General features: G+C 43.7%; 1 protein-coding gene across 3 annotated transcripts; it reads left to right on the top strand.

The window, feature by feature from the left end:
• The first annotated feature begins 79,391 nt into the window (after positions 1-79,391).
• Positions 79,392-277,775, top strand: MARCHF1 (membrane associated ring-CH-type finger 1). Of its 3 annotated transcripts, XM_075258025.1 has the most exons (8): positions 79,392-79,750; positions 79,957-80,165; positions 141,155-141,205; positions 184,708-184,787; positions 185,001-185,756; positions 187,790-187,970; positions 210,471-210,618; positions 276,966-277,775. In XM_075258025.1, exons 2-8 carry the CDS (start codon positions 80,067-80,069, stop codon positions 277,265-277,267), a joined length of 1,617 nt encoding a protein of 538 aa, XP_075114126.1. In that variant the 5' UTR covers positions 79,392-79,750; positions 79,957-80,066; the 3' UTR covers positions 277,268-277,775. The 3 variants fall into 3 exon arrangements, with proteins under 3 accessions (XP_075114126.1, XP_075114141.1, XP_075114134.1); XM_075258040.1 differs by lacking the exon at positions 185,001-185,756; XM_075258033.1 differs by having other exon boundaries at positions 79,392-80,165; positions 185,024-185,756.
• Positions 277,776-288,358: the final 10,583 nt, after the last annotated feature.

Here is a 288,358-nt window from a genome sequence, read left to right as displayed (position 1 = left end):
TATTTTTCGCCCTTCAGAATCTCGGATGCCGGTCCTGGACATGACCATAGACATGAAAAAGTAAATCTTAAGACAAGCAATAATCTCTCATAGCTCCCCAGCTCAGGGTCGAGTGGATCGGTAGGGAAGCAGACTGAATCAGTAATGCATGCATAACGGAAAGCCAGGTCAGGGCATTGTCTCGGCGGCTCAGCGGATAGCAACGCAGCCTAGCGCCGCCGCCACCCTGGGTTCGAATCCCGGCAAGGCGTTTGCGACGAAAGTATGTTTTGGCAAAATCCATCCGTTTACCCAACAGACTTGGAACTTTATTTTTCGCCCTTCAGAATCTCGGATGCCGGTCCTGGACATGACCATAGACATGAAAAAGTAAATCTTAAGACAAGCAATAATCTCTCATAGCTCCACAGCTCAGGGTCGAGGGGATCGGTAGGGAAGCAGACTGAATCAGTAATGCATGCATAACGGAAAGCCAGGTCAGGGCATTGTCTCGGCGGCTCAGCGGATAGCAACGCAGCCTAGCGCCGCCGCCACCCTGGGTTCGAATCCCGGCAAGGCGTTTGCGACGAAAGTGTGTTTTGGCAAAATCCATCCGTTTACCCAACAGACTTGGAACTTTATTTTTCGCCCTTCAGAATCTCGGATGCCGGTCCTGGACATGACCATAGACATGAAAAAGTAAATCTTAAGACAAGCAATAATCTCTCATAGCTCCACAGCTCAGGGTCGAGTGGATCGGTAGGGAAGCAGACTGAATCAGTAGGGCAGCACACGGGCAGGCTGCATCAGCACGGTGGTTCGGTGGCTCAGCGGATAGCAATGCAGCCTTGCGGTAACGTCATTCTGGGTTCGAATCCCGCCATGGGTTGATGATTTAATGGTCCGTTCTGACGTTGAAGATGATCTCCTGCATGGCCGTATACCTCTTGTTCAACCGTCAGACTTTTAACTTTCCTTTACACCCATTACAAACATTTGTCCTAACTATACAGGTCAGAGCAGCACCGAGAAGTAGTCAGCTAGCACGGTGGCTCAGTGGATAACAGCGCAGCCTTACAACGCTGGGGTCGTGAGTTCGAATCCCGCCGTGGGGAGCGGTTCGGTAAGTTGATGTCGGTACAGGGAAGCGCTCTGACTGTAAGAGGGGTCGATGGAGTGGTTCGATGGGCATTGTCTGAAGAGTTGGGTGCCTTAGAGGCGCTCATTGGGAGCAGCCAGTAAGATGGGGGGGTGGGTCTATAGGGGTTCAGACGTGGCGAGAGGACTGTAAGAAGGTACCCTGTGACATAGAAGCGAACCTTGGGGCGTAGCCTGTGTGGAAGGGGTAAATTGTGGGGAGAAGCCAGGAAGGTAGGCTAAGCCGTAGGGGTGTGGACGCGACGGAGGTGGCCCATAGCAACGAGGACTGGGACATGTGGGTAAGACAGAGGACGGCTATGGGTGGGGAGTGAGAAGGCACCCTGTGAGATAGAGGAGAAGCTTGGGTGAATGGTCGGAAGTAGCCTGTAAAATAGGCTGAGCCGTCAGGGTGTAGATGCCGTAATGGAGATGGCCAAGAGGAAGGCACTGTGTGAGATAGAGGAGGACCTTGGAAGATAGGGAGCAGGAGCAAGCGTGGGAGCAGACTGTAAAAGAGGCTGGTCTGGGACAGAAGTACTGAGTGTACAATGGGGAAGCCTTGTTCACGCCCCCGTCACAGGATCATCGTCAATCACGCCGCCCTACAGACTCAGCCCCCTCGACTATTTTCCTCTATCGCTGACTCAGCCACGTCGCCAACCTCACCACCCGCCCACACTATTGCCTTCTAGCGCTCCCTTCCGGACTACGCCGCATCTCTTAGCTCAACCACGTTGCTCACCCACACCATGGTCCCCTATCGTTCTCCCCACCTCCACCACCCTACCTCAGGAACATCGCCAACCTAATCTCCCCCTAATTTTTCCTCTCCCCTATCGCTTCCCCCAGACCAGGCACATCATCTTTCACTTACTTTTTCTCATGGAACGTTCTTAGTGTCTCTCCACCCAATTTGTCGCTCTTTCACGCAGTAGTCTCCTTGGCGGGATTCGAACTCAGGACGCCGGCGTTGTAAGACGGAGCTGCTATCCTCTGAGCCACCGCGCTAGCTGAGGAATCTTCTGGACAAGACAATATACATCAAAAAAGTCCTATACAAGCAATAGTCTATCCGAACTATCCAGCTCAGGGATCAGTAGGGCAGCTCATTGAATCAGTAGCTCAGCACATTGACTAAGGAAAGGAGAAAGGCACAGCGGTTTAGTGGCTCGGTGGACAGCAGCGCAGCTCAGCTGCGACGGGGTCTTTGGTTCGAAACCCAGCCCACAAACCACCTGCCAACCATCAGACTTTGAACTTTATTTTTAGCCCTTCACAATCTCAGATGCCGGTCCTGGACATGACCATAGACATGAAAAAGTAAATCTTAAGACAAGCAATAATCTATCATAACTCGACAGCTCAGGGTCGAGTGGATCGGTAGGGAAGCAGACCGAATCGGTAGGGAAGCAAACTGAATCAGTAGGGCAGCACACGGGCAGGTAGCACCAGCACGGTGGCTCGGCGGCTCAGCGGATAGCAACGCAGCCTAGCGACGCCGCCATCCTGGGTTCGAATCCCGGCAAGGCGTTTGCGCCGAAAGTGTATTTTGGCAAAATCCATCCGTTTACCCATCAGACTTGGAACTTTATTTTTAGCCCTTCAGAATCTCGGATGCCGGTCCTGGACATGACCATAGACATGAAAAAGTAAATCTTAAGACAAGCAATAATCTCTCATAGCTCCACAGCTCAGGGTCGAGTGGATCGGTAAGGAAGCAGACTGAATCAGTAATGCATGCATAACGGAAACCCAGGTCAGGGCATTGTCTCGGCGGCTCAGCGGATAGCAGCGCAGCCTAGCGCCGCCGCCAACCTGGGTTCGAATCCCGGCAATGCGTTTGCGACGAAAGTGTGTTTTGGCAAAATCCATCCGTTTACCCAACAGACTTGGAACTTTATTTTTCGCCCTTCAGAATCTCGGATGCCGGTCCTGGACATGACCATAGACATGAAAAAGTAAATCTTAAGACAAGCAATAATCTCTCATAGCTCCCCAGCTCAGGGTCGAGTGGATCGGTAGGGAAGCAGACTGAATCAGTAATGCATGCATAACGGAAAGCCAGGTCAGGGCATTGTCTCGGCGGCTCAGCGGATAGCAACGCAGCCTAGCGCCGCCGCCACCCTGGGTTCGAATCCCGGCAAGGCGTTTGCGACGAAAGTATGTTTTGGCAAAATCCATCCGTTTACCCAACAGACTTGGAACTTTATTTTTCGCCCTTCAGAATCTCGGATGCCGGTCCTGGACATGACCATAGACATGAAAAAGTAAATCTTAAGACAAGCAATAATCTCTCATAGCTCCACAGCTCAGGGTCGAGGGGATCGGTAGGGAAGCAGACTGAATCAGTAATGCATGCATAACGGAAAGCCAGGTCAGGGCATTGTCTCGGCGGCTCAGCGGATAGCAACGCAGCCTAGCGCCGCCGCCACCCTGGGTTCGAATCCCGGCAAGGCGTTTGCGACGAAAGTGTGTTTTGGCAAAATCCATCCGTTTACCCAACAGACTTGGAACTTTATTTTTCGCCCTTCAGAATCTCGGATGCCGGTCCTGGACATGACCATAGACATGAAAAAGTAAATCTTAAGACAAGCAATAATCTCTCATAGCTCCACAGCTCAGGGTCGAGTGGATCGGTAGGGAAGCAGACTGAATCAGTAGGGCAGCACACGGGCAGGCTGCATCAGCACGGTGGTTCGGTGGCTCAGCGGATAGCAATGCAGCCTTGCGGTAACGTCATTCTGGGTTCGAATCCCGCCATGGGTTGATGATTTAATGGTCCGTTCTGACGTTGAAGATGATCTCCTGCATGGCCGTATACCTCTTGTTCAACCGTCAGACTTTTAACTTTCCTTTACACCCATTACAAACATTTGTCCTAACTATACAGGTCAGAGCAGCACCGAGAAGTAGTCAGCTAGCACGGTGGCTCAGTGGATAACAGCGCAGCCTTACAACGCTGGGGTCGTGAGTTCGAATCCCGCCGTGGGGAGCGGTTCGGTAAGTTGATGTCGGTACAGGGAAGCGCTCTGACTGTAAGAGGGGTCGATGGAGTGGTTCGATGGGCATTGTCTGAAGAGTTGGGTGCCTTAGAGGCGCTCATTGGGAGCAGCCAGTAAGATGGGGGGGTGGGTCTATAGGGGTTCAGACGTGGCGAGAGGACTGTAAGAAGGTACCCTGTGACATAGAAGCGAACCTTGGGGCGTAGCCTGTGTGGAAGGGGTAAATTGTGGGGAGAAGCCAGGAAGGTAGGCTAAGCCGTAGGGGTGTGGACGCGACGGAGGTGGCCCATAGCAACGAGGACTGGGACATGTGGGTAAGACAGAGGACGGCTATGGGTGGGGAGTGAGAAGGCACCCTGTGAGATAGAGGAGAAGCTTGGGTGAATGGTCGGAAGTAGCCTGTAAAATAGGCTGAGCCGTCAGGGTGTAGATGCCGTAATGGAGATGGCCAAGAGGAAGGCACTGTGTGAGATAGAGGAGGACCTTGGAAGATAGGGAGCAGGAGCAAGCGTGGGAGCAGACTGTAAAAGAGGCTGGTCTGGGACAGAAGTACTGAGTGTACAATGGGGAAGCCTTGTTCACGCCCCCGTCACAGGATCATCGTCAATCACGCCGCCCTACAGACTCAGCCCCCTCGACTATTTTCCTCTATCGCTGACTCAGCCACGTCGCCAACCTCACCACCCGCCCACACTATTGCCTTCTAGCGCTCCCTTCCGGACTACGCCGCATCTCTTAGCTCAACCACGTTGCTCACCCACACCATGGTCCCCTATCGTTCTCCCCACCTCCACCACCCTACCTCAGGAACATCGCCAACCTAATCTCCCCCTAATTTTTCCTCTCCCCTATCGCTTCCCCCAGACCAGGCACATCATCTTTCACTTACTTTTTCTCATGGAACGTTCTTAGTGTCTCTCCACCCAATTTGTCGCTCTTTCACGCAGTAGTCTCCTTGGCGGGATTCGAACTCAGGACGCCGGCGTTGTAAGACGGAGCTGCTATCCTCTGAGCCACCGCGCTAGCTGAGGAATCTTCTGGACAAGACAATATACATCAAAAAAGTCCTATACAAGCAATAGTCTATCCGAACTATCCAGCTCAGGGATCAGTAGGGCAGCTCATTGAATCAGTAGCTCAGCACATTGACTAAGGAAAGGAGAAAGGCACAGCGGTTTAGTGGCTCGGTGGACAGCAGCGCAGCTCAGCTGCGACGGGGTCTTTGGTTCGAAACCCAGCCCACAAACCACCTGCCAACCATCAGACTTTGAACTTTATTTTTAGCCCTTCACAATCTCAGATGCCGGTCCTGGACATGACCATAGACATGAAAAAGTAAATCTTAAGACAAGCAATAATCTATCATAACTCGACAGCTCAGGGTCGAGTGGATCGGTAGGGAAGCAGACCGAATCGGTAGGGAAGCAAACTGAATCAGTAGGGCAGCACACGGGCAGGTAGCACCAGCACGGTGGCTCGGCGGCTCAGCGGATAGCAACGCAGCCTAGCGACGCCGCCCTCCTGGGTTCGAATCCCGGCAAGGCGTTTGCGCCGAAAGTGTATTTTGGCAAAATCCATCCGTTTACCCATCAGACTTGGAACTTTATTTTTAGCCCTTCAGAATCTCGGATGCCGGTCCTGGACATGACCATAGACATGAAAAAGTAAATCTTAAGACAAGCAATAATCTCTCATAGCTCCACAGCTCAGGGTCGAGTGGATCGGTAAGGAAGCAGACTGAATCAGTAATGCATGCATAACGGAAACCCAGGTCAGGGCATTGTCTCGGCGGCTCAGCGGATAGCAGCGCAGCCTAGCGCCGCCGCCAACCTGGGTTCGAATCCCGGCAATGCGTTTGCGACGAAAGTGTGTTTTGGCAAAATCCATCCGTTTACCCAACAGACTTGGAACTTTATTTTTCGCCCTTCAGAATCTCGGATGCCGGTCCTGGACATGACCATAGACATGAAAAAGTAAATCTTAAGACAAGCAATAATCTCTCATAGCTCCCCAGCTCAGGGTCGAGTGGATCGGTAGGGAAGCAGACTGAATCAGTAATGCATGCATAACGGAAAGCCAGGTCAGGGCATTGTCTCGGCGGCTCAGCGGATAGCAACGCAGCCTAGCGCCGCCGCCACCCTGGGTTCGAATCCCGGCAAGGCGTTTGCGACGAAAGTATGTTTTGGCAAAATCCATCCGTTTACCCAACAGACTTGGAACTTTATTTTTCGCCCTTCAGAATCTCGGATGCCGGTCCTGGACATGACCATAGACATGAAAAAGTAAATCTTAAGACAAGCAATAATCTCTCATAGCTCCACAGCTCAGGGTCGAGGGGATCGGTAGGGAAGCAGACTGAATCAGTAATGCATGCATAACGGAAAGCCAGGTCAGGGCATTGTCTCGGCGGCTCAGCGGATAGCAACGCAGCCTAGCGCCGCCGCCACCCTGGGTTCGAATCCCGGCAAGGCGTTTGCGACGAAAGTGTGTTTTGGCAAAATCCATCCGTTTACCCAACAGACTTGGAACTTTATTTTTCGCCCTTCAGAATCTCGGATGCCGGTCCTGGACATGACCATAGACATGAAAAAGTAAATCTTAAGACAAGCAATAATCTCTCATAGCTCCACAGCTCAGGGTCGAGTGGATCGGTAGGGAAGCAGACTGAATCAGTAGGGCAGCACACGGGCAGGCTGCATCAGCACGGTGGTTCGGTGGCTCAGCGGATAGCAATGCAGCCTTGCGGTAACGTCATTCTGGGTTCGAATCCCGCCATGGGTTGATGATTTAATGGTCCGTTCTGACGTTGAAGATGATCTCCTGCATGGCCGTATACCTCTTGTTCAACCGTCAGACTTTTAACTTTCCTTTACACCCATTACAAACATTTGTCCTAACTATACAGGTCAGAGCAGCACCGAGAAGTAGTCAGCTAGCACGGTGGCTCAGTGGATAACAGCGCAGCCTTACAACGCTGGGGTCGTGAGTTCGAATCCCGCCGTGGGGAGCGGTTCGGTAAGTTGATGTCGGTACAGGGAAGCGCTCTGACTGTAAGAGGGGTCGATGGAGTGGTTCGATGGGCATTGTCTGAAGAGTTGGGTGCCTTAGAGGCGCTCATTGGGAGCAGCCAGTAAGATGGGGGGGTGGGTCTATAGGGGTTCAGACGTGGCGAGAGGACTGTAAGAAGGTACCCTGTGACATAGAAGCGAACCTTGGGGCGTAGCCTGTGTGGAAGGGGTAAATTGTGGGGAGAAGCCAGGAAGGTAGGCTAAGCCGTAGGGGTGTGGACGCGACGGAGGTGGCCCATAGCAACGAGGACTGGGACATGTGGGTAAGACAGAGGACGGCTATGGGTGGGGAGTGAGAAGGCACCCTGTGAGATAGAGGAGAAGCTTGGGTGAATGGTCGGAAGTAGCCTGTAAAATAGGCTGAGCCGTCAGGGTGTAGATGCCGTAATGGAGATGGCCAAGAGGAAGGCACTGTGTGAGATAGAGGAGGACCTTGGAAGATAGGGAGCAGGAGCAAGCGTGGGAGCAGACTGTAAAAGAGGCTGGTCTGGGACAGAAGTACTGAGTGTACAATGGGGAAGCCTTGTTCACGCCCCCGTCACAGGATCATCGTCAATCACGCCGCCCTACAGACTCAGCCCCCTCGACTATTTTCCTCTATCGCTGACTCAGCCACGTCGCCAACCTCACCACCCGCCCACACTATTGCCTTCTAGCGCTCCCTTCCGGACTACGCCGCATCTCTTAGCTCAACCACGCTGCTCACCCACACCATGGTCCCCTATCGTTCTCCCCACCTCCACCACCCTACCTCAGGAACATCGCCAACCTAATCTCCCCCTAATTTTTCCTCTCCCCTATCGCTTCCCCCAGACCAGGCACATCATCTTTCACTTACTTTTTCTCATGGAACGTTCTTAGTGTCTCTCCACCCAATTTGTCGCTCTTTCACGCAGTAGTCTCCTTGGCGGGATTCGAACTCAGGACGCCGGCGTTGTAAGACGGAGCTGCTATCCTCTGAGCCACCGCGCTAGCTGAGGAATCTTCTGGACAAGACAATATACATCAAAAAAGTCCTATACAAGCAATAGTCTATCCGAACTATCCAGCTCAGGGATCAGTAGGGCAGCTCATTGAATCAGTAGCTCAGCACATTGACTAAGGAAAGGAGAAAGGCACAGCGGTTTAGTGGCTCGGTGGACAGCAGCGCAGCTCAGCTGCGACGGGGTCTTTGGTTCGAAACCCAGCCCACAAACCACCTGCCAACCATCAGACTTTGAACTTTATTTTTAGCCCTTCACAATCTCAGATGCCGGTCCTGGACATGACCATAGACATGAAAAAGTAAATCTTAAGACAAGCAATAATCTATCATAACTCGACAGCTCAGGGTCGAGTGGATCGGTAGGGAAGCAGACCGAATCGGTAGGGAAGCAAACTGAATCAGTAGGGCAGCACACGGGCAGGTAGCACCAGCACGGTGGCTCGGCGGCTCAGCGGATAGCAACGCAGCCTAGCGACGCCGCCCTCCTGGGTTCGAATCCCGGCAAGGCGTTTGCGCCGAAAGTGTATTTTGGCAAAATCCATCCGTTTACCCATCAGACTTGGAACTTTATTTTTAGCCCTTCAGAATCTCGGATGCCGGTCCTGGACATGACCATAGACATGAAAAAGTAAATCTTAAGACAAGCAATAATCTCTCATAGCTCCACAGCTCAGGGTCGAGTGGATCGGTAAGGAAGCAGACTGAATCAGTAATGCATGCATAACGGAAACCCAGGTCAGGGCATTGTCTCGGCGGCTCAGCGGATAGCAGCGCAGCCTAGCGCCGCCGCCAACCTGGGTTCGAATCCCGGCAATGCGTTTGCGACGAAAGTGTGTTTTGGCAAAATCCATCCGTTTACCCAACAGACTTGGAACTTTATTTTTCGCCCTTCAGAATCTCGGATGCCGGTCCTGGACATGACCATAGACATGAAAAAGTAAATCTTAAGACAAGCAATAATCTCTCATAGCTCCCCAGCTCAGGGTCGAGTGGATCGGTAGGGAAGCAGACTGAATCAGTAATGCATGCATAACGGAAAGCCAGGTCAGGGCATTGTCTCGGCGGCTCAGCGGATAGCAACGCAGCCTAGCGCCGCCGCCACCCTGGGTTCGAATCCCGGCAAGGCGTTTGCGACGAAAGTATGTTTTGGCAAAATCCATCCGTTTACCCAACAGACTTGGAACTTTATTTTTCGCCCTTCAGAATCTCGGATGCCGGTCCTGGACATGACCATAGACATGAAAAAGTAAATCTTAAGACAAGCAATAATCTCTCATAGCTCCACAGCTCAGGGTCGAGGGGATCGGTAGGGAAGCAGACTGAATCAGTAATGCATGCATAACGGAAAGCCAGGTCAGGGCATTGTCTCGGCGGCTCAGCGGATAGCAACGCAGCCTAGCGCCGCCGCCACCCTGGGTTCGAATCCCGGCAAGGCGTTTGCGACGAAAGTGTGTTTTGGCAAAATCCATCCGTTTACCCAACAGACTTGGAACTTTATTTTTCGCCCTTCAGAATCTCGGATGCCGGTCCTGGACATGACCATAGACATGAAAAAGTAAATCTTAAGACAAGCAATAATCTCTCATAGCTCCACAGCTCAGGGTCGAGTGGATCGGTAGGGAAGCAGACTGAATCAGTAGGGCAGCACACGGGCAGGCTGCATCAGCACGGTGGTTCGGTGGCTCAGCGGATAGCAATGCAGCCTTGCGGTAACGTCATTCTGGGTTCGAATCCCGCCATGGGTTGATGATTTAATGGTCCGTTCTGACGTTGAAGATGATCTCCTGCATGGCCGTATACCTCTTGTTCAACCGTCAGACTTTTAACTTTCCTTTACACCCATTACAAACATTTGTCCTAACTATACAGGTCAGAGCAGCACCGAGAAGTAGTCAGCTAGCACGGTGGCTCAGTGGATAACAGCGCAGCCTTACAACGCTGGGGTCGTGAGTTCGAATCCCGCCGTGGGGAGCGGTTCGGTAAGTTGATGTCGGTACAGGGAAGCGCTCTGACTGTAAGAGGGGTCGATGGAGTGGTTCGATGGGCATTGTCTGAAGAGTTGGGTGCCTTAGAGGCGCTCATTGGGAGCAGCCAGTAAGATGGGGGGGTGGGTCTATAGGGGTTCAGACGTGGCGAGAGGACTGTAAGAAGGTACCCTGTGACATAGAAGCGAACCTTGGGGCGTAGCCTGTGTGGAAGGGGTAAATTGTGGGGAGAAGCCAGGAAGGTAGGCTAAGCCGTAGGGGTGTGGACGCGACGGAGGTGGCCCATAGCAACGAGGACTGGGACATGTGGGTAAGACAGAGGACGGCTATGGGTGGGGAGTGAGAAGGCACCCTGTGAGATAGAGGAGAAGCTTGGGTGAATGGTCGGAAGTAGCCTGTAAAATAGGCTGAGCCGTCAGGGTGTAGATGCCGTAATGGAGATGGCCAAGAGGAAGGCACTGTGTGAGATAGAGGAGGACCTTGGAAGATAGGGAGCAGGAGCAAGCGTGGGAGCAGACTGTAAAAGAGGCTGGTCTGGGACAGAAGTACTGAGTGTACAATGGGGAAGCCTTGTTCACGCCCCCGTCACAGGATCATCGTCAATCACGCCGCCCTACAGACTCAGCCCCCTCGACTATTTTCCTCTATCGCTGACTCAGCCACGTCGCCAACCTCACCACCCGCCCACACTATTGCCTTCTAGCGCTCCCTTCCGGACTACGCCGCATCTCTTAGCTCAACCACGCTGCTCACCCACACCATGGTCCCCTATCGTTCTCCCCACCTCCACCACCCTACCTCAGGAACATCGCCAACCTAATCTCCCCCTAATTTTTCCTCTCCCCTATCGCTTCCCCCAGACCAGGCACATCATCTTTCACTTACTTTTTCTCATGGAACGTTCTTAGTGTCTCTCCACCCAATTTGTCGCTCTTTCACGCAGTAGTCTCCTTGGCGGGATTCGAACTCAGGACGCCGGCGTTGTAAGACGGAGCTGCTATCCTCTGAGCCACCGCGCTAGCTGAGGAATCTTCTGGACAAGACAATATACATCAAAAAAGTCCTATACAAGCAATAGTCTATCCGAACTATCCAGCTCAGGGATCAGTAGGGCAGCTCATTGAATCAGTAGCTCAGCACATTGACTAAGGAAAGGAGAAAGGCACAGCGGTTTAGTGGCTCGGTGGACAGCAGCGCAGCTCAGCTGCGACGGGGTCTTTGGTTCGAAACCCAGCCCACAAACCACCTGCCAACCATCAGACTTTGAACTTTATTTTTAGCCCTTCACAATCTCAGATGCCGGTCCTGGACATGACCATAGACATGAAAAAGTAAATCTTAAGACAAGCAATAATCTATCATAACTCGACAGCTCAGGGTCGAGTGGATCGGTAGGGAAGCAGACCGAATCGGTAGGGAAGCAAACTGAATCAGTAGGGCAGCACACGGGCAGGTAGCACCAGCACGGTGGCTCGGCGGCTCAGCGGATAGCAACGCAGCCTAGCGACGCCGCCCTCCTGGGTTCGAATCCCGGCAAGGCGTTTGCGCCGAAAGTGTATTTTGGCAAAATCCATCCGTTTACCCATCAGACTTGGAACTTTATTTTTAGCCCTTCAGAATCTCGGATGCCGGTCCTGGACATGACCATAGACATGAAAAAGTAAATCTTAAGACAAGCAATAATCTCTCATAGCTCCACAGCTCAGGGTCGAGTGGATCGGTAAGGAAGCAGACTGAATCAGTAATGCATGCATAACGGAAACCCAGGTCAGGGCATTGTCTCGGCGGCTCAGCGGATAGCAGCGCAGCCTAGCGCCGCCGCCAACCTGGGTTCGAATCCCGGCAATGCGTTTGCGACGAAAGTGTGTTTTGGCAAAATCCATCCGTTTACCCAACAGACTTGGAACTTTATTTTTCGCCCTTCAGAATCTCGGATGCCGGTCCTGGACATGACCATAGACATGAAAAAGTAAATCTTAAGACAAGCAATAATCTCTCATAGCTCCCCAGCTCAGGGTCGAGTGGATCGGTAGGGAAGCAGACTGAATCAGTAATGCATGCATAACGGAAAGCCAGGTCAGGGCATTGTCTCGGCGGCTCAGCGGATAGCAACGCAGCCTAGCGCCGCCGCCACCCTGGGTTCGAATCCCGGCAAGGCGTTTGCGACGAAAGTATGTTTTGGCAAAATCCATCCGTTTACCCAACAGACTTGGAACTTTATTTTTCGCCCTTCAGAATCTCGGATGCCGGTCCTGGACATGACCATAGACATGAAAAAGTAAATCTTAAGACAAGCAATAATCTCTCATAGCTCCACAGCTCAGGGTCGAGGGGATCGGTAGGGAAGCAGACTGAATCAGTAATGCATGCATAACGGAAAGCCAGGTCAGGGCATTGTCTCGGCGGCTCAGCGGATAGCAACGCAGCCTAGCGCCGCCGCCACCCTGGGTTCGAATCCCGGCAAGGCGTTTGCGACGAAAGTGTGTTTTGGCAAAATCCATCCGTTTACCCAACAGACTTGGAACTTTATTTTTCGCCCTTCAGAATCTCGGATGCCGGTCCTGGACATGACCATAGACATGAAAAAGTAAATCTTAAGACAAGCAATAATCTCTCATAGCTCCACAGCTCAGGGTCGAGTGGATCGGTAGGGAAGCAGACTGAATCAGTAGGGCAGCACACGGGCAGGCTGCATCAGCACGGTGGTTCGGTGGCTCAGCGGATAGCAATGCAGCCTTGCGGTAACGTCATTCTGGGTTCGAATCCCGCCATGGGTTGATGATTTAATGGTCCGTTCTGACGTTGAAGATGATCTCCTGCATGGCCGTATACCTCTTGTTCAACCGTCAGACTTTTAACTTTCCTTTACACCCATTACAAACATTTGTCCTAACTATACAGGTCAGAGCAGCACCGAGAAGTAGTCAGCTAGCACGGTGGCTCAGTGGATAACAGCGCAGCCTTACAACGCTGGGGTCGTGAGTTCGAATCCCGCCGTGGGGAGCGGTTCGGTAAGTTGATGTCGGTACAGGGAAGCGCTCTGACTGTAAGAGGGGTCGATGGAGTGGTTCGATGGGCATTGTCTGAAGAGTTGGGTGCCTTAGAGGCGCTCATTGGGAGCAGCCAGTAAGATGGGGGGGTGGGTCTATAGGGGTTCAGACGTGGCGAGAGGACTGTAAGAAGGTACCCTGTGACATAGAAGCGAACCTTGGGGCGTAGCCTGTGTGGAAGGGGTAAATTGTGGGGAGAAGCCAGGAAGGTAGGCTAAGCCGTAGGGGTGTGGACGCGACGGAGGTGGCCCATAGCAACGAGGACTGGGACATGTGGGTAAGACAGAGGACGGCTATGGGTGGGGAGTGAGAAGGCACCCTGTGAGATAGAGGAGAAGCTTGGGTGAATGGTCGGAAGTAGCCTGTAAAATAGGCTGAGCCGTCAGGGTGTAGATGCCGTAATGGAGATGGCCAAGAGGAAGGCACTGTGTGAGATAGAGGAGGACCTTGGAAGATAGGGAGCAGGAGCAAGCGTGGGAGCAGACTGTAAAAGAGGCTGGTCTGGGACAGAAGTACTGAGTGTACAATGGGGAAGCCTTGTTCACGCCCCCGTCACAGGATCATCGTCAATCACGCCGCCCTACAGACTCAGCCCCCTCGACTATTTTCCTCTATCGCTGACTCAGCCACGTCGCCAACCTCACCACCCGCCCACACTATTGCCTTCTAGCGCTCCCTTCCGGACTACGCCGCATCTCTTAGCTCAACCACGCTGCTCACCCACACCATGGTCCCCTATCGTTCTCCCCACCTCCACCACCCTACCTCAGGAACATCGCCAACCTAATCTCCCCCTAATTTTTCCTCTCCCCTATCGCTTCCCCCAGACCAGGCACATCATCTTTCACTTACTTTTTCTCATGGAACGTTCTTAGTGTCTCTCCACCCAATTTGTCGCTCTTTCACGCAGTAGTCTCCTTGGCGGGATTCGAACTCAGGACGCCGGCGTTGTAAGACGGAGCTGCTATCCTCTGAGCCACCGCGCTAGCTGAGGAATCTTCTGGACAAGACAATATACATCAAAAAAGTCCTATACAAGCAATAGTCTATCCGAACTATCCAGCTCAGGGATCAGTAGGGCAGCTCATTGAATCAGTAGCTCAGCACATTGACTAAGGAAAGGAGAAAGGCACAGCGGTTTAGTGGCTCGGTGGACAGCAGCGCAGCTCAGCTGCGACGGGGTCTTTGGTTCGAAACCCAGCCCACAAACCACCTGCCAACCATCAGACTTTGAACTTTATTTTTAGCCCTTCACAATCTCAGATGCCGGTCCTGGACATGACCATAGACATGAAAAAGTAAATCTTAAGACAAGCAATAATCTATCATAACTCGACAGCTCAGGGTCGAGTGGATCGGTAGGGAAGCAGACCGAATCGGTAGGGAAGCAAACTGAATCAGTAGGGCAGCACACGGGCAGGTAGCACCAGCACGGTGGCTCGGCGGCTCAGCGGATAGCAACGCAGCCTAGCGACGCCGCCCTCCTGGGTTCGAATCCCGGCAAGGCGTTTGCGCCGAAAGTGTATTTTGGCAAAATCCATCCGTTTACCCATCAGACTTGGAACTTTATTTTTAGCCCTTCAGAATCTCGGATGCCGGTCCTGGACATGACCATAGACATGAAAAAGTAAATCTTAAGACAAGCAATAATCTCTCATAGCTCCACAGCTCAGGGTCGAGTGGATCGGTAAGGAAGCAGACTGAATCAGTAATGCATGCATAACGGAAACCCAGGTCAGGGCATTGTCTCGGCGGCTCAGCGGATAGCAGCGCAGCCTAGCGCCGCCGCCAACCTGGGTTCGAATCCCGGCAATGCGTTTGCGACGAAAGTGTGTTTTGGCAAAATCCATCCGTTTACCCAACAGACTTGGAACTTTATTTTTCGCCCTTCAGAATCTCGGATGCCGGTCCTGGACATGACCATAGACATGAAAAAGTAAATCTTAAGACAAGCAATAATCTCTCATAGCTCCCCAGCTCAGGGTCGAGTGGATCGGTAGGGAAGCAGACTGAATCAGTAATGCATGCATAACGGAAAGCCAGGTCAGGGCATTGTCTCGGCGGCTCAGCGGATAGCAACGCAGCCTAGCGCCGCCGCCACCCTGGGTTCGAATCCCGGCAAGGCGTTTGCGACGAAAGTATGTTTTGGCAAAATCCATCCGTTTACCCAACAGACTTGGAACTTTATTTTTCGCCCTTCAGAATCTCGGATGCCGGTCCTGGACATGACCATAGACATGAAAAAGTAAATCTTAAGACAAGCAATAATCTCTCATAGCTCCACAGCTCAGGGTCGAGGGGATCGGTAGGGAAGCAGACTGAATCAGTAATGCATGCATAACGGAAAGCCAGGTCAGGGCATTGTCTCGGCGGCTCAGCGGATAGCAACGCAGCCTAGCGCCGCCGCCACCCTGGGTTCGAATCCCGGCAAGGCGTTTGCGACGAAAGTGTGTTTTGGCAAAATCCATCCGTTTACCCAACAGACTTGGAACTTTATTTTTCGCCCTTCAGAATCTCGGATGCCGGTCCTGGACATGACCATAGACATGAAAAAGTAAATCTTAAGACAAGCAATAATCTCTCATAGCTCCACAGCTCAGGGTCGAGTGGATCGGTAGGGAAGCAGACTGAATCAGTAGGGCAGCACACGGGCAGGCTGCATCAGCACGGTGGTTCGGTGGCTCAGCGGATAGCAATGCAGCCTTGCGGTAACGTCATTCTGGGTTCGAATCCCGCCATGGGTTGATGATTTAATGGTCCGTTCTGACGTTGAAGATGATCTCCTGCATGGCCGTATACCTCTTGTTCAACCGTCAGACTTTTAACTTTCCTTTACACCCATTACAAACATTTGTCCTAACTATACAGGTCAGAGCAGCACCGAGAAGTAGTCAGCTAGCACGGTGGCTCAGTGGATAACAGCGCAGCCTTACAACGCTGGGGTCGTGAGTTCGAATCCCGCCGTGGGGAGCGGTTCGGTAAGTTGATGTCGGTACAGGGAAGCGCTCTGACTGTAAGAGGGGTCGATGGAGTGGTTCGATGGGCATTGTCTGAAGAGTTGGGTGCCTTAGAGGCGCTCATTGGGAGCAGCCAGTAAGATGGGGGGGTGGGTCTATAGGGGTTCAGACGTGGCGAGAGGACTGTAAGAAGGTACCCTGTGACATAGAAGCGAACCTTGGGGCGTAGCCTGTGTGGAAGGGGTAAATTGTGGGGAGAAGCCAGGAAGGTAGGCTAAGCCGTAGGGGTGTGGACGCGACGGAGGTGGCCCATAGCAACGAGGACTGGGACATGTGGGTAAGACAGAGGACGGCTATGGGTGGGGAGTGAGAAGGCACCCTGTGAGATAGAGGAGAAGCTTGGGTGAATGGTCGGAAGTAGCCTGTAAAATAGGCTGAGCCGTCAGGGTGTAGATGCCGTAATGGAGATGGCCAAGAGGAAGGCACTGTGTGAGATAGAGGAGGACCTTGGAAGATAGGGAGCAGGAGCAAGCGTGGGAGCAGACTGTAAAAGAGGCTGGTCTGGGACAGAAGTACTGAGTGTACAATGGGGAAGCCTTGTTCACGCCCCCGTCACAGGATCATCGTCAATCACGCCGCCCTACAGACTCAGCCCCCTCGACTATTTTCCTCTATCGCTGACTCAGCCACGTCGCCAACCTCACCACCCGCCCACACTATTGCCTTCTAGCGCTCCCTTCCGGACTACGCCGCATCTCTTAGCTCAACCACGCTGCTCACCCACACCATGGTCCCCTATCGTTCTCCCCACCTCCACCACCCTACCTCAGGAACATCGCCAACCTAATCTCCCCCTAATTTTTCCTCTCCCCTATCGCTTCCCCCAGACCAGGCACATCATCTTTCACTTACTTTTTCTCATGGAACGTTCTTAGTGTCTCTCCACCCAATTTGTCGCTCTTTCACGCAGTAGTCTCCTTGGCGGGATTCGAACTCAGGACGCCGGCGTTGTAAGACGGAGCTGCTATCCTCTGAGCCACCGCGCTAGCTGAGGAATCTTCTGGACAAGACAATATACATCAAAAAAGTCCTATACAAGCAATAGTCTATCCGAACTATCCAGCTCAGGGATCAGTAGGGCAGCTCATTGAATCAGTAGCTCAGCACATTGACTAAGGAAAGGAGAAAGGCACAGCGGTTTAGTGGCTCGGTGGACAGCAGCGCAGCTCAGCTGCGACGGGGTCTTTGGTTCGAAACCCAGCCCACAAACCACCTGCCAACCATCAGACTTTGAACTTTATTTTTAGCCCTTCACAATCTCAGATGCCGGTCCTGGACATGACCATAGACATGAAAAAGTAAATCTTAAGACAAGCAATAATCTATCATAACTCGACAGCTCAGGGTCGAGTGGATCGGTAGGGAAGCAGACCGAATCGGTAGGGAAGCAAACTGAATCAGTAGGGCAGCACACGGGCAGGTAGCACCAGCACGGTGGCTCGGCGGCTCAGCGGATAGCAACGCAGCCTAGCGACGCCGCCCTCCTGGGTTCGAATCCCGGCAAGGCGTTTGCGCCGAAAGTGTATTTTGGCAAAATCCATCCGTTTACCCATCAGACTTGGAACTTTATTTTTAGCCCTTCAGAATCTCGGATGCCGGTCCTGGACATGACCATAGACATGAAAAAGTAAATCTTAAGACAAGCAATAATCTCTCATAGCTCCACAGCTCAGGGTCGAGTGGATCGGTAAGGAAGCAGACTGAATCAGTAATGCATGCATAACGGAAACCCAGGTCAGGGCATTGTCTCGGCGGCTCAGCGGATAGCAGCGCAGCCTAGCGCCGCCGCCAACCTGGGTTCGAATCCCGGCAATGCGTTTGCGACGAAAGTGTGTTTTGGCAAAATCCATCCGTTTACCCAACAGACTTGGAACTTTATTTTTCGCCCTTCAGAATCTCGGATGCCGGTCCTGGACATGACCATAGACATGAAAAAGTAAATCTTAAGACAAGCAATAATCTCTCATAGCTCCCCAGCTCAGGGTCGAGTGGATCGGTAGGGAAGCAGACTGAATCAGTAATGCATGCATAACGGAAAGCCAGGTCAGGGCATTGTCTCGGCGGCTCAGCGGATAGCAACGCAGCCTAGCGCCGCCGCCACCCTGGGTTCGAATCCCGGCAAGGCGTTTGCGACGAAAGTATGTTTTGGCAAAATCCATCCGTTTACCCAACAGACTTGGAACTTTATTTTTCGCCCTTCAGAATCTCGGATGCCGGTCCTGGACATGACCATAGACATGAAAAAGTAAATCTTAAGACAAGCAATAATCTCTCATAGCTCCACAGCTCAGGGTCGAGGGGATCGGTAGGGAAGCAGACTGAATCAGTAATGCATGCATAACGGAAAGCCAGGTCAGGGCATTGTCTCGGCGGCTCAGCGGATAGCAACGCAGCCTAGCGCCGCCGCCACCCTGGGTTCGAATCCCGGCAAGGCGTTTGCGACGAAAGTGTGTTTTGGCAAAATCCATCCGTTTACCCAACAGACTTGGAACTTTATTTTTCGCCCTTCAGAATCTCGGATGCCGGTCCTGGACATGACCATAGACATGAAAAAGTAAATCTTAAGACAAGCAATAATCTCTCATAGCTCCACAGCTCAGGGTCGAGTGGATCGGTAGGGAAGCAGACTGAATCAGTAGGGCAGCACACGGGCAGGCTGCATCAGCACGGTGGTTCGGTGGCTCAGCGGATAGCAATGCAGCCTTGCGGTAACGTCATTCTGGGTTCGAATCCCGCCATGGGTTGATGATTTAATGGTCCGTTCTGACGTTGAAGATGATCTCCTGCATGGCCGTATACCTCTTGTTCAACCGTCAGACTTTTAACTTTCCTTTACACCCATTACAAACATTTGTCCTAACTATACAGGTCAGAGCAGCACCGAGAAGTAGTCAGCTAGCACGGTGGCTCAGTGGATAACAGCGCAGCCTTACAACGCTGGGGTCGTGAGTTCGAATCCCGCCGTGGGGAGCGGTTCGGTAAGTTGATGTCGGTACAGGGAAGCGCTCTGACTGTAAGAGGGGTCGATGGAGTGGTTCGATGGGCATTGTCTGAAGAGTTGGGTGCCTTAGAGGCGCTCATTGGGAGCAGCCAGTAAGATGGGGGGGTGGGTCTATAGGGGTTCAGACGTGGCGAGAGGACTGTAAGAAGGTACCCTGTGACATAGAAGCGAACCTTGGGGCGTAGCCTGTGTGGAAGGGGTAAATTGTGGGGAGAAGCCAGGAAGGTAGGCTAAGCCGTAGGGGTGTGGACGCGACGGAGGTGGCCCATAGCAACGAGGACTGGGACATGTGGGTAAGACAGAGGACGGCTATGGGTGGGGAGTGAGAAGGCACCCTGTGAGATAGAGGAGAAGCTTGGGTGAATGGTCGGAAGTAGCCTGTAAAATAGGCTGAGCCGTCAGGGTGTAGATGCCGTAATGGAGATGGCCAAGAGGAAGGCACTGTGTGAGATAGAGGAGGACCTTGGAAGATAGGGAGCAGGAGCAAGTGTGGGAGCAGACTGTAAAAGAGGCTGGTCTGGGACAGAAGTACTGAGTGTACAATGGGGAAGCCTTGTTCACGCCCCCGTCACAGGATCATCGTCAATCACGCCGCCCTACAGACTCAGCCCCCTCGACTATTTTCCTCTATCGCTGACTCAGCCACGTCGCCAACCTCACCACCCGCCCACACTATTGCCTTCTAGCGCTCCCTTCCGGACTACGCCGCATCTCTTAGCTCAACCACGCTGCTCACCCACACCATGGTCCCCTATCGTTCTCCCCACCTCCACCACCCTACCTCAGGAACATCGCCAACCTAATCTCCCCCTAATTTTTCCTCTCCCCTATCGCTTCCCCCAGACCAGGCACATCATCTTTCACTTACTTTTTCTCATGGAACGTTCTTAGTGTCTCTCCACCCAATTTGTCGCTCTTTCACGCAGTAGTCTCCTTGGCGGGATTCGAACTCAGGACGCCGGCGTTGTAAGACGGAGCTGCTATCCTCTGAGCCACCGCGCTAGCTGAGGAATCTTCTGGACAAGACAATATACATCAAAAAAGTCCTATACAAGCAATAGTCTATCCGAACTATCCAGCTCAGGGATCAGTAGGGCAGCTCATTGAATCAGTAGCTCAGCACATTGACTAAGGAAAGGAGAAAGGCACAGCGGTTTAGTGGCTCGGTGGACAGCAGCGCAGCTCAGCTGCGACGGGGTCTTTGGTTCGAAACCCAGCCCACAAACCACCTGCCAACCATCAGACTTTGAACTTTATTTTTAGCCCTTCACAATCTCAGATGCCGGTCCTGGACATGACCATAGACATGAAAAAGTAAATCTTAAGACAAGCAATAATCTATCATAACTCGACAGCTCAGGGTCGAGTGGATCGGTAGGGAAGCAGACCGAATCGGTAGGGAAGCAAACTGAATCAGTAGGGCAGCACACGGGCAGGTAGCACCAGCACGGTGGCTCGGCGGCTCAGCGGATAGCAACGCAGCCTAGCGACGCCGCCCTCCTGGGTTCGAATCCCGGCAAGGCGTTTGCGCCGAAAGTGTATTTTGGCAAAATCCATCCGTTTACCCATCAGACTTGGAACTTTATTTTTAGCCCTTCAGAATCTCGGATGCCGGTCCTGGACATGACCATAGACATGAAAAAGTAAATCTTAAGACAAGCAATAATCTCTCATAGCTCCACAGCTCAGGGTCGAGTGGATCGGTAAGGAAGCAGACTGAATCAGTAATGCATGCATAACGGAAACCCAGGTCAGGGCATTGTCTCGGCGGCTCAGCGGATAGCAGCGCAGCCTAGCGCCGCCGCCAACCTGGGTTCGAATCCCGGCAATGCGTTTGCGACGAAAGTGTGTTTTGGCAAAATCCATCCGTTTACCCAACAGACTTGGAACTTTATTTTTCGCCCTTCAGAATCTCGGATGCCGGTCCTGGACATGACCATAGACATGAAAAAGTAAATCTTAAGACAAGCAATAATCTCTCATAGCTCCCCAGCTCAGGGTCGAGTGGATCGGTAGGGAAGCAGACTGAATCAGTAATGCATGCATAACGGAAAGCCAGGTCAGGGCATTGTCTCGGCGGCTCAGCGGATAGCAACGCAGCCTAGCGCCGCCGCCACCCTGGGTTCGAATCCCGGCAAGGCGTTTGCGACGAAAGTATGTTTTGGCAAAATCCATCCGTTTACCCAACAGACTTGGAACTTTATTTTTCGCCCTTCAGAATCTCGGATGCCGGTCCTGGACATGACCATAGACATGAAAAAGTAAATCTTAAGACAAGCAATAATCTCTCATAGCTCCACAGCTCAGGGTCGAGGGGATCGGTAGGGAAGCAGACTGAATCAGTAATGCATGCATAACGGAAAGCCAGGTCAGGGCATTGTCTCGGCGGCTCAGCGGATAGCAACGCAGCCTAGCGCCGCCGCCACCCTGGGTTCGAATCCCGGCAAGGCGTTTGCGACGAAAGTGTGTTTTGGCAAAATCCATCCGTTTACCCAACAGACTTGGAACTTTATTTTTCGCCCTTCAGAATCTCGGATGCCGGTCCTGGACATGACCATAGACATGAAAAAGTAAATCTTAAGACAAGCAATAATCTCTCATAGCTCCACAGCTCAGGGTCGAGTGGATCGGTAGGGAAGCAGACTGAATCAGTAGGGCAGCACACGGGCAGGCTGCATCAGCACGGTGGTTCGGTGGCTCAGCGGATAGCAATGCAGCCTTGCGGTAACGTCATTCTGGGTTCGAATCCCGCCATGGGTTGATGATTTAATGGTCCGTTCTGACGTTGAAGATGATCTCCTGCATGGCCGTATACCTCTTGTTCAACCGTCAGACTTTTAACTTTCCTTTACACCCATTACAAACATTTGTCCTAACTATACAGGTCAGAGCAGCACCGAGAAGTAGTCAGCTAGCACGGTGGCTCAGTGGATAACAGCGCAGCCTTACAACGCTGGGGTCGTGAGTTCGAATCCCGCCGTGGGGAGCGGTTCGGTAAGTTGATGTCGGTACAGGGAAGCGCTCTGACTGTAAGAGGGGTCGATGGAGTGGTTCGATGGGCATTGTCTGAAGAGTTGGGTGCCTTAGAGGCGCTCATTGGGAGCAGCCAGTAAGATGGGGGGGTGGGTCTATAGGGGTTCAGACGTGGCGAGAGGACTGTAAGAAGGTACCCTGTGACATAGAAGCGAACCTTGGGGCGTAGCCTGTGTGGAAGGGGTAAATTGTGGGGAGAAGCCAGGAAGGTAGGCTAAGCCGTAGGGGTGTGGACGCGACGGAGGTGGCCCATAGCAACGAGGACTGGGACATGTGGGTAAGACAGAGGACGGCTATGGGTGGGGAGTGAGAAGGCACCCTGTGAGATAGAGGAGAAGCTTGGGTGAATGGTCGGAAGTAGCCTGTAAAATAGGCTGAGCCGTCAGGGTGTAGATGCCGTAATGGAGATGGCCAAGAGGAAGGCACTGTGTGAGATAGAGGAGGACCTTGGAAGATAGGGAGCAGGAGCAAGCGTGGGAGCAGACTGTAAAAGAGGCTGGTCTGGGACAGAAGTACTGAGTGTACAATGGGGAAGCCTTGTTCACGCCCCCGTCACAGGATCATCGTCAATCACGCCGCCCTACAGACTCAGCCCCCTCGACTATTTTCCTCTATCGCTGACTCAGCCACGTCGCCAACCTCACCACCCGCCCACACTATTGCCTTCTAGCGCTCCCTTCCGGACTACGCCGCATCTCTTAGCTCAACCACGCTGCTCACCCACACCATGGTCCCCTATCGTTCTCCCCACCTCCACCACCCTACCTCAGGAACATCGCCAACCTAATCTCCCCCTAATTTTTCCTCTCCCCTATCGCTTCCCCCAGACCAGGCACATCATCTTTCACTTACTTTTTCTCATGGAACGTTCTTAGTGTCTCTCCACCCAATTTGTCGCTCTTTCACGCAGTAGTCTCCTTGGCGGGATTCGAACTCAGGACGCCGGCGTTGTAAGACGGAGCTGCTATCCTCTGAGCCACCGCGCTAGCTGAGGAATCTTCTGGACAAGACAATATACATCAAAAAAGTCCTATACAAGCAATAGTCTATCCGAACTATCCAGCTCAGGGATCAGTAGGGCAGCTCATTGAATCAGTAGCTCAGCACATTGACTAAGGAAAGGAGAAAGGCACAGCGGTTTAGTGGCTCGGTGGACAGCAGCGCAGCTCAGCTGCGACGGGGTCTTTGGTTCGAAACCCAGCCCACAAACCACCTGCCAACCATCAGACTTTGAACTTTATTTTTAGCCCTTCACAATCTCAGATGCCGGTCCTGGACATGACCATAGACATGAAAAAGTAAATCTTAAGACAAGCAATAATCTATCATAACTCGACAGCTCAGGGTCGAGTGGATCGGTAGGGAAGCAGACCGAATCGGTAGGGAAGCAAACTGAATCAGTAGGGCAGCACACGGGCAGGTAGCACCAGCACGGTGGCTCGGCGGCTCAGCGGATAGCAACGCAGCCTAGCGACGCCGCCCTCCTGGGTTCGAATCCCGGCAAGGCGTTTGCGCCGAAAGTGTATTTTGGCAAAATCCATCCGTTTACCCATCAGACTTGGAACTTTATTTTTAGCCCTTCAGAATCTCGGATGCCGGTCCTGGACATGACCATAGACATGAAAAAGTAAATCTTAAGACAAGCAATAATCTCTCATAGCTCCACAGCTCAGGGTCGAGTGGATCGGTAAGGAAGCAGACTGAATCAGTAATGCATGCATAACGGAAACCCAGGTCAGGGCATTGTCTCGGCGGCTCAGCGGATAGCAGCGCAGCCTAGCGCCGCCGCCAACCTGGGTTCGAATCCCGGCAATGCGTTTGCGACGAAAGTGTGTTTTGGCAAAATCCATCCGTTTACCCAACAGACTTGGAACTTTATTTTTCGCCCTTCAGAATCTCGGATGCCGGTCCTGGACATGACCATAGACATGAAAAAGTAAATCTTAAGACAAGCAATAATCTCTCATAGCTCCCCAGCTCAGGGTCGAGTGGATCGGTAGGGAAGCAGACTGAATCAGTAATGCATGCATAACGGAAAGCCAGGTCAGGGCATTGTCTCGGCGGCTCAGCGGATAGCAACGCAGCCTAGCGCCGCCGCCACCCTGGGTTCGAATCCCGGCAAGGCGTTTGCGACGAAAGTATGTTTTGGCAAAATCCATCCGTTTACCCAACAGACTTGGAACTTTATTTTTCGCCCTTCAGAATCTCGGATGCCGGTCCTGGACATGACCATAGACATGAAAAAGTAAATCTTAAGACAAGCAATAATCTCTCATAGCTCCACAGCTCAGGGTCGAGGGGATCGGTAGGGAAGCAGACTGAATCAGTAATGCATGCATAACGGAAAGCCAGGTCAGGGCATTGTCTCGGCGGCTCAGCGGATAGCAACGCAGCCTAGCGCCGCCGCCACCCTGGGTTCGAATCCCGGCAAGGCGTTTGCGACGAAAGTGTGTTTTGGCAAAATCCATCCGTTTACCCAACAGACTTGGAACTTTATTTTTCGCCCTTCAGAATCTCGGATGCCGGTCCTGGACATGACCATAGACATGAAAAAGTAAATCTTAAGACAAGCAATAATCTCTCATAGCTCCACAGCTCAGGGTCGAGTGGATCGGTAGGGAAGCAGACTGAATCAGTAGGGCAGCACACGGGCAGGCTGCATCAGCACGGTGGTTCGGTGGCTCAGCGGATAGCAATGCAGCCTTGCGGTAACGTCATTCTGGGTTCGAATCCCGCCATGGGTTGATGATTTAATGGTCCGTTCTGACGTTGAAGATGATCTCCTGCATGGCCGTATACCTCTTGTTCAACCGTCAGACTTTTAACTTTCCTTTACACCCATTACAAACATTTGTCCTAACTATACAGGTCAGAGCAGCACCGAGAAGTAGTCAGCTAGCACGGTGGCTCAGTGGATAACAGCGCAGCCTTACAACGCTGGGGTCGTGAGTTCGAATCCCGCCGTGGGGAGCGGTTCGGTAAGTTGATGTCGGTACAGGGAAGCGCTCTGACTGTAAGAGGGGTCGATGGAGTGGTTCGATGGGCATTGTCTGAAGAGTTGGGTGCCTTAGAGGCGCTCATTGGGAGCAGCCAGTAAGATGGGGGGGTGGGTCTATAGGGGTTCAGACGTGGCGAGAGGACTGTAAGAAGGTACCCTGTGACATAGAAGCGAACCTTGGGGCGTAGCCTGTGTGGAAGGGGTAAATTGTGGGGAGAAGCCAGGAAGGTAGGCTAAGCCGTAGGGGTGTGGACGCGACGGAGGTGGCCCATAGCAACGAGGACTGGGACATGTGGGTAAGACAGAGGACGGCTATGGGTGGGGAGTGAGAAGGCACCCTGTGAGATAGAGGAGAAGCTTGGGTGAATGGTCGGAAGTAGCCTGTAAAATAGGCTGAGCCGTCAGGGTGTAGATGCCGTAATGGAGATGGCCAAGAGGAAGGCACTGTGTGAGATAGAGGAGGACCTTGGAAGATAGGGAGCAGGAGCAAGCGTGGGAGCAGACTGTAAAAGAGGCTGGTCTGGGACAGAAGTACTGAGTGTACAATGGGGAAGCCTTGTTCACGCCCCCGTCACAGGATCATCGTCAATCACGCCGCCCTACAGACTCAGCCCCCTCGACTATTTTCCTCTATCGCTGACTCAGCCACGTCGCCAACCTCACCACCCGCCCACACTATTGCCTTCTAGCGCTCCCTTCCGGACTACGCCGCATCTCTTAGCTCAACCACGTTGCTCACCCACACCATGGTCCCCTATCGTTCTCCCCACCTCCACCACCCTACCTCAGGAACATCGCCAACCTAATCTCCCCCTAATTTTTCCTCTCCCCTATCGCTTCCCCCAGACCAGGCACATCATCTTTCACTTACTTTTTCTCATGGAACGTTCTTAGTGTCTCTCCACCCAATTTGTCGCTCTTTCACGCAGTAGTCTCCTTGGCGGGATTCGAACTCAGGACGCCGGCGTTGTAAGACGGAGCTGCTATCCTCTGAGCCACCGCGCTAGCTGAGGAATCTTCTGGACAAGACAATATACATCAAAAAAGTCCTATACAAGCAATAGTCTATCCGAACTATCCAGCTCAGGGATCAGTAGGGCAGCTCATTGAATCAGTAGCTCAGCACATTGACTAAGGAAAGGAGAAAGGCACAGCGGTTTAGTGGCTCGGTGGACAGCAGCGCAGCTCAGCTGCGACGGGGTCTTTGGTTCGAAACCCAGCCCACAAACCACCTGCCAACCATCAGACTTTGAACTTTATTTTTAGCCCTTCACAATCTCAGATGCCGGTCCTGGACATGACCATAGACATGAAAAAGTAAATCTTAAGACAAGCAATAATCTATCATAACTCGACAGCTCAGGGTCGAGTGGATCGGTAGGGAAGCAGACCGAATCGGTAGGGAAGCAAACTGAATCAGTAGGGCAGCACACGGGCAGGTAGCACCAGCACGGTGGCTCGGCGGCTCAGCGGATAGCAACGCAGCCTAGCGACGCCGCCCTCCTGGGTTCGAATCCCGGCAAGGCGTTTGCGCCGAAAGTGTATTTTGGCAAAATCCATCCGTTTACCCATCAGACTTGGAACTTTATTTTTAGCCCTTCAGAATCTCGGATGCCGGTCCTGGACATGACCATAGACATGAAAAAGTAAATCTTAAGACAAGCAATAATCTCTCATAGCTCCACAGCTCAGGGTCGAGTGGATCGGTAAGGAAGCAGACTGAATCAGTAATGCATGCATAACGGAAACCCAGGTCAGGGCATTGTCTCGGCGGCTCAGCGGATAGCAGCGCAGCCTAGCGCCGCCGCCAACCTGGGTTCGAATCCCGGCAATGCGTTTGCGACGAAAGTGTGTTTTGGCAAAATCCATCCGTTTACCCAACAGACTTGGAACTTTATTTTTCGCCCTTCAGAATCTCGGATGCCGGTCCTGGACATGACCATAGACATGAAAAAGTAAATCTTAAGACAAGCAATAATCTCTCATAGCTCCCCAGCTCAGGGTCGAGTGGATCGGTAGGGAAGCAGACTGAATCAGTAATGCATGCATAACGGAAAGCCAGGTCAGGGCATTGTCTCGGCGGCTCAGCGGATAGCAACGCAGCCTAGCGCCGCCGCCACCCTGGGTTCGAATCCCGGCAAGGCGTTTGCGACGAAAGTATGTTTTGGCAAAATCCATCCGTTTACCCAACAGACTTGGAACTTTATTTTTCGCCCTTCAGAATCTCGGATGCCGGTCCTGGACATGACCATAGACATGAAAAAGTAAATCTTAAGACAAGCAATAATCTCTCATAGCTCCACAGCTCAGGGTCGAGGGGATCGGTAGGGAAGCAGACTGAATCAGTAATGCATGCATAACGGAAAGCCAGGTCAGGGCATTGTCTCGGCGGCTCAGCGGATAGCAACGCAGCCTAGCGCCGCCGCCACCCTGGGTTCGAATCCCGGCAAGGCGTTTGCGACGAAAGTGTGTTTTGGCAAAATCCATCCGTTTACCCAACAGACTTGGAACTTTATTTTTCGCCCTTCAGAATCTCGGATGCCGGTCCTGGACATGACCATAGACATGAAAAAGTAAATCTTAAGACAAGCAATAATCTCTCATAGCTCCACAGCTCAGGGTCGAGTGGATCGGTAGGGAAGCAGACTGAATCAGTAGGGCAGCACACGGGCAGGCTGCATCAGCACGGTGGTTCGGTGGCTCAGCGGATAGCAATGCAGCCTTGCGGTAACGTCATTCTGGGTTCGAATCCCGCCATGGGTTGATGATTTAATGGTCCGTTCTGACGTTGAAGATGATCTCCTGCATGGCCGTATACCTCTTGTTCAACCGTCAGACTTTTAACTTTCCTTTACACCCATTACAAACATTTGTCCTAACTATACAGGTCAGAGCAGCACCGAGAAGTAGTCAGCTAGCACGGTGGCTCAGTGGATAACAGCGCAGCCTTACAACGCTGGGGTCGTGAGTTCGAATCCCGCCGTGGGGAGCGGTTCGGTAAGTTGATGTCGGTACAGGGAAGCGCTCTGACTGTAAGAGGGGTCGATGGAGTGGTTCGATGGGCATTGTCTGAAGAGTTGGGTGCCTTAGAGGCGCTCATTGGGAGCAGCCAGTAAGATGGGGGGGTGGGTCTATAGGGGTTCAGACGTGGCGAGAGGACTGTAAGAAGGTACCCTGTGACATAGAAGCGAACCTTGGGGCGTAGCCTGTGTGGAAGGGGTAAATTGTGGGGAGAAGCCAGGAAGGTAGGCTAAGCCGTAGGGGTGTGGACGCGACGGAGGTGGCCCATAGCAACGAGGACTGGGACATGTGGGTAAGACAGAGGACGGCTATGGGTGGGGAGTGAGAAGGCACCCTGTGAGATAGAGGAGAAGCTTGGGTGAATGGTCGGAAGTAGCCTGTAAAATAGGCTGAGCCGTCAGGGTGTAGATGCCGTAATGGAGATGGCCAAGAGGAAGGCACTGTGTGAGATAGAGGAGGACCTTGGAAGATAGGGAGCAGGAGCAAGCGTGGGAGCAGACTGTAAAAGAGGCTGGTCTGGGACAGAAGTACTGAGTGTACAATGGGGAAGCCTTGTTCACGCCCCCGTCACAGGATCATCGTCAATCACGCCGCCCTACAGACTCAGCCCCCTCGACTATTTTCCTCTATCGCTGACTCAGCCACGTCGCCAACCTCACCACCCGCCCACACTATTGCCTTCTAGCGCTCCCTTCCGGACTACGCCGCATCTCTTAGCTCAACCACGCTGCTCACCCACACCATGGTCCCCTATCGTTCTCCCCACCTCCACCACCCTACCTCAGGAACATCGCCAACCTAATCTCCCCCTAATTTTTCCTCTCCCCTATCGCTTCCCCCAGACCAGGCACATCATCTTTCACTTACTTTTTCTCATGGAACGTTCTTAGTGTCTCTCCACCCAATTTGTCGCTCTTTCACGCAGTAGTCTCCTTGGCGGGATTCGAACTCAGGACGCCGGCGTTGTAAGACGGAGCTGCTATCCTCTGAGCCACCGCGCTAGCTGAGGAATCTTCTGGACAAGACAATATACATCAAAAAAGTCCTATACAAGCAATAGTCTATCCGAACTATCCAGCTCAGGGATCAGTAGGGCAGCTCATTGAATCAGTAGCTCAGCACATTGACTAAGGAAAGGAGAAAGGCACAGCGGTTTAGTGGCTCGGTGGACAGCAGCGCAGCTCAGCTGCGACGGGGTCTTTGGTTCGAAACCCAGCCCACAAACCACCTGCCAACCATCAGACTTTGAACTTTATTTTTAGCCCTTCACAATCTCAGATGCCGGTCCTGGACATGACCATAGACATGAAAAAGTAAATCTTAAGACAAGCAATAATCTATCATAACTCGACAGCTCAGGGTCGAGTGGATCGGTAGGGAAGCAGACCGAATCGGTAGGGAAGCAAACTGAATCAGTAGGGCAGCACACGGGCAGGTAGCACCAGCACGGTGGCTCGGCGGCTCAGCGGATAGCAACGCAGCCTAGCGACGCCGCCCTCCTGGGTTCGAATCCCGGCAAGGCGTTTGCGCCGAAAGTGTATTTTGGCAAAATCCATCCGTTTACCCATCAGACTTGGAACTTTATTTTTAGCCCTTCAGAATCTCGGATGCCGGTCCTGGACATGACCATAGACATGAAAAAGTAAATCTTAAGACAAGCAATAATCTCTCATAGCTCCACAGCTCAGGGTCGAGTGGATCGGTAAGGAAGCAGACTGAATCAGTAATGCATGCATAACGGAAACCCAGGTCAGGGCATTGTCTCGGCGGCTCAGCGGATAGCAGCGCAGCCTAGCGCCGCCGCCAACCTGGGTTCGAATCCCGGCAATGCGTTTGCGACGAAAGTGTGTTTTGGCAAAATCCATCCGTTTACCCAACAGACTTGGAACTTTATTTTTCGCCCTTCAGAATCTCGGATGCCGGTCCTGGACATGACCATAGACATGAAAAAGTAAATCTTAAGACAAGCAATAATCTCTCATAGCTCCCCAGCTCAGGGTCGAGTGGATCGGTAGGGAAGCAGACTGAATCAGTAATGCATGCATAACGGAAAGCCAGGTCAGGGCATTGTCTCGGCGGCTCAGCGGATAGCAACGCAGCCTAGCGCCGCCGCCACCCTGGGTTCGAATCCCGGCAAGGCGTTTGCGACGAAAGTATGTTTTGGCAAAATCCATCCGTTTACCCAACAGACTTGGAACTTTATTTTTCGCCCTTCAGAATCTCGGATGCCGGTCCTGGACATGACCATAGACATGAAAAAGTAAATCTTAAGACAAGCAATAATCTCTCATAGCTCCACAGCTCAGGGTCGAGGGGATCGGTAGGGAAGCAGACTGAATCAGTAATGCATGCATAACGGAAAGCCAGGTCAGGGCATTGTCTCGGCGGCTCAGCGGATAGCAACGCAGCCTAGCGCCGCCGCCACCCTGGGTTCGAATCCCGGCAAGGCGTTTGCGACGAAAGTGTGTTTTGGCAAAATCCATCCGTTTACCCAACAGACTTGGAACTTTATTTTTCGCCCTTCAGAATCTCGGATGCCGGTCCTGGACATGACCATAGACATGAAAAAGTAAATCTTAAGACAAGCAATAATCTCTCATAGCTCCACAGCTCAGGGTCGAGTGGATCGGTAGGGAAGCAGACTGAATCAGTAGGGCAGCACACGGGCAGGCTGCATCAGCACGGTGGTTCGGTGGCTCAGCGGATAGCAATGCAGCCTTGCGGTAACGTCATTCTGGGTTCGAATCCCGCCATGGGTTGATGATTTAATGGTCCGTTCTGACGTTGAAGATGATCTCCTGCATGGCCGTATACCTCTTGTTCAACCGTCAGACTTTTAACTTTCCTTTACACCCATTACAAACATTTGTCCTAACTATACAGGTCAGAGCAGCACCGAGAAGTAGTCAGCTAGCACGGTGGCTCAGTGGATAACAGCGCAGCCTTACAACGCTGGGGTCGTGAGTTCGAATCCCGCCGTGGGGAGCGGTTCGGTAAGTTGATGTCGGTACAGGGAAGCGCTCTGACTGTAAGAGGGGTCGATGGAGTGGTTCGATGGGCATTGTCTGAAGAGTTGGGTGCCTTAGAGGCGCTCATTGGGAGCAGCCAGTAAGATGGGGGGGTGGGTCTATAGGGGTTCAGACGTGGCGAGAGGACTGTAAGAAGGTACCCTGTGACATAGAAGCGAACCTTGGGGCGTAGCCTGTGTGGAAGGGGTAAATTGTGGGGAGAAGCCAGGAAGGTAGGCTAAGCCGTAGGGGTGTGGACGCGACGGAGGTGGCCCATAGCAACGAGGACTGGGACATGTGGGTAAGACAGAGGACGGCTATGGGTGGGGAGTGAGAAGGCACCCTGTGAGATAGAGGAGAAGCTTGGGTGAATGGTCGGAAGTAGCCTGTAAAATAGGCTGAGCCGTCAGGGTGTAGATGCCGTAATGGAGATGGCCAAGAGGAAGGCACTGTGTGAGATAGAGGAGGACCTTGGAAGATAGGGAGCAGGAGCAAGCGTGGGAGCAGACTGTAAAAGAGGCTGGTCTGGGACAGAAGTACTGAGTGTACAATGGGGAAGCCTTGTTCACGCCCCCGTCACAGGATCATCGTCAATCACGCCGCCCTACAGACTCAGCCCCCTCGACTATTTTCCTCTATCGCTGACTCAGCCACGTCGCCAACCTCACCACCCGCCCACACTATTGCCTTCTAGCGCTCCCTTCCGGACTACGCCGCATCTCTTAGCTCAACCACGTTGCTCACCCACACCATGGTCCCCTATCGTTCTCCCCACCTCCACCACCCTACCTCAGGAACATCGCCAACCTAATCTCCCCCTAATTTTTCCTCTCCCCTATCGCTTCCCCCAGACCAGGCACATCATCTTTCACTTACTTTTTCTCATGGAACGTTCTTAGTGTCTCTCCACCCAATTTGTCGCTCTTTCACGCAGTAGTCTCCTTGGCGGGATTCGAACTCAGGACGCCGGCGTTGTAAGACGGAGCTGCTATCCTCTGAGCCACCGCGCTAGCTGAGGAATCTTCTGGACAAGACAATATACATCAAAAAAGTCCTATACAAGCAATAGTCTATCCGAACTATCCAGCTCAGGGATCAGTAGGGCAGCTCATTGAATCAGTAGCTCAGCACATTGACTAAGGAAAGGAGAAAGGCACAGCGGTTTAGTGGCTCGGTGGACAGCAGCGCAGCTCAGCTGCGACGGGGTCTTTGGTTCGAAACCCAGCCCACAAACCACCTGCCAACCATCAGACTTTGAACTTTATTTTTAGCCCTTCACAATCTCAGATGCCGGTCCTGGACATGACCATAGACATGAAAAAGTAAATCTTAAGACAAGCAATAATCTATCATAACTCGACAGCTCAGGGTCGAGTGGATCGGTAGGGAAGCAGACCGAATCGGTAGGGAAGCAAACTGAATCAGTAGGGCAGCACACGGGCAGGTAGCACCAGCACGGTGGCTCGGCGGCTCAGCGGATAGCAACGCAGCCTAGCGACGCCGCCCTCCTGGGTTCGAATCCCGGCAAGGCGTTTGCGCCGAAAGTGTATTTTGGCAAAATCCATCCGTTTACCCATCAGACTTGGAACTTTATTTTTAGCCCTTCAGAATCTCGGATGCCGGTCCTGGACATGACCATAGACATGAAAAAGTAAATCTTAAGACAAGCAATAATCTCTCATAGCTCCACAGCTCAGGGTCGAGTGGATCGGTAAGGAAGCAGACTGAATCAGTAATGCATGCATAACGGAAACCCAGGTCAGGGCATTGTCTCGGCGGCTCAGCGGATAGCAGCGCAGCCTAGCGCCGCCGCCAACCTGGGTTCGAATCCCGGCAATGCGTTTGCGACGAAAGTGTGTTTTGGCAAAATCCATCCGTTTACCCAACAGACTTGGAACTTTATTTTTCGCCCTTCAGAATCTCGGATGCCGGTCCTGGACATGACCTGATTCAGTCTGCTTCCCTACCGATCCACTCGACCCTGAGCTGGGGAGCTATGAGAGATTATTGCTTGTCTTAAGATTTACTTTTTCATGTCTATGAAAAAGTAAATCTTAAGACAAGCAATAATCTCTCATAGCTCCCCAGCTCAGGGTCGAGTGGATCGGTAGGGAAGCAGACTGAATCAGTAATGCATGCATAACGGAAAGCCAGGTCAGGGCATTGTCTCGGCGGCTCAGCGGATAGCAACGCAGCCTAGCGCCGCCGCCACCCTGGGTTCGAATCCCGGCAAGGCGTTTGCGACGAAAGTATGTTTTGGCAAAATCCATCCGTTTACCCAACAGACTTGGAACTTTATTTTTCGCCCTTCAGAATCTCGGATGCCGGTCCTGGACATGACCATAGACATGAAAAAGTAAATCTTAAGACAAGCAATAATCTCTCATAGCTCCACAGCTCAGGGTCGAGGGGATCGGTAGGGAAGCAGACTGAATCAGTAATGCATGCATAACGGAAAGCCAGGTCAGGGCATTGTCTCGGCGGCTCAGCGGATAGCAACGCAGCCTAGCGCCGCCGCCACCCTGGGTTCGAATCCCGGCAAGGCGTTTGCGACGAAAGTGTGTTTTGGCAAAATCCATCCGTTTACCCAACAGACTTGGAACTTTATTTTTCGCCCTTCAGAATCTCGGATGCCGGTCCTGGACATGACCATAGACATGAAAAAGTAAATCTTAAGACAAGCAATAATCTCTCATAGCTCCACAGCTCAGGGTCGAGTGGATCGGTAGGGAAGCAGACTGAATCAGTAGGGCAGCACACGGGCAGGCTGCATCAGCACGGTGGTTCGGTGGCTCAGCGGATAGCAATGCAGCCTTGCGGTAACGTCATTCTGGGTTCGAATCCCGCCATGGGTTGATGATTTAATGGTCCGTTCTGACGTTGAAGATGATCTCCTGCATGGCCGTATACCTCTTGTTCAACCGTCAGACTTTTAACTTTCCTTTACACCCATTACAAACATTTGTCCTAACTATACAGGTCAGAGCAGCACCGAGAAGTAGTCAGCTAGCACGGTGGCTCAGTGGATAACAGCGCAGCCTTACAACGCTGGGGTCGTGAGTTCGAATCCCGCCGTGGGGAGCGGTTCGGTAAGTTGATGTCGGTACAGGGAAGCGCTCTGACTGTAAGAGGGGTCGATGGAGTGGTTCGATGGGCATTGTCTGAAGAGTTGGGTGCCTTAGAGGCGCTCATTGGGAGCAGCCAGTAAGATGGGGGGGTGGGTCTATAGGGGTTCAGACGTGGCGAGAGGACTGTAAGAAGGTACCCTGTGACATAGAAGCGAACCTTGGGGCGTAGCCTGTGTGGAAGGGGTAAATTGTGGGGAGAAGCCAGGAAGGTAGGCTAAGCCGTAGGGGTGTGGACGCGACGGAGGTGGCCCATAGCAACGAGGACTGGGACATGTGGGTAAGACAGAGGACGGCTATGGGTGGGGAGTGAGAAGGCACCCTGTGAGATAGAGGAGAAGCTTGGGTGAATGGTCGGAAGTAGCCTGTAAAATAGGCTGAGCCGTCAGGGTGTAGATGCCGTAATGGAGATGGCCAAGAGGAAGGCACTGTGTGAGATAGAGGAGGACCTTGGAAGATAGGGAGCAGGAGCAAGCGTGGGAGCAGACTGTAAAAGAGGCTGGTCTGGGACAGAAGTACTGAGTGTACAATGGGGAAGCCTTGTTCACGCCCCCGTCACAGGATCATCGTCAATCACGCCGCCCTACAGACTCAGCCCCCTCGACTATTTTCCTCTATCGCTGACTCAGCCACGTCGCCAACCTCACCACCCGCCCACACTATTGCCTTCTAGCGCTCCCTTCCGGACTACGCCGCATCTCTTAGCTCAACCACGTTGCTCACCCACACCATGGTCCCCTATCGTTCTCCCCACCTCCACCACCCTACCTCAGGAACATCGCCAACCTAATCTCCCCCTAATTTTTCCTCTCCCCTATCGCTTCCCCCAGACCAGGCACATCATCTTTCACTTACTTTTTCTCATGGAACGTTCTTAGTGTCTCTCCACCCAATTTGTCGCTCTTTCACGCAGTAGTCTCCTTGGCGGGATTCGAACTCAGGACGCCGGCGTTGTAAGACGGAGCTGCTATCCTCTGAGCCACCGCGCTAGCTGAGGAATCTTCTGGACAAGACAATATACATCAAAAAAGTCCTATACAAGCAATAGTCTATCCGAACTATCCAGCTCAGGGATCAGTAGGGCAGCTCATTGAATCAGTAGCTCAGCACATTGACTAAGGAAAGGAGAAAGGCACAGCGGTTTAGTGGCTCGGTGGACAGCAGCGCAGCTCAGCTGCGACGGGGTCTTTGGTTCGAAACCCAGCCCACAAACCACCTGCCAACCATCAGACTTTGAACTTTATTTTTAGCCCTTCACAATCTCAGATGCCGGTCCTGGACATGACCATAGACATGAAAAAGTAAATCTTAAGACAAGCAATAATCTATCATAACTCGACAGCTCAGGGTCGAGTGGATCGGTAGGGAAGCAGACCGAATCGGTAGGGAAGCAAACTGAATCAGTAGGGCAGCACACGGGCAGGTAGCACCAGCACGGTGGCTCGGCGGCTCAGCGGATAGCAACGCAGCCTAGCGACGCCGCCATCCTGGGTTCGAATCCCGGCAAGGCGTTTGCGCCGAAAGTGTATTTTGGCAAAATCCATCCGTTTACCCATCAGACTTGGAACTTTATTTTTAGCCCTTCAGAATCTCGGATGCCGGTCCTGGACATGACCATAGACATGAAAAAGTAAATCTTAAGACAAGCAATAATCTCTCATAGCTCCACAGCTCAGGGTCGAGTGGATCGGTAAGGAAGCAGACTGAATCAGTAATGCATGCATAACGGAAACCCAGGTCAGGGCATTGTCTCGGCGGCTCAGCGGATAGCAGCGCAGCCTAGCGCCGCCGCCAACCTGGGTTCGAATCCCGGCAATGCGTTTGCGACGAAAGTGTGTTTTGGCAAAATCCATCCGTTTACCCAACAGACTTGGAACTTTATTTTTCGCCCTTCAGAATCTCGGATGCCGGTCCTGGACATGACCATAGACATGAAAAAGTAAATCTTAAGACAAGCAATAATCTCTCATAGCTCCCCAGCTCAGGGTCGAGTGGATCGGTAGGGAAGCAGACTGAATCAGTAATGCATGCATAACGGAAAGCCAGGTCAGGGCATTGTCTCGGCGGCTCAGCGGATAGCAACGCAGCCTAGCGCCGCCGCCACCCTGGGTTCGAATCCCGGCAAGGCGTTTGCGACGAAAGTATGTTTTGGCAAAATCCATCCGTTTACCCAACAGACTTGGAACTTTATTTTTCGCCCTTCAGAATCTCGGATGCCGGTCCTGGACATGACCATAGACATGAAAAAGTAAATCTTAAGACAAGCAATAATCTCTCATAGCTCCACAGCTCAGGGTCGAGGGGATCGGTAGGGAAGCAGACTGAATCAGTAATGCATGCATAACGGAAAGCCAGGTCAGGGCATTGTCTCGGCGGCTCAGCGGATAGCAACGCAGCCTAGCGCCGCCGCCACCCTGGGTTCGAATCCCGGCAAGGCGTTTGCGACGAAAGTGTGTTTTGGCAAAATCCATCCGTTTACCCAACAGACTTGGAACTTTATTTTTCGCCCTTCAGAATCTCGGATGCCGGTCCTGGACATGACCATAGACATGAAAAAGTAAATCTTAAGACAAGCAATAATCTCTCATAGCTCCACAGCTCAGGGTCGAGTGGATCGGTAGGGAAGCAGACTGAATCAGTAGGGCAGCACACGGGCAGGCTGCATCAGCACGGTGGTTCGGTGGCTCAGCGGATAGCAATGCAGCCTTGCGGTAACGTCATTCTGGGTTCGAATCCCGCCATGGGTTGATGATTTAATGGTCCGTTCTGACGTTGAAGATGATCTCCTGCATGGCCGTATACCTCTTGTTCAACCGTCAGACTTTTAACTTTCCTTTACACCCATTACAAACATTTGTCCTAACTATACAGGTCAGAGCAGCACCGAGAAGTAGTCAGCTAGCACGGTGGCTCAGTGGATAACAGCGCAGCCTTACAACGCTGGGGTCGTGAGTTCGAATCCCGCCGTGGGGAGCGGTTCGGTAAGTTGATGTCGGTACAGGGAAGCGCTCTGACTGTAAGAGGGGTCGATGGAGTGGTTCGATGGGCATTGTCTGAAGAGTTGGGTGCCTTAGAGGCGCTCATTGGGAGCAGCCAGTAAGATGGGGGGGTGGGTCTATAGGGGTTCAGACGTGGCGAGAGGACTGTAAGAAGGTACCCTGTGACATAGAAGCGAACCTTGGGGCGTAGCCTGTGTGGAAGGGGTAAATTGTGGGGAGAAGCCAGGAAGGTAGGCTAAGCCGTAGGGGTGTGGACGCGACGGAGGTGGCCCATAGCAACGAGGACTGGGACATGTGGGTAAGACAGAGGACGGCTATGGGTGGGGAGTGAGAAGGCACCCTGTGAGATAGAGGAGAAGCTTGGGTGAATGGTCGGAAGTAGCCTGTAAAATAGGCTGAGCCGTCAGGGTGTAGATGCCGTAATGGAGATGGCCAAGAGGAAGGCACTGTGTGAGATAGAGGAGGACCTTGGAAGATAGGGAGCAGGAGCAAGCGTGGGAGCAGACTGTAAAAGAGGCTGGTCTGGGACAGAAGTACTGAGTGTACAATGGGGAAGCCTTGTTCACGCCCCCGTCACAGGATCATCGTCAATCACGCCGCCCTACAGACTCAGCCCCCTCGACTATTTTCCTCTATCGCTGACTCAGCCACGTCGCCAACCTCACCACCCGCCCACACTATTGCCTTCTAGCGCTCCCTTCCGGACTACGCCGCATCTCTTAGCTCAACCACGTTGCTCACCCACACCATGGTCCCCTATCGTTCTCCCCACCTCCACCACCCTACCTCAGGAACATCGCCAACCTAATCTCCCCCTAATTTTTCCTCTCCCCTATCGCTTCCCCCAGACCAGGCACATCATCTTTCACTTACTTTTTCTCATGGAACGTTCTTAGTGTCTCTCCACCCAATTTGTCGCTCTTTCACGCAGTAGTCTCCTTGGCGGGATTCGAACTCAGGACGCCGGCGTTGTAAGACGGAGCTGCTATCCTCTGAGCCACCGCGCTAGCTGAGGAATCTTCTGGACAAGACAATATACATCAAAAAAGTCCTATACAAGCAATAGTCTATCCGAACTATCCAGCTCAGGGATCAGTAGGGCAGCTCATTGAATCAGTAGCTCAGCACATTGACTAAGGAAAGGAGAAAGGCACAGCGGTTTAGTGGCTCGGTGGACAGCAGCGCAGCTCAGCTGCGACGGGGTCTTTGGTTCGAAACCCAGCCCACAAACCACCTGCCAACCATCAGACTTTGAACTTTATTTTTAGCCCTTCACAATCTCAGATGCCGGTCCTGGACATGACCATAGACATGAAAAAGTAAATCTTAAGACAAGCAATAATCTATCATAACTCGACAGCTCAGGGTCGAGTGGATCGGTAGGGAAGCAGACCGAATCGGTAGGGAAGCAAACTGAATCAGTAGGGCAGCACACGGGCAGGTAGCACCAGCACGGTGGCTCGGCGGCTCAGCGGATAGCAACGCAGCCTAGCGACGCCGCCATCCTGGGTTCGAATCCCGGCAAGGCGTTTGCGCCGAAAGTGTATTTTGGCAAAATCCATCCGTTTACCCATCAGACTTGGAACTTTATTTTTAGCCCTTCAGAATCTCGGATGCCGGTCCTGGACATGACCATAGACATGAAAAAGTAAATCTTAAGACAAGCAATAATCTCTCATAGCTCCACAGCTCAGGGTCGAGTGGATCGGTAAGGAAGCAGACTGAATCAGTAATGCATGCATAACGGAAACCCAGGTCAGGGCATTGTCTCGGCGGCTCAGCGGATAGCAGCGCAGCCTAGCGCCGCCGCCAACCTGGGTTCGAATCCCGGCAATGCGTTTGCGACGAAAGTGTGTTTTGGCAAAATCCATCCGTTTACCCAACAGACTTGGAACTTTATTTTTCGCCCTTCAGAATCTCGGATGCCGGTCCTGGACATGACCATAGACATGAAAAAGTAAATCTTAAGACAAGCAATAATCTCTCATAGCTCCCCAGCTCAGGGTCGAGTGGATCGGTAGGGAAGCAGACTGAATCAGTAATGCATGCATAACGGAAAGCCAGGTCAGGGCATTGTCTCGGCGGCTCAGCGGATAGCAACGCAGCCTAGCGCCGCCGCCACCCTGGGTTCGAATCCCGGCAAGGCGTTTGCGACGAAAGTATGTTTTGGCAAAATCCATCCGTTTACCCAACAGACTTGGAACTTTATTTTTCGCCCTTCAGAATCTCGGATGCCGGTCCTGGACATGACCATAGACATGAAAAAGTAAATCTTAAGACAAGCAATAATCTCTCATAGCTCCACAGCTCAGGGTCGAGGGGATCGGTAGGGAAGCAGACTGAATCAGTAATGCATGCATAACGGAAAGCCAGGTCAGGGCATTGTCTCGGCGGCTCAGCGGATAGCAACGCAGCCTAGCGCCGCCGCCACCCTGGGCTCGAATCCCGGCAAGGCGTTTGCGACGAAAGTGTGTTTTGGCAAAATCCATCCGTTTACCCAACAGACTTGGAACTTTATTTTTCGCCCTTCAGAATCTCGGATGCCGGTCCTGGACATGACCATAGACATGAAAAAGTAAATCTTAAGACAAGCAATAATCTCTCATAGCTCCACAGCTCAGGGTCGAGTGGATCGGTAGGGAAGCAGACTGAATCAGTAGGGCAGCACACGGGCAGGCTGCATCAGCACGGTGGTTCGGTGGCTCAGCGGATAGCAATGCAGCCTTGCGGTAACGTCATTCTGGGTTCGAATCCCGCCATGGGTTGATGATTTAATGGTCCGTTCTGACGTTGAAGATGATCTCCTGCATGGCCGTATACCTCTTGTTCAACCGTCAGACTTTTAACTTTCCTTTACACCCATTACAAACATTTGTCCTAACTATACAGGTCAGAGCAGCACCGAGAAGTAGTCAGCTAGCACGGTGGCTCAGTGGATAACAGCGCAGCCTTACAACGCTGGGGTCGTGAGTTCGAATCCCGCCGTGGGGAGCGGTTCGGTAAGTTGATGTCGGTACAGGGAAGCGCTCTGACTGTAAGAGGGGTCGATGGAGTGGTTCGATGGGCATTGTCTGAAGAGTTGGGTGCCTTAGAGGCGCTCATTGGGAGCAGCCAGTAAGATGGGGGGGTGGGTCTATAGGGGTTCAGACGTGGCGAGAGGACTGTAAGAAGGTACCCTGTGACATAGAAGCGAACCTTGGGGCGTAGCCTGTGTGGAAGGGGTAAATTGTGGGGAGAAGCCAGGAAGGTAGGCTAAGCCGTAGGGGTGTGGACGCGACGGAGGTGGCCCATAGCAACGAGGACTGGGACATGTGGGTAAGACAGAGGACGGCTATGGGTGGGGAGTGAGAAGGCACCCTGTGAGATAGAGGAGAAGCTTGGGTGAATGGTCGGAAGTAGCCTGTAAAATAGGCTGAGCCGTCAGGGTGTAGATGCCGTAATGGAGATGGCCAAGAGGAAGGCACTGTGTGAGATAGAGGAGGACCTTGGAAGATAGGGAGCAGGAGCAAGCGTGGGAGCAGACTGTAAAAGAGGCTGGTCTGGGACAGAAGTACTGAGTGTACAATGGGGAAGCCTTGTTCACGCCCCCGTCACAGGATCATCGTCAATCACGCCGCCCTACAGACTCAGCCCCCTCGACTATTTTCCTCTATCGCTGACTCAGCCACGTCGCCAACCTCACCACCCGCCCACACTATTGCCTTCTAGCGCTCCCTTCCGGACTACGCCGCATCTCTTAGCTCAACCACGCTGCTCACCCACACCATGGTCCCCTATCGTTCTCCCCACCTCCACCACCCTACCTCAGGAACATCGCCAACCTAATCTCCCCCTAATTTTTCCTCTCCCCTATCGCTTCCCCCAGACCAGGCACATCATCTTTCACTTACTTTTTCTCATGGAACGTTCTTAGTGTCTCTCCACCCAATTTGTCGCTCTTTCACGCAGTAGTCTCCTTGGCGGGATTCGAACTCAGGACGCCGGCGTTGTAAGACGGAGCTGCTATCCTCTGAGCCACCGCGCTAGCTGAGGAATCTTCTGGACAAGACAATATACATCAAAAAAGTCCTATACAAGCAATAGTCTATCCGAACTATCCAGCTCAGGGATCAGTAGGGCAGCTCATTGAATCAGTAGCTCAGCACATTGACTAAGGAAAGGAGAAAGGCACAGCGGTTTAGTGGCTCGGTGGACAGCAGCGCAGCTCAGCTGCGACGGGGTCTTTGGTTCGAAACCCAGCCCACAAACCACCTGCCAACCATCAGACTTTGAACTTTATTTTTAGCCCTTCACAATCTCAGATGCCGGTCCTGGACATGACCATAGACATGAAAAAGTAAATCTTAAGACAAGCAATAATCTATCATAACTCGACAGCTCAGGGTCGAGTGGATCGGTAGGGAAGCAGACCGAATCGGTAGGGAAGCAAACTGAATCAGTAGGGCAGCACACGGGCAGGTAGCACCAGCACGGTGGCTCGGCGGCTCAGCGGATAGCAACGCAGCCTAGCGACGCCGCCATCCTGGGTTCGAATCCCGGCAAGGCGTTTGCGCCGAAAGTGTATTTTGGCAAAATCCATCCGTTTACCCATCAGACTTGGAACTTTATTTTTAGCCCTTCAGAATCTCGGATGCCGGTCCTGGACATGACCATAGACATGAAAAAGTAAATCTTAAGACAAGCAATAATCTCTCATAGCTCCACAGCTCAGGGTCGAGTGGATCGGTAAGGAAGCAGACTGAATCAGTAATGCATGCATAACGGAAACCCAGGTCAGGGCATTGTCTCGGCGGCTCAGCGGATAGCAGCGCAGCCTAGCGCCGCCGCCAACCTGGGTTCGAATCCCGGCAATGCGTTTGCGACGAAAGTGTGTTTTGGCAAAATCCATCCGTTTACCCAACAGACTTGGAACTTTATTTTTCGCCCTTCAGAATCTCGGATGCCGGTCCTGGACATGACCATAGACATGAAAAAGTAAATCTTAAGACAAGCAATAATCTCTCATAGCTCCCCAGCTCAGGGTCGAGTGGATCGGTAGGGAAGCAGACTGAATCAGTAATGCATGCATAACGGAAAGCCAGGTCAGGGCATTGTCTCGGCGGCTCAGCGGATAGCAACGCAGCCTAGCGCCGCCGCCACCCTGGGTTCGAATCCCGGCAAGGCGTTTGCGACGAAAGTATGTTTTGGCAAAATCCATCCGTTTACCCAACAGACTTGGAACTTTATTTTTCGCCCTTCAGAATCTCGGATGCCGGTCCTGGACATGACCATAGACATGAAAAAGTAAATCTTAAGACAAGCAATAATCTCTCATAGCTCCACAGCTCAGGGTCGAGGGGATCGGTAGGGAAGCAGACTGAATCAGTAATGCATGCATAACGGAAAGCCAGGTCAGGGCATTGTCTCGGCGGCTCAGCGGATAGCAACGCAGCCTAGCGCCGCCGCCACCCTGGGTTCGAATCCCGGCAAGGCGTTTGCGACGAAAGTGTGTTTTGGCAAAATCCATCCGTTTACCCAACAGACTTGGAACTTTATTTTTCGCCCTTCAGAATCTCGGATGCCGGTCCTGGACATGACCATAGACATGAAAAAGTAAATCTTAAGACAAGCAATAATCTCTCATAGCTCCACAGCTCAGGGTCGAGTGGATCGGTAGGGAAGCAGACTGAATCAGTAGGGCAGCACACGGGCAGGCTGCATCAGCACGGTGGTTCGGTGGCTCAGCGGATAGCAATGCAGCCTTGCGGTAACGTCATTCTGGGTTCGAATCCCGCCATGGGTTGATGATTTAATGGTCCGTTCTGACGTTGAAGATGATCTCCTGCATGGCCGTATACCTCTTGTTCAACCGTCAGACTTTTAACTTTCCTTTACACCCATTACAAACATTTGTCCTAACTATACAGGTCAGAGCAGCACCGAGAAGTAGTCAGCTAGCACGGTGGCTCAGTGGATAACAGCGCAGCCTTACAACGCTGGGGTCGTGAGTTCGAATCCCGCCGTGGGGAGCGGTTCGGTAAGTTGATGTCGGTACAGGGAAGCGCTCTGACTGTAAGAGGGGTCGATGGAGTGGTTCGATGGGCATTGTCTGAAGAGTTGGGTGCCTTAGAGGCGCTCATTGGGAGCAGCCAGTAAGATGGGGGGGTGGGTCTATAGGGGTTCAGACGTGGCGAGAGGACTGTAAGAAGGTACCCTGTGACATAGAAGCGAACCTTGGGGCGTAGCCTGTGTGGAAGGGGTAAATTGTGGGGAGAAGCCAGGAAGGTAGGCTAAGCCGTAGGGGTGTGGACGCGACGGAGGTGGCCCATAGCAACGAGGACTGGGACATGTGGGTAAGACAGAGGACGGCTATGGGTGGGGAGTGAGAAGGCACCCTGTGAGATAGAGGAGAAGCTTGGGTGAATGGTCGGAAGTAGCCTGTAAAATAGGCTGAGCCGTCAGGGTGTAGATGCCGTAATGGAGATGGCCAAGAGGAAGGCACTGTGTGAGATAGAGGAGGACCTTGGAAGATAGGGAGCAGGAGCAAGCGTGGGAGCAGACTGTAAAAGAGGCTGGTCTGGGACAGAAGTACTGAGTGTACAATGGGGAAGCCTTGTTCACGCCCCCGTCACAGGATCATCGTCAATCACGCCGCCCTACAGACTCAGCCCCCTCGACTATTTTCCTCTATCGCTGACTCAGCCACGTCGCCAACCTCACCACCCGCCCACACTATTGCCTTCTAGCGCTCCCTTCCGGACTACGCCGCATCTCTTAGCTCAACCACGTTGCTCACCCACACCATGGTCCCCTATCGTTCTCCCCACCTCCACCACCCTACCTCAGGAACATCGCCAACCTAATCTCCCCCTAATTTTTCCTCTCCCCTATCGCTTCCCCCAGACCAGGCACATCATCTTTCACTTACTTTTTCTCATGGAACGTTCTTAGTGTCTCTCCACCCAATTTGTCGCTCTTTCACGCAGTAGTCTCCTTGGCGGGATTCGAACTCAGGACGCCGGCGTTGTAAGACGGAGCTGCTATCCTCTGAGCCACCGCGCTAGCTGAGGAATCTTCTGGACAAGACAATATACATCAAAAAAGTCCTATACAAGCAATAGTCTATCCGAACTATCCAGCTCAGGGATCAGTAGGGCAGCTCATTGAATCAGTAGCTCAGCACATTGACTAAGGAAAGGAGAAAGGCACAGCGGTTTAGTGGCTCGGTGGACAGCAGCGCAGCTCAGCTGCGACGGGGTCTTTGGTTCGAAACCCAGCCCACAAACCACCTGCCAACCATCAGACTTTGAACTTTATTTTTAGCCCTTCACAATCTCAGATGCCGGTCCTGGACATGACCATAGACATGAAAAAGTAAATCTTAAGACAAGCAATAATCTATCATAACTCGACAGCTCAGGGTCGAGTGGATCGGTAGGGAAGCAGACCGAATCGGTAGGGAAGCAAACTGAATCAGTAGGGCAGCACACGGGCAGGTAGCACCAGCACGGTGGCTCGGCGGCTCAGCGGATAGCAACGCAGCCTAGCGACGCCGCCATCCTGGGTTCGAATCCCGGCAAGGCGTTTGCGCCGAAAGTGTATTTTGGCAAAATCCATCCGTTTACCCATCAGACTTGGAACTTTATTTTTAGCCCTTCAGAATCTCGGATGCCGGTCCTGGACATGACCATAGACATGAAAAAGTAAATCTTAAGACAAGCAATAATCTCTCATAGCTCCACAGCTCAGGGTCGAGTGGATCGGTAAGGAAGCAGACTGAATCAGTAATGCATGCATAACGGAAACCCAGGTCAGGGCATTGTCTCGGCGGCTCAGCGGATAGCAGCGCAGCCTAGCGCCGCCGCCAACCTGGGTTCGAATCCCGGCAATGCGTTTGCGACGAAAGTGTGTTTTGGCAAAATCCATCCGTTTACCCAACAGACTTGGAACTTTATTTTTCGCCCTTCAGAATCTCGGATGCCGGTCCTGGACATGACCATAGACATGAAAAAGTAAATCTTAAGACAAGCAATAATCTCTCATAGCTCCCCAGCTCAGGGTCGAGTGGATCGGTAGGGAAGCAGACTGAATCAGTAATGCATGCATAACGGAAAGCCAGGTCAGGGCATTGTCTCGGCGGCTCAGCGGATAGCAACGCAGCCTAGCGCCGCCGCCACCCTGGGTTCGAATCCCGGCAAGGCGTTTGCGACGAAAGTATGTTTTGGCAAAATCCATCCGTTTACCCAACAGACTTGGAACTTTATTTTTCGCCCTTCAGAATCTCGGATGCCGGTCCTGGACATGACCATAGACATGAAAAAGTAAATCTTAAGACAAGCAATAATCTCTCATAGCTCCACAGCTCAGGGTCGAGGGGATCGGTAGGGAAGCAGACTGAATCAGTAATGCATGCATAACGGAAAGCCAGGTCAGGGCATTGTCTCGGCGGCTCAGCGGATAGCAACGCAGCCTAGCGCCGCCGCCACCCTGGGTTCGAATCCCGGCAAGGCGTTTGCGACGAAAGTGTGTTTTGGCAAAATCCATCCGTTTACCCAACAGACTTGGAACTTTATTTTTCGCCCTTCAGAATCTCGGATGCCGGTCCTGGACATGACCATAGACATGAAAAAGTAAATCTTAAGACAAGCAATAATCTCTCATAGCTCCACAGCTCAGGGTCGAGTGGATCGGTAGGGAAGCAGACTGAATCAGTAGGGCAGCACACGGGCAGGCTGCATCAGCACGGTGGTTCGGTGGCTCAGCGGATAGCAATGCAGCCTTGCGGTAACGTCATTCTGGGTTCGAATCCCGCCATGGGTTGATGATTTAATGGTCCGTTCTGACGTTGAAGATGATCTCCTGCATGGCCGTATACCTCTTGTTCAACCGTCAGACTTTTAACTTTCCTTTACACCCATTACAAACATTTGTCCTAACTATACAGGTCAGAGCAGCACCGAGAAGTAGTCAGCTAGCACGGTGGCTCAGTGGATAACAGCGCAGCCTTACAACGCTGGGGTCGTGAGTTCGAATCCCGCCGTGGGGAGCGGTTCGGTAAGTTGATGTCGGTACAGGGAAGCGCTCTGACTGTAAGAGGGGTCGATGGAGTGGTTCGATGGGCATTGTCTGAAGAGTTGGGTGCCTTAGAGGCGCTCATTGGGAGCAGCCAGTAAGATGGGGGGGTGGGTCTATAGGGGTTCAGACGTGGCGAGAGGACTGTAAGAAGGTACCCTGTGACATAGAAGCGAACCTTGGGGCGTAGCCTGTGTGGAAGGGGTAAATTGTGGGGAGAAGCCAGGAAGGTAGGCTAAGCCGTAGGGGTGTGGACGCGACGGAGGTGGCCCATAGCAACGAGGACTGGGACATGTGGGTAAGACAGAGGACGGCTATGGGTGGGGAGTGAGAAGGCACCCTGTGAGATAGAGGAGAAGCTTGGGTGAATGGTCGGAAGTAGCCTGTAAAATAGGCTGAGCCGTCAGGGTGTAGATGCCGTAATGGAGATGGCCAAGAGGAAGGCACTGTGTGAGATAGAGGAGGACCTTGGAAGATAGGGAGCAGGAGCAAGCGTGGGAGCAGACTGTAAAAGAGGCTGGTCTGGGACAGAAGTACTGAGTGTACAATGGGGAAGCCTTGTTCACGCCCCCGTCACAGGATCATCGTCAATCACGCCGCCCTACAGACTCAGCCCCCTCGACTATTTTCCTCTATCGCTGACTCAGCCACGTCGCCAACCTCACCACCCGCCCACACTATTGCCTTCTAGCGCTCCCTTCCGGACTACGCCGCATCTCTTAGCTCAACCACGCTGCTCACCCACACCATGGTCCCCTATCGTTCTCCCCACCTCCACCACCCTACCTCAGGAACATCGCCAACCTAATCTCCCCCTAATTTTTCCTCTCCCCTATCGCTTCCCCCAGACCAGGCACATCATCTTTCACTTACTTTTTCTCATGGAACGTTCTTAGTGTCTCTCCACCCAATTTGTCGCTCTTTCACGCAGTAGTCTCCTTGGCGGGATTCGAACTCAGGACGCCGGCGTTGTAAGACGGAGCTGCTATCCTCTGAGCCACCGCGCTAGCTGAGGAATCTTCTGGACAAGACAATATACATCAAAAAAGTCCTATACAAGCAATAGTCTATCCGAACTATCCAGCTCAGGGATCAGTAGGGCAGCTCATTGAATCAGTAGCTCAGCACATTGACTAAGGAAAGGAGAAAGGCACAGCGGTTTAGTGGCTCGGTGGACAGCAGCGCAGCTCAGCTGCGACGGGGTCTTTGGTTCGAAACCCAGCCCACAAACCACCTGCCAACCATCAGACTTTGAACTTTATTTTTAGCCCTTCACAATCTCAGATGCCGGTCCTGGACATGACCATAGACATGAAAAAGTAAATCTTAAGACAAGCAATAATCTATCATAACTCGACAGCTCAGGGTCGAGTGGATCGGTAGGGAAGCAGACCGAATCGGTAGGGAAGCAAACTGAATCAGTAGGGCAGCACACGGGCAGGTAGCACCAGCACGGTGGCTCGGCGGCTCAGCGGATAGCAACGCAGCCTAGCGACGCCGCCCTCCTGGGTTCGAATCCCGGCAAGGCGTTTGCGCCGAAAGTGTATTTTGGCAAAATCCATCCGTTTACCCATCAGACTTGGAACTTTATTTTTAGCCCTTCAGAATCTCGGATGCCGGTCCTGGACATGACCATAGACATGAAAAAGTAAATCTTAAGACAAGCAATAATCTCTCATAGCTCCACAGCTCAGGGTCGAGTGGATCGGTAAGGAAGCAGACTGAATCAGTAATGCATGCATAACGGAAACCCAGGTCAGGGCATTGTCTCGGCGGCTCAGCGGATAGCAGCGCAGCCTAGCGCCGCCGCCAACCTGGGTTCGAATCCCGGCAATGCGTTTGCGACGAAAGTGTGTTTTGGCAAAATCCATCCGTTTACCCAACAGACTTGGAACTTTATTTTTCGCCCTTCAGAATCTCGGATGCCGGTCCTGGACATGACCATAGACATGAAAAAGTAAATCTTAAGACAAGCAATAATCTCTCATAGCTCCCCAGCTCAGGGTCGAGTGGATCGGTAGGGAAGCAGACTGAATCAGTAATGCATGCATAACGGAAAGCCAGGTCAGGGCATTGTCTCGGCGGCTCAGCGGATAGCAACGCAGCCTAGCGCCGCCGCCACCCTGGGTTCGAATCCCGGCAAGGCGTTTGCGACGAAAGTATGTTTTGGCAAAATCCATCCGTTTACCCAACAGACTTGGAACTTTATTTTTCGCCCTTCAGAATCTCGGATGCCGGTCCTGGACATGACCATAGACATGAAAAAGTAAATCTTAAGACAAGCAATAATCTCTCATAGCTCCACAGCTCAGGGTCGAGGGGATCGGTAGGGAAGCAGACTGAATCAGTAATGCATGCATAACGGAAAGCCAGGTCAGGGCATTGTCTCGGCGGCTCAGCGGATAGCAACGCAGCCTAGCGCCGCCGCCACCCTGGGTTCGAATCCCGGCAAGGCGTTTGCGACGAAAGTGTGTTTTGGCAAAATCCATCCGTTTACCCAACAGACTTGGAACTTTATTTTTCGCCCTTCAGAATCTCGGATGCCGGTCCTGGACATGACCATAGACATGAAAAAGTAAATCTTAAGACAAGCAATAATCTCTCATAGCTCCACAGCTCAGGGTCGAGTGGATCGGTAGGGAAGCAGACTGAATCAGTAGGGCAGCACACGGGCAGGCTGCATCAGCACGGTGGTTCGGTGGCTCAGCGGATAGCAATGCAGCCTTGCGGTAACGTCATTCTGGGTTCGAATCCCGCCATGGGTTGATGATTTAATGGTCCGTTCTGACGTTGAAGATGATCTCCTGCATGGCCGTATACCTCTTGTTCAACCGTCAGACTTTTAACTTTCCTTTACACCCATTACAAACATTTGTCCTAACTATACAGGTCAGAGCAGCACCGAGAAGTAGTCAGCTAGCACGGTGGCTCAGTGGATAACAGCGCAGCCTTACAACGCTGGGGTCGTGAGTTCGAATCCCGCCGTGGGGAGCGGTTCGGTAAGTTGATGTCGGTACAGGGAAGCGCTCTGACTGTAAGAGGGGTCGATGGAGTGGTTCGATGGGCATTGTCTGAAGAGTTGGGTGCCTTAGAGGCGCTCATTGGGAGCAGCCAGTAAGATGGGGGGGTGGGTCTATAGGGGTTCAGACGTGGCGAGAGGACTGTAAGAAGGTACCCTGTGACATAGAAGCGAACCTTGGGGCGTAGCCTGTGTGGAAGGGGTAAATTGTGGGGAGAAGCCAGGAAGGTAGGCTAAGCCGTAGGGGTGTGGACGCGACGGAGGTGGCCCATAGCAACGAGGACTGGGACATGTGGGTAAGACAGAGGACGGCTATGGGTGGGGAGTGAGAAGGCACCCTGTGAGATAGAGGAGAAGCTTGGGTGAATGGTCGGAAGTAGCCTGTAAAATAGGCTGAGCCGTCAGGGTGTAGATGCCGTAATGGAGATGGCCAAGAGGAAGGCACTGTGTGAGATAGAGGAGGACCTTGGAAGATAGGGAGCAGGAGCAAGCGTGGGAGCAGACTGTAAAAGAGGCTGGTCTGGGACAGAAGTACTGAGTGTACAATGGGGAAGCCTTGTTCACGCCCCCGTCACAGGATCATCGTCAATCACGCCGCCCTACAGACTCAGCCCCCTCGACTATTTTCCTCTATCGCTGACTCAGCCACGTCGCCAACCTCACCACCCGCCCACACTATTGCCTTCTAGCGCTCCCTTCCGGACTACGCCGCATCTCTTAGCTCAACCACGCTGCTCACCCACACCATGGTCCCCTATCGTTCTCCCCACCTCCACCACCCTACCTCAGGAACATCGCCAACCTAATCTCCCCCTAATTTTTCCTCTCCCCTATCGCTTCCCCCAGACCAGGCACATCATCTTTCACTTACTTTTTCTCATGGAACGTTCTTAGTGTCTCTCCACCCAATTTGTCGCTCTTTCACGCAGTAGTCTCCTTGGCGGGATTCGAACTCAGGACGCCGGCGTTGTAAGACGGAGCTGCTATCCTCTGAGCCACCGCGCTAGCTGAGGAATCTTCTGGACAAGACAATATACATCAAAAAAGTCCTATACAAGCAATAGTCTATCCGAACTATCCAGCTCAGGGATCAGTAGGGCAGCTCATTGAATCAGTAGCTCAGCACATTGACTAAGGAAAGGAGAAAGGCACAGCGGTTTAGTGGCTCGGTGGACAGCAGCGCAGCTCAGCTGCGACGGGGTCTTTGGTTCGAAACCCAGCCCACAAACCACCTGCCAACCATCAGACTTTGAACTTTATTTTTAGCCCTTCACAATCTCAGATGCCGGTCCTGGACATGACCATAGACATGAAAAAGTAAATCTTAAGACAAGCAATAATCTATCATAACTCGACAGCTCAGGGTCGAGTGGATCGGTAGGGAAGCAGACCGAATCGGTAGGGAAGCAAACTGAATCAGTAGGGCAGCACACGGGCAGGTAGCACCAGCACGGTGGCTCGGCGGCTCAGCGGATAGCAACGCAGCCTAGCGACGCCGCCCTCCTGGGTTCGAATCCCGGCAAGGCGTTTGCGCCGAAAGTGTATTTTGGCAAAATCCATCCGTTTACCCATCAGACTTGGAACTTTATTTTTAGCCCTTCAGAATCTCGGATGCCGGTCCTGGACATGACCATAGACATGAAAAAGTAAATCTTAAGACAAGCAATAATCTCTCATAGCTCCACAGCTCAGGGTCGAGTGGATCGGTAAGGAAGCAGACTGAATCAGTAATGCATGCATAACGGAAACCCAGGTCAGGGCATTGTCTCGGCGGCTCAGCGGATAGCAGCGCAGCCTAGCGCCGCCGCCAACCTGGGTTCGAATCCCGGCAATGCGTTTGCGACGAAAGTGTGTTTTGGCAAAATCCATCCGTTTACCCAACAGACTTGGAACTTTATTTTTCGCCCTTCAGAATCTCGGATGCCGGTCCTGGACATGACCATAGACATGAAAAAGTAAATCTTAAGACAAGCAATAATCTCTCATAGCTCCCCAGCTCAGGGTCGAGTGGATCGGTAGGGAAGCAGACTGAATCAGTAATGCATGCATAACGGAAAGCCAGGTCAGGGCATTGTCTCGGCGGCTCAGCGGATAGCAACGCAGCCTAGCGCCGCCGCCACCCTGGGTTCGAATCCCGGCAAGGCGTTTGCGACGAAAGTATGTTTTGGCAAAATCCATCCGTTTACCCAACAGACTTGGAACTTTATTTTTCGCCCTTCAGAATCTCGGATGCCGGTCCTGGACATGACCATAGACATGAAAAAGTAAATCTTAAGACAAGCAATAATCTCTCATAGCTCCCCAGCTCAGGGTCGAGTGGATCGGTAGGGAAGCAGACTGAATCAGTAATGCATGCATAACGGAAAGCCAGGTCAGGGCATTGTCTCGGCGGCTCAGCGGATAGCAACGCAGCCTAGCGCCGCCGCCACCCTGGGTTCGAATCCCGGCAAGGCGTTTGCGACGAAAGTATGTTTTGGCAAAATCCATCCGTTTACCCAACAGACTTGGAACTTTATTTTTCGCCCTTCAGAATCTCGGATGCCGGTCCTGGACATGACCATAGACATGAAAAAGTAAATCTTAAGACAAGCAATAATCTCTCATAGCTCCACAGCTCAGGGTCGAGGGGATCGGTAGGGAAGCAGACTGAATCAGTAATGCATGCATAACGGAAAGCCAGGTCAGGGCATTGTCTCGGCGGCTCAGCGGATAGCAACGCAGCCTAGCGCCGCCGCCACCCTGGGTTCGAATCCCGGCAAGGCGTTTGCGACGAAAGTGTGTTTTGGCAAAATCCATCCGTTTACCCAACAGACTTGGAACTTTATTTTTCGCCCTTCAGAATCTCGGATGCCGGTCCTGGACATGACCATAGACATGAAAAAGTAAATCTTAAGACAAGCAATAATCTCTCATAGCTCCACAGCTCAGGGTCGAGTGGATCGGTAGGGAAGCAGACTGAATCAGTAGGGCAGCACACGGGCAGGCTGCATCAGCACGGTGGTTCGGTGGCTCAGCGGATAGCAATGCAGCCTTGCGGTAACGTCATTCTGGGTTCGAATCCCGCCATGGGTTGATGATTTAATGGTCCGTTCTGACGTTGAAGATGATCTCCTGCATGGCCGTATACCTCTTGTTCAACCGTCAGACTTTTAACTTTCCTTTACACCCATTACAAACATTTGTCCTAACTATACAGGTCAGAGCAGCACCGAGAAGTAGTCAGCTAGCACGGTGGCTCAGTGGATAACAGCGCAGCCTTACAACGCTGGGGTCGTGAGTTCGAATCCCGCCGTGGGGAGCGGTTCGGTAAGTTGATGTCGGTACAGGGAAGCGCTCTGACTGTAAGAGGGGTCGATGGAGTGGTTCGATGGGCATTGTCTGAAGAGTTGGGTGCCTTAGAGGCGCTCATTGGGAGCAGCCAGTAAGATGGGGGGGTGGGTCTATAGGGGTTCAGACGTGGCGAGAGGACTGTAAGAAGGTACCCTGTGACATAGAAGCGAACCTTGGGGCGTAGCCTGTGTGGAAGGGGTAAATTGTGGGGAGAAGCCAGGAAGGTAGGCTAAGCCGTAGGGGTGTGGACGCGACGGAGGTGGCCCATAGCAACGAGGACTGGGACATGTGGGTAAGACAGAGGACGGCTATGGGTGGGGAGTGAGAAGGCACCCTGTGAGATAGAGGAGAAGCTTGGGTGAATGGTCGGAAGTAGCCTGTAAAATAGGCTGAGCCGTCAGGGTGTAGATGCCGTAATGGAGATGGCCAAGAGGAAGGCACTGTGTGAGATAGAGGAGGACCTTGGAAGATAGGGAGCAGGAGCAAGCGTGGGAGCAGACTGTAAAAGAGGCTGGTCTGGGACAGAAGTACTGAGTGTACAATGGGGAAGCCTTGTTCACGCCCCCGTCACAGGATCATCGTCAATCACGCCGCCCTACAGACTCAGCCCCCTCGACTATTTTCCTCTATCGCTGACTCAGCCACGTCGCCAACCTCACCACCCGCCCACACTATTGCCTTCTAGCGCTCCCTTCCGGACTACGCCGCATCTCTTAGCTCAACCACGTTGCTCACCCACACCATGGTCCCCTATCGTTCTCCCCACCTCCACCACCCTACCTCAGGAACATCGCCAACCTAATCTCCCCCTAATTTTTCCTCTCCCCTATCGCTTCCCCCAGACCAGGCACATCATCTTTCACTTACTTTTTCTCATGGAACGTTCTTAGTGTCTCTCCACCCAATTTGTCGCTCTTTCACGCAGTAGTCTCCTTGGCGGGATTCGAACTCAGGACGCCGGCGTTGTAAGACGGAGCTGCTATCCTCTGAGCCACCGCGCTAGCTGAGGAATCTTCTGGACAAGACAATATACATCAAAAAAGTCCTATACAAGCAATAGTCTATCCGAACTATCCAGCTCAGGGATCAGTAGGGCAGCTCATTGAATCAGTAGCTCAGCACATTGACTAAGGAAAGGAGAAAGGCACAGCGGTTTAGTGGCTCGGTGGACAGCAGCGCAGCTCAGCTGCGACGGGGTCTTTGGTTCGAAACCCAGCCCACAAACCACCTGCCAACCATCAGACTTTGAACTTTATTTTTAGCCCTTCACAATCTCAGATGCCGGTCCTGGACATGACCATAGACATGAAAAAGTAAATCTTAAGACAAGCAATAATCTATCATAACTCGACAGCTCAGGGTCGAGTGGATCGGTAGGGAAGCAGACCGAATCGGTAGGGAAGCAAACTGAATCAGTAGGGCAGCACACGGGCAGGTAGCACCAGCACGGTGGCTCGGCGGCTCAGCGGATAGCAACGCAGCCTAGCGACGCCGCCATCCTGGGTTCGAATCCCGGCAAGGCGTTTGCGCCGAAAGTGTATTTTGGCAAAATCCATCCGTTTACCCATCAGACTTGGAACTTTATTTTTAGCCCTTCAGAATCTCGGATGCCGGTCCTGGACATGACCATAGACATGAAAAAGTAAATCTTAAGACAAGCAATAATCTCTCATAGCTCCACAGCTCAGGGTCGAGTGGATCGGTAAGGAAGCAGACTGAATCAGTAATGCATGCATAACGGAAACCCAGGTCAGGGCATTGTCTCGGCGGCTCAGCGGATAGCAGCGCAGCCTAGCGCCGCCGCCAACCTGGGTTCGAATCCCGGCAATGCGTTTGCGACGAAAGTGTGTTTTGGCAAAATCCATCCGTTTACCCAACAGACTTGGAACTTTATTTTTCGCCCTTCAGAATCTCGGATGCCGGTCCTGGACATGACCATAGACATGAAAAAGTAAATCTTAAGACAAGCAATAATCTCTCATAGCTCCCCAGCTCAGGGTCGAGTGGATCGGTAGGGAAGCAGACTGAATCAGTAATGCATGCATAACGGAAAGCCAGGTCAGGGCATTGTCTCGGCGGCTCAGCGGATAGCAACGCAGCCTAGCGCCGCCGCCACCCTGGGTTCGAATCCCGGCAAGGCGTTTGCGACGAAAGTATGTTTTGGCAAAATCCATCCGTTTACCCAACAGACTTGGAACTTTATTTTTCGCCCTTCAGAATCTCGGATGCCGGTCCTGGACATGACCATAGACATGAAAAAGTAAATCTTAAGACAAGCAATAATCTCTCATAGCTCCACAGCTCAGGGTCGAGGGGATCGGTAGGGAAGCAGACTGAATCAGTAATGCATGCATAACGGAAAGCCAGGTCAGGGCATTGTCTCGGCGGCTCAGCGGATAGCAACGCAGCCTAGCGCCGCCGCCACCCTGGGTTCGAATCCCGGCAAGGCGTTTGCGACGAAAGTGTGTTTTGGCAAAATCCATCCGTTTACCCAACAGACTTGGAACTTTATTTTTCGCCCTTCAGAATCTCGGATGCCGGTCCTGGACATGACCATAGACATGAAAAAGTAAATCTTAAGACAAGCAATAATCTCTCATAGCTCCACAGCTCAGGGTCGAGTGGATCGGTAGGGAAGCAGACTGAATCAGTAGGGCAGCACACGGGCAGGCTGCATCAGCACGGTGGTTCGGTGGCTCAGCGGATAGCAATGCAGCCTTGCGGTAACGTCATTCTGGGTTCGAATCCCGCCATGGGTTGATGATTTAATGGTCCGTTCTGACGTTGAAGATGATCTCCTGCATGGCCGTATACCTCTTGTTCAACCGTCAGACTTTTAACTTTCCTTTACACCCATTACAAACATTTGTCCTAACTATACAGGTCAGAGCAGCACCGAGAAGTAGTCAGCTAGCACGGTGGCTCAGTGGATAACAGCGCAGCCTTACAACGCTGGGGTCGTGAGTTCGAATCCCGCCGTGGGGAGCGGTTCGGTAAGTTGATGTCGGTACAGGGAAGCGCTCTGACTGTAAGAGGGGTCGATGGAGTGGTTCGATGGGCATTGTCTGAAGAGTTGGGTGCCTTAGAGGCGCTCATTGGGAGCAGCCAGTAAGATGGGGGGGTGGGTCTATAGGGGTTCAGACGTGGCGAGAGGACTGTAAGAAGGTACCCTGTGACATAGAAGCGAACCTTGGGGCGTAGCCTGTGTGGAAGGGGTAAATTGTGGGGAGAAGCCAGGAAGGTAGGCTAAGCCGTAGGGGTGTGGACGCGACGGAGGTGGCCCATAGCAACGAGGACTGGGACATGTGGGTAAGACAGAGGACGGCTATGGGTGGGGAGTGAGAAGGCACCCTGTGAGATAGAGGAGAAGCTTGGGTGAATGGTCGGAAGTAGCCTGTAAAATAGGCTGAGCCGTCAGGGTGTAGATGCCGTAATGGAGATGGCCAAGAGGAAGGCACTGTGTGAGATAGAGGAGGACCTTGGAAGATAGGGAGCAGGAGCAAGTGTGGGAGCAGACTGTAAAAGAGGCTGGTCTGGGACAGAAGTACTGAGTGTACAATGGGGAAGCCTTGTTCACGCCCCCGTCACAGGATCATCGTCAATCACGCCGCCCTACAGACTCAGCCCCCTCGACTATTTTCCTCTATCGCTGACTCAGCCACGTCGCCAACCTCACCACCCGCCCACACTATTGCCTTCTAGCGCTCCCTTCCGGACTACGCCGCATCTCTTAGCTCAACCACGCTGCTCACCCACACCATGGTCCCCTATCGTTCTCCCCACCTCCACCACCCTACCTCAGGAACATCGCCAACCTAATCTCCCCCTAATTTTTCCTCTCCCCTATCGCTTCCCCCAGACCAGGCACATCATCTTTCACTTACTTTTTCTCATGGAACGTTCTTAGTGTCTCTCCACCCAATTTGTCGCTCTTTCACGCAGTAGTCTCCTTGGCGGGATTCGAACTCAGGACGCCGGCGTTGTAAGACGGAGCTGCTATCCTCTGAGCCACCGCGCTAGCTGAGGAATCTTCTGGACAAGACAATATACATCAAAAAAGTCCTATACAAGCAATAGTCTATCCGAACTATCCAGCTCAGGGATCAGTAGGGCAGCTCATTGAATCAGTAGCTCAGCACATTGACTAAGGAAAGGAGAAAGGCACAGCGGTTTAGTGGCTCGGTGGACAGCAGCGCAGCTCAGCTGCGACGGGGTCTTTGGTTCGAAACCCAGCCCACAAACCACCTGCCAACCATCAGACTTTGAACTTTATTTTTAGCCCTTCACAATCTCAGATGCCGGTCCTGGACATGACCATAGACATGAAAAAGTAAATCTTAAGACAAGCAATAATCTATCATAACTCGACAGCTCAGGGTCGAGTGGATCGGTAGGGAAGCAGACCGAATCGGTAGGGAAGCAAACTGAATCAGTAGGGCAGCACACGGGCAGGTAGCACCAGCACGGTGGCTCGGCGGCTCAGCGGATAGCAACGCAGCCTAGCGACGCCGCCCTCCTGGGTTCGAATCCCGGCAAGGCGTTTGCGCCGAAAGTGTATTTTGGCAAAATCCATCCGTTTACCCATCAGACTTGGAACTTTATTTTTAGCCCTTCAGAATCTCGGATGCCGGTCCTGGACATGACCATAGACATGAAAAAGTAAATCTTAAGACAAGCAATAATCTCTCATAGCTCCACAGCTCAGGGTCGAGTGGATCGGTAAGGAAGCAGACTGAATCAGTAATGCATGCATAACGGAAACCCAGGTCAGGGCATTGTCTCGGCGGCTCAGCGGATAGCAGCGCAGCCTAGCGCCGCCGCCAACCTGGGTTCGAATCCCGGCAATGCGTTTGCGACGAAAGTGTGTTTTGGCAAAATCCATCCGTTTACCCAACAGACTTGGAACTTTATTTTTCGCCCTTCAGAATCTCGGATGCCGGTCCTGGACATGACCATAGACATGAAAAAGTAAATCTTAAGACAAGCAATAATCTCTCATAGCTCCCCAGCTCAGGGTCGAGTGGATCGGTAGGGAAGCAGACTGAATCAGTAATGCATGCATAACGGAAAGCCAGGTCAGGGCATTGTCTCGGCGGCTCAGCGGATAGCAACGCAGCCTAGCGCCGCCGCCACCCTGGGTTCGAATCCCGGCAAGGCGTTTGCGACGAAAGTATGTTTTGGCAAAATCCATCCGTTTACCCAACAGACTTGGAACTTTATTTTTCGCCCTTCAGAATCTCGGATGCCGGTCCTGGACATGACCATAGACATGAAAAAGTAAATCTTAAGACAAGCAATAATCTCTCATAGCTCCACAGCTCAGGGTCGAGGGGATCGGTAGGGAAGCAGACTGAATCAGTAATGCATGCATAACGGAAAGCCAGGTCAGGGCATTGTCTCGGCGGCTCAGCGGATAGCAACGCAGCCTAGCGCCGCCGCCACCCTGGGTTCGAATCCCGGCAAGGCGTTTGCGACGAAAGTGTGTTTTGGCAAAATCCATCCGTTTACCCAACAGACTTGGAACTTTATTTTTCGCCCTTCAGAATCTCGGATGCCGGTCCTGGACATGACCATAGACATGAAAAAGTAAATCTTAAGACAAGCAATAATCTCTCATAGCTCCACAGCTCAGGGTCGAGTGGATCGGTAGGGAAGCAGACTGAATCAGTAGGGCAGCACACGGGCAGGCTGCATCAGCACGGTGGTTCGGTGGCTCAGCGGATAGCAATGCAGCCTTGCGGTAACGTCATTCTGGGTTCGAATCCCGCCATGGGTTGATGATTTAATGGTCCGTTCTGACGTTGAAGATGATCTCCTGCATGGCCGTATACCTCTTGTTCAACCGTCAGACTTTTAACTTTCCTTTACACCCATTACAAACATTTGTCCTAACTATACAGGTCAGAGCAGCACCGAGAAGTAGTCAGCTAGCACGGTGGCTCAGTGGATAACAGCGCAGCCTTACAACGCTGGGGTCGTGAGTTCGAATCCCGCCGTGGGGAGCGGTTCGGTAAGTTGATGTCGGTACAGGGAAGCGCTCTGACTGTAAGAGGGGTCGATGGAGTGGTTCGATGGGCATTGTCTGAAGAGTTGGGTGCCTTAGAGGCGCTCATTGGGAGCAGCCAGTAAGATGGGGGGGTGGGTCTATAGGGGTTCAGACGTGGCGAGAGGACTGTAAGAAGGTACCCTGTGACATAGAAGCGAACCTTGGGGCGTAGCCTGTGTGGAAGGGGTAAATTGTGGGGAGAAGCCAGGAAGGTAGGCTAAGCCGTAGGGGTGTGGACGCGACGGAGGTGGCCCATAGCAACGAGGACTGGGACATGTGGGTAAGACAGAGGACGGCTATGGGTGGGGAGTGAGAAGGCACCCTGTGAGATAGAGGAGAAGCTTGGGTGAATGGTCGGAAGTAGCCTGTAAAATAGGCTGAGCCGTCAGGGTGTAGATGCCGTAATGGAGATGGCCAAGAGGAAGGCACTGTGTGAGATAGAGGAGGACCTTGGAAGATAGGGAGCAGGAGCAAGTGTGGGAGCAGACTGTAAAAGAGGCTGGTCTGGGACAGAAGTACTGAGTGTACAATGGGGAAGCCTTGTTCACGCCCCCGTCACAGGATCATCGTCAATCACGCCGCCCTACAGACTCAGCCCCCTCGACTATTTTCCTCTATCGCTGACTCAGCCACGTCGCCAACCTCACCACCCGCCCACACTATTGCCTTCTAGCGCTCCCTTCCGGACTACGCCGCATCTCTTAGCTCAACCACGCTGCTCACCCACACCATGGTCCCCTATCGTTCTCCCCACCTCCACCACCCTACCTCAGGAACATCGCCAACCTAATCTCCCCCTAATTTTTCCTCTCCCCTATCGCTTCCCCCAGACCAGGCACATCATCTTTCACTTACTTTTTCTCATGGAACGTTCTTAGTGTCTCTCCACCCAATTTGTCGCTCTTTCACGCAGTAGTCTCCTTGGCGGGATTCGAACTCAGGACGCCGGCGTTGTAAGACGGAGCTGCTATCCTCTGAGCCACCGCGCTAGCTGAGGAATCTTCTGGACAAGACAATATACATCAAAAAAGTCCTATACAAGCAATAGTCTATCCGAACTATCCAGCTCAGGGATCAGTAGGGCAGCTCATTGAATCAGTAGCTCAGCACATTGACTAAGGAAAGGAGAAAGGCACAGCGGTTTAGTGGCTCGGTGGACAGCAGCGCAGCTCAGCTGCGACGGGGTCTTTGGTTCGAAACCCAGCCCACAAACCACCTGCCAACCATCAGACTTTGAACTTTATTTTTAGCCCTTCACAATCTCAGATGCCGGTCCTGGACATGACCATAGACATGAAAAAGTAAATCTTAAGACAAGCAATAATCTATCATAACTCGACAGCTCAGGGTCGAGTGGATCGGTAGGGAAGCAGACCGAATCGGTAGGGAAGCAAACTGAATCAGTAGGGCAGCACACGGGCAGGTAGCACCAGCACGGTGGCTCGGCGGCTCAGCGGATAGCAACGCAGCCTAGCGACGCCGCCCTCCTGGGTTCGAATCCCGGCAAGGCGTTTGCGCCGAAAGTGTATTTTGGCAAAATCCATCCGTTTACCCATCAGACTTGGAACTTTATTTTTAGCCCTTCAGAATCTCGGATGCCGGTCCTGGACATGACCATAGACATGAAAAAGTAAATCTTAAGACAAGCAATAATCTCTCATAGCTCCACAGCTCAGGGTCGAGTGGATCGGTAAGGAAGCAGACTGAATCAGTAATGCATGCATAACGGAAACCCAGGTCAGGGCATTGTCTCGGCGGCTCAGCGGATAGCAGCGCAGCCTAGCGCCGCCGCCAACCTGGGTTCGAATCCCGGCAATGCGTTTGCGACGAAAGTGTGTTTTGGCAAAATCCATCCGTTTACCCAACAGACTTGGAACTTTATTTTTCGCCCTTCAGAATCTCGGATGCCGGTCCTGGACATGACCATAGACATGAAAAAGTAAATCTTAAGACAAGCAATAATCTCTCATAGCTCCCCAGCTCAGGGTCGAGTGGATCGGTAGGGAAGCAGACTGAATCAGTAATGCATGCATAACGGAAAGCCAGGTCAGGGCATTGTCTCGGCGGCTCAGCGGATAGCAACGCAGCCTAGCGCCGCCGCCACCCTGGGTTCGAATCCCGGCAAGGCGTTTGCGACGAAAGTATGTTTTGGCAAAATCCATCCGTTTACCCAACAGACTTGGAACTTTATTTTTCGCCCTTCAGAATCTCGGATGCCGGTCCTGGACATGACCATAGACATGAAAAAGTAAATCTTAAGACAAGCAATAATCTCTCATAGCTCCACAGCTCAGGGTCGAGGGGATCGGTAGGGAAGCAGACTGAATCAGTAATGCATGCATAACGGAAAGCCAGGTCAGGGCATTGTCTCGGCGGCTCAGCGGATAGCAACGCAGCCTAGCGCCGCCGCCACCCTGGGTTCGAATCCCGGCAAGGCGTTTGCGACGAAAGTGTGTTTTGGCAAAATCCATCCGTTTACCCAACAGACTTGGAACTTTATTTTTCGCCCTTCAGAATCTCGGATGCCGGTCCTGGACATGACCATAGACATGAAAAAGTAAATCTTAAGACAAGCAATAATCTCTCATAGCTCCACAGCTCAGGGTCGAGTGGATCGGTAGGGAAGCAGACTGAATCAGTAGGGCAGCACACGGGCAGGCTGCATCAGCACGGTGGTTCGGTGGCTCAGCGGATAGCAATGCAGCCTTGCGGTAACGTCATTCTGGGTTCGAATCCCGCCATGGGTTGATGATTTAATGGTCCGTTCTGACGTTGAAGATGATCTCCTGCATGGCCGTATACCTCTTGTTCAACCGTCAGACTTTTAACTTTCCTTTACACCCATTACAAACATTTGTCCTAACTATACAGGTCAGAGCAGCACCGAGAAGTAGTCAGCTAGCACGGTGGCTCAGTGGATAACAGCGCAGCCTTACAACGCTGGGGTCGTGAGTTCGAATCCCGCCGTGGGGAGCGGTTCGGTAAGTTGATGTCGGTACAGGGAAGCGCTCTGACTGTAAGAGGGGTCGATGGAGTGGTTCGATGGGCATTGTCTGAAGAGTTGGGTGCCTTAGAGGCGCTCATTGGGAGCAGCCAGTAAGATGGGGGGGTGGGTCTATAGGGGTTCAGACGTGGCGAGAGGACTGTAAGAAGGTACCCTGTGACATAGAAGCGAACCTTGGGGCGTAGCCTGTGTGGAAGGGGTAAATTGTGGGGAGAAGCCAGGAAGGTAGGCTAAGCCGTAGGGGTGTGGACGCGACGGAGGTGGCCCATAGCAACGAGGACTGGGACATGTGGGTAAGACAGAGGACGGCTATGGGTGGGGAGTGAGAAGGCACCCTGTGAGATAGAGGAGAAGCTTGGGTGAATGGTCGGAAGTAGCCTGTAAAATAGGCTGAGCCGTCAGGGTGTAGATGCCGTAATGGAGATGGCCAAGAGGAAGGCACTGTGTGAGATAGAGGAGGACCTTGGAAGATAGGGAGCAGGAGCAAGTGTGGGAGCAGACTGTAAAAGAGGCTGGTCTGGGACAGAAGTACTGAGTGTACAATGGGGAAGCCTTGTTCACGCCCCCGTCACAGGATCATCGTCAATCACGCCGCCCTACAGACTCAGCCCCCTCGACTATTTTCCTCTATCGCTGACTCAGCCACGTCGCCAACCTCACCACCCGCCCACACTATTGCCTTCTAGCGCTCCCTTCCGGACTACGCCGCATCTCTTAGCTCAACCACGCTGCTCACCCACACCATGGTCCCCTATCGTTCTCCCCACCTCCACCACCCTACCTCAGGAACATCGCCAACCTAATCTCCCCCTAATTTTTCCTCTCCCCTATCGCTTCCCCCAGACCAGGCACATCATCTTTCACTTACTTTTTCTCATGGAACGTTCTTAGTGTCTCTCCACCCAATTTGTCGCTCTTTCACGCAGTAGTCTCCTTGGCGGGATTCGAACTCAGGACGCCGGCGTTGTAAGACGGAGCTGCTATCCTCTGAGCCACCGCGCTAGCTGAGGAATCTTCTGGACAAGACAATATACATCAAAAAAGTCCTATACAAGCAATAGTCTATCCGAACTATCCAGCTCAGGGATCAGTAGGGCAGCTCATTGAATCAGTAGCTCAGCACATTGACTAAGGAAAGGAGAAAGGCACAGCGGTTTAGTGGCTCGGTGGACAGCAGCGCAGCTCAGCTGCGACGGGGTCTTTGGTTCGAAACCCAGCCCACAAACCACCTGCCAACCATCAGACTTTGAACTTTATTTTTAGCCCTTCACAATCTCAGATGCCGGTCCTGGACATGACCATAGACATGAAAAAGTAAATCTTAAGACAAGCAATAATCTATCATAACTCGACAGCTCAGGGTCGAGTGGATCGGTAGGGAAGCAGACCGAATCGGTAGGGAAGCAAACTGAATCAGTAGGGCAGCACACGGGCAGGTAGCACCAGCACGGTGGCTCGGCGGCTCAGCGGATAGCAACGCAGCCTAGCGACGCCGCCCTCCTGGGTTCGAATCCCGGCAAGGCGTTTGCGCCGAAAGTGTATTTTGGCAAAATCCATCCGTTTACCCATCAGACTTGGAACTTTATTTTTAGCCCTTCAGAATCTCGGATGCCGGTCCTGGACATGACCATAGACATGAAAAAGTAAATCTTAAGACAAGCAATAATCTCTCATAGCTCCACAGCTCAGGGTCGAGTGGATCGGTAAGGAAGCAGACTGAATCAGTAATGCATGCATAACGGAAACCCAGGTCAGGGCATTGTCTCGGCGGCTCAGCGGATAGCAGCGCAGCCTAGCGCCGCCGCCAACCTGGGTTCGAATCCCGGCAATGCGTTTGCGACGAAAGTGTGTTTTGGCAAAATCCATCCGTTTACCCAACAGACTTGGAACTTTATTTTTCGCCCTTCAGAATCTCGGATGCCGGTCCTGGACATGACCATAGACATGAAAAAGTAAATCTTAAGACAAGCAATAATCTCTCATAGCTCCCCAGCTCAGGGTCGAGTGGATCGGTAGGGAAGCAGACTGAATCAGTAATGCATGCATAACGGAAAGCCAGGTCAGGGCATTGTCTCGGCGGCTCAGCGGATAGCAACGCAGCCTAGCGCCGCCGCCACCCTGGGTTCGAATCCCGGCAAGGCGTTTGCGACGAAAGTATGTTTTGGCAAAATCCATCCGTTTACCCAACAGACTTGGAACTTTATTTTTCGCCCTTCAGAATCTCGGATGCCGGTCCTGGACATGACCATAGACATGAAAAAGTAAATCTTAAGACAAGCAATAATCTCTCATAGCTCCACAGCTCAGGGTCGAGGGGATCGGTAGGGAAGCAGACTGAATCAGTAATGCATGCATAACGGAAAGCCAGGTCAGGGCATTGTCTCGGCGGCTCAGCGGATAGCAACGCAGCCTAGCGCCGCCGCCACCCTGGGTTCGAATCCCGGCAAGGCGTTTGCGACGAAAGTGTGTTTTGGCAAAATCCATCCGTTTACCCAACAGACTTGGAACTTTATTTTTCGCCCTTCAGAATCTCGGATGCCGGTCCTGGACATGACCATAGACATGAAAAAGTAAATCTTAAGACAAGCAATAATCTCTCATAGCTCCACAGCTCAGGGTCGAGTGGATCGGTAGGGAAGCAGACTGAATCAGTAGGGCAGCACACGGGCAGGCTGCATCAGCACGGTGGTTCGGTGGCTCAGCGGATAGCAATGCAGCCTTGCGGTAACGTCATTCTGGGTTCGAATCCCGCCATGGGTTGATGATTTAATGGTCCGTTCTGACGTTGAAGATGATCTCCTGCATGGCCGTATACCTCTTGTTCAACCGTCAGACTTTTAACTTTCCTTTACACCCATTACAAACATTTGTCCTAACTATACAGGTCAGAGCAGCACCGAGAAGTAGTCAGCTAGCACGGTGGCTCAGTGGATAACAGCGCAGCCTTACAACGCTGGGGTCGTGAGTTCGAATCCCGCCGTGGGGAGCGGTTCGGTAAGTTGATGTCGGTACAGGGAAGCGCTCTGACTGTAAGAGGGGTCGATGGAGTGGTTCGATGGGCATTGTCTGAAGAGTTGGGTGCCTTAGAGGCGCTCATTGGGAGCAGCCAGTAAGATGGGGGGGTGGGTCTATAGGGGTTCAGACGTGGCGAGAGGACTGTAAGAAGGTACCCTGTGACATAGAAGCGAACCTTGGGGCGTAGCCTGTGTGGAAGGGGTAAATTGTGGGGAGAAGCCAGGAAGGTAGGCTAAGCCGTAGGGGTGTGGACGCGACGGAGGTGGCCCATAGCAACGAGGACTGGGACATGTGGGTAAGACAGAGGACGGCTATGGGTGGGGAGTGAGAAGGCACCCTGTGAGATAGAGGAGAAGCTTGGGTGAATGGTCGGAAGTAGCCTGTAAAATAGGCTGAGCCGTCAGGGTGTAGATGCCGTAATGGAGATGGCCAAGAGGAAGGCACTGTGTGAGATAGAGGAGGACCTTGGAAGATAGGGAGCAGGAGCAAGCGTGGGAGCAGACTGTAAAAGAGGCTGGTCTGGGACAGAAGTACTGAGTGTACAATGGGGAAGCCTTGTTCACGCCCCCGTCACAGGATCATCGTCAATCACGCCGCCCTACAGACTCAGCCCCCTCGACTATTTTCCTCTATCGCTGACTCAGCCACGTCGCCAACCTCACCACCCGCCCACACTATTGCCTTCTAGCGCTCCCTTCCGGACTACGCCGCATCTCTTAGCTCAACCACGCTGCTCACCCACACCATGGTCCCCTATCGTTCTCCCCACCTCCACCACCCTACCTCAGGAACATCGCCAACCTAATCTCCCCCTAATTTTTCCTCTCCCCTATCGCTTCCCCCAGACCAGGCACATCATCTTTCACTTACTTTTTCTCATGGAACGTTCTTAGTGTCTCTCCACCCAATTTGTCGCTCTTTCACGCAGTAGTCTCCTTGGCGGGATTCGAACTCAGGACGCCGGCGTTGTAAGACGGAGCTGCTATCCTCTGAGCCACCGCGCTAGCTGAGGAATCTTCTGGACAAGACAATATACATCAAAAAAGTCCTATACAAGCAATAGTCTATCCGAACTATCCAGCTCAGGGATCAGTAGGGCAGCTCATTGAATCAGTAGCTCAGCACATTGACTAAGGAAAGGAGAAAGGCACAGCGGTTTAGTGGCTCGGTGGACAGCAGCGCAGCTCAGCTGCGACGGGGTCTTTGGTTCGAAACCCAGCCCACAAACCACCTGCCAACCATCAGACTTTGAACTTTATTTTTAGCCCTTCACAATCTCAGATGCCGGTCCTGGACATGACCATAGACATGAAAAAGTAAATCTTAAGACAAGCAATAATCTATCATAACTCGACAGCTCAGGGTCGAGTGGATCGGTAGGGAAGCAGACCGAATCGGTAGGGAAGCAAACTGAATCAGTAGGGCAGCACACGGGCAGGTAGCACCAGCACGGTGGCTCGGCGGCTCAGCGGATAGCAACGCAGCCTAGCGACGCCGCCCTCCTGGGTTCGAATCCCGGCAAGGCGTTTGCGCCGAAAGTGTATTTTGGCAAAATCCATCCGTTTACCCATCAGACTTGGAACTTTATTTTTAGCCCTTCAGAATCTCGGATGCCGGTCCTGGACATGACCATAGACATGAAAAAGTAAATCTTAAGACAAGCAATAATCTCTCATAGCTCCACAGCTCAGGGTCGAGTGGATCGGTAAGGAAGCAGACTGAATCAGTAATGCATGCATAACGGAAACCCAGGTCAGGGCATTGTCTCGGCGGCTCAGCGGATAGCAGCGCAGCCTAGCGCCGCCGCCAACCTGGGTTCGAATCCCGGCAATGCGTTTGCGACGAAAGTGTGTTTTGGCAAAATCCATCCGTTTACCCAACAGACTTGGAACTTTATTTTTCGCCCTTCAGAATCTCGGATGCCGGTCCTGGACATGACCATAGACATGAAAAAGTAAATCTTAAGACAAGCAATAATCTCTCATAGCTCCCCAGCTCAGGGTCGAGTGGATCGGTAGGGAAGCAGACTGAATCAGTAATGCATGCATAACGGAAAGCCAGGTCAGGGCATTGTCTCGGCGGCTCAGCGGATAGCAACGCAGCCTAGCGCCGCCGCCACCCTGGGTTCGAATCCCGGCAAGGCGTTTGCGACGAAAGTATGTTTTGGCAAAATCCATCCGTTTACCCAACAGACTTGGAACTTTATTTTTCGCCCTTCAGAATCTCGGATGCCGGTCCTGGACATGACCATAGACATGAAAAAGTAAATCTTAAGACAAGCAATAATCTCTCATAGCTCCACAGCTCAGGGTCGAGGGGATCGGTAGGGAAGCAGACTGAATCAGTAATGCATGCATAACGGAAAGCCAGGTCAGGGCATTGTCTCGGCGGCTCAGCGGATAGCAACGCAGCCTAGCGCCGCCGCCACCCTGGGTTCGAATCCCGGCAAGGCGTTTGCGACGAAAGTGTGTTTTGGCAAAATCCATCCGTTTACCCAACAGACTTGGAACTTTATTTTTCGCCCTTCAGAATCTCGGATGCCGGTCCTGGACATGACCATAGACATGAAAAAGTAAATCTTAAGACAAGCAATAATCTCTCATAGCTCCACAGCTCAGGGTCGAGTGGATCGGTAGGGAAGCAGACTGAATCAGTAGGGCAGCACACGGGCAGGCTGCATCAGCACGGTGGTTCGGTGGCTCAGCGGATAGCAATGCAGCCTTGCGGTAACGTCATTCTGGGTTCGAATCCCGCCATGGGTTGATGATTTAATGGTCCGTTCTGACGTTGAAGATGATCTCCTGCATGGCCGTATACCTCTTGTTCAACCGTCAGACTTTTAACTTTCCTTTACACCCATTACAAACATTTGTCCTAACTATACAGGTCAGAGCAGCACCGAGAAGTAGTCAGCTAGCACGGTGGCTCAGTGGATAACAGCGCAGCCTTACAACGCTGGGGTCGTGAGTTCGAATCCCGCCGTGGGGAGCGGTTCGGTAAGTTGATGTCGGTACAGGGAAGCGCTCTGACTGTAAGAGGGGTCGATGGAGTGGTTCGATGGGCATTGTCTGAAGAGTTGGGTGCCTTAGAGGCGCTCATTGGGAGCAGCCAGTAAGATGGGGGGGTGGGTCTATAGGGGTTCAGACGTGGCGAGAGGACTGTAAGAAGGTACCCTGTGACATAGAAGCGAACCTTGGGGCGTAGCCTGTGTGGAAGGGGTAAATTGTGGGGAGAAGCCAGGAAGGTAGGCTAAGCCGTAGGGGTGTGGACGCGACGGAGGTGGCCCATAGCAACGAGGACTGGGACATGTGGGTAAGACAGAGGACGGCTATGGGTGGGGAGTGAGAAGGCACCCTGTGAGATAGAGGAGAAGCTTGGGTGAATGGTCGGAAGTAGCCTGTAAAATAGGCTGAGCCGTCAGGGTGTAGATGCCGTAATGGAGATGGCCAAGAGGAAGGCACTGTGTGAGATAGAGGAGGACCTTGGAAGATAGGGAGCAGGAGCAAGCGTGGGAGCAGACTGTAAAAGAGGCTGGTCTGGGACAGAAGTACTGAGTGTACAATGGGGAAGCCTTGTTCACGCCCCCGTCACAGGATCATCGTCAATCACGCCGCCCTACAGACTCAGCCCCCTCGACTATTTTCCTCTATCGCTGACTCAGCCACGTCGCCAACCTCACCACCCGCCCACACTATTGCCTTCTAGCGCTCCCTTCCGGACTACGCCGCATCTCTTAGCTCAACCACGCTGCTCACCCACACCATGGTCCCCTATCGTTCTCCCCACCTCCACCACCCTACCTCAGGAACATCGCCAACCTAATCTCCCCCTAATTTTTCCTCTCCCCTATCGCTTCCCCCAGACCAGGCACATCATCTTTCACTTACTTTTTCTCATGGAACGTTCTTAGTGTCTCTCCACCCAATTTGTCGCTCTTTCACGCAGTAGTCTCCTTGGCGGGATTCGAACTCAGGACGCCGGCGTTGTAAGACGGAGCTGCTATCCTCTGAGCCACCGCGCTAGCTGAGGAATCTTCTGGACAAGACAATATACATCAAAAAAGTCCTATACAAGCAATAGTCTATCCGAACTATCCAGCTCAGGGATCAGTAGGGCAGCTCATTGAATCAGTAGCTCAGCACATTGACTAAGGAAAGGAGAAAGGCACAGCGGTTTAGTGGCTCGGTGGACAGCAGCGCAGCTCAGCTGCGACGGGGTCTTTGGTTCGAAACCCAGCCCACAAACCACCTGCCAACCATCAGACTTTGAACTTTATTTTTAGCCCTTCACAATCTCAGATGCCGGTCCTGGACATGACCATAGACATGAAAAAGTAAATCTTAAGACAAGCAATAATCTATCATAACTCGACAGCTCAGGGTCGAGTGGATCGGTAGGGAAGCAGACCGAATCGGTAGGGAAGCAAACTGAATCAGTAGGGCAGCACACGGGCAGGTAGCACCAGCACGGTGGCTCGGCGGCTCAGCGGATAGCAACGCAGCCTAGCGACGCCGCCCTCCTGGGTTCGAATCCCGGCAAGGCGTTTGCGCCGAAAGTGTATTTTGGCAAAATCCATCCGTTTACCCATCAGACTTGGAACTTTATTTTTAGCCCTTCAGAATCTCGGATGCCGGTCCTGGACATGACCATAGACATGAAAAAGTAAATCTTAAGACAAGCAATAATCTCTCATAGCTCCACAGCTCAGGGTCGAGTGGATCGGTAAGGAAGCAGACTGAATCAGTAATGCATGCATAACGGAAACCCAGGTCAGGGCATTGTCTCGGCGGCTCAGCGGATAGCAGCGCAGCCTAGCGCCGCCGCCAACCTGGGTTCGAATCCCGGCAATGCGTTTGCGACGAAAGTGTGTTTTGGCAAAATCCATCCGTTTACCCAACAGACTTGGAACTTTATTTTTCGCCCTTCAGAATCTCGGATGCCGGTCCTGGACATGACCATAGACATGAAAAAGTAAATCTTAAGACAAGCAATAATCTCTCATAGCTCCCCAGCTCAGGGTCGAGTGGATCGGTAGGGAAGCAGACTGAATCAGTAATGCATGCATAACGGAAAGCCAGGTCAGGGCATTGTCTCGGCGGCTCAGCGGATAGCAACGCAGCCTAGCGCCGCCGCCACCCTGGGTTCGAATCCCGGCAAGGCGTTTGCGACGAAAGTGTGTTTTGGCAAAATCCATCCGTTTACCCAACAGACTTGGAACTTTATTTTTCGCCCTTCAGAATCTCGGATGCCGGTCCTGGACATGACCATAGACATGAAAAAGTAAATCTTAAGACAAGCAATAATCTCTCATAGCTCCACAGCTCAGGGTCGAGTGGATCGGTAGGGAAGCAGACTGAATCAGTAGGGCAGCACACGGGCAGGCTGCATCAGCACGGTGGTTCGGTGGCTCAGCGGATAGCAATGCAGCCTTGCGGTAACGTCATTCTGGGTTCGAATCCCGCCATGGGTTGATGATTTAATGGTCCGTTCTGACGTTGAAGATGATCTCCTGCATGGCCGTATACCTCTTGTTCAACCGTCAGACTTTTAACTTTCCTTTACACCCATTACAAACATTTGTCCTAACTATACAGGTCAGAGCAGCACCGAGAAGTAGTCAGCTAGCACGGTGGCTCAGTGGATAACAGCGCAGCCTTACAACGCTGGGGTCGTGAGTTCGAATCCCGCCGTGGGGAGCGGTTCGGTAAGTTGATGTCGGTACAGGGAAGCGCTCTGACTGTAAGAGGGGTCGATGGAGTGGTTCGATGGGCATTGTCTGAAGAGTTGGGTGCCTTAGAGGCGCTCATTGGGAGCAGCCAGTAAGATGGGGGGGTGGGTCTATAGGGGTTCAGACGTGGCGAGAGGACTGTAAGAAGGTACCCTGTGACATAGAAGCGAACCTTGGGGCGTAGCCTGTGTGGAAGGGGTAAATTGTGGGGAGAAGCCAGGAAGGTAGGCTAAGCCGTAGGGGTGTGGACGCGACGGAGGTGGCCCATAGCAACGAGGACTGGGACATGTGGGTAAGACAGAGGACGGCTATGGGTGGGGAGTGAGAAGGCACCCTGTGAGATAGAGGAGAAGCTTGGGTGAATGGTCGGAAGTAGCCTGTAAAATAGGCTGAGCCGTCAGGGTGTAGATGCCGTAATGGAGATGGCCAAGAGGAAGGCACTGTGTGAGATAGAGGAGGACCTTGGAAGATAGGGAGCAGGAGCAAGCGTGGGAGCAGACTGTAAAAGAGGCTGGTCTGGGACAGAAGTACTGAGTGTACAATGGGGAAGCCTTGTTCACGCCCCCGTCACAGGATCATCGTCAATCACGCCGCCCTACAGACTCAGCCCCCTCGACTATTTTCCTCTATCGCTGACTCAGCCACGTCGCCAACCTCACCACCCGCCCACACTATTGCCTTCTAGCGCTCCCTTCCGGACTACGCCGCATCTCTTAGCTCAACCACGTTGCTCACCCACACCATGGTCCCCTATCGTTCTCCCCACCTCCACCACCCTACCTCAGGAACATCGCCAACCTAATCTCCCCCTAATTTTTCCTCTCCCCTATCGCTTCCCCCAGACCAGGCACATCATCTTTCACTTACTTTTTCTCATGGAACGTTCTTAGTGTCTCTCCACCCAATTTGTCGCTCTTTCACGCAGTAGTCTCCTTGGCGGGATTCGAACTCAGGACGCCGGCGTTGTAAGACGGAGCTGCTATCCTCTGAGCCACCGCGCTAGCTGAGGAATCTTCTGGACAAGACAATATACATCAAAAAAGTCCTATACAAGCAATAGTCTATCCGAACTATCCAGCTCAGGGATCAGTAGGGCAGCTCATTGAATCAGTAGCTCAGCACATTGACTAAGGAAAGGAGAAAGGCACAGCGGTTTAGTGGCTCGGTGGACAGCAGCGCAGCTCAGCTGCGACGGGGTCTTTGGTTCGAAACCCAGCCCACAAACCACCTGCCAACCATCAGACTTTGAACTTTATTTTTAGCCCTTCACAATCTCAGATGCCGGTCCTGGACATGACCATAGACATGAAAAAGTAAATCTTAAGACAAGCAATAATCTATCATAACTCGACAGCTCAGGGTCGAGTGGATCGGTAGGGAAGCAGACCGAATCGGTAGGGAAGCAAACTGAATCAGTAGGGCAGCACACGGGCAGGTAGCACCAGCACGGTGGCTCGGCGGCTCAGCGGATAGCAACGCAGCCTAGCGACGCCGCCCTCCTGGGTTCGAATCCCGGCAAGGCGTTTGCGCCGAAAGTGTATTTTGGCAAAATCCATCCGTTTACCCATCAGACTTGGAACTTTATTTTTAGCCCTTCAGAATCTCGGATGCCGGTCCTGGACATGACCATAGACATGAAAAAGTAAATCTTAAGACAAGCAATAATCTCTCATAGCTCCACAGCTCAGGGTCGAGTGGATCGGTAAGGAAGCAGACTGAATCAGTAATGCATGCATAACGGAAACCCAGGTCAGGGCATTGTCTCGGCGGCTCAGCGGATAGCAGCGCAGCCTAGCGCCGCCGCCAACCTGGGTTCGAATCCCGGCAATGCGTTTGCGACGAAAGTGTGTTTTGGCAAAATCCATCCGTTTACCCAACAGACTTGGAACTTTATTTTTCGCCCTTCAGAATCTCGGATGCCGGTCCTGGACATGACCATAGACATGAAAAAGTAAATCTTAAGACAAGCAATAATCTCTCATAGCTCCCCAGCTCAGGGTCGAGTGGATCGGTAGGGAAGCAGACTGAATCAGTAATGCATGCATAACGGAAAGCCAGGTCAGGGCATTGTCTCGGCGGCTCAGCGGATAGCAACGCAGCCTAGCGCCGCCGCCACCCTGGGTTCGAATCCCGGCAAGGCGTTTGCGACGAAAGTATGTTTTGGCAAAATCCATCCGTTTACCCAACAGACTTGGAACTTTATTTTTCGCCCTTCAGAATCTCGGATGCCGGTCCTGGACATGACCATAGACATGAAAAAGTAAATCTTAAGACAAGCAATAATCTCTCATAGCTCCACAGCTCAGGGTCGAGGGGATCGGTAGGGAAGCAGACTGAATCAGTAATGCATGCATAACGGAAAGCCAGGTCAGGGCATTGTCTCGGCGGCTCAGCGGATAGCAACGCAGCCTAGCGCCGCCGCCACCCTGGGTTCGAATCCCGGCAAGGCGTTTGCGACGAAAGTGTGTTTTGGCAAAATCCATCCGTTTACCCAACAGACTTGGAACTTTATTTTTCGCCCTTCAGAATCTCGGATGCCGGTCCTGGACATGACCATAGACATGAAAAAGTAAATCTTAAGACAAGCAATAATCTCTCATAGCTCCACAGCTCAGGGTCGAGTGGATCGGTAGGGAAGCAGACTGAATCAGTAGGGCAGCACACGGGCAGGCTGCATCAGCACGGTGGTTCGGTGGCTCAGCGGATAGCAATGCAGCCTTGCGGTAACGTCATTCTGGGTTCGAATCCCGCCATGGGTTGATGATTTAATGGTCCGTTCTGACGTTGAAGATGATCTCCTGCATGGCCGTATACCTCTTGTTCAACCGTCAGACTTTTAACTTTCCTTTACACCCATTACAAACATTTGTCCTAACTATACAGGTCAGAGCAGCACCGAGAAGTAGTCAGCTAGCACGGTGGCTCAGTGGATAACAGCGCAGCCTTACAACGCTGGGGTCGTGAGTTCGAATCCCGCCGTGGGGAGCGGTTCGGTAAGTTGATGTCGGTACAGGGAAGCGCTCTGACTGTAAGAGGGGTCGATGGAGTGGTTCGATGGGCATTGTCTGAAGAGTTGGGTGCCTTAGAGGCGCTCATTGGGAGCAGCCAGTAAGATGGGGGGGTGGGTCTATAGGGGTTCAGACGTGGCGAGAGGACTGTAAGAAGGTACCCTGTGACATAGAAGCGAACCTTGGGGCGTAGCCTGTGTGGAAGGGGTAAATTGTGGGGAGAAGCCAGGAAGGTAGGCTAAGCCGTAGGGGTGTGGACGCGACGGAGGTGGCCCATAGCAACGAGGACTGGGACATGTGGGTAAGACAGAGGACGGCTATGGGTGGGGAGTGAGAAGGCACCCTGTGAGATAGAGGAGAAGCTTGGGTGAATGGTCGGAAGTAGCCTGTAAAATAGGCTGAGCCGTCAGGGTGTAGATGCCGTAATGGAGATGGCCAAGAGGAAGGCACTGTGTGAGATAGAGGAGGACCTTGGAAGATAGGGAGCAGGAGCAAGCGTGGGAGCAGACTGTAAAAGAGGCTGGTCTGGGACAGAAGTACTGAGTGTACAATGGGGAAGCCTTGTTCACGCCCCCGTCACAGGATCATCGTCAATCACGCCGCCCTACAGACTCAGCCTCCTCGACTATTTTCCTCTATCGCTGACTCAGCCACGTCGCCAACCTCACCACCCGCCCACACTATTGCCTTTTATCGCTCCCTCCCGGACCACGCCTCCCCCCTAAGATCAGCCACGTTGCCAACCTCACCACCCGCCCACACTATTGCCTTCTAGCGCTCCCTTCCGGACTACGCCGCATCTCTTAGCTCAACCACGTTGCTCATCCAGCCCCACCCACACCATGGTCCCCTATCGTTCTCCCCACCACCACCACCACTGAAGCCCTACCTCAGGAACATCGCCAACCTAATCTCCCCCTAATTTTTCCTCTTTGCAATTGCAGTCGCCCACACTATTGCCTTCTATCGCTCCTTCCCAGACTACGCCTCACCCCTAAGCTCAGCCACGTCCCTAACCTAGCTCCACACTATTTTCCTCTACTGTTCCCTCATAGACTATGCCTCACCCCTAAACATATAACAAGAAATGATCATATTGATGAGGATTTTTATAGGGTAACCCTCTATTTCCAAAACTGAGGTTTGTTCCTTTGCATGCCGGCTGGTGGGCATTTTCTTGAGGCTGTAATTGCGCTCACATGCAGTACGCTCCTTTACGCTGAACAAAAAATGGACGTTGCTCAGCATGCGCAGTCGGCTTTAGTAGTGTTTCACTGGCAGAGCCGACTGCGCAGGCATCAGAGCTGACCCAGATGGAAGACGACAAGAGAAGGGGAGGATGCAGATGAATATGGAGGTGTCAGTGGAGAGAGTTCTCTGGCAGCAGTGGTGCCGCCCCCATTGGTGTTTATGCACTGGGGCTGGCCCCTATTGCTGCGAGATAGCTCATTTGCATACTGGTAAAAAACAGAATTTTTAATGGCGGTGCGGAGATCATGTCTAAAGGTTAGAGACGAATAGCCTTTTCCGATGTCTAAAGCATCAAACATACATATTTTGGGGGTAGAATCTCTTTAAAATGCTTGCTGAATTAGTTACTTCTATGTTTGCACTGTTTCTAAATTTCACAAGAAATGTGTTAAATTTCAAAACTTCCATCCAATCCCTTGCTAACTTCATGCATTTTTTTTGTTGTCTCTGCATGGTAACCTAGAAACCCTGTCAAAAGCCTTGCATGTATTGATTATTTCCAATTGTCTTCAAAGCATGGAAGTGTTAACTGCATCAAATTCCACGGGTGAGCAGACGGTCATCCATTTCATGTTAATTACATGTTTATATCAATATATTTTTATCTTCCACCCCTGCTAATGACAATGAGCTGAATAAGTCACTGTATACCCAAACATGTTCACTTGTACCAGACTATGTAGTGAGTTACAAGTGCTTTAGGAATTACATCAGTTATTTCATCTTCAAGTAGGTGTGCTTCAATATGAAAGCGTAATCCATGTTTCATGAAACTGCACCTCTGCTTGCTGTTATTATCAATCATTTGTTTGGTAGGATGTTATCCACTATGTTGTGAGTATATTAACTTTGAAGACCCTGTCTCTGTTTCCTGCTGTGGCCTCCCCTTTTTCTCACCAGATTGTTCTCTGTGCTTGATTCACACCTGAGGCACATTTACCAAATGTCTTGTCAGTCTGTATAAACCTAAGTGCATAGGTCATTCTGACCCTGGTCATTGTGACCTTCAAGTGTGACTCTAAGTGTGTAGACCAGAATTAGGCCAGAATTGGACCAGAAGGAGACTGAAGGTAACAAAACCCTCTCAAACAAAACCTATCTATTGTCTAACAAAAATGCTTCTCACTATAATCACTTTTGTTCTTCCCATACTTATAAAAACCACTTTGCAAACTCAAACCTGCCTTGTCACTAAGAAAATCTTTATTTCGCCATCTATTCTACCCCACCATCTGACCTTCTCTACATAGCTATTCACAAACCTGCAAGCTTTCCACCTCAGAAACACACAACCCCCCACACCCTCTCCTACTTACACCTTCTGTCCTTCTCCCTGCTTCTACTTACTTCTGATGACATATCTCCCAATACTGAACCACTGTAGCAAATCCCTACTGTCGGCTCTTTCCACACAACCGGCGTCAGTGCACCGAACCCCCTAAATCTTTATCCTATCTTTCCTACTCCTGTCACTCCCCCTGTCCTCTCCAGTGCACTATGGAACGCTCATTCCATATGCAATAAACTTGACTACATCCATGACCTCTTCATCTCTCATGAATTTTCATTTCTCTGTATCACAGAAACATGGCAGACACCCTCAGATAGCACCTCCACTACTGCCCTCTTCTATGGAGGTCTGCAATTCTCACACACTCCCCACCCCAACAATAAACCTGGTGGAGGTGTAGGCATACTCTTATCTGACACTTTCTCCTTCACCCCAATCCAACCGCTACCTGCTCTCACCCTGCCTTCCCTTGTAGTGCACTCTGTTCGCACCTACTTACTCTCCAACCGGCCAGTATAAAGTTCCAGAATGGCCATTATTTCAGTATACATTGAGCCTTCGTGTGCCTCTAGCCAATGTTCTGCATAGGGATATTAATTAGTGCTGTCACCTTAAAGGGATTCTACCATTAAAAACCTTTTCTCCGAGGCCGCAATTGCGAGTATGCGCAGTCGGCTCTACTAGTGTAAGAACCGACAGAGGTAACGCTGCTGAAGAAAGAAGGAGAGGGTCCAGCAGAAGACAGAGGCGGCGCAGGATCCTGTTCTCGGACAGCGGTGGGGACGCCCTCATCGCATTTTCAACACTGGGGCCCACTCCCATCACTGCCAGATAACTAATTTACATACCGGTAAAAAACCGTATTACTAAGGAATGGCATGGCAGAGATCCGAGCTAAAGGTAGGAGACGAATAGCCTTTCTAAAGGCTATTCCGACGTGTTATCCACAGAAATTTTTTTTTTTAATGGTAGAATCCCTTTAAATAATAGTGTGCAATGGCTTCATATTGCCATTACATTATACTACATTAGAAAACATTAGGTTTGTTGTGTTACTGCCACCTAATGACCAAAATGACACATTGATGTGCAGACAGTTGGGTAGGAGGAGGAGTTGAGATAGAGGCTGACTGGCTGGTGGGGAAGCGTAATGCTTTCTGCCGCAGAGTTGAAGGCGCAGTAGAAGCTGTTGGTTGAGCGCAACTTTGCTCCACATCTGCATTTCCACCCCCACACCCCTAAAAGCTGTTTGACAGGTATATAGCAAGAAGTAACTGCTGTGGATGCCTGCTATTTTGTGTGCGGACACCCCTAATAAAAGCTGGTTGGGACGTATATAGCAAGAACTCTATACTCCTCTGCCTTTAGTATATAGCTCTGAAAAGAGCTGTTGTTTTTCTTCGGTTTTTCCCTGCCTACTACAAGCTATTGCCTATCTAGCCCTCAGCAGATGTCTTTCTCTCCCTATCTCTCACCGCGAAATGACACGAATGACACCGCGAAAATGACACAAATATGTCGGCGGACGTTCTTATGAATGGGAGGTCACGTGTTTTCGGCAGCCAATGGGATTTTTTTTCAATGCCTCCGTTGTCGTAGTTCCTGTCCCACCTTCCCTGCATAGTTATTGGTGCACAAAATGCGCCAAGGAAGGTGGGAGGGGATACAAATTTTTACTGCGTTTGCCTTGTGGTATTCGATTGGAATCAAATACCTCAAACGGCCTGATATTCGATCGAATATCTATTCGATCGAACGGTGTTCACTCATCTCTAATCAACATATGTATTAAAGTCTTTGTATTTACATTATAACTAACACAGGGGGCAGAAATACCCCAATCTGTGATGCTGTTTGGGCTATGGGAAAACAGATTATCTTCATAATCTTCCATTCTGTGTGTGCATTAACATCTTTCAAGGAATGCAAAATGTAAAATATGGAAATGGTTATTTTCTTGGGAAAACCCATGGAAATAGTTTGTCTTCGCTTAACACAAAATGTGAGAGAATCGTTACCTACGTATCATTTATAATACTGTAGTATACTATATCTCATAACATTTCATTCTCTTTGTGCGCATTAACATCTCTCTAGGAATGTAAAATGTGAAATATGTAAATGGTTATGTTCTTAGGAAAAGCCATAGAAATATTTTTTTATTTCTTTGCTTAATTCAAAGTTTTAGAGAATTGTTCTCTATATGTCATTTATAATACTGTAGTATACTATGTCTACGGTAGTTCATTTATAATACTGTAGTATACTATGTCTAGTTCATTTATAATACTGTAGTATACTATGTCTAGTTCATTTAGAATACTGTAGTATACTATGTCTAGTTCATTTAGAATACTGTAGTATACTATGTCTAGTTCATTTAGAATACTGTAGTATACGATGTCTAGTTCATTTAGAATACTGTAGTATACTATGTCTAGTTCATTTAGAATACTGTAGTATACTATGTCTAGTTCATTTAGAATACTGTAGTATACTAGGTCTAGTTCATTTAGAATACTGTAGTATACTATGTCTAGTTCATTTAGAATACTGTAGTATACTATGTCTAGTTCATTTAGAATACTGTAGTATACTATGTCTAGTTCATTTAGAATACTGTAGTATATTATGTCTAGTTCATTTATAACATTGTAGTATACTATATATCGTATCATTTCATTCTGTGTGTGCATTAACATATTTCTAGGGGTCTAAATGTGAAGAGGGTGAGGTGGGGAGGGAATTTTTGGCAATTTTCTTTTTTAATTACTTTTATTACATAAAACGGAACAAACTTAAAAGACTGAAGAATCCTATAAAATAAAGCAAATTAATGACATGACAATGGATGTGGACACTTTATGCTGATTCTATTTCAGAGACTGTCCCCATCTGCCCCTGTGAGGTTCACCCCAGTGTCCAGCTCCCTAACGTTTCCCTCCCATTAATCCTACTCCTGTTCCTGTCTTTACAAATGAGCATTTTAATCGTCGCTGCCAGCAGATAATGTCATAAACGTGACAGTAAGCTAAAAGTTAATGTCTTGCATTGGTAACAAGGCAGCTGCTGTAAATGCCAGCGCTTGTAGAAATGTGCACAGCTTGGCGGAGTAGCATGTGAGCCCTGTGTGCGGACGTCTGTGTGTGTTGGTTTTGCCTGTGCTGCTGCTGCTGCAGCTGATTATGTCTCATATACACACAATACAGCGAGTGGATAGAGCCTTACAATCATTGCTCCTGCCAGTGTGGGATTCCTCTTTACACCTGATTCACTCACTGCTGCTCCTCACTTGAAGGCAGATCCTTTGACCTAAGCAGATTAGACGCATGAACGACACAGCAAGCTATCTGCGCTTTTCAAGGAAGAGATTTGGCTCCAAAATAGGGCACTAAGCTTTTCAGCCTTATGCCTATTTACCTAGTCAGCACGATGCAGTGTCTCAGGGTGCTTAGTAGCCTCCTGGGGAATCAACTGGGAAACAAAAGCAGAAGTGGCAGCCGCTGCAAATGTGGAAGTCTGTGCCATTAGAGAAAGCGCTTGCTAATAATGGCCTGTGAGACCCAGGTTTCCTTGGTTTCCATGACAGCTATTAGGTACCATAGAAATTGAATTGCACACTGCTCCTGGGGGAGTGAAAGGGTGTTCGAATGACAGAGCATATTACCTAGAACTTGTCGTGTTCATCTTTTTTAAAACTAACTGGATTATGGCTTTTTTTGTATCCTTTGCTTGCAGAAGATCTGGATTGCTTCTAAACATTCATTTCCAATAATACTCTTGTTTTTGTGTTTGTGCATAGAACTGATCTTGGAAAAACAAGGATATGAGCTGTTATACAGGTGGGCTTCAAAGGGGGAGTGAAAATACAAGGCATCCAATCAGGTATTGGCTACCTGCAACACCGACAACATGCCCCTGCAACAGATTTCTGTAGTCCCTGCAAGGGAAACTGCTAGCAATGGGAGAAGTTCAATGGGAAAAAACAGAGAGAAGAACAAAGAAGTTGAGGTAAGTACAGTGTTCTCCTTGCCCAGTATTCACACTGTTCCCATTGAAACAGTAAACATACTAAAGCTGGAAGGGATGCTTTTCATGATAAATCTGTTCAAGCTTACAGTGCATGCTTTTTAGATATCCAAGTTCCTATTCTGCTCAAATTGACTGTTTTGTGATTGCAAAAATTATATAAAACAGCTTTAGCTATAATAAGTGCATTATGGCTCAGATGAGAAAGTGACAGAAAATGGATGAATACAAAACTATTATTTTACTAACAGTAATAATGGCAGCATTAGAACAATGAGACGTACAGTAGTGATAACATATATGGCATAAATTAATAGGTAGTCATTAAGGCTTTCATTACCAATGCACTTACTGATTCTTGAGCTGTAGGATGCTATATTAAGCACAAGTAGACCTTTTGTAAGGAGTCAGTCAGCGCATTGTTACCAGCCTCATAATTAATTATAATCCTTGTTCCTAATGACTAGACTGTGTTGAATGGAACTCGGAGGATTAATATGATGGAATGTTTTTGAATTCCAGAAATGTCATGTCACCTATTCTTACAATACTTAGGTTGTAACTATCAAAATGTACTGTGAAGTTAGGTTTTGTAAGCATTTTAGGCTAGGATCACATTAGTGATGGGTTTCCATTCTTCTGAGTACCAGAAGAATGGAAAAACGTACCACAAAGATATATATAAAGATATATAGCAGATACAAATGGAGCCTGAAAGACCCCATTGACTATAATGGGGTCCAAAGGGTGTCGGCCGGATGTCATTATTTTTAACTGAAGTCGCTGGATGAAAAAGTAAAGCTTGTAGAATGTTTTTGTCTGGCTGTTTCTGATGGATCTGTCCAGACAGATACCCAGCATAGATGTGAACCCAGTGTAAGTGTTATAATGGCTAACAAAATATCCACTGGCATACAACTAATTATATTAAAATATATACACAATTTATCAATATGCATCCTATATTTAGTTCAAGGTCCCAGAGTCTGTAGCTTGATATTATCCATAATATATAAATATCTCATAGTTTGAAGTTGTCTTTCTAGAAGATTGTAAAGTCTCTGTTCTCTCATACAGGCCAAAGGGTTCACAACCAATAGAGTACTTCCCAAATCCCTGTTCCCAGGTCCCATTACAGCATGTGAATGATCTGGGTTTTGGAAATTTACTTAACCTGCTTCTAATAATATTGTGCCAGAAATGCTTGACTGGGCGGTACAATATTAGGGAACACCTACCTGTCACATTGGTTTTTACCAATCAGCATCTCAGTTAAGCTTATCCGTTTGGCATTACGACAGAAGACGGAAGCATTTTGCTTTGGGTGGTGTTTGACACCTACTGGTTTATCTTCTTATGACTGATCTCTAATGCTTAAAGTACAGTATTATGTCATATGAATGAATGAATGGACTGAACTTTACTAGAAGTAATCTATTAAAATGTTAAATAAAGACAATATCACAATATAACAACTTGACGCCACATTATACATTCAATATGGGTAAATCATCTCAATGAACTATTTTAACTACTAAAGCCACAGGTGGGATGTTTACAGTTTATACTGTAGTCGGAGTCATATGACATCCCAGGTTAAAGTTTTGTTACAAATTCACAATAATTGAATAAGGTATAGATGTTGTAAAATGGTAAAATAGTTTTAGGGCTATAATATCTGAAAAAGCAACTCAAGTCATTGTGAGGCTAGCCTAATATTCATTGATGCTACTATGCAATGGTGGTGTTATCCAAAAGCTTAATGTAATTTTCTAAGGTAAAATACAATATGTTGATAAAACGTAAAGGAAATTGATGTTTTATTTTATAGTGTTCCTAGCGTAGGCTATCAGCAAATAATGACAAAGATGTGGACACTGCAGTAGAACATCTAAATTTAGGGAATTTAGTGCTGCATGTTTCTTTCAGAAAGCCGCACATGTCCTCGAAAAGGGGTAAAATAGTTTGTAAAGTGATGTTATATTGTTATGAATAATTTATTACTGTTAGAAATAGTCTAAAAATGAATGCAAATAACTTGTACTTTACTATTTCCTGACAATATTATTGAGATTGTAGTACCACCTCTCACGACAAACTGTTTTATAACAGAATGCACCAGTATTGGCTAGGAAGGAAGGGAACCAGTTTTTTTTTTTTTCCCATTCAACAGCCATTGGTTTTCACATTTCATGTGACTTTGTGTCATATGAATTTGCCATGGCTAGCAGTTTACCTCTCTGATTTAATTCCTCCCACCTTTATCAGCCAACATAACAATTGCAGATTTTAACAGGGAAAAGACTAATTGGGTAAAGCTGCTTGCAGATGACCTGATTCTTCTACCAGGCTGTGTTATTGATCTGAGGCTAATAAAGGTTCCAGATAACTCTAAGTGATCAATTCTGGCTTTTTTCACAGTCAATTAAAGTACTAGTTTCATAATGACAATCCTTTTTTACATGTCCTACTAGGGCACAGTGGCGTAACGATTGTGGTCCCAGGGGGTGTGACCACTACTGGGCCCAGAGGGGTAAGGGCAGTCTGCTGGAAATGGCTGGAGCCTCAGACCGCAATGATAGTGGTCTGGGACAGCTTTTTTTCCCAACCACTATACACATTGTTAATGGAAAGGGGCCTGGAATAATGAAGCATATAATTCAGTGTGAGGGCCGCTATGGAGCACGTAATACTGTTTGGGGGCCACTGTGGAGCATGTAATACTGTGTGAGGGAAAAGACTTCAGTTACACCACTGATAGGGCATATGGACGTCATAGAGGGGGATCCTGCACTCTAGACCCTTCTCTTTGAACGAAAGAGTAAAGCCATTAAAAACTACTTAAAAATGGCTACCACTTTGGTGGATTTCAGTAATAAATCCAATAAAAAAAAATCAGACTGTTGTAAGCTTCTAATTTCAATTTAATTGAGCCAATATTTTCTATGTTAACTCTGTGATTGCGTAAAGGAAATAAGAAGATTTGGAGTTCTGTATCAAGAAAACAGAGCCAAGATCAATATAAAGAAATACATTGAATAAAAATTTAAGTAGTTGTCCATTTTTTAGATTCAATTTCAGACATGACATAAAGTAAAACGTAATGACATCAGAAACTACTACATCACTTTAGGGTTTACTTAAAGGGGCTCGATCAGCAAAATCATGCTGATAGAGCCCCACATATGCGTGAATAGCCTTTAAAAAGGCTATTCAGGCACCGCTAAAGTTATATTACACTACCCCCCCCCCCCCCCCGTTTTAAAATAAAACCCTAAAAAAGAATGTGATCTACTTACGCATCGTGCATGCTGGGCGGGCATTCAGGGTGCGCCGTCTTCTTCATCCACGCCTCTTCTTCCTCCGATGTCCTCGGGTCCTGTCCTCCTCCGGCGCTCATGAACTGGCATTGATATAAAAAAAAACAGCCTGGGCGCATGCGCAGTGGCCATAGTAGAAGCCACATGCTACTGCGCATGCACCCAGGCCATTTTTTTTATATCCAGGTCAGTTCACGAGCACCGGAGGACGGGACCCGAAGAAGACATCAGAGGAAGAAGAGGCGTGGATGAAGAAGACACACCCTGAATGTCCTCCAAGCGTGCCCGATGCGTAAGTAGATCATATTCTTGTTTAGGGGTTTATTTTAAAACGGGGGGGGGGGGGGGGGTAGTGTAATATAACATTTATGGTGCCTGAATAGCCTTTTTAAAGGCTATTCACGCATATGTGGGGCTCTATCAGCATGATTTTGCTGATAGAGCCCCTTTAATCCCACACAGAGAATCCTCCTTTCCATGGGTATCCCTAGAGTCCCAAAAAGACCAGTGAAATTAGTCAAGGACACAATCAATTTTGGGAATTTATGGACCCCATAGCTTGTTTACCAAGCTAGTACCAGTGTACTAGTTTCTTAAGCCATTACACATTGCATTTTATTCATGAAATATATCCAGAAAGTTGAAAACCCATTTTACTATTGCCTAATCTCAACATAAAAAGGTCATAAAAGGACATAAAATTTAAGCTATTAATGTTGGAAGGGAAATATGACACAATGTTAAATTTTTCCTTTTAACCTTTATTAAAATTTTGTAACATGAAAAGAAGTAAAGGGGTTCTGTTAAGAGTGGTGTATATTTCACTAACACCTAGCTCTAAAATTAGAGAAACACCTGGGTAAATTTAGTGTGTGGTACACCCATCTTAATAAATGGCACAACTGGCGCAAGGAACTAGAGATTTATGAAGAGGCTGTGGATTGGGGTTTGTGGTGCATGTATGGCATAAGAAAAGACTGTGTACCAAACATGCACCTCAATATCATCCCGCTATACCACAAAACAATAAGAAATCAGGGGTCAAACGGTGGCTCAGTGGTTAGCACTGCAGCCTTGCAGCGCTGGGTCCTGGTGTTCAAATCCCACCAAGGGCAAAAAACCATCTGCAAGGAGTTTGTATGTTCTCCTCATGTTTGCATGGATTTCCATCTCATATTCCAAAAAGACATACTGATGGGGAAAAATGTACATTGTGAGCTCTATGTGGGGCTCACAATCTACATTAATAAGAAAACAAGGAATATAGGGAATGATGAATTTCCATCATGGTGTCTAGAATATTTTTTAAAGGCATCCCTTGACCCAACAGATTTATTATAAATTGGACCAGAAATCTGCTGTACGTTATACCTGATGTTTAGACCATCCAACTCCAATTCTTCTCCCTGGGACCATCTGAAATGTACCAGAATTATTAAGAGGTTTGAACATCTTACTATATCTGGAACATCTTTCATCAGTGGGACAATTGATTAAGAGTAAGAAAGGAAATACCAGTCTTAATAAACGTTCCTCTTTATGTTGTAAGAGCGGAAAAAGAAATCCATTGAAGTCAATGGGAGGCTTTTTTCCACGTGGATTCTGACACGGTTTCAGTGTCAAAATCAGCGCCAAAGAACTCCATTTGAATGGACCCTTAAGGAACTGCTGGTTATTCACTATTTGAAGTAAGGAATGGCAACTATACTTTAATGATAGCACAACAAGAAGAGGAAACTTTAACATAGTCATCATTGAGAGGTTCTGGTTGTACCCTAGCCTATAGAGTATACGTGTATGACTAGACTGTCAGACATCCCAACCATTCTGAGAAATCGAATAATAAAAACAGTTAATAAAAACTTTATGTACATACATTACATATGCTACAAAAAACACTTACAAATGTAATTTGTTACAATGTTTAATAATTCAACATTTTTTATTAGATTAATGTTCTTCAAAGTATTCATTTGAATGTGGATTTTACTAAACATTGTAGCAGAGTAAAAGCTATTATTTAGACTGTGCCCTATTATGAATTAGCCTTTATATTTTTGTGTACTTGACACATACTGTTCTGATCCTTGTGTGCTTCTAGAACCATTAGCTCTATAAAACAGTAGTTTTGTAAGTGTTCCCTTCTAAATCCGGGTTAACAGATACACTAAGCTCTGTTACAAAAAGGATTGACCTGATTAGACATAAATAGCATGTCTTTTAATTATTCTTATTGTGTTATGCAACATATTTTCTCCTCTTTGTAAATGTTCTTTCATAAATAGGATATTAATTGAATGTGATTTGTATTGCTAAAAATGTCATTAAATGAGACCTACCAAAATGTCCACATTTAATGCCTTTCGTTGCGTGTTTAATTTATGAAAATAAATTCTCTGTCAGGTTACATAGTAAAAAGGCTGAATTGCTGTAGAAACCCTCTTCTGGCACTGATTCACCCCTTGCCCAGGGTGTAAAAGGATGGATACTTGTTTTCTTTTTACCCCCATGCTGTTCCTTATGTGAAAGAAGAACAGCATGGCTCTTTTTAGAATTTTCCCCTTTGTTTCCTAACTTTACCTTACCTTTACTTTTCAACACCAAACGGGAATTAGGATGCCAACTGCCTAATCTGGGGGGTGGTTGAGTTAGTTCAGAAGGGCTAGTAGTAGGTGGGCTAGCTAGGGAAACAGAGAGGGGGTATGAGCAAGGAAGGGAGGAGGAGGGAGACATCCACTTTTCTTGGCCGTCTTGCACTGGAAGGGTGGCCGTTATCACAGATTCTCCTACATTTGAGTGCATGTAGGGGGTTTGTGAAAATGTACAAAAATAGGACATGACCTATATTTTGTTGGTCCATTTCAACGGACCATCAAATTTACGGTCCATTCACACACATTGAATTTAATTCTGCCCTGTGATGTCCGTTAAAAAACAGACATCACATGGCCACACGTGACTATAGCTTTACTCTATATGATTTCTAAACAAACTTCACCCCAATGTCTAAAAAGAAAATTAGTGGTTTACCTCATTGAAAAAGTTCTAGATAATTTGTAGACTGAGCTCTAGGGTCTTGTCTGTTTTTCTAATATCAGTCATGTGCAAGTAATTTTATAACATTTTTGCTTTTAATACCTTTAAAGATTACCCATGACTACCGTCACTTTTTATTATTGCAATAATTCTTTCATTCCCAATTAAATTGCCAGTAAATTATTTGTCAACCTCCATTAAAATACGTATGTCTATTATATTTAATGTAGGCTACAATCTATCCAAATAGTCTATTCTTTCTTCCATCAAAATATAGGTCATGTCCTATTTTGATCTGCTTTCACAGACCCCTCCATATACTCATATGTTTGGGGGATCCATGAAAAGAGCCTTCCCTCGGGGGTAAGATGGCCATGAAAAATTGCCTTTTTGCACTGCATTGAATAGCCCTCATTCATGTGCATTGAGTTTAATGCTGCCAAGTGACGACCATTAAAAAAAAAAAAAAAAAAAAAAAAAAAAAAAAAAAATTACTGTTGTGTGAATAGTTTAACTATCATGTTGCATTAATGAAACTGATGACTTCTTATGTGTTTATTGACCTGTGGCTTCCTCAAGTGACTGGGAATAAATATTACTTCTACTTTTTCACCTTCTAAAGTTACACCTCTGGCATCATCTCATCACTTCATAGGGTAGGGTCTTCAATGAACAAAAGAAGGGGAACTCCAATGTGGGGTTATTTATCTACTGTGAGAAGGTGACAGGCAGAGTGCTGGGGACCCACTATATCTGTCGCTGGCCCAGGTGTGGGTCATTGACTCATTACTGGTCCATAAAAGGTTGAAGAGCCTGCACTTCAGGGCAGATTCAGGGAGTGAGAGGGGGCATCTCGGTCTGTCCTGTTGCTCTGAATTTGATGAGACTGTGTCATGCTTATTAGTTTGTTTGTGTGGCTGGTAATAAGCCACACGTATAGTTAGTTTATTATTACTATTTAACATGGGAAGAATATGCAAATCTGTCTCCCAAGATGTAAATAGGGAGACAGTGCCTCTGTTATGCTGCCCTCTATAGCAAGCACCCTGAACAACATGCCCGACTTCCCAGAAGTCTTTATTGCATGATGCGCGGTTATAACTAAATCAATTTCTCAGCTACGTATTTGGTTATAACCTCGCATCATGCAGTAAAGACTTCTGGGAAGTCGGACATGTTGTTCATGGTGCTTGCTATAGAGGGCAGCATAACAGAGGCACTGTCTCCCTATTTACATCTTGGGAGACAGATTCGCATATTCTTCGCATGTTCCCTTGCAGTGGAGTAACTATGGCTGTATAAGTCTCCACACACCTGAGAAGGTGGTCTCTCCCTAACGATAGACGTTAGCCCCACAATCTATTACTATTTAGTTAGTTGCTCAGATGAACAGGATTTTGTTTCTTATTGTTTTTCCTGACGTTAAAGCTGCATTTTGTTTTGCTCATTTTGTTCCTGAAGTCAAGGTTTATATATTTTCCTGTTTTTTCTAAATAAACCAGTTTCCTGCATATTGTATCCCTGTCCTTGACTGTTTGGGCCCACATCACTGCTGTTACTGTGCTACCTTCGTCACACTACCAAAACCCATTGGCTTATGTATTACATGATTTCAATGCTCACTTGTGGTACTGTGTTTCTCCTGTAACAGCCAGTACAGAAGGAATGTAGAAAAGTAGCTAAAGGCAAATTCTCCCAGCAAAAGTTTGAAAAAATGTATATATACTTATATAAATATACTGAATATATATTATATTTATATTTCAAGTAAAAAACTAAGGATATAAAAGTAATATATTTTGGTTTTGAAGTGTTGCTACAATTATTTTAGGAGATTTGTAAGTGCCTCAGTTTGTAGCATTTACAGTATTAAGTCTATTTACAGTATTAAATATATTTAAATTTTAATAACTGTAAGATGTAGGGTATATTTGTGCCCAGTATCACTTCAGATAAGGTCAGCTCTAATAAATTCAGCGAATGCTTGTGTAATGCTTGCAAATAATAGGCTGTAAACTCGTTATTCTGTAATTACTAAGACCCATGCTCCCAGGACCAATGCACACTGCTAATTAAATGCAACCAGGGAAATATACTCATGTCTGAAAAAAACACAAGGCACCATATATTGGTAAAAAAATTGAATGCACATTCTACAATTAAATACACAAACTAAACTATATAAATATATTCATTACCTGTTCTCAGTGCACTGCACACGATAGTTTGTGAAAGACTATATATGCAACAATGGATCAACTATTGGCCAGATACAGCTTTCCAGGTTTTCTTAGGTGTTTTTGCATGTGCAAGAGACACACGTAACTACATCATATTAGAATTGGAGATGAGCGAATTGAAACTGATGAAGTGGAGTTCGATTGGAATTTCAGGAAATATTCCATTCGCATCAAATTTTTCATAAAATGGCTCCTGCATGTTAGGACATGGGGTAAAGAATTCTGGGAATGCAGAATCACCCACAATGCCATGTGTGCAGCCAATTAGCAGCCAGCCAAGCCTCTGATGTCACATCCCTTTAACCCCTTCGCAACCGCCCATGGCATTTGGGAATGGGTGTTACCTGTAACTGACAGCTAACACCCTGCTCCATAACCACCAGTTTGAACACCGCTACAATCGTGGGTTTTAACTCCTTGTATGCTGCGTTCAAACATGACCACAGCATCCAAGGGGTTCTGCCATGCTACATGTCCCAACTGGCACGACCTGGGGCAAGATCAGGGGGTGACGATATGCATCTTCTGCAGCCTGGTCTGGCCAGTGACCCCAGCCTACTAGTAGCCTTTAGTAGCTGCTTGATCCTGCCCAGAAGTGAGGAAGTCAGTCCATGCGATTGAATAGGTTGAGTTCCTCTATCGGCTGCAATACACGTGTACTGCAGTCTATACAGCAGAACCAGTGATCATTGCATTTCTGGTTCAGGTCCCCTAGTGGGACATCACTAAAAACCACAGCAGACTCCCTATGCATATTACTGCAAGGCACAGTGTTCCACACCATTATACAGGCTCTCTGCAGCCAGGAAAAAGCTGTTTTTTAAATGAGATTTGCCGCAAATTAACACAAATCAAATCGTTTTGCAAAATTCGGCGAAGTTGCTGAAACGAATTTTTGAAATATTCGCTCATCTCTAATTAGAATAATTGAGATTGAGAATCATGTAGTTTGCTGTATAAAAACATGGCTGACTTAAGGCTTCTGATGATACATGAATAAGTTGTTCCAGGAAGTGGTCACATTTGTTTTTGAAACATATACACTTCCATACACTTTGCATGTGCTCAGTTGTAGCCTTGAGTGCAGTTTCTGTTAATATCCATATGTCATCAAACTGAAAACTATATAAAGATCATTTCTATCTACTCAAAGTCTTTGTCTTTTCTGTCCTGACACTGAAATCTGACATGTAATTAAATACCAAATACTATAATCTTATAATGAAATCATTGCATGTAGTGTATAGCCTGATGCAGTAACAGAGCATAAAAGGTAAACCCTTTGTGATGAATCATAGTTTGCAAGGTGGTGAAAGAAAGTTCCCATTTACCCCTAATGTAATAGACAGTTGGGTGGGTGCAGGCTACAACACAGCATGATCCTTCCCTAAGGGTATGTTCACAAAGAGTTTTTTGGCAGTGAATTTTGAGGTGGAATCCGCCTCAGAAACCGCTGCCAAAAAGGCTCTCATTGACTTCAATGGGAGCCGCTTGCTGCTTTTTTCCACTAGCTAGTAGCAGTGAAAAGAAGCAACATGACCTATCTTGCCGCGGATTCCACGGCTGAATCAGCCACTGTGTCCGCGGCTCGAGACACGCTCCAGTGTGATATATACATATCTGGTACCAATGCAATTGTAACGATCCATTGAATAATGACAAATTAATGTTTAAACCTTATGATGTATCATTTTACAAAAAAAAGTTTCTTTATCGTACAAAAAACTAGCCCTGTACAAGATATGAAAAAAAAAGTATGGCTATTAGAAAACAGTGGCAGAAATTTTATTGCTATAAAATGTTTTGATTGCATTAGGATAAAAAAAACATAAAAAAAATGATATACATTTATTTGGTATTGATTGAGGCTTACTGACTTACGCTAGGTTCACACCTGCGTTCAGCTGTGAAGACCTGCCAGAAGACGGAAACCACAGACCGGGTCCGGCCGCGAGCGGCGGTGAGCGTTTTATGCTCTCCACCGCGAAACCGGTTTTTTAAATCCGGATAGAGAGTACTGCATGTCCGACTCTGTGTCCGGATTATAAAACCCGGTTTCGCAGCGGAGAGCATAAAATGCTCACGGCTGGACATCTTTCTCACCCATTCAAATGAATGGGTAAAAAAGACTCCTGCAGGTTTCCGTCTCCTGCTCTGTTTTATGCAGGAAACGGAAACCTGAAGTACGGAGTGCCGGGCGCAGATGTGAACGAGCCATTACAGAGTAAAATTAAGGCAGGGGCTCCATGGGCTGGAAATACCGCGATTTGACTGTGGCGGAAACACCGTGGGAAAAGTCACAGCGCTTTACAGTATGGACAAAGTGGATGGAATTCTAGTGAATCCCATTCCCACTTTGCGGTAAAAACCGCCATGCAGACATGCTGCAATTTCCAAAACTGGCACAGTTTTGAAAATAACAGCATATCAATTATACCTACGGAAACGCCGGCAGTTTCCTCATAGGTATAGTTATAACAGAAAATCTTCAGAGGAAAATGTTAACTTTCTGTTTAAAGTGCTGCAGGAAGAACCATGATGCGTTGCCGCTGCATTTTTTCCCACAGCGCTTTATTGCTGCGGGACATCCCATGGGGCCTTAGCCTAAAGGGATTTTCCAGGTTTATAAGGTTGATGACCTATCCTTTGGATAGTCAGTTGAAAACCACAGCACTTATGTACCTGTTTTAGGTAATTGGTAGATATTTCTCCAAAACTGAAGCTCTACTGAGCATATAAACTGGATTTCTTTTCTTCTGGAATTTGCAACAAGACTTCCGTGTACTATGAGCCTACTGAGTGGTATATGATGGGCTGGAGAAGCTTATCATGTAGCACCACAAATTGAGATTTGGAGTACGGCAGCTTTGAGCCTGTGCTATCCTTTGGATAGATCATCAATAGATGCTAAGCATGGGTTCTACATCATGGATGAGCAGTTTGAAGCAACAGGTGGCCCATTATTAACTCACTCATGTCTCCAGTCCACTGTCTTTCTTGTTATGAACAAGTCACTCTTGCCTCCATCTAACCAACATACCACCGATCAACTGTTACATAAGCCAATCATGTGCCTGTCATGTACCACCTTTGGTGCCAGACCTCTTCTTATGACTGTCTCTCTGTCTTTCCTATCAGCATATCAGCAACACCTTCTTCAGAATTAAGAATTCTAGTGCCTGTGGGTGGATGGATTAAAACATATGCAGGAAATACCAGTCCTCATAAATTCCCTCCATTCTATGTACAAAAAAAAAAAAAATCACAATTTCAGCAATTCCTGTCTACATTTTATCTTCTCCTTTGATCCTATTGTCTCTCATTTTGCAATTACACCTTTTGAGAAGCGTACATGTATAAAGAAATCTTCTCTTTGCATCTCAGCATTGTATAGGAAATCCCGTCTTTGGGAAGAAGGCTGGGGAAGGGGCAAAAAAATAGGTAAATAAACAGTCATTAGTCCCCAGTGTCTCCCACTGCAGTCCGGTCCTCTTACTCCTGGCTCTTGTTTTGGCAGAGGTTCTCACAGCTTAAGAAAGAGACACGAGCCTATACAGGTGACTTATGTAAGTGAGGTTCTAGTACCTTTACTTAGGCCACTTAGACCAATAATTACCATCAGTAGTCATGTGCCGCAAGGACGTGACTCCCCATCTCCCCTGCCCCCTACTTTTGGGCCATTAGAATTTTCATCGCTCTATGGCTCAGTATTTGGGTAGTTTAGGGGCTTGAGAGCTTTCTGGGTTGACCTAGTTGAGGGTTTGATTTCTTGAGGGTTAAAGTACCACCCTGATGTGAGATCACATAACACACTGATACAACATTACATTACTTTTTAATAACATGTAAATTGTTGGCTTGAACTGAATTTTTACTGAACTTTCATAAAAGTTATATTTTATTTTTTATTTATTCGTGCTATACTTCTCTTTTGTTAGATTATGAACGCTCGATATACCCTATTTTTACCCTACCCTAACAAACACATACAAAAAATCCTACTGACTGATAAGTTGGTCTCCTGTTCATTTTCACTATTCATTTTTTAGTTTTATGCTCCTTTAAACATTGCAAGAATTGAAAATGAATATTGGCATTTATAACAGAGTTGAGAGGGTATTGTTTCCTGGAGCACGAATATCTTCAAACCAGGGGAGGATTAAAAGAAAGAGGAATTAAAAAGAAGATTGAATAGAAATGATGTTTATTGTTTTATCATAGTTATTAAATTTCCTCTAGAATTGTAAAATTCCCCTTTCAAAGCTCTTTGCTGCGGAAAGAAGTAAAGTTGTTAACTTTAGATGTACAGCATAATGAATTCAGGAAATGCAACTTTTTAAATGTACAATGTAGCTCAAGTACATATACACGATTTGTTAATGAATAAATGAAACAAAAAATATAGAATTCATCTCAATTATATAGTGACAATATAAAGTACATATTCAATACAAGGTGTATATATTGAAATATATTCCATAAATACATAAGTAGAACAGACATATTGGGCCAGATTTATTTTTGACTTTACACCAGATAACTGGCATAAAAGTCTCACACTAGTTTCAACACATATCGTGTTATATTTAATATAATTTATGCCAGTAAATCAGTGAAATCTTCGACAGCTACAAGATGGAGTAGATTTTAACAAATGTGCCCCAGTGGATGAGCAGCTGCATTTATGAAATGTAGCAGAGCTGTGAGCTCAACTCTGCTACATCTGAGATGTAGTAGAGCTGTGCGCACAGCTCTGCTATACCTGAGATGTAGTAGAGCTGTGCGCTCAACTCTGCTATACCTGAGATGTAGTAGAGCTGTGCGCTCAACTCTGATACATCTGAGATGTACGGTAGTAGAGCTGTGCACTCAACTTGGCTACACCTGAGATCGGACCACAATGGAGTCTGCTGTGGACCAATCTTAGACTCCACCTCCTAACAGACGACCCTCCGGCAGAACCAACGTTGATTGGCCAGTGCTGTACACTGTATGGCATTCGGGCAATCAACGCTGGTCAATGCATTCCTATGAGAAAAAGGCAGCTGCCGCATAACGCAAGCTGCCAGGGATCCTGACTAGCATATAATGGGCTGCCACGAGATGTGCTTGCAGGTGAAGTTTGAAACTGATGAGACCTTGCCAGCCAGAGCTGAATGCGAGAGTAAGTTCAATGCAAACACATCATGGCAGCGCACCATATGCTAGTCGAGATCGCTGGCAGCTTGCTGACTTTTTCCCATAGGAATGCATTGACCGTACTCTTGCATGTATCTCGGGCTGGCAAGGAAGGTATATATAGCCCCAAAGAGCTGTTTGAGTAAGATTCCTACCTAAATAAAGCTAATTCCTAGCTAACCCTGCAGGTACATCTATCCCTGTCTAGTTCACAGTCTCGTATGATCCGGATCTGAAATCCATTATTTGTATAAAGTGGAGGTCACCTGATTTAGCCAGCCAATTACTTTTTCCAATTTTTTTTTTTTTTTTTATGCCTACGTTTTCCTACTTCGTATGCCACATCCTCTGCACAGTTATTGGTGTAAAAAAAGCACCAGGGAAGGTGGGAGGGGAAACAAATTTTTACTGCTTTTGCCGTGTAGTATTCGATTGGAATCGAATATCTCAAACAGCCTGATATTCAATTGAATCCCAATTCAATCAAACGCTGTTCGAACATCTCTAAATATGAGAATGTTGTTTTGTGGCCGCAAAATCACGGCCGCAAAATAACGCGGTATATACGATCCTAACTCCCATTGAAATGAATGGGAGCTTTTTGCAAGCGCAATCTGCTGACACGTGTATACGTGTACACGTGCCAGATTGCGCTTCACTTTCCTCCATGTGAACACACCCTTAGGGTGCATTCACACTACGTATACTGAAGCTTATTCTGAACGTAAAACACGTTCAGAATAAGCGGCATATAAAGGTGTTCGTAGTGAAATATGCAGCCCATTCATTTCTATGGGGAGCGCTCGTATGCCGGCTCCCATAGAAATGAATAGAACTGCTATATACGCCGCTTATTCTGAACGTGTTTTACGTTCAGAATAAGCTTCAGTATACGTAGTGTGAATGCACCCTTAGTGTTTTCTGTAAAGGTATAATAGGAGTAGAAAGTCCACATAGGAAAACTCTGCAAAATGCAAAGAAAAACGTTATGGAAAAAAATGTGATGCATTTCCACTGCAGTTTTTTTCTGCAGCGTTTTCTTTTGCTGCACTTTGTTTATGTGAGACCTTATCCTTAAAGGAGTATTCCCATGAATATAACCATATTTAGATTTGTAGACAATTTAAACACTAAACATTTTAACATATAGAAATAATTACATATTTTGCACAGTTTTAAAGATTTTCTCTAATTGTCGTGACAAACTATTGTTTTGATTGGCTGCCAGTAGATACAACCATGAATGCAGGAACTTTTTAAAGGGATTCTATCATTAGAATACCCTCTTAAACTAAACACACGTAGGAATATCCTTAAGAAAGGCTATTCTTCTCTTACCTTTATTATTCTGATCCGCGCCACTGTTCCTGAGAAATATCATCTTTCTTCCTTCTGTAAATGAGTTTACTCGCAGCACTGGGGGCGTTCCTCTGCGCTCAAAAAGCACTGGGGGCATCCCAGCGACGGCCTCTGTCTTCTTCTCTGCCTCTTCTCTCTCTCTTCCATCGGGGCTTTGTCCAAAAGCGCCAACTATGCATGTCCGTTGGCCATTTTCCTGTTGCCGAACAGGAGAGGCCACAGGAAAATGGCCGACGGACATGTGCAGTCGGCACTTTTGGACGAAGACTTGAAAGGAGCGTGAGAAAAGAGGTGGAGAAGAAGAAAGAGACCATTGCTGGAGCGTTTTCAAGCAGCACTGGGGATGCCCCCAGTCCTGTTTGAGTGCAGGGGAACACCCCAGTGCTGCGAGAAAACTCATTTACATAAGGAAGACAGAAGATATTTCTCAGTAACGGTGGCGTGGATTAGAATAATAAAAGTAAGAGAAGAATCTCCTTTCTTAAGGCTATTCCTACATGTATTTAGTTTAGTTTAAAAAGGTTTATAATGATAGAATCCTTTCAAGGTCTGCCATTTGTCAGAAACCCATGATTTTCTTATTGTAGCCATGTTATCAGACAGGGATAGTACATGTGCAAGATAATCAGGCTACAAAAAGAAAATTATGGATGGGTTTCAGACTATAGAAAGTCCATGGTTGTATCCACCGGCAACCTATCGAGACAAAAGACTATCGCCACTTAGATGAGTACAGAAAATCGTTAAAACGCTGCCAAACCTAGTAATTAACTAGATTTGCAATAGTGGTTTACTTTTAATTGTCTACAAATTTAAATAATTTTGTGGGAATACCCCTTTAATAAAGTTGCCCCTTTGCCTTTGTTGTTAAATAGGTCGAAGATAGTATTTATAACCTATGTGCAGGTCACTAGTTTTTTTTTTAAATTCCGTCTTTAAACTTTTAGATTTACATCAACAAGGATCAGTCTTAATAGTTGAAATATAAAAAATTGAGTCTTCAGTAGTTGATACCTTTTTTTAATGGCTAATTAAAATGATGACAGATTGCAAGCTTTCGAGGCTGCTTAGGCCTCTTCGTCAGGCATAGTTCAGACATATTATCTTAATAGTTGAAAATTTTAATTTGGTCATATGGCCTAAACCTTGGAGTATAGGTTATTAAATATTTAGAGACCCAACAGAAAACAAGAGATCTCATATTTCACATGTGCGCAAAGCAGTGGTGTAACTAGGAATGGCGGGGCCCCGTGGCAAACTTTTGACATGGGGGGGGCCCCCCTCCCCGACCGACGCTGAAGACCTCTACCGACCCCCTCCTACGCCTTCCTGCGCGCTCTATTATGCCCCATAGTGGCCCCTTCACACAGTATTATCCCCCATAGTGGCCCCTGTCCCACTGTGGACACCCATAAACAAATATTATACTCTGGGATCTTTTCAGACCCCAGAGTATAATAATTGGAGACCCAGGGGGAGAAAAACATAAAAAAAACTGTTACTCGCCTATCTCCCGCCTCCTACGGTGTCGGCCTCCGAAGTAGTAGATCTTCAATGACGTCAGACGTCTCATGATCCTGGCCTGCTAGGCCGAAGTCTGCACCGATTGTGGAGAGGTAAGTAACCGTGTTTTTTTATGTTTCTTACCTCTCCCGGTCCGCCAATCATTATACTCGGGGGTCCGAAAAGACCCCCGAGTATAATGATAGCAGTGGTAGCGGCTGTCGCCAGGCCCCTAATGTCCCGGGCCCTTTGGCAGCTGCCTCTGCTGCTATGGCGGTAGTTATGCCACTGGCGCAAAGCCTTTACAAGAATTGACATCATAAACACTCATATTTTACTTTACCTAATGAATGGTTCTCAAAGTAAAAAGTCTTAAAATAATTCTATAGGACTCATCAGTGTATGATTTTGTATGTGGTTTCTTCACAATTGGAGGCCACTTTATCCCAAGATGGAATGGAGACTCAGTTTTCTATTCAGAAAAAAAACACATCTGAACTGCATAGGCAGAATAAGCTCCTTTTTTTTTTTTTTTCTTCCAATATGCTAAAGAAATACTTCTTACAAGCTATGCTTCAGGAGTTAAACTTATACCATTTTGACCTTGCATTGAGGGTTCTTATGATGAAAAACTTTTAGGATAATAGATCTGGAGCCTTGTTCGCTAAGCGTCTCAAAACTCAAGAGTTCCTTTTATGGCATGGCTGACTTTTAGTACATTGTACAATTTAAAATCAGATCCTGAGACTCCATAACCAAATACCATGAGTATAAATATACTGTTACACGAACTCTCAGATCAGATCCATAGTAGATATCTTTTAACCAATGCCATTACGAGAAATTACAGAGAACATGGGTCGATAAGTCAAATAAGACACTACGACCAGATATCCTTTTAAATAACTACTACAGAAATATGGATCATATTTAAGCGATGTTAAATTTAGTGACAATTTCGTCATAAATAAAGTATTCCCCCCAAATTTTGATTAATTTCATTCTTATCTTAAAATGTAGGTGACCGTTCTAGTGACTAGAATCCAGATGCTATACAAAGGTTTATCAATGTCTTAAGAGCAATGTGTGTCACTCTCAGAAACATTGTCCGCTTTTAACATTAGATCATTAGATCCATAGAAGGATTTCAACAGGTTACATTGGGGCCACTTGGAGGCAGTCCTGTATCAATTTGGATTCACTTGTAGTACTTTGAAAGCTTTACTCTCTTTTTATTCAGTTACCTCTGACAAGTATTAGGTCAGGTTGTATTTCACAATCCTTCTCAGAAGCTATCAGGGTTGTACTTTTCAGTAATGTTTAAACTTGCTGTGGATCTCCTTGCCCAATGTATAAGAGACTTTCCTAATACTGAAAGTAAAAAGGAATCAGAACTTTACACCTTATAGGGTTATTTGTGGATACTTTGATACTAGTGGTAAGTTCTCCAAAAACATCTATAGTAGTTATTAAAGGGAACCTATCATTTAAACGGAATTTTTTTTTCTGCTTATCACGTAGGAGTAGCCTTCTCCTACCTTTAGATGTGTTCTCCGCGCCGCTGTTCCGTAGAAATCCCAGTTTTGGCCAGTATGCAAATGAGTTCTCTCGCAGCACTCGGGGCGGCCCCTAGTGCTCAAACAGCACTGGGGGTGTTCCCAATGCTATGAGAGAACTCATCAGTGATGCTTCCATCTTCTTCAGGAATGGGTCTTCTTCGCGTCATCTTCCAGCGGTGGCTTCAAACTTCTAGGCCTCAGGCCTAGGGCAAAGCAGACTACGCATGCCCACTGGCCACAAGAAAATGGCCGCTTACAATACAGTGTAAGCAGCCATTTTCTTGTGGCCGGCCAGCATGCTCAGTCGACTTTGCCCTAGGCCTAGAAGTTTGAAGCCAACCCCCGGAAGAAGACCCATTCCTGAAGAAGGTGGAGCTGGAGAGTTCTCTTGCAGCATTGGGGATGCCCCCAGTGCTGTTTGAGCGCTGGAGACCGTGCCCCAGTGCTGTGAGAGAACTCATTTGCATACCGGCGAAAACCGGGATTTCTACGGAACGGCGGCGTGGAGAAGACATCAAAAGGTAGGAAACGAATGGCCTTTCTTAAGGCTATTCCTATGTGATAAGCAGAAAAAATCAGTTTAAATGATAGGATCCATTTAATAAGCTCACATATGAATCTGTGAATGAAAATAAAGTTATGGGGTTTAGAATATGGGGAGTGAAAAGCAAAAATCGAAAAACGCCCGTGGCAGGAAGTGGTCAATGACCCAGTCTCGGTTATAAAGCAATTATGACAGAGCTTTATCCACATGAACTCCTCCTTATTCATAAATAGGAAAAAGACCTGGGGAAATAACTAATGGCTCATTGGTAATCCATGTTTATTTTACGTAATAAAACTTCTTGGAGAGTGAAACACGATGGAGTTTCCAACAAAAGTCTCAGCATATGGTATTGCACTTTACTGTATGTCTAAGATATCTTCCAATACTAATAGCCGATGCTGGAGACGTGAAAGACAGGTTAATAATAATATGCATAGATGGTGAACTGTATTAATATCCATCCATACTAATCAAGTATATACTGTTTGCTCATTAAGTTGTTCAATGGAATCCAGCACTTGCATTATCTTTAAATAAAACAATACAAACAGTTTTAGCACGAGAAATGCTATAATTACCTATATAGGAAATGATAAGGTACTATAAACCAATCACAGTATGGAATTTGAATAATAATGGGAACTATTTTTTAAGGTTCTGAAATAATAAACTTTTAATTATATATTTTAAGGCTAAGGCCCCACATAGCAAACCGCAGGAAAAATTTAGGAATAATTGACGTTTCAATTTACAAAAACGTTACAATTTTTGAAATCACAGCATTTCTGCTGCAGATATGTTTCTGCAATTTGTATAGATGGAATTAGCCAGAATCTTATCCATTTTGCAGGTACTGTAAAATGCACAGTTTTTTCTGCTGAGTTTCCGCCGCTACCAAATTGCGCAATTACCTTACGTCTTGTTAGCTAAAGATTATAATAAATGTAATGTTCATTTCACGTGTATATTTTATTAGACATGTTGGGATATTGCTCGTGGACAGAAGTAAGTTAGAAAATAGCGACAATATAAGGAAAATAATAAATGTGAACATTATTTTCAAAAATAAGGGTTTACATTTCTTAAACGTTACATGCAAATTGTAATTTATACATTTGCGTACAATATAATTCATGTAACAAACCTACTTCAGAGTTTCAGAAAAGAATAAAGAAAATATACGTATAGAAGAGTTCAGTTAAAGGAATCCTAACACGCAGGAATAGCCTTAAGAAAGGCTATTCTTCTCCTACCTTTAGATATCTTCTCCGGGCTGCTGTTCGGTAGATATTCCGTTTTCTGTCTTTATGCAAATGAGTTCTCTCGCAGCACTAGGGGAGGTCCCCAGCGCTCAAACAGCACTGAGGGCATCTCCAATGCTGTGAGAGAACTCTCCATTACCGCCTCCATCTTCTTCAGGAACCGGCCTCTACGTGTCGTCTTCCATCCTGGCTTTCAATCTTCTACGCATGCACAATCGGCTCTGCCCCGGCCATTTTTTTGTGGCTGCTTACTACAAGAGCTCGTGTAAGCGGCCACCAAAAATGGCCATGCGCAGGTGCAGTCAGCTCTGCCAGGGGCAGAGCCAATTGCGCATGCATAGAAGAATGAAAGCCAGGCCAGAAGCTGACACGTAGAGGCCGGTTCCTGAAGAAGATGGAGGCGACGCTGGAGAGTTCATTTCCATAAAGACGAAAAACTGAATATCTACTGAACGGCAGCACAGAGAAGATATCTAAAGGTAGGAAAAGTATAGCCTTTCTTAAGGCTATTCCTGCGTGTTAGAAAAAAAGGGATTCTAATAATAGGATCCCTTTAAAGTAGACTAGATAAAAAGATCAGTTATGCAAAAAAGAGGGAAACTTACAACATTTTGATGATTGATTTAGGAAAAACAAACTTAATTTGCAATAGAAAATACAATTAGTTATGATAACTGACTTTAACTAACTCTGAGACAAATTATCTGCAGCTGTGCAATGTATGACATTAAACACACACCCACACACGTTCCTGGAAGCTGCTACTACACTCGAAGAATCTGGTGGGAAGATCATCAGTTGATTGCTGGCGAAGATGTAGAAAGAATTCAATAAAGCAATAAAAAAACATTAAGACAAAGAAAAAAACAAATTAAATTAATTCAATTTACTACAACCAAGCATTTCTTATGTTGGTCTTAGTCAATAGTACAGTTAAATTAAACAACAAAATAATGAAGCAGTCCTTTTAGTAGACTTGTGCCTTGTTTGTCTGTTGGTTTGGCAGATAAAATCTACACCTCATTTGTGTTATAATTTTACAGGCCCTCCCTTCATCTCCTCATTTTACTTGGTCCTATTTTGTCTTGTATTAGAATTAAAGGGGTTGTCCAGGGTAAAATTACATTTCTACACTGAGCTAAACACCCTCCCCTTGCCTATCTTCTAACTTAGTTACTTTACAAAAAAATCTATATTACCTAGACCATAGGCACATTTTCAGATTTTCCAGTGACATTCTGTTTCCCCGTTTCCAAAAACAGAACATCACCTACACTAACCCACACTCCATCATACTTACCTGTCTTCCTGTCTGGATCTACTGGGCATGGGAGGTCACTTCATTTTGACATTCTGGCCCAATTGCACAGATGTTACAGCGTATGCCGGCACCTTAGCTCTATTGTTCAGGTTTCAGCAGTTGTCAAGAAGCAGAGGATCCGGCCCCATAGAAGGAACTGATCATCCAGAAGATCCAGATAGGAGACAGGTAAGTATGATGGGGTAGGGAGGTGGGCTGACTTTGTTACGTGGGAAGGGCTAGTAGTGAGCTAGCTAGAGAGACAGGGAGGGGGTGTGAGGGAGGGGAAGGAAGTGAGAGGGGGAGGTAGTGTAAGTCAGCTCTGAGTGAAGTGCAATACATCATGGTAGTTGTAGGAAAAGAAAGCTGAAAGCTACAATGTAAACAAATGCAGATAATGCTAGGAGCTCCCAGAGACATCCAAATAGCACTTAAAACCACAGCTAAGGTATTTGGTTGCACTTATTAACCTATTAATAGCACTAACTGACCTCTTCTGAGAAATATTTTTTTTGTTTGGGAAACCCCTTTAAAGCCGATAAATATATGAATAAGTATTCTCCATGTGTCTCAGAAGCTCAGCCATGTTCCTCCTTCTCCTGCTCACTTAAGTTTGACAGATTGTAAGACAATTGGCTGCAGCATGTGCCTTCCTACTGTGCTTTGTCTGCCGTAGGACAAAAATTCCATGGATATACCTGCCTTCCAGCTGTACAAGATGCTAGTTAGCAGGAGATTAATAACCTTGTTTTCTGCAGGATTTCTGCAAAATTGTTTGTCAGGGTCATTGAGAAAACCTAACAAATCAACATGCAGAGCAACTTTAGTTTCAAGACATAGTGTTCTTTAATACCCTCCATTGTCATCTGATGTGTCGATAAGGGGTGGGGCTTATGAAAGAGAAATGATTAAAGGGAAACTCTCAAGTCCAAAATAGCTCTCAAAACAATAAATGGATCTTGTAGGGGCCTTAGATAGCAGCAGAAACATAAGTTTGTGGCCATAACTTGATGAAGCAATACAAAGCTCTTTTTAAGGATATTAAGCAAGGGTATTGTGGTGGTCCCAATATGTCAGATTTGCCTAGAGATAGTTGCAAGTGCTTCTGCTGTCTTCTGAAGTTGCCACACAGAATGCCCACTTCCAATGCATTTATTAGGCCTGGTTTACAATTTCGTTCGGGGAGTCCGCTTTGGGACCACCCGAATGGAAATCTATACGCACAGACCCCATAGACTATAATGGGGTCCCTGTGGTTTCTGTTTGGTTTCTGTATGAAACCTGCAGAGATGAAAGTGCTGCTTGCAGTTATTTTCTCTCTGTATGTTTGTGCGGAAACCACATTGATCCTATTATTGTCTATGGGGTGCGTGGGTTTCCTTAGGTAACTGCTTTTTATGTGTATAGGTTTTCATTCGGGGCAGGAAATAGCACCTGCAATGTATTTTGTGGCTCTGTTTTTCAGCCCCCACATACATCCATAAAAACTATAGATGTGTATATGGGGCCATAGATGGATAGAATGGGTAAGTACGTTATACATAATTACGGACCCACAATTATATACAGCAGCAAACTACAGTCATATGCAAGGAGCCTTATAACATAATCAAAGCAGAGGAAAATATTAGAGCATGTTTCATGCTCTCATGCATATGCAGGTTTATAGAAAGCTGACAGTGTGCTGAATTCACTGTCAGAAGGTTGTTCCTCATAGCTCAACCTCATCACTGGGTTGTGAGGGACACCTGCCCCGACTGTTCTCGTCCATAGCCTTGTACTGTCAGAAGGGGCTTTCCTTACCGCCCTGCCATAATGCAGAGCTGTGAGCTCCCTCCCCCCCCTTAAACTACAAGTTTATGAACAAGAACAGACAGGGAGCAGCGTACCTCACAGCCCAGCGATGACACTGGGCAGTAAGGGATGCCCCCGACAGTACAGCGCTATGGATGAGTACAGTCAGGATGGGGGGTGTTCCTTACTGCCCAGGGATGACGCTGAGCTATGAGGTACACCCTTTTGACAGTGGGGAGATATTGATGCCGAAATTAATGGCACTGATATCTCCAGCTCCGGCTCACATACTGGGAAAGTCGACATTGCACTGAATTCAGCATTATAGCAGTATATAAAATCATATATGAATGAGGACATGAAAGGTCTTCTTTAAGGAATCTATTGATGGGGGGTTGTACTATTAAACCTTTTTGATATGGCCACCCAAAATTGCATGAAAATAGTTTGTTGTTTTTTTTTAGAGAAGTGGTCTTCTCAAAGAAGATGGCTAGAATGGAAAAATGAACATCTGTCACAGAAAATGAGGTCTGGATCAGGGGTTGATCTTCTAAGAGAGGTGGACTTTTGGGAAGGTTTCATTGTATTTGATAAATATAATATTACGGTTGTTATTTCTGTGGGATTGATTTTTGTTTTTCCAGCGTGGGATTAATTTAGTAAATTTTGTGACACAAGACAAAAATCTCTAAATCACCATGCATGAAGCAGTATAGTGTTGGTGTAGACAGTGTTCAGTTTAGCTTGCATCTTGAATCCTTCTGATAGATTTGCAGCGTAGCATTGCATCACCCTATATCAACACTCTTGCTGTAGATATTCAAGCTGCCAGGGCTCAGATGAGTGACTACTGTGTATATAACAGGCAAGCACTGTCATATCATCACTCCTAGCACACAAAAATGGAAGCATAAATCCCATTCCTGTTATAAAAATGCTGAAATACTGATACCTATATTCAGACAGATAGTACAATTGTAGAGAATATCTTATTGTGGTAAAAGTGTTTTCCTGAAACATACTACTGATGACCTATTCTGAGGATAGGTCATCAGCAGGAAAGTGGTAGAGGTCTACTCCCAGCCTTCAGCTATACACTGTGCATAGACAGGGAAGTTTACAGCAAGCTCAATCCCATTGATTTGAAAAGGACTGAGGTTGCAGTAGCTTCTCTGGCTGCGAGATAATTTACAAGACCATGTTAGGGCTCATTCACGTGGGGCAAGAGGGGGCGGATTTTGACGCCAATTCCACCTCAAAATCCGCCCCCTCACAATAGAGGTCTATGTAGACCGCTAACGTTCTTTTTTCCATGAGTGGTTTGTTCCTGCTCACAGAAAAAAGAAGCGAGCTGCGCTTTCTTCAGGCGGATTCCACGGCTGATTCAGCCACAGTTTCCGCCTTGCGACACCACCCTTCGGACTAGGCCCATTCATTTTGGCCTAATCTGTCGCTGCAGCCACGACGGAATGTGTTCACGCGGAGCCCCGTGTGAACTAGCCCTTAGTTATAGTATACTGAGGCTGCAAACAACTGGTTGTTGGGGTGCCAGGATTTGAACCCTTGATTCTTTCATCTTAAGGATAGTTCATCTATAGTATATCCTGCACAAACTGTTCACACATGCTATACAGATTGCCATACATGGCTCATAACATAATGTGTAATGAGACAATTAATGGTGTATTACATATATTTGAAGGCACATTATTTTGTTGGCACCTAATGCTAGAAATTGATTAAATATAATAAATGAGCCCTAATTCCTTATTCTGTGATGAGCTTTGGCAGTAATTAACTTTGCGTATCAATTTCCACCCAGCAGTTATTTTGCTCAGTATGTTCAATAACCTGCCTTTGGTTCTTAATGTGGCTCCTTAACATAAAAAGGCATGTTAATTAATTTTTCATTTTAGCATTAGTGATGAATTTTAGTATGTTTTTTTTATGTTGAATGAAAGAAAAAGATTTTTGTAAATCGGAAGATTTAGATTTAAATCCTAAGATTTGGATACTGACAGACCCCCCCCCCCCCCCCATCTGTGTCTGTTCCTTGAACACTGACAGACCCCCCCCCCCTCCCCACCCCTTCTCAGTCCGTTCCTATTAACTCTAATGTAGGCAACATGATGGTAGTTGAGGCCCCACATTACATAGATTCAGCTTTTGTTGTTGCAGTTTTTATGAGGGGGAGATTGTTAAATATAAGGGGGCTATTATAAGTGGAGATTATATATAAGGGGGGCTATTATTTATAAGGAAAAAACTATTTATAATAGGCCGATATTAAGGGGGTACAAAAAAAAAATAAAAAAATATATATATATATATATATATATATATATATATATATATATATATATATATATATATGAGAGAGGGAGAGCTATTGTAATGTGCTCACATTTTCTAAGAGGGAAAGGGGGCTATCATTTATAAAGGGGGCTATTGCTGATAAGGGGGAACTATTACTGATATGGGGCACTGTTTATAAGAAGGGATTATTATTTATAAGGAGGCGCTATAATAACTGATGAGGGGGTGCGAAAATCTATTAGGCGGTACAAAGGTGGTTATTTGAATTATGTGGGGGGTGGTTGTTACTGTTTTGGTGGCAGAAAGGGGAGGACCCAAAAGGGACTGTCTTTTTATCTAGAGCACGGTTTATTTTGTGTACTTAAATTGGTGATATTCTTTGACTGACTTAATTATCTATTATTAGAATTTATCTTAACCACTTCCCATCGGCATTTTTAGATTTTCGTTTTTCATTTTTGACTTCCCCCTTCCAAGCTCCATAACGTTTTTATCTTTCTGTTCTCAGAGCCATATGAGGTCTTAATGTTTGAGGGACAAATGTTTCTTCATGATGCTACCATGTTTTACTCTGTACAATGTACTGGGAAGCTGGAAAAAATTCTGAATGGGGTTGGATTTGAAGAAAAAGTGCATTTGTGCTACTTTCTTATGGGCTTAGTTTTTACAGCGTTCACTGTGCAGCCAAAATGATATGTCACCTGTATTTTATGTTTCGGTACGATTCCGGGGATACTTACTTTATATGGTTTAGTTTAAATTTTACCCCTTAACAAAAATCCAAAACTGTGCCAAAAGTTTTTTTTCTAAAAGCTGCCATATTCTGACACCCATAACTTTTTTTTTATGCTTCCTTGTACAGGGATGCATAGGGCATCTTTTTTTTGTGGTGTCACGTGTGCTTTTCAGTTCTACCATTTTGGGGAATCGTTCTTGTTTTAATCACTTTTTATCCAAATTTTATCAGAGGCAAAACCGTTTACCATACGGGAATATTTTTTATAAATTTGTAGATCGGGCATTTTTGGACACACAGAGATACCTAATGTGCATGTGTTTCACAGTATTTCAGTACTTTTATATGTGTTCTAGGGAAAGAAGGGTGATTTAAATTTCTATTTTTAATTATTTTTTTTATATTTTTTTTACTTGTATGCATTTATTATACCTCCCCTAGGGGTCCCAGGGGGTCTGATCACTAATGCAATGCTTTACAATGCTAATGCATTGCACTGCATTGCAAAACACCGGGACTTCTATTGCAGGCTACATAGAGTAGTCCGCAATAGAATCCAGTGCATGACAGGCTGGGGAGCCTTCACTGTCATGACAATGGGATCCCAGCTCCGGAGCTTACTCCAGGTGCCAGCGATCGCCAGTAAAATGGCGGCACCCATGCTCCGCTGGAAAAATGGCACCTTGGTCAGCTTTGACTGAGGTTCCGAAGGGGTTAATGTACACAGTTGGTGCGGGCACTGACCGTGGGCATTAGCGCTGGGTGAATACTGTATAAAACAGTAGACACCCGGTGGCTATGGCAGCCACCCGGCTCCCAAGGGGCCGCCATGTTTAAACACTCAGCTTCTGCCGTAATAGTACAGTGGATGTTGGGAAGGGGTTAAAAGTTAAGTTTTAGTTTTTGTTTTTTTTGTTTTTTGTTTTTTTTTTGGTCCTCTGCTTGTGACAATGGTATTGTAATTGCATGCTTTGGGGCAGAAAGAGGGTGTTATTAATGAAATGCCACTGGAAATATGTTGGCATTGTTCGTATATCAGCATTTGCGTTCTCTCTTTTAAGTTTGACAGGGCCCCAGTTTGTCTAAAACCGGCCCTGACTGTAAAGTATCTAAAAGGAGAGTGATATAAGGTAAGCCTTCTAAAGAAAATTGAAGTATAAAAAAAATACAAAATGAAATAATAAAACATTGACAAGAAAAATGAGCAAATGTTGGAATGTAGAAATGCAGAAAATAAAAATCATGAACCATGCCACCTGCGTTCGGCACTCCATTCTGTGGTTTCCGTCTTCTGCATGCAAGAAGACGGAAACCACAGACCGGGTACGGCCATGAGCGGCGGTGAGCGTTTGATGCTCTCCGCCGCAAAACCGTTTTTTTAATCCGGACACAGAGTACTGCATGTCCGACTCTGTGTCTGGATTAAAAAAAAAAAAAAACGGTTTTGCGGCGGAGAGCATAAAACGCTCACCGCCGCTCACGGCCGGACAGCTTTCTCACCCATTCAAATGAATGGGTGAGAGAGAATCCTGCAGGTTTCCGTATCCTGCCTCTGTTTTATGCAGGAAACAGAAACCTGCATAACGGAGTGCTGGGCGCAGATGTGAAAGAGCCCTTACTGTAATTCCATCTTGTACTAATCAAAAATATTGTCCTGCAACATAAGATCGTAACCAAGATTTATTAGTATAGTAGATTTATGGAAAGCTGCATATCCTATGAATTTAACAGCTTTGTGACACAGAAATGTACAATTTGCTCAACAAAATGTCACTAGGCTTGAGAAATGCATATAGTAAAATGCAATAACTCATTTCACATCACACATGCTGCCTGCTGAAATGTAGTACATTGTTTTGTTGAATCCACCGGAAGTATGAGGCTTATAAAAGTAGTTTAGAGCAAGGATCACCCTCTGTGACAGTTACCCCTCGACCCCTCATTCACATCTGCATTCGGGGGAGTCCGCATGGGGAGAATATTTTGATCTAGAAGAATGGGCCTGTTTAAGGGATAGCCTGTATATCTTTGGCATTTCTTATTACTATTTTTTGTCTCTCTCAGGCAATGTTCACATGGGGTTTTTTGGTCTGGACTTTGACGCGGAATCTGCCTCAGAAGCCGTTCAGGGAGCTGTTCGCTTCTTTTTTCCGCTAGCAGTTTTTTCCCACTTATGGATAAAAGACGCAAGCTGCCCTATCTTGCCGCGGCATCCCTCCCGACTATGCTCATTCATTTGGGCCTAATCTGGAGCGGAATGCCACGATTGGATGCAGTGCCATGGCATCCAGTCACGGCTAGCCATTTTTGGACCGGATTCTGGGGCGGCCTCCGCGTCAAAATCCGGTCTTAAAAACCCATGTGAACTTAGCCTTAGTGATTTTAACTTTCAATCATCTGATTGCTTTTATAATGCTTTGCACTACCTATGTAATGCATTATACTGCCTGTCATTTTCTGTCAGGCCATAGGGACCTTCATTAAAGGTATCGAAACAAGATCACCTCTTTACAACACCCCTTAGATGCCATGCTATTGACCACTTCTGTACTCCTATCTATTTTTGGCTGCTTGTGTGGTTACAGATATTATTCACAGGTAATAAACAACTTTTCTAACTGCACATAGCCTGCTCCTTTCCTGTATCAGGGATATAATAGGCTGAATCATGCCTGCATGTATTCACTCTATATTTGTTGTTCAATGTTCCTGACTCTCCTATATTATGCTCTCAAATATTTCTTTGCTATTGTACAGTTACTCCTGACAGAATTTAATGTAATTATACCAATATTAGTAGTAATGGATAGGGAAGTAGGGCAGCCTGCTCCTTATTGTACACAACACCCGTCTCAGAGACCAATGTAAAATTTACTGCAGCCATAATGTCATTATTAGCAGCAGAAAAACTGATAGGACTTTGTGTACGAAGGCTTATACAGTCAAACACCCTGCACATATTTCAACTATAAATGAGATTTCAGATGCCCTTTAAGCAGTGAGAAGGAATAATTGTCATTTAGCACTCAGTTCATGTACTTTTACAGACTACACATTATAAATGGCAGGGAAAGCTTTAATTTCTTTATTAATAAATGGAATTCAGTCATTCCTGATATAATGTATTTCTTATCATTTTTTTCATTATGGATGAAAAGAACAAAACTCTAATTTTGAGGAATATTTAGAAAGATTTCCAATTAGCTGCATAGTATGCCAGGTATAGAAAACCGTGAGAACAATGATGAGTCAAGAGGCAATAAATGTCTAGTATGGAAAACAGATTGAATACAGTACATTGTTGGTGAAATTCCTTAGAAATTATGTATACTTCTATGCATACAGACCTTTGTAGATTTTTTTTAAATTTTAAACCCAAACTATCAATTATAAGATAAATGCTGCTATTGCGTTAAGTCAAACTAAAAGTATCTTAAAGCAAATTATTTACAAGATCACATGATAGCAGAAAGAATAGATACCATGCAAGATATAGATAGTGGATAGATAAAGGCACAGCATCAAAAAGTTCTTAAAGGGGTTTACCATGAACATAAACATATTTAGATTTGTAGATATTCAAAACGTAAATATTTTTGCAATATAAATGATTTAAAAAATTGTTGAATTTTAAAGAGTTTCTCTAGCTATCTTAGGGGGCGTTCACACTTGCACCCATCTCCACAGGAAAATTTTTGGATGGACACAAAGTCCTGCAAAAAAACGGTTTCCTGGAGAGGCTGCCTACGTACACCGTCGGTTACCTTTAAAAACCCATTCAAATGAATAGGTTTTAAAACTGACCACCGGGAAGCTGTCCCCTATCCAGTTTTCCTGGGGAATATGCGGTTGTTTTTTTTTTTTTTCACTTCATACAGTGAATGCAGATAATGGGAGGAGCTGATTCTCCTCAGAGACCCGCACAGATATATCTGCAAACAGTTGCTGTATGCAAAAGACTGAGGAATCTGCAAATCTCACAGCTTACCGTGTAAGAAAAAAATTCTATTTACTTGTAGGTACTTTTGGCTGCTTGTGTGATTGCAGATGTGATCATAAAGAACATGCAGACAGAAAAGTAGTTCACGATCTACTTTCCTGTCTGCATGACTCATGCGGAGACTGTGCGGAAAGCATATGGACCCCATTATAGTCTCTGCCAATGCTTGCCAATGCGTTTGCCAGTCTGTTCGGGGGGTTCCTATGTGGACTCCCCCAAACGGATTAACGAGGCAGATGTGAACGAGACCCTTATACAGTCATAGAACAGACTGCCCAGCAAGACCTTACATATTTCAACTTTGCATGAAAAGGTACCCATTAAATATGTGATGAGTGCTACACAGGCCTGCACCATTACTCTATAACACAGAAATGCAAACAGGAACTGTATAGCTCAATAAGAATATCATGTCAGGAAAAAAGAAAATGTTTAGGATTGAATAACATACACTTTCATCATCCCATTTTCTCCCCTTGGAATACAATGCTTGGTTCTGCTTTAGAGCCCTCTATTCTACATAGACTGAATATATTAACAGAAACAGTAAAACATGAGAAATGTCATGTGATTTTGTAGGATAAAATCTCCCAAAGTATTCAAACAAATGGCTTATGCAGAGGAAATCTAATATTCATAGGGCCAATTAGTAAGCTGTAGAATCAGCAGATATAGGGAGTCCAAAAATATGTATAAGCTGAAGTGATGACTAAAGATTCAGCTAGCATTGACTGGCTAAGATATGGCTATTTTACTAGATAGTAAAATGAGAAAAAAGGGAATTAGACCTTTTTAGTCACCAATTAGAAAAATCCTAATTATCAGTTCTTAGCACATAGAAGCCTATTCATCAGATAGGTTGACTAAGGCATGAATGAGAGAGAGGTATAATAGTTACAATATGTTACACAAAGACCACATTCTTAATGGAATACTTCACTAAGATAAGTCAAAGCAAAATAGTTTTATATTTGATTTTATGTTTTTTGTAACATCTTTTAAAGATAATGTAATTTCAAAAATTAACATTTTATTTAAACGGTATTTTGGTACAACTTATGCTAGGTTCGGACTAGCTCTTCCGGTTCTCTTGGGGACCCAAAAAACGGAAAGCTAACCCTCTTAAAAAGCGGTTACCCACAGAAACCCGCAGACCCCATAGACTATAATGCTGGGTTTCCATCCGGGTTCTGCCTGAAAAATGGGCAGAGAAAAGTCCTGAACGGAATACAGGCATTGGTGTGATCCTAGCCATACAACTTTTTAAAACCGGCACCGAGGGATGACATTGAGGTGCACATTTGGTTCAAAGACCTTTCTTGTTCCAAATTTGTTCCTCAAAACCCAATAAACAACTTACACACCACATTGTGTGAATGTTGGCATGGCTGGGACCAGGCTGGGCCGAGGCAACAAATTTATTATAACTAATTACAGTTCTCCAGTGTGAGGTACAATGGAAATCTACACCAACTCCTACCTACCATAGATTTCTATTCTGGCACAGAGATGTCAGACAGATTTAGGAAGAGGTACCAATCTGCCAACTGGTGTACAATATGAAAGTCTTAATAAATTCCCCCCAGTATGTTTAATACTCCCTCAACTTTTTTAAAGAACAGAAATGTGTTTGTTTTTTTTTTAGACTCATCCACAATGCATCCCTTTTTGGTAGCCGCTAATAGAATATCAGCATATTTTTTTCAATACTTTTTTACAATGTAATATGTGTGCTAGATGTACACACACAGATGCTCTCATAGATTTTCCCAAATTTGTCAGTCACAGGAGCCCCCATAGGTGACTACATATGTTTACGTCTGTGGCAGGCAATTATGTGGGTACCCATGGATATTTACAACTGCCCTCTTATGTCCAACAATAAGTGCCCTCAGTGGTATCAACCCACAGTTACCCCTATGGTTACCAACCACAATTTCCCTATAATTAACACTTCCCCATTAATAGTTTGCTACAGTTCAGGTTATAATACCAAGCACACACTCTCATAATATCCAGCACAAATCCCCAAAATATTCATCACAGCACCCCATAATAGCCAGCAGAGCACCTAATAATGGTCGGTACCTCCTTCCTCATATTAGCTTCCATAATAGCCTCCAAAAGCACAAACCCACTCATTACAGCCTCCATAAAAGCCAGTTACAGCCCCCATAATAGCCAGCATGATCCCTTTATAGTAGCTAGTTTCAGCCCCATAATAGCTACTAAAGACCCCCGATAATAAAATGGCCAGCACAGAGAATTCATAATAGCCAGTAAAGTCTCCCTCATAATAGCCTGTATAGCTCTTAAGCTAGTCAAAGCCTGCCATAATAGCCAATCATAGAGCAATAAAAGCCTGCATGGCTCCTATAACAGCCCGTCACAGTCCCTATAATAGCCAGCTGCAGCACCTTAACAGGTAGCGCAGTTCCTATAAGAGTCACATCACCATAATAGCCAGCTCATCTGCTATAATAGTAAAGTCACAGCCCATGAAATAGCCAATAACCAGTTGCTCTAAGGGACCTAAGGATAGCATTCTGAGCCAGAGGCGGATGGGTCCATATGGTGTGCAGTGGCCTGACTGTGCTATTATAACTCAGTTTCCATTTAAAAGAATGTGAGGTGACCTGGAATATCACGGCTTGTACACTGCATGGTGCACTATGTGAAAAGGTAGATTGGTGCCGAGTCCAGGGCATTAGAACTACATTGGTCTCAATTTACTGAGGAAAGGTCATATATTTTTAGTCTTGGATAACCGTTATAAGTACCTTCTGATTATTTCTGCTAAAAATAATGTACAATAACACCGTATTAGCAGCGATCCAAACATATAATAGAGCAGAACAGCTACTGGAAACTCAAATTCAATAAAAATGGTCTGTAGCCTACAGAGGGATGCTAAGAAAATCACAAAGACTTAGAAATTCTCATAGATGCTACTATTTACATTTGCCCCTGGCGCTCATACTAAAGATCGAGGCAGGAAAAGTAAAATGAATTTGAAAGGAATCTGTCAAGAGATTTCTGCTGCCTGAACCACCGGCATGATGAAATCTCTACAGGCGCCTCATTACAAACAACTATGTTTTACTCTACAACAATGAACTGTTTCAAAGAAAAAGAGTTTAAATAGGAGCTCGAAATGGGGAGAGGAGTCATTGGGGCAGTTTCCCAACAACGTCTCCCCACTTGGCTAGGCACAAAAAGGAAGAAACCCATTTGTCTAGAGACCTATTCCCTTCATTCCAGGGTCTATTCTTCATAGCCTGGTCTTCTTAATCAGACCATTCTGTTGATGGTCCAATTCACACTATCACTTTTTAAGGAACATTCAGTTAATATATTAACTCAGGGTAGTCAGCTCTGTAATATAGCTCCATTCTAGTCTCCAAAGAACTTCCCGTGTCTAAAGTCACCACTGCTCGCTAGAGATGAGCGAGTAATTTCGATCGAATACCTCCCCTGCATAGTTATTGGTGTAAAAAAAGCGCCAGGGAAGGTGGGAGGGGAATCGAATTTTTACCGCGTGGTATTTGACCAAGTGCACCAATAACTATGCAAAGGGAGGTATTTGATCAAATACTAGTATTTGATCGAATACTATTTGCTCATCTCTACTGCTCACCCTTCTTGTCTCCCTTCAGGCTGACAATATTTCCACATTAGACCCTTTCAGAACTAACCCTACGCAGACTGACATCACTCTAATACTGCTTCGACAACAACCTGCTCAAAACCCTGAAAACTACCATGGTCAGCCTCCGTAACTCTAATTTTACAAGTGGTTACTCCTTTAGCTCGCCATCTGTTCCATTTACAGACTTACTCTAACATACAGATCCGAGACTCTCCATAACTTTCCTAAGGTTTTGAATTGTACTTATCGGCCATTATCTCCAATAGATAATACTTCCAGCCCATTCACCACTTGTGATGTGAAGGCCTATACAGGCTTCAAATATATGCAAGGATATAGTTCTTCATCCCAGCAGCTCCTTTTCCCTATCAGGACCAGGTTCTTTATTGGCCTACTCACTATCCGTACCTCCACCTACTTCTGACAACCATAGCAGTATGTCATGGGGGCACTGTTGAGTATCTAGATTATTCAGCAAGTTCAAGGAAAATGTATATAATATATGCAATCACATATATGGGTATATGCAAAGCAAAAAGAAACTACTAAGTAGTCTGTTAGATAGATAATGAGTCCATTTAAAGTAACAGGCAAGTAATAGTAAAGATTGTATATGCAATCATTGTGTTGTGTGCAGAGGAGTAACTTGAAATTCCTGGGCCCTAATACAAAATATACAACAGGGGCCTCTACTTGCCATATGCTATTCATAATACTGGCATCTTTTCATTTTGCAGAGAGTCCTTTGGGGCCCGTGAGGTTCTGGGGCCTAGTATGGAATGCTATCTCTGCACCCTCTAAAGTTACTCCACTGGCTGTGTAGTGAGAATATAGCATTTTATCTCTCTTAGAACTGTTTCCGAAACAAATCTTTCCATAGTCTTTCTCTGTCCTAGTATTGGTTTACCAATACTGAAGCAAAATACTGATCAAAATAATACTGTGTGAAAATAACCTAAGCACAGAGCTTCTTGTACAGCAGCATAGATCTGGTAAAACGTAATATGGACAGCTTGTACAACCTGTGCCGCTGGAAATGGATACAATATGTATTATTTAGTGCTACACAATAGCTGGCGTTCTTGAATTTCGTCTGCTGCGTCTTCTGCGGTGACAATTGGGCTATAAATAGTAATGGTTTGCACTTCTACAGAACATTGCTAATTTGTTCTCTTATAAACAAGGAGTTGAAAATATCTGTAAATCCATTTTAACTATGTTTTAAGCCAGTGTATAATAAATTGCTTCATATTTTACCTTCTAGAATGTTATGTCTGTGCTCACTGTCCAACTTAATTTATTAGAGTCTTTGAATAGCTGTAATAGTATTATTTATATCCCTATTACTTTTAATAAATATCATTATAGAGAACAAACAATTCTAGAAACACGGAGACAGTTTCAGTAAGTTACCATAGCCATTTCAATTTTGTGCTGATCTAGCTAACATTATGGCTAAGGCCCAAAGTTACAGAAAAGCAGCTTTTTTGTTGTAGATTTTGTAGCATTTTTTTGAGCCAGGAGTGGATTAAGTAGAAGGTAGAAGTATAAGATATTCTTATATATTTCCAATTCCTATTGCAGCCTTTCTTGGCTTTAGCTCAAAAAACGCAGCAAAGCTTAAAAGTAGTTTCTCATCACGTCAACCCCTTTTTCAGAAGAGGATTGGCACCTTCAGTAGCTGATGACATTAGGTTCCGTTTTCACCCCTTAAAAACATGGGCCACTTTTCAGATACCATCATTTTTAACAGTTATCTAGCCAATAGCATTTACTGTTCCATATAATGTATAAGCATTTTATCACAGTATTTATATCCTATATATATTTGACATATTTTACTAATGGCACTCGTTACCTATTTAGATTTATATCTATAATATGGAAAAACTGTGGTGTTTTACATTTTTTAACTTTATTTTGAAAACCTAATTTGTTAATTAATTGGTGACTTTAATATACTTTTTTATTGCAGTGTATTATGCCTGTGACATTATTTTATTAAGCTCTGCTCATCAGGGCTTAATGGGAATACTACAGTGGCATGCCTGGAAGCCTTCACATGGCCCAAGGCTGCAGTGTTGTAGAATCAATATCCCACAATGGGATCAAGATGGAAAATGGGGTTGTGGGGAAGCAGAGGATGCCCACTTACTGTAGACTACAATCTAAGATGCCTCAACACTATTCACTGCAGAATTTTAAAGGTTAATGATTGGAGCTAGCTCTGATCCTGGACACTGAAAGCGAGGTGCCAACTGTATAACATCGCCCGCATCTGCTGCATATAGAGCATGTTTGATCCATGGATACATTTTTCCTGTGAACATCTTTCACCTCAATGAGATTTCATAGGCAGGAAAATCAAGGTTACACATAAGACATAGATGGAGCTGGTTGGCAACTCTGCACTCTGGGTATAGAGGGTGATCCAAGCACTTTGATGTTAAATTGTGTATTATTTTGAACATCATAACATCCTAAATATACAATTTGACTTACTGAATATATATGGAAAATATATGAAGCCCCTATACACAAGGTAGTGTGGTGGCAAAAGTGCGTTATATGGTCTCCATTGACAAAAAAAAAAAAAAAAATCTATTTGGCAATCTACTTAAGGCCAGGTTCAGAAAGGGTTTTTTGGTCAGGATTTTGACACAGAATCTGCGTCAAAATCCTGACCAAAAAAACGTCTCCAATTGAAATCAATGGGAGACAGTCATTTCCTTTTTCTGTGAGCAGTATGTTCCCGCTCACGGAAAAAAGAAGTGAGCTGCCCTTTCTTCAGGCGGACTCCGTGGTTGATTCAGCCGCGGACATCCGTCTCACGACATCTCCCTCCCGAATAGGCCTATTTATTTGGGAATGCTGCGACTGGATGCTGATGCACTGCACCGGAATCCAGGTTCAGCTAGCCGTTTTTTTGTCCGAAATCTGAGGCTGCCTCCGCGTCAAATTCCAGACCAAAAAACTCACATGTGAACTTAGCCTAAGAGTAGTTTGATTTGGGAAAACCATAGCAGATTTAACAATTTACAGCATAAACTGATAATGTGCTATAATTTGTCAATATCCATATACTATATACTCTGCGTATTTATATGTCCACATGGGGCTACCACCATTACTAGTACAAAGAGTCGATCAACAGTGTTCTGCTGTAGGATAATGGCTTCAGGAATCTGGGAGGTCAAAACAAAGCTATAATGGTAAATGTCCGGTATATTTATCAGCACTTATATAACATTTATTTTGGTTATGCTAACATTTATGATGGTAAAATCGGAATGTTTAAGTCCTACCTCTAAATTTGTTTAAATAACCAACTTTTGGGTAGCCTTATTGTAAGTCGTGGACCTTATTGGTCTGGACATGCATGAATATACTGAAATTATTTCCAAAAATGTAGAACTGTCAAAACAAATCAAGTCCATTGACAATTTTGCCTCCAAGTGTTGGTGTCTAGATTGGCAGGGAAGTAGTCACTGGCACATTGTAGGTATTGAAGAGTAAATGGTGGAAAGGTTGCTTTCGCACATGGGCACCCTGATTTTGCATTGGGTACTAGAAACTTTACTTTATACCTCTAAGTTCATTTAACCCTTCTTAGTAGTGAAAGCATGGTTAAGTAATCTTTCAATTACTTGACCTACATGTTCTTGATCACTTACCACTCAATGGCCTGTATTACCCAGTACTGGCGATAAGGCTCTTGATTTTCAAAGTCTTACAGACTTTATTTAATCTTCTGAAAATCTCAAATTTGGAACAGAACTGGATAAAGTTAAATGCGAAGACAGTCCTGAGACTGCTATGCAGACTTCCTTTGTGTCTGCTTTTCATGACATATTCAGATGAGTAAATTCATAACAGTGAAGATTTGTTTTATGATCCTAAAACTTGTAATTTCCCCTCATTACTCAATATTATCACCTCTAAAAAAAAAAAAATGGAATCCAATTGTATTATGCAAAATTTCACTGAATAGGTAATACACACTTAATGCCAATGCTGGCAGCGGATCCATTTCGGAGGCATTTAATTTCAATCATGTGTGATTAAATTATACAAAAGAATCTGAAATAAATAACATTTACATTTCATTTGTTTCCCTTCTTGCTTTATTTTCCAATGTTATCTGTATATTGATTAGTTGAATAAAACATTTTTTATTTTCAATATATTTCACACTCTCTCGGTCCCGCATATTTTTGCAAGCAAATGAAACTAATAGAGATACATTTTGCTAAAAACTGGAAACGTTACATTGGTTTCCTGGGAACTTTCAGTGCAGGCAGAATCTCATTTGCTTTCATGAAATATGCAATGTACTGGCATGTTTGAATTACTGTGCATAGGTGATATGTGGATTAACTTCTACTGACTTCATTAGGCACTAAACACTGTACCAAGCTCCTTCAATTGGATCGGGGGGCATTTAAACATTTCAACATTTTTGCTTCATTATACTTAAAAACTGATATGAAGAGAGAAGGATTTTTTGTTATGCAGCTGTAGGAAAGGACAGATCTGAATGAAGACTCAGAGAATGCGACACCGAAGAAGAGACTCATGAGAATGCAATCCCGGGGCTAGGTCTCGAGGTGACCTTTTCTTTATACATCTTTATTCATTGGAGATTCAATTTAAGAACAACTTTCTATTCATGTTCCCAAACTGTGGTATATGAACATATCCTCTCTTTGTATAGACACATTAAATGACATAATAGCAATTTAATGGACAAACAATTTATTCATCTTTGTACAAATGACTTGGAACAGACTGATAGCAAATTCCTAGGACACTGCATTTTCTTGAAGTGTAGTGTGAGCTGTAATATCATTTAATATAGCTTCTGTGTGTTTGATGTGAAGTATCGTACATTTCATTTAGATGAATTTCAATTCAATTTGAGGACATTTTGTAATTTATGGACATACTAATATATTAAGGTGGGTGCAGTGAAATTATTTTTTACTGTATGGAGTTAATATATTTTAGCAAAGTCTTGATTAGAATTTAATACTGCTTGCAACTACTTGACCCTACAGCTTTCTCAATAAAGTAAAGGAAGATGAGAGCTAAGATGTTGCATGGAAATGTCCTTACGCTATAGACTTGTACCTATGCATGTGCATGTCTCTCACATGAGTAGAACAATGGGCTACTTTATTTTACTGGCAGACAAAACTGCAGATGTTGACCAAAACATAACTCTTTAATCCTGTAGTCTTTTCTTTGTTAAAGAAAGATCTTCTCCAATGACCTATTCATTTGTTCCACTCTACAAACATGCACACACATTGTAACCTGATTTTCAATTTTTTGCAACCATGTAAACAGGAACATGTAGATATGAATTTTCATATTCAGCTTGACAGCCTCATGAGGGAGTTATATTCTCCTGCCATCTGGTTAATTGAATTTTTGCTTCATTTTGTGCTTGCAGCTTCATATCTACACCTTAGTGTAGAAAGGAATAGCAGAGTGTAACAGCAGCAATTATTTGAGTGTCTTTTCTAATCCCCCTGTCCTTCCGATAGAAAATATGAACCAGGCAGCAGCACATGCGGCTAAGAGATGATACCTAAGGTAACATGCGTGGGCAGGATAGCATGTAATGATAAAATGGATCAGGTTGCAGAACATGTCTGTCTACGTGGTAGCAGTGGTGATAGCAGGCAGCATCAGTAGTATAGTAAATAGAATGATGATGATACAGGGAGATATATATTATGAGACATCCGCCACAGTTGTGTGAAAATCCTCATGGATCCATGCCTGATTTATTTTGACAAATGCAGATAAAAAAATTGCTATACACCGAGCAATCAAGGGGAATATGGCAGATAGATCCAGAGGTGGAACCTTCAGTATGTCTACAGGATATAAATCTTGTAGTGGATGGATGTGATTCCAGCAGCAGCTACCTCCACTATCTAAAGTAGTGATAGTGTAGAAAATATATCTGGAGAAACCACAGCAATAACTTCTCCACCGCTGGACTGGTTGTGCCAAAACAAGTGTTACGCTAGATCTGTCTTGAGTAAAAAAAAAATATGATTTATTGAAAACACACCGAACTTTACACTCGATGCTTGTCAGAGCGTTTAGGGGGAATCGCACCCATTTCTCAAGTGATATATACCGAGAAACAACTGGATACTTTTCCAAGGATAAAAGCCTTTTGGGTTGTTCTCCTTTGAGGCAGTGAGTTTGATAACCTCACTGTTCTTACAGTAAAGAATTTATGTTGCTGCTTAAACTTTTTCTCCTCTGGATATAGAGGATGTCTGGGGTTTGGCGTGGAGCCATCCAGCAGGATACTTGCTGCAGGATACAGTGAAGTAGCTCTTCTGCTGTGTGACTTTTCTGATCCAGACTCATTAATTGCAACAAGCACAGATGGTTTCCCTTACTCCCATCTAAAATCTGCCTGTAATTGATTAAATCTGTCTAAACCCTCCAATGACAGGGGGCATTCACACAGAGTAAAGTGGAACTGATTCTGCCATGATAACTTGCGGCAGAATCAGCAGTGATAAAAAGACTCCCATTGACTTTAATGGGTTCCGTTTTCTGCGCGGAACACATTGAAATCAATGGGTTAAAAAGCCTGCCATTGATTTCAATGTGTTCCACGCGGAAAATGTAACCCATTGAAGTTAATGGGAGTCTTTTTATCAGCGCTGATTCTGAGCCAGTCAGGAGAGGATTGAGAAGAAGGTAGAAGTATAAGAAGTTTTCATAGCGTTCCCATTCCTTTAACATCCATTCTTGGCTTTGGCTCCAAAAGCCACAACAAAATCTTCAACAAAAAAAAGCTACGCTTCTGCAATGTCAGGTTTCAGTCTTAAAGTCAGTGAAATGAAAGGGGGGGGGGGGGGAATGCAGCAGCTACTGGAAAATTTAAAAAATTAAAATGGTCAGAGTTTTTGGGTGCAATAGTTGCTGGGTGCTGGGGAAGGGGAGGGGGTGTTTTGGTTGTCTGTCTGCCCCTTCCCTGAGCTTGAGGACTGAGGTTTTTTTCCTCCACTTGGAATTCAGTCCGGCTGAATACAGGGTATCTGCAGTGCTCCTATTAACCCCTTCCCGACAGAACAGGAGCACTGCAGATACCCTATATTCAGTAGACCGGGCACTTTCAGACACAGAGATACCTAATGTGTATGTGTTTTACAGTAATTTTCTGCTTTTATATGTATTCCAGGGAAAGGAGGGATTTAGAACTTTTATTTACTTTATTTTTTTATTTTTTTTTAAAACTTCTTTTTTTTTCACTATTTTAGGGGAGATTCTATACATTACTATTGCGGCTGGTCATAGACCCCACCTCCCCCCCCAATTTTTTATTTTTTTTTGCTCTACTAGAGTATAAGCCGAGGGGGCTTTCAGCACAAAAACTGTGCTGAAAAATTTGGCTTATACTCGAGTATATACGGTAGATTTGACTTTCTCATGGAGATTGCTTCCTTTGCCTGCGGGTGTTTTTTTTATATATCATGTACTGTGTACTACTTCATAGCAATTATAATTTTTCAAAAATTACTCCTACATTAACTTATTATTCTATTGAGAAATATCCTTCAAATGGATATTCTTGTTTCATAAAGTATCTCATTCTAATTGATAGAACATCTCCTGCAGTTAATGTATATGAAGTTCTTTTCCATACATCTGATTCCTGTGGATATGTTATTCTTTCCCAAAGAAGCACTGTACATTTTACACAAACGATTATTACTGTTCAAAATGTTGAAAAACTCAGTAATTTAAGAGACTATAGGGCCCTAAAATAAGTTCAATGATAGCATCCAAGCTAAAGTTAAGAGCAAACTTAGTTATAGTAATTAGAGATGAGCGAACACTGTTCGGAACAGCCATTCCGAACAGCACACTCACAGCACGCTCCCATAGAAATGCATGGAAGTGGCCGGCACGCGGGGGGTTAAGCGACCGGCCACCGGCAAAGCGTACGTGCCAGGTGCTTCCATTCATTTCTATGGGAGCGTGCTGTTCGGATCGGCTGATCCGAACAGTGTTTGCTCATCTCTAATAGTAATGCAAAATACAACATAACTATTTTTTACCAGATTAGTAGATAAATAATAGGATAGCAAAATGTCTGAAAGGAAGAAAACCCAAATAAGGCTAAAGCCCCACGTTGCGGAAACGCAGCTTTTTTTTGTTGCAGATTTTGGAGAAGTTTTTTGAGCCAAAGCCAGGAGTGGATTGAACAGAAAGAAGAAGTATAAGAACTTCCTATATATTTCCCTTTCCATTTGTAGACTTTATTGGCTTTGGATCAAAAAACGCAGCAAAATCTGCAACAAAAAAGCTGTGTTTCCGCAACGTGGGGCTTTAGCCTAAAAGTGCCAGATAGGATAAAACATTAGGATTAGAGATGAGCGAGTACTGTTCGGATCAGCCGATCCGAACAGCACGCTCGCATAGAAATGAATGGACGTAGCCGGCACGCAGGGGGTTAAGCGGCCGGCCGCCGTCAAAGCGGATGTACCAGGTGCATCCATTCATTTCTATGGAGCGTGCTGTTCGGATCAGCTGATCCGAACAGTACTCGCATATCTCTAATTAGGATGGAGAGTGATGGTGCTCCTGGGTGGATCCACGTTGCACATATAAGACTGTAGTTATTGTCTTTGGTTAAATATACCTTGAAAAAAATATGGTCTAATTGAACTGGAAAAAAAATGTATTTGCTTTTGTTTGTGAAGCTTGATGGGAAAAAGCATACATAGGTCTTTGATAATTTCATGGTGATCTCACGGGCACATTACCTGTGGCATCACAATCACTGCAAAAACTTTACAGTGACTTATTATTGTTTATCTAGTCCTAGCCCCCTCCACTTTGCCCCTATCTTTCTCTTTGCAGGATAGGTCCCATGGCACGATTGAGCAAATGTGAATATAGCCTTACTTATCCCGCACAGCTAATGGCACAAAATGTAAAATGCAAGATCATTGTCAGAAGTAATTTTTTTTTTTCCCCATTCCTCCCAGAAATAGATAATATAAGTTATATAAGTAAGTTATGCATACCTCAAAATAGTGGCATTAAAAAATACAACTCATGCAGCCAAAAAATAATCCCTTATGCAACAATATCAATTAAACAATAAAAATGTCACTGTACCAAACATGGCAACGTAAAAACAACAAAAATAAAAAAAATCCTGTCTGTATTGATGCCAGAATAGCTTTAGTATTTAAGCGGTTAAAAATTAAAATACAAATATGAGAAAAAATCTGTCCATTGCTTGTCTTATATTAGCTGAAGGGCCTGTCCATAAGGCAAGGCTTTAGTAGTGGGAATTTCCAATTTCAGCTTTTGGAATTATTACAAATCCTTGCTATAGCAGTCTATAATTTTTCTGTTAATTGGCGACATGTTCTATAACAGTTCTGCTACCTCCTAAGCCCTCCTCTGAGAAATGAAATAATTAAATTTATGCTAGCCATGCTGACGAGATGATTTTAATTAAAGCAGAAAATAATTGATAATAGTGCATTCTACTGAGGAATGCGCTGATGCCTTCATGCTCTTTTCTAATTGCTAATGTTAATTAAAATATAGTTTTAAGAAGTTTACGTTAATCTCCGTATTATGTCTAAAAGCAAAATGACCCATGCCAGATTAATTTAGTCGTCAGAATTACAATTCATTATATAAAGACTATTGTATGGCCACATATTTTCTAATTTAATTTAGTTAATCTTTCTTCAATGACTGTCTATAGTCTTTGCCAGTGAATTGATTTACTATTATCATGGCTTTGAAGGCAAAATGATGTTGTAAAGTATATGCCGTAATATTCATAATCATATTCTAATTGTAATAAACTATATGAAACATTAATGAATCAAGGTGTCAGACTTGCATCCCAAATGGCACCAAAGACGTAAAGTATGTTGTATGGTGCACTGAAGGAATTATTTGCTTTGGACGTTTCTTGCAACTACCTCAACAGTTTAGAAAGTATGGCCTTAGGGAGCCTTAATACGATGTAACGCTGCACTCATTCTGATCGTAAAAACACGTTCAGATTGAGCGCGTAAAAAGCAGCTACCATTGACTTGAATGGGAGCCGGCATAAGTGCGTTCCCCATTGAAATCAATAGGAGGCTTTTTTCCCTATGCTTTCAATGTATTACACGCGTAATACATTGAGTTACAATGGAGTTGTTTGGCTCAGGAATTTGGTCAGCAAAACTGACTCAAGTTCCTCCTCCAAAAAACGCCTCACCATACAGTCCTATGTTGAGGCGTTTTTAGACTAAGTTCACACGTGAATTACGTGTGGCGTAATTTGGTCCGGAAAAAACGCTTCCTTGAGGCATTTTTTGGAGCATTTTGTGGATGGTTTTTTGGTAAAAACCGCTTCAGAAAACGCCAGGCAGTTTTTCCCTCCCGGACAGTTAATGGACCGTAAAAAAACGCGTTGTGGTTTTTTGCCAAAAACCACAACGTGGTTTCTGCCTCCCATTCACTTCTATTGACTTCTTGAGGTGGAATCCGCCTCAAGAAAGGTCATGTTGAACGCTAGCAGTCTCCACAGACCACCATTGTGGAGGAGCGGATTATGACGTAGATTCTGCGCCATAATCCGCCCCTCTGTGTGAACGGACCCTTAGGAGGAGGAATTTGAGTCAGTTTCCTGACCAAATTCCTGAGTCAAATATCTCTATGTGAACGCAGTCTCATGGGCATGAACATATTTTTTATCTGTAATTGATGACCAGCAATATTTAGCAATAAGTTTCGACAGGCCCATATACACAGCTGTGTGTCCGTGCCAGATTGAAGAGTAGAAAATTATAGAATAGGTCCTATACCTGTCCATAGCTGCAGCTCCGTCAATTCATTTGAATGTACTGGCCAGCGGAAAGCATGGATAACACATTGATTCCAAATCGTGTCTTACGTGCCATTTTCAGACCCATAGACTGCATACAGTTGTGTGCAGGAGGCCTTATTGCAACTACAAAGAAACATAAAATGTGGTAAAGTTATTAACAATGTTCACTATTCCTATGGCATAAATATTTATCTACAGTACAGTGTATATCCATGAGTTGTTGTAAGGAAGAAAACCGTGCCAAGCAAGTTGTGGTGAATTTATTGTGCCATGTGCATCGTTTTGATACATTTGGTGCAATTTAACCACTTCCTGAACGCCCATAGACTATATATGTCTGGAAGGTGGTTGCCTTGTTCTGACAAGATGTACTGGTACGTCCAAGCAGAACTCAGCAGCTGCATGAGATTGTGCAGCTGCTGAAAATGGGAGCCGGCTGTAACTTCAGCAGGAGCTCCCAAAGAGAAGGCAGGGAAGGTTTATTACCTTCCCTGCCTTCTCGATCGCTCGGTCACGTGATCTGCCAGGCTCAGTGTCTTGCAAGAGCTGCTGGGTCCTACAGGACCCAGATCAGCTCTATAAGCAGTATATACTACCGTGCAGGGGGCTAGATTCCCTCTGCAACTAGGGCTTAATGTAACAGCCCCAGATGCAGGGGAAATCAGTCTCCAACACAACAAAAAAAAGTGATCAGATGTCCCAAAAGGTCTATTATGACCAATGTAAAAAAAAAAAAAGTAAAAAAGTAAATAAAATTTAAAAAAATAAATTAAATATACCAATAAAACACTGTTATTAAAGGTTATAGCCCCACCCGACGACACCATACAAAATAAAAATTACCGTAACAGAGAGGAAATACTATTTTATAAAGTTTTTTTGTAGCATGTTGTGTTATTAAATAAAAAAAAAAGAAAAGTGAAAACCAGACACAATTTCCATCCTATTTTGTCTCTATTTTCCCCGATATAAAAAAAAAACACAAAAATTAAGCCCTATGTGTCACCGAAAAGACTCATAAATTAGTTTAATAACACATATGATAAACATGTTACAGTGCTCAAAACCGCACATACTTAAAAAAACCTAAAATGTGTCTGGTATGAAAGTGTTAAAGTAATCGATTCTTGATATTTTAATGACATATCTTTCAACTATATTAGTGAATCTCCTCAAATTTGTTTCCAGAGGAGTCAAGCAACTTTTTAATTTGTGGGCAACGATTGGCAGTGTTAACACGATTCTTGGAGTCAAGTTACAAATAACAATAGCTCATTGTTCCTAAGTGCGCTGTTCATTGCTCTTAAGTGCACTCTATCTTAAATGTCTAGTTTCACAAAGTCGCTATAACTACCTAAAACATGCAATTTAATATCACAATATGTTATCAGCTACTTCAGAAGAAACATTATTGTAATATCTATGCAAGATGGCTGAGAAGTTGATTTCCCAATTGCTGCCCTGCAGAGACCATCCTTAGAGATAATTGTTTCTAAAGTAAAGGGGCCGTCATAGGAATAAATATTAAATTGACTTAGATTACGCAAAACGTCGCAAGTTGTCCATTGGAATAATAATTTTATTTTTTTTATTTTTTTAATAGTCAGTATATTCCGCAGCACTTCACTGATATTGTCATGACTCACTGTCCCGAGTGGAGCTTACAATCTAGATTCTCTAATTTTTTTTGCTCCCTTTAAGAATAACTTGAAATTCCACCTCTCATTCTAGGTGTTTTCAGAATAATCCATGAAATATTTGGACTGTGACTATGTACATTATTCCATTGCTGATGAAAAAGCCACTTCTAGTCCATTAATTCTTAATGTCTATTTGCACAATAGAAGAACTCCAAGTGGTTGTTGTAACCCATAGGTTGGACATTTTGAGAAGCAGACAAGTAACAAGGGTGTAACAGCAATATCTAGACATTTTTGAAAAATGCAGACTTTTTTTCTTTGACATAGTTATGGGGGCTTATTCTTTGCAAGATGAGTTGTACTTTCATTTTTGGGTCTATATAATGTTTTGATTAGCTTTTATTAACGTTTTTGGGGGGTCCATGTTAAAAATTAAAAAACCCACAATTCAATCATAACTTTTTGCATTTTGTTTTCAGTGTTCACACTGCATTAAAAATGACATGGACCCCTTTTCTGGTGGGTCATTACGATTACGGCAATATTTATATTGATTTTGTTATGTTTTACCAGTTTTACAGAAGTATGTCAGAGCTCTTTATTTTTGAAGCAAGTTGTATTTTTATTCTTGGCAATGTTTTGTGTGTTTGATTTTTTTTTTGATCACTTTTCATTGTTATTTTTTGGTGTAAGTGAAGTGACGAAAATATGTTAATCTTATATTGCGGTATTTTTATGGCGCCCAACCTACAGGATAGTTGACGCCATTTTTGGATTATAGGGGTTTATACACGCATTTTTTACATGTACAAAGTATTGCAGAACATTGCACATTAGTTTCCTATGGGAACTGTGCATAGGCAGTCAGGAGGCCGCTGACCATCCTCCTGACTGCCATGGCAACTTCTTGGAACCCACAATCTCATCACTGAAGGTCTGAGAGGTGGAAGGTGGACGATCTTGTCCCTGGACCCCTGGATGCCATGATCACTATTGACCATGGCATTTAGGGGGTTAAACCCCCCCAGAGCTCCTCTGCCCGTGGCATTACATCTCCGTACTGTTACGGCGCTGAGTGTTAACTAAATGCTCAACGCAATGTAAGTGAGCCTTCACACGGAGTTTATGCTCCACTCATTCTGAACGTAAACTCGTTGAGCGTGAACGACATAAAAAACAGATCCCATTGACTTCAATGGATGCCGGCATGCATGCGCTAACCATTGAAATCAATAGGTTTTTTTTCTACCTCTTGCTTTCAATGTGATACACGCGTATCATTTTGAAAGCAATAGGTAAAAAGCCTCCCATTGATTTCAATGGTTAGCGTGTGTATGCCGGCACCCATTGAAGTCAATGGGATCTGTTTTTTACGCCGCTCACTCTGAACGTGTTTACGTTCAGAATGAGCGAAGAGTAAACTCCGTTTGAAGGCTCCTTAATTGTATGGCGCAGAGCTAGAAGGGGTTATAATAAACCTGTAAAGTGAGAAATGCTATCCAATCTACAAGCTGCATGTTATAGAGCAGAAGCACCTGAATGTATAGAGTTGTAGGGAAAGATATGGTGTAACTTGTCATTTATGCAATGGAATATCTGATATTTTTGTGCTAAAAGGAGGATGTCCTTTCAGAGATTGTACAAATCATTCTTGTTTTTTCAGAATAATCCCTCATTTATGTGGATTATGGCTATGTACCTCTTTGGCATTTTTGAGCATTTTTCTTAATAATTGCATTGCTTTTTTGCAAAAATATTTTTTGCCTGGAAAACCCCTTTAAGGACGGGGTCCCATGGGTCGAAAATGGGAAAAATCGTGGCGTATTATAGTAATTGCAAAGTGGATAGGATTCATGCGAATCCCATGCAGTAAAAACGGCAGCGCGGACACACTGCGAATTCCAAAACCGGCGCGCCTTTGGAAATCGCAGCATGTCAATTATATCTACGGAAATGCCAGTGGCTTTCCCGTAGATATAATAGTAACAGAAAGTCCGTGGAGGAAAAGTCTGTGAAATTTCTGTTTAGAGCGCTGCGGGAAGAACCCTGATGCGTTCCCGCCGCGTTTTTTCCCACAGCACTTGAGTGCTGTGGATCATCCCTTGGGACCTTAACCTAAGGTTGCTAACCTGATAACATGGCGTTATTTTATGTAGACTGCTATGTTTCTTTGTATGTTTTCATTTTTTTTTTTTTTTGTTACCATGGGAGTTGTACAGTTGTACCTTTCACATGTTTCTATGTGCATCTAACTGCTCTCTTGTCCTTTTTAAAAAAAATTAGAGGACAGGCAGACTATTGAGCATCTTAAGATTCGCAATGTGATAATTAAGACTGTGTCACGTTTACTAGAAACGTGTGAAATGTAAAAGTGCGAAAGTGTAAATTGTAAGAGTGAGAATGTGTGAAAATTAAGCAGTGACTAATAGCACATCCTCTTTAAGAACGCAACATAAAACAATAAAACTAGGAATATATGAATAATGATCCCGGCAATACTTCAAGCCTCCATTGGTCACAAGAAAAGCAGAAGGGCGTTACAAAGGAGACAGCTGCTTCCCCATTTATACATTGTAGCAGCAATTTCCACTTCTTGTCTATGCAACATGTTTCAAATTATTCCTATTCCAAATGATTCTCTTCCTATGAATCATATAACATATCTCCGGTCCCAGATTTGTTTCGGGTTGAATTAATTTTGTATGAGCCACAATGTAAATTGGCTTAAAACATAGTGGTTAGGGTTCCAAGGAATCTATCTACATGATTTCTATCTCTTTAAGGCAAATACAGTCAAAGTTATGTCAATGTGAAAGTGACATGTATGTCTATCGAAAAAATAAGCAGTGGATACAAACTGCAATTTTAACCATACACTGCGCTGACTTTCACTTTTATGTCTTTTAAAATTTTCTAAGAGTCAATGTACATGGAGTTTTTTGGCGCGGATTTTAATGCTGACTCCAACTCAAAATCAGCTTCCAAAAAAAGCCTCCCAATAGAATTCTATTGAGAGGCTTTTTTTTTTTTTTTTTGGAGGCTGATTTTGAGACAGATTCTGCATCAAAATCAGTACCAAAAAACTCAGTGTGCACTGACCCTCAAGTTACCATGCTTTTGAGTACTGGTGCTTGCCTGTGATTTTTTTAGACACACATGGCGGCTATACTTCAAACTGTTTGAATGAGTTGCAAGTGTTAAAGGCTTGTTATTTAGGAGACAAGGTGGCTGTGAAGCCTAGTTGAAAAGAATTGCTTTTTTAAAAATAAATAAAAAATGATGAGAGCAGAATGCCATACCAATATTACGTTGGTATTGGAAAAAGCAATGGTGGGGTTTTTTGTTTTATTTTATTCTTCGTGGCAGTGGCTCTAACAACTATAGAATTTGAAGAGAAATATGTGCATTAGATCTAATTTTTGGGATTAGCAGGCTGTATCACATTTATTGGCTGAGTAAACAAGAAAAAACAAAAACCCTTAAATAATTGAAAACATTTTTGACATTAGCGTAGACTTTGGGACTGTGTATATAAAAGCAACAGCAAAAGAAACGCTTAAGAAAGTTATTTTTTCAGATTAGCACACTCTCTCACACTGAGACCTTTTAGACCAGCAGTTTCAATGTATTTAAGGAAAGAAATGTAATCTCTTGTCCAAAAAAACCCTTAAAAGTTTTTTCACTAATGGGACTGACGGTATCAGGTTTAAAGGTAATCTGTCAGCAGGAAAATCGGTATTCAATAAATGACAGTACCTTGCAGGGCTGCTTCTACACTTTCCAAAGGTGTTTTTCTTATACTGCATTGTTGCTCCATTTTCATAGAAATCAACTTTTATTCTTGAAAAGGGCTTTAGGGGTGTTTCTTCTCCTGCTGGGTCTTCACTTTTTGTGCTAGATAACCGCTTCTAACTAAACTCCCCTATTCCTAAAAGTCTCTAATTCTATTGCTTGCAATTTTAAGCTTTTCAGAACTGAGCGCTGTCTATATCATGCAGTGAGATGAATCACAGATCCTTCCCCACATCCACTATTACTGTGATACCTTACACTCAAGCTTACAGCACCTTACATAGTGTGTCCAACTACCACTATATATTGGCTGAGAGGCTGACGGCTAATGTAAGGAAGTGCTAGAACACGGACTCAAAAGACACATCTCTTCTGTATTTTTCATGTGCATGTGGTGGCTATTTGGCTTGTCCAAGACTGATAAGCATTTTTTTGGATTAATGAAAAATTAATATTGCACTATTCAGGTCGAACCCTGTTTAGAATGAATCGGATCACTCCTCTCTAGTTCCTACTACTCAACTATGTAACACCCCTTTGAACCGACCTCTGTAGGCAGGGTGTATTGTAGTTCTTACCTTTTTATGGTACAGTGATTCCTCCCAAATGTTTCTAGGAACTCTGTGGGAATGCTGGAGGGTCCTCCTATTGTGCCAGGGGTCAATTTAGGAAATCCTCACCTAAATTCAGTACACACTAAAAAGAGATGAGGATAAAATTACTTGACAGATTTATTTAGAGAAGAGTATACAGTGGTGCTATAGTGCAACAAGTCACATAACAAACAGCTACAGACTGGTATAACTGAATGTCTAGCGATGGCAGTGGCCTATATGCCAGGCCTGCCCAATATATCAGTAGAGAAATGTCTCCTGATGGACTATGGAGGTTAACAAACTCTGTAGGTTAACAAAGGGTTAAGATACTGCACACCCATATACCCCTGCCCCATGTCAAAAGTTTGCCACGGGGCCCCGCCATTCCTAGTTATGCCACTGCTTTTGAAGATAACTAAGGACAGAATTTTCCCAGTATCAGAGAGTGAACTGCAAACTAGCTAGAAAGGAGGTACTGAGTGGCAGAAACTTTAGGGAAATTTTATAGGCAGAAAATAGCAACATTTATAAATAAAATACATTACACTTTGGTCTAGAATTACTGCGCTATTAAATGAGACTGAGGTGTCGGAAAAGTTAGTGATACATTAGCTTTAACAGTACTCTGAGTGGTTAAGAGGAAACAAAGCAAAGTATAATACTCCCTTCCAGGTGCTGATGGGTTATAGTTATCACTATTTCCAAATTTTGAAATGTCTGTAGATATTGTAGTACTAGTCAAATGTATTATGCCTTTTTATATTTTTACTACACACTTCCATATTTATTTGGATAAAGCAGAGAGGAGGATTTGGAGAAGTCAAGGAAGCTCTGCCTGTCTTGCGTGCAACTGGAATTCATAAAATACGTTTTCTTGCTTGTTTGGCTTAGAAACATAATTTCTCTTTCATGTGCAACTTCACATAAGGAGATTAGTCATCCAGTCACTTATTCAGTGTAAACAGTGTGAATATGAAGCTCTATTTCTGGGTGTTCTCTTGTAAAGTAATGTGAATTAAAGAAAGGTACTGTGAAAAATGAGAAATGTGTGATAATAATGAAAGCCTGGACTGAATGTATTCTGATTTATTGCAAATATTACAGGATATTGGACTAAGCCTCTTTTACACTTAGGATATGCTAGCCGAGGCTCTACAAATGCAATGTAAATGCTACGTGAGAAAGCGCAGAGCTGAAGAGGTTTATGTAGCAAGATAATTTTAGGCATTAACTATACACTCCCATCTCTTGTCATCACAGAAAATTGGAATTGGACTTATGTATATTCACTAAAACTTCACAAGATTTCAGAAGGAGATTATATCTGTGTGCGCTGAGCTTCAGTAGATTAGAGTACATTTTGTTCAATCTCCATCCTCTTTAAAAGTTGGACATGTAACAAACAACGGCAGATAACCAGTGGATACTTTCATCACACAGAAAACCAAGGTGCCAGGTACAAAACTGGATATTGCAGATAATTTGAGTCTAACGTGCCTTTTAAGATAGTGGGCGCTACTGCATTGCTTAAGGGGGTGGCTAATAGAGATGAGCGAACAGTGTTCTATCGAACACATGTTCGATCGGATATCAGGGTGTTCGCCATGTTCGAATCGAACACCACGTGGTAAAGTGCGCCAAAATTCGATTCCCCTCCCACCTTCCCTGGCGCCTTTTTTGCACCAATAACAGCGCAGGGGAGGTGGGACAGGAACTACGACACCGGGGGCATTGAAAAAAATTGGAAAAAGTCATTGGCTGCCGAAATCAGGTGACCTCCATTTTAGACGAATAGTGGATTTCAAATCAGGGTCATATGAGAATGTGAACTTTGTGACTATGAGACAGGGATAGCTGTACAGGCAGGGATAGCTAGGGATAACCTTTATTTAGGGGGGAATGTTATTAAAAATAACTTTTTGGGGCTCTATCGGGTGTGTAATTGTGATTTTTGTGAGATAAACTTTTTCCCATAGGGATGCATTGGCCAGCGCTGATTGGCCGAATTCCGTACTCTGGCCAATCAGTGCTGGCCAATGCATTCTATTAGCTTGATGAAGCAGAGTGTGCACAAGGGTTCAAGCGCACCCTCGGCTCTGATGTAGCAGAGCCGAGGGTGCACAAGGGTTCAAGCGCACCCTCGGCTCTGATGTAGGAGAGCCGAGGGTGCACTTGAACCCTTGTGCACCCTCAGCTCTGCTACATCAGAGCCGAGGGTGCGCTTGAACCCTTGTGCACACTCTGCTTCATCAAGCTAATAGAATGCATTGGCCAGCGCTGATTGGCCAATGTATTCTATTAGCCTGATGAAGTAGAGCTGAATGTGTGTGCTAAGCGCACACATTCAGCTCTACTTCATCGGGCTAATAGAATGCATTGGCCAGCGCTGATTGGCCAGAGTACGGAACTCGACCAATCAGCGCTGGCTCTGCTGGAGGAGGCGGAGTCTAAGATCGCTCCACACCAGTCTCCATTCAGGTCCGACCTTAGACTCCGCCTCCTCCGGCAGAGCCAGCGCTGATTGGCCGAAGGCTGGCCAATGCATTCCTATGCGAATGCAGACTTAGCAGTGCTGAGTCAGTTTTGCTCAACTACACATCTGATGCACACTCGGCACTGCTACATCAGATGTAGCAATCTGATGTAGCAGAGCCGAGGGTGCACTAGAACCCCTGTGCAAACTCAGTTCACGCTAATAGAATGCATTGGCCAGCGCTGATTGGCCAATGCATTCTATTAGCCCGATGAAGTAGAGCTGAATGTGTGTGCTAAGCACACACATTCAGCACTGCTTCATCACGCCAATACAATGCATTAGCCAGTGCTGATTGGCCAGAGTACGGAATTCGGCCAGTCAGCGCTGGCTCTGCTGGAGGAGGCGGAGTCTAAGGTCGGACCTGAATGGAGACTGGTGTGGAGCGATCTTAGACTCCGCCTCCTCCAGCAGAGCCAGCGCTGATTGGTCGAGTTCCGTACTCTGGCCAATCAGCGCTGGCCAATGCATTCTATTAGCCCGATGAAGTAGAGCTGAATGTGTGTGCTTAGCACACACATTCAGCTCTACTTCATCAGGCTAATAGAATACATTGGCCAATCAGCGCTGGCCAATGCATTCTATTAGCCCGATGAAGTAGAGCTGAATGTGTGTGCTTAGCACACACATTCAGCTCTACTTCATCAGGCTAATAGAATACATTGGCCAATCAGCGCTGGCCAATGCATTCTATTAGCTTGATGAAGCAGAGTGTGCACAAGGGTTCAAGCGCACCCTCGGCTCTGATGTAGCAGAGCTGAGGGTGCACAAGGGTTCAAGTGCACCCTCGGCTCTCCTACATCAGAGCCGAGGGTGCGCTTGAACCCTTCTGCAGCCTCAGCTTTGCTACATCAGAGCCGAGGGTGCGCTTGAACCCTTGTGCACACTCTGCTTCATCAAGCTAATAGAATGCATTGGCCAGCGCTGATTGGCCAGAGTACGGAATTCGGCCAATCAGCGCTGGCTCTGCTGGAGGAGGCGGAGTCTAAGATCGCTCCACACCAGTCTCCATTCAGGTCCGACCTTAGACTCCGCCTCCTCCAGCAGAGCCAGCGCTGATTGGCCGAATTCCGTACTCTGGCCAATCAGCACTGGCTAATGCATTGTATTGGCGTGATGAAGCAGTGCTGAATGTGTGTGCTTAGCACACACATTCAGCTCTACTTCATCGGGCTAATAGAATGCATTGGCCAATCAGCGCTGGCCAATGCATTCTATTAGCGTGAACTGAGTTTGCACAGGGGTTCTAGTGCACCCTCGGCTCTGCTACATCAGATTGCTACATCTGATGTAGCAGTGCCGAGTGCATCAGATGTGTAGTTGAGCAAAACTGACTCAGCACTGCTAAGTCTGCATTCGCATAGGAATGCATTGGCCAGCCTTCGGCCAATCAGCGCTGGCTCTGCCGGAGGAGGCGGAGTCTAAGGTCGGACCTGAATGGAGACTGGTGTGGAGCGATCTTAGACTCCGCCTCCTCCAGCAGAGCCAGCGCTGATTGGCCGAATTCCGTACTCTGGCCAATCAGCACTGGCTAATGCATTGTATTGGCGTGATGAAGCAGTGCTGAATGTGTGTGCTTAGCACACACATTCAGCTCTACTTCATCGGGCTAATAGAATGCATTGGCCAGCGCTGATTGGCCAGAGTACGGAATTCGGTCAATCAGCGCTGGCTCTGCTGGAGGAGGCGGAGTCTAAGATCGCTCCACACCAGTCTCCATTCAGGTCCGACCTTAGACTCCGCCTCCTCCAGCAGAGCCAGCGCTGATTGGCCGAATTCCCTACTCTGGCCAATCAGCACTGGCTAATGCATTGTATTGGCGTGATGAAGCAGTGCTGAATGAGTGTGCTTAGCACACAAATTCAGCTCTACTTCATCGGGCTAATAGAATGCATTGGCCAGCGCTGATTGGCCGAATTCCGTACTCTGGCCAATCAGCACTGGCTAATGCATTGTATTGGCGTGATGAAGCAGTGCTGAATGTGTGTGCTTAGCACACACATTCAGCTCTACTTCATCGGGCTAATAGAATGCATTGGCCAATCAGCGCTGGCCAATGCATTCTATTAGCGTGAACTGAGTTTGCACAGGGGTTCTAGTGCACCCTCGGCTCTGCTACATCAGATTGCTACATCTGATGTAGCAGTGCCGAGTGTGCATCAGATGTGTAGTTGAGCAAAACTGACTCAGCACTGCTAAGTCTGCATTCGCATAGGAATGCATTGGCCAGCCTTCGGCCAATCAGCGCTGGCTCTGCCGGAGGAGGCGGAGTCTAAGGTCGGACCTGAATGGAGACTGGTGTGGAGCTATCTTAGACTCCGCCTCCTCCAGCAGAGCCAGCGCTGATTGGTCGAGTTCCGTACTCTGGCCAATCAGCACTGGCCAATGCATTTCTATGGGGAAAAGTTAGCTTGCGAAAATCGCAAACTGACAGGGATTTCCATGAAATAAAGTGACTTTTATGCCCCCAGACATGCTTCCCCTGCTGTCCCAGTGTCATTCCAGGGTGTTGGTATCATTTCCTGGGGTGTCATAGTGGACTTGGTGACCCTCCAGACACGAATTTGGGTTTCCCCCTTAACGAGTTTATGTTCCCCATAGACTATAATGGGGTTCGAAACCCATTCGAACACTCGAACAGTGAGCGGCTGTTCGAATCGAATTTCGAACCTCGAACATTTTAGTGTTCGCTCATCTCTAGTGGCTAACCATTCAATGTTGCCTTTAACAGCATAGAATGTCATAAAATAAAAGAGTGCATTAGAATGCTATAAAATACTTGCCTTACTAATCTCATACCATTGCATTTTTCATTGTTGGAGCAGAATGTAGACAAACTGACAGAGAATTGGGAAGAATTAGAATGGGAATGGTTAGAGATCTATGCTGTTTAAAAAAAAAAAAAAAAAAAAAAAAAAAAAGGTTAAATGGGTGACAATCCGTTTTAGACTAAGGCCTAGTTCACATCTGCATCAGTAATCCATTTGGGGGAGTCCGCATGGGGGCCCCCTGAACGGACGCATTGGCAAGTGGTGTGCAGTGAGAGCACATGGACCCCATAGACTATAATGGGGTCTGTGTGCTTTCCGCGTGGTCTCCGCACGAGTCATGTGGACAGGAAAGTAGATTGTGAACTACTTTTCTGTCTGCATTTTCTGTGTGGAGACCACGCGGAAAGCACATGGATCCCATTATAGTTTATGGGGTCCGTGTGCTCTCACTGCACAACGCTTGCCAATGCGTTTGGTAGTCCGTTCAGGGGTCCCCATGCGGTCTCCCCTGAACGGATTACCGATGTAACTGTGAACCAGGCCTAAGGCTGTCATGTTGCAGATGCAGCTAAAAAACACTGATGAAAAAAATGCAGCAAAATGCATTGTTTCCACAGCGTATTTCTCTGCATTTTTTCTTAACTCATAGTGAAAACGCAAGGGTCTCCGCAGGTAAAATTAAAAACTTAACAGTGATTTATTTTTTTTTTTCTTCTTTTTTCCCCACAATGTGCATGTGGATTGTCCAGAATCTCATTCACTTTGCCGATACTGTATAACACAGCTGAGGCCACACTTTGCAGAAAAGCAGGTTTTTTGTTGCATATTTTGCTGTGGTTTTTTGAGTTGAAGTCAAGGAAAGGTAAAGGAAGCACTTGTGTATTTTATTCTCCTTCATCTACTCCTGGCTTTGACTTAAAAAAAAAAAAAAAAAAAAAAAAAAAACGTAAAATCTGCAGTAACATGTGGCCTTAGCTTAAGACTGAAGCCCCATGTTGTGGAAACACAGCTTTTTCATTGTAGATTTTGTTGCCAAAGCCAGGAGTGGATTGGGCAGAAGGGGGAAGTATAAGAGCCTCCTATATATTTCCTATATATATTTTGAAGCCATTTTTATCTTTGGCTCAAAAAAAATGCAACTAAATATGCTACCAAAAAAGCTGCACTTCCACAACGTGGGGCCCCAGCCTTGCTGAGTTAGACTACTTTTGTTTTCTAGACTGCACCTTGAAAATGAAACAGGATTTCATTGGCTGTACATTTTCCGCATTGGTGCACATCGACAGTTTCTATAGTGTCACTACTACTACCAGCTGTTAACTAGAAAGTGCAGTACGCTAAGGCATACAAAAGTCAACAGAGCCCTTTAGCAAATATTAAAATATAGTTCCTTCTGGTGCAGCCTAAAACCACTAAACCTGTAACCCCCTGGGACTCTGTGTTTAGCAGTATAGCAGTAGTACAGTATATTACAGTAAATGAAACCATAACCAAACAAAACAAGGAAAGCTTATTTTCTCACATGTAGCCCATTGGCTTATATTGCTTGCTCTAGGGAGGAATTAGCTACGACAACAGGTAAAAATACTGACAAAAATAACTCCCTGATATCAGAAAAGAACAAGAGAAGAGAAACATGTTCTAGAAATGAGTTTACTAAATTCACAATTATTTTTCTGACCTATTGTGTGTGTGACCTGCCATGTTGATAATCTTTCTTAATATGTTTGCTTATATTTCACATTTCTTTTGTAGCCACACCTGGTTTTGGCTTAAAAAATGCAGAAAAATCTGCAACATAAAGGGGGCCATAGCCTTTGGCTGAGGCTCCACGTTGTGGAAACACAGCTTCTTTTGTTGTAGATGTTGCTGCTTTTTATTTTAAGTCAAAGCCAAGAATGGTTACAAAAGGAATGGGAAATATATAGGAAGCTTCTTATGCTTCTCCCTTCTGCTTAATCCACTCCTGACTTTGGCTTAAAAAACTGCAACAAAATCTGCAACAAAAAGATGCATTTCTGCAACGTGGGGCCTCAGCCTTAGACATTCCATGAAATACATTTGCTGCATCATGCCAAGTAGACTTGGCTCATTCAAAAATAACACTCATGAATTAGGGTTGGGGGGATATCGTCACCCCAAAGGGAGAGACCACCAATTAGGTGTGTGGAGTCTTATTAGGCCATGAGCGCTCCACTGTGCAAAGGAACATGGGAAGAATATGCAAATCTGACTTCCATGATATAATTAGGGGAATTTTCAGTCCACCATAGCCACATGTGGTTAGAATTGGTATCATTTTTGTCATTAGGGTGCATGCACACTACGTAACGCCGGGCGTGTATGAGAGCCGTACACGCCGGCGTTACAGCAGGGCTGCCGAGCACTTCCCATTCACTTCAATGGGAGCGCTCGTAAACGCCGCTGTTACGAGCGCTCCCATTGAAGTGAATGGGAAGTGTTCGGCAGTCTGCTGTAATGCCGGCGTGTACGGCTCTCATACACGCCCGGCGTTACGTAGTGTGCATGCACCCTTAGACAGTTAATAAATTAACATCTGACTGATTTATGTTTATAACGTGGATTTTAGAGTTAAATCTGTGAAGCTATTCTAGTAAAAAGCCATTAATTTAGAAAGCGTGAGCTATAAAGATATACACAGCAAGAGTCCTATCTACTTAGCTTTTAAGATGAAATGTCAATAGCTAGTACAACCATTACTGTTTTTATGGAAATGTGAATATATTCTTAAATGGCAAATTTTCAAATAAACTGAAAAAACAATTTATTTTCCTTCTCTACTGACAAATTAAGGCTTTTGTACTTTATGATTGAGATTAGCCCACTAGGGCAACCTTTGTCCTTATATCCTCTTAGAGCTTATTCCCACTAATATTCCAGAACAGAAAGCCACAAGTGTCAGCGGGATATAACAGGTGGCTAATATGGGAATACTCTAAACCTATTCCTAGATTATGTTAATCATAGACTATAGATGGCCATAAAAGTTAAAAGCATTTAGCTATGTAGTTGGAATACTTGAAAGGAGATGTGTTTATACACATCATCATTGTAGGCTTGTAAATAGAGACTAGCAGGGCGCTAATCCAGCAACAGTACTGCTTTGTAATGCTATTTCATGATAATATTCATGGACCACATATGTTGCTTAAAGCCACCATCAGCACAGAAATACTGTATTAAGGTGAATAAAATATATGACCTTTATTGGACAAAACGTACTGCACAACGCGTTTCGAGCTCCACAAGCTCTTCTTCAGGCACACAATTACTTGCCAGGTGAGGTCAGATCTTCTCTGTATACAGCATTACTGTTGCATTACTGTCTTATCTAGTCTTCCATGAGTACAATAGATCTGTCATTTAATCTCCTGCCTTCCCTCTACTGGTAATGAAATGACTGATTTTTTTTGCCAGAAAATGTTTTTAATAAAAATCTAATTTAAACAAAGCATCATGTTATAATGTTACATTCCGCGAAGCAAACCTTGTTATTGAGCCCTTTTCCAGATATTTTGGTGTCTTGCGCTGTCTACGGTTTGTTATTAAGCAACAATTTGGAGATATTCAGGCAGCAATCTAATAAATATCTTGCAGAAAATAATAGAGTAAGAAATAAAGAATTGCACTGGAATGAGGACTCAGACAGAGAAAAACAATAGGATATGCCACAGAAAAGGCTGGTTTGTAGAGGGATGTAAGCAGGGATATATGCCTGTCCTCTACACGGCAGCATTATCTGTGGCATATCCTATTGCTTTTCTCTGCCTGGTTCCTCATTCCTGGCACATTCCTGGCTCTGCAATTGCATCCACTTGACTTGGTACAACAACACACAAAGCTCAAATATATGCATGCAACAGTTATACAGGCCAATCCTGGGTAAGGACCTAAACTAGTGGCCCACCTGAGGCCAGTTTTATAATGTAGTGTACCCTACCACCTTACATATCCATATCACATAGCTGGGGAAGAGATGGCACCAGGATGCGGAATGCTCTGGGCAATGTTTTGGAAACCTGTGCAATGATGTAGACTAAAATAACAACTACTTATATTCTCCTTCGTTCACCTCTACTGGGCATCCTTACTCTGTCCGGCTCTCTCCATTATCCTCTTCAGGTCTCTCCTGCCTGTGATTGATGTCATTCCACCCAGGGTTCCCCGCTGGGGCCTCTGAATGGGCCTCTGTGGTCATGTGGCACGCATCAACATAATGACGTCAGCACACCCCAAGGGATCACTGAGGCCAAATCACAGGCCCTAACTGTAACCCTGGGGTGTGTGAAGTTAGTTGCAGGCAAGGAGAGCCCCAAAGAGCACACTGGGAATCATCTGAAGCCTAGGAGAAGTGAATATAAGTGTTTATTTTTATTCACCTCCACTAGGTAGCCTTCATACATTACATAACGCTGGGCCCCTTTCCATTAATTCCACTGTCTGCAGGCAGCAAAGATGAGTGACGATCACTGCTGCCTGATATGTATAGCGGTTGGGGAACGAGGCTTTCCCTGATTGCTATCATGGTGCTGCAGGACCCCAGCCATCTCCAGATGGTCGAGGTCCCCCTATCCCTCCAGGCCCAGTTGTGATCACACCCCGTATGACCGTGGTCATTACTGCACTGGTTAGGTGGTTATATTATGGCAGATCAGTGCATGTACCGATGAGTGCCGGTGTATTTTGTTTATTCTGTGTCTGTAGCCAGGACTGTGTTACTGTCAATAATTTTCAGAATCTGAGACTAATTCTGCGTATTCTACACACATCACTACAATACTTTGATAATTATAGCATTGGAGACATCAGTTCAGACTTCAGTGTTCTACATAGTAATTAAAACTAATTGACACAGCATGGATAAAAGTGAGGACAGAAGACACAATCCTACATACTTATCACACCTATTTTGGTAATATAATTTTGTTTTGCAGAATGACAAATCCCCGGGGCGCTCAGCAAGTCGATCAAGTAACATTTCAAAGGTACGTGAAAAATGTTACCTATTCTTACGCTTGATGGAGTACATTGAGGTGCCAAGCATTAGGCTACATAATTTATTACACACTGTATGCACATACTGTATTTCACTTGTCGGCTTCAGTTTAACATTTCTTTTCTGACTTTAATTAGAATTATACACTGCCAATCCAATTTGCGCTGTCAGGATTTTAACATGGCTTACTGCTTTTATGTTATTAAGACTAGCCAAGACGATGGAACAAATGTGAAGATTGGATAAAGGTTTTATTTAATTTCTTTTTTTCATATGTGTAATTCATGAGATGCATCTAGTGACAAATAAGTTATGTATGATTCTTACAATATCTCACATATACATGGCCACACACGATGGAAGGATGTACAGTGTTGGTAAATTATCAAATGAGTAATCTGTCATTGAATACATTGTCTGGCAGGTAACATTGTTTAAACCCATTGATGCTCCCATTCTGCAGCTGAGATAGTCCCCCAATGGTCTCTATATCCTGGTCTCTCTTAATACACAGGAAATGACTACTCGGCCAATCATGAGGCTCAGATGTGGCCAACTACAGACAGTCAACGACATTTCCGGGAGGTTGCATTTTTCATGTGGCATAAAAATTAATCATACAGAATGTGCTAACAAAAAAAAAATACATTTTATTTATATAGCACCAACATATAGTGAAGTGGTGCAACTCGGGAAAAGTCTTGTATACGAGCGTGGGAGGTTCTGATAATAGAGGATGTGAGTCTTAGGTCATTGAGTGAACAGAGAGCACGGGTTGGGCGGTAGACAGAGATGAGGGAGGAAATGTAGGGAGGTGCGGCATTATGGAGAGCCTTGTGGATGAGGGTAACGACTTTATATTTTATTCTATAATGAATAGGCAGCCAATGTAACGACTGGCACAGACCGGAGGCATCGCTGTAGCGTCTAGCCTGATATATGAGCCTGGCCGCTGCATTCAGAGTAGATTGTAGAGGGGAGAGTTTAGTAAGGGGAAGACCGATTAGTAAGGAGTTACAGTAGTCAGGGCGAGAATGAATCAGAGCAAGAATAAGTATCTTTAACGTATCTTTGGTAAGGAAAGGGCGAATTCTGGAGATGTTTTTGAGGTGGAGATTGCACGAACATACCAGTGATTGGATATAGGGGGTGAAGGAAAGGTCTGAGTAAAACACAACCCCGAGGCAGTGGGCATGCTGCCTATGAGTTATAGTAAGGCCTGAGACTGCAATGGATATATCATGGACAGATCTATTAGATGGTAGAAACAATAGTAGTTCAGCCTTAGAGACATTTAGTTTCAGATAACAAAAAACAGTAGGTAAAAAAGTAGCACCCCGATGTAGTTTTCATTGGTTTGTGTAAAAGGGTGATGCAAACAAGCATGACTGTCATCCTCCACGGCATCCCTGCATTCTGCCTCTGTAATAGAGCCATAAAGTGACACCTCAGCATTTTTCTTAGCAATGCAAAGGCAATCATTGAATTTTGCTTTTGCTGTTGCTGCCACCCGAGTCTAGTACCGGTACCCATGTCTGTTCCCTCTTTGTGCAAAACACTGTAAAGCAAATATTGTATATCTTCCAGGAACTTGTACTTTGGGGATCACCACAGCTCCTAAATGCTGCACAAACTGTTGCTGGGGATTCTCGCAAAAGAGGCAGGGTATAAGAGGTGGTGGGGGACTTTGATAAAAATGAGGTCACATGATAGTATCTGCAGCAACCTCTATTTTACATAGCGACCAATGCTCAAAACAACAAAAAAAGGGAATAAAATTATGGTCATATGACTTACTGAAAACGATGACAGCAGAATAAGGAAATATACCGTCAGTAGATAACTATTACTACTGAGGGTATGGTCTTTCAGACCATATAAAAATAAAATTAACAATACTGTTCCTTTAAAGGAGTCTTTTTTTTTTTTTTTTTTTTTTTTAAGAGCTGTAAATCGGACCAAATTAAAAAAAAAAATAAAAGCACTGACTGGTCCCTGGCCATTTCCAGAGGTGGCTTCTTTGTACAGGCGACATCAGGTTTATATGAGGCCAATCACAAGCCTCAATGGTGACCTCTTCACAAACAGCATGTGTTTAACAGTTGATCAGTGGGAGTCAGCTGAGACCAGTCAGTCATGTGATCCTACAGAAGGACTGCTACTCTGTGTATGCAACTTTGCCTTTTCTACATTTATGACATATGTGTGCTATACTTCTGCAGTAAATGATGGCTGTGTTATACAGCAAACACTGCCACTTACTCCCACAATTGGTGACATTGATTTTGTTTTTCACCATTTAGATTCCGCAATCATTAAAGACCTTGGCATCTAAGTGGTTAGCTTGCCTGTGTGCGATATAACTGTGGTAATCTAAAAATATACTGCGATACAGAATTATTGACAATTGACATTCTGTGATCTCCAAAGCCACAACGGTTTTGGAAATCACAGTGTGTTCGCTACGCATATTTTTCTGCACGGTGTGGCATCCAATCCACCCTTCAGTGACTGTAGAACGCCATTTTTTTCCCCACAGCACTCTTACACCATGTAGAACCCCGGTTTTAAAAGTGGCGCTGTTCCGAACAAAAAAAAAATGGGAAAAAAAAAGGATCTTTTTATAATCCTGGATAATCCATTATAAAAATTAAAATAAAATTTTATAATATAAGGGTATGTACTGAATGGCACCACCACAATGGTCACTGCTGCATTACAAGACTATGAATCCGCTGGCTTACATTCCTGAAACACTTATGCTTTTAGGCCACTGCTGTTGATACAGTAATTATACTAAAAAGTGACATTCAGAAAGCGTAAGTAACAGCAAAATAAACTGAAATCTGAAAACAAGATCACATAAATGAGACTGTCGCTCTACTTACAGTTTTCATACTTGATTCATTTTTGTAAAATATTCCCTAATTTTACAGTCTACACGAAATGGCCAACTTTATTAGATGAGCTCCATTCTAAGGATCCATGGTGCGCCTAGAAAACATTCCACCAAACACCATTGCTTCATTTTCACCAGTCTGAATTGTTGACTTTGGATTGAAATGGTTAATTGATTCACGTTGCTTGTTCCATATTCTACCTCCCACCCAACCCCCCTCATCTGACCAGGCAATATTTTACTACTGCTCAGTGATACAGTTCTTGTTGAAGTCTTGTCTTTCTGTTTTCTTTATGCTAAGGCACCACAATGTCCCGCAGCAAAAAAAAGCACTGTGGGGAAAACCACAGCGGCAACACATCACGGTTTTCCTGCAGCGCTATTAACAGAAAATTTGGAGAGTTTTCCTCTGCGGCTTTCTGCTTCAGTTATACCTATAGGGAAACCAACGGCGTTTCCATAGGTATAATTGACATGATGTGATTTCCAAAACCGCAATGGTTTTAGAAATCACAATATTGACCAAATGTAAAGAGAGAAAGTAGACGGCACTGCTCGCTTCAATAATAACGGCAAAAAGTAGTTATCAACTGTGAACAATAAGTCGTTTCTGATCGGCAACTCTTCTGATATACAGTGGTGCTCACAACCCTTAGAAAACAATAACAGAAATGAAAAAATGGAGAAGTGTGGGTGGGCACTCACCAATCAGTAGACGGCAATTGCATATTCGGCTTGAAAAAGCGTTTGACAACGCGAAACGGCTGTTGCCTGTTTTTTCTGCCAAACTATGTAATCTCTCCCTCCCTGAGGATTTGTTTTACTTATTCCAAATAAAGCATTTTTTATATAAAGAAGAAAAGTGCCGTCTACTGATTGGTGAGTGCCCACCCACACTTCTCCATTTTTTCATTTTAGAAATCACAGTGTGTCCACTGTGTGGATCTTTCTACAAAGTGGGGATGGGATTCACTAGAATCCAATTTGCTGTGACTATAATGCCGTACTTTTTCCTTTACATGGGTCCCCGGTTTTAGACAGCAATGCCAGTTGAACTAGTCATCTGCTGTTACAGCTCCTGTGACAGAGCTGTAACAACTTGTACATGCAGACACATTCATTGGAGCACCAATGTTGAATTTAATTGCAGCTTACATGGCTGTACATTGCCTATTCATAAAAAATTATTCTTGACATTTTCCTCTAACCCCTTTTGTTAACTTTTGCTTAATGTTTTTCTCACACCAATATTCTTGATATTCCATCAGCATCTTTCCGTAAGAAAACCCCACCAGGTTGTAGGTTTTTTTAAATACTGCCCCAGCTAGTCTAGCATCAATTGCCAAACCCTAGACTACATTCACACAAAAATAGGCCATGTGGCAGCCATTTCTTTTTTTTCGCCATCATGTGACTGCATTAAATTCACTGTATATGAATGGGGGTTATTCACATGACTTTTTTTTTTTTTTTTGCAGTCTGTTGTAGTGCAAAAAACAGATTTTAACCTTTGACACACTCGTGGATGAATGTGTCTCATGGATTTGTCATTCTACTTAAGGAATTTGCCGGCGGCTTGGGTCCCTGGTTCTTTTCTGTAGGAACCACACTTTAAATAGAATACTCTTAGGACTTTTAGAAATCTAAAAAAGAAAGTATACAGGTGGACTGGAGGTGACTGTGAGGATTACAACCTTATATATAAAGAGCCATGGGGGTGCTCAACAACCAGAGAGAAGCACTATGAAAGTAGAACAATTGTAGAAAAATTGGAAGGGCACTCACCCACACCGAGGCTCATCTTTATAAAAGACTTCTTTTATTAAGGTAGTACATCTTTAAAAACAATTCGTGCAGGGAGGGAAAAACAGCATAGAATGGCAAGAAGGCAACAGCCGTTTCGCGCAGCTATGTGCGCTTTCTCATTGCATTCTGAGGCTTGAGAAAGCGCACATAGCTGCGCGAAACGGCTGTTGCCTTCTTGCCATTCTATGCTGTTTTTCCCTCCCTGCACGAATTGTTTTTAAAGATGTACTACCTTAATAAAAGAAGTCTTTTATGAAGATGAGCCTTGGTGTGGGTGAGTGCCCTTCCAATTTTTCTACAATTGTTCTACTTTTAGAAATCTATCTATACAATTTCTGGCTCTCTGAGGCAAACACAGCCAAAACGATGTCAAATTGAAAAGTGACATTATCATATTATGTGGTCTCTTCAGATCCCAGTATGCAATAGGTGGAGGCCCAAAAAAAATGTAAAAAAACAAAACAAAACAAGAACCCATGCTGATGATATCACTGAAGAGCGCCTCTAGAAGACCCAAGTGAGATAACGGAAGGTGAGTATGAGTGTTTTTTTATTTTTATCACGTTCCCTGGGACTTCACCTATTGTGAATAGACCGAGTGTAATGCAGCTGCCAATTTAGTTCACCCAAGACAAATTTCCATTTGTTCAGTTTTGTAAAAAAAAAAAAAAAAACAACAATTTTTGCAATTTTCAGGATGATATTCAGGGTCATAAGCCGATTCGCCCATCTCAAATCGTGATCATGGACCAGATCTCAATCAAGGGCAATGAAACTTTCACAATTTTTATCAAAGAACTACTCCTATATTTTCTCGTATAGTTGGCTACTCCTTATATTCATAGTTCTGTTTAACATCCCTTGTCTCATTTACCATTATGTCCTTTTGTAGAAATATGTGACTCTTCATATACTGTGTCATAACATGTTTGAGAAGAGATCTAAGTCTGGAAAGCTTGCACTTTGTCGTCATCTTTTCATTTAGCCATTAAAAGGTATCAGCTACTGAATACACTGATTTTTTTTCTTTTTTACACTCAAATATGAGGGATCTGTCAAAATAGGTGCCACTGGGGTACAAAACAGCCATGAAAAACATACTTGCAATGTCCGAACGTAGGCTTATTCAAATTCACTGAAATCCCCAGATTTTCCCATTCTTATGTGGTTTTGCTATGAAAAAACTTCCTCACTTGCTTTATTGCTCAGTGCACGGAAGCTCCATTTGTAAAAAGGGCATGTGTCTCCATTAGGATCCACAAAAATAAGCACACTTGTTTCTTTCCTGTATAATTATATGTACATAAGGAATCTATAATATAGGATCATATTTTAGCAGCCATGAAATAAGCTCTTGTGTGTAAAGTAGTACTTAATATTGAGATGTATTGTGCACAATTCTGAGTTTTTTGTTTTCAATATTTCATGAGACAGCAGCATGCATCATAAGATGAAGTACTAGTACAGTTTTAGCAGATAGCAGCTTGCTATCTATATTTTCATTATATTATCATCGTGTTACCAGATGGCACTGTATTACATTACCATGGTGCCACCTACTACAAGGCCGACTTTCAATGAGAATTTGTATTGTGTTACAGAACTGCTCAGATGACAGTGTAAACTCAGAGTACATTTGCAGAATTCTGAATCTTGCTTCAGTATATAGTCAGGGGATGACAAAGGCAATGCACATACTTTGCAGTTGGTCATTCTTTTGGTATAGGCAAATTACTATGGTGGGAATAGGAGCAGATTTTTATGATGTGTATCTGGTCAGTTGGGTATACTGTGCGAAAACTATGACAAAATAACCTGAAACTGATATTTTTAGAATTGTTCTCATCTAAAGCAGGCAAATAAGTAAAGCTACATTGAATCTTATTCAAAGGGTGTTATGTAATATGCCAGCAAGTCGATGCCAAAAGCACAATAGCCAGCTACATGTTATCCTGTCTGTGCACTGTTTAGGCCATGTGTTCACAAAATTATATTATAAAACTGGAATCAATTCAGATGAAGATATCCATATTATTTACATTATCAAAAATCAGCAAACATATTAAAATTGTCTCCTATATTTTATCAAAATAAGCTCAATAGATCATATATTAACTCACCAAGTGTTATCAGCTTAACTCCCAGTCAATAGCGACAATTCATCTGAGTAGTTGAGGGAAGGGGTTCTCTTTAAATGGGGCTAAAAACAAAAGTAGCATTTTTTTTATTTAACCACTTCCGGGCCACCCATAGACTATATACGTCCTGGAAGTGGTTGCCTTGTTCTGACAGGACGTACCCGGTACTGAAGTGGTTAAAAAAAGCATTAAAGATGCAGAACACATCATTTTCCCATGTAACCAAAAAAGAAAAACATAATTGTTTTTGATGTAAAGAAATGTGAACACAGTCTGTGGATCCATCTATGACTGTTGTTATATACAGACAGTGACATAGCTATAGGGGTCTCTGCATTCATACTGTAGGTGCAACTTGGCACCCAAGCCAGGAGGACCAAATTCACCTCCCGCGACCCTGTCTAATAATAGTTATTTTACCTGCACTGACGCTGCACACTGCCCTTAGCATCCTTATTGTTAACAGCCACAGTCACTTAGCAATGAGGATACCTATGGCGTTTTCCCACGCTGCACTAAAATCCCACCGCCCGTGCCTCCTTTCTATATACAACATAAAAGTAGTTCAGAAGACCAACTACATAAGTGCTAAATATCACTAAAATGCTTCGCTGTAAACCACAACCTTTATTCAAAAGGTCATATAGAACCACCTATCAACATTCATTTTTATAGGTGAGACTGTGTAGTTACCCCTGACAATGCCAACCAGAGCAGAAAGTGCAGCATGTGCCAGAAATTCATGAGTTAAAGTGGAAGATTTATCAACACTAGCGGTTCCCATACCAGACTCTGGAGGAGGATGAGCTGACAAGATGCACATATGGAAATCTACACCAGATCCTTGGTGGTGTAGATGGCAACCATCATCTATACCAGATAACTAGCCTATTTGATGATACATCTGATGGGGATATGTTTTTTAAACAAAGTGGTGATGGTGTAAAAGAGCCACCTGTGATAAATGTTGTGACAAGTATCATTTAAAAAAAATCACAAGCCACGATGTGGTTTGCTACGTGGGGCCGTTGCCTTACAAAGGATCTACAGATGTAGTCACTAGAGCGCCACAGCTTCAGTAGCAGGGCAATGATATTTGCTGGGTTAGACTAGTGGATGCTCAAATTCTATGACCAGAACCAAAGTGTTGAGAAAAGAACCAAAAACTAGCTTCAGCTACAGATACAGTAGGCTTGTTGAGCTGGAGCACTAGGAAGAAGTACAGTATATACAAATGGCTATCTAGTGCATTTTTTTTGTTTCAATGATTTTTATTGAGAATTTTTCAATACAAACAGTAAACAAATAGAAATATAGACATGTATACATACATCTAAGTATCCACAGCAGTACGTTAGCGGTACAAGATGAGCAGCAGATACATGTACAACAACAAGGGAGCAAATAAAAGGAACAGAAAGAAGGTACAGGTCAAGCAAAACAATCATAACAATGTAGTCCCAAAAATCAGGGACGATACCAAAAAAAAAAAAGGACAAAATCTTTGGTCAGGAGATGTCTCAGGGTCATTCGAAATATTTAGATTTAGACCACGGTTCCCAAATTTGCAAAAACGAATGGTAAGAGTGATTTCCTAATGCAATTATACGTTCATATTTGAATGTGGTATTTACCATATCTACTAAGGCCGAAATATTTGGAATCAAATTTGATTTCCATTTTTGAAATATCAAAATTTGTGCCATCGTTAAGAGTTTGCAAAAGAGGCGTTTATATGGTTTGATAACAATAGGTATATGCAGTAGTAATATCCCTAAAGATGGAGTCTGAGTCAATCTGCAGTGGAACAAATCCGAAAGCAGTGTAAACACTGCACGCCAATATGGAATGATGAGTGGGCATTGCCAAATCATATGAAAAAAGGTCCCTACATCCCCACATGTTCTCCAACATGACCCAGACGTTGAGGGGTACATTTTTTGTAAAGTTGATGGAGAGTAATACCAACGTAGGCGTACTTTAATTGCAGTTTCAATATGTGAGCTACACATTAGGGAAGAGTGTATCAAGCGGAAAGATTGACACCAGTCCTCCTCAGAAAAAGTCTTAAGGTCCCGTTCCCAATATCTAAAGGGAGGCGATTTATAAAACTCCAAGACCTCACCTAATAAATTATACAAAAAGCGTAGGCCCTTCATTTTTTTTGAAACATAGGTTATTACTCTATTGCAATAAGGCACAGGTGGTACCGGAGTCTTAGTTAAGAAATGGGAGATTTGTATATATTTATAATAATGATGAGGAGGCAAACCAAACTTTCGTTGCAACGCTGGAAAGTGTAATAAGTTGTTACTTTCGTCATATAACTGAGAAAGATAAATGATCCCTAATTTTTCCCATGAGGATACCTCCAAATCAGTAATTAACCATGACAACGTTGACATGGGGGTAGTAGATGGAAGCCAGTGGGCGTGAGAGGAGGCCTCCGCATGCATAAGAGACCAAGATTTGAGGGAGGCTATCATAGTAGGAGAAAGTGATTTTGGTGGTGATACATTCCACAAAGGGAGCATAAGCCGATCTCTAAGTCTGTTGGGGTAAATATAAGCCCGTTCAATTTGAATCCAGGGAATAGCAGTATCTGCATTACACCACCCAGAACATTGGGCGGTTAGAGTAGCTAAATAATAATTACGGATATTAGGAACTCCCATTCCCCCAACCAGTTTATGTTTAAACAAAGGACCTCTACATATTCGAGGCCTCCTCCCATTCCATATATAACAGGAAATCATTCTTTGCACAGATTCAAAATACGACTGTGGAATCAATATCGGCAATGTGCGGAACAAATAAAGCAGCTTAGGCAAGAGAAGCATTCTAAACGCAGCCACTCGCCCAATCCAAGATATATCAACTCGAGACATCTTATCACAACTATCTTTCAATGTTTTAAGCATAGGTAAGTAGTTGCAGTGGAAAAGTGAACCAGCAGAGGACGTTATCTGAATACCTAAGTATTGAAGAGATTCCTGCTGCCAATCAAAACCATATCGTGTATGCAGAGCCCGGAGGGGAGCAGGAGAGACATTAAAAGAAAGAGCTTGAGACTTAGAAAGATTAAGTTTGTAAAAGGAGAGAGTCCCAAAGTGGTCAATCAGTTGCATGAGACGTGAAAGAGAAGCTTGAGGGTCCGTTAAAGTTAAAATAATATCATCCGCGTAAAGAGAGAGAGTGCGATCGTCCCTTCACATCAATTCCCTTGATGCTAGGGTCTTCTCTAATAGCTTGAGCCAACGGTTACATAGAAAGAACAAATATCAAAGGTGACAACGGACATCCTTGACGGGTTCCATTCGTTATATCAAACGGATCCGAAAAGGTGCCATTAGTAAATACTTTTGCCGATGGGGCCGAATATAAAGCTCCAATGGCTTTCAATATAGCTCCAGAGAAGCCCATCTTGCGCAACACCAAAGAAGGCATAAGACCAACAAATGCGGTCGAACGCCTTCTCGACATCCAAAGCCAACATGACCATCTCCAATCTCCTCACTTCAGTCTGATGAACCAAGTTTAAAACTCTACGGGTATTTTCATATGATTGCTTATGATCAAGTAGGTTTTGTGAAAGGTAGGCAATCAGGTCAGGGAGGCAATTCGCGAGTCTAGTCGCTATCAATTTAGCATAAATTTTTAAATCCACATTCAATAAGGATATAGGTCTGAAGTTCTGAGGAACAGAAGGATCCTTTCCCGGTTTGGGTAGGGTAACAATCAAAGCTTCTTGATTTTCTCTAGGGAAACTCGCAGAGGTCATAGCATGAGTCAAGAAGGACCTCATAGGGGTGCTTAAAATAGAGGAGAACGACTTATAGTATTCATTTGTGAGTCCATCCGGACCCGGTGATTTATGTGAAGGCAAGGACTTAAAAATCATAGCCAACTCAGTAGGGGTAATAGGAGCATTAAGAGTCTCTAGTTGTTCAGGTGACAGAACAGGTAACTTAATGCTATTGAGAAATGTATCGATTGCATCCTGTGTTGGGGTGCAGTGAGACGTATCATTTGCTAAGTTGTAAAGTTCTGCATAAAAATCTTTAAAACGGTTAGCAATCCCTTTGGGATCATATATTTTATCAAAATTAGTGTTAGAGAGTAGAAAGGGAATCCTGGATTTGGTATGTTTAGCTTTAAGTCTAGAGGCCAACAGTTTACCTGCTTTATTGGATTGCGAATAATACGTGGCTTTCATTTTGCGTAGATTTTTCTCATAACGATGTAAAAGACACTCCCTCAGTTGTCTCCGAAGGGATATTTATTCAGACGCTGCTATAGACTAAGGGGAGCGCTTATTAGCATCTTCACAGTGTTTAATTTGTTGCGTCAGACGGTCTATTTCAGCTAGACGGGCCTTCTTCTCAATATGTCCTAAACGTATTAAAGTGCCACGAAGCTCATGGCATTTTTAACAGCGGCTCATATATACAGGTTCTGTAGATAAACTAAATAGCTAATAACTGGATACTGTACTTAGAGATGAAGAATTATCTGTAACTATGTAAGAGAACATCTGTGCCTCTATATCAACCTCAATGCCTAAGAAAATGCTAGTATAGTAAGTTGCCATTGAATAGCGAGGAAAGTATTTTGCGTACATAATCCTTTGTCTTTCTTACGACTGTAAAAAACCTCATTGTGCTTGCCTGTCATGTCTCCATAAGTCCCATTTGCAGGGACCCACACTCTATACCTTTTTCATGATGAAAGAAGTAAGGTGAGAGGGAATATAACAAGTGGCTTTGATGAAACGTCTGCAGCAGTAGGGGGCAACTTCATTATCTCCACCCTGCATCAACCATCAGTCTACAGGCAAGCAGGATGCGCCCATTAATTCATCAATTAAAAAGCAATACTTTGTTATCCCATTGTGTCCTTGTTCATTAATAATAATGAATTTCTCTAGCCAAAAATGAAAACTCATCTAGGGCTCGGCAGTTCTGTCCTGGACCACGGAATAGCTATCTGATAGCTGTCATCTTTAGGTCCCTGTACGGGGTAGACCCCCACCACCACTTTTTAAATTGTATATGTTGTTAAGCCCTTAGGAATACCTTTGTTTTGTTATGTAACTAGCTAGCAGTTGCCATGGAAACTATTGTTCAAGAGTAATCCAAGACGTATTTAGACCTCTTGGCCAATCAGCACTGTGACCTGGGGAGAGGGTCACAGAAAGATGAGGCTCTCCAAGCTCATTATCATGTAATGGTATACCAAACATGGTTATTAAACCCAGTATATGGAACTATAGTGAGACCAGGAGGCTAGAAAAGGCCAGAGGACCTAAAGAAGGCCAGTCTGGGAGTGGCAGTGATGGCGACAAAACAGAAACGGCAACTCTGGCTAAAGAAAGTCAGGATACAAATGGCCATTGTAGAGAGGAAGCTCAACCTTCCACAGATCTCTCTAGTCAGTAGTGGAGTTGTCCAAAAAACCTGACCAGCAAACAGAGAAGTCCAACAAAATCATTCCTTATAATTATGTTCCAACATTTTCAGACTTGTAAAATTAGAAAACATCACCAAAAACTGCATCAAAACTGCATTCCTAGTGTGTACAGCACCACATGAACTCGCCCTCATAGCCACACCATCTTATACTTTGCTGTTGCTCTCAGACTATGGGCAGATGGACGTCATCTTCAGCCACGCCTCCTCTTCCAGCGATGTCTTCGGGTCCTGTCTTCCTCCGGCGCTCGCGAACTGCCATTGATAAAAAAAATGTCGTGGGTACATGCGCAGTAGCATGCTGCTGCTACTGCGCATGCACCCCTGCCATTTTTTCATCAATGGCAGTTCGCGAGCGCCGGTGGAAGACGGGACCTGAAGACATGACCCGGAGACGTGGCTGAAGATGACGTCGGACCCTGAATGCCCACCCACCATGCACGATAGATAAGTACAACATATTCTTTTTTAGGGTTTTATTTTAAAACGAGGGGGGGGGTAGTTTAATATAATTTTACCGGTGCCTGAATAGCCTTTTTAAAGGCTATTCACGCATATGTCGGGCTCTATTAGTATAATTCTGCTGATAGAGCCCCTTTAAGCCTCCAGACTGTGCCGGTCTGGATACAGTTTCTTAATCTTGTTGCCAGCAGCTATGTTCCAGTAAGATAATTTTCATTCTCCTATTTCTGTACAACTCTGTTGTCCTGCCAGTGAGACTTCAGTAACTTATTTTAACAAGCTTTAAGTGGTAGTTAGAAGCGGTGAATGTATTAGTCCAATAAATCTCCTGAAATGGTTTTTAAAAAACAAACACAACAAAATAGTAAAATAGAGAAATTCTACAATATCTTGTTATAAAAATACTGCTTATATATCACTAACAGCTAACATAATGATCACTACTGAGCCCTATAATACCGTACTACATAGAAGTCCTCTTACTCTAACTGCTAATATCAGATACAAGTCCAAATCCAGCATTTAAAAAGGGGAGCCGTCCCTATATAATGGAATTCACTGATCTTAGCTGAAGCCTTATTCACACTTAGGTTTTTACACAAACAACTGTTTTTCATTAACATGAAAACTGATCAGCAAGTCTATTTAAAACCAACTTCACAAAGTTTGTGCCTTTGTTGGATATATATAAAAACGGAACATGAATTTTCACAGAACAACAGATTTGCATTGGCATGGTTTTGCTAAATCAGACCAAAGTATAACATGTAAAAAAAAAAAAAAAAACCCAGACATCTGAATCTTGAGGGACCCAGGCATCACACGCCCATATAGTACAGATGTCTCAATAAGCCCAACTGGGTGCAATTTAGTACATCTTTGGTGCAGTTTGGCGCTATGTAGCACAATTAGTTAGGGTTAAAACATATCCAACTTCCTAAATCTGTGAATGTGGCTTAAATGTGTCAAGATGTGCCAAAAATGAGTGAAAATTGTGTGGTTAAATTCTGGATGGACCAGAACAACAGACAGCCCTGTGTTTCATCATTGTAAGGCTAATGCCCCATGTAGTGGTCCACAGCCAAAAAGCTCTGTGGGAAAAAACACAGCGAAAGCGCATTGCAATTTTTCCCGCAACACTTTTCACAGAAAGTCTGCAGCATCTTCCTCTGTGGACTTTCTGCTTCAATTACACGCATATTGAAACTACCGGTGATTCCGTAGAGATGCTGCACTTTCCAAAAGCGCAACAATTTTTGCTGCAGTGTTTCTGTAAACCGCGTCAATAAAGGAAGGATGTACAGTAAGGTAAAAAGTGTTTCAAGTGTTTCAATGATTGACAAAATCACTTAGGCCGAGGCCTAAATACTGCAGAAAAAACACAACGTTTTACAGTTCCTACAAAGTGGATGGGATTCTAGCTAATTCCATACATACTTTGCAGGAAAATACATGCAGCGGACATTCTGTGATTTCCATAACCGTCACATTCTTAGATATCACAGCATGTCAATTATACCAACCAAATGTCAACTGTTTTCCTATAGGTGTAATGGAAGCTGAAAGTCCACAGAGATAGCGCTGCGGGAAAAAACGTGATGTGTTACCGCCACGGTTTTTCCCACAATGCTTTGCTGCTACTGCCTGCTATGTCAGGGCTTAGCCTAAGGCTACATTCCCACAAACATTGCATTCATTTTTCACAGCTGTTTTTTTTACAATGTCCTAGTTTTTACATCAGTTCTACATCCGTGTGGAATGCATTTTCTTGCATTACTCCTAGACTTGAATGATCTGTGAAAACCTATTTTTTTTTTTTGCGGTCTATTGACCAGACATGTGAATAGCCCCATAGCAATCATTGCTATCAGCGTATTGTATGCTGGTCTTTATTCCCCCTGGGATGGCAAAGAATTCTCCTGAAGAGGTGAAGGCATTGTCAGGAATAAGGAGCATTCTGTCAGACCTTGAGCCTTGCAAGTATCATATATACTCGAGTATAAGCCGACCAGAATATAAGCAGAGACCCCTAATTTTACCACAAAAAAACTGGAAAAACTTATTGACTTGAGTATAAGTTGAGGGGGGGAAGTGCAGCAGCTACTGGAAAATTTCAAACATTAAAATGGCCGGAGTTTTTGGGTGCAGTAGATGCTGGGGAAGGGAAGGGGGTGTTTTGGTTGTCTGTCTGCCCCTTCCCTGAGCTTGAGGTCTGTTATTTTTTTCCTCCACATGGAATTCAACCTGGCTGGCATATCTGCAGTGCTCCTATTAACCCCTTCCCGACAGAACAGGAGCACTGAAGATACCCTATATTCAGCCTGGCTGTAGTCAGGCTGAATTCCAAGTGGGGGCAGGGGGGAAACCCAGTCTCAGGGAAGAAGCAGTTACACAACTTTTTTTCCCGCTACAGCGTTTACCGTACAGTAAAAATATTATTTTTATAGATTTGTAGAGCAGGCGTTTTCGGAAACAGGGATACCTAACGTGTATGTGTTTCATAGTATTGACAATTAGTTTTATATGTGTTCTAGGGAGAGGGGGAGGATTTGAATTTTTAATACTTATATTTTTATTTTTTGTTTACTTTTTTTTTTGCATTTATTAGACCCCCTAAGGGTCTTGAAACCCAGGGGATCTGATCACTAATGCAATGCATTACAATGCTAATGCATTGCAATACATAGCAAAAATTGCCATTTCTTTTGCAGGCTGCATAGAGCTGCCTGCAAAAGAAAAGCACTGCAGGCTGGGGAGCCTTTAGGGCTAGTTCACACGGAGGCAATGAGGCAGATTTTGACAGATTTTGCCTCAAAATCTGCTTCCATACAATGGTGGTCTATGGAGACTGCTAGCAGAAAAAAGAAGCAACATGACCTTTCTTCAGGCGGATTCCACCTGAGGAAAGCAATAGAAGTGAATGGGAGGCGAAAAAAGCCTAGTGTTTTTTTTTGCAAAAAAAAGCGACTGAAAACGCCTAGCGTTTTTTTTACAGTTAGTTTACCGCCTGGCGTTTTCTGAAGAATTTTTTACCAAAAACTGCTCCAGAAAACGCTCCAAAAAATGCCTTAAGTTCAAAAAACCGCTTCCTAATTGGGAAGCGTTTTTTGTTTTTTTTCAGGACCAAAAAAAGCCAGGTGGATTTTACGTGTGAACTAGCCCTTACAGAAGTGCTGAGGGGAATCCCCGGCAGGAACGCTGAGGGGTGGACCTGAAGGAGAACCTCGGCCGGCTGGACCCGAAGGGGAGCTGCGGCCAGCCGCCGGCAGGAGCGCTGAGGGGAATCCCCAGCAGAAACGCTTCTGCCGGCAGCCGGCTGCAGTTCCCCTTCAGGTCCGGCGGCCGAGGGTCTCCTTCAGGTCCGCCCCACAGTGATCTCCCTCAGCGCGGCCAAGCCTATCTTCAGGATCACCCTTGAGAGTGGTCGCGCCCACTCCCTCCTCCCTCCAGCGGCATGGCAGTGCCTGCCACTGCCCCGCAGCGGTTCCCCTCGGTGCCTGACGACGGAGGGGAGGATCACCAGACCGGGACAGCATTGGAGAGCATCTCTGCTGTAACACTTACAGCAGAGATGTCAGAGCTCATTACCGCTGTAAAAAGTTACAGCGGAGGTGCTGGTTGATATGGCGACTGCTCTGGAGCGGTGCCATTATAGTTACAGACCCGGCATACAGACACCAGGGCGGGTGCCAGGGTGCAGCATCGCCACGATCCTGCCAGGAGTGTGGAGATGCTGTTCATTTCAAACAGCAGAAGTACTTATGGTACTTCTGCTAGCAGGCTCAGAATGCAGATACACGCCGGGTTCGGGCAAGAGGTTATGTGGCCATGTCACCTGGCGTGTGATGGAGTAGGGGGGGGGGGGGGGGGGGTCTGCATTCTGGGCCTGCTAGCAGAAGTACCGTAAGTACTTCTGCAGTTTGAAATGAACAGCATCGCCACGCTCCTGCTATAAGCGTGGCGATGCTGCGGTTCAGCACCCGCCCTGGTGTCTGTATTCCGGGTCCGGATACCGGGTCTGTAACTATAAATATTGCTGATTCGTAATGACTCGAGTATAAGCCAAGGCGGACTTTTTCCGCACAAAAACTGTGCTGAAAAACTCTGCTTATACTCGAGTATATACGGTAAGCTCTTGCATAAATGATAGATAAATGATGATGAATGTGATGCTGGTGATGACCCTGCTCAGGACCTGTCTTGGACCTGTCCAGTGTGAGAAAAGTGGTGAGACAAGTGTAACTATTTTAGTTACAAGTGGTGATGAAAGTCACAAATCACCAAAACATCATGTGGACTCCCCTGAACGGATTACCGACGCAGATGTGAATGAGGCCTGCGTGATGTTGGATGTGGTCTGTTCACTGCTCATTTTGGCTTAAAGAAGAGATGCAAAATACTAAGGAATGAATGAGGTCTTAAGGTCACAGTTACTTGAGACCTGACATGTCTCGGCTGCCATTAATTACACTGAATTACTTTAATGTACTAGTAGAAGTCTCCATTCGGTCAGGATATTACTTTCTCGGGTTCGGCCTATAATTACTGGACTCCATCTAAAGCTCGGAGCGCAGCCTGCTCTTTTCTTTTCAGAAGCTTGCACTTCATATCGCGGATAGTTAGATATGCGCATACGCTTTCTCTTCAGAATACTTTCAACTAATTATGCATAAAAGCAAGTGGCTTCTAGAAAGACCCCCACTTACAGCCAGCACTATGCCGAAGCTCTCATGGAGCTAGATAAAAGCATAGCGACTCTTGACATCCCGGAGAGAATACACTATACTAGGCTAAAGCACTGATGTAGGGTATGTATGGTCTATGTTTATCTTGCTGAAAATGACAGTCAATGTAAAAGTCAATTCAGCCTTCGTGTTATATAATATAACTCCCCTCCAATCTCACACCTTCAAGAATAACGCTGAAATGTAATAGGTAAAAGAGTTGACTATTCACATGCCAGAGCTGACAGACAGCAGGGAGCTACATTTACTAATGAGTGTTATAATAGATGTGTTATTTTCGGTTGTAATACTGTCTGTGATGTAAAGGTGGTAACTGTTGCAAAGAAAACCTCCAAAGTATTGGCACATGTCAGTATATTATTAGGTTTAGCGGCCAGAGTGAAATTGCTATTATGCAATATACTGTAGAACTGAGCATACATGTTTATAAGGGGAATAGGTTTGAGGAAATGACTGTCAACTGAATGTGTAATCTGCCAACAGCTATAAGAAGCATATGGGAACCACTGCTTGTGAGATCACAGCTTTCCCAGAAACAGATATATATTTTTCTAAATAAAATCATTATTTATAAACACACAATCAGAAAAAAGCAAACCACAAGCAAACCCCCGTAAGGCGGGACCCGAACAAATGGGCCCGCAGAGCGAGAGCAGACAAAAATAACACATCCGAATGTACGAAACAAGGCTAAACAATTACAAGATCCAAAATATGGAAATCACAGCAAGAAAGGAAGGAGGAAAAGAACGGAAGGAAAGCGGAAAAAGCAGGTGTGGGAAGGGGAAAAGAGAGAGAAAAAAAAGGAAAGGGGGAGAAAACTCCCACAGAGAAGAGGTGAGCCCAAACTCCAATCATCGACCCGCCAACTGTCAATAAACCTCAGCCAACCATATCTCTGTACCTTTGGGTAGCCTGAAAGAGAAGCCAAAGAGTCCAAGCCTCCATATAGGCCTCCTCCTGTAGGCTTTGCGACGCGGTGAAGTCCTCCATGACTCTGATATCCTCCACTTTATGAATCCAATGACGGAGGGATGGGGGGTTAGAGGACGTCCACAGCGCCGGAACACAGGCAGAAACAGGTATATTATGAGAAAACTGAATCTAGCAACAACTTAATAAAATAAAAAGGCACTTTTTTCATATTTTCTTTTCTACGAAATGCCCATTAAATGCACTTCCTAGAGTTTGCAATGGTCGATTCGATATGAACACCGCATTGCAAAAGCACTTAAAGTTCGATTCCCCTCCCACCTTCCCTGGCGCTTTTTCTGCACCAATAACAGCACAGGGGAGGTGGGACAGGAACTATGACAACGGAGGCATTGAAAAAACTAGGAAAAAGCCATTGGCTGCCGAGGACATGTGACCTCAGATTCAAACGAAGAGGCGGCATTAGCTCCGATTCATTATGTGCTTGCATTTACTTAGAGACAGACATCTGCTGAGGGCTAGTTAGGTTTTAGATTCTGCTAGGTAGGAATAGCAAAGAAGAACCACAACCGCTCTTTTAAGAGCTACACTAAAGGGAGAAGCTCAAACAAGCTTGGCACAGTGTCTACCCACAAACGCTAAAGTGGGATTCACAGCAATTAAGCCAGGCTGTATCTGCGCAACCCAGCTTTCCGCGGTGGGGATTAAGGTAAGTGGGATACACTGAAATTGTATACACATATACCCTATGTACGCTTAATCCAAGGTTCAACAGTGTGTTTCCTCCCCCCAAAACTAAGGGGTATAAACTGAAATTCTCAGTCCATATACACTACAGTTAGGGCCAGAAATATTTGGACAGTGACACAATTTTCGCGAGTTGGGCTCTGCATGCTACCACATTGGTTTTGAAATGAAACCTCTACAACAGAATTCAAGTGCAGATTGTAACGTTTAATTTGAAGGGTTGAACAAAAATATCTGATAGAAAATGTAGGAATTGTACACATTTCTTTACAAACACTCCACATTTTAGGAGCTCAAAAGTAATTGGACAAATAAACATAACCCAAACAAAATATTTTTTTTTTCAATATTTTGTTGCGAATCCTTTGGAGGCAATCACTTCCTTAAGTCTGGAACCCATGAACATCACCAAACGCTGGGTTTCCTCCTTCTTAATGCTTTGCCAGGCCTTTACAGCCGCAGCCTTCAGGTCTTGCTTGTTTGTGGGTCTTTCCGCCTTAAGTCTGGATTTGAGCAAGTGAAATGCATGCTCAATTGGGTTAAGATCTGGTGATTGACTTGGCCATTGCAGAATGTTCCACTTTTTTGCACTCATGAACTCCTGGGTAGCTTTGGCTGTATGCTTGGGGTCATTGTCCATCTGTACTATGAAGCGCCGTCCGATCAACTTGGCAGCATTTGGCTGAATCTGGGCTGAAAGTATATCCCGGTACACTTCAGAATTCATCCGGCTACTCTTGTCTGCTGTTATGTCATGAATAAACACAAGTGACCCAGTGCCATTGAAAGCCATGCATGCCCATGCCATCACGTTGCCTCCACCATGTTTTACAGAGGATGTGGTGTGCATTGGATCATGTGCCGTTCCCTTTCTTCTCCAAACTTTTTTCTTCCCATCATTCTGGTACAGGTTGATCTTTGTCTCATCTGTCCATAAAATACTTTTCCAGAACTGAGCTGGCTTCTTGAGGTGTTTTTCAGCAAATTTAACTCTGGCCTGTCTATTTTTGGAATTGATGAATGGTTTGCATCTAGATGTGAACCCTTTGTATTTACTTTCATGGAGTCTTCTCTTTACTGTTGACTTAGAGACAGATACACCTACTTCACTGAGAGTGTTCTGGACTTCAGTTGATGTTGTGAACGGGTTCTTCTTGACCAAAGAAAGTATGCGGCGATCATCCACCACTGTTGTCATCCGTGGACGCCCAGGCCTTTTTGAGTTCCCAAGCTTACCAGTCAATTCCTTTTTTCTTAGAATGTACCCGACTGTTGATTTTGCCACTCCAAGCATGTCTTCTATCTCTCTGATGGATTTTTTCTTTTTTTTCAGCCTCAGGATGTTCTGCTTCACCTCAATTGAGAGTTCCTTTGAGCGCATGTTGTCTGGTCACAGCAACAGCTTCCAAATGCAAAACCACACACCTGGAATCAACCCCAGACCTTTTAACTACTTCATTGATTACAGGTTTACGAGGGAGACACATTCAGGGTTAATTGCAGCCCTTAGAGTCCATTGTCCAATTACTTTTGGTCCCTTGAAAAAGAGGAGGCTATGCATTATAGAGCTATGATTCCTAAACCCTTTCTCCGATTTGGATGTGGAAACTCTCATATTGCAGCTGGGAGTGTGCACTTTCAGCCCATATTATATATATAATTGTATTTCTGAACATGTTTTAGTAAACAGCTAAAATAACAACTTGTGTCACTGTCCAAATATTTCTGGCCCTAACTGTATATACACTTCATCAAGGTTGTCACGGTGTGTACCCACAAAAAAGCAGTGGGATATACATTCTAATTCACAGGCTATATACGCTTCATCCAGGTTGTCATGGTGGATACCCACAAAAAAGCAGTGGGATATACATTCTAATTCACAGGCTATATACGCTTCTTCCAGGTTGTCACGGTGTGTACCCACCAAACCATCTAGAAATGTGCAAGGCTACCAGTAAGGGACATGGACGAGGCCGAGGGTGTGGGAATGCTGCTGGGGAGCAAGGTCGCGGTGAAGCCACAGGGCATTCTGTGCCTACTCCTCAGGGGCAGCAAGCATTGCGCTTCTCCACAGTCCTTGGCTTGCTGGCCACATTAAGTAGGGTGCAGAGCACAAACCTAAGTAGGCCCAAGCACCAGGAACATGTGGTACAATAGCTGGCGGATAATGCTTCCACCACATTATCCACCAGCCAGTCAGCCTCTACCTCAACTCCTCCTCCTACACAACATTCTGGTCAGCCTTCCTCCCAAAATGCCCAATTTTCCCAGCAGAGTAATCCAAACTTTCCCTGCTCCCAGGAGCTGTTCTTTGGTCCTTTAACTGTCCCTCTCCCTGTCCCTCCATTTCCCGATTCCCGTGAGCTACCAGACGACTTTCTGTGTCCAGATGCCCAAGCACTGGAGTCTCCTCCATCTCCTGTTGATTTTGTGGTGGTTGGCCAGCAACCCACCCTCAGTGACGATGATGAGACACAGTTGCCATTAGGGCAGCCTGTTGCCATGTGCGGTGTGCAGGAGGAGGAGGCCAGAGAGGAATTGGCAGAGGAGGTGGTGGAGGACGAGGACACTGACCCAACCTGGACAGGGGGGATGTCAAGCGGGGAAAGCAGTGTCGATGTTGAGGGAGGTGTAGCACCATAGAGGGTAGCTAGAGGCAGAGGCATGTCCAGAGGCAGAGGTCAGCTCAAGAGATCAAGTGTCGTTGGCGGCAGAGAGAACAGTTCCTCCATGAGGCGAACAAGTGTCGTCCGGTCCCTACCCACAAGGAATGCACTGTCTAAGCTCTGGGACACGTTAGTGGCACTTCCTCGCCAAACTCCCGCCACTGAGGGGTCTAGTGTCACCAGGCGGGAAAAGTATAGGCGCATGTTGCAGGAATACCTGTCCGACCACAGCCCTGCCCTCTCTGACACCCAATACGTGTAGGGCACAGAGGGATTGAAGTTGGACCTGTGGCTTGAACTTACCCTATATACCTTAGAGGTGCTGTCCTGCCGCCAGCGAGCTGTCTGAAAGGGTTTTCAGCACAGCCGGTGGTATCATCACGGATAAGCGCAACTGGCTGTCAGCTGAGAGTGCCAACCGGCTGGCTTTCATCAAAATGAACAGCCACTGGATAGACCCATCATTTTCGTGCCCATCAGTGTCAAGCACCCCAACATGAATTGTCTTGTCTGCGCTCAACCTCTACAATTCCTCCTCATATCTGCGTTGCACAATTCTGATCCTTCTAGGCTGAATCCACCCTGATTTCACCAAACTCTGCTGGTTAGAGGCTCAGCTCACTCCAAGGGCCAAAAACACTGCTGGTGCAAAGCTCAACTAAGTTAAAGGGCCTAAAACTCTGCTGGTAAGAGGCTGAAGTCACCTAAAGGGCCTCAATCTCTGCTGGTAGCTCAGCTTATGGGCCTCTAACTTAATTTGTTAAGGGCCAGAAAAGTGAATTTTTGAAGGTCTTACCACATCACACACACACACACACACACACACACACACACACACACACATCCACAATGACAGTTAAGGGTGGGTACTGTTGGATTTCCCATTGCCTATTCCATCTGTGGTTGTCATGGGCAACATGATTTAAAGGGGTGCTTGTTAAGGTTTCATTAGAGTAAAATTTGGGTTTCTGTCCATCCAAATGGGGAGGAAAAAAGGTTTCCAGTTATTTTTCCACTTTCATAGTGGGTTTTTTGAGTGTGGAAAGTGTGTAGTTGATAGGCTGTGATGTTGGGGTAAAACTGTGACTTGGGCTTGTTAGATGCCCCTAGGCATGCTTCCCCTGTTGTCCCAGTTGCATTCCAGAGGTGTTGTCGTCATTTGCTGAGGTGTCATAGTGGACTTGGTGACCCTCCTAAGTCGAACATTGGTTTCCCCCTAAACAAGTATTTTTCCCAATAGACTATAATGGGGTTCGATGTTCGATCGAATAGTCGAGTATTGAGCGGCTCCTCGAATCGAACTTCGAACATTTCACTGCTCGCTCATCTCTAGCACTTACAAAAGGAAGAAATATACTAATATTTCAGTCACGGTCATTTTACTCACTGATGTTTGATACAAGTGATAGTAGGGGGCGCTTTTTCCTTATATACAGTGTTGCTGTGGCTTTTGCATTAGTGAATGAGTCAATATGATAATGACATAACGCACAAAAGCATGGGTAAACCTCGAGCAGAAAAAGCTGTAAGTGGGAGCAAAGAAGACCTGGTATACCTCCTATTATTTTCAATGGCAAATATGAAAAATAACAGGGGTATTGCGATTTTTAGATGGAGCAGATTGTTATCGTATGACTATAAAAGAGTTTGCCTTTTCCTGACACAGCACCACTCTTGTCCACAGGATGTGTCTGATATTGCAGTTTAGCTCTGGCTACTTGGGATTGGTTTGTGTGAACAGCATAAAAAAATAGAAGAGTGATAACAAGTATCTAGAATTTGTTTTTTTCTCATAAAATATGTATTATAGTAAATCCCAAGTGGTCCTACTATCTTTCTAAGGATATAAAAGCTCACTATACAGTGTTGGCAAAAGTATTGGCACCCCTGCACTTCTGTCAGATAATACTCATTTTCTTCCAGAAAATGATTGCAATCACAAATTCTTTGGTATTATTAGCTTTATTTAATTTGTCTTCAATGGAAAACCACAAAAAGAATTGTCAAAAAGCCAAATTGGATATAATTCCACAGCAAACATAAAAAAGGGGGTGGACAAAAGTATTGGCACTGTTTGAAAAATCATGTGATGCTTCTCTAATTTGTGTAACTAACAGCACCTGTTACTTACCTGAGGCACCTAACAGGAGGTGGCAATAACTAAATCACACTTGCAGCCAATTGAAATGGATTAAAGTTGACTCAACCTCTGTCCTGTGTCCTTGTGTGTACCACATTGAGCATGGAGAAAAGAAAGAAGACCAAAGAACTGTCTGAGGACTTGAGAAGCAAAATTGTGAGGAAGCATGAGCAATCTCAAGTCCATCACCAAAGACCTGAATGTTCCTGTGTCTACTGGTCCCTACAGTCAAACATGGTGGAGGTTCCCTGATGTTTTGGGGTTGCTTTGCTGCCTCTGGCACTGGACTGCTTGACCGTGTGCATGGCATTATGAAGTCTGAAGACTACCAACAAATTTTGCAGCATAATGTAGAGCCCAGTGTGAGAAAGCCGGGTCTCCATCAGAGGTCATGGGTCTTCCAGCAGGGCAATGACCCAAAACACACTTCAAAAAGCACTAGAAAATGGTTTGAGAGAAAGCACCGGAGACTTCTAAAGTGGCCAGCAATGAGTCCAGACCTGAATCCCATAGAACACCTGTGGAGAGATCTCAAAATGGCAGTTTGGAGAAGGCCCCCTTCACATCTCAGGGACCTGGAGCAGTTTGCCAAAGAAAAATGGTCTAAAATTCCAGCAGAGCATTGTAAGAACTCATTGATGGTTACCGGAAGCGGTTGTTTGCAGTTATTGTGTCTAAAGGTTGTGCTACCAAGTATTAGGCTGAGGGTGCCAATACTTTTGTCCGGCCCATTTTTGGAGTTTTGTGTAAAATGATCAATGATTTGACTTTTTTTTTTCACTCTCTTTTGTGTTTTTTCATTGCAACAAAAATAAATGAAGATATTAATACCAAAGAGGTTGTGCTTGCAATCATTTTCTGGAAGAAACTGAGTATTATCTGACAGAATTGCAGGAGTGCCAATGCTTTTGGCCAACACTGTGTGTCTGCTATGTACTGAAGAGCAGGAGGCGACTGTCTCTAATTAGAGACTGTGATACACATCAGGAGCTCACACCTGGATTAATACTCTTAACATCCTGAGAAGGTGCAGGCTGAAGATCAAGTGAAGAATTCTGTCTGGTGACTGACATTTGAAATCACATCTAAATAGTTCTAAGGATCTAGAAGAGGAGGATAAATACGAAGTCTAAATTTAGACGCAGAAAACTATTTCATTTCTTAACTTGTGTGTTTTTCAAAAATAAAAACCATAGTAACTAGTCAAATTGTGCCATATATTCAAGTTTGGGTGTGTTCACATGGAGAACTTTGGCAGTGATGCTGAGGTGGATTCCTGAATCTGCCTCCTGTTATGTTCAATAGGATCTATTTACCATCTGCCCCTTTTTTTAAGCCAGGTTCACATAGGGTTTTTAGGCCGGATTTTAAGGCAGAGGATGCCTCAGAATCCGATCCAAAAAATGGCTAGCCATGACTGGATGCCCGTGCAGTGCATTGGCATCCAATCGCAGCATTCCATTCCGGATTAGGCCGGAATGAATGGGCCTAGTCAGGAGGGAGTCTCGTGCCGCAAACTCTGCGGTGGATTCTGCCATGGAATCCACAGCAAGAGAAGGCATGTCGCTTCTTTTCTCTCACTCGTGGAAATTAAATTGAATTCAATGGGAGGTAGTTTTTTGAGCCGGATTCTGACATGGATTCCGCGTCAAAATCCTGCCCAAAAAACCCTGTGTGATCCCAGCCTTAGCCATACTTTTCACAGGTCCACCTTTTATTAAACTAGTTTAATTGTGGTGTTTATTTACTATGTTGGCTCACCTTCTTGTTAAATGTTTTGCACATGTTTATATGCTAATTTTTTGGCCATGTGCATTTTGCCCCATTTAGTTGTGAAATTGCCCCTTTATAATGCGTTCTAACCTGAAATCGATTTTACGGTGTCCATGGACTGGAGTGCATTTACGCCTTTTTGCACCTTTTTTAAATACAGCGTAAAAGCGATCTTCATTTAGTGAAAAAAGGCGCAAATGCTTCATAAATGAAGTGTAGCTCAGAAAAAGATCTGAAAAAGGTGCAATTTATGCCAAAAAAGGCGCAAGTAGCTTAATAAATGTGCCCCAATGAATTCAAAGTGTCCTGCTTGATTTTGCCTCATATTCTGCATCAGCCGCCCCTCTCATTAGGCCCAAGTCAAATCAGCAAGTGAAAGCCATTGCAGAAAGCCAGGGGGCAAAAAGTGAAAATGAATTTCAAGTATGAATTGGCCCTTAAAGAAGACCTTTCATGTCCTCATCAATGTGTGGTTTTATATATCATTAGGAAGTGCACTGTCGGCTTTCTCAGTATGTGCACCAGTGCTGGAGATAGCGGTGAAGTTAATTTCGGCACCAATATCCCTCAATTGTCAGAAAGGCAAGTTTTTCTCATTAACATAAATTTGGTTGGTTAAATAAAGGTTTCCCATATGATAATTTTTGCAAAGTAATGTTATCAAATAGTTGCTGCAAACATACAGAATACCTACACTCACCGGCCACTTTATTAGGTACACCATGCTAGTAACGGGTTGGACCCCCTTTTGCCTTCAGAACTGCCTCAATTCTTCGTGGCATAGATTCAACAAGGTGCTGGAAGCATTCCTCAGAGATTTTGGTCCATATTGACATGATGGCATCACACAGTTGCCGCAGATTTGTCGGCTGCACATCCATGATGCGAATCTCCCGTTCCACCACATCCCAAAGATGCTCCTCTATTGGATTGAGATCTGGTGACTGTGGAGGCCATTGGAGTACAGTGAACTCATTGTCATGTTCAAGAAACCAGTCTGAGATGATTCCAGCTTTATGACATGGCATTGCATTATCCTGCTGAAAGTAGCCATCAGATGTTGGGTACATTGTGGTCATAAAGGGATGGACATGGTCAGCAACAATACTCAGGTAGGCTTTGGCGTTGCAACGATGCTCAATTGGTACTAAGGGTCCCAAAGAGTGCCAAGAAAATATTCCCCACACCATGACACCACCACCACCAGCCTTAACCGTTGATACAAGGCAGGATGGATCCATGCTTTCATGTTGTTGACGCCAAATTCTGACCCTACCATCCGAATGTCGCAGCAGAAATCGAGACTCATCAGACCAGGCAACGTTTTTCCAATCTTCAATTGTCCAATTTCGATGAGCTTGTGCAAATTGTAGCCTCAGTTTCCTGTTCTTAGCTGAAAGGAGTGGCACCCGGTGTGGTCTTCTGCTGCTGTAGCCCATCTGCCTCAAAGTTGGACGTACTGTGCGTTCAGAGATGCTCTTCTGGCTACCTTGGTTGTAACGGGTGGCTATTTGAGTCACTGTTGCCTTTCTATCAGCTTGAACCAGTTTGGCCATTCTCCTCTGACCTCTGGCATCAACAACGCATTTCCGCCCACAGAACTGCCGCTCACTGGATGTTTTTTCTTTTTCGGACCATTCTCTGTAAACCCTAGAGATGGTTGTGCGTGAAAATCCCAGTAGATCAGCAGTTTCTGAAATACTCAGACCAGCCCTTCTGGCACCAACAACCATGCCACGTTCAAAGGCACTCAAATCACCTTTCTTCCCCATACTGATGCTCGGTTTGAACTGCAGGAGATTGTCTTGACCATGTCTACATGCCTAAATGCACTGAGTTGCCGCCATGTGATTGGCTGATTAGAAATTAAGTGTTAACGAGCAGTTGGACAGGTGTACCTAATAAAGTGGCCGGTGAGTGTATATCTCCATCCCATAGCTCGCAACCGATCTGCATTTAGCGGGACATTCCCAATTTCCCACGGTCCTGCGCAGCTTACTGCATGTCCTGCTCTGTCCCTGAAGTGTTTTACTTATAAACAATCTTTCGCCCGATCACCATTCACTCTTATAACAGATAAAAGGCTGTAACTGGGATAAGAGCGGGTGATGATCGTGGGAAATCTTCACTACTGTACAAGAACCTGTGTGACATCACATGGTCGCGTGACTAGGTAGGCGTGTGTTAAGACGGTGTGGTCAAGAGAGCGGGGTTGCAGCTATTCCACTGTTTCTGCTCAGTCCAGCATGCATGGATATATATATATATATATATATATATATATATATATATATATATATATATATATATATATATATATATATATATATATATATTAGAGAATTTGGCACAGGAGCTTAAATTGCTCAAACGTAATTTGTAGACCGGGTCAACCAATATCAATGATAACATTACTATGATTGAGAACAGCTGATAAGTAGTTAAAAGTAAGTGCATAACATTCACCCATTCGCTCTACAAACCACAACATATCCATTGGGCAGTTGCACATATACACGATATGTTTTTTGTGACACAATATCACAAAACAATACTGTCTTGAAAAGCTAATCACTTTGTGTATATCTGGCCATGTCCAGCCATGAGGAAATGTAAGGAAAGCACATCTGTAAAATGAGCAACATCTGCAGGGTATTGCTATCATAGAACCAAAATATATACAGCAACAGGGGATTTGGCACAAGAACTTAAACTGCTGAAATGTAATACGTAGACAGATTTAACCATATCTTGCAACCTTCCACATTAAACTCAACAGGCCCTCATTAAGGTCATTGAACCACTTACACAACAACAAAACCATTATGAGTATTCAAGTATTTGCTTCTCTGCTATGTCCCGAATATAAGGGACACTCAGACGGCAATTTCAACTAGACAATACAAGGCTTCAAAGTATGATGCGCCGATACAATATTCAGCATTAGCTGATAATACATGTAGATGTGAATCTTATTATGCAGAACTGGAAAAATTTCCCTCTGAGTAGGTGTAAATGAGAGCAGAAATGCTGTAGCCGTACCGTTCATCCATTCTTTGTTCATAAAGGCATGCTTTTCTGAATGGTTTCCTCTTCAAAGTAAACAGATCAGTGTGAGCGGATTATTAATGTCAATGACAAATGCATTTTTATGATTCACAAAAGAATAATTAAGTAGTAAGAATTAGATGCAGAACATTCACGAATTAGCTGTTAATTCATTTCTACCCCTAGCCAAAGGACAGAGTCTTTATTCAAACTGCACACATAGGGAACATAGGAGCTACTAAGCCACCAGGTTCAATGACAGCAATAGATAAGCTTCCACGAGAGGCCACATTTCCAAATCTTACTGGTCAATTAGCCAAAATTATATTCAGCTTCAGAGGCTAGGAAATATGCTGATGTGCTGTAGAGAACCTAGTTCTGCTAGTATGGTTTGATATGTACTTATGTAAACCCTACATGTGTGATTCTCGTGACCGCTGTGTTCTCTTCTTGTATTATTTATCTTGGAACCCAAAGAAGAGACCACCATGGTTAAATACTGATGTCCTATATAAATAATAGGCTATCAGTGTTTAACCCCTTCCCAACATCCGCCATAGCTGCCATAACCGCCATAGCCACCGGGTGTTTGCTGTTTTATACAGAAGAGACTAGGTGGTAATGCACACAATCAGTATCCGCAAATAGATAGAGGTAGATAGATCAATATCTGTAATAGATTCGGGGCCGGTGATCAATTGCTATGACAGTCAAAAGCCTCAGGCTTGGCTTGCACTTATTTGTATGACAAGCTTGTCTATGCAGCCTGTCACATAAATTATGATATTTTGCAATGCATTCCTTTAGTGAACAGACACCCTGGGGTTCAAAACCCATAGGATGTCTAATAAATGCAATATGAAAAAAATAAATAAATAATAATAATAATAAAAAAAAAAATATATATATATATATATATATATAATTAAATTGTAACATATATATATATATATATATATATATATATATATATATATATATATATATATACAGTGCCTACAAGTAGTATTCAACCCCCTGCAGATTTAGCAGGTTTACACATTCGGAATTAACTTGGCATTGTGACATTTGGACTGTAGATCAGCCTGGAAGTGTGAAATGCACTGCAGCAAAAAAGAATATTTCTTTGTTTAATTTTTTTTAAAATTGTGAAAAGTTTCTTCAGAGGGTCATTTATTATTCAACCCCTCAAACCACCAGAATTCTGTTTGGTTCCCCTAAAGTATTAAGAAGTAGTTCAGGCACAAAGAACAATGAGCTTCACATGTTTGGATTAATTATCTCTTTTTCCAGCCTTTTCTGACTATTTAAGACCCTCCCCAAACTTGTGAACAGCACTCATACATGGTCAACATGGGAAAGACAAAGGAGCATTCCAAGGCCATCAGAGACGAGATCGTGGAGGGTCACAAGGCTGGCAAGGGGTACAAAACCCTTTCCAAGGAGTTGGGCCTACCTGTCTCCACTGTTGGGAGCATCATCCGGAAGTGGAAGGCTTATGGAACTACTGTTAGCCTTCCACGGCCTGGACAGCCTTTGAAAGTTTCCTCCCGTGCCGAGGCCAGGCTTGTCCAAAGAGTCAAGGCTAACCCAAGGACAACAAGGAAGGAGCTCCGGGAAGATCTCATGGCAGTGGGGACATTGGTTTCAGTCAATACCATAAGTAACGTACTCCACCGCAATGGTCTCTGTTCCAGATGAGCCCGTAAGGTACCTTTACTTTCAAAGTGTCATGTCAAGGCTCGTCTACAGTTTGCTCATGATCACTTGGAGGACTCTGAGACAGACTGGTTCAAGGTTCTCTGGTCTGATGAGACCAAGATTGAGATCTTTGGTGCCAACCACACACGTGACATTTGGAGACTGGATGGCACTGCATACGACCCCAAGAATACCATCCCTACAGTCAAGCATGGTGGTGGCAGCATCATGCTGTGGGGCTGCTTCTCAGCCAAGGGGCCTGGCCATCTGGTCCGCATCCATGGGAAGATGGATAGCACGGCCTACCTGGAGATTTTGGCCAAGAACCTCCGCTCCTCCATCAAGGATCTTAAGATGGGTCGTCATTTCATCTTCCAACAAGACAACGACCCAAAGCACACAGCCAAGAAAACCAAGGCCTGGTTCAAGAGGGAAAAAATCAAGGTGTTACAGTGGCCTAGTCAGTCTCCTGACCTTAACCCAATTGAAAACTTGTGGAAGGAGCTCAAGATTAAAGTCCACATGAGACACCCAAAGAACCTAGATAACTTGGAGAAGATCTGCATGGAGGAGTGGACCAAGATAACTCCAGAGACCTGTGCCGGCCTGATCAGGTCTTATAAAAGACGATTATTAGCTGTAATTGCAAACAAGGGTTATTCCACAAAATATTAAACCTAGGGGTTGAATAATAATTGACCCACATTTTATGTTTAAAATTTATTAAAATTTAACTGAGCAACATAACTTTTTGGTTTGTAAGATTTATGCATCTGTTAATAAATCCTGCTCTTGTTTGAAGTTTGAAGGCTCTAACTTATTTGCATCTTATCAAACCTGCTAAATCGGAAGGGGGTTGAATACTACTTGTAGGCACTGTGTGTGTGTGTGTGTGTGTGTGTGTGTATGTGTATGTATATATATATATATATATATATATATATATATATATATATATATATATATACACTGTGTGTGTATATACATACAAATTTTTTTTTTTTTTTTCCTGTATGGAAATAGAGATAAAACTGTAACAGTACACCTGGCTCCACACACAAAAAGATGCCCTGTGCATCCCTGTACACGGAAATATAAAAAAAAAATGTTATGGGTTTCAAAATATGGCGACTTTAATAAAAAATAGTTTTTAAAAAAAAGTTTTGGATTTTTGTTTAGGGTTTAAAATGTAAATAAAACTATATAAAATTTTGCAACCCCAGAATTTTATTGAAATATGGAATACAGCTGACAAAGCGAATGCTGTAAAAATAATGCCCAAAGTCACACAAATGCACTTTTTCTCCAATTCCACCCAATTCAGAATTTTTTTCCAGGTTCCCAATACATGTAACAGAATAATAAATGGTAGCATCATGAAGAAAACTTTTCCCCACATATCTTAAACCCTCGTGTGACTTTGTGAACAGAAAAATAAAATGTTATGGGGTTTGGAAGTTGGGGAGTCAAAAACAAATAATCAAAAATAGAATAATGCCTCTAGTGGCAGGTGGTTAAGGGGGGTCGGGGAGGGATTCTTTCTCGATGACCACATAAATTATGGCCAAAGGAAAGATGGAGCAGCTCAACAATTTTATTCTAAAAATAAGGTAGCCTGCCACTGAGGAATAAAACACAGTCCATATTCACAAAGCAGTCTGTAACAGCTTGTTCCCTGGCATGAACAAGTACAGATCCTCTTCCACACTCCCTCAGTGCGGGGAATCTTCTGTCTGTCTCCCTTTGGGTCCTGGCCTCAACACAGCTGCCCAACAGGGGATAACTCTACAAGTAACCAACTCTGCAACTCTCTCCCATACCCCTTCCTATTTTCCTAAGTGGGTGACTACTCAGACAATTTCCAGCCTTCCCTGACCAGAGGATGAAGTGAGCCCTGAAGGAGGTGTCTCCAGCAGACCTGGCCTAAGAACTGGTGCGGTCCTTCCTTCCTCCTATACCCAACTACGTAAGGTGGAGAACAACATGGGTTAATATGCATCAGATGGACAAAGTTACAGACAACACAAGAGATACATGGACACAAAACAAATCTCACAAGAAACAGTACGAACATGACACAACACACCATCACAAAGGGTAAGCTAATAAAAGTTATTGTAGAGACCACCACTGATGAATGAATGGAGTGGTAGGGTACGTTCCTCACAATGGAGGCATTCCAATTCTCAGTCTTGTGATTGGTGGATAGGTGATATATCTTAAAAGGCCAGGAGCCAAAAAAGGTACTCTTGGTAGAGGTATTGTTTATTAGACTCCTGGACACTTTTTGTCATAGTGGCTGTGTGTGTGTGTGTGTGTGTGTGTGTGTGTGTATATGTGTGTGTGTGTGTGTGTATATGTATGTGTGTGTGTATATATATATATATATATATATATATATATATATATATATACATACATGTTTTATATATTTTATCTTTAAAAGAATATATTACATTAAATGCATTATTAAAACAAGTGCAATACCTTTCTAGGTAAAGACAATTTCACACCTGCGCCGGCCTCCGCTTTGTAGGTTTCAGTCTTCTACCCGAGAAACTGGACAGGAGACAGAAACTGGCAGTCAGTTTTCAAATCCATTTGCTTGAATGGGTTTGTAAAGTGACCGCCCACAAACTACTTTCCTGTCTGCATGTTCTGTGCGGAGATCTGACGGCAAGCACACGGCATAGCAGCAATAGCATCATAATTAGAGATGAGCGGACACCGTTCGATCGAACACATATTCGATCGAATATCAGGTCGTTCGAGGTATTCGATTCCAATTGAATACCACGAGGCAAACGCAGTAAAAATTTGTATCCCCTCCCACCTTCCCTGGTGCATTTTTTGCACCAATAACTGTGCAGGGGATGTGGGACAGGAACGGCAACGGAGATAGTTAAAAAAATTGGAAAAAGGAATTGGCGGCCGAAATCAGGTGACCTCCAATTTAGACAAATTGTGAGTTTAACATTCAATTAATTTGAGAATGTGAACTATGTGACTGTGAGACAGGGACAGATCTACAGGCAGGGTTAGCTAGGGATAACCTTTATTTAGGGGGGAATGTTACTCACCCAGCTCTTTGGCGCTCTATCTGGTCGGGATCCCTGTCAGCTTGTGATATGCGCAAGCTGACTTTTTCCCATAGGAATGCATTGACCAGCGTTGATTGGCCAGTGTACAGTATTCGGCCAATCAACGCTGGTTCTGCTGGAGGAGGCAAAGTCTAAGATCCGTCCACAGCAGTTTCCATTGTGGTCCGATCTCAGATGTAGCAGTGCTGACACAGAGCTGCAGAGCAGAGCTGAGTGTGCAGCATGGTTCAGTGCACACTCAGCACTGATACATCAGATGCAGCAGAGCTGAGTGTGTAGCAGATTCAGCTGAATCTACTGCACACTCAGCTCTACTACATCGGCCAGCATTGCTACATTGGGCCGTGCACTCAGCTCGACTACTCCGGAGATGCATATAGCATTCGGCCAATCAACGCTGGTTCTGTTGGTGGAGGCAGAGTCTAAGAGCGGTCCACAGCAGTCTCCATTCTGGTCCGATCTTAGACTCCTCCTCCTCACAGACCAGCCTCCGGCAGAACCAGCATTAATTGGCCGAATGCCGTACTCTGTATATTGCAAGCTGACAGGGATCCCAACATAATACAATGACTTGGGCATGTTAGATGCCCCCAGGCATGCTTCCCCTGCTATCCCAGTTGCATTCCAGGATGTTGGCATCATTTCCTGGGGTCTGATAGTGGACTTGGTGACTCTCCTGAGTCGAATGGTGGGATCCCCTGAAACAAAGCATTTTCCCCCATAGACTATAATGGGGTTCGATATTCGTTCGAATAGTCGAATATTGAGCGGCTATTCAAAACGAATATCGAATATCGAACATTTTACTGTTCGCTCATCTCTAATCATAATATAATCCTTTGTGATGTAATGATGTTGCACAGTAACACAAACCTAAAGTTCTGAATGCTTTTATGTACATTATATAATTCTTATAATATGGGTCAATGACTCTTGAATTCAAACTGTGAATGTCATCTGATATTCACTAAAAACGTCTGTGTTTATTACATAACCATCTATAACGGCAAGAAAAAATAGCCTTGACTTTATCTTGTTTAGCATTTAACTAGAGCTTCATGCTGGCACTTAATGTACCATGAAATATGTGACTTAGAATGATCCATATTTTTAATGATAAGCTATAATTTGTTCAGTGAGATTTATTATGCTGTAAGCAGGTGCCATTCAGTAATTAATGTAGTACTTTCTAATTAATATGTGATGACACTGAATGGTCAGCGAACAAGGTGCATGTCATTAAGTAGATTTATAATTATTACTTACTAAGGAGAAGACTCATTTTCCAGTCCATAAATAACACTCCCAAAGTGTACAATTTGTATTACTGTTTGCTTGATTTTAGGAACCTGAATGAGCAATTACAAATTAAACAAGCCATGCAGCTCACTAGCTGTGGAAGCGGCGGCATATAGGAAACACTGGAACAAGCCTTCACTTAACCTACGTTCGCATGACTGTGGTACAAAAGTCCTTGGAAAATAGGCATTTTGGACACAGCTGTTTTTCACTCCAGGGTCACCTATTTTCATGGACCCCTCATACATTTAGAGAAGATAAGATAATCCTTTAATAGTCCCACAATGGGGAAATTTCAGTGATACAGTTTCATAGATGGTACAGTAGTATACAGTGGGGCAAAAAAGTATTTAGTCAGTCACCAATAGTGCAAGTTCCACCACTTAAAAAGATGAGAGGCGTCTATAATTTACATCATAGGTAGACCTCAACTATGAGAGACAAAATGAGAAAACAAATCCATTGTCTGATTTTGTAAGAATTTATTTGCAAATTATGGTGGAAAATAAGTATTTGGTCACCTACAAACAATCAAGATTTCTGGCTCTCACAGACCTGTAACTTCTTCAAGAGTCTCCTCTTTCCTCCACTCATTACCTGTAGTAATGGCACCTGTTTAAACTTATCAGTATAAAAAGACACCTGTGCACACCCTCAAACAGTCAGACTCCAAACTCCACTATGGTGAAGACCAAAGAGCTGTCAAAGGACACCAGAAACAAAATTGTAGCCCTGCACCAGGCTGGGAAGACTGAATCTGCAATAGGCAACCAGCTTGGATTGAAGAAATCAACTGTGGGAGCAATAATTAGAAAATGGAAGACATACAAGACCTCTGATAATCTCCCTCGCTCTGGGGCTCCACGCAAAATCTCACCCCGTGGGGTCAAAATGATCACAAGAACAGTGAGCAAAAAGCCCAGAACCACGCGGGGGGACCTAGTGAATGAACTGCAGAGAGCTGGGACCAATGTAACAAAGCCTACCATCAGTAACACACTACGCCGCCAGGGACTCAGATCCTGCAGTGCCAGATGTGTCCCACTGCTTAAGCCAGTACATGTCTGGGCCCGTCTGAAGTTTGCTAGAGAGCATTTGGATGATCCAGAAGAGTATTGGGAGAATGTCCTATGGTCTGATGAAACCAAACTGGAACTGTTTGGTAGAAACACAACTTTTCGTGTTTGGAGGAAAAAGAATACTGAGTTGCATCCATCAAACACCATACCTACTGTAAAGCATGGGGGTGGAAACATCATGCTTTGGGGCTGTTTCTCTGCAAAGGGGCCAGGACGACTGATCCGGGTACATGAAAGAATGAATGGGGCCATGTATCGTGAGATTTTGAGTGCAAACCTCCTTCCATCAGCAAGGGCATTGAAGCTGAAACGTGGCTGGGTCTTTCAACATGACAATGATCCAAAGCACACTGCCAGGGCAACGAAGGAGTGGCTTTGTAAGAAGCATTTCAAGGTCCTGGAGTGGCCTAGCCAGTCTCCAGATCTCAACCCTATAGAAAACCTTTGGAGGGAGTTGAAAGTCAGTGTTGCCAAGCGACAGCCCCAAAACATCACTGCTCTAGAGGAGATCTGCATGGAGGAATGGGCCAACATACCAACAACAGTGTGTGCCAACCTTGTGAAGACTTACAGAAAACATTTGACCTCTGTCATTGCCAACAAAGGATATATAACAAAGTATTGAGATTAAATTTTGTTACTGACCAAATACTTATTTTCCACCATAATTTGCAAATAAATTCTTACAAAATCAGACAATGTGATTTTCTGGATTTGTTTTCTCATTTTGTCTCTCATAGTTGAGGTCTTTTTAAGTGGTGGAACTTGCACTATTAGTGACTGACTAAATACTTTTTTTCCCCACTGTATAACAAGAGAGGAAAACACATACAAGCATGTGGCAGAGAAATCCTAGGAATCATAGCAACTAAAAAGAAAGAAACACAGACACACTGCAGGATCATTTAGTTCTCTGTGTGAAGTGATGTTAATAATACAGCCCGACCGTGATTGGAGGACATGAGGAGGGGGGGTCACAGCATGTAGATATAACAGGCAAAAAACGTTTTTTGCAGAGGTGAGGGACAGTGGCGGATCCAGGGTTTGCGGGGCCCTACGTGCAGCGCGCCGCAGTAAATTAGGCCCCGCCCACTTTTATGTTGACTCCGCCCATTCTCATTCATTTTTCATGTGATTCCACACAGTATAATCCTCCTACAGTCACCCGTAAATTATATGTCCCCCCTCCATCTCTCCCCATTTTCATATACACCCTTCATCTACCCCTAGTTTCATGTCCCCCCCTCTATCTCTGTCCCCAGTTTCATGCCGTTCTCCCCCCTTCATCTGCCCCAGTCTCATGCTGTTCTCCCCCCCCCTCCATCTGCCCCAGTGTCATGCTGTTCTCCCCCCCTCCATCTGCCCCAGTGTCATGCTGTTCTCCCCCCCTCTATCTACCCCAGTGTCATGCTGTTCTCCCCCCCTCCATCTGCCCCAGTGTCATGCTGTTCTCCCCCCCTCCATCTGCCCCAGTGTCATGCTGTTCTCCCCCCTTCATCTGCCCCAGTGTCATACTGTTCTCTCCCCCTCCATCTGCCCCAGCGTCATACTGTTCTCACACACACTCACCTTTCCTCATTCCCCTGCAGCTCTCTCCCTCATACACATATTGTAGGCGCGATGTGACGTCATTACATTGCGACTACAAATGCCGGAGCTCAGCGTTAAAACAGGAGCTGAGCTGTGACAGCTCCTGCTTTAAACGCCTATGTATTCAGCTCATCAGCGTCCGTATGGACATGCTGACCCAGGACCGGCTCCAGGTTTTTATGGGCCCTTGGGCGACAGAGCCTCAGTAAAGGAGGCGGGGGGAGTCGAGACACTGTGCGTCGCAGATGAAGCGAGTGACGTCATGCAGGAGTGTGGCGTCACTAACTCCATACCTCCCAATTTTCAAAGAGTAGAAAAAGGGGTAAAATGTGCAGCACGCTCTGCGCGCCGCAGCAAATCTGGCTCCACCCACTTTTATGTTGATTCCACCCATTCTCATTCATTTATCATGTGCTCCCACACAGTATAATCCTCCTACAGTCACCCGTAAATTATATGCCCCCCCTCCATCTCTCCCCCAGTTTCATATACACCCTTCCTCTGCCCCCAGTTTCATGTCCCCCCTCCATCTCTGTCCCCAGTTTCATCACGTTCTCCCCCTTCATCTGCCCACAGTTTAATGTCCCCCGTCTCTGCCCCAGTGTCATGCTGTTCCCCCCTCCCCTTCATTTGCCCCCTAGTTTCTTTGGGCCCCCTCCATCTCTGTCCCCAGTGTCATGCTGTTCTCTCTCTACCCCCCATCTGCCCCAGTGTCATGCCGGTCGCCTCCTCCCCTTCATTTGCCCCCCAGTTTCTTTGGGCCCCCTCCATCTCTGTCCCCAGTTTCATGCCGTTCTCTCCCCACCCCCTTCATCTTCCCCAGTGTCATGCCGTTCCCCCCCCCTCCCCTTCATTTGCCCCCCAGTTTCATGGGCCCCCTTCATTATGTTCCACCTTAATATTTAATACAAAAAAAACCACTTACACTCCCCTTCTATCACTCACCTTCCATCGTTCCCCCGACGCTCCTCTCTCTCACTCCAGTCACATACGCGATGCAGGAGCTGTGACCCGGCTTGCGTGTGTAAGCGTGATGTGATGACGTCATCGCGCCTACACACGCAAGCCGAGCCGGAGCTTTAAAGCAGGAGCTGAGCTCACAGCTCCTGCTTTAATCGCGATTCAGCTCATCGGCGGACGGATGCCGATGAGCTGAAATCGTGACAGGCAAGTGCCGGGGGGCCCCCAGAGGCTCTGTGGGCCCCGGCACTTGCCCGACTATGCCGAGCTGACCGGGACCATTTTGTTAGGGCCGGGCCGCGGGGCCCCGCTAAACGCGGGGCCCTGGGCAGTTGCCCGGCTCGCCCGGCCCTGGATCCGCCCCTGGTGAGGGACATATGCAGCTATCATGATAACATGTGGCAGTTCCTTTGGTAGGTGGTGAGATCTCATGCTCACAGCTGATAGTTCGGTATCTTGCATCAGCGCTATTGTCCATTAACCACAAAAAAAAAAAAAAAATGCCCCAAATGTCCTTCATCACAAGCCCTCCTCTTCCTTTCTTCTTACCACTGTGTTCTACTGCCCAGAGAGGTCTGAAGCCATCCAGGTAGACAGGGTGCTGTAGACATTTGAGTGTATTGAGAGTTCAGGGAAAACAGACAAAAAAAAGGACATGATTAGAGTTGAGCGATTATGTTTGGAAAAGATCGGATTCCGATCGGTGATCGAGAAAATTTCACGATCGCAATCGGAATTCCGAACACAATCTTTTTAGGTGGGATCGAGATCGGTGATTATTTCCCACAATGCTTTGCTACTGGCCAAGCATTGTGGGAAAAGCTAACAATGTTAGCCTTCACACTGAGTATACGCTCCGCTCATTTGAGCGGAGCGTATACTCAGTGTGAAGGCTCCGCTGTGGTTCCATAGGAATGAATGGAAGCAGCCGGCACACAGCCTTAACCCCCTGCGTGCCGACTGTGTCCATTCATTTTAATGGGAGACTAGCTAACATCTCTAGTAGCTACTTACCTGCAGAGATGGCTGGTCTAGTGCCCGGTGTTCTCGTTCTTCTTCACCTCGCTGCCCCCGCCTCCCAGGTTAGTGTTAAAGAGCTAGGAAAAAGGCGGGGCTTGTGGCTTAGAAGAAAGTGGGTGGGTACAGGGCGGGGAGATGTCGCAGTACCCGCCCACACTCTCCTAACCTGCCCACACTCTCCTAACCTGGGAGGCAGGGGGCAGTGAGGCGAAGAAGAATGAGAACACCGGGCACCAGACCAGCCATCTCTGCAGGTAAGTGGACACCAGGGGGGACTAAGTAGCCAGAGGATAAAAAAAAAAAAAATCCTCTGGCTATTTATTGATTAAAAAAAAAAATCACTACACAGCGTTGATTCTAACAATTAAAGCGTCCAATTGTTAGATTCCATGCTGTATAGTGAATAGGATTGTTTTTAAAATCCGATCTCCGATTAGTAAAAAAAATCCCATTGACTTGCATTGGTATCGGAATTGGGAATCGAGATCGGGTTCGAATGAAAAATAATCGGAAATCGGATTTCAAAATCGATCCTGAAAAGTTAAGATCGGCTCAACCCTAGACATGATCAATTTTTTGACAATCTGTTAAAATGGACTGTCAAAAAATTAGTCATGTGAATAACCCCTAGTTACACAGTGAATTTAACAGCCATTAAAAAACTGACTGTGGCATAGCCGATTTTCATTGTCATATGGATGCAGCTCAATGGATATGGCCATGTGCTTTGTGTGGATTATGTGTTTTTATTGAATAGCATACTGACCCAGTTTGTTATTGCTCCATACATATGACTGTGTATCAGAACAGGTCCGTGAGCCCACAGGCAAAACTCAGGACTGATCATTTAACTGTCTGTAAACGTATGGATCTGTGAATTATTTTTTTTACAAACCCGTAGATGCACACATTCGTGAGCAGGTAGCCTTAAAGCTGATTTCACATGAGCATTGCAAAACATGTCTATGCTCATTTACTGTGTATTCAGAGAAAAACTGAAGCTATACATCAGTGTAGAATCAGTTGGAGGACCAGAAGAACAGAAAAATGCATGTCAATAGACCTCGAAAATAAATGATAGAAACTGAACCCTGAAGGACCTTGGTCTTTAAATGAAATTGCCATACAAAAAGGTCAGGCATCGAGCACTTTTTTTCATTCAGCAAATCTGTACAGACAAAAGTTGCAGATGCAAACATAGCCTTACCATGTATGGCAAATAGCAGGCACAACAATGTTTTTTAAATGTTTTGTTCTTGTAAATATAGATAGGGCATAGTCTAATATTTTTAGTTATTGCTTTATTACACATATATATATATATATATATATATATATATATATATATATATATATATATATATATATATATATATACACACACACACACATTGTGATGTACGGGGGATTCAGAAGCTCTGGTTTCTTTCCCAACAGCAGTCTTTATTGCAGCAGACAAGCTTACAGGTACAGGTAGTGCTGCTCAGCAGCTCAGCATGTCAAAACAAACAAATGAAAACAAAGACCTACGCCTGTCTGGCGACTTACTAAACAAGTTCTTCCCTCACTAACCAGGGGGTCAGCCTACTGCTGACCTCCTAACAAAACAGGGTTTACAAGTAAACAAGGGGTACACATACCCGGCACTTTAACAGCGTCCTTTTTGGCAGAGCTTTCTCAGGCGGGTTGACTGTCAGTGTTTCAGTCTCTCTCCTCTCTCTCCCACTAACCAGCACACCTGTGCTACTTACAAAGCCCTGCTGGTCTGTTTACAAGCCTGGAATGGATTTCCCTGCAGGACTGGCCCGAACTTTACTCCAGTCCGGGACCTACAAGCTAAACGCCTGTGCATACTGCAACAGTCTTGGGGGAAAATAGCGGTTCTCCCACACTATACCTCTCTCCACTTCACAATATATATACACTCACCGGCCACTTTATTAGGTACACCATGCTAGTAACGGGTTGGACCCCCTTTTGCCTTCAGAACTGCCTCAATTCTTCGTGGCATAGATTCAACAAGGTGCTGGAAGCATTCCTCAGAGATTTTGGTCCATATTGACATGATGGCATCACACAGTTGCCGCAGATTTGTCGGCTGCACATCCATGATGCGAATCTCCCGTTCCACCACATCCCAAAGATGCTCTACTGGATTGAGATCTGGTGACTGTGGAGGCCATTGGAGTACAGTGAACTCATTGTCATGTTCAAGAAACCAGTCTGAGATGATTCCAGCTTTATGACATGGCGCATTATCCTGCTGAAAGTAGCCATCAGATGTTGGGTACATTGTGGTCATAAAGGGATGGACATGGTCAGCAACAATACTCAGGTAGGCTTTGGCGTTGTTGCAACGATGCTCAATTGGTACCAAGGGGCCCAAAGAGTGCCAAGAAAATATTCCCCACACCATGACACCACCACCACCAGCCTGAACCGTTGATACAAGGCAGGATGGATCCATGCTTTTATGTTGTTGACGCCAAATTCTGACCCTACCATCCGAATGTCGCAGCAGAAATCGAGACTCATCAGACCAGGCAACGTTTTTCCAATCTTCAATTGTCCAATTTCGATGAGCTTGTGCAAATTGTAGCCTCAGTTTCCTGTTCTTAGCTGAAAGGAGTGGCACCCGGTGTGGTCTTCTGCTGCTGTAGCCCATCTGCCTCAAAGTTCGACGTACTGTGCGTTCAGAGATGCTCTTCTGGCTACCTTGGTTGTAATGGGTGGCTATTTGAGTCACTGTTGCCTTTCTATCAGCTCGAACCAGTCTGGCCATTCTCCTCTGACCTCTGGCATCAACAACGCATTTCCGCCCACAGAACTGCCGCTCACAGGATGTTTTTTCTTTTTCGGACCATTCTCTGTAAACCCTAGAGATGGTTGTGCGTGAAAATCCCAGTAGATCAGCAGTTTCTGAAATACTCAGACCAGCCCTTCTGGCACCAACAACCATGCCACGTTCAAAGGCACTCAAATCACCTTTCTTCCCCATACTGATGCTCGGTTTGAACTGCAGGAGATTGTCTTGACCATGTCTACATGCCTAAATGCACTGAGTTGCCGCCATGTGATTGGCTGATTAGAAATTGTGTTAACGAGCAGTTGGACAGGTGTACCTAATAAAGTGGCCGGTGAGTGTATATACACACAGTCATGTTCATAAGTGTTGGCACCTCTGAAATTTCTCCAGAAAATGAAGTATTTTTCCCAGAAAAATATTGCAATTACACATGTTTTATTATACATATGATTATTTCCTTTGTGTTTATTGGAACAAGACAAAAAAAAAAACACTGAAAAATGGTAACTTGGCCATAATTTTACACAAAACTCAAAAAAAATGGTTGCCACCTTTTCAAAATTGTGGGTAAATAACTTTGTTTCAAGCATTTGATGCTCGTTCAAAGTCACCTGTAGCAAGTAAGAGGTGTGGGCAATATATAATTCATACCTGCAATAATTTTCTGGGAGAAATACTTCACTTTCTACAAAAATCAGGTTACCAACACTTATGGCCATGACTGTATACAGACATAAAATATCAGGGCAGTTATATGCTCTATGCAGTGCAAACCATTCTGTGCAGCAATACTATATATGTAATAGTCTAATTCTGTAAGTAAAATGTCTATTATATTCATATTCTCCTGCACATTGCTGCTAGCCATTTTTTATTCCAGAGTATTGAGAATATAGGTAACATCTTCTACTTAAAGGTAATATGTCACCAAAAAATTACCTATTTGTTTAAATCAAATTTTGTCAAACATTTTTTCTTACTTCCTATGGCAATGAAACTTTTGCAAAGTATATCACTAAATTGCTGTTGACAAACCAGAGGAGAAGCTAATATGTTTTACACAGATAGATCTTCACGTATAACTGTATTTTTTTTTTATTTTTTTAGGCAAGCAGTCCAACCACATGTACAGCCCCAAGGAGCCACTCACAAACATCCGTCTGTCCATCTACTCAGGATATATGTAGGTAGGTAAAATGTATGATATACGATATCTGTATGTCAAAATGAGTAGTAATTTTGAGGTTCTGATATAGCATATGTTTCCCTTTAATAACCTTTTGCACCAATTTTCCCTTAATTTCATGTAGATTCATGTTGGTGTTTCTCCATTCATCATTGTTTTTCATCTTTTCTTTTATTACTTTTGCATGCCCTTTGGTCATGGATTTATTCTTTAGAACTGCCTTGCTTGATGTTTCAGAAGATGACTTTAACCATACTACACTTGTTATGCCAATTGCCCCTTCGGGTAGGGAGTCTGGTAAAAAACAAGTAAAGCGAAGGCATAGACGTAAAAGAGCAAGTTGCTCCACATGTGCTCAAACAGCAAAGCAAAGAAATACACAACCCACTGATGTAACACAGAAACTCAATGCAATAGACACGGATTCTTCATCAGATGAAAGCCAATGGGCTACAAGGGTTAGAAGAAGTGAAAATCTGAAAGCCCATAACAGAGGAAAAAAACAAGGTAAATCACACGATGCTTCTTCAGAATCTAATAACATTGAAATGGTTCCTTTATATTCAAGAGACTCACATGTACAAAAACTTAATGTGCATCCTCCTCATCCTCACCATTATCAACAGCAACAACAGCAACACATCAGTAATGTTACCAACAATTCATCTTACCACAGAAGAAGGAAACCATCAAAGTTGAAAGAGTCCAGCATTGAAAGGGTCCAGTCATCGGGATCATCAGTGGAAACAAAGAGATATCCTAATAGAAGAATAAAAAGAAGAGGAAAATCGTGTTGTACTGATACTCAGAAGTGTCAATGTAACTATACAGAAGATAAAGTTATTAAGAAAAATGTCAGGGAGGAAGGCGCTGGTGCAGAGACCTTGGCGCCAGGTCCTACTGCCCACTATGAGAATACTGCTACACCTGTTAACTGTGATGAATGGGGTGATGATTTAGAAGTCTGCAGGTCAGTCTTCAATTGTAGTATTTTAGTTGACAACGCATTTTTTTTTAATACCATTTCTGTCACTAATTTTCTCATCTAATACATGTTGTCCCCAAGCCTCCTAAGTCATTACATCTTTGAACACTATGTACCATATATCGCTATATATATATATATATATATATATATATATATATATATATATATTCTGTAATATATGAGGGCTCTCCAAAACTGAGATTGTGTAAGACAATGTTAGAGACTTTATAGAATGCAGAGAAAAGATCTGATATCTAGAAATCCAATATTCTGTATAAAGCAATTGCCTTGATATTAGGAAGCGCGGTAATTAAAAGGCAGACGAGATAAACGGCTTTCAACACATCAATCACTTTTGTCAAGACGTCAAAATGAGGGATATCTATTTCAATGAAATATTTTGACATGGTTAGAGAGAGTAATGTGTGTTGAAATAAAAGCTATCACTGTGTAATTTTCCAAAATACGTTAATATATTATTGGGGCAGGTGTAGGATTCTTCCAGTAAAGAACAATTTATAGAATAAAGGATGTAAAGTAAATTGTAATATACCCCTGTTATCATTTACTAATTATTAACATACGCATATTGGATAAATACCATAATGGCACACTAAGATAGTGATCAAAGAGGACATCGCATATTTGGTTATCTTTGTTGAAAATCAATGGTAGCGAGCCTTTTTTACCGTCCACTTTTCTGTTTATAAATACAAAGATATTCTCTCATCATATTGGTCGCTTTTTGCTATATACACAATAGTAACAAATAAATCTTTTTTTACAGGAGCTGCCTCCATTGCAGAGATGTTGGTGGTGTTAGCTTAGTTTTGGTGTTAGTTAGCTGCCAGTATATTTTCAAGAGCGCAGTCTTTACGTCCCAGCTTTTTTGATGAGTGGTGGAGAATGCTCACTTGACGTCACATTGTACTATGAAGGAAGTGCCCACAGCGCACTTCACACTACACTGATATTGGTAGCCAAAGCTTACAGCACTGACATCTCTGCAATGGGGGTAACTACTGAAAAGATAAACACACACAAAAAAGAAAATCTTAAAGTTCTACCGGTAACTTTAAAGGGGTTGAGTAGAGAAATAAAAAAAAAATACTTGGTCGCCAAAATGAAAATAATAGTAAGACATACTAATATACTTCCATTTAGAATATGCCCCCTGTCTTCATGTCCTGAAGCCTCTACTTCTACTTCACCTTGCTCATTATGCTAACCATTATGGAAAAGTACAGAACAATGTTTCATTCTTTTATTATGATACATCAATTTTAAATATTGGGAAAAAAAATATTTTAGGATTTAAAATATGAAAGATTATCCAGCCATAAAACAACAGCTGAAAAAGCTTAAAGGGGTTGTCCAGGCTAAAATTTTATTTACTATTTAGGGCAGGGGAGGTAAAAAAAAAATAAAAGAAAACAATATTCACCTGTTTCAGGTGCTCCGCCACTTCCCCTGGAGGTCTAGCCCTGCAGCTTCGTTGTTGTCTTCCAGCAGAAGTACCCACCGCACATGACCGCTGGAAAACGGGGATGTCACTACTTATGACACACCCGGCTCCCTTCCTGAGGCCACTGAGGTCGCTGATTTGCCTCAGCAGTCGCATGACCACTGAGGCCAGTCAGTGGCCTCAGGGGAAGGGAGAATGGACGTCACAGCTGGCAAGAAATTCAACAGCAGGAAGGCAACCGAGCTGCAGGACCGGACAGCCCTGGGAGGACATCGGAGCATCAGCAACAGGCGAGTGTATTTTTTTTTTTTTTAAATTTCACCTCCCCTGACCTAATTAGAAAATATTTTTTAGCCTGGATAACCTCTTTAACTTTATCAATTTTTGTCATTCATTTGACACAAAGGAAAGACAAAATATTTACACTCATATTATAAATGGATATACTGTAGCCATGTGATGGAGAAAATGTATCATATATTGTGTGGTGGCTGTAGAACTTGTACAATGGTTATTTCAAGTATAAACTAATTCAGCTGCATTTTTTCAGAATCTGCCATTGTGAGGGAGATGATGAAAATCCCCTTATTACACCATGTCGCTGTATAGGAACACTGAGATTTGTACATCAGGCCTGCCTACACCAGTGGATTAAAAGCTCAGACACACGTTGCTGTGAACTTTGCAAGTATGATTTTGTAATGGAAACCAAACTCAAACCTTTAAGGAAGGTAAGAAGATTATTGGCTATGCTTATCAATAAATATGTATAAGACATTAAACTATACCCATATAGTGACACCAGATCTATATATGCAGTATATATAATATTAGTAAATCATAAAAAAAAAACTTCAGTCACTGAAACATTGGTAATTGTATTTTTTTCATTCAGAGAGAGAATAAAATTTTCAGATTTGTGCAGTGGCTACCAGAAGAAAGAATGACAACAGGGGTTGTTTATATACAATATCCCTATAATCTGGTCTAGAAGTCTCTCACCTCTGCCAAGTCAGTTCTCCCAAGACTGTGCTGATGAGATCCAATCAGATCGAAACGGTGCCGTCCACAGTTGGGATGATACTGACTTGGCAAAATCCCGCATCATTGCAATTAAAGGCTTGTTGAAAAGTCGGCATGATGTTCAAAGGAGCTGCTTCCAATAGAGGGCAGCATACAGAGGCAGTGTTTCCCTATTTACATCCTGGGAAACACATTTGCATATTCTTCCCATAACAGGAGTTGTTGTTATATTGGTTGTTTCTTTTCAATTACCTTCTGGATACCGATAGCTATCAATGTGTCAGCATATTCAGTAAATGGCAGATTCACCACTAGTACATGTCTGAATGCTTGGGCCCCTCCACTGGGACCACTTATGGAAATAGTTGTGTGTTGTAATATATGGTGACTGTGTCTCCATCAGTCCTATACACTTTGAATAGGGCAACTGAATGCAGGCTCCGCTGTCGTTCCACACTCTTCCTACTTTCGTTCACTCAGAGAAGAGGAATTGGAAGTGGCATCTCACGACTATTTAAGTGACGATAGAAGTGCAATATATAGTAAAGTTAATTAGTAGTTTAAAGGGCACTTGGCAGGTGTTTTTTCTACTATAAAATGGCCCCATCATGTGCGGAATAAAGTAATTTCTTCTCGATTGCTGCTGCCTGTAAAGTAAAAGTTCTGTTGCAGCAAAGTGAAGCTATAAATGTTTGAAAGTATAAAAAGTGATATTTAACTTAACCTAAGCTGTAATGTTGGGGGAGGGGGGGGGCAACTTTAGCCTAGTCATACTGTCCACTTGCCAATCACCCTCCTGGATGTGATTGACATCGCCCTCATATTCCTCCCTGGAGACATGATCAGCAAGGGGGCAGCATGACTAGGCTGAAGCTGTTCCCCGCCCACCCTGACTACTTAGGTTCATATAACTTTATATACATTATATAACATTTGCATATAACGTTATATAACATTTGCATATAACTTTATATACTTTCAAACATTTATAACTTTGCTTTGCTGGCACATGATGGGGCCAGTTTATGGCGGACAAAATACCTGACAGATTCTCTTTCAACAATTACATTTAAATATTATATTTGACATCAATGACACGTAGAGCAGGCAAAGGTGTGAACCTAGCCTTATAAAGATATATTACAAAGTTTCTTATATTCACACATACTATTCATTTATGAAAAGTTGCTTATAATTGGAGCCATACTTTAAGTAAAAGTTAACTAGGACATTCTGCATTCTGATCAACTGAAATACCTTTATGGAAAGATTCCAGATTTTTTTACATTGTCTTCTGTGGGGAATAAAAAACAAAAATGATGAATAAAATGCATTCATTTTGCCATTTACTTACATTAGGAGAGTGCATGATTTTTTAGCTCTAATGCTGAACAAGTACCAAAACCTTCTTCAGGACTCACTCTGCAAAGGTAAATTTAACTACAGTAATAGACCAGGAAATATCCAGGAGAATTAGCAGATTTTGAGAGCTAAGATATTTGTATTTTTAATCTTTCATGAGGTTTCAGTTCCGCTTGGTATTTGTACATTTTAATATCCATTTCTTACAAGTTATTGCTGCTTTGCAAACACAACCGATAACATAAATATAGTTTTGACTTTTGTTGAGAATCTTATTTGTTCCCTTCTACAGTACAATGCTGCAAATAGATGTCATCTGCATTGTCACATTCATGCAATATAGATGGATTCTGAATAATAAATGATCTTATGCATCAGTATTCAATCACACAAGACAAACACGACAAAGCATGTCATTTATAATAATGCTAGCAGAGTACACAGAAAGTAAATAATGCCTTGAGAATTATATGTACAATAACAGTTGTGCCGGGGCAGGATGTAACTTCTCTCTAAGAATGAAAAGGACAATTATTTCTTCTTAGTAAAGTATTGTGCCAAGCAGTGTTCTGCATACTAAATGAAGCAAGTCATGTGTGCCATTTATCCTAAATTTTACTACTAAAGGGAACCTGTCAGTTGGTTTTTCTACTCCTAACTGGTCCCACAAATCATTAAATAACAACCTTTCCTCAGGTGCCCCTCACCAAGCTTTCTGTTGCTTAAAAGGAATCTATCATTTGAAATATCGTTTTTTAACTAAACACACATTAGAATAGCCTTTAGAAAGCATATTCTAGTCCTACTTACTCCCAGGCAATTTTGAAATATTTGTTTTTTTGTCGTTGTGTAAATGAGGCTCAGGGAGCACAGGGGGCATTTCCCCTGTGCTCGGAGCACAGCAGTGTTATACTCCGAATGCCTTCTCCTAACCCTTTACTTCGTTCCCCCTTAATGCAGATGAGTTCTCCTCTCCTCTACACTATGTCAGCAGCACCAACTGTTTTCAGTGGGATCCAAATCCTGTGTGTGCGCTGTAGGCTCGAGTTCAGGCCAAGCATACAGCGCATGCTCCACCGGCCATCTTTATTCTCTTCCTTAAAGAGGACCTTTCACCACTTTTGGGCACAGGCAGTTCTATATACTGCCAGAAAGCTGACAGTGCGCTGAATTCAGCGCACTGTCGGCTTTCCCGATCTGTGCCCGGTGTGAAGAGCTTACGGCCCGGTACCGTAGCTCTTCTATGGTCAGAAGGGCGTTTCTGACCATTAGCCAGGAACGTCCTTCTGCCTCGCGGCGCCTATCGCGCTGTGCTGTGGAGCCGGGAGGAACTCCCCCCTCCCTCTGCTCACACAGCTTGTCCATAGACTAGCACTATCAGGAGGGGAGGGGGCGTTCCTCCCCGCTCCACAGCACAGCGTGATTGGCGCCGCGAGGCAGAAGGACGTTCCTGGCTAATGGTCAGAAACGCCCTTCTGACTGTAAAGCGCTACGGTACCGGGACCGATAGCGCTTTACACCGGGCACGGATCGGGAAAGCCGACAGTGCGCTGAATTCAGCGCACTGTCAGCTTTCCGGCAGTATATAACACTGCCTGTGCCCAGATATGGTGAAAGGTCCTCTTTAAAGGGGCTCTATCATTGGGAAAAGTCATTTTTAGATAAGCACATACTTGCATAGCCTTTAGAAAGGCTATTCCACGCCTACCATTAGTATGTACTTACATACAGACGGTAGGTGTGAAACAGCCTTTATAAAGGCTATGCAAGGATGTGCTTATCTAAAAATGATTTTTTTTCCCAATGCACTGTACACTTGGCCCAAACTCAAAGTGGCAATGCATACAGCTCACACACCTCCAAACAAATTGAAAATAAATAAATAAAATAAAAAATATAAAAAATTCAAATCACCCCCCTTTCCCTAGAACACATATAAAAGTACTTCAAGACTGTGAAACACATGTACAGTAGGTATCTCCGTGTCTGTAAATGCCCGGTCTATAAATAGCTGGGACTATAGCGTGTACCAGCAGTCAGATAAGAAGAAGGAGCCATCCCGCAGGAGGAAACCTGGAAGGAAGAGAGGCAAGTATAATGGAGTGGATGGGGGGCGAGGAATACTAGTGATTTTCCGTATGGTGAAATGGATTGTCACCAGATAACCAGAAAATGTCCCTGGGGTGGTCCTATGCATTGTTTAGATTAGTATAGAAATTATTTTTTGTTCCAAACAACCCCTTAAAGGCCCCATGTTGTGGAAAAGCTGCTTTTTTGTTGCAGATTTTGCTTTGTTTTTTTGAGCCAAATCCAGGTGTGGATTGAGCAAAAGTGAGAAGTATAAGAGCTTCCGATATATTTCCCATTCCTTTTGCAGCCAATTGTGGGTTTGGCTCAAAAGAAAATCAGAGGCTTCATCCCAAAAACTGGAAATTGCAACTAGCCAGTTATACAATGGATAAAACAGTACAAAACATTATGATATTATGTCACAGTATGTAACTCACCAATACAACAATGCTGCAGTAGAAGTGACATGTTTGGAGGGCGCTGAACATACATGTCAGGAGAGCCGACATGTCCGCTTTAACATGCAAGCTGATTTTTTTCCTATAGTTTACATATACAGAATACACAACCATTTGCACAGAGATACAGCATTTATGTATGTTTATTATGTGAGATACCGAGATCCTTGTCACGTTACTTTTCTACAACGTAACACTCTTCAAAAACAGTCCGTGTACAACTTCATATTAGTGCTGATAGTTATCATGTCATGTAAAGTGACACTCCTTTTATCAAAACAACGTCTACACTTGCTATCCTTGAAGTGACACTATGGCAGATGTAGATACTGTCACAGTTGCCAAGGCAACTGGTTTCAGTGATACAGTATGTTCCTTATTATCTTTAATGGTACACTGAATATAATTTGCATTGTACTGCATTGACTGCAAACATGTATCATTCATGTCCTGAATCCTTGAGGTAGAAAGAAAGAACAAGTAAATAATAGTAGACAGCGTTACCAATAGACTTTTGTTCATGAAGTGTGTACAAATGGGATAACAATTCCAAGCATGTCTAAAAGACACATTGGCCAACATTGACTAACCATGAAATAGTTTACACTAAGTGTAAAGTGATTGCAGTAGTTGGCGGTATTTTTCCATATGTGCATGATTTTTAGTAAATTTGCCACTTTTGGAACTTGAACAGGCAAAAAAATGTTTTTATGGCTATGAGCAAATACAGATTGTGCCATCAATGTGCGTCATTTCCCCTTACCTCAGGTAATACATATAGCTTGGACCGTATCTCCTAAGCATCCATATCCACTTGTCTCTTAATATGGGAAAAGGAAAATCATCAAAAAATTTCCAAAATTGGTGCACGTGCAACTAAGATCTTATGTTTATATATGGAAGAGATTAAAGCTATAGACTCACCAATGTATACGAGTCCCAAGCTGTGCACGATCACATAAACCCCCAGTCCTGAGGGGTTAAGCTTCCAAGTTGAACGATGTAATAAAGTTGATCCGCAATATCCACTGCTCGTTTTTTTAACAAGACGAACCATTAAAAGCTAAATTTTATTGAAAAAACATGTATCAGCGAACAAAAAAAGACATACTCCACGAACAGACAAGGACAGAAAAAATATTAAATGCCCATGGCAATAAAAAACGCCTTTATAAAAAATTATAATATAAAACAAGTGTTTGTTTTGTGTTAAACATTAAGGTGGAACATAATGAAGGGGCGCCTTTATTTATTTCTATGGGAGCATGCTATTCGAAACGGCTGTTTCGAATAGTGTTCGTTTATCCCTAATTATAATCTAACATGCCTTATATAACTATATACCATCCATTTTTCAATGTGTCTCTTAAAACCTCCCTCATGTCCACATATGCTATAAAAGGGAGGAAGATGTTCTTTGCCCATATATAGGAGTAAAGTCTTCATATTAAGACTCTTCATACGACCAAGCCAATTCACAGCAGTGCATTTAATGGATACATGTGGGATCTATTCGTTTCCAAGACCCATTCACCTCTATAAGTGAATCTAGTGCAGCAAAATGGGCTGATCCGTGAAAAAATAGAGAATGTTCTTTTTTTCAAAGATCAAGGACATCACATGGCTGAGAAATATGGCCTTGTGAATAAACTCTTACTTAAACAGTGTGCAAGAGATTTTGCTCCGTGACCCATTGTTACCATTCTATACCACTGCAAACCTGAGCTGAACTAGTCTTTATCTGAGATGCAATATACTGGATATAAACTTCCATTTCTTACATTACCTGCAGTCACACAAGTGGAGATACACAGTAACATAATACTGAGGACAGTAGCGCTCTCGTCATTTATTCGTGTTCTGTCTACTTATGCATTTCCAATTATGTACATTTACATTTATGTGATACCGAACCATTATTATTCTACCTTCTTTACTTCTACTTTAAATACCTACCTTATACAGTTCTAGTATTAGTGACAAATGTCATATACAGTAATAATAATAATAAGCATTTTATTTATATAGTGCCAACATATTCTGCAGCATTTTACAAGTCAGAACGGACAATATCAGACATTACAATGTGACAAAGAAATAACATATCAAACAATAGGAATGAGGGCCCTGCTCACAAGCAGGGGGTGTAACATGAAACTCCTGGCCCCCAGTACAAAATCAGTAAGGGGGCTCCTACCAATCTTGTGTTAGGTAGACCTGTAGTACATTTCGTGAGATAGAGGGACTTTTAGTCCAGGGCCAGGTACCTCTACATCCCCCTATAGCTACACCCCTGTTTGCAAGAGCTTACAATCTATGATGAAATAGGGGGGGACACAAGAGGTAAGAGGGTATGTATCACCTAACTATATGCAATTGAGGGTCTTGTTTGTCAGTACAGACTTTTTGTGAAATACAGTACCATTGCACCCTCTAGTGTTCCAGATCCTGCTATAGTTTTACAATAATCCATTATTTTTAATAATTTTGACCAGATAATATGAGCCTTTTTTTTTGCGAGGACATGTTTTGTATCAGATAATTTCCTTTTAACTATATCTTCTGTTACTTTACTTATATTAAGACAAAATGACATGTTACTGTATTCAGAATGTGAAATTCTCTACTCTTAATGTTTTTTTGTGCAGAATTTTCATTACAGGCTTTGAGACTTTATTGGCATACAAAAGATTTACATTTGATGATCTGGAGATAAATAGCCATACATATGGTGTACATTCGCAATAATAACCATATGAACGCTATAATGGAGAAACAAACATAATCTCATAATGGAGCATTACATAAAGGTGTGTGCCCCTATAAGACTTGAATCACAAAATAGAGGGAAATTATTAAGAGCACTGTTCTATACACCAATCCTAATATAAACCTTGCTGGAGTTTGATGTGCTACAATAGCGAAGAGTCAGACACTTCTGCAGCAGTATCTTAAATCTATGCCAGCCTTGGTATAGGTACTGGTACTGTTTAGAAAGTGTGGAGAGTGAAGCAAAATCCTCAAAAAGTCACACATTTTGGTGCAAATCTGGAATGGAAAGCACCAAAAAGTTTTTTGGTGTACAAGTAATGAATAGAGATGAGTGAACAGTGAAATATTCGATATTCATTTCGAATAACCCTTCAATATTTGACTATTCGAACGAATATCGAATCCCATTATAGTCTATGGGGAAAAAAGCTTTGTTTCAGGGGAAACCACTATTTGACTCAGGAGAGTCACCAAGTCCACTATGACACCTCAGGAAATGGTGACAATACCTCTGAAATTGAACTGGGACAGCAGGAGAAACATGCCCAAGTCACTGTATTACACCACTAATAATGCGGGAGCTGACTTTTTCCCATAGGAATGCATTGACCAGCATTGGTTGGCCGAATGCCATACAGTGTACAGCATTCAGCCAATCAACGCTGGTTCTGCCGGAGGAGGCGGAGTCTAAGATCGGTCCACAGCAGTCTCCATTGTGGTCCGATCTCAGATGTAGCAGAGTTGACACAGCGCTGCTACATCTCAGATGTAGCAGTGTTGAGCGCACAGCACTTCTACATCTCAGATATAGGAGAGCTGAGCAAGAGCTGACTTTTTCCCATAGGAATGCATTGACCAGCGTTGATTGGCTGAATGCCATACAATGTACAGCATTCGGCCAATCAACGCTGGTTCTGCTGGAGGCTTGTGTGTGAGGAGGCGGAGTCTAAGATCGGTCCACAGCCAGTCTCCATTGTGGTCCGATCTCAGATGTAGCAGAGTTGAGCACACAGCTCTACTACACCTGAGATGTAGCAAAGCTGTGTCAACTCTGCTATACCTGAGATCGGACCACAATGGAGACTGCTGTAGACCGATCTTAGACTCTGCCTCCTCACAGACGAGCCTCTGGCAAAACCAGCGTTAATTGGCCGAATGCTGTACATTGTATGGCATTCGGCCAATCAACGCTGGTCAATGCATTCCTATGGGAAAAAGTCAGCTCCTGCTCAGCTCTGCTATACCTGAGATGTAGCAGCGCTGTCAACTCTGCTATACCTGAGATGTAGCAGCGCTGTGTCAACTCTGCTACATTTGAGACCCTGCCAGTACATCTATCCCTGTCTCACAGTCACATAGTTCACAGTCTCATATGAACCGAATCTGAAATCCACCATTCGTATAAAGTGGAGGTCATCTGATTTAGCCAGCCAATTACTTTTTCTGATTTTTTTTCTAATGCCTATGTTGTCGTAGTTCCTGTCCCACCTCCCCTGCACAGTTATCGGTGCAAAAAAAGTGCCAGTGAAGGTGGGAGGGGATATGAATTTTTAGCGTGTTTGCCGCGTGGTATTCGATTGGAATCGAATATCTCGAACAGCCAGTATGATCGAATGCCGTTCGCTCATCTCTAGTAATGATCATTTTCCCCTATAGTCTTTTTATGGCAGTTTTGGGCAGTTGTGGCATTTACACTTCGTGGAGCGCCAGCCTTAAAATTGGAAACCTGTTTCCAATAAAGAAGGACAGATTTTTTTGTGGAATGGTGTTAGAGTCACTTTGGATATTGCTCTATTTCAGCTACTATAGCATATCCTCTGATTTTCTGCTAAGCTGATTTATTTTCTACTATAAGTTTTCTCTAAAAGGACTACATGTGTTCCCAGTTTAAAGAGGACCTGTCATGTCCTCGGGCACATGCATTTTTATATATCGCTAGAAAGCTGACAATGTGCTGAATTCAGCGCACTCTCAGCTTTTCCGGCATGTGCCCTGGGACTGGAGATATCGGTGCTTTTACCGATCTCTTCCCAATGTCAGAAAGGCGTTCCTGACAGTATAGCTGAGTTGTGAGGAACACCCCCATCCACGACAGTACTCATCCATAATCCTGTTCTGTAAGAGGGGGGAGTTCCTTACCGCCCAGCAATGATGCTAAGATGTGAGGAACACCCCCACCTGACTGTACTAGTAATGGGGGGTGTTCTCACTCTCCATTGTCTGGATGTCCCATAACATGCTTTTGCTGCTTCCTGGCTGATGTCATACATCCTAAGTGAATGTTGAGACTTGTGATTGGGCCTTAGTGGTCACATGGGGTGTGCCGTCATCATGGCACTAAAATGCAAGTGTCATGATATCAGTATGTTCCACCGGATCTCTCAGGACCAGGGGCATGTAATATCAATCAGGAGACTGAAACAAAGAGACCCCTGAACACTGGGAGGGAGCTCAGGATAGATTAGGTAAGATGAGTATAGGTGTTTATTATGCAGCTGCACCTTCCCTGGCGCTCTACTTATTATACTCAAGGATCTGAAGAGACCCCACACTATAGATGTTATTCATGTGTGACAAACTACAAAAGTTTTCAGTTTGATTTCAGGCTGAACCTTTTGGAAAATTCTTGTCAACTTCAATTTACACACAGCACACAGTGCTCACTGAACTTCCGGGTGCACCTTGCTGGTTAATTAGGATATAAATAAAAGTGGGCTAATTCAAAAACAGCTGAGAGGATTAAAAAATTAACGGTATGTGTGGAATAGTCTTTCTAAAGGCTATACAAATATATGCTTAGTTAAAAATGAGTTTTCCCAATGATAGAATCCCTTTAAAGAGCATATATGGTTAAAATATTAATTTTACTATGCTGACCATTGTCCATTGCTCCACCCACTGCGGAAACTGTTGCACTAGGCACAGAATGGAGAATGTGATACACATTTGGCCCAGGTAAGGGCTTTATGCCCATTGGCAAGTTGGCATAGATAGTATAATAAATGTCTCCCATTGTGTTTCCATAACATGTAAGAAAAGCTAGTTATTTATTGTAAAAGACATCAATGCAGGTGTTCCCTCTTGGTGTTAGTAAAGGTAATAATGACGTCTATTGCAGCTATGAATAGACCACTGAGCACAGCGCTCTGAGCAGCAAGTCTAAGATCTTATTTTATCTGTTAACATTTAATTGTGTATTGAAAGAACTTGTAAACAATTTTATTTTAATACAGGCTTTATTTGTTTTTCATGTAAAAACAATAAGATACAAATGATATTAACTATATACAAACCAGGTGCAGCAAACCCCACACAAATGCAAAATAATACATGCATGGATAGATTACCCCTCAGAGAGACTGGGGTCAGGGCCAGCGTCAGCACCTGGCAAACCCGGGAATGTTCCGGGGCACCAAGCTCCTGAGGGGGCCCACTGGGCTGTTGGGTGCTGACAATTTTTTAACCTCTTGGATGCCGCAATCAAACATGACCGCGGCATCTAAGGGGTTCTGCCATGTTGCCGCCCCCACTGGAACCCCCCATAATGAGATCGGGGGGTGCCGACATGTATAATCGGCAGCCCGGGGTTGGCCAGTGACCACAGGCTACTACAAGCCCCCAGTACCTGGTTGATCCTGCCGGGATCTTAGAATCGCATAAAACAACTATATAAATGAGGTATCGCCGAAATTATACTGACCCATAGAATAAAGGTAACATGTTACTTATGCTGTATGGCAAAAAATTTAAAAGGTAAAACGCAACACAAGAATTGATTTTTAAAAAAAAATCCAGGAAGAAAGAGTTAATAAAATGTAGTCAATAAGTTGTAGCCACCCAAAAATGGTGTCATTACAAAATGCATCTCATCCTGCAAACATGCAAACCCTTATAAGGCCACATCACCAGAAAAATTAAGAAAATATAGCATCTACCAATGTAAAGACAAAACCCCCCAAAATCGCCAAATCATTTAGAATACAACTGGCTGTGGCAGGAAGAGAATATATAAGCTGTGCGAGCGAATATCAGGGGACACCTCAGATTTAGAGCTTATGAGTGAAAATATACCAGAAGTGACCCCCAAAGTGCCCCCTCTCAATAATAGGAACTACTGGGGATATAGAAGGGAATTTGGTGTTCCCAATGTATGCAGTTTACAAATTCACTTCACCATCCACCATAATTTATTATCCATGAATGAATACACAGCTGATTATGTAAGGTGAAAATGGCAAGTTTTCTAGGAATACGTCATTTCAGTGCATAATATGTTGTGCCTGGTTTGGATCAGAGATGAATGCTCCAAAAGCTGTTGTGCCGGCTTAACAGTTTTTGGAGTGTTCCCATTTAAAGTGGACCTTTCATGTCCTCAGGCAAATGCGGTTTTATATACAGCTAGAAAACAGACAGTGCACTGAATTTAGTGAACTGTAGGCTTTCCCCGTTATTTGCCCCAGGAGTGGAGATATTAGTTCCCTTATAATGACACTGATCTCTGTCCACTGTCAGAAGGGCATTCCTGACAGTCTAACTGGGCTGTGAGGGATGGCCCCCCTGACAGTACTCGTCCATAGACATGTACTGCAGAGCGTTCTTCACACGCCTCCTCTGACAGTACAAGGCTAATGTTGAGTACTGTCAAGGTGGGATGGGGGGAGGGCATTCCTCATAGCCCATCTAGACTGTCAAGAACACCCTTCTGCAGTGGTCAGAGATCAGTAACAGCACTATCTCCAGCCTCGGGGCACATAACGGGAAAGTCGACAATGCGCTGAATTCAGCACACTGTCGGCTTTCTAGTGGTATATAAAACTTCATGTGTCTGAGGATATAAAAGCTCCTCTTTAAACGGGGCGTTATACTGTGTGGTAACAAGGAAAGGGCGCTATGCCATGAGGGTACCCAAGTCAAAAGTACGGTATGGGGCCGAGTCTTTGCTAGTTAAGTTCCTGTATATATTTATTGTACCCCGTCTGTGTATATATTTATATATGTATCTATGGGGGGGTGACTTGAGCACTTCCAGCCTCTGCATTGAGCGTTCATTGCACTTTTAACAGAGTCAGGTTCTGTTCACATGGTGGAATATGGCGCTGATCTTGGAGCAGATTTTGGCCCCAAATCAGCGGCAGGTTCTTCCTTCATTTCTGACTCCCATTGAAAACAATTAGTGCAGGACACTGAAATACCGCTATTTAGGTGCATTTCTAACATAACAAATTAAGAAGTACAGAATATTTACAGTGAAACTAATACTAGTGCTTTCATAATATAGGTGAGGAGGCCTCTGGAGGAGAGATTATTTAGTTGACTAAACCTGCCAAATTTGACAGGACCTCCTGACTGTTCAGTTTGTATGGAGGCCTCCCGACTAGCAAATATTGGGTCAGTTTAAAATCAGGCAATTGGATTTTTCTTGGGGAGAAAAGTGCTGCCATAGTTGTGAACGTCTGAATGCTGCAGTCTCCAAACGGATGATTGATGGGAGTCCTAGGTGTCAGACCCCAACAATCAGATATTTATGACCCTTGGGGTATTGGACTATCCCTTTAAGAAATAAATCTGTAAACACATGTAAGGGTCAGTTCACAGTTCCACGCGGGTTTTGACACAGAGAGAGACGCGGCGAGCCGCATCTCTCTGTGGTCAAAACCCGCCTGCCGCGACCATCACGGTCACGGCTTTCCCCTCCTTTGTCGGCTCAAATGAATGAGCCGACGTAGGAGGGTGCTGCCGCTAGGCGGAAGCCGCGGCCCAGCGCGCCGCGGTTTCCGCCTGAAGATAGGACATGTTGCTTCTTTTCTCCGCTAGCAGCAGCCCGCCGCTAGCAGAGAAAAGAAGCCTGGCAGTCTGCATAGCTGTCAAAATCCGCCCCTTTGCCCACATGTGAACGAGCCCTAAAAGAACAGAGATTAACTATAAGTAAAACGTTTGTCTTAAAGTTTCTATGACTTAACAGTTCTTGAGTGTTTGTGTGTGTGTGTATATGTATATATATATATATATATATATATATATATATATATATATATATATATAAAATTATGCTCTATACAGAAAATAAACTATAACAATTATATTATTAATAAATGTATCAATTATTTTCACTTAAATATGTCAGATGTAGGGACAGAGATATATCATGAGGGGCATGAGTTTTATTGTTGTCTGAGTTGCCATAATCTACACAAAATGTATCAAAATCGCTGAATGTTTGATACACTTGGTGTATCTATAAGCCTAAGGGAGCGTTCACACTACCATTGGTGTCAGACAGCTAGTGACCGCTGCTAATGTCCGTTCAAAATCTTGTGCGGACATTAGCATCGGACACTAACTGTGTCCGTAACATTTTGCATTGATTTAAATGGACATCGGGTGCGTTCTTTTACAGTCCAGGTCTGTCCTTAACCGTCCGTTACCAAAGATGTCCGACTTTTCAAGCGGACAGAAAAACCCACTGTCCCAAAAGTGCACTTAGTAGTGTGAAATGTCACAAAATTTTTGTTCAATTAAGCCGCAATAGTCTCAAACTGCTACTTTTGCAAAATTCTGACATAGTACCACGCCTTTATACAGATTTTAGCTTCTGCTCCTATATATTTCAACACGATAAAAACAATGTGGATCTGCAATAAAGCTGAGGCAAGACAGATGGCAGCAACAGTCTATAAATACTACAGCTACAGAATGGAGACTTCTGTATTATTCATAGCTGCTTGGATTTTCAATATCTCATTTTATCTTTGAAGGGATGTACAGTATACAGTGATATTATATACAGCACCATGGACAGCTCAATGTCGAGATAGTAAAATAGTGTAAAATACTGCTTCTGTAAAGGAACAAGAAAACACTACTCCCTATGTATAGTGATTGATGAATTGACTTATTCAGTAGCTGCTGTCAAATCATAACATACAGATATAGAAGAATTACTCTGTTAACATTAGTATCATGGATTCCAATGATAAAAGAGCCATAAAAGCTACAGTGGATGAGTTTCAAACCTCTCTCTCGGTTTGCATCTATCTGTCTTATTTATTGTGAATCCATCTATCAATCTGTCTACAGTAAATGTCTTTTATCAATCATCTAATGTATAATCGATATGTTCCATGTATTTTCTATGTCTGTCAGTCAAGGATGTAATCTTTTTCTCTTTAATCAATCATCTGATCTACCTATTTTCTATCAATCATGCCATTAGTTTACCTATTTATTTATATATCTATTAATCATGTACAGTATATATTGAATCAACCAACTAGTCCCTTTGGTAACTATCAATGTAATTTTTTTTAAATAATCATTTTTAGTATATTATCTGTTTATCTAGCTTTATATAAAGTTTAACATGCAAGCATCCATTCTATCCTGGTATGTGATGGTGAATGGACTATACGTTAAAGGTGTGCTCATATCTGAAACATTTAATCAATTTGTCTTGTCCATCATAGGACCAACAGAACGGATTAACAATAAATAGGTTTCCATCTAATGACGGATAACAATGGATCCCCAGGGACTCTATTGACTATAATGAGGTCCAATGGATATCTGTTTTTTTCTGCTTCAGCCTGTATAGTGTGTAGGAGAGGTGCTGTAAACCGATCCATACAGCTGATCAGTCTGGGGGCTGGCTGTCGACTTCCCCAACCATTCATGTTTCTATGGACTATCCTCAGGATAGGCTATAACTAGCTTAAGCCCAGGCAACCCCTTTAACTATCAACATCCTGAAAAATAATTCTGTAAACTGGATTAAATCTTTTTGCCTACTTGTGTATTGTGTATATATTGTATTATGTCAGTTTCTGTATCACAATCTCCCTGAGAAAGAAAAAACATAACATCATGGAAAAACTATGGGGTTGACAACTGCAGCCAGGGCTGCTTTAACCATAGGGCCAACAGTGCACTTGCACCAGCCCTATGGTAGCGGGCCCTCCTTGGGATAGTTCTGCATTTGCTTTCCTTCTATTCTAGGCTACCCCAACTTTAGCTCATGTTGCTGTTTGCTTCCTGCTTCACCATTGATCCCCTCTCTTCCTTGGGAGCTGCAGGTGTGATGTGATAATGTCACTTATATTGCACCTGCAGCTTCTTGAAGACTCTGGACCAGTAAAGCAGTGGAGTGAAGGGAGCTGGTATTAGTCTTTTTTATTTTTGTTTGGTAGTAGAGAGACATATTATTGTGGAGCAACTGCAGGGGAATTTAAACTATGGGGGCAACTGAAGGGGGGACATTAGACTGGGGGCAACTGGAGGAGGGCATTAAACTGCCAGGTCAGCTGAAGATGGACATTATGCTGTGGGTGCACTTGGATGGGGAACATGCTGTGGGGGCAGATGGACGTAGACATTATGTTGTTTGGGCAGATGGATGGAAACATTATGCTGTGTAGGCACTTGGACTGGGACATTAAACTGTGGGGATAGATAGAGGGGGATATTAAACTGTGGGGGTAGCTGGAGGGGGACATTATTTTGTATGGGACCACTAGGGAAGCATTATACTGTATGAGTGCCACTAAGTGGACATTATAATTTGTGCAAGTCAGACATTTCTAAGTGGTGGGGATGGGATGCCCCTCTGTGTACCTATCCATCAGAATTTTTATAGTACAACATTTTGTAATTCTACACACTGCATTGCAATAACATAATGCGATCAGTTCATTACTATATCAATCAGGCCGTTCAGGAGCTCACTGTATCATAGATTAAAATGATGACTGAACATACTGACTATGATGCAGTGGCTTGTATGCACATGGTCAAGTTCTGTCCAGGTCCTACTGCCCACACACAGACTATTTCCCATGGATGGGACTCATTCATGTGCAAGGATCCTTAGGGCTTATTCACAAGTTTGCATTCACAGACTGCATATGCAGCTATTGTTTCAAGGTACAGGGATTGTTTCAAGATGTTCATTCTTTTTCCACAGACCAATGGTCAAGAGGAATACAACAGAAACGTGCTCTGTTTTGATCCACTTTGATCCATCCCAGACACTACACATATGCTATCCACGGACTCTACGTTTTTGATGGACCAAAAGACATAGAAAATGAAAAATTAAAAACTAAATTGATCAATTTTTCATGGATGCAAAAAAAACATAACAACCAAGGACAGTGTATGACTCAAGAATGAAGAGGGTTCTGTGGTGTCTATGATTAACATGGACATCACATGTTTGTATCAAATGGACATGTGAATGAGATTACCTCCAAGGAAGCATAGCTCCTATTTTTGTTCCAAGTCCTTCTTTACCTTTTGGATCCTTAAAACTCCCCCTTTTTGATAATGTAAATAGAGCTAAATTAAAGGGGTTTTCTATTCTCCCTTTCTCAGCAGTTTGCCTGCTCTCTATTCTTCTCACTTCCTGTATTATTCCACAACACTGTAGATGGGCTTTGACCGTTTGGACGGTCATTATGAAGTACTTCAGTAGATATAGGCATTGCCTTTATCATGAAAGATAATTTATTATGATTACTAGACATCTAAAACAATGCCAATAATATGCACAGTAAATTTATATTACATTACCCAGGTTTGGAGAGAAATTTTTCTTTATACTTCTAGGACTCAGGATGGAGAGTGGGTTTGCATTAATCTCAACACTTATCTGTATGAGTCAACAGGCACTGAGTGAAATCCCTGTCCAATCCCTTATTAGCAAAAGCAATTAGCTTACCTGTAAGAACAGGAGATAACAGCTTTGAAAGTAAGCTTGATATGGACAACACAGCACCTCTCACCTCCAGAGAGCAGTGAATCACATCATCCATCTTGGATCATATAACAGGCTGAAGACAAATGGGAGGAATAATCTCACATAGCAAGCAAGTGAAGAAGTATTGCTAAAGCAAACTGTTTAAGACAACTCTTGAAATGATATAAGCTAACAGTTTAGATAGGATCCTTGAGATGGGAATACCTCTTTATACTATTTTGGAACAATATAGTTAAGTTTATATAAGTGGTACATTTTAGACCTTAAAATATCCATATTCAGATATTGTTTGTGCTTGTAGCTATGCAAAAAAGTTTTAAATTTTCACCCAGTAAACTATAAGTTTATACAAAAAGTTGGGAGGTATGAATAAGCCCTTACACTAGTAATGGACTGGCATAGAAAGGAAAGTACTTATCAGGACGGAAATGTTCGGCTCGTAGATGCACCACAATTATTAAACAATGGGGGGAATTTATTAAGATTTGTATTCTGTAATTGGGGTGCCATTGAGGATCTGGTGTACATTACGGGTATAATTCATACCAGCTTTCCGGCATGAATTATGATACATTTTCAGGGCAGGGACACCCACTTTTGTAATAAGTTGTGAGCAGGGAAAAGAAGGAACGATGTGGCACATCTCTCATGCAAAAAAGCGCCATGCACCAAAGTGGAGCAACATTTGCTTCCATCTACTCCAGAAAACTGGCATAGTTGGGTTAGTAAATCCTAACCCAACTGTGTGACATTTGATACATTTGGTACATATTATGCAAACGCAGACTCCAGTAAAACTGACTTCATAAATTCTTCTCATGATAATTTCCCCCAAATGTGTTGACATTGATTTCTTACGCACAAATCCTATTAATGAGTAATAAATCACTGCTACATATGTGGTCACATCCCCATTTCAGATGCTCTTAATGTCAATATTTGCAACACATTCGCACAATAATTCTTAGTCATCCGCATCATGACACAAGCATATTGCTTACGTTAATAGTCCTCACAGCAATGTAGGTAACCTTGTCAGCAGCACAGAAGCATCGCTTGTCTATGTTCATGAGCTATTGCTAAGCTGCAACCTATATGTTTACTGTTAATATATATTACAGGACGTATTTCTCATCAGACGGACCTTGCAAATTTTTCTTCAAGGTGGACACTTAACTATTTCTCTCACTACAGCCAGAGAGGAGACGTGCATATAGCCCTAACATCTCATGAGCCAGAACTATTAAGGAATATCCTTGGCCAAATAAATTGTTTAAAAGGTTCTGAAAAAAGCAATAAAGAATACATTAAATGTGATTTCATCTTATCACTCTTTCCTGCATGCTCTGGGGGAATTAAGTGCCACTGCTGTGATATACGCTTGCACCATTAGGTGGCAGCAGCTGCCCATGCTCTCTTTCTAGACCTCCCCTCCAAGGTGCTGGTAGTCTAGGAGGTTCTTTTACATGTCTCTAAGTTCGGCTTGCTTTGAATGTCCAAGTGCCTGAATTAATCCTCCTAATGCACAATTGTATTATAATAATAATAATAATTAATAATTGGTGCAGTGTAATACAGATTTGTTTGCTACTATATACATAATTTGATATAACAAACACATTTGGTACATCTATATTCTGCACACCAGTCGTCCCCAGACGTGTAATTATCCCTCAATTCTAATTACTACATTAGTAGAGGGTACAGTAGATCGTGTTTGTCTAGAGGAGTTTGCTGACAGTATAGAATTATAGGTTTGGAGTCTAACGCCATCACAGATGACACAAGGTCACCTTCACATGTAGATTTAATCACTAGTTGTGACAAAGGCGTTTATTTTACTGTTAAAACTATGGAAAGCAATCTGGGAAGGATTGGCGCAGACAGGCTGTGGACAAGTGCAAGGACTAGCAGCATTAGCAATCCAGATGCAGGGACCTGTCTGACTCTGACTGTGAAGCTAGGGAGAGCCTTGTCTACTTTACATACAAATCAAGTCATTTTTAACATGCTGTTTTCTGCTAGGCTTTGAGGATGGCAGGTTGAACTTGATACGTTATGTGTTTTTCATCATGACAACTCAGTTAATGTGCGGATCTGACATCCAAAATGATATACAGATTCTGAGATGCCGCTTGTCATCTCATGATGTTCTGATACAGATTACTGTGACATGTGGGTCCTAAGGTAATTAACAAGTGACATTGCCATCACATGTTCATTATGTGCTCCCCAATGTCCTGTTATTTCAGCTGATTGCAAACCGATCTATGAAAAATCTCAATGTGATAATACAGATGATCCTGCAAATCATAATTTAAGTATCTGTATTGGTTAGGATGTGTTTACACGCAGCAGATTTTATTGCAGAAATTTCTAAGACTGACATTAGTTCGTCTCATCTGAATAATGTTGTTTTGGAGGTCACAACATGAATTTTTGCAAGAATTCAACTGCATTCAACATTGTTGTCACAGAAGTTTTTGCAAACGAATCTACTGTGTGTGAACAGCCCACAATGATTCACTTAGGTTAAAGAGGACCTTTCACCACTTTTGGGCACATGCAGTGTTATATACTTCTGGAAAGCTGACAGTGCGCTGAATTCAGCGCACTGTCAGCTTTCCCGATCTGTGCCCGGTGTACAGAGCTTACGGGGCCGGTACCGTAGTGCTCTATGGTCAGAAGGGCGTTTCTGACCATTAGCCAGAGACGTCCTTCTGCCTCACGGCGCCAATCACGCTGTGCTGTGGAGCAGGGAGGAACTCCCTGATAATACTCGTCTATGGACGAGCTGTGTGAGCAGAGGGAGGGGGGAGTTCCTCCCGGCTCCACAGCACAGCGCGATAGGCGCCGCAAGGCAGAAGGACGTCTCTGGCTAATGGTCAGAAACGCCCTTCTGACCATAGAGCACTACGGTACCGGCACCGTAAGCTCTGTACACCGGGCACAGATCGGGAAAGCCGACAGTGCGCTGAATTCAGCGCACTGTCAGCTTTCAGCAGTATATAACACTGCATGTGCCCAAAAGTGGTGAAAGGTCCTCTTTAAGGCCGTATACTGCTGAAGCATAGCATTTTTGGCTTTTACTGAAATACCGTGTTTTCAAAAAACGGAATCTGTCGCAGATATAGACATGCTGAGGATTTTATAAACTAGTCTCCAGTTTCCATGTGGAAAATGTCTACCGGATATTGATGAGATTTATAACATTTTACCCTCCTGACTGCTACTGTATTGTGCTGAGGATTTTACCAAAATCTACAGCAGTTCTGTCTTGGGCTGAGGCCGCACGTTGCAGAAATGCAGCTTTTTCTGTTGCAGATTTTGTTGCGTTTTTTGAACCAAAGCCAAGAATGGATACAAAAGGAATGGGAAATATATAGGAAGTTCTTATACTTCTCCCTTCTGCTCAATCCACTCCTGGCTTTGGATCCAAAAACTGCAGAAAAATCTGCAACAAAAAAAGCTGCATTTCTGTAATGTGGGGCCTCAGTGATCTGACTCTTACAGAATTGAATCAGCCCAAAACTGTATTGTTTCATATTAACCCAAACATTGGAAATCAAGATTACAACTATATTCATATTATTATCACATATCAAGTAAGATGTTGCCGGATAAAAAAAAACTTTTAAGCATATCCATAGTTTTCATCTATTCTATAAATTAGCAGTACACATGAATATACAAAATATTGTAATATATCTTTGTAATATATATTATGATAAAGTGTCATCTCCATCATTCTACTGCCTGTAGTTCGCCTTTTAATATCTACTTTCACTCCACTAGTCCTAAAAATTCTTTAGTAAACACTATACAGTAAAACAGTACATAGTAAATAGAGAAGAGGGGGATGTGGCTGCAGTTCTCTGACTTTAAAGAGGACCTTTCACCGATTTGGGCACAGGCATTTCTATATACTGCTGGAAAGCTGACAGTGTGCTGAATTCAGTGCACAGTACCGGGACCAATAGCTCTTTACCTGGGGCACAGATCGGGAAAGCCGACAGTGCGCTGAATTCAGCGCACTGTCAGCTTTCCAGCAGTATATAGAACTGCCTGTGCCCAAATCGGTGAAAGGTCCTCTTTAAGTCATTGGATCTTAGCACTATGCAGAACTAAGGCGTGAAAAGTTATAGTAGACCACTAAACAGGGAAAATACACAAGTCAATGTAAAGTACAAGTACCTAAGTGGAGATTATAGTTTCAGAGTTACATAGTAGATGAAGTTGGATAAAGACATCAGCCCATCAAGTCCATCCTATAACCCTACAATCCCGTACAATGTTATCTAGAGGGAGACAAAAAACCCCATGAGGCTTATGCCAATTGCCAAATTCAGGGGAAAAAATTCCTTCCCGACTCCAATCTGGCAGTCAGTATAAAAACCCTGGATCGACGTGTCCTTAAAGAGGACCTTTCACCATATCCGGGCACATGCAGTGTTATATACTGCCAGAAAGCTGACAGTGCGCTGAATTCAGCGCACTGTCGGCTTTCCCGATCTGTGCCCGGTGTGAAGAGCTTACGGCCCGGTACCGTAGCTCTTCTATGGTCAGAAGGGCGTTTCTGACCATTAGCCAGAGACGTCCTTCTGCCTCGCGGCGCCATTCGCGCTGTACTGTGGAGCCGGGAGGAACGCCCCCTCCCTCTGCTCACACAGCCTGTCCGTAGACTAGCATTATCAGGAGAGGGAGGGGGCGTTCCTCCCGGCTCCACAGCACAGCGCGATTGGCGCCGCGAGGCAGAAGGACGTCTCTGGCTAATGGTCAGAAACTCCCTTCTGACTGTAAAGCGCTACGGTACCGGGACCGATAGCGCTTTACACCGGGCACGGATCGGGAAAGCCGACAGTGCGCTGAATTCAGCGCACTGTCAGCTTTCCAGCAGTATATAACACTGCATGTGCCCAGATATGGTGAAAGGTCCTCTTTAAGATCTACAGTCCATAACCTGTTATATTTTTTTCTTCCACAAAGGCATCCAGGCCCTCTTTGAACTTGTTCAGTGAATCCGCCATCACCACTTCCTGGGGCAGAGAGTTCCATAGTTTCGCTGTTCTTACTGTGAAGAATCCCTTTCTATGTTGCTGGTGAAACTTTCTCTCCTCCAGACGTAGAGGATGTCCCCTTGTCACTGTCACTGGCTTAGTGACAAAGGCATTGTCTTTAACCATAGCAACACTTTGGGTCTGTTCATAATACTAATGAAAACTTCTATATAAAGTGCAGTCATATTAGATGGTAAGACTAATGTAGCATGCAGCGCATACCATCAAAAAGGAAACCTGAACAGTTGGACAAGGCATTTGGATATGTCCAGTAGTGCTTTGTATAATGGATGGTACTGAAGTACTTATTCCTTTCCCCATGACAGCTAGCTATCCGTTGATAAAGGTCTACAGGAGGGTTGCCAAACATGCTACTAATCCACTAACATATGTGATATTGTCGAGTCTTTATCAGGATATGTGAAAGAAGAAAAATGTCTGCATTATTTGGTAGAGCTGTGGATTTCTCCTGTTATTTCCTCAGGTATTTACCTCTCCCGAGCACCCACCCCAAGTGGGAAAGAATACTATGAGGGGTGCATAACTTATTCTCATTTATGAATGGAGGATATGACAGCAATGTGAACAGATCATTTGTTATAATAATTTTCATGGTCATTATTTGATTACAGAATGAGCTGTGACAACTATCATGCCTATTCATAATGGCAAAATATTTTTATGATGTTCTCTTTATAATCTTAACAATATTAACAATTTTTTCTTTTTCCGTTTCAGTGGGAAAAACTGCAGATGACCAAAAGTGAAAGGAGGAAAATAGTCTGTTCTGTAACCTTTCACATAATTGCCATTACATGTGTAGTGTGGTCTCTATATGTGCTTATTGACCGGACAGCCGAGGAAATCAGGCAAGGGAATGACAACGGTAAGACATTATATGCAAGTTTTATTCCTCTTTTTACATCTATTTGGACCGCATTGAAACATGTCTATAAAAAGATTGATGCCTGCTTATACATTCAAGCATCCCATGATGAACTTCCTTATATATCAACTATTAGTGTTCTGCATTAATTGGGGCAAATTAATGTTTTTTAGAAGATTTCCTACATCAGAAAATATAATGTTTAGACAGGTCTGCCCTAAATGCTCTTTTCTGATACAAGCAACAGTTTTGGAAAAAAGCAAGCAGGTCTTGAGTTACCCTGCCAATATCTACTACTTGCATCTACCATGTTACTGCTACTACCATGATGGCTTGACCACATGGGACAGATACTGGTGCATTGCTCCGTCATTGTGCTGGTCATGCAGAAGATGCAAATCACTAGAGAGACTGGCTAAAAGCATCTGTATGCACAGTCATGTATACTGGGCTTAGAAGAAACACTGACTGTGAGAACCACACTGTAATACCAAAAGGGATTTTTAAGGATTTCTGTTTAGCCACCATTGACTTGGTGATTTATATTTCATTATTTTTGATATTAATATTGCATTATTCAGTCTCCAGTGGATTTTAGCGCACTGCTTTTATGTTGTGAACGGTCAACAAGAATATAAGTGGCAAAAGCAATTCAGAGTGGATTGTAAATGTCAGTACACGCCACTCAGTTATACTGCATTAGTAACTAAGATACTGTATGTTATCAGAATTTCCTCTGCTTTGTCAATCATAACAATCGATATTTAGGAAAGTGGTCGATAAGTTGCATTTGATTCCCTGATATCCTTTGTGCATTAGTTGAATCTGCATTGTAGAAAGCATGAGGTTATTCTTTTGGCCTAAGTATGGAGTATTGATCTATAAGAAGTCTCTTGCATTAGGTTTTGTATTTAAGAAATTGTGTTGTAATTAAATAGATGTTATATATTCAGTTTATTGTAGAAAACTCATAATGCTATTCACTAGGGCCATACATAGAGCCACAAGCCGGGGAAGTAACTATCTCAGGGCTCGTTCACATCTGCGCCCAGGAGTCCGTTCTGCAGGTTTCCGTTTCCTGCTCAAAACTGGGCACGAGACGGAAACCTGCCGGCATCTTTTCAAACCCATTCATTTGAATTGGTTTGAAAAGTGTCCGGCCGTGTGCGCCAGTGAGCGTTTTATGTTCTCTGTGGCAAAACCGTTTTTTTTTTAAAACCGGACACAGAGTTGGACATGCAGTACTCTGTGTCCGGTTTAAAAAAAAAAAACGGTTTCGCTGCGGAGAGCATAAAACGCTCACCGGCGCTCACAGCCGGACTCAGCATGACAGGTTTCCATCTTCTACATGCAGAAGATGGAAACCTGAGAACGGAGTGCCGAACACTGGTGTTATGTATTAAAGGATTATTATTATTATTACTACTAATTTTGGGGCTAAAATAATTTTCTAATGGAGTTTAATTAAACATGTTGCCTCTTTTAGACAGTACAGGTGGCATATACAATAAGTGTACCGTAATACACACGATTTTGAAAAATGCAGTTTTTTCACAATTTTTTCCTCACACTGCGTGGATGAGATTAGTATTGGTATTGTAAAATGCTGTCTTTTTTGACAACATGGGGCCTTAGCCTTAAAGGAGTATTCTTATCTCAAGTATCTTATTTAAACTGCAAGCTTTTGTAAATTCAAGAGTTTTCCTAAATACATTGCTTTTGAAATGATGCTTCATTTACCTGCTATTGTTATATTATTCCTTCCCATTGTTCACAAAACATTGTCAAGTTACCTGGCCTCAAATCTCTTCTTATCTAACATCTCAGGCTGGATGACATGACTCACTGCTGTCTAGAGGAAAGAGTGGCTGAGTTCTGAGATCGCGTTTGTTCTAAGAACTTAGAATTTCCTGCTCTTAGGTCAGCTAATTGCAATTTGCTGATAAAAGTTCGGACAGTTTTTCTCTGAAAATCCATTGAGTTTACTGCAAGTCCATTGTCTATCCTGATAGCATGTATATTATTTCTCTACAAACCTGTGTAATGTAATATACATTTACTGTGCACATTATTTGATCTGCATTATTATATATTTATAGTAATAATAATAAATACTCTCTCATAGTAAAGCTAATGTCTATATCTACTGAGGCACTTCATAGTCTCCTGTTCATCAAATAGTCAAAACTGTCCCCAGGCTTGTAGAAGAATACAGGAAGTGAGAAGAAGAGACAGCAGGTAAACTGCTTGGACAGGGAGATTGGAGAAAACCCTTTTAAGCTAATTGATAACTAGATCAAAGTTCAACTTTGATCAACTTAAAGTTCTTGTCCAGCATCAGTGTCTGGCCCACAAATGCTTCAAAAACTTGGAAAATGCTTTCCTATAAGAATTAAAAGTCTTATTGCTGCAAAAGGATGGTAAAGGATGGTGAATTAGTTGCAGTACCTCAAACTATCCAATCTAAGTTTCTACCACCTATAAAGTGATTTTGAAAAAATTCTTTGCACATATTGTGGCAGAATTATTAAAGTTGTTTTTTTTTTTTTTTTTTTTATTAAGAGAAACTGTTGAGAGAAAATTGTAGTCAACTGTTATAATTGTCATGGAAACTGAAAAGTGTGCTGAGACTGATTGCTTCAATGTAATAATTTAAAGGATAATATGGCGATGTGATCGGATGCCCATGACTGTGGTTTATGAGAATAAAACCACATTAAAAACTAAATAATTAACATACATAAATTCCTATCAGATTATTTAGCTAATGCAAACTGACATTTTTATTAGTTCTCCAGTTTCAGTAAGTTCCAAAAATGTAATTAATTAAAATAATCAGAAAAAAACATAGATGTGCTCCAGAATACAGTTCAACTGATAATAATTGTTTCATTATTTTTTTAAAAAAATTAACTTTAATAAATTGTAAGTTTATTTGATTAAATAAAATTGTGCTTATAATAGATAAAACATCTAAAAATGTATATATAGTAAACTATTAGGTAGAACAAAAAAGCTATTTTCCAGATAATTAATTCAACTAGATAAAAACTGAATCTGCCAATAAAAACTATTCATTATTACTGGAGACTGATACTTTTATGGAACACCTAGGTACAATCTTCATATTTCCTCCATGGAGATCAATATGACATGACCTTTATTTCGCTTGTAGAACAAAACGCTTGTCCTTGGTATAGTATTCGAGGACACTGTAGATACTCAATGAACAGGATTCAAAACACTATTTACCATGACACATGTGCTTGGTAAGGTAACCTAACATCATTTGTACATTTTATTGACATATTCTAGGAAGATAATATCATATAGTTAGAACGTACTGTAAGCTACTAACTTCCTATAATTTCCAATATGGGTACAAATATTATTATACACCTTAGTTTATTTTTAAAATAAGTCTATTGTTTTGTCCATGCTCTGATTTGTATAACTGGCCAATAGAGACTGCATTTACTTAGAGATAACATATTGGGTACATAGTAGAGATGAGCGAACAGTGTTCTATCGAACACATGTTCGATCGGATATCAGGGTGTTCGCCATGTTCGAATCGAATCGAACACCACGTGGTAAAGTGCGCCAAAATTCGATTCCCCTCCCACCTTCCCTGGCGCCTTTTTTGCACCAATAACAGCGCAGGGGAGGTGGGACAGGAACTACGACACTGGGGGCATTGAAAAAAATTGGAAAAAGTCATTGGCTGCCGAAATCAGGTGACCTCCATTTTAGACGAATAGTGGATTTCAAATCCGGGTCATATGAGAATGTGAACTTTGTGACTATGAGACAGGGATAGCTGTACAGGCAGGGATAGCTAGGGATAACCTTTATTTAGGGGGGAATGTTATTAAAAATAACTTTTTGGGGCTCTATCGGGTGTGTAATTGTGATTTTTGTGAGATAAACTTTTTCCCATAGGGATGCATTGGCCAGCGCTGATTGGCCGAATTCCGTACTCTGGCCAATCAGTGCTGGCCAATGCATTCTATTAGCTTGATGAAGCAGAGTGTGCACAAGGGTTCAAGCGCACCCTCGGCTCTGATGTAGCAGAGCCGAGGCTGCACAAGGGTTCAAGCGCACCCTCGGCTCTGATGTAGGAGAGCCGAGGGTGCACTTGAACCCTTGTGCACCCTCAGCTCTGCTACATCAGAGCCGAGGGTGCGCTTGAACCCTTGTGCACACTCTGCTTCATCAAGCTAATAGAATGCATTGGCCAGCGCTGATTGGCCAATGTATTCTATTAGCCTGATGAAGTAGAGCTGAATGTGTGTGCTAAGCACACACATTCAGCTCTACTTCATCGGGCTAATAGAATGCATTGGCCAGCGCTGATTGGCCAGAGTACGGAACTCGACCAATCAGCGCTGGCTCTGCTGGAGGAGGCGGAGTCTAAGATCGCTCCACACCAGTCTCCATTCAGGTCCGACCTTAGACTCCGCCTCCTCCGGCAGAGCCAGCGCTGATTGGCCGAATTCCGTACTCTGGCCAATCAGCACTGGCTAATGCATTGTATTGGCTTGATGAAGCAGTGCTGAATGTGTGTGCTTAGCACACACATTCAGCTCTACTTCATCGGGCTAATAGAATGCATTGGCCAGCGCTGATTGGCCGAATTCCGTACTCTGGCCAATCAGCACTGGCTAATGCATTGTATTGGCTTGATGAAGCAGTGCTGAATGTGTGTGCTTAGCACACACATTCAGCTCTACTTCATCGGGCTAATAGAATGCATTGGCCAGCGCTGATTGGCCGAATTCCGTACTCTGGCCAATCAGCACTGGCTAATGCATTGTATTGGCTTGATGAAGCAGTGCTGAATGTGTGTGCTTAGCACACACATTCAGCTCTACTTCATCGGGCTAATAGAATGCATTGGCCAATCAGCGCTGGCCAATGCATTCTATTAGCGTGAACTGAGTTTGCACAGGGGTTCTAGTGCACCCTCGGCTCTGCTACATCAGATTGCTACATCTGATGTAGCAGTGCCGAGTGTGCATCAGATGTGTAGTTGAGCAAAACTGACTCAGCACTGCTAAGTCTGCATTCGCATAGGAATGCATTGGCCAGCCTTCGGCCAATCAGCGCTGGCTCTGCCGGAGGAGGCGGAGTCTAAGGTCGGACCTGAATGGAGACTGGTGTGGAGCTATCTTAGACTCCGCCTCCTCCAGCAGAGCCAGCGCTGATTGGTCGAGTTCCGTACTCTGGCCAATCAGCACTGGCCAATGCATTTCTATGGGGAAAAGTTAGCTTGCGAAAATCGCAAACTGACAGGGATTTCCATGAAATAAAGTGACTTTTATGCCCCCAGACATGCTTCCGCTGCTGTCCCAGTGTCATTCCAGGGTGTTGGTATCATTTCCTGGGGTGTCATAGTGGACTTGGTGACCCTCCAGACACGAATTTGGGTTTCCCCCTTAACGAGTTTATGTTCCCCATAGACTATAATGGGGTTCGAAACCCATTCGAACACTCGAACAGTGAGCGGCTGTTCGAATCGAATTTCGAACCTCGAACATTTTAGTGTTCGCTCATCTCTAGTACATAGATATGTTTTATGTTTATACATGTCCAACCATTGGCTCTACCGCTGATCCCCAAAACTAAGTGGTAGCAGCACTAGGAAAGTTTCCATTCTTCTCACCTACCATACCATTTATGCCATATCCACTCAGTCAAGTCATTGCTGTACCCCTGTTCTAATTTTTAGGGATTCTCTAGTGACTAGTACAGTGTCAAGGGACTGGCACAAGGCAAATGTGGTGCCAATTTTCAAAAATGGCTCTAGGTCTTCCCCAGGTAATCACAGACCAGTGAGTTTAACATCCTATGGGAGGATATTTCACCACCTCCAACAATACAAGTTCTTAATATATGTAAATAGTTGCCGCTCCACTGATTCCAGCACAGTTGGGATTTTCTCTAACGTCCACAATTCCCAGGCCACAAGCTGTTTAATCTCTGTAATGTCAGGTCAGTGTTAGCCAGGGATGTGAGCTCAGAATCACACCACTTACCTGCTCCTGACTGACACCTCTCTCCTGAGGCTAAATAGCAAAACTAAACTAAAAATTCCAACTGTGCCAGGATCAGTGAAGCAGCAACTGTTAGTTAAAGGTCCTCTTTAAGGGGCTAGATACAGAAGTATATATATGACTGTACAAAATACTATAACTGACATAGGGTATGTTTTTTTTTTTAAAGACAAACATGGTTGGTTTTACGAAGAGATGAGACAGAGGGGAGGCTGTGGATTTAGTGTTCCTGGACTTTGCAAAGCCTTTTGATGCTGTCTCTCATAGACGTTTATATGGGTAAAATCAGGAGGTCCATTGGTTTTGAAAATATAGTTTGTAATTGGATTAAAAACTGGTTGAAGGATTGTGTAAAGAGAGTTGTGGTCAATGACTGCAGCTCAGTCTGGTCCCCTGTTATAAGTGCTGTACAGCGCCGCTCCTCCCATGAGGCGACCTGAAGCGACCGCTTCAGGCGGCGCTATGCCGGGCACATGGGGGGGTGGCATTTATGCTGACCTAAGCCAGTCCAGGACAAGCTGTCCTGGACTGGCTTAGCGTCACCGTCTCAGCAGCCCGGCACGGGAAGCGAGCGGTGGATTGGGGAGGCCCTGTGGACGCAGCGCTGCTCCACCGGCCTCCCCTCACGCTTAGGCAGAGACCAGGGCCTCTCCCTGCCTGCTCTCTGCCTGCTAACGCCGCCCTGTCCTCTCTTCCCCGCCCCCTTCGCTCCGCCCCTCTCCCTCCTTTCCGGGGGGGGGGGGCGGTTTTCTGACGTCCGCCTCAGGCGGCATGGTGCTGTATCCCAGGGTTCAGTGCTGGGTGGCTGTTGTTTATTAATGATATAGAAGATGGGAGTAATAGCTCTGCCTCCACTTTTGCAAAGGACAATATATGTAGTACAGTACAGTATATAGAGGATCTACAAACAGACTTGGATAGACTGAATGTTTGGGCTTCTTCATGGCAAATGAGATTCAATTTGGATAAATGTAAAGTTATGTATCTGGCTAAAAATAATCCACATGTAACAAATGTCCTAGGAGGAGAGAGTCACAGGTAGAGAAGGACCTGGGTGTACATGTAGATCATAGAATAAATAACAGTATGCCATGTCAATCGGCTGCTTCAAAGGCCAGTAGGATATTGTCATGTATTTACATGGTTATGGACTAGTGGGACAGGGATGTAATATTACAAGTTTATAAATAGTCGGTGCGGCCCCATCTGGATTATGTGGTTCAGTTCTGGATATCAGATATGAGAAAAGATGTCCTAGAGTTGGAAAAGGTTCATCTAAGGGCCACAAAACTGATAAGAGGACCTCAGTTATTAGGAAAGATTAAAGGAGTTTAGTTTGGGGAAGAGGCATTTAAGAAGAGATCTGATAAACCTGTATAAATATATAAATGGATCAGATAAGGAATATCGGGAAAAACTGTTCCATCTCCAGAGGCGACAAGACTTCTTCACTGTAAGGACTGCGAATCTGTGGAAAAACCAGGCCAGCATCTGATCACAACAGCAATAGCTGACAGCTTCAAAAAAGGATTAGATGCTTATTAGAGATGAGCGAGTAGTACTCGAGTAGGTATTCGATCGAATACTACAGTATTCGAAATACTCGTACTCGATCGAGTACCACTCGCTGTTCGAATGTAAAAGTTCGATGCAGAACCAGCATTGATTGGCCGAATGCTATACAGTCGGCCAATCAACGCTGGTTCTTCTCCTACCTTTAGAAGTCTTCTCCCTGCAGCTTATCCGCGGCATCTTCCGTCTCTTCATTCACTCTGCCAGGCATCGGCCCTGGGCAGAGCTTGTAGTGCGGGCATGCGCAGTCAGCTCTGCCCAGGCCCGATGCCTGGCAGAGTGAATGAAGAGCCGGAAGACGCCACGGGGACGCTGCAAGGAGAAGACTGCTCGGAGGATCCAGCCCGACCCTCACTCGTGGACTTGGTAAGTATAATTTGATCGAACATTGCCTACCCCTGAAACGAGCATTTTCCCCCCATAGACTATAATAGAGTTTGATATTCAATTCGAGTAGTCGAATATTGAGGGACTACTCGAAACGAATATCGAACCTCGAACATTTTACTGTTCGCTCATCTCTAATGCTTATAGAATACTTATGTCCTTCAGTCGTGCCCTTTCCCTTTCAATTGTTGAACTTGATGGACATATGTCTATTTTCACCCATACTAACATATTATTATGTTACTATATCTGTCAAATGTGCAAACTGTCCTTATAATCATGGCGTATGACTATGGCCTAATGGATGATACAATATAACTGGATCTCTTGTATTCGTGATCTAAATTTGAAACAGTTGCAAAACTAAGGCAAGGATAACCCAACCTAGCAATGATGTCTTTTGATGGTGGTTTCATTTACTGTAGAGCAGCACTACTAGGAAAAACCATTTACGTGCCTGTCATTTCTTCATAATTACAGAAAGCTGTGACCACTATTGATTGCTTGATCCCATACAGAACACTACCCGTGTTATCATTGATACGCAGGAAGTGTTACAGTAAAGTACTTTGAGTGAATTCAATGGAAATGAAAGTCATACACCCTTCATCTAAAGAACCTAACCTGTTATGTAAGGACAAAACGCGTTCATCACCCCTAGACCCATCAAAAACTATGACTCCTACTGTATATACAGTGGTTCTGTGAATAACCATTTTTATTCTTTATTTGATATAGAGGTAAAAAATAAATTGGCATCATAAACTGCGGGATGCCAGCCATTCAGTCTGCAGCAGATGTCAGTTAGCTCCTAACAAGAAATGTGTTTTCACTGACATCTATATGAAAGTGTTAGACAGTATGAGATGACAAGTGAGAAAATAGAGAGACCATGAAAGGGATTTTTTTTTTTTTCGTTTTGAAATGCTCCATAAAAGAGACTGTGGATCTGCGGCACATTATTACTGTGGCTAAAACCAAAACTAAAGTTAAGAAAGTTTAACATTCTAAAAGTTGGTTTTCAAAAGGGCTCAAACACAGCACTGAAATATTTCAGTGATTTATCAGTATATTAACTGAACCTTAAAGGGAGTCTGTCAACCCAGCCCACAGATAGATAGGTTAGGGTCACCAGAACCCAGCATATCAACCCAGTCCACAGATAGGTTAGGGTCCCTGGCACCCAGCATATCAACCCAGCCCACAGATGGGATAGGTTAGGGTCACTAGAACCCAGCATATCAACCCAGTCCTGCAGATAGATAGGCGAGGATCATTGGAACCCAGCATAGGAATTCAGCCCTATAGGTAGATAGGTTAGGGTCATATGAACCCAGCTATTAACCCAGCCCACAAATAGATAGGTTAGGTTCACTAGAACCCAGCATATCGACCCATTCCACAGATAGATAGGTTAGGGTCGCCAGAACCCAGCATATCAACTCAGCCCACAGATAGATAGGTTAGAGTCATTGGAACCAAGCATATCAACCTAGCCCTGCAGACAGATAGGTTAGGGTCACTAGAACCAAGCATATCAACCCAGCCCTGCAGACAGATAGGTTAGGGTCACTAGAACCTAGCATATTAACCCAGCCCACAGATAGATGGGTTAAGGTCACTAGAACCTAGCATATTAACCCAGTCCACAGATAGATAGGTTAAGGTTGCCAGACCCATCATATCAATCCAGCCCACATATAGATAGGTTAGAGTCACCAGAACTCAGAATATGAACCCAGCCCACAGATAGATAGGTTAGGGTCACTAGAACCCAGCTATCAACCCAGTCCACAAATAGATAGTTTAGGGTCACCTGAATCAAATTCCTTTAGTAATTCAGTGCCTCCATTGCCGAGATGTTGCCTTTTTGTCAATATGCAAATTAGCTTTTTGGAGAAATGAGGACATTGCAGTTGCTCCAAAGAGGTAAGCAACAATACCCTTGTTCCTTCATAGAACTCATTTGCTTATTGACAAAAATGTTGATATCAACACCAATTCACACAGGGAAAACATTGTTAGATTCAGGTGACCCTAACCTATACCTGGGTTGATATGCTGGGTTCTTGTGACAGACTGCTTTTAAAGTTTATGTTTAATGTAATATTGACTCAAGGGAGGATTATTTTATCCACTGGCAGCAGAGGCACCATAGTTATTGTAAGGTTCCAGATTCTTAATAATTGTGACACAATACTATGAGTAAGATGGACCCTGGCATTCCCTCCCATGCTGGCTACCTTGATAGATACTCTGCTAACTTTTCACAAAAGTGGCAATGTAAATAGAATGTGGACAGTCACATTTTGTTGCACAAAAGGGTCTTGCGCCAAAAAATGCGCCTTTTTTATGCCAGTAAACTGGTGTACTTACATTAATGAATTTTTCATATAGTTTTTTTTTCAGATTTTTTCTTTTAACTGTAACGAAATCTATTTGAAAATACTAAAATATCGAGAGCATTCTGCATTTATAAAAATAAAGAAATAACTCCAAGAACGGCAAGAAAAACTGCAAAGGGAGGCAAATTATCAAATCCATAGTTTGGTGACTTTTTCATTTGTGCCAAAGTTTTCAGAAACCTCTGGTGAACCCCTACTACTACTACTACTACTACTACTACTACTACTACTACTACTACTACTACTACTACTACTACTACTACTACTACAGGGGAACAGTGGTATTACAAGTTGGCAATACAGACTTATGGCTGAAGCTTATACCAGTTACAGGCAGATTACAAGGGGGAGTAGATTCAGAAATGGTCATTCATACAATGTATCTTTTATTTGGTGCTATTTCTGGACAAGACAGCTTAAAAATATTTATTTCCCAGTATATTTCGATAAGAAGTGAAGTTTATTACAGGCGAGACCAAATGTTTTGAGTCCACCACAGATTGTTTTCAGAAACTGTGTTTCTTTGGTGTTTTTAGATCTTTTAGTGAGATGTTTCTATGGTTACTGAAGTATAATTAGAAACATTTCTAAGATTTTATATTTTTGGACAGATACATAAAGTATATGCAATGATTCAATATTTACAGTGTTGACCATTATTTCTAAAGACTTCTGACACTTGTCCAGTCATGTTGGGTATCAACTTCTGGGCCAAGTCCTAACTGATGGCAACCTGTTCTTGACTACTCAGTGCTTGGAGTTTACAATGCAGGGGAATTTGTTTGACCGTTCACTTTTTGAAGATTAACCAATAGTTGGCATCTGGGGAGTTTCTGAGCCATTGATCCCAAAATGTCAATGTTTTGTTCACCGAGCTACTTAGTTATTAGCTTTGCCCTTTGACATAATGCTCTGTAATGTTGGAGAAAGCATTTTTCATCACCAAATTGCTCCTGGGTCATTGGGAGAAATTGCTCTTGGAGGATGTGGATACCATTACTTATTCTCGACAGTGTTCTTGGACAAAATTGTGAGTGAGCACACTCCTTTTGGTGAAAGGCAATCCCACACATAAATGGTCTCCTATAAACTATTGACTATGAGCTATAATATTTTACTCCAATCTAGAATATGCTTATCAAACTGCCTTCTATACATTACAGTAATGAATTAATATATATATATATATATATATATATATATATATATATATACATACACATACAGCTAGTTTCTTATTTTTAACAAGCTACAAAGATACAAATAACTTTTTTTCTTTTTTCAGGCCTGACTTGCTAACTTTTTTCCGAGATCGTCTATCCCATTAATAATCTAATTGTCCATCTTTGCACCCTCTGCAGTTCCCATATGTCCTTATTTTCAGAATGTGCAGCCCATAACTAAACTTATGATGGATATATAAAGGGATAGTATTAATTAAATATTACAAAGATGGTACCACACTGCTGACTCCCTATTTAGAGTGGGTACCAGTCATACAAGATACAACAGTAAAATGAAGACATACTGTATGGAGCTAGATTACGGATTCATAAAAGTCTGTGTGTGATCTATGTTATGTTTGCGTGCCTGTTATTCCCATAACATAAAGTGATGGCATATTGGATGGATATGCCATCTTGTTGTGATTTGGCATTGTCCATTTGGAACCACAACTGATTGTAAGATCAGCTTCTGGCTTTGCATTGAACTGAAGCATGGTACCATTAAGTTCAATGGAGCCGTGCTGTAGTTTTCTTGGGAAAATGGTGGTCATATTTAGTGTACAGCAGCACTAGTAAAACAACCATTAAATAAATAGTAGGTCAGTCATTGCCCCATGCAAACAGAAACATGTGACCACTATTGATGGTTTGCCCCGTTACATATCACTACTCACATTGTCAGTGGGATGGAATAAAGTGAAAACAGAAAACAGTGGCAATCCGTCTACTAAGACTCCCATCAATCCTATCACACAGTCCTTTTAGTTTTAATTATTTGTCAGAATCTTAGCAATAAGACATACAAATATTCATGTTTTTTCCATATCTTAGCTCGGTCGGGATTTCATCTGGATCATACAATTCATAATAAAGGCTAAGAACGCTACTTTCTAAAAGTACTTTTATTGTGTCACAAGTCCAGGACCTGATGTTCTCCCACTTTTGCTACATTTGCACTCTGTTCTGCTGCTTGCTTTCATATGCTTAAATATACAATTTTCTGCTGAAACATCTCCCGTGATCACTTGCTAAGAGCACCTGCATGGATAAACTATATCTAGATGTAGGCCATCTTCACCCAATACTTACTGCCAACACCTGCCTTTGAAGTTTTCTTTTGTGCATATTTTATTAGGATTTCTCTTTACATGGTGATATTGAGAGATTCTGGAGAAAATCATGTTCAGACTGTGTTTCTTATCATTCTATTTGTACTAATGCAGCAGAATTTACATATGTATCATATTCTTCATGAGAGTCGTGTGCAAAGCTGTAAACCTTGAAATGCTGAAATACATCAGATATAGTGTCAGCTATGCAGTAATGCGCTATTTTTTTTATATCTCAACTACACATTAGCTGCAATTCTTAAACCTTACTATTTTTAATCTGCTTATAAGTGGAAATAAAACTTTAGTGTAATAGTAATTTCTATAATTATATATTATATACGTACAGTATGAAACAGTTAATTAACATATTAGTTAGAATAAACATTACAATGATTACTGTTCTTCTTAAAGGGATTCTATCATTAGAATCCCTTTTATAACTAATACCACATAGGAATAGAGTTAAGAAAGGCTGTTCTTCCCTTACCTTTAGAATTCTTCTCCGCACTGCCATTCCGTAGATATTCCATTTTTTCTTGGTATGCTAATGAGTTTCCAGACAGCACAGGAGGCATTCCCCTGTGCTCAAACAGCATTGGGGTGTCCACTGTGCTGCTTGAAAACTTTACAGCGCTGCTTCCATCTTCTACCGCTGAGCCTCTCCGCAGTGTCCTCTGCGTTGTCTTCTTCCAGCGATTCTGTCTTCGGGATGTAAATCTGGTGCATGCGCAGTTGGCTCTGCCATTGAGCTTTGGGCAGAGCTAACTGCGCATGTTTGTTCAGCCATTTTACTGTGGCTGCTTACAGGAACAGTACGCTTGGCCATGGTAAAATAGGTGAACAGAGCTGCACAGTCAGCTCTGCCCGAATCCCGATGGCGGAGCCGACTGCACATGCACCAGATTTACATTCCAAAGACAGGATCGTTGAAAGAAGACAACGCAGCAGACACGTCGGCGCGGCGGTGGAAGATGGAGTTAGCGCTGGAGAGTTTTCAAACAGTGCCCATCAGTGCTGTTTGAGCACGGGGGAATGCCCCCTGTGCTGTCTGGAGACTCATTAGCATACAGAGAAAAACCGGGATATCAACAGAACAGTGGTGCAGAGAAAAATTCTAAACGTAGGGGAAGAATAACCTTTCATAATGCTATTCCGATGTGGTATTAGTTAAAAAAGGGATTCTAATGATAGAATCCCTTTAATAGTAGTGGTGCTAGTTATAGTAATAGTAGTGGTAGTGTTACTAGTTACAGTAATACTAGTTGTAGTACTAGTTATAGTAATTGTAGTAGTAGTAGATATAGTAGTAATGTTGAAGTGATTACTTTCTTGTACTGCATTGCTATTAAATTTAGATTATACTTCTGTGTTTTTCATGTCCTTTTAAGAGCAATGTTTTTCCATGTTAATATTATTGTGAATACTAGTAACATAATTGACCTACCAATCTATTCACTGTTATGTATATAATTGAACCCTATTCAGCCATAGATTCAGATGCATTGAGTAAGCTTGTCCAGGCATGAACATTTATTTAGACAACATTCTAACATACCAAAGTCATATATACCAGTCCCTTACATCTCACTTTCCAGTGCTCCCAGCGTGGTCAACCCAACAAAGACATACAGTCCTATGAAAAAGTTTGGGCACCCCTATTAATCTTAATCATTTTTAGTTCTAAATATTTTGGTGTTTATAACAGCCATTTCAGTTTGATATATCTAATAACTGATGGACACAGTAATATTTCAGGATTGAAATGAGGTTTATTGTACTAACAGAAAATGTGCAATATGCATTAAACCAAAATTTGACCGGTGCAAAAGTATGGGCACCTCAACAGAAAAGTGACATTAATATTTAGTAGATCCTCCTTTTGCAAAGATAACAGCCTCTAGTCGCTTCCTGTAGCTTTTAATCAGTTCCTGGATCCTGGATAAAGGTATTTTGGACAAACAATTCAAGTTCAGTTAAGTTAGATGGTCGCCGAGCATGGACAGCCCGCTTCAAATCATCCCACAGATGTTCAATGATATTCAGGTCTGGGGACTGGGATGGCCATTCCAGAACATTGTAATTGTTCCTCTGCATGAATGCCTGAGGATTTGGAGCGGTGTTTTGGATCATTGTCTTGCTGAAATATCCATCCCCGGCGTAACTTCAACTTCGTCACTGATTCTTGAACATTATTCTCAAGAATCTGCTGATACTGAGTGGAATCCATGCGACTCTCAACTTTAACAAGATTCCCGATGCCGGCATTGGCCACACAGCCCCAAAGCATGATGGAACCTCCACCAAATTTTACAGTGGGTAGCATGTGTTTTTCTTGGAATGCTGTTTCTTTTTGGACGCCATGCATAACGCCTTTTTTTATAACCAAACAACTCAATTTTTGTTTCCAAAATGAAGCTGCCTTGTCCAAATGTGCTTTTTCATACCTCAGGCAACTCTATTTGTGGCGTACGTGCAGAAACGGCTTCTTTCTCATCACTCTCCCATACAGCTTCTATTTGTGCAAAGTGCGCTGTATAGTTGACCGATGCACAGTGACACCATCTGCAGCAAGATGATGCTGCAGCTCTTTGGAGGTGGTCTGTGGATTGTCCTTGACTGTTCTCACCATTCTTCTTCTCTGCCTTTCTGATATTTTTCTTGGCCTGCCACTTCTGGGCTTAACAAGAACTGTCCCTGTGGTCTTCCATTTCCTTACTATGTTCCTCACAGTGGAAACTGACAGGTTAAACCTCTGAGACAACTTTTTGTATCCTTCCCCTGAACAACTATGTTGAACAATCTTTGTTTTCAGATCATTTGAGAGTTGTTTTGAGTAGCCCATGATGCCACTCTTCAGAGGAGATTCAAATAGGAGATCAACTTGCAATTGGCCACCTTAAATACCTTTTCTTATGATTGGATACATCTGGCTATGAAGTTCAAAGCTCACTGAGGTTACAAAACCAATTTTGTGCTTCAGTAAGTCAGTAAAAAGTAGTTAGGGGAATTCAAATCAATAAAATGATAAGGGTGCCCATACTTTTGCACCGGTCAAATTTTGGTTTAATGCATATTGCACATTTTCTGTTAGTACAATAAACCTCATTTCAATCCTGAAATATTACTGTGTCCATCAGTTATTAGATATATCAAACTGAAATGGCTGTTGCAAACACCAAAATATTTAGAACAAAAAATGATTAAGATTAATAGGGGTGCCCAAACTTTTTCATAGGACTGTATGAACAGGACAGCCAGTCACCAGAGGTGACCACTACAGTCAGTGGCTGCGATGATCACGTCAACAATCATATTTCTTATCAAATATTTTTCATTTAATATAAATGATAATTTCACTATCACCCATTGAAAGTAATAAACCAAATTGTATACTAACTTTCCCTACCAATGTTTGAACACTGTTTCCTCTGGAAGTCTCCTGTAGCCATTCTTCATATAGATCAATTATACCCAGCTTCTCTTTCGACCTATAGAAGATGAGTACTACATAACCATGCATGTGCCATCCTAACACATGAGAAGTTACACCTCTGTTTTGAAACTTGACCATGGACTTACAAGTCACAGACTAGCTCCGGCCCCATAGAGGCTGCTTGAACAGTGTTATCATTTTACATCTCTCCAGGTTTGGGAAATGTTATGTTGGAACACTAGGTTGTATAAAAGGTAATATATTGTAGAAAATTGTAGAACTTGAGAATTAATATGTGTTTAACTACAGTCCCCAGAGTGTAATTCCATCTGGTACAGCAGTGAAGTGCTCTGGAATAGCACCATCTGCGTAAGAAAATGTGCCCAAGTTGCACAAATCTAGGAATGGTGATGAATTATACAATTATCCCCTAAATAATAGCACACATTTCCTATTTCCCAGCTAGTAAAAATGTCAGGATGCATCAGAGAAGTTGTTATTTGCTTATGTTTTGTAAATGTAAAATCTGACCTATTGTTGAATTTGAACACCATTATTGGTGCACAAAATGCCAATCTTCGGAAGACCTCCTACTCCGCTCTGTTCATACAACAGGCTCTAATACTTTTTTGTGCATCTCCCATAGTATGGAACTCACTACCACATAACATAACATAAGACACATAAGACTGACCTCCACAATCACAAGCTTCAAAAAGACCCTGAAGACTCACCTATTCAGGAAGGCGTACAACCTCCAATAACACTACTGCCACCACACCACCATCTGAACAGTCTCTCCCATCATCTTCTGTCTCTATCTCTCTTCCCTCATAGACTGTAAGCCCTTACAGGCCCTCTATCCCCATCGTTCCAGTTGGTCACTATTTATATTGTACTTGTTTTGTGTATTGCATATACACCCTCAATTGTAAAACCCCATGGAGTTAATGGTGGTCTAAAATAATAATAATAATAATAATAATAGGGTTCATATATAGTACAGTCAGAAGTTCAGGACTTATATACTATTTGGTTTATCGGGGTGGAAAGTTTGATATGACTCTAGCTTCCAAAGGTGAAAGCAAAATATCATCTTTGTAATAATTCTACTCCTCCATATGTGCCCGCCATGATGTATTATACACTTGTACTGTGTAGATGTTGTATGTTTGGCTGTTTTCTACCATCATATGTGTCCGTGTGTTCAGTATATGCATGTATTATAGTCTTGCTCCATGAGATATAGAAATGATTATTTACTTACATACATTTTGGGATATGTTTTTGCTGTTTGCTTTGTACATTTTCTATCCTCTTAAGCAGATTGTATTTTTTCTGTCACTGTCAAATATAACATGGTAATTACTTGAGGCACTTGCAGAATGGAAGACAGACAATATCCTTAGAGCAGTTTGCTGTTACCAGCTGTGGGCATAGCCAAAAGCGCTGTCTGGAAGTCTTTCTGCTTCACATGATGTTGAGGGAATTAAGAGTGGGAGTTCATGAGTAAATTTCAAGTGATTGCCGGAGACATTTCTTCATTGCTCTTTTGTACCATTAAAAGAATTTAGCTTATAAGTTTTACCCAGAAAAACAACTGTACAATGACATCAAGGAGTTTACTAGAGGGCACATACTGTATGCAGGAGTAGAATTATTACAAAGATGATATTCTTTAACCTCTGGAGTCATATCAAATCTTCCACCCTAATAAACCAAATAGTATATTCTTGCTGAACTTCTGACTGTACTATATTTGACCTTTAGATTATTATTCTAATTTTAGAGCAGCTTTAATTTTATGGCGCTGTACATTTGATAGTTTTTATACAATACACAAAATACACAAAACAAGTACAATAGTAACAGTGACCAACTGGAAAGATGGGATAGAGGGCCTGTAAGGGCTTACAATCTGAGGGAAAGCGGATAGATACAATAGGCGAGGGTAGAATCTGTTTAGATGGTGGCGTGTTGTTGTACTGAGTTCCATAGTATGGGAGATGCCTGGAAGAAGTATTAGAGGCTGTTGCATGAAGAGCGAATAAGGGCAGAGCAGAGTAGAAGGTCTTTAGAAGATCAGCATTTTGTGCATCGATAATTGCATTCAAACTCAACAACAGATCCGATTTTACATTTATAAAACATAAGCAAATAACACTACTTCTGCATTGACTTTAACCTCTTGGATTGACCCTGGCCAGGATACATTATTCTTTTGATTCAGCTCCCTTATTTTAATCTACCTAGTGAGTAGTACTGTGGGTCTTGGTTTGTATTCACATTGTAGAGCATCTCTTTCTAACTATATCGCTGATCCAAATTCAATATAAGTCCAACTGGCTTCACAGTGGGCTCTGGTGAGGAACATTTGGGGTGGTTTAGATTTATCAGTGCAGTGTGAAATTTAGGTTGCTAAATAGTAAATAAATCAAACCAGTGTGAGTCCATGTTCACACTTGTCAGATTTTTATTGAGATTACATTGTATTCTAATCTATTACATTTTCATCAACATAACAAAGCGTCATAAACATACTGAAGCTCTCAAACTGAGAAGTTTCTTGGCCCTTTGTTGCATTTGCTACATATTTTATATAAAAATGCTCTATGAATGTGCTGCATTGCACTCTCTTGGTATTTTATTAGAAAATTGCTGTAATATAATATTTATGGCTCTAAATTTACATATTGTATTACATCAAACAAAAGAAGACATCTTTACTACAAAACATAAAACACAGAGCCAAATAATTATACCAGTTGTCATCTAATAGATATATCGATAGACATATTGATAAAGCTACCTATCTATTCAATAATATCAAGCTATTAATGCAAAGAAATTAAAAAGAGCGAAAAGAGAGAAAAGAAGAAAGAAAGGAATGAAAAGAAAAGGAAAACAAATACTGTGCTAGCCTATTATAACCTTAGAGCGTCATTCTGCCAGTGACTCATAAGATTTTTATAAGAATGTGATTCTTGGAATTCTACTCAGCAGTTCCGCATCTTATAAAAATTAAACTTAGGTTCTTGAATGAAATAAGTAAAGTTCCCATACATATAATTACATTAACCTTAGAAGTCCAGAGGGAAAGTGAAGGAGGAATAGATTGCTGCCATTATCAGAAACCTCAATAAGAATGTTTATATACTTCAATAGGGACCTCTGAGTGATGGAGAAGAAATAAGGCAGGGGGCAGTTCTGTAATAGTCTCAGGTTTTTATTACTTAACACCTGTCTAACCCCTTCCCAAAATATATAGAAATATATCGAGAAAAGTACCTGTATCTCTTGCACAGCTCTAGTAAGTAGAAACAACTGAAGCAATAATTACATGCAGGCGTTGCGGCACCTTTTACCAACACAATGGTAATATTTAGTTTCTTTTTTGGTATTGAGAACTAAGGGGGTGTTCACACTACCGCCGCTGTCTGCCTAGGAGTTTCGGTCCTAAACACTGGGGAAACTGGACAGGGGACAGCTTACCAGTGGTCAGCTTTAAAACCCATTCATTTGAAAAAAACCCTGGCAAGCCATCCCCCGTCCAGTTTCCCTGGAGTTTAGGACGGAAACCCTGGGATGGACAACACCCCCTAATAGGCGACAAATGGGTCAAAATAAATATACAAGCCTGTTGCATGCTATTAAAAGAGAGTCCCAGATCAACCTCCCACGAGGTTCAGGGCAATGAAAGTCTGGCAAATTTTGAGAAGACAAGTTCTTCAAATGGGGTCTCCTCACAAGCAAAAGACAAAGAAGGTAAAGAGGTAAAAAGTGTTAAAACTGAAATATCCTTCATGGCCCAATGAAACACGGTTAAAATAGATTAATAGGACCATAAGCCATTTATTAGTATCAGAAGAGAAATGTATAACGCAGAATAGTCTTTGAGGAAACTTGAGGGAAATAAAGGATTACTTAGTATAAGGTGAAAACTAGAAAATATAGGGAGAAGATGAATAAATACTCGTGGTATGGCACAACATTTAAGAATGGACCTTATTGTAACATGGGAGTGCAAGTGTCACAAATGCTTGTTTTCCAACCAGGGGATAACCTGCAATGGGATAGGAAAAAAAATCTTGATTTACCTTAACACTGGTTTACAACATGTGAAGCTACATAATGTGAGTCCTTTGGGTTTCGTGAGACGTCCTGTTTCCTTTGAGTGGTGCTGCCTGGTTCACTTAAATTTTGACACTTTTTAGCCCAAACAAGGGAGACTTGAAGTAAATTAAGGCTAATTGCGTGAACGCATTGCAGTTGTTTCCGCAGCGCTTTAAGAGAAAGTTCACAGAGTTTTCCTCTGCGGACTTACTCTTAACATTATACCTACGGGAAAGTCGCCAGCATTTCCGTAGATATAATTGACGATCTTTTCCGCAAAGTGGGGATGGGATTCGCATGAATCCCATCCACTTTGCCTGCACCATACAATGCCGCAATTTTTCCTGCAGCGTCTCCGCTGCGGGAAAATCGCAGAGTTTACGTCCCGTGGGGCCCCGGCCTAATGGAGTTTTAAAAGTAAGTTAAGACAAATATTGGAAGTGTTTGAAACCATTATAGGATACAAGGTGATATATTCCATTAAATATAGCACACTGTCCCATCCAGGTAAAAGTACCCTTCCTACATATAGAGTAATGTGCCTGAATGGAGCCTAAAAACTAAAAAATATGATCCTGCAAAAGTCTATTGAATTCAAGATTAACTCCTAGATAGTTAAGAGAGTTGCCTGAGCATTTAAGGCTATATGATGCTTCTAATAATTGGACTACAGGACAGAGAGTGACATTCATCACCTTAGAAAGATGTATTTGAAATTTGATAATTGTAAAAAAAATCCCAAATTTCTGCATTAAAGGGATCCTATCATACAAACCCTTTTTTTTCTGAGTAACACGTTGGAATAGCCTTAAGAAATGCTATTCTTCTCCTACTTTTCATTGTCTTCTCTGTGCCATTGTTCCGTAGGAATCCTGGTTCTTGTCGGTATGCAAATGAGTTCTCTCACAGCACCTGGGGCGGGCCCCAGCACAGAAACAGCATTGGGGGCGTCCCCAGTGCTGCGAGAGAACTCTCTCCAGCGCTACCTCCATCTTCGTCAGCAGCATCCTCTTCTTCCAGTGGTGGCTTGTAACTTCTAGGCCTTGGGCAGAGCAGACTGCGCATGCCCTCAGGCCACAAGAAAATGGCCACTTGTACAGTATTGTAAGCGGCCATTTTCTCGTGGCCTGTGGGCATGTGCAGTCTGCTCTGCCCAAGGCCCGAGGCCTAGAAGAGTTACAAGCCACCGCTGGAACAAGAGGATGAAGAGGAGGCTGCTGACAAAGATGGAGGCGGCGCTGGAGAGAGTTCTCTTGCAGCATTGGGGACGCCCCCAGTGCTGATTGAGCGCTGGGGCCCGCTCCCAGTGCTGCGAGAGAACTCATTTGCATACTGACAAGAACCGGGCTTCCTATGGAACGGTGGCATGGAGAAAACAACAAAAGGTAGGAGAAGAATAGCCTTTCTTAAGGCTATTCTGATGTGTTACTCAGAAAAAAAAGGGCTTGTTTGATAGGATCCCTTTAAGTTACGAGAGAGACACTGCAGATAGTCATGAATAAAAGTAGGTCATCTGTGTCGGCAGCTATGTTATACTCAATACCTGAAAAAGAACATCTGTAATTCGGAACAGAAGATTCCACTATTTCCATAGCCTCAACCGGTAATGTAGACCTACATAGCAATATTCTTTTTATCCCGAGAACGGTCGTAGGGTTATTTGAGTCTGTATTCTATCAGTTCTCCTCTATGTATGAAGGTGAATATATGATACTATCAGTAATCACATGCAGCGAGTAGTCGCATCCAGTCATTAGGATTCCAGCTGGCACATTTGGTCTATACAGTACATGATGATCTACATGAGGTTAAAAGTATTGTTAACCTTTTAACTGTTACATTGATGTGAAATATGACATTATATTAGCTTCTCATTCAATCTGTAGCTCATAAAAAATTACCTCTGCCTAATTTCATTATTTTAATAACATGTAGAATATTAAGTATTTCAATTTAATTACAATAGATTTCTTATTGAAAAGGCATTTTAAATGCACTGCGGATGAAAAATATCATATTTACATTGATTTTCACTGACACGGTCTTGATTTTTTTCCTCCAGTTAACACAATAAACTGTTGTTTATTAAAAATACAAAAGATGATTTCATTGGGTTTATTTTATTACCATACACTATCAAAAGCATTTATACACTGTTTATGTGACCACTGAGACGTAGATGAGTAATGGTGTGATTAATGACATGGCTGAGCTGCCATGTTAATTTAGCATCGGGAACAACAGGAAATATTTAGTTTATGTAAAGGAAAAATAACTCTTAATGTTAAAGAGACAGTAGAGTAACGTCTTTCGGGCTCCGGTACACACTTAGTCCAGGAGCCCCTACTCCTTCTCTACAACAAATTCTTGATAGTGATAGTTACAGGTCCTACAGCAATATCTCAGTTACTTGAAAGGGACACAGCTTTAGTGCCCACAACTGCAGTTATTAAGAATACGGTGAGTATACACATCGCCTAGAATGTAAATAATACTGGGAGCTCTGCAAAAGGTCTCTGCAGGGTCCTAACAGTCTAAGAGATCAGTGGGGGTCCAACATCCGGGGCCCTAGTTGATCAACTCTTTAAAGATACTGTGGTGCTTTATCAAGTGCCACAACCCCTTCACTATTTAGACTGCACAGTATGTGTTTTATTATCCCCATATTGAAATAATAGTGTACGTTAGCTATAAAACAGATGGTGTGTGATGTGAATAGTGAAGGGGCTTTAAACAATATAAAGTGCAAAACAATGTCCACACACAGTATAGTATGCTTCACAGTGGCCCCACATATTATATTATGCTCCAAGGTTACTGCTAACAGTATTATATGCTCCAAAGTGGCCCCCACAGTATTATATGCTCCACAGTGGCCCCCACAGTATTATATGCTCCACAGTGGCTCCTGCACAGTATAATATGGTCCACTGTGGCCCCCACACAGTGTTATATGCTCTCCACAGTGGCTCCTACACAGTATAAAATGCCCCCAAGAGCCCCCTAGAGCCGGTGCTATTATTATACTCTACTCAGACCCCAGAGTATAATAGGTAGAGGCCCAGGGCAAGTGATGAAAAATAACAAACACTTATACTCACCTTGCCTCATCTCTCCTGGGCATCCTTGCTCCGTCTTGCTCTTTTCAGCATCTTCTTTGGTCCTCATCTTCTTGTGTTTGAGGTTACACACCCCAGAAGTCACTGCTGGAGCTTATGACTGGGGCAAAATGAGCCCCTGAGTCACAGAACAGAAGAGCCCTAGATGCAGTGGACTGTCAGAAGCCCAGAAGAGGTGAGTATGAGGATTTATTATTTTTAACCACCTATTGGGCTGGCATTTATTGAATATTGCCTTTCCATTAACAATATGTTTAGCGGTCAGGGATCCAGACTTTTACCGACAGCTATTGTTTATCCGGGGCCCCAGCCATCTCCAGCTGGCCATGGGCCCCATACCCCTCCAGGCCCGGTTGCACTCCTTGTGACCATGATCATTATGTCACTGCCTAGAAATGAATAATAAAAGTTAATAAATATACTTGCCCTCACTATTTGTCATGCCATTCTGCAATATTTTTCATGTAATCCAGAAACATTCTTATAGAAATCCTGTAATACAGGGGCTAATCTCCTGCTGATCTGCTTCATCCTGGGATGGTCGCCAACTAGAGGGGTGGGACTTAGTGAAAGGTGGACTTAAAGGGGTTTTCCCATGAAAGCAATGTATCTAATATTATAGTTGGTAACCTGTAGATTAATGTGGGTCTGAATCCCAGCACAGCCCCAACAACTTTTCCATTCAGAATTAGGGATGAAAGTGGGTGTCTACGTTGGCAGACTTCAACTGATCTGCAAGTGGTCCCCTATCTTATGAATAACACATAACTTGCCTTCAGAGGAAAACTCCGTTAATGATCATTTTGTCCTACTTTAGGGAGGGCACACCAAGAACTGTCCTGCTTTGACCATTTGCCTTAAAGTCAAATACAGGATAGTTAGTTTCTTTATATTATTTTCATTTAAATTGTAATGGAAGGTCCATTGTGCACAACACACCCTTAGGGTGCGTTCACACGATGTAACGTGCCGCGTGATATGGCACGTATACGGTGTGTGCGAGTTTGCACGCCGTATACGCTCCCATTGATTTCAAGGGAGTTAGGATCGTATACGCCGCGTTATTTTACGCCCGTTTTTTTTTCAGCCACAAAATCACGGCCGCAAAATAACTCGGCGTATATGATCCTAACTCCCATTGAAATCAATGGGAGCTTATACAGCGCGCAAACTCTCACACGCCGTATACGTGCCACATCACGCGGCACGTTACATTGTGTGAATGCACCCTTAGTTTGGTAGTCTTGCGACCAAGGGTTAGGGAAAGACAACTTGTTATGGTTGAGTTCTAGGAGCTAATAACAGTAAAAGCAGACTATGGCTGATAACAGCAAACAGTAGAACAAACTATTTAAATCCAATACAGTGCTGTCAGATAGGACCAGACCCCCAAACATCTTCCCCAGATGGACTTTGCTGAATTTGGGGGTCCAAGTTATCACCAACAGAAACTGTGCAGGAAATAAATGCTCCACTTATTGAAAACATACCCAGACCCCACAATTCAGTCACTAGAACATCTGGAAGAGGAGGACAATCAGGAAGGTAATTTCCTGGTAGCAGTCTGCTAAGAAGTGTCTTCTAAGCCAGGAGAAAATAAGATTGCAAAACTGGTATTCCAAGAGATTATATCAGGACGAGAATTAGTAGACAAGTAGTTTCCGGTAACAAAAAAAATAAACAAAGTGTCCGTAATCCAAATACGCACAAATGGCGGACTGGCACATATATTTAGAGTTAATTGTTAGACTGACATTTTTCCAATTATGGTCTGTTTTCTAGATGTGCGTTGATAAAGGTCCTATTGGGACAAAAACGTCCAGGTATATTCTGTACTAGTAGATTACCTGCGGCTTCGCTGGCGGAAAATATGTTAAATTGTTGGTTATGCTAAAGTAAAATTTTCAGTGTCACACATAAATTGACATTTTCAGAGCCACAGTAAATCTTTTTTTCCACTTAAAATTTTTATTATTTTGGCATTTTACTAATTTGTCATAACATTGATGTGAACAACTTTTTTTTTTTTTAATTTGAACATTTTTATTTATTTTACATATTCAATACATATTATGTAGTATAAACGATTACAACTATTTTTTGAACTATTCATTAATTAAAATGTATGCAGTTTACACAAACATATAAAACCTTTACACCAGGGGTGTAACTACCGGTGTAGCAGCTGCCCCAGGCCCGGGACAATAGAGGGCTCAGCGACAGCCGCTACCGCTGCAGGTTTTTTTTTTTTTTAATAGGCTGTTACTGGCTGGAGTTACTCCAGACGGTAATAGGCCCTATTTACTTACCTATCCTGGCAGCAACCGGATCAGTAAGTGACTCCGCGGGCCCCACAAACACTATTATTATACTCGAGGGTATGAAAAGACCCCCCGAGTATAATGACCGGAGGCCCAGGAGAGGTAAGGGAACATAAAAAACTGTTAGTTACCTCTCCAGGAAGGCTTCTGGCTTACTTGTGTGACATCCCTGACTTCACATGACCGAAGCTTGCGTCCTTTGCATTGCGACGCAGGCCCCCCAGGTCATGTGACATCCTGGACTTCATTGAAGATAGCCGCCATCGGCGGGAAGTTCAGCGGAGCTAGGGATAGGTAAGTATCACTGTTTTTTTATGTTTGTATCCCTCCTGGGTCTCTGATTATTATACTCTGGGGTCTGAGAAGCCCCCAGAGTATAATAATTATTCATGGGTGTCCACAGTGGGGCATAATGCTAGGTGAAGGGGCCACTATGGGGAATAATACTGTGTGCAGGGCGACTATGGGGTATAATACTGTGGGCAGGGGTCACTATGGGGTATAATACTGAGGACAGGGGCCACAACGGGATATAATAGTGTGTGTAGGAATGCAGGGGGGGCGGGTCAGTCAGAGTCTTCAGCGTCAGGGGGGGCCCATGTCAAAAGTTCACCACGGGGCCCCGCCATTCCTAGTTAAGCCACTGATTTACACCCAATTAACAACATAGTGCCACCCTTCCCCCTCCCTCCAGTGTAATTTATAAGTAGTCCATGGACAAAAGAGTAAAATTGGTTTCCAGTTACACAACTATCTATTGCAGTGCTTCAGTGATGAAAGCTCCCTGTATAGTAAGGAATAATGACAATCTTACTATGAAGTAGTTTTCGCCTGACCAATATTTCTGCTCAGTATGGCTGCTTGCACACTACAGTAACACCACAGTCTCCAGGACGTGGATTCTACATCTCCATAGACTTCTATGGAGCCTGCAAAATTGACAGTTTTGTGCACAAAGAAGTCTATGGAACCGCCAAATCCTTGGCCTGGAGCCCTGTGAAAAATACTATGTGTAAGCAGCCACTAAGGTTACCACACATGTTTTGTCAGTGCATGCGTGCATGTACATGCATGTGATCCATGTGTATGTATGCGTGTGTGCATGCACGTGTGTATGGTCCGTGTATATGTATGTGTGTGTGTAATCCATGTGTATGTATGTATGTGTGCATGCACGTGTGTCGTCTGTGTAAATGTGTGCATGTGTATGCATGCATGTGTGTGTGTGTGTGCTCGTGTGATCCATGTGTATGTATGCATGTGTGTATGAGCATGTGTGGTCCATATATATTTATGCGTGTGTGTGCACGTGCGTGTATGTATTTGTGTGTGCACACGTGTGATCCATGTATATGTATGCGTGTGTACATGCACGTGTTTGGTCCATGTATATGTATGCATGTATGTGCGCATGTGATCCATGTGTTTCTGCATGCACAGAGCAAGTGTCGGATGTGTGTTGTAGTTGTGTGTGAGTACACATGTGCTCTGTTCATCTGTGTGCGTAGTATGCATCCATTTGCATGCGGGTGTGTTTGTGGTATTTGTGCGGTGGTGTTTGTGTTTTGTGTGTTTAGAGTGCTCTGGTGTTTGTGAGATGTGTTGTGGCATTTGTGTGGTGTTGTGGGTTGGTGTATGTGTGATGTCTGTGTGATGTTTATATCTTTGTGTGGTGCTGTGGCCCCTTTAGCAGCGACTCTTTGGCGTTGTCACTATAATCTGTCCCTGTCAGTCACAACTGTTGTTTTCCCCTCAGCGCTTTCACTTTTCCCCATTATATGCATAGGGCCTAAATTTAGGGGATCTCATGACGGGGGGATGCTAGTGAGATGTAACCGGCGCAGTATTCTGCTCCTGTGGGTGGAGAGGAGGCGTGTCAAATTTCAGCCAAATCGGGCGAGAACTGTGGATTTGTATAGAGCAGACTACTACAGAATTTGAGTTTTATATATATAGATTTGACATGTTACTAACCTACTAACCGATATGACACTGCTACTATTATCAAGATATGTGAATAAATAAAATGATTGGATAAATGCATTGTTTGGAGTGTTGTGGACTCTTTCAATTATTCTTTGGGGGGACTGTAACTTTCCATGAGACCCACCCACATTGGGAGCCAATATTGAATGGAGTGCATAACTTTTATTTTTTTAACTATCCCAGAGAACACCAGCAGTTTGAATCAGTAGACAAGTGTTATCGGGTCACAAACTGAGAAAGCGTCTCACTTTACCAAAGCTCAGTGATCATAGTCTTTGATATTCCATCCTGCTCTTTTCTATTGTGGGTCACTTTGATATTAAACATATTTTATATGTATCTTAACCAAACAGCATATGAAAATAATCAATATTAAATGCTGCTTAAACTCTTTATACATATCACAAGTTTTGCCTTTGGAATTTATTACTTGGACTGGCATTGCTAAAAGATAAGCGGTTCATTGTGTCCGAGGAAATGTCTTGAGGGCAGTAGATGGACATTACTGCATAAGTAAGCAAAAAACTAGTAAATGTGCCAAACTTACTACATAACATATCAAATGCTATGGTGCAAAGGCAGAAGACAAGTAACAGCTGAAATATTGCACATGGAAGAGCAAACAGCCTTGATAGTTATTACACTGGGTTACAACTGCAATGGCAAAGTATGTCATTTGTCAGAGGTATAACGTGAGATATGAAAGGCAATTGTAATGGAGAAGGATTAGGTTGTTCATATACATAAGATGGCTGTCAGCTGCACACACATTCAGCAGACAGCTATTTTCCTGATCCCTATACACATGCATACACAGCTTATCTCTCTAAGAATAAAAAGATTAAGCAATTGAAATCCAACTCACCGATCTGATCTTTACCTCCCCTGACATGTGCCATTGGGTGAGAGTCAGGAGGAACCCATACACATTAAGATAAGATAAGATCAGACCAGTTCATCCTTCAATAGTCCCAGGAAATTCAGTGTGTTACAGTAATATATTACAAGAAAGAACACGTACAAGCTCAGAATAGCTGTAACATCTCTGCCTGTTCTGGTCTCTGCGGCGCAGGAGGCGTGTGCAGTTTGATAACTTGCTTAGAGTTTTTGGTTGCATTGTCTGAACACTGTCCTATTCCTTCACCTTGTTAACTGATTTTCCACCACACCCGGCTCCTTCACCTTCATTTCCCTCTGCTCCTTGCGCGTATCACATTGAAAGCAATAGAGAAAAAAGCCTCTCATTGATTTCAATGTGTAGCACCCGTAAGCCAACACATTGAAATTAATGAGATCTGTTTTGAGCGCTCACGCTCTGACACGTGTATACATGTCAGAATGCGCGCACGTTAACTCCGTGTGAACGGAGCCCAAGAGTTCAGTTTTGTTTTGCCCTGTGACTGACAGCCTGCCTTCCTATCAGGTTCAGGGCGGGTTCTTCCTCTCTATTTATTCTTGTATTTATTCTTGGCTTACATTCACATTGGTGCTTGCTATTGCCTTGTGCATGCTTGCTTTGTCTCTTGCTGTTTATTCGTGTATTCTGATTCTTGACCTCTGGCTTTCCCTATTGACTACGCTTTCGGATATCGATTTTGACACCGCATTGCTCGACTGTTACTGACCCCTGGCTAGCTGACCTCCCTTTGTTGTTGTTGTCTTGTCTGCAATTTTTTGTGTCACGTATATAGGAAGGGATTGTCTCCAAGTTGTCGCCTATCACTTAGGATAGGTCCGGCAAGCAGGAAGGGACAGTGGGGGGTTGCAGACCAGGGCTCACTGTCTCTTGTGCCCCTTCCTCCAGGGTTCAGCAGCTACTGGGGAATTGTTGTCCTAGCAATTCCCTAACAATAGCAGATAGAAATGATACTAGGAGTCATAGCAACTAAAAAGAAAGAGAGAGGCTCAGGATCATTTAGTTCTCTGTGCGGAGTGATCTTCTCTTAGTCTGATGTTGACTATACATCCTGACTATGGTTGGGAGGTAGGATCTTCAAGAACGCTCTGGGACTGCTGAAATCAGGCTTAATGTGCATGATCAGCTAAAGAGTACTGAAGTAAAATCTCAGGCATGGATGAATAAATATGACCAGCGATATGAAGGTATATTATGTGTATGTATGTGATTATGTGGATTCCACTCCCAGGATTCCCACAGATCACCTGATTGAGGATGGACTAGGACTGAGTTGTGGTTGTACCATGTGATCGATTAAAGTGACATCATGGGTTCAGGGAAGACACTGTAGCATTTATATGTACCACAACCTCTTTATACAACAGATCAGGGAGCATCTCCGGTTTTCGACCAGCGACTACATAATGATGACCTATCTTATGGATAGGTCATCAGTATAAAAGTCACAGAAAACCACTTTAATACCCCCCAAAAAACAGCCTTTCCTTTTCAGTGCTGCTCATATATTGTTTGCTAGACCGTGTAGGACTGCAGTTTTTCCTATACTAGTATTCTAAAGTCACTGAAATAAGTGAGTAGTCATGTCTCCTTCATGTCCTTCAATCCACCTAAGTCCAGCACAATTTATCCATGTGCTAGATCATATCTTTCAAGCTGCTAGACAGGTTCATGACATAGGACAGGTAGTGAAAAGAATTTATTGCCAATTCTATTAGTATTTCCATTTTCTTTGTGCGAGGGTGGAAGGACAATATAGAATATATATCTACAATTTATGTAAAACCTCTCCTGTTCTTTTCTGGTCCATAAATCAAGCTGATGTGTCCAGGAACAAATGTTCTTACTGTATATGACTTTCATATGTAGATAGACATTGTACATATCATATTCTAAAGAGGCTCTTATTGAATAACAGTTAATTATTTGCTTCAATGAATCGAGTTTTACATTGTAACCCTTTGTATTTACTGTATTCCACAATAACTTCATGGTCATAACTCATATGTAAGATCAAATGATGTGACATGAACCACCAGCTCATAATGAACTGCTTAGCGGGGATTTACACATAAACTGTGCTGTAAAGGTCATGAGTCCCTACAGAGCATTATTGCTATGATACCATTATTTGACATTTAGTTTCTGCATAATATGTCTGTGAAAGATATATGAAAATTTTAAATAAAATATACATTATATTTGGAGAAACCTTTCAATTTTATATTCTTTATAGATAGAAATAATCATCTTAGTATCAAGCGATGAACGATTTACCTGTTTTTTGATAATTTCATCTTCTACACAGACATAAACAACAATGTTTGTTAGCATAAAGTCTTCGCATGTAAACAAGCAGCTGGCTGTCGCTTCCAATGCAAAAAGCATGAGTGAGATCTCATCAATAATCATATTAACAAAAAAAAATCTCAACTTTAAAATGACTTTTCCATGAAAGAAAACTGTTATTGCATCATTTTGTGCAGCGGTAGAGTCTTATCATAGCAGTGTTAAAAGAGATCTCTGACTCTGTGTAGCAGAGTTTAGCAGCCACATTTGTGTCTTTTCCAGCAGCCTCCTCCTCCCCCTCCCCTCTTACTAGATTTCTGTGTAAAATGTAACTCAGCCTAACTGGAGAAGGAAACATATTTCTATAATAATATATATTACAAACTTTCTTATATTCACATGTACTATTAGGAAAGTTGTTTTGGAGGTACACTTGAAAAGGCGTCAGGTGGTTTTTCCATCATAAACAGGTCCCACAGCATCAACAAATTATCTTTTACATGGTGCCTGTCACTAAGCTTTCTGTTGCTGAAATGACAAGTTAGAAGCGTGTAAAACTTTAGCTTGGGACATTCAAATATATAGTAAATAGTCATGGGGCAGGGAACTGCTTCTTGTAGTCATGTAGTCATTGTCATTACGCCAATGGGGCCTATCACCGGCTTCAGTCACATGATGGAAGACGCCAGAGAGGACGCTGAGCCCAGGAGAAGTGAGTATAACTATTTATTATTTTAAGTCACCTCCCCTGGGCTAGTATCTATTGAAAAGGGGCTGGGCGACATGCCCGGGGCTACTTCTTATTTACAATATGCATAGTGGTCAGGGAACCAAGCTTTCCCCGACCGCTGTCCTATTGGCACCAGGCCCCAGCCATCTCCAACTGCCCATGGGCCCTGTACCTCGCTGGGCCCACTCGCACTCCCTGTGACCACGATTGTTACACCCCTGCCTGGACCTACTGCCAAGTGTCTTCACAAACACGGCAGTTCATACTAACAACTAATATAATTCTTGCACTCAACTTTTCCAAGACTTATCTCTCCTATCCTACTTTCCAAGAGTGAAATGCATACTTTTTATAACTCTAGTGGCCTTAACATGCCACTCCAGCAGTCACGGTAATACATTATATATGTATATTTTATATTATTTAGAATTGTAACTTATGCCTATCCATAATGTTTTGCCAGAAAGAGCAACATCAGCAGTTACGTATTCTATAGTAGTGGGGATTAAAGTCATTATCTTTGTAAGTTTCAATATTGTTCAGTGATGTCCAGAAGACGACTATCTTGTCAATGTATGCACTAGTAGAACTATTTTTCCTGTATTTAGCCTCCATCAATATTAAAACAACTTGAAGACTCAAAGTATTGGTAACCAATGCCATGAAATCCCCATACATTAGGTAATGTAAGAAGATTAAAATGGAATGGCGGACTTAATACTTGGAGTATAAGGCAGCATATGGTATTCGGCAGAGCTGTATGCATTATACTCTATGCACATTCTATCCTAAAAGGGTCAATCAGTTTCCCTTTAACCCAGACTATTGCGCCCATACATCATAGAATTTGCTCCTTTTCAGCTGTCTTATAAAACTGTGATTTTTCTTGTCTTGATAATGGGTAGAGAGAGCAGTGCTGGATACAATCTGTTTAGTACGGTATACAGGCCTGTCCTTTCAGAAGCTTTGTCATGGTTATACTGAATGTTATTGATTTCTTTCTTTGTAAAGATGCATGAGAAATCTATTACATACTTATAAGGTGGATTGATAAAAGAGATAAGACCATCGAGTAGAACCTTTTATGTATACAAATCCTAGGAGAACAGGACAGATCAATTCCCTAAAGACAATTGGACAACTTTCTGCATCCTTGTATTACTTGTATAACAATGTCTAACCCTCTCCTGTTAACATGTCCTGCCATTACTAATCCCCGTGGGAGACTATTCTATAACTTCACAGTCCTGACAGTAAGGTAACACTTTAGTATTTTAAGATTGAAAGCCCTCTTTCTTAAACTGCGAGGAATGACCTTGTACTCTCTAGGGTCAGTGAATACGTTATCATGGAAGAAACTGACAGATCAATGTTGTGTCCGTTCACTTCTGCTATATGTGTTTCTTATTTCAAAGAGGCCATATGTCTAACAGCTTTCTTCTTACTGCAGGTAACTCTATTTTAGTTAGATGTCTGAACACTATCTCTAGTTTATTACGTTTGGCCAAAGCCCACTCAAGGTGTTGTTTTAGTATATGTCTTGGAAAAATCTAATAACTAGAGATGAGCGAACAGTAAAATGTTTGATATTCGTTTCGAGTAGCCACTCAATATTTGACTACTCGAATCGAATATTGAATCCTATTATAGTCTATGGGGGGAAAATGCTCGTTTCAGGGGTATGCAACATTCGATCAAATTACACTTACCAAGTCCACGAGTGAGGGTCGGGCTGGGTCCTCCGAGAAGACTTCTCCGTGCAGCGTCCCCGCGGCATCTTCCGGCTCTGAATTCACTCTGCCAGGCATCGGGCCTGGGCAGAGCCGACTGCGCATGCCCGCACTACAAGAAAATGGCCGCTTACAGTCAAATCGGACATTTTCTTGTAGTGCGGGCATGCGCAGTCGGCTCTGCCCAGGCCCGATGCTTGGCAGAGTGAATTCAGAGCCGGAAGACGCCGTGGGGAAGCTGCACGGAGAAGACTTCTAAAGGTAGGAGAAGAACCAGCGTTGATTGGCCGACTGTATAGCATTCGGCCAATCAATGCTGGTTCTGCATCAAACTTTTCCATTCGAATAGCGAGTGGTACTCGATCGAGTACGAGTATTTCGGATACCGTAGTATTCAATCGAATACCTACTCAATCATTAACTACTCGCTCATCTCTACCAATAACATGCACAAAATGTCTTTGTGCCCATAGTCTTTAATGGGCACCAGTCTGCCAATGGAATGTCTAGCCACAAATTTGTTGATTCATTCACAAAAAGGGTAACAGCACCCACTTTTTTTGTATGTATTTATCTTTTTAGCCTATCCTGCCACCAAGTGGTATCAATGCACCTTACAAACTTATGTGTACTTATGATAATATATATGCTTAGTGTCAAATAAAATAATCAAAATGTCTGGCCATCAGATCAGAACTCCTTTTAAAGCAGATCATGGGTACTGGACTAAAACATCTTGGTAACACAGTATAAGTCATTCCATGTATTTACAGAGTTAGTAAACTTTTAATGTAAATTATGTCATCATTGACATGGAATATAAAGGTAAATACCACTTTATACTAAAATAGTTTCTAATATTAAAGAGGACCTTTCACCGCTTCCACCAATTCAAGTTCTTAGCATCTGTCAATTGACAGCTCCACTGATTGCAACACAGCTGGGATATTTTTCTCTAGCCCCCACCATTCCTGAGCAATCAAGGCTGTTAGTTTTGGTGGTTAATATGCTATTTAGGTTGTGTACTGTCTGGAGGGCGGTGTCAGGCAGGAGCAGACAAGGGGTGTGATTCTGAGCTCTAATACTGGCCACCTCTGATTGGAGCTCTGAATCTCCCCTTACACCACCCCTAGACCCCCATCTCCACCTCAAGGCACTGTTCTTCTGGCATTACAGCACTTAAATAGCACATCAGGCACCAGAACTAACTGCACTTGTTTCCCCGGAATGGTAGGTGCTAGAGAAAAAATTCCAACTGTGCTGGAATTAGTAGAATGGTGTCTATTATCAGATGCTAATAACTCAAATTGGTGAGAAGCATACTTACACTTTCCGCAAATCATGAATACAGTGCTGATCATGTAAGAAAGGAGGAGTACAGAGGAGTATTGATCTGATTTGATTTGAATAAAGCACTTGGGATGAGAAAATACACTTTGTATCCCTCCAGAAGGCCCTACCTATGTCTGGTTCTTTCCCCTCCCCCTCTTCATTGAGACCTGTAGTCTGATACCTTTGTGAGTTGTAGTTCTGTCTAGCATGAATAATTAAACAGAGATTTCTAAATAAATGGGGGGGGGGGGGAGTCCCAGATAAGTGGAGAAAAAAGCATTTTTCTCTAATAAGATATATAATAAGATAACTTATATTACAAAGTTTCTTATAGATTTTCTTGTAATATTGATTTATGCACAGTTTTAATAGATTAGTGATAATTTAAGTTTCAGTAGTATGAAATCTTTAGTTATCTAATAATGCTCATCTCCATCAGCATCTCCTTGCCTCCTTGTATGAGCCTTACGCTGATTGCATTACCATTAATTTCGAGAGGGCTTGTATGTCTTTTAGAGCCAAAGTCAGCAATAGGTGTGGATATAGCAGAAGAGAGAAGTGTAAGTGCCTCATTTACATTCCTATTCCTCTATCCTATATTTCTTATCCACTCTTGCAGCAAAATCTGTAACAAAAAAACTGCTTTTCTGCAGTGTGTGATTTAAATGGTCTCTATCATTAGATTTTTGTGTTTTTAGCTAAAGATATGCCTGAATAGCCTTTAAAAAGGCTATTCAGGTGCTGCTAATCGTTTTTAGAAAGACCCCCCCCCATTTTTGTTAATTACCGAGGAGATCGATATGCAAATCAGCTCCATTGTGCATGGTGGGCGATCCGTGCACCCCCTTGCATACCTTCTGGACGCCCACCGCTGCCTCCAAGCCCTCCTTCTCCTGTTTATTCACTGCCTCTCTCCATCATGCTACTGCGCATGCTCCAGCGCCAGCTTGCAATGTTCTGTATGGGAAAATGTCGCTGGAGTGTGCACTGGAGGGCTCACTACTGCACACGTGCGTGATTTCAATAAAAACCGTCGAAGATGCGAGGGGTGCACGGAATGCCCACCGTGCACGGTGGAGCTGATTTGCATATCGATTTCCACGTTAATTAACAAAAATGGGGGGTCTTTCTACAAACGATTAGCAGCACCTCAATAGCCGTTTTAAAGGCTATTCAGGCATATCTTTAGCTAAAAACACGAAAATCTAGTGATAGAGCCCCTTTAAGCCTAGGGCTGGATTCGTGTGTGTCAGATTATTGCAGAAGTCCAGTTTCAAAACTCTCAGTGGTAACAAAAACATGGATTTCTGTATGTTCCATTCAGATGAATGGGACACTTGCTGCCCACATAGAAATTTCTATCAGCCTTTTGATGCAGGGTTTTGCAGTGTATTTTTTTTTTTTTTTTTTTTTTTTTTTAGTAATATTCTTTCTATATTTTCTACACCTTTATTATGTCAACCAATTTTTGCTTTGAAATTTGCATCAAAAAATGTTTTTAAAACCTTCACTTGTACAGGCACACAGAAATGAGCTTTAGAGATCATTTAGTAATATCAGTATTAAATTTATATAAACTGTAAGGTGGGAATATATTAATAGCTACAACTTTTCATAAATGAATAGTAGATGTCATTTTAAGAAACTTTGTAATATGTCTGTTAAGAATATCTGCTTCCTTCGACACTTATTAAGCTGTTCTTCTGCTCCAGTCCTTATCTTTAATTTGATTGCTTAGTTTACATAACATTCCTCTCCATATTCATCCTCACTCAGAGCTCTATGGAGAAGGGAAGGGTGAGTAGAAGCTGTTGCTGACTGGTTATCTGATAACTTCTTATCTACAAGCTGTAAGGGCAGCCAGTAGCTGCTGGTGAACCCTGGGGGAAGGGGCACAATAGTCAGTGAGCCCTAAGCTGAACCCACCGCTGCCTCTACCTGTTTACCAGTCCTATCCTAAGCAATAGGCGACAACTGGTCGACAGGCCCTTCCTATATAAGTGAAAACACAGAACGAAGACAAGATAAACAACAAAAAAGGAAGCTCAGCTAGCCAAGGGTCCAGTCGAGCAATGCAGTACAATCAAAATACAAGGACAGAGTCTCAATAGCCAGCGAGTCAGTGTGGGCAGATCTCCTGTATATAGAAAGCCCAGAACCAGCCCTAGACTTGATTGGAAGACAGTCTGTCAATCGCACAGGTAAGACTAGAATTAACCATTTCATGAACAGAGGGAAACCACATACAGGAGATGGGTGTGGTGGAAATTCATTTACTGAGATAGAGCAGTGTTCACACAGCACAATGAAAAACACTAAGCAATGAATCAAATTGAAATTGCCTCCTGCACCTCAGCGTATGAGTGGAGGGTGGGGCAGAGACCCAAACAGGCAAAGATGTTACACAAGCCTACCAGTGTTAAAAATAGATCCTTATCTTCAATCTCTATTTGTTTATATTATATTTGCCTCCATATTTAGCCTCATACATCGAGTTCTATGGAGCAGGGAGTGGTTGATTAGAATTCTTCTGCCGGCCAGTTAATTGATTTATTCTCTCATTCTGTGCACTCTTGGTTGCTTATCTACAACCTAGTAGAGTTAAAAATATAAAAAAATTTTTTAAAAAAAAGCAAATAATGGAGTGTAGCAGAAGCAATTAATTGAGTCGAGTGTCTTTTCTAACAGCCTCATCCTACCCTTCCAACTTTTATAACCTAATATGGAGAAAGTAACTGTTCTTGAAAAGTGGAGAACACTTATTTCTTTAATAAACTATATTACAAGATTTCTTACTTTCACCTTTGATTCATTTATGAAAAGTTGTTTATAACTGAAGGTATGCTTTAAACCTGATTTTTTTTTTTATTTTTTTTTTTTACTTTACAATCGTATCACATACCAAATTTGTACAAACATTTCAATATTTCTTGGTACTTGTTTGTTTTGTATATGCAAATTAAAAGTGGTTGGATTTTGCCAATCGTTGGCATGATCAGAAAATAATGCAAATCTTCTGCTCATAGCAGATACATGTTTCTTTTTCTGACACTCCAGAATTCTGAAAATATATTAAGAGACATGTGGCTTTCAACAAATTTAGTTCAAAGAACTCCAACAATATTTTTTTTCTCTTTAGACTGTCACATGAAATGCCAATATTAATAACATAGGTCTTACTTTTTATTAAGTCTCCTCTGAACTCCAGTTAACTGCGAACTCACTGTCTGCTTTTATAAGAGCAGCCATGTGTATTTTCAGGTGCTATCTTTTGATATAGTAGTACTTTTATTAGGTGCCAGAAGCTTTCACCGTCACTAATGCTGATGAATAGAACATTCTTTCACGTTTAGGTTTAAGACACATCTTGGAAACCGTGTTGACCTGTTACTGTCATACACATTCCCAGTGGACTGTAAGTGGGTCTCCTGGTCATGTACTCTCTATTCACTAAGATAATGTACCTCATGTCAGGTATACAGCTACTCAGATATATACTGCACATACTGGGCTTTCATTTATTGAAATGTGTGTCATTACGTAAAGAGTAGTTTAGGACTTATTCACACATCAGTTATTGCTATTTCATCTGTGTATTTTTTTTTCTGGAGCTCATACAGACCATTGATTCCTACATGTCTGTACAGACTTATAACTTTTTAGAAATAATTATTATTGATGAAATATGGTTTCTTTTCCACTTTTCAGTGAGTTACTTTCTCCATATTAGCCTATGAATAGAGGAGGTGGGATAGAAAAGACACTGAAATAATGGCTGCTTTTACACTCTGCTATTGCTTGGGTTGTAGATAAGCAACTAGGAGTACACAGAATGAAAGAATAAATCAACTAAATAGCCAGCAGGGGAATCCTAAACTACACCTCCCTGCTCCATAGACATAGAGTTCAATATATAAGGTTAAATATAAGATAAGATAAGATAATTCTTTAATAGTCCCACATTGGGGAAATTTCAGCATGTTACAGCAGCATGGTAATACAGGTACAGGATAATACGCAGTAATATAATACAGACGTAGGCACACATAGCTGAGAAGAGAAGATATACTAGGAGTCCATAGCAGCTAAGGAAAAACGGAAGAGAAAGAGGAAGACCTCATGGTCATCGTCATAATCATTAGTTTTCTATGCGGAGTGATCTTCGCTTGGTTTGATGTAGATTTATACAGCCTGGTCGCGGTTGGAAGGAAGAACCTGCGATAGCGCTCCCTCTCACACTTGGGGTGAAGCAGACGGTCACTTATAGTGCTGCCAAGTCCCATCAAGGTCCCATACATGGGGTGGGATTTGTTCTCCCGCATGGAGGTCACCACAGACAGTATCCTTCTGTCACCCACCACCTGTACTGGGTCCAAGGGGATCCCCAGGACAGAGGTGGCCCTCCTGATCAGCCTGATATGGCAGCAGATATCATATAAACAAGGAGAGACTGAAGATAAGGAGCAGGAGAACAGCTTAATAAGTGGAGGAGGAAACAGATCTCCTTAATATATATTACAAAGTTTCTTATTTTCACCTATATTATTCATTTATGCTTTAATCTCATCCACACATTGCAGAAAAAAAGAGTTTCAGAAAAGCTGTGTTTCCAAAAATGTCTATTTAACACGTGCATGATAATTTTATCTGTGTGATCGCAAGTGTTTTGTCTTTATATTTAATAAGGGAAGAAAAAATACTATAGCAAAAACTCACATGGGGCCTTAAACAGTTTAATAAACTCCCCTTAGTTTGCTGGGATGTGGAAGAAGGGAGCTCTGACCATGACCTATTGTCATTGATGGATGCTTTGGTATCTGCTTTATAACAGAGGTGTAGCCTTCTCTTGTAGGCAAAAGTCTCGCTTGACAATCCCTTTAATCTTGAATACTTCTTACAAGTCATTTAGTGCATGTAGCACCTTTTTTAATGTAGATTGTGAGCCCCATATAGGGCTAGTGAGGCAATGGGTACAAACAAACATGGCGGCTATCAGGGGTGCCAGAAGCATTGCAGCTCTGACTATTCATGTACATGCTTAGTGAACCATTTAAACAGGTTATGTTTAGTTTGCGACAAAAATTACTTTATAGCCAAATAATTGATTATAATTGTAAAATAATTTCATTGTTATTCATATACTACATCACACTGACCCTGCACACAAAAGAGTGTCTGTCCATATGAAAGACAGATTATAAATCTTAGATGAATACTCCGTTTCATGTTTTTATATTGATTTTCATATCTCAATGTACAATCCGTAGTTATACGCTAGAAATATTAATGCGGTGTATATATAGCATTCTCATTTTACTATTTTTTCCTGATATGTGATTTTCTGAGTGAGAAGGAGATTTTTGGTGCTGAATTATTAAAAATGTCTTCTCTTCTTAGTTTATACAGGTATTAATAGCTTCTTGTCAGTCTTCAGCACCAGAGGGGTTTACGGTTCAGTGAATATTAATTGGCCCATTGTGTGCGCCAGTTGCGGGTAGATCCATATTAAGTGAACCGTGATGTCAGAGTTCATTTCAATTTTTGAAGAGTGACGGCTTCTTGATATGATCACTGTGCAAATGAAGATTTATTTCAGCGACGAGCAGTAACAAATCATGCATCACCACACAGTAATATATTCACAGTTATATTATTAGACCTGAGACAGATTGTCTCACAAATCAATTGGGATTATTCATCTGTGCTTCATAACATGTGTTAAAATCTAATAGTAATGTGTGTCTTAAAGAGGCTGTCCAGGATATAACAATGATGGTCTATCATTAGGGCGTATCATGAACGTGTGATCTGTCGGGGCTCAGACCCCAGTGATCAGCAGATTATTTCCATGTCAGTACTAATATTGAGCTTCTTATGTCTGGGCAGCTTGATGTCATACCTGCGCTCCCACCTTTCACACGTAGATCACCAAGGACAGTCACAAAGGCCAATTTGGACAATTTTTTTTCCAATCATGAGTGCCTTTTTGTGACATATGCCTATTTGTTGTAATTGTGAGGAGAAGTAGAAAAAAAAACAGGAAGCTATAGAGCGCTACTGGTATGAAGTAATCCAAATACGAGGAGAAGCATGTGAGAAGATTAATAACATAAAATAAAGTTATTGGTCCCAAGGACAAACAAGGCAATGCGTTTCAACACCGAGCGGGTGTCTTCATCAGGCCACCCAAAACAGTACAAATAAAAGAACAGGTCATCCCGCAAAAAATAAGGCTTCAACTGGGTACTACCTCTCAACTGGGAACAGCTACCTGTGCAGCTAGCTGAGGATGAAGTTAAACTTGTGGCCCCACGTTCTCCGGGATGCTTCTCTGACCACTGCTGATCATGTGTTTTCGGTTGGCAAGTAACAGTCTCCACAACTACAGTCACTATGGCATCGGGGGTCTCAAGGCAACAGTTGAGAAGTGGTTGATATCTTATTTTTGCAGGATGACCTTTTCTTTTTATTGGTACTGTTTTGGGTGGCCTGATGAAGACACCCACTCGGTGTTGAAACACGTTGCCTTGTTTGTCCTTGGAACCATTCAATTTATTTTATTATATTCATCTTCTGAAGCTTCTCCTCATATTTGGATTACTTCACACCAGTAGCATTCTGTAGTTTCCTGCTTTTTTCTACTTCTCCTTACAATACACATCACCACCCACCTCATGGGATGGTGTCCGTATAAAAGCTGCAACTGGACTAATGGGCTTATTTGGAGCCTGCCATCTACCCAACGAGTGCCAGATCACCCCTTTTCTGCTATTTTATTATCTGTCGAAACAATTTTCCACTGTGTTGGATTTTTTTGTTCATTTTTGGATGCTAACAGAACTGCCTCCTTTCAGTGGAAACACAGAATAGGTCACAGATCACAATAGTGATCATTTTGTCTGAATTGTCACTTATGGTTTTGTCAGAAAAGACTTTTACAGACCAACTACGAACGACAAGTCATTTCCAGAACAGCATCGGAAATTGTGTATATATGGCCAGTATGGAGGGGTTTTCTGGGTAGGAATGATGTAAATTAAAAAAAAAAAAATACATGAATCATTGTCGTTCTGATGTAATTGACTGCCACATATGGCTGCTGAGGCCAGTGATTCGCTGCAGTAGTCATGTGGCGCGGCAAATGATGTCCTCGCTGGGGTACTGGAACTGGAGACAGAAGGAGAGGACTGGGATACGGCTGCTGAAATGTTGAGGAGAATAAGGATACATTCACATGACTGTGTGTACTGCTCTGTAAAAAATGGAATGGATGACATATGAGTGGCATCCGTGTGCCGCCATGTTTTCCATAAACCCATACACTTAATGAATGTGCTCAGACTGAAAAATAGACAGGAATATAACCTGACAAGAGTTTTGTGGCCTCATGGATCTCACACTGACTTGTGAAAAACATAGTTATGTGCAAGTGGCCATAGAAATGAACAGGTTCAAGTACTAATAAATATGTTTATGTGCATGAAGCCTAACACTTTTTTTAGACCCAATTTTGCCATCAATTTTCTTTTTCCCTAGAAACCCCTTTAGGCTGAGGCCCCACGTTGCGGAAACACAGCTTTTTTTGTTGCAGATTTTGCTGCGGTTTTTTGAACCAAAGCCAAGAATGGCCACAAAAGCAATGGATACTCTAAAAAAAAAAAAAAAAAAAAAAAAAAAAAAAATCATATACTTTTCCCTTCTTCTCAATCCACTCCTGGCTTTGGCTCAAAAAACTGCAACAAAAAGCTGTGTTTCCACAACGTGGCGCTTTAGCCTTAAGGTTAGGCCATGAATGTTATGAGTCTTCAAAAAAAAAATGTATAAAGCTAATGACTAGAGATGAGCGAGCAGTATTCAATCGAGTAGGTATTCGATCAAATACTACGGTATTCAAAATTTTCGTACTCGATCGAATACTACTAACTATTCGCAGTAAATATTAGATTCAGAGCCAGTGTTGATTGGCCAGATGCTATACAGTGTATAGCATTCGGCAAATCAACGCTGGTTCTGCAGCAGGCTCGTCCTTGCTAGTCAGGAGAGCTGACAGGTTGCTGTTACGAGGTAGCTTACTTTTTCTCATAGGAATGAATTGACCAGCGTTGATTGGCCATTGTACAGCATTTGGGCAATCAACGCTGGTCCTTCCGGAGGCTCGTCTGTGTGGAGGCGGAGTCTAAGATTGGACCTCAGCAGTCTCCATTGTGGTCTGATCTTAGACTCCGCCTCCTCATAGATGAGTCTCCGGCAGGATCAACATTGATTGGCCGAATGCTGTACACTGGCCAATCAACGCTGGGCAATTCATTCCTATGAGAAAAAGTCAGCTCCCTCGTAACAGCAAGCTGTCAGCTCTCCTGACTAGCAAGGATGAGTCTGTGGCAAATCAACGCTGGTTCTGCAGCAGGCTCGTCCTTGCTAGTCAGGAGAGCTGGCAGCTTGCTGTTACGAGGGAGCTTACTTTTTATCAGCGCAACTGCAAGCGCTGTGCAGTTAAAGCGCATGGACCCCATAGATTATAATGGGGTCCGTGCGCTTTAACTGCACAGCGCTCCTCCTAAACACTCTCCTCCTGCTACTCGTGGACTCGGTGACTCTCCTTTAGTCGCATAGTGGTTTCCCCTGAAACAAGCATTTTTTCCTGGAGACTATGATGGGATTCGATATTCGATCGAGTAGTCGAATATTGAGGCTCTACTCGAAACGAATATCAAATATCGAATATTTCACTGTTCGCTCATCTCTACTAATGACATGTTTACCCAATTACGGTATATGATTTTATTTTGGTGAAAGTTTGTGTTTTATGACTATACTGAAAGATTACACATTTGTCTTCATGCTCTGATTCTCTATTCATTGATAGGTTAATATTAGCATAATGCACTGATTAATTACACAATTCGATGATTTTGTACATTAATGAATTCCTTACTGGATGCCGATTCTCATGGCCCTGTGAGAGCTTGAATGAACTAACTTGATTCTAGTCATGCCAGTGTTTGAGACATGCAGAAACCGAGCAGATGTTTTCAGCCCATTGAACTGAATCACATAGAAAATAATGTAGAAAAAAATCAATCAGCCTGGCGTTTGCTGTATGCTTGGTATCTTAACATACAGATGTAACAGGTCATTTGCCATACAATTCTGTGATATATAGAATTTTATGTTTGGTTTTAGAGTGCTGCAGGTAAAACTACTTTATCATCTGAGAGGGTTTGCTTATACAACTTGCTTATACAATGTAGTTGCAAAGACTGAAAATACACAAGTTACTCTGATACATATCTAAGTATATTTATTTTATTAATAATTCCTTCCATATTTGAAATGGTATTATGCTTTCTAGTAACTGCTACACCTATATCGTTCTCCACCTTACCTTATTTTGAAGTACACATTGTCCACATCTACATCCACATAACCTAAAAATAGCTGTTATCTACTGGCCCCCAGGCGCCTTCACTTCCTCTGATCCAATATCCCCATTATCATCATTGGTGACTTTAACATCCCCATCGACGTGTGACAGCTGACCCAAAGCTCCTGGTACTTACTGCACCTCTTCATTTGGCCTCTCTCCGTGGTCCACACAACAACCCACAAAGAGGGACACATAAGGGGAGGAGTTGTGGCTAATGGGGAGGGATTCCCTCTTCAGGGGATGAAATGACAAACCATACCGGAATGCTTTAAGCTGCTGCAAATCCATTTACATAGGAAACTAAAATAAATTGAAAATGAACTCGTCTTATGTTTGTGTTGAAACCGCGCAGGGTCTTGTAGGTAGGAGAAGCCAGTGGAACTCTCCGTAAGGTAACCCTAAATTCCCTCCTCTTCAATTCCCTCCTCTCTTCCCTGGTCCCAGCACAAGTGATCCTGCCGCCCCTCCCCTACCTCTCACCATTCGTGTATCCTGGCTACCGATTGTCTCTAGTGCCATCCCAGTCCCATATTTTCTCCTCTCCCTCCACATGTGCCACCCCTACCCCACCTCATTCAGGAGACAGGACATGCAAGTGGTGAAAGGTGGGGGAGGGGAGGCACTCATGAAGGGGTAGGAGAAGATATAGGACTGGGATGGCACTGGAGACATTCGGGAGTCAGGACACATGAGGGGTGGGGGAGGGGTGTCAGAAACAGACATTTCTCTAATGGGGATTATAAATGGCAGTATCATTCATGCTGGGACTAGGGGTAGTATACCTTGGGGGTGCAATCAATCCCTAATGGCTGCCCCCCCACCATGTGCTACCCCTAATGGTATTAGGTGAAGCACATGTGGGGGTAGCAGAGGAGCTGTCCCCCAAGCACTACAAGTCACAGCACAGTTTGTGCTGTAACTTGGGGCACATGGGGACAGCTCCTCTGCCACCCCCCACATGTTCTTCACCTAATACCATCGGAGGTAGCACATGTGGAGGGGGGCAGCCAATAGGGATTGATTGCCCCCACCCCCATGTGTGCTACTCTAATGGCTGCCCCCCATGTGCTGCCCCAATGGTATTAGGTGCATCCTCACGTCTGCTTCCGCAATACATGCAATACATCTAATGCTATTAGGTGAAGCTCATGTGGGGGTAGCAGAGTAGCTGTCCCTCAAGTACTACAAGTCAGAGCACAATTCTTTTTGTTGAGGCGTTCCTTACATGTGCTTCACTTAATACCATTGGAGGCATCGCATGTGTGGGGGTAGCAGATGTGAAGGATGCACCTAATACCATCGGGGCAACACAAGTGGGGCAGCCATTAATGATTGATTACCCCCTACATGTGCTACCCCTGATGGTATTAGATGAAGCACATGTGGGGGCTGGCAAAGATAAACATAAAAAACCAGATCCGATTTTTTTATTTTTTTTTAGCAAAAAACTGATGCAAAAGGATGTACATCTGTTAATGGATCAGTTTTTTTGATGCATGCATTGACATCAGTTTGCGTCAGTCTTTTTTATTAAAATAATGGATCCGTTAAACTGGTTCACACCTGTGCCCGATCTCCGCTTTCAGGTTTCCGTCTTCTGTCCAAGAAACTGGACAGGAGATGGAAACCGGCAGTCACTTTTCAAATCCATTCATTTGTGGGTTTCCGTCTTCTGCTGACAGGAGACAGAAACCCGGCAGTTAGTGTCCCCCCTTGAGTGCCCGTGACCGTTTTGTGGTCTCCGTGGCAAAACAGTTTTTATTTTTTAACCAGACACAAAGTCGGACATGCAGGACTTTGTGACCGGTTAAAAAAAAAACGGTTTTGCCATGGAGACCACAAAACGGTCACGGGCGCTCAAGGGGGGACACTAACTGCCGTGTTTCCGTCTCCTGTCAGCAGATGACAGAACCCCACAAAGCAGAGACCGGGCACAGGGCCCTAAACTGACATGAAAAACATGATGTGAAAGGGGCCTAATAATACTCTGCTGCAAAGGTCTTCTACTAATGTTACTTCCAGAGGAACTCAAAGGAAAATGTGACACTTTAACATTTGGTTGCTCTGTTGATTTAGTGATCCACCAGTTCTTCAGCTTGACAATAACCACAATTACAGTAGAGGTCTGAGCTAGCAGATCAAACATTTCACGAATCAACTTGTGCAGATTTATTATGTTTTGTACAGCAGTTTTTTGACCTACACAGTATAAAAAGTAAAAATTTGAGTTTTTCATATAAAAAAAAATTCAGAATTTTTTACTTCTGCGCTGGGTAGGCCGGGATGGGACCATAGGTCTTACCAGATTTATCATCATTAAAAAAAAAAAAAAAAAAAAAAAAATCTGGTCTAAATAATGTTGGGTTAGTTTAAAGGGATTCTATCTTTAGAATCTCTTTTTTAACCAAGTACATGTCAATTAGCCTAAAGAAAAGCTATTCTTCTCCTACCTTTGTTATTCTGATCCACGCCCCTGTTCCAGAGAAATTTCTTAGTTCTTCCATATGTAAAGTCCCCTGTACTGTCCGAAAATGCTCCAGCTCCGCCTCTGTCTTCTTCTCCTGACCGCCCCTTTGCCAGATCATCGACCGCATCTTCAGTCAAAAGCGTCGACTGCACATGTTCGTCGGCCAGTTTCCTTTAATTAATTTTCAGTCTTGTTAATGGCAAAATTAACTCAACTTGTTATGAATAAAATTATTATTATTATATCTCTTTTTTCTTAGTAATTGAATAGAATATTTTGAGAATTTCTAGTAAGTATTTGAACTAATAATAATGATTTGTACCTAGCTTATGTAACCTCACTGCGTCTTACTTTTGGACCGGATTCTTGTACTAAACATATACACAGACAAGATGAAAGAAAACTCCAAAGAAACGCTTACAGCTAAGACTGGATTATGGTTTTGATCTTGCTGCCTACAAAGAACTTTCTCTAAAATTAATTATTCAGGTCTACTCTACATTGAATTTTCTGCCATAGACTACACATAGTTCAATCTGTATGTCTTACCTAGTCTATAAGATGACTTTAATGTCCCTATGTTTTGCTTTGTTCCAATTTAAAATGCCCACATGGTATTTCAGCTCTCTATACATGATATAAGACTGAATTAATTCACTGTAATTTCCATCCTTGCCAGCAGACTCCATAACCTCTGACTTTCTGCTTCACAGCACATCTTGAAAGTCCTCTTAGGTCTTTTCTCTTGTTCATTTCTAATTGTCCCTGACATCAACACTTCACTTACCTTGAGCAGCTGTCTCTGTAGAAAGATATATTCTATATTATTTAAACTAACTGGTCTTGAATGTTCACATAGAAGTCAATTTGTCTTTATTTTTTAGTGCAATAATTCTAAAATGTGCAGCTAAAAATTGAGTAATTGTGACATATTGCGGAGTATATCTTAGGCACACGGTTTGCATTTGATGTATTATACGTATAATCAGCTACATGCAGAACACAGAACACATCAGTCACAAGGTTCTTAATCCCCTCCACTATTCATGTATGGCAGAGGTTGGAAGGGGGGATAAAGTCCGGTGCAAATGTAAAGTAAGAATGCTATAAAAAGTAGAACTATTAAAATGTTATTTTTGTCAAGTAACAAAACGCAATGTGGATGAACAAAAGAGATATCTAAGGGCAGGTTCACACCCGTGGCAGCTTTAGGCAATCCTGCCGATTTCCATCTTCTGCCCCAAGAAACTGGACAGGAGACGGAAACCCTGCAGGCAGTTTTCAAACTCATTCACTTGAATGGGTTTGCAAAGTGACCACCCGTGAGCGTTTTGTGCCTCTCTGCGGCAAAACCTTTTTCTTTAACCAGACACAAAGTCGACCGTGCAGGACTTTGTGTCTGGTTAAAAAAAAAAACTGTTTCACCACAGACAGGCACAAAATGCTCACGGGCGGTCACTTTGCAAACCCATTCAAGTGAATGGGTATGAAAACTGACTGTCGGGTTTCAGTCTCCTGTCCAGTTTCTCGAGGCAGAAGACGGATACCCAGCAGGATTGCCTAACCTGGACATGGGCGCAGGTGTGAACCCTAAATCCAATCAATATTTAGTTCGACGACCCTTTGCCTTCAAAACAGCATTAATTCTTTTAGATATACTTGCACTCATTTGAAGGAATTTGGCAGGGGTTTTTCCAAACAACTTAGAGAACTAACCATAGATATTCTATTGATATACACTTGCTCAAGTCCTTCTGTCTCTTCACATAATACCAGACAGACTCGGTTAAGATGGGGGTTCTGCGGGGACCATGTCATCACTTCCAGGATGTTTTCTTCTTCTTTATGCTAAGGATAGTTCTTAATGACATTGGCTTCATGTTTGGGGATGTTGTCGTTGGAGAATAAATTTTGAGCCAATCAGATGCACAAACAGCCTTCTGCTGCAGCCAAATTTGAAGAAGCACAAAGAATCAGGCAAGATTGAGGACCATTGATGCTTTGGTCAGCCCAGAAAAGATTGTGCAGCTATAATAGAAGGCAATAGCCTAGAAAGTGGTACAATAAGTGTTGGCAGGCAATAGTGAAGAATGATGGTGGTTCCTTGCAAATTTCGGGCTGCATGTCAGCGAATGGAGTTGGGGATTTGGTGACGATTACTGGCGTTCTTAGTGCTGTGAAATGCAGATAGATACGTATCCATCATGGAGTACCATCAAAGAGATGTCTGGTTCCAGAACAACAACAACCCCAAATATACAGCCAATGTCATTAAAATCTTCAATGGAAAGAAGAACAAGCAATGATATGGTTTCTGGAAATTCCCAGTTTCTTCATCATCATCTGTCTATGATTACATGAAGAGATAGAAGGATTTGAGCAGAGCCATGTAAAAGGAAAAGTATGAAGAAAAAAAAAAAGACTTTTCCCAGAGATGGAGCCTCTTTAAATGGTTAAGATTGGAATACTCTTATATCTAGAAATAGCTGAGTGAATTGTTCTATGCTATCCTTTACATGACTCTTATGGAAGTGAATAGGATATAAGGAAACAGCATAGACCAGCCTGCTTCACTGTTTCTGTGCTTACAGACACCTTTAGTTACAATACACAGATGGGTATTCTGATCTAAGCCATAAGTAAAGCAATATGACAACATAAATAGTAGTAAATAAATAGTAGATTTTGATGCCATATGGATAGGAAAAATTAAATCACGTCCTGTGGCCATGTCAGCAGGGATGTATCTGTGGGGTGCAAAAGTAGCAATTGCTGCTGGGCCCTGGAGGCAGATGGGTCCCAAAACCCTAATTTCAGGATAATAAAACACAAGCATTATACAAAGCACATGGTAAATATGGGCTCTGTTAAAGAGTTACTCCTCTGCATGTCAGATATAGCATTCAAGGTCTTCTATGTCTTAAAATATATACTGTAACTAATATGACAAAATTCTAAATTGTTGCAGCGCTAACAATATAGAGAATACTTGTTCACTTAAAATGTACGGCAGTGTCCTGTCTTCAACCTCCGGGTAGTACATAAAAAAGAAGAATTGATTCCTCTAGCATCTTGTAAAAAAAATGGTAACTCCTTTAATGGAAGTAGCAACTCTACTCATATGCACTACAAGCTATTTACATATTTATACACACACACAAATATATATATATCCAATACCTAATTAAGTCCCATCAAATCCCATCAAATGGTGTAATCTAAAAATTAAAGGTCAAGCCCCAAGGTAATCCATTTTTTGCATAACTCATATATGTAGTATACGCAATGGTCATCTCATTCTTTATGTATAATGCTATGCACTGAATTGTAATACATTTACCCTGTAGGTTTCTTATGTAAGTTTCCTATGAAAAGGGGATTTGTAAATCAGATTAAATAATGGAATGAATGGCTACATTCACATATTAGGATGTATTCCCCCGAGATACATTTTTAAGGTACAGTACATCATAGATTTCTCTGCCACAGGCTAATTGTCTATCCACATGTGTATATCAGGAAATGGACTGAATAACAGAATGGTCATGCACCATTTTATCCCATATAAGCACTTAAATCTCTTTCCAATATGTTTGTGTAAACATGCATGAACTCATACCAGAGATAAATGTCCTGTGTAGATATTGAATTTTCACTCACTGAATGCCAAGAATCCAAGCACGAATAATTTCTTATTTTGTATATGAGAATTAAGGCATTCTAATAAAACATGGTATAGTATATGGCCAACCTTTTCTGTTTACATACTCTACATGTGTACTTTTTATTTCCCAAATAAGAATAAAATTACCAAAAATGTCCAATGAGCGTATACAAAGACAATGTATCTTAGCTGTCTACCCACATGCCCATCGGGAGAAAGAGGATAGAAAAAGAAAAGCCCTACACAATAGTCTAGATCGTAGATTAGGAGTGATCTCAATTTTTAAAATTTGATGCCAAGGTTAAGCCAACCGAAACAGAATAAGGAGAGACTTTTAAAGAAAGACTCACTTTATAAAAATATGCAGTATAAGAAAAAAACTGAGTATTTTTACTAATTTAATATTGTAAAGGTGTCACAGTAAAATTAAAAAAAAATTATACATGGATGTAATTGTACACAGCAATACAATTAATACAATCATCTCTAACCCAAGAGCATAGCCAAATAAATTTCACAGACATAAACATGAGTTCATGATGCAGATGGACCATGGTGGGATCTTTTATGTATCAACATTACCAACTAAACTGCCTGATCAGTGGGCAGGTTAGAAAAAAAATTCTCTGTCTCCTCAAAATGGCAAATGATCAGCCAAATAATGCCAGTCATGCCATTGTAAGGGAATTGCAAAGGAGCAATTCCCCAGTAGCTGCTGGTGAACCCTGGGGAGAGGGGCACAATAGACAGTGAGCCCAAAGCTGAACCCACCACTGCCCCTACCTGCTTGCAGGTCCTATCCTAAGTAATAGGTGGAAACTAGTAGACGGGCCCTTCCTATATAAGTGACAACACAGAACGCAGACAAGACAAACAACAACAAAGGGAGTTCAGCTAGCCAAGGGTCCAGTAACAGTTGAGGAACGCAGTATGGAATTAAAATCCAAGACAATAGTCAATAGGGTAAGCCAGACGTCAGAGATCAGTAATACAATAGCAGAAGACAGAGGAGCTAGCAGGGACAAGGTCTAGGACAGAGTCTCAATAGCCAGCGAGTCAGTGTGGGAAGATCTCCTGTATATAGAAAGCCTAGGACCAGCCCTAGACTTGATTGGACAACAGTTTGTCAATCACACAGGCCAGACTAGAATTAACCATTTCATGAACAGAGGGAAACAAGGTGCAGGAGATGGGTGTGGTGGAAATTCAATTACTGAGATAGAGCAGTGTTCACACAGTGCAACGAAAAACACTAAGTAGTGAATCAAACTGAACATGCCTCCTGCACCACAGAGTGCGAGCAGAGGGTGTGCAGAGACCCAAACAGGCAGAGGCATTACAGCCATACACTAACACTAGTGTTGCCATTGTTGGGTGTGGATTATGCAATCCCTTAAGTTTATCGTCTGTAATAAGTGTTCTCTCTTTTGCACCATTATCATGCCTTTTAAATCAACCAAAAATTCATCTTATAGATTATGCAGCAGAAGTGTATGTGCTTATATTCTCCCAAAGTCAGCATACATTCCTTGGTATTCTTCTTGAACTTTAATGACCACATTGCCCCGCTTATCACAGGGTTTCAAAACACTTTGGACTTTAAGCTGTTTCTTCCCAGTAGTTGTTTCTCTAGATTACCTAAATGTGAGTAGCTATAGTACATTTTATTTCTTGTATATCCTGACAAACCATGCTTACCAAACTTGAAATATTCTAAAATTGAGAGAAGGGTGGTGTATTTTTTGACTTAGGTTTGACTTAGGTGTGCTCATGGTTCCTACATCAATAACATTTTCTATAAATCATTTCTATAGATATAGATTTCTTGTATCAGAAATCACATGGTTTAAGGAGCACCAAACTCTGGATGAACAGATCACTATCTCTAATCCACTTACATTTAGTACACTGTGGTGTTGGTGTATATGATAAGCACTCTTGTAATATCATAAGTTGGGCAGAGGTTAATATCATTTTAGGTATCTTTAGGGCTTGTAAATTAGTTTCCATCATTGGAATCTACAGTATTCTGGATAGTATCTTTACCATTCCCTCTCATCTGTATCCATGGTGAACCTAAAAAGGGAAACCCCTAAACGTAACCATTGAACCAGTATTGATATTGCCAGTCACTCCTATCCTTCCTGGGTTTGCTGTTTCAGTTGATGATTGTGATTCAGCTTGTAAGGAAACCAACTGTAAAGATACCAAAAGTATATGTAGGAGTGGTTATATAGTAAGATATATACCGTATTTTTCGGACTATAAGACGCACTTTTTTTCCCCAAAATTTGGGGGGAAAAGAAGGGTGCGTCTTATAGTCCGAATGTGGCGCCTGGCACCCGCTGTAATAGAGAGGCGGATGCCGGCGAGGGATAGATGCGGGTGCCGGGGCCTGAGACATCGCTGCGCTCCTCTGCCCTGCATGAAGCCAGCAGCGGCAGTGGCGATGCTACGGTATTCCGCTCCTCCGTCCCCCCGCCGCTGGCTTCATGCAGGGCAGAGGAGCGTAGCGATGTCGCAGGCCCCGGCACCTGTGCCAGCGTCTATCCCTCGCCGGCATCCGCCTCTCTAGTACAGCGGATGCCGGGTCTACAGTCTGTATCAGCGGCCTCTTCTCCCCCGGGGCCGGTCCCCACCGGCCCCGTACCTGTGAAGTTGCAGGCCGGCTCCTGCGCGGCGATATCGCAGGAGCCGACCTGTTTGGGTGACAGCCGGGAGCTTAATGAGGCTCCCAGGCCTGTCACGGCTATATTAGTATTGCGGCTGGTCTCTATGACCAGCCGTAATACTAATAGACAGAATGTCCCATAGACGGCAATACAGGGGGTGGGGGGAATAAAATAGTAAAAAAAAAAAAAAAAAAAGCTTTAAAAATATATAATACAAATATGAAATAAAAGTTCTAAATCACTCCTTTCCCTAGAATATATATAACAGTAGAAAAAACACTCTATGCGTCCCCGTACAGCTGCAGGGTCACCTGTCAATGTGGCCTTGCAGCTGTTGCAAAACTACAACTCCCATATATTAAATATTTTACCATTTTTTGCTTCAAAATTTTTTTTCCCTATTTTCCTCCTCTAAAACCTAGGTGCGTCTTATAGTCCGAAAAATACGGTATATATGTATATAGACTGTTTATCATTGACTGGCATCATGATTATAATGTAGCTGTTGATTTCATGCAGCAGATTGTAATGTAAATGTTAATCTCAGAACTTGGGAAATTCTGACTGTCTTTGTCTTTCTCTTTGCGCTTAAACATTGTATCATGTTACCACTTACTACTGATTCTTCAGTTTCCGACACCTCTGACTCATAACTTGGTATAATTAAGATTATCCCTTTGAGTTTAGTTCTTATAAACCTGCCCCAAGTCACGATCATTTCTATCCTCTTTATATCTCTTATGTTTATGATCTTGAATCTCTGTTTCAATGATTCAGTATGTTTTTGCAGTTTTTACTCTGAGATTTGAAGCTCTGGGGATTTACAAATTGACTATTTCAGTATTCTCTTTCTACAATTGCACACTTATTTTATTGAAAACTTGCTTCAAGTAAATAACTGAGCCTCCATAAAGAGCTGTCTGTCAATAAGTCCTGCCAGTCTTTCATAAACACTGGATCACCTTGGTGGGAATTTGGTGCCAAATTGATCCGCACATCTCTATTTCTGATTTTTGTACTTGTACTTACTGGTGATTTCCCACCACAAACTAATATACCGTATATACTCGAGTATAAGCCGACTTTTTCAGCACATTTTTCATACTGAAAAAGCTCTCCTCGGCTTATACACGAATCAGGATCCACGGAGCAGAGAAAACTGGAAGGACCTGGAAGGGGGAGGTCCTTTAGTGCTACTGCTCTGTGATTAGCTTGTCATGAGGTCACGTGACTGTGATGTCATCAAAGGTCCTGTAGCCACTGGTATGTAACATTTGCATATAAGGTTGAGTCTAAATCCTAGTAGCTCCGCCCACACCAGAGTCCAATCACATGGTCTTGACGTCATCAGAGGTCCTTTAGCACACTAGGATTTAGCATCTACCCTGCAGATGAGTGGCCAGGATTCATTGTGTCAAATACACAGTGGTATATAGCTTATGAATGGCAACATCACAGAAAATGCTATGAATGCTATAACATACACTAGTCCATTATGGGAATAAGAAAGTAGACATACCCATGTGTATGGCCAATATGGTGCAATGTTCCGCTGTCTGCTGACACCACAACACATGTTTCGAGTGAAACATCTTCTGCTGGGGGTACTATATACTAATACTATATTTTTACTATATAAATAACTTTAAAATTATAGTTTTAATTTTTACTTTATCATTTTGGATTATCACAGTAGATTCTTTCAGTGCCAGTAAATCTTGTTGCCTTTCATGAAGTTTAATGGCTCGGCAAGGTATTCTACATAGAGAAAAGTATTGAGCTATAACCTCAGTGCACAAAGCAATGTCCATATAGGTATGGTTGGCGTGGAAGAACTTGACTGTCTTGAACTCCAACCTGAACCTCATCAAACACCTTTGGGATAAACTAGAACATGGACTGGGAGCCAGGCCCTCTTGTCCAACATCATACAGTATGATGAGTGTGACTGTAACATAATATGAGATCTGTGGATCTAGTCCCAACCACCAAACTCCCTCATCTTACTGTCTGAGCTGGAGATCATTGTACAAGAGTACAATCGGTGTGCAAAGATTGGGTTCCTGTGGACATGTTCCCCTCTCCTGATAGGGATAGGGATTAGAGATGAGCGAGTAGTATTCGATCGAGTAGGTATTTGATCGAACACTACGGTATTCGAAATACTCGTATTCGATCGAGTACCACTCGCTATTCGAATGGAAAAGTTTGATGCAGAACCAGCATTGATTGGCCGAATGCTATACAGTCGGCCAATCAACGCTGGTTCTTCTCCTACCTTTAGAAGTCTTCTCCGTGCAGCTTCCCTGTGGCGTCTTCCGGCTCTGAATTCACTCTGCCAGGCATCGGGCCTGGACAGAGCCGACTGCGCATGCCCACTTGTAGTGCGGGCATGCGCAGTCGGCTTTGCCCAGGCCCGATGCCTGGCAGAGTGAATTCAGAGCCGGAAGACACCATGGGGACGCTGCACGGAGAAGACTTCTCGGAGGATCCAGCCTGACCCTCACTCGTGGACTTGGTAAGTGTAATTTGATCGAACGGTGCCTACCCCTGAAACAAGTATTTTCCCCCCATAGAGTATAATAGGATTCGATATTCGATTCAAGTAGTCGAATATTGAGAGGCTACTCGAAACGAATATAGAATCTCGAACATTTTACTGTTCACTCATCTCTATTAGGGATCGTTTTGATGCATTTTCAGAGCATGTTCTGTAGCTACTTGAACCACTCTTTATATTATAAACAGGTAATTGGTATATATTAGCAGTGTGAAAAGAGTACTAAGGAGCTGTGGAAAATAGGCAATCACATAGCAACTTGAACTGCTCATTTTCTTCTCTGCCTATCAATATAACTGAGCTACCATGGTAAATATTAATAAAAGAACAAATAACATAGAATGGAATTGAACACAAAGTAGCAATAAAGCCCCTATCAATTTAATAGTGGTGAGTGGTCAGATATTACTTTTACAAAAGCCATATTTATCCATTGGAGAACCTTGTGGGATTTATTATAACATGAATAAATTCATTTTTCAGTGGCCTCACAGCCATATTCTACAACAAAAAGCATCAAGGGAGACTTATTATTTTTGAATTCATTTTTAGCTTACATTTTTCTATTTTTTTTTCTGCCATAACGTTAGTAACATCGCTAATAATCAGAAAAGTCGATTTAACCTTATCCTAGATGAACTCCTGCAACTGTAAGAAAACAACAGGAGAGAAATCAGAAAGAATATGAATAAAACCTAAAACACATTTTATGCAATCAATGTTACAAAAAAACATAAAGAATGTCCTTGTCTATTCTGCAAAGATAAAAAGATGTAGTGATCAATATCTCAATGTATAAGCACACTGACTGCGAGAAGCCAGAGTTATAAGAATGAAGTTTAGAGCTAATCCTCTTTTTGTAGAGATGAAATCTTGTCTTTAACTAAGTGGGTCTTCTGAAAAAGCATTTGAGCTGAAGAGTAATGGACAATCAAAACAAATATTGACACCCCCTGTATTCTGCTTCCCATACCCCATATAGACCAAGCCAGAATATCATCAACCATATTTTAGAATAATAACTTTGTATCTTTGTATTCCAATAACTCAAGTACAACAACACCCTGTAACATCTCTCTAAGGCCCGATGCACATCTGCGTTCAGGCCATTCCGTTCGCCTATCCTCATGAAATATACATGGAGAATGTCACTTTTCTCTCCGCAATTTTCATGCGCAAACCACACGGACTCCATTATAATCTATGGGGTCCGTGGGTTTTCTTAGGAAATCGCTTTTTTATGCAGATAGGTTTCCAATCAGGGGAGTCCCCAAGCTGACCCTCCGAATGGAAACTCGAACTCAGATGTGAACCGGGCCTAACAATCTACCAATAAACAATATCCATGATCATCAACGTAGGCATTCATCATTATCATTAACTTAGGCATTGATCCTTATCATCAACTTAGGCATTTACCCACAATCTAATAAACCATAGAAAGCTGCAGTTAAAGTGATAGAGCCCTCTGACCTGCAGAGGTTGCACCAATGGTATGTCTGCCTTTGGTCTATATATCCACCAGCCTTATTACTTAGCATGCCAACAACAACTCCCCCCTCCAACAGTAACATTTATCTAAATAAGTCATAGCTCTGAATCCTCTTACAATTTCAATTATAATAGTTAGTAGCCCAAAAATTAGAAAATTTAGTAGACCCCAAGACAGAAAAAAAGCTACTGATGCAAGTCTAGCCATTATATGACTTATTCTTAGAGCAATATGTTCATATTTTAAGGCAAAGTGCACACATTGTGCTTGCAACAAAATACCCAGAGTATTCTTTCTAAATTTAATAAATCTGGGCAAATATATGGCCAGCAATGCAATACAGCATATTCTAAACCATAAAATTAATACTTCAAATATAACATGATACCCACAAATACAATGCATAGCATTAGTGGGAGAGACTAGAAAAATTAACCTAAGCATTTTTTTTTTCATTTAAAGGTATTATGCAAGAATTTGAAAAGCTTTGTCATGCATTCCCTACACTGAATAAGTTTACTTACTAATATATATCAGTCGCCTATCACCCCCATTTTTAGGTTTGCAGAACTCAACCGGAACAGAAATCTCATTCTTTTGCTTTCCCTGCTGTCCATTCATCTTTGAATCATGTGACTTACTCTGCTTTATTCCTATTACTTGTAGATAGAGTAGAGCAGGGTGCTCTCATACTTTTGGCGTATTCTCAGTCTAGAGTAAGCTACTGCCTGACAATACTGGTGGCAGCTTATTTTCCAAAAAAACGAAAGGTGTGGGTGGTGAAATTCAACTTCAAGTCAAGAGTCTCCCCTCCCCCCCATACACTTAAGCTGTTAGGACTGTCCCACCAAATTCAGCCAATTGAATAGCAATCTCTGGATGAAGAAATACCGTACTCGAGTATAAGCTTTTCGAGTTTTTCAGCACAGTTTTTATGCTGATAAAGCACCCCTCAGCTTATATTCACCCCCCCTCTGAAATTTCCCCAATGTGGGACTATTAAAGGATTATCTTATCTTATGACCAGCCACAATAGTAATGTATAGAATCTCCCATAAAATAGTAAAAGAAAATAAGCTTTAAAAAAAAATAAATAAAATAAATAAAAGTTCTAAATCACTCCTTTCCCTAGAATACATATAAAAGTACAAAATGACTGTGAAACACAAACACATTAGGTATCCCTGTATCTGACAGTGCCCGGTCTACTGAATATAGGGGATCTGCAGTGCTCCTGTTCCGTCGGGAAGGGGTTAATAGGAGCACTGCAGATACCCTATATTCAGCCAGGCTGAATTCCAAGTGGAGGGAAAAAACCCAGTCCTCAAACTCAGGGAAGGGGCAGACAGACAACCAAAACACCCCCTCCCCTTCCCCAGCACCCAGCAACTACTGCACCCAAAAACTCCAACCATTTTAATTTTTGAAATTTTCCAGTAGCTGCTGCATTTCCCCCCTAGGCTTATACTCGAGTCAATAAATTTTCCCAGTTTTTCATGGTAAAATTAGGGACCTCGGCTTATATTCGGGTCGGCTTATACTCGAGTATATACGGTAATTTAGTATTTGATATTTGCTTGCCTCAACCTAGATTTAACAGCATTACATAATTTCTATTAGTTTTAGTCTGATGTGAGAAGTTTAGGAAGGATAAGGATTTTGTTGCTATTATATAACATCTGAGGAGCCGTTCTGATGAGAGAATGACTTTTGTCAATATTGTCCATTAATAATACCTTGTTATAGTGGACATTTAAAGCAGACTGTGTGCTACTTAGTGACAAATGAATCCTTAGGCAATGTCACTTGAGTTCTGAATAAATTTAGCACAGTTCAGTGTCTTTGTTCCTTCCCATGGACCTCCATAATCTGCTTTCTAAGTGAACAAATGTCAGTGTTTCATTTTTATGATGTAACATTTTAAATCCAACAACAATTACAGTAAGAAGACACATAATCCAAACTGCAAACTTTTCACAAAATATTTATTATAGAAAATACATAAGAACACAATTTCAAATCAATTAAAATACATACAAAGTGTTATGCAACAAAGGGTGCCCCTATAGGAGAATACTGTATATTACAGTCATCCAAGTGTAAATTCTTAATTTGGACCCCAAATATATAACAATGTATAACAATATAAAGTAGCAATATATAGTATCAAGATCTAGAAATGAAACAGTAAATACATTTCTGAATATTCAAAACTCTCATATACCATATATACCGTATACCTGAGTTTAAGCCGACCCGAATAGAGGCCGAGGCCCCTAATTTTACCACAAAAAAACTGGGAAAACTTATTGACTCGAGTATAAGCCTGGGGGGGAATTCCACCATTGCAGATAAAAAGTCTGGTCATGTGTATTGCAGCTTAGTATCTCCATGGGGATCATAGTTATAGCAGTTAACCCCATCATTTCCCTCACATTAACCCCCTGTGTGCCTCACATAAGAGTTACTGATATGTTGGACATATGGAGGTAATAATTAGGTATCTTTATAATTAAGGTCCTTCATTAGTACCCTCATGTGTCTCACATATTAGTAATCCTTATATGGGGCACACAGGGGTTAATATGAGGAACATGATGAGGTTAACTGTTATTAATGTGAGGCACATGGAGTTACTGAAACTAAATTAATAACCCCAAATGTCTGACATTACTAGGAATAGTAACAGGTACCTGTGTGTTTTACTTTCACTTTACTGTAGCTTCCTCTCCTCCATACGACAGACATCTTCTATAAGACACAATGAATCCTGGCCACTAACTTATCTGCAGATGTTACATTCTAGTGGCTACAGGACCTTTGATGACATCACAGTCACGTGACCTACATGACAAGCTAATCACAGAGCCGTAGCACTAAAGGACCTCCCCTTTCATTTAATGTAGCAAGGTCCTTCAGTTCTTTGTCCTCTGTGGACCCTGACTAGACCATAAGCCAAGGGGGGCTTTTTCATCATAAAAACTGTGCTGAAAAAGTCGGATTATACTCGAGTATAAACGGTACTCATTTTTATTTTGTACAAAGTTTTTGGTACAAGCAGGTTCTAGTAGCAAAAGGTGGGCAGTTTAGAGTCATATTGTCCAAATTTTTACCCAGATCCATATTATTTTTTGTGGATCTACTTTTTTTCATTTTTCATCATCAGGTTGGTCACATTTACGGTGGTTGGGTTTGCTTTTTTTAGGGTTCACAGTGTGCATGTAACAAGGAGGTTGAATTTTTCTTTAGTTAGGTTTTTCCTTTTTTTAGAATTAATTTTACAAAAGTAGAATAAATTTTAATACAGAAACACTGTAGCACATTGTAGCAATTCATTAATTTACGTACTTTGCCTCCTCAAAATAGCAATAAAAAGTGATCAAAAAGTAATGTAATGATAGAATTGTAGATTTTTCTCACATGGAGCCCCAAAAAAGTTAATAAAAGTTTTGCAAAATATTATGGCCCCATACAGATGACCAAATGTGCAGGCCAAAGGGGGGGCAATGTTATAGTACAACACACTCAGATGGCACAAGAGTGCATTCAGTCCCCCACTGATTTCTATGGGGGTCACCTGCACTAATCATCAGAACTGAGAATCAGAAGCCATTTCATACGGCATACTCAGTCATGTGCCTGAGGCCTAAACTTACCCCAACATACCAATTTGAAAGTACAACTTTTCATACAAAGAATATGCTCTCTTAGGGTCCATTCACATGGAGGAAAATGGTGAGGAATTTGATGTGGAATTTCAGTTCTGAAAAAAAAAGCCTCCAATTCCCCAGTGATACGGGCACAACTCTATTTAGTAAAATGAGGCTGATTTTGTTACTGTGAGTTGGAGTGCTGGCACGGGAGACAAAGGAAAAAAGAGTCCCGGCCTCCTCAGCTACCCTTTGCAAAAGTATTAATAAGGCTCTGGGGAACCGGGGTGTATATTAGTAATCAATAACAGGGAATTAACTGGTTAGTTTTATTACTCTAAGGCCCCACGCTCTGGAAAAGACTATGGCGGAGATGCATCACTTTGTCTTGTGCAGCTTTTTTTTCACCCTATCATACCTATATGGAAAACACCATTGTTTCCCCAGGTATAATTGACATGCTGGGATTTGTAAAAATGCTTTCATTTTTCAAATAGCAGCATTCTTTCTGCAAACTATTTTCCGCAATGTTCACTTTGCAGGTAATGTTAAACACTGCATTTTTGCAACGTGGGGCCCCGGCCTTAAGCTTATATTACAAAGGGTAGCCTGACTTTGATTTCTGAGGTCTTCATGTGTATTATAGTTTCTATATGTGTTTGTGCACATATGTAGGTACTTTACAAGTTTGTCCTTGGCCAGAACGCTTGTTTTACCTAATGATGTATGTGCCACTAATCTATTGAATATAACTACAGCTGTATTCATTAGCATATCTTTCCAGTCATTAACCCAAGACTCAATTTAACATTTGGAATGATGACCCCTGTAAAACAGCAAATTGACTTCTGATCTATTTTATTGATGCACCGTCCAATGTACAATGTCTCATTGTAACATCTCTCAGACATTCACTTGCATGCTCAATTGAAAAGGGGCATCACTGTTTCGGAAAGATTGTCATTATTATCTTACAGCTTAGCCAGTAAAGGTGTCATTCCTACAAATATATTGAACATCACATTAGACATTAGGTATTTATACATAAAAAAACTTGTAATCTGAGATAGATAGATAGATAGATAGATAGATAGATAGATAGATAGATAGATAGATAGATAGCCGCCTGAGCACTTTGACAGACACACATGGCAGTATATTATGAACATTTCTTGGAGTCACCATATTCTGACATCCATAACTTTTTATATTTCCAGATACAGGGATGCAAAAGGGTTTGGTTTTTTTGCAGGACCAGATGTACTTTTTAGTTATACAATTTTAGGAAATGTCTGATGTTTTGATAATTTTTTTATTCAATTTTTTAAAGGAGGCAAATCAGCTTTTGGGTTTTATTTTTAGATGTTTGTAGACTGGATGTTTTAGGATATGTGGATGTTAAAATATGTCTTAGACCAGCCTCAATAGCTATACTTCTATGAAAGACCTGGGAGTCTTCATTAGGCTTCCAGCTGTCAAGGAAAACAGAACGGCTCCTGCAATCTCACCGCTCTGGAGCTGTTCTGTACCAGCAAAGGTACGCCATCTTTAAATAACCAACAGTAAGGATTAATTATAAGATTCTCTCCCAAAGGTATCTTACCTCCATAAAACTCCACAGTATCTCTGGGTGTTGGCATTGTGGCCTGGGGAAGGGGACGATGATACACGTTTGGTGGGAGTGCTCAGTGGATGCCTCTCTATGGGAAGACATTGCTGGGTGATGCTAGGTCCACACCAGCATCTGGACTCCGTTATCAGGTTTCCGTCTTCTGCATGCAGAAGACGGAAACCTGTTATGCCGAGTCCGGCCATGAGCCCCGGTGAGCATTTTATGCTCTCCGTGGCAAAACCGGTTTTTTAAACCGGACACAGAGTACTGCATGTCCGACTCTGTGTCCGGTTATTATTATTATTATTATTATTATTATTATTTATTTATATAGCACCATTAATTCCATGGTGCTTTACATTTGGGGGTTACATACAATACACAAAATATACAGGTACATATCATACTAACAGTGATCGGCTGGCATAGTGTGATAGAGGGCCCTGCCCACGAGGGCTTACAATCTATGAGGGGAGGGAGGTAGAGACAGAAGGAGAGGGGGGAGGCTGTGCAGATGGCAGTGCGGTGATAGTGTTATTGGAGGTTGTAGGCCTTCCTGAATAGGTGAGTCTTCAGGGCCTTTTTGAAGCCTGTGATTGTGGGGGTCAGTCTTATGTGTCGTGGTAAGGAGTTCCAGAGTATGGGGGATGCACGGGAGAAGTCTTGGAGACGGTTGTGTGAGGAGCGGATGAGGGCAGAGCGGAGTAGGAGGTCGTTGGAGGATCTGAGGTTACGTGTGGGCAGGTAGCGGGAGATGAGGTCAGAGATATATGGAGGGGACAGGTTGTGGATGGCTTTGTATGTTAGAGTTAGTAGCTTGAACTCGATTCGCTGGGCTATGGGTAACCAGTGGAGGGACTGGCAGAGGGGAGCAGCCGATGAGGATCGGGGGGTGAGGTGGATTAAGCGAGCAGCGCAGTTTAGGGTGGACTGGAGGGGGGCGAGGGTGTTAGCCGGGAGTCCATGCAGAAGGGTGTTGCAGTAGTCTAAGCGGGAGATTATGAGGGCCTGGACGAGCATCTTGGTAGTTTCTGGGGTGAGGAAGGAGCGGATTCGGTGGATGTTCTTGAGTTGGAGGCGACAAGAGGTGTTGAGGGTTTGAATATGTGGTTTGAAGGATAAGTCGGAGTCCAGGGTTACACCAAGGCATCGGGCCTGTGGGACAGGGGTAAGTGGGTAAGTTCCATTAACTTTGATAGATGGGTCGGGTGGAGGGGGCCATACAGGATGGGCTGAAGATGATAAACTCTGTTTTATCCATGTTGAGTTTGAGAAAGTGGGAGGAGAGGAAGGAGGCTACGGCCACTAGACAATCTGGAACTCTGGCCAGCAGGGAGGTAATGTCAGGTCCAGAGATGTATATTTGGGTGTCGTCGGCATAGCAATGGTACTGGAAACCATGAGTTTCTATGAGTTGGCCCAGGCCAAGGGTGTAGATGGAGAACAGGAGGGGTCCTAGGATGGAGCCTTGGGGGACACCTACAGAGAGAGGGCGTGGTGAGGAGGTGGTGTGCGAGTGGGAGACGCTGAATGTGCGGTCGGAGAGGTATGAGGAGAGCCAAGAAAGGGCCAAGTCTGAGATACCAAGGGATGAGAGAATTTCTAACAGGAGGGAGTGGTCAACTGTGTCAAAGGCAGAAGAGAGGTCAAGGAGGAGGAGGACAGAGTAATGGCGCTTGGCTTTGGCAGTTAGCAGGTCATTGGTGACTTTTGTTAGGGCAGTTTCAGTGGAGTGCCAGGGTCTGAAGCCTGACTGTAGTCTGTCAAAGAGCAGGTTGGACGAGAGATAGGAGGAGAGTTCTGAGTGGACATGTTGCTCAAGAAGTTTTGAGGCGTACGGGAGCAGTAAGATGGGACGATAGTTGGCTGGAGAGGACGGGTCGAGGGATGGTTTCTTAAGTATAGGAGTGACAGTGGCGTGTTTGAAGGCAGAGGGGAAGGATCCATTGGTTAGGGATAGATTGAAGAGATGGATTAGGGCTGGAGTGATAACTTCAGTGAGCTTGGGGATGAGATGTGATTGAATCGGGTCGAGCACGCAGGAGGTGAGGTGGGATTTGGAGATTAAGGAGGAGAGTTTTTCATCAGTGATGGAGGAAAAACAAGTCAGGGATGGGGAGCAGCGAGTAGTTGGGTGGATGGATTGTCAGGGGAGTAGGGTGAGGCTGTCTCTGATGGTGTCAATTTTAGTTTTAAAGTAGGAGGCGAAGTCGTCAGCTGAGATAAGTGATGTCAGAGGGGGGGCGGGAGGACGGAGGAGGGAGTTGAAGGTGGAGAATAGTTGTTTGGGGTTGCGAGAGAGTGCGGATAGGAGTGTGGTGAAGTAGACCTGCTTGGCGGCGGTGAGTGCGTTCTTAAATGTGAGAACTGCCTCTTTGTACCTGAGGAAGTCCTCCTGGGAGTGGCTTTTCTTCCAGAGGCGCTCTGCAACCCGGGAGGCACATCTCAGTTTTTTAGTCTGGTCGGTGTGCCAGGGTTGTCTATTGGTTGGTTGGGCTCTGGAGTTTGTGTAGGGGGCCACAGAGTCCAGGGCTGAGGTAATGGTGGTATTATAGAAGGTAGCAGCGGCATCTGTGTCCTGGATTGAGGATATGTCAGCGAGTGGTAGGAGAGAGTCTGAGAGGGTGCAGGTGTCAAGGCGGTTGAGGTTCCTGCGGGGGCGTGGTGGTTTAGAGAGTGGGGGGTCCATTGGAGAAGAGAGGGCAGAGAACGTCAGCAGGTTGTGGTCAGAGAGAGTGGATGGAGAGTTAGAGAGGTTAAAAAAAATGGTTTTGCCGCGGAGAGCATAAAACTCTCATGGGCGCTCACAGCCGGACACTTTTCAAACCCATCCAAATGAATGGGTTTGAAAGATGCCGGCAGGTTTCCGTCTCCTGCCCTGTTTTGTGCAGGAAACCTGCAGAATGGAGTCCCGGGTGCAGATGTGAACGAGCCCTTATACAACACCATGTGCTGGCCTCAGGTCTGCCTTACAACTGAGCAAGGTCTCCTGTTTATGCTTCCAGGCCCAAATTCCAAGTTGAAAAGGGGCCTCCTTCACCATTTATTATGCAAATGTGTCAAATCATTCCTAGACTGGAGAAATCCTTGATCAATCCTTCATACAGATGTGGGCAAAGGCTCTTAATCACATCATGCAAATGGGGGAGCTAAAGGCTAGGGATTAGAGATGAGCGAACAGTAAAATATTCAATATTCGTTATTCGTTTCGAATAGCCGCTCAATATTCGACTATTTGATCGAATATCGAACCCTATTATAGTCTATGGGGAAAAATGCTTCGTTTCAGGGGAACCCACCATTCGACTCAGGAGGGTCACCAAGTCCACTATGAAACCTCAGCAAATGATGCCAACAACTCTGCAATGCAACTGGGACAGCAGGGGAAGCATGCCTGGGGGCATCTAACAAGCCCGAGTCACAGTTTTACCCCCACCATCACAGTCTATCAACTACACACGTTCTACACTCAAAAATAACTCTATCAAAGTGGGAAAATACCTAGAAATCTTCTTTCTTCCCCAATTGGATGGACAGAAACCCAAATTAAATGAAAATTATCTAATGTTTAGGATATTTGACAAATCCAGGGTGAACGTTTCTGAATTTCATCTGTTCTCAACAAGTTAAAGGGGTTATATCATCTCAAGGAACCTATCAATACTGGTATACTTAAGTAAATTGAAGCCTTTTCCTAAATATATTGCTTTAGAAATTCTGCTTTGTTTGCCTGCTATGCGACCTTATTCCTCCCATTATTTACACATCGTTGCTATAACCACTGATCTATAGGACAAGTGACGTCACTTACTCACTGCTCTTGTCGGCAGGGCAATTGTTCAGCTAATTGCACTTTGCTGATAATAGTGCTGCAATCCATTTGAAGGACTTCAGTCCTCACATTTTCTTCTATTTTGCTTAATACTGAGACTGAATGATGTGGATATCCTAAGAGGATTTTAAATGGATTACTGAAAGTATTCTTAAATCATGTGTCTATTCAAAGCTCAACACATAAGTAATTACTATATAATTATTTGTATAATTTAATATTTTTATCTTTTCATTTTTTATAGGTGTCCTGGAATGGCCTTTTTGGACAAAGTTAGTGGTTGTGGCTATTGGATTTACTGGCGGCTTAGTTTTTATGTATGTTCAGTGTAAAGTCTATATACAGTTGTGGAGAAGACTCAAGGCTTACAATCGAGTCATATTTGTTCAGAACTGTCCTGATACCACAAAGAAGCTTGAAACTAAGAACTATCCAAATAATCAGAACACTGAGCTCAAGGATTCTGTATCTGTCCCAGTTTCACAGACATCTACTAATCTTCAGTCATGTTCCAATGCAAGTGTACCTGGAGTCATGTCTGTTTGATGAGTGTGGTACAATTTTTCAATATAAGTGTAAATCTCCAAAGGATATTGTTAAAGTATTTCTGATTCACTGCAGACATGCGGCAAGGAGCTAGTAATCTTCTTCAAGGAATGTAGCCAGGATACACAAACTGGAAATTACAGTCCTGCAATGTTACAAATGTAATTGATCTTATGGTATTATAATGAAAAAGCACAAAAAAATTACAAATCTATAAAAGACAAAGTCCACAATTTTGTAAGTCAGAAAAATAAAACAATTGACTTTATTAGTTTTGATTTGTTGGGGAAAAACCTATTTTTCCAATTGTTGTATTTGTTACTGTGTGAGTGGGTTGAATGTTTTCTATTGAAAAAAAAAAATCATATTTTACACGTAGATGATAGTTCAAGACGGGGAAATTCTATAAATATGTCCCTGTAGTTCTGTATGTTGTCTAATGAAAGTTCTAAAAAATAATAAACGTTTTACACTTCGAGTCCAAAACAAATTTACGAAATGCACTTCAGATTGGTATAAGTTATTATACATTATTCATAAGAGTTTGACTGTAGAAGTTGTGAGAAAATAGTGTATTAAAGTACTTAGGCAAATGAAATGAACCATGATGTTTACTGATGAAGTTAATAGTTTGTTTTTTATTGTGGAATATGGAAAAGCTTGAGTGTGACCCTCATTTCCAAGGACAGTCCAGGATTTTTAAAGAATCATTTCCTTTAGTCTATCCATGACAACTTGAGCTGGTCTAGCTAAGGCTAGGTTCACACCTGCGTTGGGTCTACGCCTGGAGATTCCGTTCCCCATTCCACTGTAAAAATTCAGAAAAGGCTATGGGGTCTGCGGGTTTCTGAGGGTAACCGCCTTTTTTAAAGGGGATTAGGTTTTTTCTCGTGGGGCCCCCAAGCAGACCTCCCCCCCCGAATGGAAACTCAAATGGAGGTATGAACCTAGTGTTAACTAGACCATAATAATAATATTATTAATGTTAATAATAATAAATTACATTCTTTGATAATTTTTACAATGTAATAAAACATGAAACAAAAATCAAAGAAAATGTAAAACATCTAGAATTATAGACCTTCCCTTAAATAAAATACAACTGGTTGGAATACACTATCAATATTTGTGCTCTGACAAGGGTTAAAGGGGTTTTCCAGGCAAAAATGTTTTTTTAAAAGTTAGTGCTATTAATGGGTTAGTAAATGCACCCATATATCTTTTAGCATGTTTTGAGTGATTTCTATGTGTCTTTGGGAGCTGCTAGTGTCTCCTGCTTTTGTTTAAATGCTTAAGCTTTCTACTATGTAACATCCTTACTAAACCCTCTCACCTTATTCCCCCCTCCCATACACCCCTTCCCTGTCTCTCTAGCTATCGCAACCTTCCCTACCTACTCAGCCCAACCCCTGACCCATAGTATATACTTACTCTCCACGCATCTGTGAAACGGCCCCTCCTCCTCCTGTACTATGTCTGTGCAAGCTCTTCTCCTCCAGCAACAATTCAACTCTACTACATATGCATGGATGAACAGTAGAGGCCAGAGAAGAGGAGAACATCGCGCAGCCTGCAGGATAGTACAGAGGGAGGAGCTGTCTCACTGGAAGAAGCCTGGAGGGTAAGTATAATGGAGTGGATGGGAGGGGGAAAGTAGTAATGATGATCTGTTTCTGGAAATGGGGAAATGGATCATCACCAGATAATCAGAAAATGTCCCTTTGGTGGTCACATGACCGCCTCAGGGATATGGGTAACTATACATTTTTTATTACTAATATTATTTAGAAAGTAGGAGATGGGAGGTTGTTTAGACTAGTGTATGGATTTCAAATGATCCCGGACAACCCCTTTAAGTATTATAAGCAAAAAGTCACATGAATTAGCCTGTCTGTAAAAATAAAACATAGAAAATATAAAAAAAGAGTATACAAAAAATAACATAATAAACAAATCAATAATATCCTGAAGCTACAAAGAGTCAGAAGCCAATAAATAGCAAAGAAAGGATAGGGGAGGATGTTTGGGAATTTTTGACTGTGAGAGGGAGGAAGGAGGGAACATGGGTTTCAGTCCCCTCTGTTTAAGGTTCACCGAATATTCAAATTCATGTAAAAGCAAAATTAGTAGTGAGGACCCTGTTCATGAGATCTTACAATCTATGAGGAACATGTGAACATATGATTGAATTAACTTTTTTAATGTCTAGAAGTAGCTGTGTGCACATACACAGATGGGGACACACATGATTGAATTACTGTATATACTCGAGTATAAGCCGAGTTTTTCAGCACAGTTTTTGTGCTGAAAAAGTCCCCGTCGGCTTATACTCGAGTCAAGCACAGGGGGGATATTGTTATATACACTCCAGACACTGTATTGTTTGCACGGTGTAGGTTGTACTCACATTTTACTGCCATTGTTCCAGGGAGAGAAGGTTGTCCAGCCAGAAGGTCCACGGGGAGTGCAGCGGGATGCCTTCAGCTGCCTCCGGTCCGGACCCGCGGGGAGCGCCATCTTCCTGTGGACCCCACCAGCATCGGCACTAACTGCTGACTCTCTGCGCAGTTGTGACAATGCTGGCGGGGCCCACAGGAAGATGGCGCTCCGCGGGTTGTCCGGACCTTGCCGCCAAAACTGCTGACTCTCTGCGCAGTTAGTGATGATGCTAGCAGGGTCCACAGGAAGATGGCACTCCCTGCGTGGTTCGGGCCGGCAGAAGGCTGAAGGCAGAGAGTGATGAGCAGCTGCACTTGAACCATCACTGGCCTTGAGCTGCCACAGGAGCCGGATGGTCAGGGCATCACGCTGCACTCCCCGTGGACCTTCTGGCTGGACAACCTTCTCTCCCTGGAACAACTGCAGCAGAATGTGAGTACAACCTACACCGTGCAAACAATACAGTGTCTGGAGTGTATATAACAATTTCCACCCCACCCCCCTTGAAATGAATAGTAAGAGTGATCTTTCAACTATTTATCCCCTAGATTTATCTTTCAACTATGTATCTCCTAGATTGATGTTGATGGAGGGTCGGGGTTTGGGGTGCAGTAGGTGCTGGGGAAGGGGGTGTGTGTGTTTTGGTTGTCTGTCTGCCCCTTTCCTGAGCCTAAAGGGACAGACCCCCCACACACACTTGGAATTCAGTCTGACTACAGCCAGGCTGAATATAGGGTATCTGCAGTGCTGCTATTCTGTCAGGAAGGGATTAACAGGAGCACTGCAGATACCCTTCATTCAGCCAGGCTGAATTCCAAGTGGGGGAAAGCAACCCCAGTCCTTAAGCTCAGGGAAGGGGCAGACAGACAACCAAAACACCCCCTTCCCTTTCCCAGCACCCAGCATCTACTGCACCCAAAACTCTGGCCATTTTGATTTTTGAAATTTTCCAGTAGCTGCTACTTTTCCCCCCTCGGCTTATACTCGAGTCAATAAGTTTTCCCAGTTTTTTTGTGGCAAAATAAGGGGCCTCGGCTTATACTCCAGTATATACGGTAGCTTTTTCAATATCTGGCAACTGTGTGCATATGGACTTGGTACCCATTCAGATGACTAGTGCAGTGTTTGCCTGAAGCACGTCAGTATTCCTGTGTGTATGTGGTTTAAAATGCCTCAATTAATGCTCCCTTTTTATTGGATTAAAGGTGTACTGTATTTTCCTATTGATATTGCAATAGGTGACCATGTAACACAAGGTATCACCATGTTCACCAGAGTAGAGGTGGCTCTCTGCTATAGCTTATATAAAGGAGGATGGGGGACAGTTTCTGAGTAGTCTTTACAAATCATGCAGGGGCTTTAATATCTGCTCTATTTGTCATGTAACACTTTCCAGTGGGTGCAGTCGCACCGGAGCCCAGGAGCCTTAGGGGGCCCATAAGCACTGGCCTCAGTATTGAGATCGTAGCTTCCATCTGACCCATAAGCCAAGGACACCCAAAGATTACAATAACCACACTAAGGCTGATTAAACTCCTTAGCCATAACCATCACTATCAAGAATGAGGTAAGGATGAGGTAGGGGCCCCAGACAAAATATTGCACCAGAGCCCACAAGACTTTAGTTACTCCACTGGCACTTTCCTAAAAAGCTACATCAGATGCATATTTGAAAACCTTTTCTTTGTTCCTTTGCATTTACATTAACTAATGATGCAATTTAATGTAAAAGGCCTTGATAAAAAAAAATACAGTTTTGTGTATGCAGCTGCAATGCCGAATTATGTGTCTGCATGGTTGCAAACTACAAACTCTGAACAGTTTAATCATGCAGTCATATGTTTGTTTCTACCTTCCTTTTGGTTACTCGTGTAAATATATATGTATACCAGTCAAAATTTTGGACACACCTACACATAGAAAGTACAGTATATACAGTTTAGAACTAGCAAAAGTCATTATGTCTGTTTCATAAAAACCAAAGTAGATAGGTGTAAGTTGACATTGGGTCAGGATTATTGGTAGGCTGCAAACATAAAATAAAATAAAACAAAACAGCAACATGAGAAAATCCTTGCCTGCATTTCTAGCTAGCAGCTGCAGAGCTCCTCCCTGCCACTTCACAAACATAACAACATCCAGGCAAATTTGAAGCTCCCGAAAAAAAGAATTTAGAATAGTAATATATTTTATTTGATGGACCTCTGCAAATTAAAGAGGTTTTTGAGGATATTTTATTATTGCGGCAGGAGGCCAGAGAAGGTGAAAAAAAACCCCCCAAACATACTCACCTGTCCCCAGTGTTCTAGTATCCCAGGCTGCTGTCTAGTCTCTGCAGCACTGCAGAGCTTTTCCAGTAGAAGACACCACCGCACATGACCACTGGGGTCAATTAGCAGCCTTAAGAAAAGAACCAGGATATGACAACCCCTTTAACTAATCAATTAAATTAGCAGGTGAAATATTTTTGCCACTACTTTCCATAAAACAGAACTCTCCCCTCTACAACAAACCCTGCACAGATGTTACTATGTACATAGATGTATATCTATTTCTACAATGCTCAGCATAAATTCATACATCCCAATAGATTTATCAGATTACCTTTAGTCTCCTTTCAGAATCAACATTTTCTATGGGGGTACAAAATAGTTCTAAAAATGTGAGCCATTTGAGATTAATTTGTTGTCACAAGAAAGTAATTTTCCTAGCAAATTCATTCAAGACCATGTTGCAAAAATGAGTAAACCCCAAAGAAAGTTTTAGGAGCAATGCTAAAGTTTAGAGTACAAAATATTTAGTCTACTAAATATTCATTAAACAGACGTCCAGAAGACAATTGACTATACAAGGCTGGGTTCACACCAGAGCTTGAACTATGTTTGGGCTTTCTGTCCCTGGTGGATGCCATTATAGTCTATGTTTCCATGGGTTAGCTTTCTGTTTTTTCGGGTCCCCAAGTGGACCTGAAGAGCAGAAAGCCAAACGGTAGGGTGAACCTAACAAAGAAAACCCCTTCCCATTTCATGACATCACATAGAAGAGAAATGTCACAAGACCTGAGAAAGGAAATAATTTCTTTACGACGGCTAATTATTTCCTTGTAAAGCTACAAGAAGATCAGTAAAGATTTACCTATCAGCAGGAATACTTTAGGAAAGTGACTTAAAGATGTAGTTGTAGATGTAGACGTCCATACCGTCCATGGAAGTTAGCACTTAAACAGGAGCATCTTCTGATAAAAAGCATTGAAGAGAATCACCCTGCAAGTTCACTGTTAGCTAAAGATATAGAAAGCCAAACTAGGGTGAGTGATTCCTGTGACACAATATTGTGTATTCTGCTGACGAATGGCGTGTATGGGTGTTGTCCACAAAAAAAGCCCATGTGATAAGAATCCTGCCTCCATCCATTGTCCAGGCTCTAAAAGAGGTTATTCTTAAAGAATGGAAAAATATCACCAAAAGATGTTGCAACATGTTGCCAAGTTTTTTGATGTGGGGTGTATTCATTTTTGCATTCACTAATTTTATTAAAACTGAAAATTTTGTAATCCAGTTATATTATGAAATTTACTTTCATGTTATGGATTAAACACATGTTCTATGAAACTCAGTCTTGTCAAAATTTTGGAAATTGTTCTTTTGTTCAGTGAGATATTGATTAAAATCTTACTTTTCAAATGAGATGTACTCATTTATGCTTAGCATTGTATGATATATAGATAGATAGCTATGGATGATAGATAGATAGATAGATAGATAGATAGATAGATAGATAGATAGATAGATAGATAGATAGAGTGTTCCACAATTAACTGTAAATGGCATAGACTTACATACATTATACACATACTTATTGTGCAGTACTGTATATGATTATTACAATGTACATTATAAACACACTTTTGATGTACACTATATACACATTTATATTCATTATACACAAATACACTTATTATTGTACTTTATTCATGAATGAATACTTGAGGTTGATAAATTACACTACACAACAAAAAAAACTTTCCGTGGATATCTTGATATACAATAATCGATCTTAGTCAATTTGGACAGGCTGATTTCAAATATGCAAACCGTTTTTCTCTATCACCCTCCATTCTTAAAATATCCACAATCTTAAATTTTATATTTCAATTAATTACTTGAAAAAGAAATTTAATTTTTGCACAAAAACTTGTATTTTAAAAGTTATTGCTACATGAATTTTAAACATAAACATGCCTATAGCTACTTAAATTATATATAACATACATAATTAATTACCATATTTTTCGGACTATAAGACGCACTGGACCATAAGACGCACTAAGATTTTAGAGGAGGAAAATAGGGAAAAAAATATTTTGAAGCAAAAAAGTTTGTAAAATATTTAATAACATAATAATATAATATTTCACCAATGTAAATAGAATCAGGGGGTTTCGGACACAGGGATACCAAATGTGTATGTGTTTCAACAGTAATGTTTTTGTTTTATATGTATTCTAGGGTTATGGGGTGATTTGAACATATATATATATATATATATATATATATATATATATATATACACACCGTATTTTCCAGCGTATAAGATGACTGGGCGTATAAGACGACCCCTGACTTTTCCATTTTAAATATAGACTTTGGGATATACTTGCCATATAAGAAAATAATCATTGGTCTCAGTTTGGTGCCATCAGCCGTACATGCTAATACCACTGTAAAACTGGACTTCTCATGCCCTGTTGTTTTAATTTAAATAGTTTCATGCACTTTGTGCACAGGTTTGGCATCCATGGATGGAAAGAGACACCCACAACATGCTGTGTTTTTCATTCTGATGTTAGGAGGCATTCAGGGTTTAAACTAATGTGATGGATGTCAGAAGATATACAACAGAAAGAAATAGGATCAACTCTAATTTCAGATCTCACTCCTGCAGTGAAGCTATGCAGGAAGAGAAAAAGGGGTGGGCCAGACGGGAGAAGGAGGCGTGGTTTTCTAAGCAAACTTGAAAACACACCTCCTTCACCCATCTGGCCCACCCCTCCTTCCCTGCCTCTCATATCTCGCTTCTGCAATGAAGCGACACAGGGGGGAAGGAGTGGCATGCCAGACTGTGTTTTTCTTGGCACAGCGCTACTTTACTTTTGCTTCACACAGACGGGACACAGCCATCGTACATGGTACGGGACCAAGAGTCAGCTTGCAATAAACTCCGTTTTAGGTCTGTGTTTACATACAGAGGTAATGTACTCCCTGTCTTAGCCTTTATCAGTATCCGGACACCCCCAAAAAACATACGTTTTTCGTATTAGGTGCATTATGCTGCCACCTACTGCCGGGTACTTCATATCAGCGACTTCAGTAGACATTAGAATGGGAGCAGAATGGGGTGCTCCGTGGAACTCAAACGTGGTCAGGTGATTGGGTGCCACACATCACGCAAGTCAATGCCAAACGACGCCTCACTTGGTGTAAGGAGCGTAAACATGGGACGATTAAACAGTGGAAAAACGTGTGGAGTGACGAATCATAGTACACAATGTGGCAATCCGATGGCAGGGTGTGGGTATGGCGAATGCCCGGTGAATGTCATCTGCCAGCGTGTGTAGTGCCAACAGTAAAATTCGGAGGCGGTGGTGTTATGATGTGGTCGCGTTTTTCATGGAGGGGGTTTGCACCCCTTGTTTTCTGTGGCACTATCTCAGCTCAGGCCTCCATTGATGTTTTAAACACCTTCTTGCTTCCCACTGTTGAAGAGCAGTTCGGGGATGGCGATTGCATCTTTCAACACGATCGAGCACCTGATCATACTGCACGGCCTGTGACGGAGTGGTCACACCACAATAACATCTCTGTAATGGACTGGCCTGCACAGAATCTTGACTTGAATCCTATAGAACACCTTTGGGATGTTTTGGAACGTCGACTTCGTGCCAGGCCTCACCCACCTACATCGATACCTCTCCTTAGTGCAGCACTCCGTGAAGAATGGGCTGCCATTCCCCAAGAAACCTTCCAGCACCTGACTGAACGTATGCCTGCGAGAGTGGAAGCTGTCATCAAGGCTAAGGGTGGGCCAACACCATATTGTACTCCAGCATTACCGATGGAGGGCGCCACCAACTTGTAAGTTATTTTCAGCCAGGTGACTTTTGATCACATAGTGTGTGTGTATATATATATAAATATATATATATATATATATATATATATATATATATATTTATTGAGAATATATATATTATATAATTTTGTATACTGCCAGAAACTTGTAGTCCTATTTAAGTGAAATAAAAACATTTATTCGACAACATCTTAACAATTTGACCTGATAAAGCAAATTCAGATTTGAAATCAGCATAAAAGACTGCTTAAGAAACACTTAATGACATTTAAGATATCCACAGCGTTTTTTCCAGTGTTAACCCTTTAAGAATATATATTTATTATTTTATTGTGTAAAATATGTAACATTTGAGGCATAAATCTTTAGGTCTAAAAATATCTGAATTTAGAAGCTAACATTCAGTCAGGTGTTTACAAACATTTAGACTGGTACTAACATATACTGATTATATACTGTACTGTGCTAACATTCTAGACAGGTGTTGAAAAAATGCTGCAAAATAAGAAAACTTTAAAAAATAGAAGTGTTAATATTTTATTTTTTTCAGTTAACAAAATGCTAAGTGAATAACCAAAAGAAAAATTGAAATCATATTAGTATTCAGTGTGACCACCCTTTATATATGTTTTTTGAACGTTTGACTATCTGACTCCATATCTCACCATCAACTATAACTTCGAACATGAGGCTACCATCATTTGTAGACAATCATCTTGGCTGTCTCATACATAAATTTGACTTAGAACTATTTAGCATATGATTAGTTATGCAGATTCTTGTCATGTAACTACATTGTTACTGTTTTGCTCCTGGTGGTAGAAAAATCTGTTTCTTCTTATATACTACATATTAGAACCTGTTCTCACATTCCCTAATAGCTCGGTGTGTTATTAGGTTGCTTCTCAAATGAAAGGTCACTGATTCAAATCAAGCATCGTGAAGAAGATTTCCAAAGAAAAGAGAAACAGCATCATGCAACTCATTGATAGTGATGTCTTGGCCAAGAAAATTACCAAACTGCATCATGTGAGTGTCATGACAGTTGGTAGAAAACAAAATGAAGTCCATCCATCAGTTCAAAAGCCAAGAGGTAGACGTCCAGGTGAAATATCAGAGTCAGCAAGTTGGCTCATCACAATGTTAATCAGTTATGTTTGAAAAGTAGACAGTAGAAGATTAGAAACGAGTGATCTGGAGAGATGAGTCAAAAGTCAATAAACCAATACAAATGTATACAAATATACACCAACATTGGGAACATGTAGAAGAGACGTGAGATCAGATTTCGGTCAATACATGCTTGAATCTGATCAAGAACATGCCCAGAAGGATGCAGGTAGTGTTGAAAGCCAAAGGTTGATTAATAAAAATGTAAATTTAGATTTTCATGAGCAAAACAGTAACAATGTAGTTACATGACAATAATCTCCATAACTAATCATATGCTAAATAGTTGCAAGTCAAATTTACTTATGTATGCCATAGCCAAGATGATTGTCTATAAAGTGATGGTAGTCTGGCGTTCTAAGCTGTAGTTGATAATGAGATATGGAGTCTGAAGGTCAAAAGATACAGTAGGCTGTAAAATCTTAAAGAAATCAAGAATGTAATGATTTAGAGATCTCATATAACCATATTTTATTTATAAAAGAACATAGAAGGCATATCAGAAGATTCATTTAAAAGTTGATAGCAAGAAATCTCAAAAAAGTTGGGAGAGAGCCATGACTACCACTGTGTAGCATACTCTCTTGGGTCTTCTTTCCTGGATTTTTAATTTCATATCTTTAATTTTCTTTTGGGGGAAAGGTCTGGACTGTGGGCAGCATAGTTTGATGATATTATGTAATGTAGATGGTGGAATATTTAAACGGCTGTACAATTTTACTTTGAGGAACATATTTTTCCTATTATTCTTCAATTTTTGATGAACCTCTATATTTTCTTCTGAGAGACTCTGCCTCTCTAACATGCTCTTTTTATACACAGTCAAGTAAATTAGTGGAAAATTGACCCTGTAATTTTTTTTTTTGCTTTTCCAGCCCTACCACAATCTTTTTCAGAATTGTTGAAATGGAAAAATATTTAACCTTCTACTTCTTATATGTGCTACATTGTGAATAAAATATGGTTATATCAGATTTCCACACCTTTGAATTCTTGGTTGTTTTGTTTTTTTGTTTAGTTTTTTTACATTGTATACAGCATCCCACCTTTTTTGGATTTGGAGTTGGATAGAAAGAGAGAGACAGATGTATACTATTCCTAGCAACAGAATAACTAATGAGATTTTGAGACTACGACTCTGATGACATATTCTTAGGGTCCAGTCACAGTCCAGTTTTTTGGTGCTGATTTTGATGCTGAATCCATGTCATAATCCACGTGGAAATAAAAGCCCCCCATTGACTTCAATGGGTTCCTTTTTCTGAACCCATTGAAGTCAACGGGAGGCTTTTATCACCTGGATTCTGACGCGGATTCTGCGTCAAAAGCAGCGCAAGAAAACCTCTATAT

Source organism: Leptodactylus fuscus, chromosome 1, assembly GCF_031893055.1.
Source record: "Leptodactylus fuscus isolate aLepFus1 chromosome 1, aLepFus1.hap2, whole genome shotgun sequence".
Classification (NCBI taxonomy): Eukaryota; Metazoa; Chordata; class Amphibia; order Anura; family Leptodactylidae; genus Leptodactylus; species Leptodactylus fuscus.
The sequence above is the reverse complement of the archived record's forward strand: the minus strand, read 5'-3'. Positions and strand labels throughout refer to the sequence as shown.

What these genes read in the sequence shown, in the direction of transcription:
- MARCHF1 (XM_075258025.1), top strand. Translation starts at nt 80,067, where the DNA reads ATGCCCCTGCAACAGATTTCTGTAGTCCCTGCAAGGGAAACTGCTAGC. An exon ending in AACTCAAACCTTTAAGGAAG is followed by an intron (nt 187,971 to 210,470) that starts GTAAGAAGATTA and finishes TTTCCGTTTCAG; the next exon opens with TGGGAAAAACTGCAGATGAC. An exon ending in CAGGCAAGGGAATGACAACG is followed by an intron (nt 210,619 to 276,965) that starts GTAAGACATTAT and finishes CATTTTTTATAG; the next exon opens with GTGTCCTGGAATGGCCTTTT.